We start from the raw sequence: 288,358 nt of genomic DNA, 5'->3' as shown, positions 1-288,358 counted from the left end.
ATTTTAAAAAATGTTGATATTGGTGGTGCAAAAAAGGCGGGATACAGATTTTTCTACTACTGTTTCAAGAGGGTCCTGATATAAACCACCAACTCCGTTTAAACTTAACAGATTAAACTTCATAAGCAAAATATCATGTCTTTTTCTAAAGGACATAAAGTCTTTTTATTTTATTTATTTTGAAGTAGGATTTATTTATTTTTTTTTTGCAATCATAAGAGGAAAAATGACTATTCTGAAATCCTATGTCCCAATCTTATAATGTTTTCTATTTGACTTTATAAAACCTAAAATGAGTAGCTTGAATGAGAAGAAAGCATATGCTTCAAAGTGGGCATCTGGTCCATTGCCCTTTTGTAGAGTTCAGTTTCGGGTGGTTACAACACATTAGTGTATTTCCTTCCTGCTGGCAGCCTCTATCAATGATCACCCTAAAACAACTTTAGCTAATTAATTTTCCTCTCTTCTTTTTTCTCTCCATTCCTACCATTCTATTCAACTACTCTTCTTAGGATCACTGATGAACTCCAAAAGACAATGTCTGACTCTCTCTCTGTGTCTCTCCCTGCCTTTGTTTTTCTCGGCCTCTTGGCAGTGTTTGACATAACTCATCATTCTCTCTCCTTGAAACACTTTCTTTGGCTTCCAGGCCACTACTCTCTGCTGGTTCTCTTTTTCTCTTCCTCACCTCTAAATACTGGTGTGCCCAGTAAGGGCTCAGTCCTTAGCCCTCTTTCTTTTCTTTTTCTTTTTTTTTTTTGCAGTACGCGGGCCTCTCACTGTTGTGGCCTCTCCCGTTGTGGAGCACAGGCTCCGGACGCGCAGGCTCAGCGGCCATGGCTCACGGGCCCAGCCGCTCCACGGCATGTGGCATCTTCCCGGACCGGGGCACGAACCCATGTCCCCTGCATCGGCAGGCGGACTCTCAACCCCTGTGCCACTAGGGAAGCCCCCCTCTTTCTTTTTATATACACTTTCCTTAGGTGATCTCATTTACTGCCATGTCACTAGGTACTATCTAAACCATTATTCTTTCCAGGTTTTTCTCTCCAGCCTTGACCTGTCTTCTGAGCTCCAGATGCATTATCTAGATGCTTGGATTACAAATCTTCTCCTGGCTGTCTAATAGGGATCTCAAACTTAATGTGTCTAAAACACAAATCTTGACTTTCTGCCTCCAACCTCGACAGCCCCCACCCTATCCTTCTCCAATCTTCCCTGTGTTAATAAATGGTACCATCCACTCAATGGATTAGACAAAAATTATATTATCCTTGATTCTCTCCTCTCCTTCACTTTTCTCCATATCCAATCTGTCCACCAAGCCCTATCCCCTCTACCTTCAAACTTCACCCAGAATTGGACCATTTCTTGCCATGCTAACCACTAGCTTCCCAACCTGGACAAGAAGCAAACAACTACAGTGCCTCTTTGGCCTTAATTTCCAGCTTCCACTTTTGTCATTCTATAATCTTTTCTTCATATAAAAGAATGAACTCTTAAAGATGCAAATTAGTTCAGGTTTCAGCTTCTTCTCTGATGGCTTCCTATCACCTGTGGAGCATCCCTTCTTGACCCCTCCAATTTCTCTCACCACTTGCCCAATGATTGCTGTACTCTAGCCTCGTGACATTATTTCTGTGTGTTGCTCAAACTGACCAACCTCTGCTCAGGCGACTCTTGTAGTCTTTCTTCTTGCCCACTCTTTCCTACCATTCAGAAATCTGCTCACTTCCCCAGGGACTCCCCAGACTATTTCCTCTCCACCCCCAGCTTTATTGAGATATAATTGACATATAACACTGTGTAAGTTTAAGGTGTACAACACGTTGATCTGATATGCTGATATATTGCAAAATGATTACCGCCTTAACATTAGCTAACACCTTCCACACTTCATATAATTACCATTTCTTTTTTGTGGTGAAAACATTTAAGATCTGTTTTCTTAGCAACTTTCAAATATATGGTACAGTATTATTAACTATAATCACATTGTACATTAGAAGCCTAGAACTTATTCATGTTATAACTGGAATTTTGTACACTTTGAACAACATCTCCCATTCCCCCACCCCAGCCTCTGGTAATTACCATTCTACTCTCTGGTTCTCTGAGTTCAATTTTTTTAGATTCCACATGTAAGTGATACAGTGGAATCATATAGTGTTTGCCTTTCCCTGTCTGACTTATTTCACTTAGTGTAATGACCTCAAGGTTAATCTGTGTTTTCCATTTTCTTTTTCCATTCATCCACTGGCAGACACTTAAGTTGTTTCCATATCTTGGCTATTGTGAATAATACTGCAATGAACATAGGACTGTAGATACCTCTTTGAGATCTTGTTTTCATTTCCTTTGGATATATACCCAGAAGTGGGATTGCCAGAACGTATAGTAGTTCTATTTTTAGTTTTTTGAAGAACCTCCGTACTGTTTTCCATAGTGGCTGCACCAATTTATATTCCCAGCAACAGTGCACAAGGCCAGACCACTCCCTCTTTAGTCCATCCTCTTACTGTGCTTCATTTTCTTTATGATATTTATCACTATGTTACTTTTTTGTCTATTCTTACAACTCTAGTACCTAGAATAGTGTCTGGAATGTAGTATGTGCTAAATAAACATACGTTAAATGAATAACTGAATGATTGCCAAGTTAGAGGAGAAGAAATTACTATACGCAGAGGTTGAAACCTCCCTGAAGTTTTTGTATTACAGAAAAGCTTACTATGCACTTACCTCTTCTGCCTTGATGGGCTCAATCTAAGCCCTGGCACAGGGACTGAGGCTCTGTATACCCTGGAAAGAGCCCCTGTAGCTACCCTGGCTTCACAGCCTTGAAAACCACTCAGGCTCTGCCTCCTGCCCCTTGATTTAAAACCCTCTTGAATTTGTGATGCTGTGAACCTGGATTCTCTTTTCTATCTGGTCAGAGGGGCAATAGATTTGCTCTAGGAACTGAGCAGATCAGCTTCTCACACTCCAACCCAGTAGAGCAGTTCAGACTTGTTAGCCTTAGTTGTTTGTGTGTCTCTCTACCTGGCTTTATGTTTCCATATGGTTAGACTTTTATATTGATGGATCTCACTTCCATCCAGTTAGAGAAATATGAAAATACGCTTGGATTTTTAACCTCCCTTACAGGGTTCCAATGTTAGCCTTGATTGAGGCAGTCATGGTATGGCGTCTATGTACAATGCTTAGTACTCAATTTTTCTTTATTAGTGAATATTTGGGCAGATTCTTGCTCTAAATCTATCATAAAATATACTATTACTCGTTTTCACTCTAAAAGTTTGTCCATAAACATTAAAGTATACTTTGATTGTAAATGAAAGATCATAGTTTTCCAGGGACTTTAAAAATTCAGAGAACAATGTATTTCAGTTGGTTCATCTTGGTATTTCTCTTTTGACTTGCATTTAAAAAATAAAGTTCATGTTTCACTATGAAATTCAATACATGCTCATTTTAGAAAAAAAGCCAAAAATCAGAAAATAGAAGGATTAGTTCCATTTAGTCTCACTATATGTAATCACTATTAATAAAGATGTATATTTCTGATTCTTATTTTTGCTATGTATTTGAAACATAATTGTGATCTTACGAGACATATATAAGAGAAGAGAAAATAACATTTACTTTTTTTGATCATAAAAATAATACATAATTATTGTATAAAATTTGGAAAATAAGTGAAAGAACTTATAAATCTATGTTTTTAGTTATAAAAGTTGCACATAATCATTATAGATATTGGAACATTTTATAAAACAAACATAAAAGTCATCTTGAATTCCACTCAACATAATAATTATTATTTACATTTTATATATGCCATTCCAGACATTTTGTGTTGTGTATATTTACATATATATACATATGTGTACATATATATAAATTATTTGAGCTGTAAAGGAGAGCATACCTTATATATAAATGTTTAAGCATCATTTGTACAGCAAAATCCATGAGTCCTACTCAGAGATGACATGAAGAAGGGCTAAATGACAGAAATATTTCCAACAGGTAGTTTATTTATCTTTTCAATTAAAAAAAAGCTAATGAAGTGGCTATACAATATGAGGTTGAAAACTGCAGCAAATCATGATTCAAATTCTTTGGCAGTGAAATTAGACAGTCTATCCTCAAGGTAATTCTTTTTTGTGATTGGGATTTTTTTTTTTTTTTTTGTCTAATGATTCTCTTAGCACCTTTCATCAAGCTGTTGAGTCATTATTGGATTGTGTGGTATTTTTTTTTAGGCATAGAGTTTTTTTGAGAAAATTATAAGATGTATTATATTTTCTAAAATTAAAAAAATTCTACAATGTTCTTTAAGGCAGCAACTGGTCATTTTCACTTTTGCATTCCCAGGACTTAGCTGAAACCTGGCTCGATATATGTTTATTGAAATGAATGAGTCAAATAAAACATCATTTGTAAAGTGCTGTTGATATCTTTATTGTCCTCTTTTTAACAGTAAAATTAAAGTATATTGATTGCCAAATTTCAAACAGTACAAACATATTAACTCAGAAGGTGAAAATACCTGTAAAACCGAATCACTGTGAATGCTTTTGTCTCATTTCTTTTAATTTTTTCCACTAACTAAAAGAGATGTCCCTAAGAGCCATACATTTTTAGCTCTGAGCATCTGGGTAGCTGTGGCTACCCAAGTTCACCAGTAGGACTTTTGCATGAACCCACTGGCTTCGACATCTCATCTCACGGTCTTTGGGTCAGAGAATAGATCACTGCCAAAGCACCTAGGAAACTTTTGGCCCAGTTGCTTGGCCTAGACACAAACCTCAGGTTCCTCACTTGCTTTTTCTGACCCTAATATTTCATTTGTACAAATACTCTTTTTCTACTAAGGAAAAAAATATTATTTTTCAATCAATGAGCTTCTCTGGAAATAACACTGAATAATAAAACTAATAATTAAAAAAGATATGAAATCCAATTGATATAATCACTTTGGTGGATATTGGATTTGATATTGGTACAATAAATCCTCTTTTTAGTTTTGTTAAATGAAATAAGTAGTTTTTGTGGTAGACGTTATACCCAAGATCTCTATATATTATGCAGACTAGAACACATATGTACAACACTCTGACACTTAAAATTAGCTTGCTTCTTTACTTAGTTATCTAATAAAGACAGCAATCCTTATTCTCAAACTATAGTGTCAGAGGTCGATACAGAAAAACATTTTCTAATTACTATTTTATTGAATGAGCAGTTGCTAAAAAAAAAAAAAGGAGGTTTTAAATTTGCCACACAAAGAAATATCTACCTGGAAAATAAAACCATACAGTCTTCTAGAACCTCCAGAAGCTAAGTGATTTGCCTAAGGTCACCCAACCAAGATTAGGACACAACTCTCCTGGCTCCCAGACAATTGCACTTTTGACTCCACCACTGGACTAGTTGCATAGGTAATGGTTGTTAACTAAGCCTTGAAAATTCCTGGATCCATCATCAGGTTCTCTAACGTAGGCTGTGGTCCCAAGCTAAGTATCTTCATGAACTCATTTGAGAAAAGGATTAAACTGGCTGACAAGTTTAATGCTGTTAAAAAGATATTCCTTTTATTAAGTAAATTCTACAATTTTGTGTGGGTGTCAAAACCCAACAGATTGGACTACTTATGTCATCGGTAGCTGTAGTTTATCAGTTGCGCAATGAGATGAACATCTTTTTATAACCTTAGCCTCATCAACTTCCCTGTGACCAACCCCCCCCAACAATTCCATAATATACGAGTGAGTCGTTTATAATATTCTATAATGTATTAATCTGGATTTGTAGACTCAAATAAAAAATTCAGTTCAAAAGGAATCACTTTACTATAACGTGTTAAGCCTGGTTCTGAACAAACTATGTCAGGAGTTGCTGAATGAGTCTTTGTGATGGTCCTGGGTTGGACCTCCTAGCTTTTTCTCATACTAGATGTGTGACCTGAGAGGGTTACTCAGATTCCCTAAGTCTCAGGTTCCTCACCTGCAAAGTGGGAGATTAATGATACCCAAGTCAGAGAGTTATGGTGAAGATTAAGTGAGATATGGTGTATAAAAGGCTCAGTAGTTTCTTCCATATATTTTTCACTCAATTCACAGTAGCTACTAATAAATAACAATGGGCAGCTCAGGATAGCCAATAACTAGTATTAATACCATTAAGTATTAGGATATATGAGACAACTCCAGACTGCAACTTACTATGGAGACACCGGTAGAAAAATGTTTTAGACTGAAAACTGATCATAGGGACCCACTTCCTATTGATTCTATCATCTGTGGGATTAATGGGTTGTTGCTGCCCTTTTTGGTATGGAACACCGAAACTTCCGGTCTCTATTCTCTCCCTCCATTTTTTTTGTGTTTGCAATTTACAGAAGCTAAATTATAATTAAAGTTAGCTGGAATAATTATTTTTCTTTTCTAGGCACGGTGGCCCTCTACTCTGCTATGCTTTCAGAACACTAATGGCCCAGACATCTGTGAGTGCTCACACGGCACACTTCCACCCATTTGCCTGATAAGAGTATTCAGTGATGACACTGGATTTGGAGGTTGGAAATCTTGCCTCAGGCCTTGGAACTAGATACACTCAAGTCACTTGAGTATGAAATTCGTAAATCTTTCAACTTATTTATCCATTAGTTTTGGATGTTTGGGAAAACATTGCTAACTTGGCAAGTTTTCTTAGAAAATCAGTACACTTAAAACATGGCTCTGAGCATACTGGAATTAAAACAAACCAAAAAAACCAAAAAAAAAAACCCAGAATCACTCAGAATGCTGAGAAATGATCCCAACAAAATACAAAGGTTTAATTTCATCAGGGAATTTCTAATTAATGATGTTTGAGTGGGTTTTAAATTCCCCTAACCACATTCCCACCATCCTTACTCACCATTTGGGGAAGGTTTAAGCCTTAGGGCATCTTTTAGATGAATACTAGTAGCCACATTTATGCAGAATAGAGCAGCACCAGTAATGCAATTATAGCAGAAAAGAAACCCTGCATTCCCAGGATACTCACTCAAACTCCATTACAATGTTCCATCCATGTTTCTTTGTTTCATTGTATTAAAAAGTAATAGTAAATGGCTAACACACAGTACAAGACAAAGTCTTCATTTAATATTTCCCTTGGACAATCAAAGAGGAAACTTTCTTGTTTCCATGTGGGTAATGTTTAGCATTGATATGTGCAACTATTTTTCTAATCAATGATTTCCACAGCAGGGAGGAGGCTGTCTTGCCTGTAAAGCTACATTGGGCTGATCCTTCAGTAACAAACCTGCGAAAGATGCATTCAGTTAACTCTGGAATTCTGTTGTGAGGTGCAAGAGATTATTTCTAGAAGGGTCTTAGTGTCCTTGGAGAGCTGATTCCCCTCAGCAGGGTGAGCAGCTCACAAATACAGGTCAATTCACTCACAGTAGGATTAGGTTTCTATTTTGGCTGCCAAGACTCTCTGAACTGTCTCGCTACGCTGGTGCATAAGTGTGTGTGGGGGGGTTAAGTTATATGGAGACCCAGTAGAAAAGAGATTATAATGAAGATGAAAAGGGAAAAAGGTGCATGGTAGTTCAAGGGTTACAAGCCATAGAAGGTATGTCCACAGACTCTCCCACGCTCTAAACATCTCTGTAGAAGTGCATGTTTGGAAATTGCCACATTTATTATTTTAAGCTTCTATGAGTTCTGGTTCAGAGACTCTGGCTTTGTGACATCCTAAAAATTGTCTTTATTTTATTGCAAAGGTGCTGTGAACTTCTTAAAGTAAATTAAAATTCCTTAATACATTAGCTATATAATGTATATATGTCCCTATGTGCTCTTAATCTTAATATTCTAGAAGGATCTATTCTTTTAAAGCCATCTAAGACTAATAAGTCATGGTGGCATCACAAAAACTGGGTAACAAGTAGTTCTGATATAGAGAGATTATTGAAATGGTGATAAAAACCAAGACTGCAGTAGGCAATTACAGGTTTCAACAGTGCTATTGTTACCGAATGCAAGTTTGTGTGCCGGGCACACAGTGAGGTTAAACAAACCAAAACGTCAGAATTTGGAGCAGAGAAAGGTTTATTGCAGGGCCAAGTAAGGAGAGCAGGTAGCTCATGCTCAAAACACCTGTTTGGTTTCACTATGGCTTCAGAAGTGTGAAATGGAATTAAAAATACTGTGAGTGGAAAAATACTATTTAAACACATATGCATATATATTTCATGCTATGAAAAAATAAGACACATCTGTAGAATATTTATTAAGAAGAGTTAATAATAACAAAGGAAAGTTACTCAGAGCCTATAAGATCTCCTACCTTCCATTGCATTACACAACTGTACTCCACCAGGTTTAAAAGACGATGTTTTATAATACCAACATTTCCAAAGATTGCCCAAGATCTGGAAACACCAGAGAATGCTCTAAAGATTCAGAGTCATGGGCACCACATGTCTTGGAAATCCTGACTCAGTAGATGCGATGAGATTGGGAAATGGGCACGTTTCTAGAAAGTCCTAAAAATGATGGTTCTGATATACAGTTGGGCTCAACAATTCTGGGTCTTGCCTCCTGCCACCAAAAAATTCAAAAACAAAGTCAATCTAAGCAAGGTTGTTCAATAAGAAAATTAGGTACTTATATTTGTTTAACAAAGGACTTCATGAAGCTTGGAAAATCTATTTCAAGAGATCCTCAGAATAGCAAAGTAGTTATTTATAGTGACCAGTGAAATTATGCTTGGTATGATATCTAGGTGTGAGTGACATGAGTTGTTTGTTAATTTAGAAAGCAGTACATTGTTGGGTTACTGCTTGGGTAGGCCATTTTTTCCCCCTGAGTTTCAGTTTCCTCATCTATTGGGAGGAGGTTGGTCTTCTTCTGACACCAACCAGCAATGATTCTAGGGGTTGACGATAACATACTTTTTTAATGATGGAAAAATGTAAAATAGTGGCTGAATTTACCCAGGCTCAGATTGGAAGAAGATGTTCCTATTTTGAAGGGAAAATGCCTTAAGAAGAAGAAGAAGGAACAGGGAGAGGTGAAGGAGGAGGAGGAGAAGGAGGAGGAAGAAGAAGAGGAGAGAAAGGAGAGTATGCTAACAGTGTATTGAGCACTAACTCTATGCCAGGTCCAGTAGTAAGCACTTTGCTTAAATTAATTTTAATCTCAATGCAGATCCTAAGAGATTAAGTGGATCTATAAAATGAGAAAACCAAGGTTTAATAAGGTTAGTCTATGTTCCTAAGGACACATGCTAATGACTGACAGAGTGGGAATTCAAACCAGGAAGGATGACACTGTGCTCTGAACCACATTATTTTTTGGCGTCAAAAATACATACATTTGGGCTTCCCTAGTGGCGCAGTGGTTAAGAATCCACCTGCCAATGCAGGGGACACGGGTTCGAGCCCTGGTCCGGGAAGATCCCACATGCCGTGGAGCAACTAAGCCCGTGAGCCACAACTACTGAAGCCTGAACACCTAGAGCCCGTGGTCCGCAACAAGAGAAACCACTGCAATGAGAAGCCCGCGCGCCGCAACGAAGAGTAGCCCCCGCTCACCACAACTAGAGAAAGCCTGCACGCAGCAATGAAGACCCAACACAGCCAAAACAAATAAATAAAATTAAAATTAAAAAAAACAAACATACATTTGACATTGTAGATTGGATTCAACAGATAACTAGAGACACTGCCTTATGCTCCCTTCAGAAGATGATACTGCTTATTTTGAAGGAAATACATAATTATTTTTTCTGAATTTCTCCTCTCCCCATCCCCTTTTTAATACTTCAGAACGCTGGGAGATGATAAGGTTTGAAAGCCATGCCTTGTTTGAAGTTTACCAACTTTGTCTCAAGTATCAGTCTTTTTATAGGGCACCTTGCTGCCAAATGGCTTAAAAATTTTTCTTTCCATCTGTGACATGTTACTCACTATGGTTGATCATGAGCTTGTTAAGTTTGACAACTTTCCTTTTGATAATTATACTGAAATTATGGTTCCAACAATTAAAGAAGTCAAGGCATTAAATAACATAAGCACCATTAAAGAGGAAAAAATATTTAATTAGATGACTATCCTTTCTATTGTTACTTTATTTTCAAGTTCTGTGGAAATAGGATCCCTGCTGTTTGCAGTTTCTGGTTATCTTTATCCCCCTCATTATAAATTCCTCTTACCCCACTCCTCTTAATCAGCCCCAGTGTCATGTATTTGGAAGCCTGGTTTTATTGCACATTTCACTGTGGATTCTAAGTGAAGACTTAGCCAGTAGCCAAGGTCAAGGGTATACCTTGTGAACATCACAGCTGCATCTCACATACAGGTTATGCAACAGTTACACTTCAGTGTCAGAGTTCATTGAGAATTTCCATAAATCTGATGGGTAATGTGCCAAATGAGATTAGAGAGGGCTTCATGTGATCACAGTCAAATGAAAATACCTTATGTTAATTTCCTAGTACAAGCTTGAGGCAGGTAGTTAATACTTTTTGTGAAGAGCTAGAGACACACACAGGGAGGATATACAAGCTGTTGTCTAAATAGAAAGATGAAGCATGTGAAGTTTCTAATAGAAAATAAATGTAGACGCTGGTATTTGCAGAGTTTTGCTGTTAGGTTTGAGTCTTTTCCCTTGTGTTTTCTACATTATCTGTTGACTCTTACCCTAATTCTTACCCTAAAACACATTTTTCACTTAAATCAATTTTATAGGTTGCATTTGTATATTTAGATGTCAACACATTCTTCAAGTTATTTTGTTGCAAAATAGAAAACAAGAAGGACAAAAGAGCCTTAGCAAATGGAGGGCTGTTTACAGATTTAATCTCCAACTACTTATCCATACACACATTTTTCTTTTAAGCCTTGACCTGAATCAACCCAATTCAGAAAAGTACATTTTAAACCATCCATCTTGGAATTGATACAAAAACATTGGCTCACTTATATTTGAAAATAAAACAACATTAATATTTTAAGGCAATTGTAAGAAGAGGACTTAAGAAAACAGACCTGTCAGCTATTCCTGGCCTGCTGGTCACCCAACACCACTGAGAACACAAAGTCTTAACTTTAGTCTTCTGTCTTCATTGAATATGCTGAGAAACACCGAGATGTAAATACAATTCAAAAAATAAATGCAGGGGGTTGAAGCATCTATTATTGATGATCAGGGGCTGTTTGTATTACAGAAATTTAATTCAATCATACATTTATTGAGCACCTACCCTGTCCCTCACAAGGTCTCTGGGATTACTGATGTTGGGGATAACCTCAAGAAGAATCAGATTACTTATGCTGAAAGCCTGTAAAATCTCATTAGGGCTACAACGTCTTCATGAGAAACAAGTAGGAAACAATACCAGAAGACTCATGATTAAATGATGAAGTGGCAAATACAGGCAGACACGCTGCAGATCAAAACTGGGAAGAATTGGTGGAGCTCAATGTCCTTGGGGAATGAAGCTCTAGGATGGCTTTGGAGGAAAGGGTAGGATATGGGTAAGAAAAGAAAGAAGACAAAGACATTTTAGGTGGCAAGAAAACATGAGATCAAGGGGGACAATGGGCCTGGTTTGTTCATGATTTCGTGAGCTGAGTAAGCAAAATAACATGGAAGGCAGGAGACCCTAGTTCCTGTCCTGGCTCTGACACGTCCATCCTGCAAGAACATGAAACATTTAATTAACGTATTTCTTTTATCAGTTAAATGAGAGCATCAGAGCAGCATCTCCAAGGTTCTTCCCAGCTCTAAAACTCAGTGGGCCTTGATGCTAAGCGGTTCTGATTTGGGGTCTGGAGTCAGAGAGAACTGAGTTCTAGTCCTGGCTTTAACTAAGTGTGACAACTAGTTTTTTTGTTTTTGTTTTTGTTTTTGTGGAATGCGGGCCTCTCACTGTTGTGGCCTCTCCCGTTGAGGAGCACAGGCTCTGGACGCGCAGGCTCAGCAGCCATGGCTCACAGGCCCAGCCGCTCCGCGGCATGTGGGATCTTCCCGGACTGGGGCACGAACCCGTGTCCCCTGCATTGGCAGGTGGACTCTCAAACACTGCACCACCAGGGAAGCCTGACAACTAGTTTTTTAAACACTGAAATTTTCAGTTAACTTATCTATACAATGGGGACAACAATGACATGACAGAGGATGAAAAAAGTAAATATCCTTGGCATATAGTAGGTGCCTAGAACAAGTTAGTGAGTTTGCAAATTCTGTGAAGAATGATATTTTTTCCCCCAAAGGATATCTGTTTCAGTAGCAAAGCAGGGTAAGATGCATTCAGTTAACTTTGGAATTCCATAGTAGTGTGCTAGAGATTATTTCTAGAAGGGAATTAGTGTCCTTGGAGAGCTGATTCCCCCCAGCTGGGTGAGCAGCTCACACATACAGGTCAATCCACTCACGGTAGGATTATATTTTGGCTGCCAAGAATCTCTGAACCCTCTCACTATGCTGGTACATAATTGGGGATTATTGGTTAGTATCTACTAATCAATGATTACTGATTGATTAATTGATTGAGTACTCATAGGTTGAGTAAGATAGGGTTTTTTGTACGTTACAAAGACCAGGACTGGTAATTTGGAATTTATCCAATGGGAAATGAAGGCTCATGACAGATTAACAGTAGGAGGTGTGAAAAAGGAAGTGAAGTTTTCGGAAGACTAATCTGGAGGCAGGATTCATGGATTTGAGCTAGGGAAAAATTAAGCTGTAGGGAAACTCTAAGTGTGATATACTAGAGGTGGGATATAGTATTGAAAACAAGGTTTAATCAGAGAGAGATGACCAAGAGAGAACTTGAGGACTCCTTAGGTGTTGGAGAGAAACTATATACTCATGATTCTGAGCTCTGGTGGCCAGGAGATTGGTGGCGGCAAGCATAGAAAGGGAAGGTTTGGAGATGAACCCATGTTATCTCAGGTAGGACTGGGGAGGAAGCAAACTTAGATGTGAAACTACACAATTTCAGGTAATGGATGGCATATCGATTGCCTACAAGTAGCTAAAAATATGAAACTGATTAATTCCATTGATTGTGAAAGCTAGAGAGGGAGGTCTCGGGTCTCTGTATACAGATGTTCAGTGAAGCTATGAGAAGGGATGAAAGTAGAGAGCTGTGCTCCCCAACCTGGCTACATGTGACAGTCCCCTGAGTAGTGTTGAAAATACTGATGCTTGGTTTCTTCCCTGGATGGTTCTGATATAATTGGTCTGGGGTGCAGTCTGGGCATGGAGATTTCTAGACCCCCATGGGTATAGAGAGCAAAGAAAAGATGAAGATCTCCATACACTCTGAAGAGTGGGAAGCCTCTGATAAACATTAACCTATTACCTGCTTATTACTGGGTGGGGGCTTTGTATCATATTATCTTGTACAATACTCACAACTGTTCTCTGGGGGAAGGACTCACTAACCCCAGCTTGAGATTCCGAAAGAAGGGGGGACACAAGACGTTTTGCAAGCTCTGACTCTCCAATTATTGTTTTTAAGGGAATAAAAGAGAAGAATAAAAATTGATAGCTCACATGTCTAGATCTTACTAATAGCACACTTCAACTTCTGAACCCAGTCTTCCTTTGGGAGATCCCTGGGGTGTGGGTTTTGAGGTGGTAGGACCCTGCCTCCCACTAAGAACTTCAAGAAGAAGAGGGTCTCTTTTCCCCATTCCCCATCAACAGGTGGTCTTCAGCTGTGGAAGGAGTAATGAGATGGCAGAGAGGTGACCAGGGACTGTTTGTGTTGATGCCCCAGTTGTGGTAGCAAAATGTGTGGTGGTATGTCCTGTGAGGTCTTCTAACTGTATAGCCTGGAGCATGACTTCTCCTGTGTTTTCTGCTGCCTGGCTTCTTGGTTCGCACTCATTTTCTTGGCCTAGTTTTCCATATTTTCCTTCAATTCCATGAGTTACCTGATATCTTTCCAAATGTTTACTTTCCATGTAAATGAGCCAGAGTCCCATTCTCTTTTTTGCAACTAAGAACCCCAACTAGCACAAGTGCTCAGGACAACTCAGTGAGGCTTATGTCTCTTCTTAGAAATGCCTCCATGTCTCTTCTTAGAAATGAGGAAACAAATTCAGAGAGAGTAAGCAACTTGCCCAAGATCACAGAGCTAGAGAGTAGCAGAGCTAGGGTCCCCCACCAGGTGTTTTTCGCATAGGACATCATATAAGGAATGAACAGCCATAAACTTTTACAAATCCTAAGGACTTCATTATATCATTTCAGACAATAAAAATGAGACTCCTTTGACCTCAAGGTACTGCTAAGTAATATTTATTTTAGAGAAAAGAGGGAGGTTTGCCATATAACTTTTAAGTAACAGAATTAAAACCTGTTTTAAAAGAATTTTTAAAAATTGCATTGAAAGATGAATTATTTGCACACTTAAAGGCAAATCCTTCAGTTATCTGGAAAATCCTCTTAGGCAGAACACGTTGACAGAGGAAGTGCAAATTTTTCATCTAACAAATAAAAACAAGAAAGTGTTCCCCAGTGCGTGGGAGTTCCATGCATTGGCTAAAAGGAAGTGTGCACGTATGGGGTGGGGACACGAGTATGTCTCCTGTCATCCTGTGCGCCTGCTCTCAGGCAGCCCTAGAAGTGTGTGTCATGTTCCTGAAACACTCAGATGGTGATTATGACCGATTACACAAGATGCCATGTTCCCTAATCATATCACTTACGTTCCTGTGAACGGCAGTGACAAGGGTTTGAAGGGAGAAGATCACAGCTGTCTAAAAAAAAAAAAAAATCAGATAAACCAGACAGTGCTGCTGCCAGAAGATCACACACCAGCCAGTGTAGGAGGCTTGGCGAGATGGGGTTCTGCCCTCTTTCTAACTCAGCTTAACCCCTGTCCATTCTCTTGTTTTCAGAACCCCTTGGTCACATAATGATGGGCTTTAGGCAGGTGTGGCTCTTACACTGGGTTTATTTATTATATTAGCTCCCTATTCTGTGACCATTGTCGCTTGGGTAAATTTGGAGGTTGTCACTGCCAGAATCTAAATGGCTCTTGTGAATCAAAGAAAAGTACCATGGACACCCCCCGCCTGGCTCTTCTCTGAATCAGCCCTAAGCTTAAGACACCACCTCTCCATTCTGCCACCCCGTTTTTAATCTGTCTTCAAAGAGAAAGCCAACTGTCTTGAATTGAACACAAGACGGTTCTTGAAGTCATGTGTGATGAAAGTGATTAAATAATTAATTCAAACAAAGGTGACTCCTGAGTCAGGTTGGGGTCAGGAAAAAAAAAAATCTTGATTTAAAACAGTGTTTACTTGGCACGCTACGGAGAAAAAATATTTAACATGATATGAAATGACCAGGCTGGAGAATATTAACCTGTCTCCCTTGCTTCCGTAGCTCCAGGCACATTGGCCTCTTGCTGCTCTTTGAACAGACCAAGGTTATTTTTCTCTGCCTCAGGGACTTTGGACTTTCTCTTCCTTTTGCTGGAAGACTCCTCTGACTCCTCTGCCCGATATTGATCTGGGTCTCACTTCTCAGACATGTAGGGTCTTAGTTCCTCAGGGGGACCTTTCCTGACTGTTCTACCTATAAATTTGTCCCCCCCTCTTCTGTGTTTAGACTGTACTTTTTATTTCTTCATGATACTTATTATTGCCTGGAGTTCAGCCACATGTTAATTCTTTGTTTTACTGTCAGTCTTCCCAACCAGAATGGAAGATCCATGGGGACAGTATTTTATGTTTTTTCTCCCTGCAGTATCCCCAACACCTAGGACAGTGTCGGATGCAGCAATTGGATAGTTGTTCAATGAACAAACCAATGAATTAATCAACTTCAAAGCCTAAATATTGCAATCTTTTATAAGGGTAAAATGAGCTCTCCAGAAATGCTCCAGGCAGCAAAAGGTCCTATATATGCTTCTAAGTTAAAAAACTCACCCCTTAGAAGTATAAATTCAGATTTAGGCACAGACTAAACTCTTAAAAACAAATGGAACAAAACTAATGCCTTCAACTGGCTGCTTTCCCTGCTTTGAAACAAACCATTGGCCTTTTGAGCTTCCTTCTCTAAAGAGTCAAGGATGTTTATCAGAAGGCATGTATGGCTTCTACTTTGTGATGAAATATGTCCCAGGAGAAGCCTACCTCCCCTTGTGCTTTTCTGGGTGTGTATATCTGGTTTATAGCAAGTTAGCTGAAGTAGACAGATCTTGAGCCAATGTTGTAAGTGTAAGTGACAGTCAGTCTGATGGAGACTAAATTGTGCATGTGAGCCTAGCTCTAACTGGCTGTCTGGATGAACTGAATACAATTATTTGATAAGCCCTTGACCCTTCACCTGTCCAAAGTGGCAAGTATGTAAGTGGGTTTGTAATGGTAATTACTCTGAACATCTCAATACTCTTTTCCAATCTCTGCTATCTCTAGACAACCTGTCAACTTTTTCTAAGAGCCCAATCTTGATGATAAAACTCACAGTCTTAAAGTTGTTAAATCAGATAATCTAACCAGTTAGATGAAGCTGAGTTATAGAGTGAGAGAACATTCCTTCTGCCCTTAATAAAGTCATACCAGTGAGATTTTATTCATGCTACTAAGCAGCAGAAGAAGCATGGAAAAAAAATTCAAACAGTAATTATATGCAGAAATTAACAGCCCATAGAAAAAGGAAAATGCAGTTTAATATTTCAAAGCCGCTGTCATAATCTGAGTGGACTTGAATGCAAAGTACTCTTGGAGAAGTAGGAAGTTTGGACCAGGCAGTAGGGAACATAGGCATAAATGCAAAATATCTGAAGGGCATGAGTTCTGGCCTTCAGGGCAGAGGTCAGGAAGGGCCCTAGTCACCAGGAAGATACTGGGAGAGAGGCTCTCATTTCATGGACAGCAAGTCAAAGGCCAGAAGTTATTCACATATCACTGCAATTAGTGTGGGGTGAGGTTGGAAAGTGTGAGCTGAAGCTACACAGGTAGAAAATGAAAATGTCTGGCTCATGGTAAACCTGGTCTCTGGGCAGCAGGATAATTTTAGTCTGTTGAGATCCTGTTAATTCAAAGCAAAGGTAATGCATGCCTAGATAAACTCTATGAATCAAAATAGTTTAAATTGGACCTACAAGTAATTATTTCCTAGGACAAGTTAAAATTTTCAGTAAATATTTGTAATTTTTTTTTTTAGTGTAGGATATCATAGAATAATTCAATAATTAATTAGGCTTAGGCATTATGGCATGGTTATAACTACAAACACAATGGAATGAATCATTAGGAATTTCAAGAACAATGAATAAGCTTCATTTAAAGTCTTCTGTCTTTATGAGAAATCAAATGGAAATAGTGTGGTTGGAAGGGACCAGAAATTGTATGAATGTTATGATATATAGAGACATAATTGCTGTCAATGTAAGTAATGTGGCTTTGCTGAGTAAAATAAGATGATTGCTTAGGGTTTCCAAAACCCTCTAAAATTGCTTCTATACCACATGTAACCACATGTGGTATAAACAAAATGTGAGTCAAAGGAATGAGGAAAGATAAACATGTAATTAAAAACAGCTCAGTAGATACTTGGGCTCATTCATTTCAATGATGGCATCTGCAGTTTATGGAGCAGTTATAGACCCGCAATATATCGGCATTGACTACATGCCATAAAACACATCAACGCAGCTTGGGCCCAAATTATTATACACAAACAATAAATCCATCCCATTACCAGGATAAATATGATAACTTGATAATGTTGGAAAGTGGCAGAATGAGATCCCTAAGTAAATAGCTATGTGTTCTTAAGAAACAAAGATTACTTTAGCTTTTAGTGCCTCCCATGACTTCTGTTCTGTTGTGTGTAGTTTGAATTAAAAGAAAGACTGTAGCCTTGAAAGCATCTATACTGATTACTGTTTGTGAATCTAAAATACATCAGTCCAACCATTTATTTGTGAAAATGAAATCTTCATATGATGAAGGTCAGTTTTAGTTGAAATTATATAATAAGCAAAAGTCAAGGTTCCGTTGCCATTAAAATTGCTCATGGAGCAAATCTTCGGTATTCTACCCTTATCCTTGAATCCTGCTCTGTATGTTGTAAGAAAAATAGTAAATGCTTGTCATAGAGTCACTATGGCTTTGAGTTTTTCTCTAGGAAAATGTTTCCAAACCTCTTCATAAACATTGTTAAATGAAATAGTCTAATAAAATAGATCTGAATATGGATTAAGAATTAGTTTTTCATCAACCATAGTCTCATTTTGTCCTTTAAGAAATGGAAAGTTTACATCAGGGACTAGAGCTAATAAGTGTTTGGGGGCGGATTATCGGTGAAACTTACAATACTATTTCATATGCTTTTGGTGTACAGAAAATACGTAGGTATCATATTCTTCTGGGTGGAAAGGGAGCAAGCAATTACATAAAAATATTATCAAAGACTTGCCATTTATAAAGTTGTTATCCTACTTTAGATAATTAGCATTCTATTCTGCATGAATGTAAAGGTTTTTTAATTGAAGTATAGTTAACTTATAATACTGTGTTAGTTTCAGGTATACAGCAAAGTGATCAGTTATATATATATATATATATATATATATATATATATTTTGAGATTACTTTCCTTTGTAGTTTATTACAAGATATCGAATATACTCCCTGTGCTATATAGCAAATCCTTGTTGCTTATCTATTTTATGTATAGTAGTTTTTATCTGTTAATCCCATACTCCTAATTTATCCCTTTCCCCCTCCCTTTCCCTTTTGGTAACCCTAAGTTTGTTTTCTATGCCTGTGAGTCTGTTTCTGTTTTGTATATAGATTCATTTGTAAAATTTTTAGATTCCACATGTAAGTGATATCATATTTAACTTTCTCTGCTTGACTTACTTCACTAAGTGTAATATTATCTAAGTCCATCCATGGTGCTACAAATGGCAGTATTTGATTCTTTTTTATAGCTAATATTCCAACATATATATATAAATAAATATATATATATATATATATATATATATATATATATATATATATCGCATCTTCTTAAGCTAATTATCTGTTGATGGGCGCTTGGGTAGTTTCCATATCTTGGCTACTGCAAACAGTACTGCTGTGAACACTGGGGCACACGTATCTTTTTGAACTCCAGTTTCTTTAAATTTTTTTTCCAGATATATACCCAGGAGTGGGATTGCTGGATCATATGGTAGCTCTATTTTTAGTTTTTCAAGGAACCTCCTTACTGTTTTCCCTAATAGCTGCACCAATATATGTTCCTACCAACAGTGTAGGAGAGTTCCCTTTTCTCCACACCCTCTCCAGCATTTATTATTTGTAGGCTTTTTGATGATAGCCATTCTGACTGGTGTGAGGTGATACCTCATTGTGGTTTTGATTTGCATTTCTCTAATAATTGGTGATGTTGAGCATCTTTTATGTGCCCATTGGATATCTGTGTGTCTTCTTTGGAGAAATGTCTATTTACTTCTTCTGTACATATATATATATATATATACACACACACACATATATATATATATATACACACACATATATATATATATATATATATATATATATATATATATATTTTTGTGGTACACGGCCTCTCACTGTTGTGGCTTCTCCCGCTGCGGAGCACAGGCTCAGGACGCGCAGGCCCAGCGGCCATGGCCCACGGGCCCAGCCCCTCCGCGGCATGTGGAATCCTCCCGGACCGGGGCACGAACCCGCGTCACCTGCATCGGCAGGCGGACTCCCAAACACTGCGCCACCAGGGAAGCCCTTCTGTACATATTTTGATGGGGTTGTTTGCTTTTTTGATATTGAGTTGTACGTGATGTTTGTATATTCTTTTGATATTAACACCTTATTGGTCACATCATTTGCAAATATTTTCTTCCATTCCATAGGTTGTCTATGGATGTAAAGATTTAATTTAAAAAGTATATATATGAGTATGTCTGGTAGGAATGTATATATATGTGTGTGTGTGTCTATATATATAATTTTTCTCTTTGAAGACTTTTTAATCAACTTTATTAAAATATAATTTACACACAATGAAAGTCACTAATTTTAAGAGACAATTTGATGAATTTTGAGAAATTCACACAGTCATGGGACCACCACCATAATCATGATGTAGGGCATTCCCTTTACACCCAAATGTTCCTTCATGCTCTGATGTCATTAATCTCCTTCCCTTCTAGCCTGTGTCAACCAGTGATATTTATTTTTGTCACTAATGTTTTACCTTTTCTAGAATTTCATGTAAATGGAGTCATAACTTGTATAGTCCTTTCTGTTTGGCTTTTTCCACTCAGTTTAATGCTTTTGAGATTAATTCATGATCTTCTGTGTATCATTTTTTTCTTTTTTATTGCTGAGCAATATTTCATTGCATAGATGCATCATAGTTTATTTATCCATTCACCAATTGATGAATACTTGGATTGTTTTCAAGTTTTGGCTACAATACATGAAACTGCTATGAACATTTGAATACCAGTCTTTGTGTGGAAGTTTGTTTTCATTCTTTTGGATTAATAGCAAAGATGATGATTGCTGGCTCATATGGTAGATGTAATATGTAACTTTATAAGAAATTGCCAAACTCTTTTCCAAAGTGGATGTACCGTTTGTACCTTCCACCAGCAATGTAAGATACTTCCAGTTGTTTTACATACTTGCCAACACTAGCTATTATTAGTCTTTTCAATTTTCACTATTCTAATGAGTGTGTAGTGGTATTTCATGGTGGTTTTGATTTGCATTTCAAATGACAAATGATGTAGAACATCTTTTCATGTGCTTATTTGTCATCCATATATCTTCTTCAGTTATTTTCTATTTTTTAAAAATTGGATTGCTTCTCTTCTTACTATTGAGTTGTAAAATTTCTTATATATTTTGGATAAAAGTTCTTTTTCAGATTTGGGTTTTGGACAAATTTTACGCTAGTCTGTGGTTTGCCTTTTGATTTTTAAGAGTCTTTTGAAGAACAACAGTTTAAAATTTTTATGAAAACTAATTCATTAATTTTTTAAATTAATAGTTAATGCTTCCTTGTCCTGTCCAAAAAATTTAGCTTAACCAAATATCACAAAGATTTTCTCTTATGTTTTCTTCTAGAAATTTGTTTTAGCCTTTACATTTAGGTCTACCACTATCAGCTTTAGTTAATTTTATTGATAGTATGAGAGAAGCATTGAAGTTCATGTTTCACATATGGCTGTCCAGTTGTTCCAATGCCATTTGTTGAGAAGACTATCCATTCTCTAATAAATTGTCTTGGCATCTCTCTTGAAAACTAATTCATTATATATACCTGGATCTGTTTTTGAACACTCATTTCTATTCCATTGAGCTATTTGTATAACTTTATGTCAATACCATGCTGTTATGATTATTGTACCTTTATAATAAGTCTTAAAAAGAGGTAGTATAAGTTTTCTAAATTTATGTTTTTCAAAATTGTTTTGGGCATTCTTGGTTCTTTGACTTTCCATATAAATTTTAGAATAACTTGTCTATTTCTCCAAACATACCTTTTTGGATTTTGATGAGAATTTCATTGAGCTATATATTAACTTGGGGAGAATGGTATCTTAACAAGATTGAGTACATGAACATAGTATATTGCTTCATTTATTTAGGCATTCTTTAATTTCTCATCAAGGTTTTGCACATATTTTGTTAAATTTGTCCCAAAGTATCTTATGTTTTTGTGCTGTTGCAGAGATTACATCTTTTATATTTCTATTTACAATTGTTTATTTCTAGTATATGAAAATATAATTGATTTTTAAAATATTGACCTTGTAGACTATAACTTTGTTAACTCACTATGAGTTCTAGTAGCTTTAAAAAATAATTTCTTAAAATATTTATGTAGATGATCATGTTGTTTGTAAATAAAGAAAAATTGCTTCTTTCTTTTTCAATAAATATGCCATTTATTATTACTTTTTCTTCCCTTATTGCACTTATTAGGACCTCTAGTAGAATGTTGGATTAGGATTAGTGAGAATGGAGATTCATTCTTATTATTGTTGTGAAGGGGAAATTTTTCAGTCTTTCATCAATAAGTATGATGTTAGTTGTAGTTTTGTTTTTGAGGTTCTCTTTCTCAGGTTGAGGAAGTTTAATGAGTGATGAGTAGATGTTGGATTTTGTCAAATTTTTTTTGGCATCTCTTGAGGTAATTGTGGTTTTTCTTCCTTAGACTGTTAATATGATGAGGTACACATCTTGATTTTCAAATGTTAAACCAATCTTGCATTCCTGGTATCAACTCCACTTAGTCCTGATGTAATATCCTATTTATATATTTCTGGATTTTATTTTCTAAAAACAATTTGATAATTTTGTATTCATGCTCATGAGAGACACTGGTCTGCAAGTATATTTTCTCATAATTTTTGGTCTGGATTTTTGGCCAAAACCAGGGTCATGATGACTTCATAAAATGAGTTGGTATGAGTTTTCTCTTTATTTTCTGGAAGTGTTTGTATAATCTGCTATTATTTACTACTTAAATATTTTGTAGAATTCACCAGTGAAGCCATCTGTCTCTGGATTTTTTTTCTTAGGTTGTGGGGAAGTTTTTTAATCATAAATTTAATTTAAAAAATAGATATAAGGCTATTGACATTATCTAATTCTTCTTGAGTAAATGAGTTTGGTAGGTTGTATTTTTCAGGAATTTTTCCATATTATCTAAGCTGTTGGCTATATTGACATAGAGGTGTTCATAATATTCTCTTATTGACCTTTTAACATATTTAGGATTTGTAGTGAAGTCCACTCTTTTATTCCTGACAAAAGTAATTTGTGCAGTCTCTATTTTTTTCCTGTTTATTTTGGCTAGAGCTGCTTTTTTTTTAAGCAAACTGACTTTTCAAACAACTAACAGTTTTCCTGCTTCCCATTTCATGGTTCTCTTCTTATCTTTGTCATTTCATTTTTTTCATTCATTAGGGTTTAATTTAATCTTCTTATTCTAGTTTCTTAAGGTTAGGTCTTAGATAATTGTTTCTTTTTTTCTTTTCTAATATAAGAATTTAATGATATAAGTATTTCTCAAACACTTTAATGACATTGCTCACAATTTGATATGTTTTGCTTTTATTTTTATTAACTGTATTTTTTTTCTAATTTCCATTACAATTTCTTCTTTGACATTGGGTTTTTTAGGAGTGCATTATTAATTTCCAAATGTTTTCAGATTTTGCAGATATCTTTCTGCTATTGTTTTCTAGCTTAATTCTGTTGTCAGAGAACATACTTTACATCATTTCAATATTTCTAAAATTATTGAGTCAATATATGGTCTTAGTAAATATATGGTGTGTCTTAGTAAATGTTCTTTTTACACTTGAAAAGACTGTGTATTCTGCTGTTGATAGATGAAGTGTTCTGTAAATGTCATTTAGGTCAAGTTGATTGATAGTGTTGTCTAAGTCTTCTAAATCTCCTGATTTTCTTTCTAATTGTTCTATCAATTACTGAGAGAGGAATTTTGAAATTTCAAGCTGAATTTTGAATTTGCTCATTTCTCTTAGTTCTATCAGGTTTGCTTCATGTATTTTGAAGTTCAGTTAATGGGTACATACACATATAGAATTGTTATGTTCCTTTGTTGAATCATTATGAAATATCCCCTTTATCCTGGTAATATTGTTATGAAATTTACTTTGTCTGATATTACTATATCCAATCAACTTTCTTTTGGTTAGTATTTTCATATATATATTTCCCCATTCTATTACTTTTAGCCCATTACAATCTTTATATTTAAATTATCTTTCTTATAGTTGGTGTATGGTTGGGTCTTGTATTTTAATCAAATTTGCAAAATTTGCCTTTTACTTAATGTGTTTAAACTATTAAAATTAATATAATTATCAAATGGTTTGGGTTTAATCATGATCATGCTATTTGTTTTATATTTTCCCTTTTATCCTTACTTTCTTTTTTTTTTCTTACTTAGTCTTGCTATGATTCTATTTCTTCTCTGTTATTGACTTATTAGCTTTTTCTTTTTTTTAGTTTTACTTTTTAATGGTTGCTATAGTGTTTACTGTATACATGTTGTCTTATCACAGACTACCTTCAAATAATGTTGTGCCACTTCATGTTTAGTGTAAAAACCTTGTAACAGTATGTTTTCACTTGCACTCTCTTGCTCTTTGTGCGATTATTATACATTTTATTTTTATGTATGTTTTAATCCCCCAAATACGTTGTTTTATTAACTTGCTTTTAAATGCTATTTAAAACATGAGAAAATGTGTTTTATATTTACCCACATACTTACCAGTTTTTGCTCTTTTCATTTCTTTAGTGTAGATCCAAATTTCCATCTGTTATTATTTTCCTTCTGCCTGAAGAATTTATTTAAACAGTAGTGCATGGCTGCTGGTGATGAATTCTCTCAGCTTCTTATTGTCTGAAAAAGTCTTCATTTTGCCTTAATTTTAAAAGATACTTTCACTTGGTATAGAATTCTAGATTGACAGATATTTTTTCTTCCATTACTTTAAAGATGGTGTTCCTTATAGCTTCTGATCAGAAGTCTGTTGCCATTCTTCTTTGTTCCTTTACATAATATGTCATTTTCCTCTGGTAGTTTTATGACTTTACTCTTTCTCACTCATTTTCAGAAGTTTAGTTACAGTGTGCCTTGATATATTTTCTTTATGCTCTTTCTGCTTGAATTTTTGAGCTTCTTGTATCTGTTGTTTTATAATTTCCTCATATTTTGAACATTTTGATAATTATTTTTCAAAATATTTGTTCCTTATTCCCTCTTCTAGGGAATCCATTTACATTTATGCTAGATTGCTTTATATGTCTGATGTTCTGTTCATTAAAAACTTTTCTCTTTGTGCTTCAAGTTCACTGATCCTTTTCTCCATAGTGTCTAATCTACTATTAATACTGGTCAGTGTTTTGTTTTTTTTTTTTTCATTTGAGATATTTTATTTTTCATCTCTAGAAGTTCCATTTGGATCTTTTTAATTACCTTACATTTTAATCCTTATTATGCTCATATGAGCTTCTACTTTTTTGAACTTCTAGAGTACATTTGTAAAACCTGTTTTGACATCCATGTCTGTTAATTCTCTTTGTCAAATCTGGATCTGTTTTTATTGATTGAGTTTTCTGCTGGTTAGGGGGGTCATATTCTTATGCTTCTTTGAATGCCTATTTTTAAAAATTGGATGTTAGACATTGTGAATTTTACATTGTTGGGTGCTGGATTTTGATGTGTTGTTTTAAGTAGTGTCAGATTTTGTGTGGAACCAGTTAATTTACTTGAGATCAGATTGATCTTTTCAAGGCTTGCATTTAAGACTTTTGAGTGGTCTGGAGCACTCTTTAGTTTAGGGCTAATTTACTCCACTATTAAGTGATACATTTCTGAGAGCTCTACCCAATTCCCTATGCATCATGAGGTCTTTCACTATGACTGGTAGAAGCAAAACTTATCTCCAACCCTGTGTGAGCCATGGGGACTGCTCAGCCAGCCAATTTATTTTTAGTGGTTCTTCCCCTGTCCTTTGGTAGTTTCATGCACATGCCAATCAGTATTCAACTAAAAACTCATGGAGACACCACAGCAGTTTTCCAGAGCCCTCTTTATAGTAGCTCCCTCCTCTCTAGCATTCTGTCCCCCACCCCTATTATAGCTGCCTTTGCCTTCTTAAAATCTTTCTGTATGCTAATCTCTCTCTTGTCAGTTTAGTGAGACAGTTGGATTGTCTTTTCCCTTCCCTATGTTGCAGGCTGGAGACTGGAACATTGATAGTTCCTTACTTGTTCCCCTTCTTTCAGGCATGATAGTCCTGTGTTGCTTGTTATTCAATTTCTGAAAACCATTGTTTCATGTATTTCGTTTGGTTTTCTAATTGTCTAAGATAGGTGAGTAAATCTGGTCCCTTTTACTCCATCTTGGCCTGAACTAAAAGTTTCTTTGGGAGACGTAAAAAGCAAAACAAAACAACTCTTTATAGAAGTATAACATACATGCAGAATAGAGCCTGTGAGTTTTCACTTTAGTGGATTTTCACAAATTGAGCACATACGTGAAATTAGCACCCAGATCAATAATCAAAGCATTATCAGTGCTCCAGTCACCATTTTTGGTTTCCTGCTAGCTTTACACCTGCCCCAATGTTAACTATAATCCTGATTGCTAATTATGTAGATTGTATTTTGCCTCTTTTTGAACTTTATATAAATGAAACATTGCAGTGTTTAGTGTCTGGCTGCTTTTGCTAAGTATTATTTTTGTAAAAGATTTTTCATGTTGCATGTATTTGAATTCATTCATTATCATTGCTGTACAGTATTCCTATGTTGACATATTAATATTGAGGGAATTTGCATGATTGTTGGGTTTTAGCTATGACAATAGTACTACCAGAACACTATAGGTTATGTGTTTTGGTGAACAGATATATGCATTTCTGATGAACACACATTAGAAGTTTACCTGCTGGGTCATAGTATATGCACATATTTATCTTTAATAAATACTACCAAAGAGTTTTTTTTTTTTTTTTTTCTGTACGTGGGCCTCTCACTGTTGTGGCCTCTCCCTTTGCGGAGCACAGGCTCCGGGTGCGCAGGCTCAGTGGCCATGGCTCACAGGCCCAGCTGCTCCGCGGCATGTGGGATCTTCCCGGATTGGGTCACGAACCCGTGTCCCCTGCATCGGCAGGTGGGCTCTCAACCACTGCGCCACCAGGGAAGCCCCCTACCAAAGAGTTTTCAAAAGTATTATACCCACTTACCAGCAGTGTGTAGGGTTTCTGGTTGTTTGAGAGTCTTTTATTAAAGTCTAAAATATAGTCTATCTATCCTTTGGGAATGTATAGTCTTACTGAGACCAGTCAAGAAACAAACAAAGAAGCCCATGTGTTAAACTATGAAGTATAAATAACAGAAATATACACAGTCAAAGCAACATTGAGAAAATGGCACAGCAAAATCTTCACAGAAGAGGTGAAATTTTGAATTGGGGCCTTGAAGGATAAGATTATTTTTAGAGGTAAGAGGAAGGCAGCAAAGATTCTAGGCAGAGATACTGGCATAAGTAAGGTGGCTGAGATGCAGATGGCATAGCAAGTCTATGTGTGTGTATATGTGGCACAGTTGTGTTTTATTCTAAGATCCATCTGTTCATTTATTCACCATTTTTGGTTTCCTCCTGAATGTCAGGCCATGTCCTAGATTCAAAGTGGAAATAAAACACAGTCACCACCCTCAGGTTGCTATGACCTTACTGGGGAAGCCAATGAGTATGTCACACCATTCAGTGTAGTGTTGTGACATAGGGTCTTTAAATGTAACACAAGGCTGGGGAGCAGAAAAACTCCTAAGACTCTGGTGTAGGTCAAAATAATGTCCTAAAGATATGAAGTACAGTTTAAGGTAATGTGTTGCCCTTCTCTCGCTAGCACGCTCCCTACTGTCAGGCAAAGGAAGCTGCTTCATGTAACCAGCGAGGTACAACATGCTCAGCTGATTCCTGCTTTCTTTTCCTCATCACCCCATGAGAGCAAAGGAAGCCATCAGTGTCAGCAGCTTTCTTCTCCAACTGACAAACTCAATGATTTGCTCCAACTGGGTCTTCTCTGGACTTGTCTACAGCTTGCATTCCCACTTCCTCAGCAGAGTTTTCAGTGGAGTAGGGAAGAGGCTTTAAAATAAGACATCTGGATAAATAGGCATCAGAACTAGACAAAATCTATCTGACGTGCTCCTCATGAGCTTGTCATTTGGTCAAATTCCCTAAGGCCTCTGAGTCTCAGATTCTTCATCTGTGCATGGGGATGTTGTGAGGATTGAATGATATAATGCATGTGAAGCACTTAGTATGATGATTGCCACAGAGGAAGCATTTAATACATAGTTTATTATTCATATTTTTTACAAAAACTTAATCTAGGTGATATCAAATAGGTAACCAGTAGCAAATGTGTACTGACATTCGCCACCATCCCATCCATGGAAGTTTGCAGAAGAAAAGTGGGTCACCTGCTGTTACTGGGGAAATTAGAAAGATGTAGCTATGAGCAAGACTTGGGCATGGCAGGGGCCATCAAATCACCTTGATTCCTACATTTATAAACCTAAAATAGAATTGGTTGAAGACAAAATGTATTGGCTGGGTGAAAAGGGAACCTTGTACAGAATTCAACTGGCCAACTTGGGGGTCACAGTGGGGGTCCAATGGAGACAGATCTATTGTGTGCTCAAGGGTCAGATGTTCTAAATCCCAAATTGAGATGCCTAGTCTTACAATAATAATGTGCCTACGGGTACCCAAGAGTAGAATACTTGAAGTCAAATCTCCTGGGAAGTTCTATTACTACATCCACATAGATATTTTTTGGGCATATTCACTAACTTTTATGGTATGGAGCTTCTCTGAGGCATCTTATATTTTTAACTTGGATAAAAGTGCAAAGTGACTTCTCATCTAATTTTATTCCAGCATCATTCTCCCTAATATAAAAAACATCTATTTTTATGTGCTAACACACAGACACAGACACACACACAGACACACACACAGACACAGACACACACACACACACACACACACACAACTTTGAAGAGGCCCTGATTATAGTTCACTGGATTTCTAAGTCAAAAAACAAACAAAACCAGGAATGCATAGATACTTATTCTCAAAAACCATTAAAGATTATTATCGTAACTTTCAATTTCTGGGATATAGATCTTTCTTAAATGAAGCGGGCTATATGTTCAGTCCTTATAGTTTATTTTAGAATAGTACTGTTATAATCTTCTTATTCTTTCCCAGAAGTTTCCTATTAAAGAACAGCTATCAGACTAACTAAAGATAAAAATAGACATGGTGAACTTCTGAACCTCAAACACTGTAGCCTTCAGGCTAAAAGAAAAGTTTGATGAAAGTGGATTGCCAAAATAGGAAGTTTGCCGGGTGCCTGAATTTTCTAGAATAAAAAGGAAATTGTGGAAATGCTACAGAAATACCAAGCATGATATAGTTTAACTTATTTAATAGTCTTAAGCATGAAAATAGCTCACTTTTCCCCTTGACCCTGGCAAATAAATATCACAGTATCTGACATTTATTGAGCATCAGACATTGTGCTAAAGACTTTTAGATATATTATCTCATTTAGTGCTCACAAAACTCTAGGAAGTTTGATAATATTATGATTCCCACTTGGTAAGTGAGGAAATAGCCTCAGAGAATGTCTGGATCTGGCCATGGTTCCTTATCTGGTCAGCAGCAGAATACAGACCCAATTCTGGTCTTCCTCACCCCAAATCACCAGAACCCATGGCAGGTGAGGTGTGGAGGAGAGACAGCTCCTTTCATGCTCTTGACTTTCTATTGAGATCCTGCTTATGTTCTGTTTCTTCTAGTATAACTGATATTCCAGAGGGAGGAAAAAGGCTTCTCTGCTGAAAATCAACATGATGCCTTCAGAAACACTCTTGGGTAAAAACCATGGGTCTGTCCAGTTTGATCAACTCTTTTCACCAGTCCACCTCATACCTCAGTGGCGCCTTGGTCTGCAACTAAAGCTACCAAGAAGGCTCCAAGTGCCACCTCTCATAGGGGTCATGGCATTTTACTTGAGGGAGGGAGCCTAAAAGGGAGAAAACTTTAGTAACATTGGCAAATAGTGTTTTGAACATAGAACATTTTCCTTCTTTTAAAAATCAATGGGCTTTAATTATGGAAAATATTGTAACAAAATTAATCAAAAAATGAAATTTTGATAGAGGTTGTGTTACATGAGTGTAGGTCTTTGTCAAAACTTAACTATTGTATACCTAAGATTTATATTTCATTGTGTATAAATTTTACCTCAAAATAAGAAACTTGAAATACTGAAGTCTTAATTAACAATCTGGATGCTGAATTAAATAATTAAATAGGGAGACACATGGTAATATCTGCAATTACTTTGAAATAAAGTTCAAAAATTAGGTATATTGTTGATGGATAGAGGATAAGTAAATGCCTAGATATGTGATAAGTAAATGCCTAGACTTGTGACAACAGAAGTACATGTGACAACAGAACTATAGTACAATATTAATGGAAGAATCTACGTTTGGGTGTATGGGTATTTACTGTAAAACTCTTTCAAATGTCTTGTATTTTAGAATTTTTATTAAAATGTTACAAAAATATATAGAAAATTAGTGGAAGAAAAATACATAAAGAAAATTGTAATGCTTTTAACATATTAAAAAACATATGAGAAAAAAAACATATGAGATCTCAAACACACAGTATTTTGTAATGATTATTTTTACTTCATAGTATATTGGGGACATATTTCAATGGCATTCCTTTTTATTTTCCCCATCTTTAAAAATACTGTATCCTGGGCTTCCCTGATGACACAGTGGTTGAGAGTCCGCCTGCCGATGCAGGGGACATGGGTTTGTGCCCCAGTCCGGGAAGAGCCCACGTGCCGCGGAGCAGCTGGGCCTGTGAGCCATGGCAGCTGAGCCTGCATGTCCAGAGCCTGTGCTCCGCAAAGGGAGAGGCCACAACAGTGAGAGGCCCGCGTACCGAAAAAAAAAAAAAAAAAATACTGTATCTACATACGACCTGGATCACTGCACTATTGTTGTAATAATAATAATAATAAAAAAGTGTTTTGTTGAGAACCTACTATGTCCCAGGCCTGCACTAAGCACTTCACACACACTTGCTTCTTTTATGCTATCATGCACTTAGATAATTCTCTTTGGCTGGACAATTTCCTTTCCTTTTTTTTTTTTTTTTTCTTTTTTATAGAGGTAGAACCACGATTATAAACAATCATGAATGTGCACAAAAATTTAACCATAAGAATATTCATCATAATTTTGTTCTATTTGAATAAAAGATACTTTTAAAGGTAAATTTTCTTGTTGGAGAGGCAGATAGTTTTGTAAAGCAGGATTCACTCAGAGTTCCAGAAAGCAGCTACTTCCTCTCCTAGATCATAAAGCTGGATTGTGGCCATTTGGAGGCTGGTGACACTCTTCGTCCCTTGAAGCTCTGTGAAATTCCATTTTAAGGTAAGCAGTGAAGTGTTAAGCACACTTCTGAGGAAGCCACCTCTTCCTTCTCTACTTTAACAGAGGTGTGAATGAGGATTAATGCTCCCCAAATGTGTAATGTTGAAAACTTCTGATTTATTCTTAAAATGAAACAAACATCTGCCATATTGCTTTATTTAGTATCATTTCTAAAAGAAGCAGAGTCCTTAAAAATACTTTGCCTTGGGGTTGAAATGGATACTTTTATGATGCCAGCTATTTGTTGCAGACTTCTGATTAATTCTTAAAATGAAACAAGTATCAGCACGATTGCTTTATTCAGTGTCATTTCTGAAAGGAGTACAGTCCTGAAAAATACTTTGTCTTGAGGCTGAAGTAATTACTTTTATGATGCCAGCTACACTGCAGGTCGCCTGCCAGGGATTTCATACAATGTTATTATTTCACTTATGGTGGGTTGGCAGATTGGGAGATAGGGAACTCAGATTGGGCAGCAGTCTGCACATATTCTTCTTTTAAAACTTTATCATTTATTTATTTGGCTGTGCCGTGCGGCATGCGAGGGCTTAATTCCCCTACCAGGGACCGAACCCAGGGCCTTGGCAGTGAGAGCACAGAGTCCCAACCAGTGGACCACCAGGGAATTCCCTGGAGGTCAGCTCTTGGTTGGAGTGGTATATCCATTGTCCCCAACCCCACTCCCACTTCACCTGGCAAAAGCTATTTCAGGGATGGAGTATGTTGAAGACTAACATTGAATGGACTCCAGCATGTCATGATCTAGAAAGCTGTCCCTCTGTGTCCTGAGCATCGTGGTCACCATGAAAATAAATTTCTTCAGTCTTCCACCAGAGAAGATTACCCATTCATTTGGGCCAGAGCCTCAATGGGGAGGGAGACAATAGACCCAAAAGAATAAGATGAGAATTGTTCAAAATGACTCTCATAATAATGAGGTTTTTCTTTGTTTGTTTGTTTTTGTTTCCTTTTTAATTTTCATTCTCTCATGAGTGTACAGTGGGACTTTCCAGAGGTTACAAGCTGTGTGATATCACATTACATAAAATGCAGAAGCAGATATGAGAATCGGCTGTTTTTGTATTAAGCTGAACTTTAAATAGATTTGTAAAAATGTAAAACAATCCTACTCTTCTCATTGTTTTTGTTTTGTTTTGCCAAATATTATCTTCCATTAAAAATGTGTTATTTATGTTAACATGTAATGGTTTATCTGGTTATTCTAATATAGGTTTAAAATTTAACATAGATTTAAAATTAATATTTTAAACCCTTCTCAATTTTATTGTCTAATTCTGTAAATATTGACACATATAACCAACATAAACAAAAGTTCTTTGGGTTCTTAATAATTTTTAAGAGTGTAAAGAGGTCATGAGACAAATAATTTGAGAGTCTTTGATCTAATAAAAAGAGGCTAGAAATTTACTGCCAGGCTTTTAGTGGAGACAGATTGGGATCCTCTTGTCAAATGCTTAGCTTTGAGTTTCACCTAAGTGATTGCTGCTGTGCAATGCACAGAGCTCCCAGATGGTGGCATTGACCAGAATGTCTATTATCTAGGGTAGTAGACATGGAGCATGGTCTAATGAGGAGAACATTTGATAGCAACACTTCTGGTTCTGAATGATGCAATATGGTGTCCTCCAAGGCAGTGAGCATGTGAATACAGGGTCCTGCATGTGGTATAAAGCTGCAGGTGTTCTGAACATCTGTCCAGTCTTCCTGAGGTCAGTGGTAAGGAGGGAATAGAGGCTTCTCTCCATCTTGGCCTCTTTTTGTAACTCATAATGAGCAGTTCTTACTGGGTTTAACTCCTCGATTTAGTCTTTGAAACATTGCCTCTCTCTGGAAAAAAGAAAAAAGGCTCAATTATTTGCCTCAAAGATTTGTTAGACAAACACATGAAAGAATTCTCAACATCATTAATCATTAGAGAAATGCAAATCAAAACTACAATGAGATATCTTCTCATACAAGTCAGAATGGCCATCATCAAAAAATCTACAAACAATAAATGCTGGAGAGGGTGTGGAGAAAAGGGAACCCTCTTGCACTGTTGGTGGGAATGTAAATTGATACAACCACTATGGAGAACAGTATGCAGGTTCCTTAAAAAACTACAAATAGAACTACCATATGACCCAGCAATCCCACTACTGGGCATATACCCTGAGAAAACCATAATTCAAAAAGAGTCATGTACCAAAATGTTCATTGCAGCTCTATTTACAATAGCCAGGACATGGAAGCAACCTAAATGTTCATAAACAGATGAATAGATAAAGAAGATGTGGCGCATATATACAATGGAATATTACTCTGCCATAAAAGGAACAAAATTGAGTTATTTGTAGTGAGGTGGATGGACCTAGAGTCTGTCATACAGAGTGAAGTAAGTCAGAAAGAGAAAAACAAAACAAAACAAAACAAAACAAAAAAAGGCCATGAAGAACCTAGGGGCAAGACGGGAATAAAGACACAGACCTACTAGAGAAAGGACTTGAGGGTACGGGGAGGGGCAAGGGTAAGCTGGGACAAAGTGAGAGAGTGGCGTGGACATGTATACACTATCAAACGTAAAATAGATAGCTAGTGGGAAGCAGCTGCATAGCACAGGGAGATCAGCTCAGTGCTTTGTGACCACCTAGAGGGGTGGGATAGGGAGGGTAGGAGGGAGGGAGATGCAAGAAGGAAGAGATATGGGGACATATGTATGTGTATAACTGATTCACTTTGTTATAAAGCAGAAACTAACACACCATTGTAAAGCAATTATACTCCAATAAAGATGTTAAAAAAAAAAAAAAGATTTGTCAAATATGGTGATGATGATCCCAGACACTGTCAATAGCAGCCACACCCTTTGTGCCAGTAGAAGGTGTTGTTCCAGAGGACTATTCTGAGGTACCTTCTCCACTCATGGCTGCATATTCACCTGCTCAGGCATCACTCTGAGACATCTGAGAGTTTTCAAAATAGAGAAGCTGCTGGCTAGATTTCTCCACCCAGGGACTTGTGGGACCTAAGGTATGTGGGAATTGCCATATGGCACCCAAGCCTCTTACTTATTCACTGGACAGTCTGAGCATCTTCTCTGGAAAAGGGTGGTGTGAGATGGTGAGAGAGCTATTGCCTGAACTCCAGACAGCAGACAATGTCAGAGGTTACGTTTAGCCATTCACACATCCACTAATACAATTCTGTAGTCAACGAATGTTTATTGAGCATCTACTATGTTCCAGCTACCATTATAGGTATTGGAGGTACAGCAGGGGTCATGACAGTCAGAAATCCCTGGCTTTGCATTCTAGAAAGTGACACACTCAATAGACAAGATAAATACGTATAATATATTGTGTATATTTATCAACCTTGGTTGCTGTCATAAGAGGCTTGTGAACAAAGGAAAAGCCATTAATATCAAATTTACGTGCAACATCCATGGTGGCCGGACAAATGATACATGTTCAATGGCTAAACACATTCTTATTTTATATTAAGACCTTTTCTCTTCATTTCCATATGGCTAAAAGCCAGGACTCTTTTTCTAAAAAACAAAACAAAGACACACAAACACAAAACGAAAAACAAATAACAGCAACAACAAATTACTTATTAAGGAAGAGGACATGGTGACTTTTTTATCCTGGCCATTCAAAAAACACCTGTGACACTGTATGTGATACAAAGTAAAAAGACATTCAGGACCACACCTGATCAAAATAGGTGGCCATCTGAATATCCCCTCCGGGTCCCAGTTTATCTCCGATGTCTCCATCAGCTCAGGCTGGTTAAGAGTTAATCATATGTTGTGTGTGTAAATACAGGTGACACACTTTCCATCACTGGCCCACAAATTTTTTTGTTTTGTCTGTGTGGGGACCCAAAGGAAAGAATCTGGGGCAAAACAACAATAGCAACAAACACTTCCTTGTTGAGTCTCAGTCTGAAAAGCAAGGCTTACTCATGAGGATCTGAAAATCCCTCTTATTTCCCAGCTAAAAGTTCCTCTCATTATTGCTAATAATGTGAGCGAGCATCCACGAGCAGGTGGCTGGCAGCCTTCTGCCGCTCTCCTTGGTTGCCCTCTGGAACAGTTTCTTGCTGCTCACCACCACCATAACCACAGTAACTCTTGGCAAACTGAGAGCCAGAAGAGTTCCTTCTGGCTGCCAGAAAACTGGGTGTGGGACCACCTGTCTGGCCTTTCTCTCCTACTCTGCACATGGACATTTTTTCTTCTTTTGGTAAAGAGTTGGAGTACCCTTGAGGCAAACATTATTTGTTGTCAAGCAATAACCATCCCATGGTGGTTGTTGGGAAATGTCAGATACTTGTTTTCCCAAGCTCCATTGCATGATCCAATCCTAGAGTGAGATGTAGAGAAAAGATTTGTTTTGTTTTGTTTTGTTTTGGTTGGGTTAGGCAGGAAGAGGGATGGGAGCATTGGTCAGCTTCTGAGAAAGATTATTTTTCCTGTACTAGTCAAGGTCCCAGCAGGAAACAGATGGCTGATTCACACAGGATAATTAAGGAGATTTTAATAAAGTGCTATTTACACAGATCTAAGCAGGGTTAAGGAAAGCTTACAAGGGATGGTTAAGGGGACCCACTGTGGGGTTAGAGTCAGTTTGGAGTCATTAGCACTTGGGGACTGCAAGAGCATGTGGGTAGTGGTTACCAGAACCCAGAGACATTGGCTCTTACTGTGGGAAAGGGCCACCCAACAGGAGCTGTGGCCTTTGGTTGAGGTATGCTGTCCACTGGAAGTGGGACTCAGCAGGGAGGGATCCAAATGCAACTGAAAGCCAGAGGCCAAGGGAAGCTACCCAGGTGCAGGAAGGTCAGCCTCCAGGGAGTGGAGAAGGTGGAGGAGGGAGGGTAGATTCAAAGGGATAAAAGACACATCTTAGGTTCTGAAAGAGAGAGAGAGACAGGGAGAAGGAAGTCCCTTCCTCTTTCTTCATCCTTCAACTGTTGTCCCGGGAGACCGGATGATGGAAGCCAAGGTGGTGATTTGTCCCTGTGTGGGGAAGGTGGACAGAATCACATGCAAATAGACCTGGGGCAGCTGGGCCCTGGACCACCTCCTCCAGTATCACGTCATGTGAGGAAAATAAGCTCCTGCTGTGTAAATTCGTCTTAGGTATGGGTTTACTTGCTGCCGAAACTATCATCATTGACGTGGTTTCCAAAAAGGAAGTAAAGAGACTATTCTTTCCTGAGTGCATGTTATGTGCTAGAGCCTTTTCTCACACGTTTGATGTAGTTCTTCCAATAAGCCCACTGGGTGACAATCACTGTCACTATTTCCATTTCACAGACAAGAAACCCAAGACTGAGAGAGAGAGAGAGAGGTTCTGAGGTTCAAGGCTAGGCTGTGATCATGCCCAGGGCAGCTTGTGATTCCTTTTCATATTCACTGCTTAGATCTTTGGATCCTGGGCTTTCCTCTTTCTTGGGTCAAGAAAGTCATCCTGACATTGAATGATTTGGGTGTTGACCTCTGTGAAGTCTACCTGGACCCCACCTCTCCCTCTCAGAGCCTTCTGGAGTCTTCACTTACCTCATGAGATAGAGATACTTGGGGTTAACAACTTAACAAATTTTACTTTATTATTCCAGGGAGAACATAGTCCCAACCACTCAAAGGGCCACTGGAAGATCTGTTCTCCCTTTCTCTGAGCTGCTGGGATAAAGCGTGTGCCAGCTCACCTCATAACTTCCATCACTGATTTAAAAATTATTTGTTGAGTCCCAACTATGTTCCAGACAATATTTTAGCTGATGTGGATCCAGCAGGGACCAGTAAGAGCTTGTATATTAGCATGAGGTAAAAAGCAAGTAGACAAATGAACAAGACCATTTCACATAATGATAAAGGGTCTAAAAAATGTACTATGAAAAATAGAGACTGGAGGTGGAGAGGGGAGTTCTTTGGATGTGATGTTCAGGTAAGTTCTCTGAGGAGGTGATACTGGAGCTGAGACCTGACAATCTGGGGGAATGTCCAGATAGAAAGAATGGTGGAGAAAAGACATGGGGAGTGAGTTTGGCATGATCAAGGACCAAAAGAAAGCCCATGTGGCTGGGGTACAGAGAATGAGGAGATGGAACTGAGAAGAAGTCAGAGGGAAGGGGTAGGCAGGGGCCAGGGTATATCAGGCCTGAAAGTCTATGGAAGGGCTTGAGATTTTATTCCAAGTATAAGAAGTAGACATTGAGTTCCAAAAGTAAGGATGGTCTAATTTTGATTTTACAGATAGCATTCTGGCCACTGGGTGGAGAACAGACTGGATTGAGGCAGAAGTGAAATCAGGAGGCCAGGGAGGAGGCTCTGCCATGTTCAGGTGAGAACTTGGACCCCGGTGGTCACAGTGGAAATAGCGAGTTGTGGGCAGATTTGGGGCATGTGTGGGAGGTTGAGTGTTGGTGGTGGAAAAGAGGGGAAAGAGATCAATGATGACACAGGCTTTTAGCTTCAGCGAAACCCTTTGGATTGAATGCTTCATCAAGATTTTGCCTGTGGGTGTCCTGACAACTGACATCACCTCTGCATCTGAGCCAAATCTCTGTTGAGACTCTTTCCAATTTAAGTGGGAGTTAGGTTAACACCATAGAATTTTTGATCTTGAAAAGATAGCAAACGTTTTCCAAGTAGATCCTCTTACTTTACCGTTGAGAAGAGGTAGGTGCAGAGAGATTAAGAGTTGTACGTATAGGAGAAATGAGTCAGAGTTGGACAGGATCTCAGGGCTGCCTTTCCTGCTCAAAATATTCTATGTGGATTTTTTTTTTAACCCTAAAGATATGTTTTCTAAACTGATCCTTCATTCTCAAGCAGGAAACAGCATTGAAATTAAAAAAAAAAAAAAAAACTGAAAACACCAACTCAAGCAAAACAGGTTCGGAATTTTGTGAAATTGCATCTACTAGTAGTTCTGCCAGGCACTCCAAAAATCTTAACAATTTGCATTGATTCCTTTATTCAGTAACACAAATTGTAACAGTTTCACCAGCTTACCAGGAAGAGGGCAGGTGCCTGTTCATATCTGCTCAGATAAATGTAGAAAGTGGAAACAAGTTGACTCCACTTGTAACCAAGCTATGCCAATTACAGACACATTCTTCTGTTTGTAGCTTGGCCACATCCCGAGTATTGATATATATGATGTCAAATGGACAAAATATTTCTCTGGCAAAGAATCACTCACTTTATGTTTGAGTATCAAGTGATTAAAATGCCAGTCTGTAAGGGTTCATTGGAATCAGGGTTGAGAAATGTGTTGATAATTTTAAGATCCCTTAATCACATAATGAGATGGTCAATAATAGCTCCACATTTTGCATGCCTATTATATTCTTGTGCTTTATACACCTTAATTCATTCGAACATCCTTATAATAGCCATGTGGAGGGGGAAAGGATGAAACATTTGCTCATATTTTCCCTCTATTACATACTTGTTATATTTACTATGGGTGGAATATACTTCCCCATCTCTTTGATGTTGGGCTTGGCCAAAAAATTTGCTTTGGTCAATGGAATGTGCGTAGAAGTGTCAATCTTCCCCTTAGGGGCAAAGTCTGTAAGAGGTCTTATGTGTTTCACTTTATCCCACTTGAATTTCTGACCCCTTCCATGAGAAGAGTGTGCCCACATCCCAGAATGAAAACATGGAGGGCAAACCTCCAACTCATCCAAGTCTGCAGTCCAGCCGAGCCCAGTCATGGCCACCTAGAAGCAGCAGAATCCCAGCCAATAAACAGACCCATGAGTGTGAAATAAAATATTGTTCCGTGAGCTACTGGGAATTAGGGAATGTTTGTTACAGAACACTGTCACCACAACAGCTGACTAATACATTGTGTGTGTTGTTACTCCCATGTCATCATGGAGATGTTAATGGCCTGCCTCAGTTCACCCACTGGTAGGGTGCTTAGGTTCACTTGGCCCCTTCAAAGTTTTGTGCCGTCTTCCTTCAACAGCTGTGCTTCCTCCCCAACCATATGAACCTCTCTTCTTCGATATGAAGAGAGGAAGAAATTTTTATCATTTGGACTGTTTTGTTGTTGGTGGTGGTGTTATTTCTTATAAAGTATTTTTTTTTCTCATAAGAACACACTGTGGCACAAAGTAAAGGAAATGTTATGTGTACAGATACACACTCAATTGAGTGTGTATTGAGTGTGTGTACAGATTCTACACTCAATCATATTGTGAGTCAGGAGTGAAAAACGACTTCTCTATTTTGTGGAAATATTGAATTTAGCCTTTAAAAATTAGCACAGTATCTATGCATGATGTGACAAAAAAATCATCCAGAGAGGTGAATATTATTCTCCTCAGTTCAAGGGATAAATTAAAACAGGCGGGCAATTCATTTATTTTTGCTTCATAGCGAGGTAATATATTGATTTCCCCCCTCTTTCCCTTTAAATCTAAAGAAAAATCTCAAATAAAACCTAACTACATCACTCTGATTCTGAACTCTTATGGAAATTACAGAGCTATCAATATTAAGTACACTTTACACCAATTTGGAAATCTATTCTGCCCAGACATATGACCAATGTCACTCTGATATTGGGGTAGTTGAGCTCTAAATTGTGGTGTAATGTGGATTTTCTTATTAACTTATGCTAAGTTAGTTGAGATTTTTAAATGTGAAATGGAAATTGGGCTAATATTTAAAGGTAAAGTTATCCACATAAGATAATAGAAAGAAAGTTAAAAGGAAGGCAGTTCACCCAATTAAACCAGCTCAGAGCAGGTTGATTTTCAGAAAAAATGTGGTTGCCTGCATGGTGGGAATTACTAGGCAGTTCCAACTGGCCATTTGCACAGATGTGATTCTAACCCCCCAACCCCCCAATTTTATTTTAACATCTTTATTAGAGTGTAATTGCTTTACAATGGTGTGTTAGTTTCTGCTGTATGACAAAGTGAATCAACTATACATATACATATATCCCCATATCTCCTCCCTCTTGTGTCTCCCTCCCACCCTCCCTATCCCCATCTAGGTGGACACAAAGCACGGAGCTGATCTCCCTGTGCTATGTGGCAACCCCCCAGTGTTTACATTCAGTTTCAGAGGACCTCCAGGTGAAATCACTTCATAACAGTCAATTCATAAATGAGCAGGGGAAATGCTAATCAGTTATAGCAGTGACAGTGATATAGATCGTTCCTCGCTGTAGATTAGGTCTGCACTGGGCACAGAAGCCTCAGGCCCCAGTTCTCCCATTTGACCCACTGTTCCAATGCCCTGGGAGAGGCATGTAAAAGGGAGAGGAAAGGTTGACCAATTTCTGTAAAGAAATATTGCATTTGGCGGTTCTGATGCAGGGCTCTCATCTCAGGGAAAAACAGGGTGGGGAAATCATCAGGGCTGCAAAGAAGAAGCAAAAGTCTGGACCCTCACGGTCTGCTGACTTCTAATCCTGGCTCATTAAGAGACATTAGGCAAATCCTCCATTAGCTCCTGCTTATAAAGAGGAGGAGGCGCTGAGAGACAGGAGGCTGACATGCACAGCCCTGGCTTTGAAAAGAGGGAGAAGGGATTTTGCAAACTATAGACCTGTGAGTTTAATGTCAATCCTGACTGAAATTCTAGAATGGATTATTAAGAGGATGGTTTGTGAGCCCTTGACAAAAAGAAGTGGTGGTCTTAGAAACTAGATGGATTTGCTGAGAATAAATCATGCCAGATTAATAACTTCATTTCCTTTTTGGATACAGTTACAAGTCAGGAAGATGAAGTGTGTAAAGACTTCAGAAAGACAACTGATGCAGTCTCTCACCAAAGCCTTATAAAATAAAATGGAGAAATGCAAATCAGATAGTAGTAAAATTGGGGGCTGAAGGATTGATTGCTTTTTAGAGTGTTGCATGAAGAAGTATCACTATTCACCTTGAAGTGGTCTTTAATAGTATGACACAAGGCTCTTTTCAATCCATTGTCGTAGGATACAGATCAGGCCTGGTTAGTTTCTATTGGTGAGAATGGTTAAACTGGACATTTGATCTAAAATTAAACCTCCTGCTGAGATGAAATCTGGTCCTGGCAAGCAGATCCACTCACAGGGGCTGGAGGAGGAGTAGGTCAGCCGGCAAAGGCTATGGCGACTGAGGCTCAGGCCAGGTAGGTGTTAAACTCTGCTCTCGGAGGCTAGTTTACACAAAGGTAAGTGATGGTTAGTGGATACTCAATGTCTGTGACTGCCAGAACCTATTCACTCATTTTATGAAACAGCCCAAGTTTTCATCTGAGTATCCACCTTATTCCTACTTTATGTGAATATGACTCCTGCAGAATCCCACATCTAGCTCCAGGAAATATCACGTGACCCAGTCTGCCAAATTAAAGCAGCCCATCTCATGAGAGACAGTGGTTGGTTCAGGAACATGCACCTGTTTGGGCAGGTTAATCAGAAACTAGGAGATATATACCCAGCAATTTTGACTGATCAGCGTAGGAATTGGGCTCACATACTCCCTCTGCCCCAGAACATGCTTTGATGTGATAATGTGAGTCTGTGTCCTCAGTGCCTAACGTGTGGAACCTGAGAATGAAGCTAATATGGGAATAGACAGAGCCCAAGAAATGGAGAGTAGACAAGTCCTGATGACATCATCTGAGCTGTGAATTCAGAACTAAATCTACAACTGAACTACGTTGTTATATGAGATAGTAAATTCCCTTTCTTGCTTAAATCTCTGTGTGTGGAATTTTCTGTTATTTGTGACAGGAGTCCTGATTGATGCATGGGATCTTCTGAGCATGTCAGTGAGAAATCAAAGAGGAGGTGATGTTAAGAACTATGGCAGAGTAATAAGCTATAATGGAAAAGAATCTGAAAAATCTGTCTCTCCATATATATATGTATAAATATACATATATATATACACATACATAACTGAATCACTTTGCTGTACACCTGAAACATTGTAAAGCAACTATACTTCAATAAAATTTTTTTTAAAAAGAACTATGGCAGACAGAAAGCATCAGAAAAGTACAGTTCTAATCACCATGTTCGGTTTGGGGAGGAATTAATCCCAGAAGAAAAGATGAAAGGGGGAATGTAAGACAATAGTTGCAGCAGAAACAATACTCTGTGCCCATCAAGTCTGGTGTCATTTTTTTCTTCCAAGGCACACAAAAGTTTTGCAACAGCATCACACTGTTGTTAGGTGGAGGCCTTTTTCCAAGTTCTGACCACTGATCCCATGGGAAATGGCTTGTGTGTCTTCTGGGAGGCAGCACCCAAAAGCAAGTGTAAGGCTTCCTGTGTTCTTTCTCTTGCCATGGTGACTGTGGTGGCTACATGTTGAAATGGTAGCACTGTAAGATGGAATTAGCCTGGAAATAGACTCTCCAACTTTGCATGAGTGTGAAACAAATTTGCGAGTGTTATTGATAGCTTTAGGAATTTGTTTGTTCCTGCACATAGCTAGTTTAATTGAACTTACATGGCCCTCATGCAACTAATGTACTAAACTAACTACCAACCCAGGAACCAGAGTACCAAGGAGATCAGAACTGGATGAAATAGAGTGACTTGACCCTCAGATCCTGAGTATGAAGCTCCTTAACAATCTCTTTTCAAGGATCAGGATTAATTCTAGATGAAGGGACAAGAAACATCAGCTATTGCAGAGTCAAGAGGACTTCATTTTGTAGGAAAAGAGGGCTTAAAAGGAAAACCAGCCATGAAAGGTCTTTATTCCATGATAGGAGTAAGATCATGGATGTCTGGCTTCACAAATTCAAGCATAAAACAAAAGGCAGAAAGAGTAATGACTCTTTTCCATGATTGACTGCAGGATCCTAAAACATACTAGCAGGCTAGACCATGGACTTAGCATAAGATTTACTAGGGATAAAGTCCTGCCCTTAGATCTGAGGGCTACTGTTCTAGCACAACATGGATTATGAACAACCCATACAAAAAGATCTAGAGCTTTGTTTCTCCTAATTTTGACATGAGTCAGCAGTGTAACCAGGCACTCAAAATGCTAACACCATCCTATGCTGCATTAAGAGTAATGTAGCATTTCCCAGAAGGAATGTGCTAGTCTTATCCAAATTAAAAGCCATCTCACACATGGAGAGTCCATTTCATTTTGGCTCCACATTCCATGAAGAACTGTGAAAAGTTCCCACAGTTTTAAAGACAAACATTCAAATTGTTTAATATCTCTCAAAAACCTACTATTGAAGAATTTATTGATCTCCTACTATACCATTTAGCTTTTATAGAGAGCTCACTTTGGGTCAGACACAGTGATAGGTTTTGAGGATATGAGATAAAGAAATGGCTCCTGCTCTAGATTGTTTATTTGAGATTTTTCTTGTTTCTTGAGGTAGGATTGTATTGCTATAAACTTCCCTCTTAGAACTGCTTTTGCTGCATCCCATAGGTTTTCGGTTGTTGTATTTTCATTGTCATTTGTTTCTAGGTATTTTTAAATTTCCTCTTTGATTTCTTCAGTGATCTCTTGGTTATTTAGTAGAATAATTTTTAGCCTCCATGTGTTTGTGTATTTTACAGTTTTTGTCCTGTAATTCCTAATTTCATAACACTGTGGTCAGAAAAGATGCTTGATGTGGTTCCAATGTTCTTAAATTTACAGAGACTTGATTTGTGACCCAAGATGTAATCTATCCTGGAGAATGTTCCGTGTGCACTTGAGAAGAAAGTGTATTCTGCTGCTTTCAGATGGAATGTCCTATAAGTATCAATTAAGTCTATCTGGTCTAAAGTGTCATTTAAGGCTTGTGTTTCCTTATTTATTTTCACTTTGGATGATCTGTCTGTTGTTGAAAGTGGGGTGTTAAAGTCCTCTACTATTATTGTGTTACTGTTGGTTTCCCCTTTTATGGCTATTAGCATTTGCCTTGTGTATTGAGGTGCTCCTATGTTGGGTGCATAAATATTTACAATTGTTATATCTTCTTCTTGGATTGATCCCTTGATCATTATGTAGTGTTCTTCTTTGTCTCTTGTAATAGTCTTTATTTTAAAGTCTATGTTATCTGATATGAGTATTGCTACTCCAGCTTTCTTTTGATTTCCATTTGCATGGAATATCTTTTTCCATCCCCTCACTTTCGCCAATCCGTATGTGTCCCTAGGTCTGAAGTGGGTCTCTTGTAGACAGCATATATATGGGTCTTGTTTTTGTATCCATTCAATCAGTGTGTGTCTTTTGGTTGGAGCATTTAATCCATTTAAATTTAAGGTAATTATTGATATGTATGTTCCTATTACCATTTTCTTAATTGTTTTGGGTTTGTTTTTGTAGGTCTTTTCCTTCTCTTGTGTTTCCCACCTAGAGAAGTTCCTTTAGCATTTGTTGTAAAGCTGGTTTGGTGGTGCTGAATTCTCTTAGCTTTTGCTTGTCTGTAAATCTTTTGATTTCTCTGTCAAATCTAAATGAGATCCTTGCTGGGTAAAGTAATCTTGGTTATAGGTTTTTTTCCTTTCATCACTTTAAATATGTCCTGCCACTCCCTTCTGACCTACAGAGTTTCTGCTGAAAAATCAGCTGATTTTTTGGGGGGATTCTCTTGTATGTTATTTGTTGCTTTTCCCTTGCTGCTTTTAATATTTTTTCTTTGTATTTAATTTTTGTTAATTTGATTAATATGTGTTTCAGCCTGTTTCTCATTGGGTTTATCCTGTATGGGACTCTCTCTGCTTCCTGGACTTGATTGACTATTTCCTTTCCCATGTTAGGAAAGTTTTCAGCTACAATCTCTTCAAATATTTTCTCAGGCCCTTTCCCTTTCTCTTCTTCTTCTGGAACCCCTATAATTTGAATGTTGGTGCATTTAATTTTGTCCCAGAGGTCTCTGAGACTGTCCTCAATTCTTTTCATTCTTTTTCTTTATTCTGCTCCATGGCCATTATTTCCACTATTCTATCTTTGAGCTCACTTATCTGTTCTTTTGCCTCAGTTATCCTGATATTCATTCTTTCTGTTGTGTTTTCAGTTATCATATCATTCATCACTGATTATTTGTTCTTCTTTAGTTCTTCTGGGTCCTTGTTAAACATTTCTTGTGTCTTCTTGATCTGTGCCTCCATTCTATTTCCGAGATCTTGGATTATCTTTACTAACATTACTCTGAATTCTTTTTCAGGTAGATTGCCTATTTCTTCTTCATTTGTTTGGTCTTGTGGGTTTTTACCTTGTTCCTTCATCTGCAGCATATTTCTCTGATATCTCATTTTGTCTAACTTACTGTGTTTGTGGTCTTCCCACAGGCTGCAGGGTTGTAGTTCCTCTTGTTTCTGTTGTCTGTCCCCTGGTGAGTGAGTTTGGTCCAGGGGCTTGTGTAGACTTCCTGGTGAGAGGGACTGGTACCTGTGCTCTGGTGGGTGGAGCTGAGTCTTTCCTCTCTGATGGGCAGAACTGCATCAGGTGGTGTGTTTTGGGGTGTCTGTGAGCTTAGTATGACTTTTGGAAGCCTGTCTGCTGATGGGTAGGGCTGTCTTGCTGGTTGTTTGACATGAAGTGTCCAGCACTGGAGCTTGCAGGCATTTGGGTGGAGCCAGGACTTGGTGTCAAGATGGATACCTCCAGGAGAGCCCATGCTGATTAATATTCCCTGGGCCCAGAAATTCTCTGGCGGTCCAGCATCCTGGACTCAGTGCTCCCACTCTGGAGGCCAAGGCCCGACCCCTGGCCAGGGAACCAAGAGTCCGCAAGCCATGCTGCATGGCCAGAGAAAACAGAAGGAAAAGAGAAAGAAAAGAAAAGGAAAAGAAAACAAACAGACAAACAAAACCCAGGACAAATAGCAAAAACAAAAACAAAAAAATCAGCAACAACAACACACACACAAAGAAGAAATAAAACAAACAGTCACTCCAAATCCAAGTCAAATGTTAACAACAAAAAACAAACTCTTGGTAGGTCTCTGGACCTGCTGTGGGCACTGTGGGGACAGCTCAGACTCTGACCTGGCCCAACTCCCGTAGTACTTGACCCAAAGTCCACTGCTGCTAAGGCTAGACCGGGAACAGCTGTGGGAACACTCATTGTCTATTCAGGTACTCCACAGACTCAGGATTTACCAAGCTGATCATGGAGATTTAATCTGTGGCTTGTGCACTTGCACAAAAGACTTCCTCTTCCTTAGTCACACTGCCCCTGGGGCTCACCTTTGGTTTGGGCCCCACCTCTGTGTGTGCACCACCCTCAGGCATCTGTTCCCCACAGATGAGAGGGAGTGAAAGCAGCGACTGATTGGGGCACACTTACTCCCTCAGGCTGGAGAGGGGTATGGCAGCTATAATTGTGTTCATGAATTGCCTGTGGTGGCGGGTACTGACAGGCAGTTGCAACAGTCCGGGGCATACTCACTCTGGTGGGAGTCCCTCTCAGTGCCTGTGGAGGCTGAAGAAGCCAGTGGGTGGGGAAAGGGGTTGTATTGGCGGCCCTGCCCCTTGCATGTCACTCAACAATGACTCCTTGCTTCTATTGTGTCCTGGGCTTTTTCTGCAAACTTTCCCAGTTGTGGAGCTCCTTATTCCTGTCCCTTCAGGCTGTCATTTTACAGCCAAAAGCTGTCCCCTCTCTGGGTCCACACTCCAAACCCCATTTTCCAGCACCCCAGCTCCTCCAGAACAGGAGACTCACAACTCAGGCTGGGATGCTCGGGGTTGCAGCGCATAACATGCACGCAGTTCATACTTTGTACTGTCTTCCAAAGGTCATCCACTGTGCTCTCCTTTGATCTCCCAAAGGTCCCTTTCTATCCCAGCTGATTTTCTCACCATGAGGGAGCTTTTCTGAGTGTGCAGACCTTTCTTCACCTTCAGCTTCCTGCCAGGGTTACTGGTCCCTGTTTTGATTCCTCTTTTCTTTTTTTCTTTCTTTTATCTTACCTGGTTGAGAGGGGATTTTTCTTGTCCTTTTTGGTGTCCAAAATCTTCCGCTAATGTTCAGCAGGTGCTCTGAGAGAATTGTTCCATTCTTGATGTACTTGTGAGGAGCGATGAATTCCATGTTCTCTTATTCAGCCATCTTGACTCCTCCCCAGCTCCTGCTTTAGAAAAGCTTGGGTTTTGAGGCCAGAATCTCACATTATTAGTTACAAGAAGTGTTGTGGGGGGGGGGGGGGAGGAAATTTAGTTGGAAGGAAAGAAGACTCAAATAGAGGGGCATAATTACTGTCTCCCCATGGTTTCAGGGTGTCCATATAAAAGACAGATTAGACCTGTTCTTCAGGACCTCAGCAGGCAGAATTTCAATCTAAGGGCAGAATTTCAGCTTATTTCATGTAGGTACAAAAGGAACTGTCTTAAAATAGACATGACTGCTTTGGGCAGTACTGAGCTCCTTGTTCTTAATAGTATTCAAGTTGACATTGGGTGACCCATTGGGGAAACAATAGAATAATCAGCATTCAAATCCCAGCTCCTCTTGAGTTGGCAAGTTATTTAATTTCTCAGTTTCTTCATGTGTGAAATGGGCTAATAATAAACCAGTCACAGAATTGATGGGCAGATGAGTGGGATAATGCTTAAGGAAGGCTGAGCATAGTGGCCATTCAATTAATGCTCTAAAAGTGGCCCTGGTGCTGAAATTGGTGATTCTGAAGTTGAAGGGGATGTGATAGTGAAGATCTGAGCATCCAAAGAAGCAGGAAATTGGACAATACAACCTCTAAGATCCTTTCCAATCCTGAACTTCTATGAGTTTATGATTCTGAACTTTAGTTTATTTATCTGCAATGAGAAAGGAACTCTTGTCAAGTCCTGAAAATGAAGGTAACTCCCCTGTTGCCTGGGTCCCACAGACATACATCTCACCCAGGATCCACATCCCCCAGGCAATATCCTCCAGATGTGAGTATCCCTCTACAATTTGCTCTGCCTTGCCAGATTCAGCCTCTGTCTGAGGGCTGACGTTGGCCTCAGAGCTGAACTTACACTGAGGTTTTGTCTTCCCTATAATCCCTTTTAAGTCTTTGTGAAAGACTTAAAACTTCCAACTAGCTTATCACAGCCCCTACTGGTTTGGCCAGAGGGAATCTCTCTTTTAGTCTAAACTTTACGACAGCTGCCTAGAGATAAGTACAGGGGCCCCTGGTTAGAATCTGAGCTCTGTCATAGTAACTCTGTACATCGAGGGCAGACGCTTAAGATGGGATATCTCCAATTTGGCTTTTTAGGAGTTGATTAAGAAAAAGGCACAGGGTCTTTAACTCCTTTTGCTGGCCTTCTGCATTTGGAATTCTCTGCTTCAGGGACAAATAAAGATCTTTCCAGTGATGTTTAAGCTTGACATCAGTGGCGAGACATTTTAGGGTGCCCAGATTAGCAATACCAGTGGAAATGGAAGGTTAATTAGAGGCTCCTTCTCATCATGTACCACAATCCTGTAAATGTAACTCGGTCAAACAAGCTGGCATTTGATATTTGATTGCACAATCCTAAATATCAACACACCCTGAGGTTCCCTTCCTCCCTCACAATCATCTTCCTTCAGTGAAAAATTTAAGCAGTCAATGCCAATGGAGGCATTTCCAGAACTCGCTGCAAGAGGCAGTTGAGTCAAAAGATCTAAGATGAGAAAAGTTCTTCTTTTCCCATGTGTTGAGGTTTTCTTTAGTCCAGGGAGTGAAAATTCCTTCAAAGCTGGAACAAGCTTATACATTCTGAATTATTTGGCCAATAAACATTGTGCAGATTGTGCAACCAATCTGCTCCTTAAGTAGGAAATGTCAGGAAATGGTCCCAAGTGCCACCGGCACCTAGAATTATTTACGATAGATTTCTTAATGCCAAAAGCCTCTTTTTCAGTAGAGAATAAACATATATCATATTGTACCGATTTTTTTTTCTTTTTTTGCTTCTATGAGTTACAGTTATGGAATATTTGCAGGCGCAGAGATGAACAATTCTCTTTTCACTCTGCTTTATTATTCTCCAAAGGTGGTTATTAATAGGTGTCAGAACAAGGGTAACTTTTTAACCTCACAGTCCCTGCAGCAATGCCTCATGGCCCTTGATTGTCTAGGTCCACTAATGTAACCACACTGGGAAAATGTTTTAAAGGCACTAACATTTCTAGATGCCATTTTCTCATCAAAATATTTTCCCTTATTTGGTCCACCAAGCTAATGCATTTACGTGACATCCACATTAACACTGCAGTCACTTCGTACCTTGACCCCTTCCTTCTAGTCAGAGCACAGTCTGATGCTGTAGAGTAGAGGCCTCTGGGAAAGACGGAGGCAATTAGGTAAAAAGTAATACCTGGGTTTGATGGTCTTCGTTGATTAAATAATCACTAAAGCAGTTCCTGAATTGTGTAATGTATTAGGCAACAAGCAAGAAAATAAATGGTTGGGATCCATATCTATATCTACATCTATATCTATATCTATAATGGTATGCTGTGTTAATAATTTCAGTCCTGAGGGTAAGAGAAATCCGTGGGACCTACTGTTTAGCATCCTAATCTCATATGAACTCATGGGTACTGGACTTCATATCCATAATCTTCACCTTGTAATTCCAGTAACCTTCCTGAGCCAGGAAAATAACAACTGAAAACATGTTTAGAATTGAAATATGATCAGATAGCAGGTGTAGTGGGAAATATAAGCCCCTCTCTTTTTCACTTACTTTGTGTTTGGTTTTGATGTGAATATATGTGGGTGTGGGGTGCTGAGATACCCTGAGTTTGTTTGCTGTAAGCAAAATGACAATATTGTCAGAAGGAAAATGGAGATGTAGAGAAACAGCTGGAGGTGGCAAGGAGAGGAAGAGAGTGGTGCTTGCAAACTCATCCTCCTCCTGTTCTCCATAGTTTAGTATCTACTGTAACCCAGGCAGTTGGAAATACAAAGAAAAATAAGATCTAGACTCAGAGATCATAGTCTTAAGTATAAGAAAATGATTTGAGCAGGGCAGAGAAGATTAGGGGCAAGAGTGTGGGTGGCATGGATAAGAAGGAAGATTGTGGAATGCTGTGTCACATTTTTAGGTTGTAATCTAGCAGGCGGGCATCATATGATTGCATTGATGCATCCTGTGGTGTGGTTAGGGACAGAAAGTCCTAGCCTGAACTGTGGGCAAGCTGTCAGGAGTTCAGGAGAGGAATATTTCCTAAAGAAGCTGGTGTTGGAGCAATACTGGATCTTAGAAGCATTGACTGAATTTGAACACGAAGAGAAACCCCTCTAGGTAGAGAAAATTCGGAGTTGGGAAAGTGTTGGGTTTCTAAGAAGAATGTAAATGTCTACTCTAAATCTCAACATCATGAACGAAATTAGTGTATGTTTATTGAAAGTCTATGTTGTAAGTACAAAGGGTCAAGTGAAATCTTTTCTTTCCCACATACTCTGCCAGGAACTTAAAATAAAAGGAAATAAGGTTGTTTTCAGAGTATTAAACTGTTAAAAAATTCATGAACAATGGACATGATGAACCATCTGTGAGAGTAAATCAAGGCATTTTCTACAAAGTGAACAGGAAAGTTTGAGAATAGCCAACTGTCCAATCCAGGTGACTCTGTAATTCTCAACAGGAGGCAGAACTGGAGGTAGGAATGTGATTGCTATTTGATGAGTAAAGACCCATTTTCTCATATTGTGTTTGGAGAGAGAATTTCTCAACAGAAAGGGCATGAGAAGCTGAGAGGCAGGTTCCCAAAGTATGAGAAAGGGGTCTGATGACAATTATTTTCTTAACCACCAACTATCACCCTATGAGACACCAGTGTGCTTTTCAGGTGTTAAAAATGAGTTTTCATATCTAAAAGCTTGTATACCACCAGCATAGGGACTGATAAAAGGACACACAAAGATCCAGAAGTTAGCAGGGTTTCTCCAGTATTATTCAGGAAAGAAAGATAGTATGAAACTTGTGGTCCCCATAAAGGTACCATCTTTGTACAATAAGTCTTCAAACCTCACCGTGAGTAACATTGCCAATAGCTGTTAATAACAGAGAGTGCATTATATGCTTGGGACTTTGTACACACTTTTTCAGATCTTATGAATTACACCCATTTTTTAAAATGAGGAAACCAAGAAGGAAACTTGTCCACACCTGATGGTGGACTTGGATTTGATTTATGTCTTGCTGGGTTTCCAAGCTCATGTGTGGAGTGCAAACACAAAAATATTGCAGAAGAAATTGACTTTGGGAAGGAAGAGTGGTCTGGGTATAAAGTGGCACTATTAGCACTTAGCCTGATGCTTACTGAAGTAGGTTTGAAATAAAAATTACATAAATAAGGGACTTCCTTGGTGGTCCAGTTGTTAACACTTTGACTTCCAATGCAGGGGGTGCAGGTTCGATCCCTAGTCAGGGAGCTAAGATCCCACATGCCTCAGGGACAAAAAACCAAAACATAAAACAGAAGTGATATTATAACAAATTCAATAAAGACTTCAAAAATGGTCCACATTAAAAAGAAATCTTTAAAAAAATATTACATAAATAAGAAACCTACTGAGACCCAGGGTAAGGTAAGTCAGAAAGAGAGTGGGTATGTTTCTAGAGGATGCATTGTTGAGTACTCACTCAAGGGAGATAAGGAGAATCAGAGTAACAAGTTCTTAAACCAGCTTAATCAAAATCTTACTTTTGTTGGTTGCTTTCTTTCCTTAAATAGTTGACACTTTAGGCTGTGATAGTGTGTAAGCTTAATTTTATTATATTGATGAAATATGACAGGCTGAACATGTATCTAAGCTGTGTAGGAGGTTAGAGAAGCTATAAGTCAATAGTACCAGCTCCGAAATAAGACATATGTGGTTTCTGATCCCAGGTCTATAGCTTACTAGCTCTGTGGGCCTGTCTCTCGCCTGAAAATGTGAATAAACATCCTTAGCTTACTGGATTGTTGTAAGGATTAAATGAGAAGTTGTCTAGTGTTCAACAGAGGTAGTTGCTGTATTTTTTATACATTATTTTTCTTTTCTCTCTTCTTTTTCACTCTAACACTTTCCACTCTATATTCCCACCCTTTATTTCCCTATAAAACCTGGATACCTGGAATAGTGCCCTGGTGATACCATTCATCCCAGCTTTCAGGATATCTGAGATATCCCGATTGTGATCTGTGGTCCAGGCAAATCTGGAAGGAATGGGGATTTGCAGAGTCTCCCTGGAGACTGGATCTTTCCAAGATAGCTGTGGGTCTCTTTTATCTGATGCTTTATTCGCCTGCTTGTGATACTCTCTTTGTATTACAACCTAACAAGAGGGGAGACGACCAAGGCAAACTTTCAAAAATAAAACTTACACTTCTAGCTTTTGTCATTCTTTTTGTTTGAAGTATGAGTTTCTAAAATTTCAGTTATTACTAATTTTTTACATGATAACCTGTGGTAACTGAGGAGGAAGAAGAGCTAGTAGGAGAAAGTAAAACACTTTCTCAGCCATTTCTTCAGATAAAGGTTTTTTGTTTTGTTTGTTTTTTAGAAAACCAAAATAATAATGCCATATGTAGAATTATACCAAGATGCGAGACAGTCTTTCCTTCTTCAGTTGGGGAGAATGAAAGAACATGGGCAGGCAGGAGGTTTTTTAACCCTGAACCCCAGAGCAGACAAAAGAGTTTTCCAAGCACAGATTTTGAGACAGGAAGTGGATTTTCTAGAGGTAAATTTGGAGATGAGCAGACCAAGAAAAAAACAGTAAGTTTTTGTAAAAGACAATTTTCCCTGAAATTCAAGTTAGGGAAAGTAGAAACTCTAGGAGAAAATTCAACAAAAAAAGTAATATACCAAATTATATCATTCCCTATAATTTCCTTTAATATAAACTTTCACTTACATTATCTCCTTTGCACTATAATTTCCTTTAATATAAACTTTCACTTACATTATCTCCTTTGCACTTCCTAAATCTCCTGTGAGATCAGTATTGTCTCTATTTTACAAATAAGAAAAAAGAAGCTCTTAGAGGTCAACAGACTTGCTTAAAGCCACACAGTTTGAAGGCAGTGGAAGTTGGAGTCAATATCAGTTATTCTTATCTGATTGTTTGGTGGATTTTGTTGATGAACGCTCTTCTTTTCTACCCCAGCTGGTACATATATGCACAATTATGCACTGCATATGTTTCTTCAGTCATTTCTCATGGGCAGAAAAACTGGTCACTTACATTCTAGGACCCATTGTCTCAAAGAATTCACTTGTTTGCTTGCCTTGAGCTGAAATGCTGACCCATGTAGTCCCCAATTATGGGGAAATCAAGGGCTTATCTCTTGAATACTAAATAACAACTCACATTTATTATGTGTTTACCTGTGCCAGTCACTGTCTGTGTTTTATGTGTATTAACTCATTTAATCCTCCAATAATACCCCTGGAGATAGGAATTATTAGCAACTCCATCTTATAGAGGATGAAAATCAAGCACAAAAAGGTTAAATATGCTGTCCAAGGACTCACAGATGGAGGTGGAGCTGTTGGTATTTAACACCAGGTAGTCTCCTTCAGAGCTTTTGTCCTTTACTTGCCTACCCATTTCCCACCAGATCAGTAAATTTGTCAGCCCAGCTAGTTGGCATCCTGACCCTGAGAGAAAAAGACTAGAATATGAAGTGGGATGAGCAGAATCAGGGCAGGGACAGACCAAGAGAAATGGAGGGTGACATGAGTATGCTAGCCACAGAGGATGGCTAAGATGCCAGAGGAGTGAAGGACTGAGAGTTTTAAGGGAAGTGGCTTGGGTCAACAAAGTTTAAATCCACACTTTTTAGTTTTTTCTAGGACCAGAATAAATACATATTCAATTTATTTTATTTGTTTCCCTTGATACACTGGAGTTTTAGAATTTAGGTGGAGGAGAGTCTTAGGACAGCAGTCTGGTTGGAAGAAGGATTAAGGGAATTCACTGGAAACTGTGATTGCAAGTACACTATATTTGCTTTAAACATTTTTTAGGGTGGCTTTGGCGGGACTGTAGGGATTATTGGAGGGGAAGGCCGAAGCTCCTTCCATCCATCTTTGTACCAACACGATATCTACTTATCAGTTCAGTTCCAATTTTTTTTCCTTTCCATGAAATATTCCTGGCATTGTTGGAAGACAGTAGTTATGCACTGCATATTTTCAATAAAAAAGATTTATTTCCATTACATATGAGTTTGTAGAAGCATTCTACGACCTTGCACAATCTTCAGCAGCATGGAGTCAAGTCTTTTGTATTATCTATGTAAGTCTTTAAATTTGTTATTTAGGTTAAATACAAAATATGGTTCTTAGCATTATTCCAAGGTCACTATTCACGATGGAAAAAATGTTAAAGGCATAGAAGTAATGCATGAGAAATCCATTATTAAGAACGGCGCCCCCTTATCTACAATAGCAGTTACTTTAACACGATTTCCTTGCATTGTAGTGACATGCTATTGCCATCATTGCTAAAGCCCTGTTAATGTTTCCACTATACATCACTATTCAGCATTTCCACCAGTTTATAATTCCATGTATTCTTGGTCTAAACTTTGGTTTATGGAAATCTCAGTTTTAAAACTTCCCCAAAGAAATTAAAAACATATGAACGAAAATGTGCAGACCATCCCAGTTCTTGTGCACAGGGGAGCGAAACACCTTCTTGTTTGGGGGATTTGAGTGGGAAATTGATTTTTGTCTTTTAATCAGTTGTGACCAGGATTATAATGCTATTAATGTAATAGCATGCTGAACTAATTAAGACCCAGAGAACTGGAAAAGATCCTCGGAGGTCTCCAATAGGCAAGGTTATATCAAAACCTTCTAGACAAATGGGGTGCAATGTCCAAAGAGCCCTGGGAAACCCATTCCACAATTGTTATAGCTAACTTGTTCCATTGTTTAACAGCCCCTACTGTCAGGAATTTTTTCCTTATGTCTAACTCAAATCCTTACAGTTTAAGCCAATTTCCCACTGCTTTCAGGGGAAATGGCGAACAGCTGTTTGACGTCGCAGGGATAATAACTTCTTTTACTTGATATATACCACTATTGGAGCCCTCCTAAGCTCAGCCCCCCAGTAGAACATCACCTTCCTAGTTCCAGTTTTAAAACTCTGAATCATTGTCACTACCTGCTTAACTGTTGGAACCCCTTACTGCGCCCTAGTCTAACAACCTCCTAGTATTTATCTGTCCTGCCCATAAATGCAGAAATATCTTATGATTTTCATATGGTCAATGAAAATTATCCAGTTATTTTCTTGTTTTGGAAAATAAAATGTATCTTGTGATTTTATGTGAAGTTGCACGTGAATCCAGATTATTTGTAAGAAGCTGCTTGGCTCCGCAAAGTACAGATTTGAATGCAGAGATATGATTTGAACTCAGGTCTCTCTCATTTCAAAGCACTTTCTGCTGACCAGTGGTGGAGCCCAACTTCTACGTAAGAGGGATTTAGGGTCAGAATCTGGATGGCAAGAAATACATGGAGACATTGTAAAAATGCACTTGCTTCGTAAGTTCCTGGATTTTATGTAGATTAAGCACTTGCCTAGATGGGATTGGCAAAATAATTGAAGTTACAGGGCAGAGGATGGGGGAAGCTATTCTTTTCAAGACATTCTGATATGCAATATATTATGTATTCTATTAATTTTATATTTTCTCCTGGAGTTGCCTTCATCTGGCCTAGATCTGCTTTGTCAGGTCTGGGTGCCCTCTCCACCTAGGGCTCAGGTGCCATTCTGTCAGCATTTAATTGTGACTCCTGAGCTTCTTTCTGTTCTTCTCTTGTGTTGGAGTTTGTTTTCTCTCTCCTGCACCTTCTTCTTCCTTGGTTTATTCCCTTGTTTTGGTGGTACACATCCTTTAGTAGTTTCCTGAGACAGAGTATAGGAGGGAAAATGTTTTTTGTGACCCAGCATGCTGAAAATGTTTATATTCATTTTTATGTTTGTTAGTTTTCCTAGAAATAGAATTTTAGGATGACATGTTTTTTGTTTTTTTTTTCCTTACTCCATTGTTGAAGACATTATTCTATTGGCTTCTAGCTTCTAGTATTACTATTAGGCATTTCAAAGCCCTCTGATTCCTGATTCTTCCTATATGACCCATTGTCTTCCATCTCTAGATGGTAGGACCTTATCTTTGTCACCAGAATTCTGAACTTTCATGATGATGTGCCTGTGTGGATTTTTCATCCATTATGTTCAAAATTCAATGGGCTCTTTCCATCTGGAAATCTATATCCTTCAGTTCTGGAAAATTCTCTTGAATTAAATCATTGATGATTTCCTTCCTTCCAGGAACTTCTGTTACTGAGATACACGGAAGGTCTTGTCCATGTATTTTCTTTATTTTCTTTTTGCCCCTCTGTTTTACTTTTTTAGATTGTGTCAATTTTAACTTCTAACCCTTCTATTGATGTTTTTATTTCTGCTATTATGCTTTTAATTTCTAATAGTTTTTCTTTGTTGGTTTTCTAAATGTTCCTTTAAAAATAATACCCCAGAGGATATTATTTTATTTTTCTCCTAACTTAAAAAAATTGCTTAGAATTGCATTATTTCTCCTATTTTTGAGGGGATATTATTTGATCTTTTCTTTCCTCCAAGTTGCTTTTTCTGTTTTTGTGTTATCATCCCTGTCTTTCATGTGACAGGCTTTTCTGGTGTCATAATTTCCCTTTGTCTTCTTGTGTTTAAAAGAAAGGAATTTTAAAAGCTGATTGAGCTTGCCACCTGGGAGCTGAACTGTTGTGTGGTATAACTTGGCCATTTAGTTGGGGAATCTCCAATGTTAGAATCTTTCAGTCTTTCCTTTGGGGAGAAGGTAGTAACCTGGGTGAAAATGTCTTTTAATCTCTTGCCTGGAAGTCAAGCTGCCAGCATTCTGGAGATAAGGGGAATGAAGACCAGTCAGTGTTGGAATCACCCTGGTTTGCATATGATACCCACCCTCAGATATGTCTGGTGTTCCCCCAGTCCAAAAACTGTTTTTTGCTTTCTTGGAAGATTGGAGCTCTCATCTTTTACCATGATGAAGAAGAAACAGTTCACTCTGATGTGCAGAAATAATGATTTGGGAGTCTGAGGGTTTTTTTTTAAACACACTTTTATTTGAACCTCTTTTTGTTAGCACCTCTTATTCATGTCTCTTTCCAGAGTTATGTGATAGCACCAATCCTTGAGCCTTTTGGGGATGCCTGATATGAATTTGATCAGTTGTCTGCTTTCCCCATGCTAAGTTAGGATTCTGTTTTCTTGTGTCAGCTATTTTTCCCTCTGCCTTACACCTTTGAAAATGTTGATGTTAGTGTAACAACTTCTGTTTTTCCTGTCCTTGTATTTTTTCCTTTAAAAAATTCCCTTTATTGTCCATTAATGGAAATGGATGTTTCCGATAAATCTGTCATCTTTACTTTGAAGTACATTGTAGTGTTTATTGAGTTTCCTTGGTTAGCGAGGCCAGAAGTTGGGAGAGGAGAGAGAGAGAGAGAGAGGAATCACTCCCAACCACTGGTCGCTCATCATCTAAGGAATTAAAGTTATGTGTAAAGGAAGAATTTGAGGGAACCATCATCGCCCATTGTTTTTCAAGTTGGAGAAAACACCATGGTCATCTATTTCCCACTAGAAGTTTTCTCTAGAAGGTTTGGAGACCTTCCTGTGTACAGAAAAGCCCGCTGGTTTTAAGAAAAGAACATACTGGTGTTACGTAGCAGACTGCTGGGTTCATAATCCTGGATCTGTCAGCTATTAGCTGTGCATTCTCGGCAGCTTACTCCCTTCTCTTTGCTTTAGTTTCCTCCTCCTCCTTTGGAAATAATAAAAGTACCTACCTAATAATGTTCATGTGAAGTTAAAGTAAATGAAGATGCTGAAACAGGAGACTGGCTTGCAGTAAACATCATATAACTGTGTCCAATTCTTATTTTGTTTTCCATATATTGGCTGCTTTCCTTATAACTCCTGTATGAATGAGGGAAATGCAGTAGTTGGAGCACAGAGTGAGAGGTTGTCCTGATTTTGGACCAAATGTCTGCTGGATGGGAGACGGGAGTGCCAGGTTGCTCTTCTTTCTGGGAATGCAGCAGTGAACAAAATAGCAACAATCTCTGTCCTCTTAGACCCTACGTCTAGAGGTTCTATAGTCATGTGGAGACGTCTATAATTACTCCTCCATCCTTCTAGAAAAATCTTATGGCAATAACACTCATCAAACCGCATTCCTGGCTGCCAAATGGAGCTTGAACCAAGCCACAGGGAACCCTGGAGTGCAGCTGCAGGCAGCAGCCCACGTCTCTGGTGTTTCCTTAGGTTAAACTTTCTATGTCCTCACAGACTCATCTCTTCACATTTCGCTTCTAGGATATCTCATGTGGGTAAGAGAGTCTCCCACTATAGAGCCGGGCCCCCTTACTCATCCTGGTAGGGGAAGGGGAGTTGGGTATACATAGCCTGTTGCCAGTCGGGAAGGGAAGTGCCCCATCTGGACCATTCTCCAAGATAACGTCCTTCAGTGCCTTTCTCACAGGGGCTTACTGACTCACTGACTTGCCACCATGCCCTGCAAGATGATTGTCATAAAGAAAACCCTTTTGAAAAGAAGCGCATACCCTTCTAAGGAAGACATGTTCCATGCATTTGGGCTGGCAACTCACAAAAGAAGTCACACCACTTCCATATGTCTCCTGCAAAGCTCCAGGAAGCTTGTGCTGCTTACATCAGAACTCTGGATGGTATATGATTTCCTGCTCAGTGGGAGGATGTTTAAAATTCCTGAAGGAAAGTACTTGGCATCAATAATCTCTAGTGTGTGCTGCACGGTGGGATGGAGAGCAAAGAGCTGTTTTGCTCAGGGCTCTTGCTCTGCACAGTGTGCTCTGTGAGGCGCTGCAGCTGTTATCCTGCATTTCCCACAATGTTGTAGAACAAGAGACCCAGGGTAAGGAGAAGAAAGCGGGAAGCCAGTGCACTACGTACACCCAACATAATACAATTTGCTCTCAGATGTCTTCACAGCTTGCTCCGTGATTGAACAACACATGTGAAGCCATGATCAGTATTTATCCATTTTGCTGAGTGATCTATAGCTGGCTTCCGGGCTTGGGTCTTTTCTTATATGGAAGGACAGGTTGTGTCTGTGCCTACTTTCCCATGTCTCTGGTTAGATGCTAAAAGCGTGTTCATCTCTTGTCTGGATCACTTAGGAATTCTTAGTGCCCCATGTGGAACAGTCGAAGATTTCCAGGCACAATATCTGGTGGAGGAGGGAGCAGAAACTGGGAAATGAGAAATGATAACTTACTCAGCCCTATCTTTTGCCTATTCAGGACCCCGCCAGAACCACACACAGCTAGACACTCCACTGCAATTTCTAGTTATTTCTGTGTCACCCCAAAAGGCTGCAAGTTCTTTGAGGACTGGAATTACAACAGGTTCAGTGTCATATCTCTTGAGAGTGTCCGGCTCTGAGTGGGCTAAATGAATGGCTTATTAGCAAGAATCAGAATGACAACAAGATTTTTTATGTTGTGGAAAGAGCACTGAACAAAGATCTCAGCCACATGGGTTCTGGTCTCAACCTTACCAGTCACAAGCTGCTAATTTAGGCAAGTTACTTCTCCTTTAGGCCTCAGTTTCCTCTCCTGAAGAAATAAAAGAGGGATCCCTCTGATTTTCTTAAGCTCTAATATTCAGCAGATCAGGAGAACAGGAACCTAGTTTCCTGCAGGTCCTGGTGTGAATTTGTAAATATCTTAGGCTCACACAGTTCTTAGACTGTAAAACCAGAAAGAAGTGAAGAGTGTGGATGCTTTAAATTCACACTGCAGACCCAACAGGCAGGTACGTGGCACACTGTTGTTCCACAAAGTCAGTAGTTGGTCAAGGTAACGATGGTCCTTAGCTCCCCACCGCAGGGACCACGCTCCCTGCCAGCTCCCAGCACAGGGCTGATTGTGGGTTCTAACTTCCCCTCTAGTTGGATTGACTTGTTGCTTAAGTGTGACTGAGGACTGTCTTCAAAATGAATTAGAACATTACTTTCTCATTCCTCCCTCCCAGAAACAGAGTAAGCTGAGGTCCGACATTCACAATATGCTTGTTGAGTAATATGTGAGCCTGCTCCAACAGAGAGGGTTGTTCTGCCTGGGCAGAGAAACAGACTCTTTCTTCCAATATCATTTCTCTCTCTTTCCTCTTTTAACCCAGGTGCTTCCTGACACTGGTACCGGGATTCAAGCACGAGAAAACCACCTGGGTTTCCACCAACATTCCCACACCACCACACTCCATTCTCCGGCCCCGGTCCTGCTGAGCTCATCCTTTCGGTCATGAAGATGAATTTACAAGTCTCAGTTGTATCAATTAAAGCACAGCAATGTGAGAGAGACCACTTTTTATTTCTCAGGTGTCTTTATTGGGTGAAATATGAACTTCTCTGCAACTCTTGGCCTTCTTCTTGGTCCTCACTGCATCCCTTTGGTGTATTTGTGCATGTTTCTGTTATGGCGTGCTTCCATCGGTATTTGAGTGATATGTCCCTTTGACTGTCCACTCTCTTTCCCATGGGACAGTGAATTCCTTATGAGGAATATGAGGGAGGGAGCCTCATCTGTGTGTGTGCGCACCTCCCAGGCCTGCCACAGTTCAGTTAATGTTTATTAAACTCATCTAGTCCTCTACCCTGCCCCTACAATCACCTTCTGGACTGCATGGGGATTTGGGTATCTTCTATAATCACCCTAGTTTGCCTGTAACTCCCAATAATTTATGTTTCTGTGCTAAAAAAGAAATACAGAAAAGGAAACACCAGTGCAACAAGCACTCTTAACTGTCAGAGAGCCCTGATTTGGTTTCATTGAGCATTTTTAGAGTGTCATCAGATGTTCCTACATTTGGAATTTTTTTAAAGATTAGATTTCCTCTAGCTTGATCTTCAGTTCTAAATAATTTTTAGAGTGCTTTTCAATTTTTAAAGGACTTCATCAATTTCACAAATTATAGGTCCAATGTACGCAGTATAATCCTTTGTTATTTTATAAATATGGGCTTTTAGTATCAACTTTGAAAAAGTCAAAATCTATGTCACTTTTTTTTTTTTTTTTGCGGTATGCGGGCCTCTCACTGTTGTGGCCTCTCCCGTTGTGGAGCACAGGCTCCGGACACGCAGGCTCAGCGGCCATGGCTCACGGGCCCAGCTGCTCTGTGGCATATGGGATCTTCCCGGACTGGGGCACGAACCCATGTCCCCTGCATCGGCAGGTGGACTCTCAACCACTTCACCACCAGGGAAGCCCCCTATGTCACTTTTATTTTAGAGATGTTACCTCCTTTTTCTTACTCAAAAGAAGAAGGGAAAAATGCCTTAGACTGATGAGATCTGATGTAGTCAGAACCCTTCGATCTCAATATTGTGTTGGCAAGGCTATGTACTCCATGTTATTTGAATCCTTTTGGAGGGTTCTAATAAATGCATGGTATAAAGGGACACTACACGTTTGAATTTAGAAGGATAGAAAGAGTTAAGTGACCATCACCAATTACAACCTCGGAGGGGGTGATTCAGTTCAAAATTGCAGGGAGGTTTTTAATTTAGCTGCCTAAAGAAGCAGCCTCCATTGAGCCAAGCTCATAAGATCACACACATGCTCCATTTCTTCACCCTGCACTGCCACTCAGAGCAATTGTATCAGAAAAGGCACCAAATGGATTGTGTGGCCCAATACCCTTTGCTTGCATGTCTACCAGAGTCCCCTTACCATTTTACTAGAGAGAGTGAAAAGGAGCAAATCAAATTTAAGTTCAGCAAACCAAGAATCTTTAGGGAAGAAGTTTAAAGTATGACTGTGCAGTTTGTTCAATTTGTGCAGTTCCTTCCTGTTGCCAACGTGCATATAGCTGTGGATTGTGTTAAGACACAGGCTTTGGTTTGTTACTATGTGTACTTTCTGCTACAGAATCATCTGCCAAGTCTTTTCCATATATTTTATCAGAAGTACATTCAGCCTGCACCAATTTCTTCCTTACACTATGTATAACCCTAAATGGCAATGCATATTATACTGATAAAATGTGTGATGGATGTGAGAGTTACTTTGAAGAAGTGTGTAATTGAGTGAACTTCCTTTGGGCTATAATGACAGAGCAGTGCTCTTATGAAGAGGGACCCTCTAGCAATATCGTGAATAACTCCTTCTGCACTGCTTACTATGGGTCTGGCATTGTGCTAAGGATGTGACTGCATCACCTCTGATGCTGAAAACACCTGGGATGTGGTTCTCTTGTCCCCTGCCATGTAACGATTGTGGATGTAGATGAAAATAATGCAAAAAAATGCTTGTCTATAAACATGCTTGGGATGTCATGCACTACTCCTGAGGTACAATTATTGATAGGGTCGCACATCCATTATTTATATAGATAAGGCCAATATAATTGAACTTCATATTAACATAAAGCCAGAATAAATATTTATGAATTAACATTTAATTAACATGTTGGTTTAAGCAGGTTTCTATTGGTAACACATAGCCAGTGACTTTGTAAATTTTCAGAACTGTATACAGAATGAGTGTTCGTAAAGCAAAGAAGCCTATTTTTCATTTGAAAATAAAAATGCAGGTTGAAATCAGGACCCAGTGCACCATTTCTTATGGTATTGCTGATAATATATTCTTGAATATGAATGTGGACCCATAGTAAGTGTTGAAGGCCTCTTAATTAAATTAGGAATAATGAAATATTTTCAGGATTCCCATTAAGAACATTTACTGATGAATACAGTTTATTCTTTGCAGACTACAGCTTGACTTAATTCAATGTTCTGATTACATTGCCCTATCATAGTAGGGTGGCCTCATCAAAATAATGATAATCCTCAATTCAGTACTTTGAAAACAGCCAACTTTTCTCCTTGTTTAATAGGCTCCAAATCAGTAAACTAAATTAATCAAAAAAGTCTTCATCTCAAGTAATGATGTGTTTTCAATTCAAATTTTTACTTTGTAAATCTATCTATTCATCATGTGTTCCAAAGGAAGGTACAATGACAATGAGTTCATTTAACTCCAGCTCAACAAAGTGTCTAAAAAGATTTATTTCATCCAACCTTACTTACTTTGTTGAATGTAAAATATTTTCACACTTTAAAAGCTAAACATTTTAACTGTTCCTATTGCAAATATATAATATTAAATACATAATATATTATAAAAATATAATATATACACATACATATATGTATACATAAAATATGTGATACACACAGATATAAAATCATTGAGCATTTTAAAAAACATGTTAGTAAATGCTTAAAAAAACAACTACTGTATATAATAACGCAAGGAGCTTATATCCTTTATTATCTCAGAAACTTCCCTCTACATTTAATTGCCTCTTTTTATTACTGGAAGATTCTGTCCTATTTTTCATTCTAGAATCTTCTCATTCATTACTATACAATCTGTTCCTGACCAAGTCACTCAGACCACTTTATACTAAAAACTTTCTAATGTGAGATAAAGTTAAGAAAGGTATTTTTATTTTTAGTTTTGAAATTTTATTCAACTGGAATCTGTGTAAATAAATGAGGCAATAATTTATGGTTAAAATTTATTCTGTTACCTTTTGACAAATTTAAAAATGTTCACGAAGTATAATTCATATGTGTGATAATTCTTAGAATGTAGACTATGGTACGAAAAGCTATTTAGTGATTTCAAACTGCAGTGATATATACTCATATGGGAAAAACATTAAAATAAAACCAACATGAATTACAGTTAAAAAATTAGATTTTGACCTGCTCTTCTTTCAGTTACCACAAATAAAATACCAGCCAATACTTTCACCTATAATTGGTGCTGCTTATAGTTTGTATACATTTCAAAAGGTTTATGAATAAGTAGTAATGTAACACAGACCACCAAAACAAGAAAAAATAGTTTCAAATTTTAATACTGTAGACTATTATTTAAATATTGAGTTATATTTTTTTAAAGATTGAGCTTTTCATGTGACAATATAACTTGCATACAAACAATTCAAAAATAGCAAGACTATTTATATCTATATTTTTCTTTAAATTATAATATGCTGTCTGTGCCTTAGGACTTCTTTAAATATGAAGAAGTTCATCTCAGTTTGCATTTGAACACATGGCCTAAGTAAGTATTTTTCACAGTTTAATACCAAAGAATATTAATTTATGAAAAAAATTACAATGGTATTTTTTTGTTTCTCAATTTAAAATTAAAATGAGTATTGCAATACTTTGATATGAACAATGAATCCTTTATTTTCATAATTTAAATTTCAAGAAGGAATAGAAATTCTTTTGTTTTTGTCCTCTAGCATTACAATTTGTCAATTTTTCATTAAACCAAATGTTAAGTTAAATTATCACACTACTATTTATTTAAATGTATTTTTAAGAAATAGCTTTTCTTTAAGTTGCACACCTAAATGAAGTAGAATGCCAACATTGTCTTTAATATTTTTAAAAATCTAAGTTTTTGTGGATCATTTAATTTTATGGAAATTTTTGTATCAAAGCAATCAACTAGACATTTAAGAGTTATTTAAATAGTATTAAATTAAGAAAATTATGTTTAAGAACAACACTGTTTACTTTAATATAGTAGAATTTTATTTTTCCCTGTCAGTGTTGTCAGTATTTTGATATTTAAAGAAGATTAATTTTAGATACACCCAACTATGTTTCTATTTGTGGACTAAAATACAGTAAAAATAAAACTAGGCTCATGCAGATTTCACAATTTTTACATGGACTATCAAAATTAGAGATTTTTTTAGTGATAATATACTTTTTACATTCTATTATTATTTATGAAGAAATCTTCTTAATTATAATTCCAAGTAATAAAATTCAACTGCAAAATATATTCCAAGGGCAAGAAGAATAGGGAGGTAACTCATAATTATTAGAAATGTTTTTGCTTTAATATATTTTATATATTGTAGCAGTCACCTTAAAAGACAATATCAGAAATTGCAGAGAAGGTAAAGATTTATGGGTTTGATTTCAATTTTATAACTTATGATTTTAAACCATTTATGATATTAAAATGTTCTATTATAGAAAATTATAATAGAATTTACTATGTCAGTTTCTAAAGACCATAATAAATAACAAAATGGAGCAAAGCAACTCAAGTATATGTGGAGCCATTCTGTTGGACTTATTTCTCTATTCTAGATCATTTGTACAGACCACACAGCAGTTTTAGTTAATGAAGATGGAAAGATATTTCAAAGGTATAATTCTGTTAAAATTCTAAGTTACTATCATGATTAAGAAATGAGCCAGTGGAAAGTTTGGCATCTTAATCTTGGCTATCCTTAAAAAACAATACTGTGGCAGAGAGTTTTACTCGAAAGGGAAAACATTCTGAGCAGAATGAAAGTAAATTTTCTATTTCTCATCGATTTGTGTCAATATTGGAACAAGTATAACTCTGTTTGCCTTCTATTTATTTCTGTTGGTAAAATTATTTCATAGAAGTCTGCACGATTCAATTCATTTTATTTGCTTTGTGAGTTTGAAGACTTACGTATTCTTAGATACATAAAGAATAAGAGTTTTTCAAAACAGGTAGTAAAAATTCAGTAAAGAATGATAATTTTTTCTTTCTTCAATTTATACAATTTTTGGTATATCTTGTTATATTAAAATACTTTTATAAAAGGGAAAATTTCTGAAGGTAGATCACATTTTTTGCCATTTACTCTTCTCTGTTCTTTAATTTTAATTTCTTGGCATATAAGAATCAGACATCTTCATAAAAATTTATTTAATCACTTTTATGTTAGTTAAGTGCCAATATTCACAAATCCTCAAGCCAAAACACTGCAGCGTGTAAATATCTGGTCTCTTTGCATACATTATTTTGATAGTTTAATGTTTAGAAGCATTGATAAATGCTAAACTAATATTCCAGAACAGATACCTGAATATTTTTCATGTAAAGTGAACATTCTATGCTGAAAAATAAAAATTAGTGACACCCTAAGACAATTTTAATTATTTCAATATCAAATCTATCACTAAGTTATGACTTAAGCTTAGGTTACTCACAGTGTAAAATTTTTCACTAAGGTAATTAGTATAATTAATTAATTATTCCATAATTGAAATGCAGGTTAACAAACTTCTATATATAAAAGTTTAAAAAAAAGTCCTTCATTCAAACTCTGAACTCTAAGCCTATAAAACTCTTCAAAGAACTCCAAGATATCAAGCAATCTTTTATTTAGCTAACCTACCCCCCACATTCACTCTTATTCATACTTAAATACTCAGTATGCTCACAGCTTGGAAAAAAGCTAAAAAGCCTTAATGGATCACTGATTTTAATTAAAGAGGTAGGTGCATATCCCTTATAAATGAATTCAAAACAATTTTTGTTTTAGCATTAATAGTTTTCATCAAATGAAAACAAGCTTCTTAGTGTTGGAGAGGAAAGTCTTGAATGGGGCACTTATTAACATTTCTTTTATTTTAAACTCAAGGACAAATATTCTAAAACAATATCTATTACATTGGAACCATGGTGCGTTTTTTCCACATTTCCTAATATTCCAGCAGCGCACTTCTTTTGAGCAAAGGGTAGCATAACCAAAGTACAAAGTGAAGGATTCAGTAAAAACAGCAGGAATACGTAAAATCAATTTAAGGAAAACATATTTAATCTTGTCATAGTTGAAAGCTAATAGGGTGAATGTGTTTTAGACCTTCATTTTTCATGAGGTGTATATTCTCAGTTTAGGTGCTATGCCATTGAAAGTGTATTTACGATTAAAGACAATGAGGTGGAGATTTGAATTTTCATCTGGCCAATATAGAGGTAGCTTGTTTTAAAGATACCTATACATTCTAGATAATGTTACTATAATCAACAGCAAGAATAACTTCCAATGTCAAGGTAAGCTTTCTCAAGATTAAAAAGTGTAAAAATCTGGTAGTGCTTTATTTTTTTGTTCCTTAAATACCTGCATAATCTCTTTTAGAAGACATACACATTGTTAAATGTATGCCTCTTTTTCTCTGAGTGATACTGAATGTCAAACATTTCTTTTAAATATTTTTTTTTCTAGGCTTGGAAAATGGATGACAGTTTGGAAACTAATGATAAAATAAATTATGTATTTTGACAAAAACAGTGAGAAGGGCAATTTCCATTTTTAGCTAATGGAGGAATTTCAACAGAATTAAATCAGAGATGATAAAAATCACTCTAACATATTCCACTGTTCCTCTTTTTTCTCCTCCCTAAATAGGCTACTAAAAATTGTTAATATTGGGAAAACAAAACCAGTCATAAAACAGGGATATAATCAACTGTGTAATGTTGATCTTGTAATTACCGCTTTGAGGACAAAAATGTAATTTTTAATGTGTGATTGTGAGAGGTTATCAAAAGAAAATGTTTGCAACAAGTGTCACGATTCTTTAAAAAGTGTTTTCATATTACATCTTACATATCTTTCATATGTAAGATTAATTGCCAAATTGTGACAAACTTTTTTTTCACAAAAAACTACAACTTTTGCTTTATTTTTTTCAAATGGAGTTTTAAAAGCACTGTTATTGATTGTACTATTTAAAAGAATTCTTCTCATGTCTTCTCTGCACTCTTTGTGTTCATTACCTAGTCACCTTTTAGCATTTTGGTCTGGGAGTTTTCCGAAGTGCCCTCCCTATCTTTTTGACACATCGTTCCAAGGTATTGTCAAATCCAACCCGAGTAGTAATCACACATCCAGGAAGACAGTAGCAGTTTCTTTTTTTAACCTTCTCGGTGAAAACAGGTAAGGGCATGAACAAGTATATTATGACCCCAGTGCGTTTGTGGCTTTCGAGTCTGACACCTGTCAGATAAAAACAAGCTACAGATGCTCTTATCAATTACAGGAGATCACCGATAGCACCAGGATGTTGGAATGATGAGGAAGGCTTACTTTTTTTTTTTAAAGGACGCCATCTGTAGCTATTAGAAGGGGCTGAGAAAAAGACTTTTAAGTGCTTATAGGAAAAAAAAAAGTCTAAGAAAAATAGTGTTGAAAGCATCTAGTTTCCCTTTCTGTGACAAATAGAGCTTTAGGGGCCAAAAGCTTCCTTTAACATCTAAGGCTATAGTTAGATAACAGAAAATAACATAACATAGCAAAATGAAGTGCCAATGCCAATAAGTCTTAAAGAGCTCAACTATCCCAGTTAACTAATTAAATATCAACAGTTGGAATATTAAGGAATATACTGAATCAAATAGAATTTATTTTCATATTATTTTTCTAGAATCAAATTTTATTCCCTAATCTTGTTACCGAAAGCTGGTAAGGCAGATACTTTTCTTTAGGTCTATAAGGCACATACAGTTCTTAAGGGAAAGGAAGCTCTTCTGCCAGTGAAAAAGAGAAAATTGTGTAGTCTGTCCTACCTAATTTACATGATTTCTTTTAAATAAAATCATTTACTCAGTGACAATAAATGCAACCAGCAGATGTTTAGTTATTTGCTGAAGCAAGACAGTATATTAACTGATGGAAGTATCAATTGCAGTTATTAAAATAGATGCTATTTAGGAGAACTGTGGGATTCAGAAATAATTATTCATATAATTAGAAATTGGAAATGAGTCAACAGGAATTGTTTTGGCATAAAAAAAGACATTTGAAATGACTTTAAGTATGGTTCTACCAAACTATTTCCAATGCATATAATACAAACATTAAATTTGCTGTTTTATTTCTAAGATAGTACTGAAATCTTTGAGACAGATTGGATTTGGTGCAAATAAAAATCCTGGTAAATTACATGTATCTTATGGCAACAATTTATTTGAATATCTTCAAGCCTGGTTATACTTCAAAGTTTATTTTTTTCTTAATTAATATCTTCCATATCAATTTGGTCAAATTGTTGCATGTAATTTAGTGGAACTCATGTATAGAGAAGACATTTAGGATTTGCTCATCGTGGGCAATTATGTAATTCTCCCTCTTGCCTTTAAAATATAGCATAGGAGAGAATATCAGAATAGTCATATGCTAAAGGAACTCAGAATAAATTATTACATTATCTGAGACTAGGAACTCCTCTGTGAACATATTCCCTCAAAATTAGCATCACCACTGAACTGTTACTTGGATTCAGCCCATCTGAAAGATTTGAAAACTACTTTGAATGACCTAACTCCATAAAACAAACAAACAACAACAACAACAAAAAAACCCAGAAAGAAAACCATCACCAACCTCTGAAAATTAACAACAGTTTTGTTAATCAAGGATTTAATCTCCACATGAAACCAAGACCAAATTAGGGAGGCTATGATGCTGAGGCACACAAAAACATTTGTTAAGCAAAGTCAAAATTAATGACAAACAAAACCAAGTTTCCTTTGTGGCTGATTTTCAGGCAGCTGCATCTAAATATAAAAGAGCCATCAAAGAAAGATATCCATTAATTATTAACTCAGAACAACTTCAGAAAGCAGAGCCCTTAAACCTCCATTGACATCATTCTGCCGGTCTCCTAATCTCTGCAAGTTGTTGGTAAGAGTTGCATTAAACACAGCATGCCACCAATCCCGCCTTTAACAACTGCAGCTCCAGAGCTGTGCACGGCAGCCTGGAAGACCACACGAGAGAAGCTGTACTTTCTGTAAAGACATCTTTAAGAAACATTTACAATCTCACATTCTGAATAATCTCCTGGGTTGCTTTACCTCTCTCAACCACACAATAGGGTGTCAATAGTCTAATGGCAACATGCATGATGAAGAAACTCATCCTTTTTTTTTTTTCCTGTGGAAGTATAGAGCTAACTGTCATGGTTAAAAAGCTGTGCCACCCTGTAGCTTAATGCAGTTCAATCTATAGATCTTTCCCTGGCTTTTTCATTACAGAATAGAAGAAAAAGCTCTAGTACAAGTGATGCTGATAAAATGTGGAATAATATAAGGTGGTTGTTATGTAAGCTGGTGAAATAACTTAGATTATTAAGTACTATTATTAGTTTTCATAGTTTGTCAAAGAAGTTAAATACTTTTTAATTTGTAAGATGTTTTGGCTTTATTGAAAATATCAAATGAAATTTAATTTCTATGAAAATAGCCTTTTAATCTATGCTAATGTTTATGATTGCAAGTTTACATTTCTACTCTGGACTTATAAAATTCTGTGGCCAAATACAGAGAGACAACCTTTTTCATTCATTTTGAATTTTTGTAGTTTGGCATCACCAAAATTGACTAATTTACTATTGTGCATTAGTCCAAAGTACAGAGAAACAAAACTCTCATACAGCATGCTTCCAACCTATTAACCTGGGATGAGAGGATTTTTTTTCAAAAATATGTTAAAATGGAATTAAAAATGAACATATATGTATATAAAAAATCTAAAATTTTGAACTTTGAGGTTACTTTGCAGATATATCGCCATAGAAAGTAAAGAGCTGCAATGTGGCAGAAAGGGATATTATTTTCAGGCCCCTTGGGCAAGCTGTGCTTTGCCCTTATCCTATTCTCATCTCTCTTTTTCTCATTCTCTCTGTCTTCTAAAAACTTATCAGAGTACAGACGAGCATCATCTAACCAAAGTAAATGTTTAACAATCATTATACTTCATGGAAAATAACACCACATTTGAATAAAAATATAAAAGTAATCAAAAATACCGAGAACATAAAACATTTATTAGATAACTTGATTTGCCATAAACTTCCCAACCTTTTTAGTTTTAATCTATCCCACTACCTGAAAATTCTTCAGATCATCTTTTTCTATCACAGAACTCAAACGATTAAAAATCAAAATGTTAACTTTTCAAGCTAATATAAAAAGAACGGGAGGAGGAAAAGTGTGTATCTGTGTGATGATTCGTATTTAAAGGTTTTATCTCTTTACTCTATTTGATTAAAGGCCTTGTATTGAGTTAAACAGCAAATCCTGGAGAATAATTAGTGGCTGTTGGTTTTGTTCCCCCCCCTCCCTTTTTAAATGAAAGCTTAAATGGGGAAAATGGAATGTCAGTCAGAAACTGGTTCATACCAATCATAATAATTATAATCTATTAGAATTAAGCCATAATCATTAGAATTTCTTCTTTTCTCCTACCTTTGATGGCCTGTTTCATCTGTTTCATTAAAGCTGTAATTTTTACAGATGCTCTTGATGTTCCTATGTTTGCATCAGTGTCTAAGACAGCCTAAAGGGAAGAAATAGCTGTTTGCCTATAGAAATACATGTTAATACATTAGTTACTTGAAGCAAGCAACTTTTGCAATATGTATGTCTGGGTGCCTATAGTTGTCTTTATTTGGGCCTGTCCAGCATTTTGTTGTGTTCTACTCTTGCCCGGCAGCTGGACCCTGACCTTCAAGTTCTTTTTTTTTTTAAGAAAAAGAAAAAAAAGAATTCTTTTCAGATTCCAAGTTCCCCCCTTCTTACCCTCCCACTGACACCATCCTATTCAGAACTGGAGATAACTTTATTCATCTACACATCATTGTATCAAATTCAATAGGCAAACTGCTTCAACATGCCTCAGAGCTGGACAGGACAGTTATGTCTTCATTCCCCACCCCCCTACCCCCAGCCCCCAATGCAATGAGATTTTTACCACCGCCTTTTCAGGCATGAAATGAACACAGTTCCAAAAAATAATTTCAAACTAGTGTTTTACTACTCTGTTGGGTCACCATAGATAAATTTCCCTGCAAATTCCTCAGTTGGATGGAATACATTACCTCCAGACTGTGTTACTTAGAATCATCTCTAGATAATACATGCTGGAAAGGAAGAAGGGGATCCATTTATTCATTAAATCCCATAAACTGGTGATATAGATTTTGATGAATAATGTGCTTGCATCCCAAGTGTTTGCTTTAGTCTAAAATTAAGAGCATCGAATCAGATAAAGTGACACCATTGCACAGATGACACAAAGAACTGAAAGGGAGAATTCTGCTATCCCAGCAACCAAAAGCAAATATACTGTTCTCAGAAAACAAAATATTATGTCTTCCTTCTGATTGATCTCGGAAGAGAGAGGAATTAAAGCTTTATCCCCCCTAGGCTCTACAACACTTCGATTTCACTTTCGGGAGTTTGGAACTGTTAAAGAGAAAAATAGAACTTGCTTAGTGTCAGGAACATCAAATAACGGTTTGATGTTGGACACTCTTGCTACAAAATCAGTCTACTGTCTTTAGTCAGGAAGACTGGGTATCAGTTTAGTGTGTGGGGTGGGAACTGACTCTCATATGTGGATTCTCAGTGAGGCAGCAGCGGGCTGTTATAGACAAAATAGTTTCTTCCAAAGTTGGGTTTCTTTCTGAAAACTTCCTAAAAAGTCCTTCTAAAACAACACCTTCTTGGATTCTGATATTTAAAAAGCAACAACAAAAATCTTGGTCAAAACAGTTCTGAGCTCAACCGTGCTTCCTTATTCATTCCTGGGACACCCATTCCCCCCCACCCCCCATATCAGAATGCAGAGCCTGAAAGAAAGTTGAATGGTTAAAATGAAATAGAGCATCTAAAGTCCTTAGCTGGCCATTATAAAGCATTCTAGACCCTGCAGATAGAAAAGGAGAAAGATCTTTTTTAAAAAGCAGACTTGCACCCTTGACTAGGTGTTTTCTACTCTAGCTCCTATATGTTTATGTAAAGGGTGTTACAGACATTTGGAAGGATTTGGGAGTTTCAAAAGAGAGAAGTTTATACATTAGTGCTGCAAGTTGCAAAACACTGTTGATATTCAAATGTTTATTGTGCAAAATCTGGGATAAGCTTCAGCATGAGGGCCCCTTTAAGTGCCTACAACTCTTGCTAATTCCCCTCAGCATTGAGGCTTGCACAAAGGCCTTAATCCAATTCCACTTTTTTCAGAAAGCCTATGCTATTTTCTCTCGCATAAACTAACAACACTGCCCCATCACATTGCAGAGTGGGTCAAAGAAAAAGCACTCTCTGTTTATACTTTACCAACACTTTGTGCTTCTTGGGCAAGCATGGCAAGGAACTTTAAGTGGCTCCCTAGGCCCTACGACATCTTTAGGGGAAAAAAATAACCTTCAGACTTGGAGGGGGTGTTCTTTAAGGATGAAAAGTGTACTGGGGTGTTAGGTATTCTCCACCTCTGTTTTCTGTGAAAAGAAATTGATCACCAGAGCCTCATTCTTGCAGTTCTGATTTACATGAGAGAAGTCAGGCTGGCTTTGATTAGGTGGTATATACATTTTGATGAAGTGGTATTATTTCTCTCTAAGACTGTTGGTTCTGCCTCTCTTCCTCCTTCTCTCTCTCTGTACCTACCTTTCTATCCACCCCCAGCACAACTGACTTTCACTATTTCCTGGAGATTTCCCAAGGTCATATAGACAATTCTCATTATTTATGTTCTCTTGGTTACCAGTTCCCTTCAGCCAAATGAGACATTGATTCAGCCCCAATTTCCAGCATCTTATTTTTTACACCTGTAATTCTGGTGGTCATTTATAGTTTCAGGTAGAAATTCTGCTAACAAATAATTACACCTGCTGTTGGCAGTGGAAATCCGGCATTTGTGTCTGATTGTGAGTACACAAGTGACCAATTACTCTAGTAATTAAGCAACTGTGGGTATAATTAGAAATGACCATGATTTTGCCCCAGAAGTGAATTAGAGAGGTGGAATAGGAAGCCAAAATGAGAATGGATATCTGCCGATTTCAGAGCTGTACTTTAGCAATTGGTGTCACCAAAAATTAAACTACACAGAACTCTGTGTCTCAATTAGAGAAAACGATGCCTTATTTCTATTGATTTTTATTCATGATGTCAAACTGAGGACACTCACATTGGCTACCTTTGAATGTTTCTATATTTCCATAAACCCTATGAGAAGCAATTTTGGTGGATGGATTTGAAGTTCGCGTGTTTGGGACTGAGGCAGCAGATCTTAATGTATTTGTTTGGAAAGATGATTCTGTTCAGTAAGCTTCTACAATAGAAAACAAGATACATTTGATGCAGGACTTCATGCATCTTAAAGAAACTAATCTTTGCAAGAAGGGAACATTGCCACACAGTGCAAGATTACCTTATGGCAGTATTTGGTAATTTGTCTAATGAATCATGCCAAACATTTGAGATGGTGTCTCTCTTTAACTAGATCACAAGAGCTGGCATGAGCTGTCTACAAGGCACTCCAAACTAAACCCCAAGCTGTTGGAAGAAGACATTTTCTACGATGAGTTTGTGTAAGAACATAATCAAGTCAATGGACTCCCACAGCCTAAATCAATCACATGTGAAAGCCAGTACAATAAATCCTCTGACTTCTGAGATTGTATATTTATCTAAGTATAAGAACCACGGTCTACTTTCTACTTTTAAGATTCTCTGATGATTCTTATCTTTGCAATTATTTTCAAATGCTTCCAGCTAGTAAAAAGAAAACAAAACCAAAAATGTCTGCCGTGAAACAGTGAAATGGTGAACAATTTGGAGAGCAAATCCTGTTTGAATCTGGTCTGTGATCTAATGGTCAGCTATTACACTATCAAAATTAAATCACTTATGTAATTAACATGGTTTTCATCCTTGCAGGCCTTCTCAGCAGACAGGCCAAAGACCTGAATGAACAGAGAAATGGATTTCCCCTTTTGCGTTATGAGGACAGTACCGGAGGCACAGCTGTGTTGCAGCAAGTGAGGCCAAATTGCCTCTGCTGCGAAGGGGTGACAGGGTCACGACTTCTCCTAAAAATGGTGGTGATGTAACTCAGAAACAGAGACTGTGAAATGATACTCTTTTAGCATAACAGAGAAGATTTTTGGTTTGTGACAAACTGTAATATGTAGCCTAATGGTGAATAGCTCAGACATGAGTGAATAATACAAATCCCATTTGAATCTGGCCTGCAGTGGTTAGTCACTTGGGTAGTTAGCAAGAGTATAGTTTTTTGAGATTTTTAATTAGTTGGGCCAAAGATCTGAATGAAGCATTCCTTTCTTCAGGGAAGAAAAGAAAGGAAGGGAGGAAGGAAGGAAAGAAGGAAGGAAAGAAAAACACATTTGAAGATAAAATTAAAGTCAAGCATTTACTCACCAAAATCTACTAGAGAGAATAAATGAAAGACAAATAGTGGTTTTGATCTACTTTGTTTCAAAAGACCATTTTTCTTTCAAGTAAACATCACCAGGTCCATGTACAATACCTAATGAGATGGAGTGGAGATGGAGTTAATTACAGGGAGTCGGGATATCCCATAGCATTGTCATGTTAGCCTCTACATCATAATCTGAAATTCAAATGCCTTCATGACAGGCATGTTACAAAAGAATGTGGAGCTTCTAGTTGGGCCCAGAAACTAGAGAACGCGTGTCTTACCTAAAGTATAACTGTATTATTTTATTATTTATATATTTTATTATTTTATTTATTTATTTTAATTCAATTATTTTATTTTTCTAGTCAAATAAAATAAAGCCACTGCTCAGTTGGGCCAGAGGGCAGCAGTTGTAGGCAGAGAGGACACCTAAAATGCCTAGTACTGAGGTTTTCATGTATAAAGCAGTCTTCAACACACACACTTAACACAGTGACATAATAACATTCTCCCACTGAAATGTAGCTCTTATTTTCTTTAATTTAGCATAAAATGTATCATATTAAAAAGACAGTGATGGAGTGAGCTACAATTTATTGTTGACAAACTGCATAAAATAATCCTCATATCTTTTATTTTCTTTTTGCTAATTTAGTCCAAGCCCAGCAGCCATCCTGTTGGGCTGGTGGTCAGGCAATCTCAGCCATTATGTTTTTTTTCACCACCTTCCGCATGCCAGGGTCACCCGAGGTCTGGGTTGTGACATCCAGGCATTGGGACTGCCCTTTCAGCCACCTGTCACTGGTCATCGGGTCACACTTGAATGCCGACATACCCACTGGCCTCCTCATGGTCACTTCAGTCTAATGGCTCGGTGGCTTTTCTATCAGGTTTGGGACATGGGTGAATCATGGATGAGGCAGGAGGCCCTTGGTCAGGTCCCCTCTGAGTTTCTGCTGCCATCAGGCCAGGCAGTCTCCCCCATCAGACACAGTGCCCCCAACATTTGGTCTTTTTCAGCCTGAGGAAAATCTCTTCCTCATCTTTCCCTTAAAGCCCACTCCCCTATTCCTGTTCTCTCCAAGGATACACAGGATAATGTTTTCATGAGCTTCCAAGGATGCGACTCAAATTCCTTCAGGAGCAAGCAGGTAAAAAAAAAAAAGAAAGTGAAAAAAAATTTAAAAAAAAATCGTATTGAGGACCCATAAAACCTTTTGTTTATTTAGGTTTTGTTTATCGTTATCTCCCATATTAATATTAAAACATAAATTTAAAATTAAAATAAATAAATAAATGAGAGGAGTTAGTGTGAAACAAAGGAGGGATGGGGATTTTAGTGAATTAGAGAGTAACTGAATGTCTAAAGCCTCTCAAATTCAATTTAAAACACACACACACACACACACACACACACCCGTGTGAGAATCTCAGTTTGAAATCCTTTGTTTAATCTTTTACAAAATATAGTATGAGCTCTTGAACTTTCAATTCTGCAAAACTCCTTGAGGCAGAGAAATGCAAGAATAACTGAAGGGTTGGGATACTTACTCTGCCTGAGGTCACAGTGTTGGAAAAATTCAATGGGAAATGCACAAAATATTATTTCAGTAAATTATTAGGCAACAAAAACAGTAATGGCTACTTTCTGGCGTTATTTTTTTTCTTACCAACTATGGTGTGTTAACATAATTAGAAATTTTATTCAATACACCTTTGGGTGCCTACTATTTACCTTGGTCTGGTGAGCAGTGAGGACTATACAAGTATATATGATTCCCAGGGAGCCCTTATTAGGTACTGGGAACAGTCACAGCTAATAAGAAATCTTTGCAAAACAAGTAATTTGCATGCAACACTTAATCTTCAAAACAACTGAGGAAGGCATGATTATCATGCCCATTTTATAGATGAGAAAACTGAGGCACAAATAAGCTTATTAAGTAATTTGCTCAAGGTCACAGAGCTGGCAAGGGGCGGAGATGGGAGTAGATTGTTGGTTGGTCTGACCTCATTTCCTGGGAATCTTCACTATCACTCTGACTCTAATATAATTATCTAGATCGAATTTTTTTATTTTTATTTTTTTTCTGTACGCGGGCCTCTCACTGTTGTGGCCTCTCCCGTTGTGGAGCACAGGCTCTGGACGCGCAGGCTCAGCGGCCATGGCTCACGGGCCCAGCCGCTCCGGGGCATGTGGGATCTTCCCGAACCGGGACACGAACCTGTGTCCCCCGCATCGGCAGGCAGACTCTCAACCACTGCGCCACCAGGGAAGCCCCAAGATCGAAATATTTTTACAGGGATAAATTCTGTTTTTCAAAAATCAGAGTGACACTAGCATCAGAGTCTGGAAAAGAGTCACTTGCTCAAAGCTATGTTGGTGTGAAGGCGGGAATCCATCTGCCTGGACTCTGAGATGGCCTCAATCCGGAACCTTAGGTGGCTGCCAAGTCAGACCCCCAGAGATGCTCCCCGGAGTGCTCTCAGTTCCCCCAGCCACTCCTCCTTTCTAATTGCAACACACCAGTTCTATTCACAGGTAGATCGACCAGCAAAGGCTCATTTAAACCCTTTCCACCACTTTCTCCCACCTTCTAAACTCGAAAGGGGGCAGAAAGGGACTCACAAAAGCCTCTTCTTCCCAAAGCCCTTGTAATAGGCTCATTAAGCACCCGCCTGAGCTTGTTATAAAATACTTTGGAAGCAGACCATAAGTAGCTGACTGTTTGTAACAGATAATATCAAATTGGAGAAACATGTAAAAGCACATACAAAAACAGTAAAATGAGATGTACTCTAATGATACCAGCCAAACAAGCAGGGAAGTAATTAGTCACTCCATGTACATAATTTAGGATGTGTAGCAGAGCTAATTTTATGTAAGGCCATGTCAGCCTCTAACTTTGGTGTTTTGTGTATGGGGTAAATAAAAGATGTTTTATGGAGAATTCTGTAGCATAGGAAACTAAACAAAGTAAACTGCTATCTCATTATGGTAGTCACACATAGTATTTATTAAACATGGTTCTTAAGCCTCGCTTAAGGGATGCTGTAGAGTGTTTTGGTTATTTATGTTTCTTCTTTCATCAGATATGAATTTATGTTATGTAAACTGGTCTAGTTCTAAATAAAAATTATTTATTTATAATACATAGAGTGATACTATTTCAATTTTGTGAGAATGCTAAAAATAGTTTTTTGATTCTAGAATTAATACTCAAAGTATGTTATCTTTTGTGGAGGACAGTGAGATGAGTGATATACAAACAATTGATAACTGTCGATTACCTTTTGGAAGACTACATTCTGAAGAGAGTTATATTTTGAGGAAGAATTTTTAAATTTGGGGAGATAATTTTGTTTTTGATTGTTATCTGTAAAATAATCCTCAGCTTATTTTGAAGTGTTACTATATTCATTTCAATGACTTTTGCTAAGAAAAAGAAAATTTTATTCCTCAGAAAACTACAGGTATAACCTCTGTGGAAATGAAACATTTTCTATGTCTAAAAATATAGAAGAGACAAAAAAGATTTTTTATATACCTCATCAGAGAAGAACCATTAGTGTTTATATTATTGATGTAACTTTTGATATCTTAAAAGCTTGTTGTTAAGCATAATTTATATAGGATTGTATTTATTTCATCAATTTGTCAGATAAATACAAAAACTGCACTTTCCCATTTTGCTACCCGTCCCCCCCATTACAAGCTGTTTAAAATTACTCTTATATGAGTTTAAACTTTGCTCCTTGGCCCCTGATTTGGGCCTCAGCGGGTAACAAGATTGGGGAAGAGGCAGTCTTCTCCTGACCCTGAATGAGGACCCTGGATAAGAGACACCTGACCCTGAATGAGGACCCTGGATAATTCTAGGCCTTCCTCTGCCACATATATCCATGAACATATCACCGTGCCTCCTTTGCATCCTTGTAGGTCAAATGAGAGGGTTGGAAAAATAATTCCTATGTTAACTTTCAGCCCCCTAATTCTATTTTTATATGTGGTCAGGACAAAGTGTACACACACATGACCTATCATAGTTATCCAGGCTGAGCAAATGTATTTAATTAATTAGTTCTATAACTTTGGAGGAGAGGGTGACTCAGTAAAAATAATTGTGAACAATTAAAAAATTATAGGACATTTTGCATCAGGTGATGCTGGATGGTGAACAGATTCCTCCCTTTGAAAATTGTGATATAACAGCATACCTTTATACCTTTTGTATGTGATATACTTTTTACTGGACAAGGTATATTCACATGTGAAGATCTTCTTTCGGACAATTGGACAAAGAATGGACATACCCTTTTACCCAAAAAATCCACTTGTAGTCATTTTTCCTACAGATATAAACATACATTTGTGCAAAGATGTCTAAGTGTAGACATTGAACCATTGTTTGTGACAGCAAAAGATTAGAAACAATCCTACATGAAATAGATAAACAACAAGTACCTACTATATAGCACAGGGAACTATATTCAATATCTTTTAATAACCTATGATGGAAAAGAATATGAAAAAGAATGTATATATTTATATAAACTATATATATAATTGAATCACTTTGCTGTACACCTGAAACTAACACAACACTGTAAATCAACTATATTTCAATTAAAAAAGATTGGAAACAATCCACACATGCATCAATAGAGATCTGCTTAATAAATCATGATACTTAAATTTAATGAAATATCTTGTATTGATACTGAAATAAGCAGGGCATCTCTATAAGGACAGATAAGGAACTATTTTCAGGATGGATTATTAGGTGAAAAAAGCAAAATGCAAAAAATGGTATGCAGAATATACTACCATTATTTTTTTTTAAAGTATAGACACACATATCACATATGTTACATGTTTATAATGTCTCTAAGAGCTTACCCAAAAATATGGTAACCGTGGTTGCCTTGGGAAGAGAACTGGGGGTCCAGAGATAGTGACAGAGGCCAACTTACTTCTTACTGTGTGTTGATTTATACCTTTTAAAATTTGCACCATGTACATCCAATATTTATATTTTAAAAGCAATAATAAAATCAAATATTAAATGTTTAGTATGTACCAGATATTGTGCTAATGCCTACATGTATTAATTCAGTGAATCTTTACAATAAAGATTCTTTTGAGATCTTATGAGAATTGTTACTATGATCCCATTTAGCAGATAAGAAAACTGAGACAGGAGCAAGGTTATCCAAGCTCACACAGAAAATGAGTGGCTTATAAGCCACTGGGCCCCCTTCCTAAAGCTCTTCTCTCTAAAGTTTTAGAAATACCTCCACAAATGCTCTCTCTCTCTCTCTTTATATATATATATATATATCTCCTCAACAAGCCTGTATCTTATATATACAGGCTTATTGAAGTCTCCTGACTTTGATAGGACCATCCTTTCTCACCATAAATGTTGCCCAGTCAAATAAAATTATATGTGGTTTTGCCCAGCATCAAGGATTAGTGGTGGTCCTTTGGCCCATCCAAGAATAACTGAATCCTCATGGAGATGCCTCTGTCCCTGTCCAATTCTTCTGTGCTTTGATTCTCAGTGTCCCCTCATTTACTCAAAAGTTCAACTTTTACTGCCTGTTCATTAGTATAATGCACATGTTTTTTTAAATGTTGCAAGTTCCTGTCTCACAAATTTGCACATCTTTTTAAAAAGTTGAACACATCTTTTTCTAAAATATTATCCCAAATGTATGTTAGTCTGAGCACGCAGGTAATTCTGTAGACTACCTGCTTTCTCTGAAACAAATACACTTTCAATTTAGTCATAAATACAATTATAATTAAAAGCCAGCCCCCTCCCACACCTAAATCAGTGACCATCATTAAAGAGAACATCTCGTTATTTACAGATACACTACTCACAGCCTTAATAGAAATTTAAAAAAATCAGTTCTGTTAATTGATGGATACAGAACTCTGTGCATTTAATAGTGATGAGCAAACTAGTCAAAGTGGAGGAAGGAACAGATAAATTGTTTAACAATTAGGAAGGTCATTTATCTTTTGTCCCTCACAATCTCTTATTTAGGAACTGACTTAACAATGTGAGACGGCTTCTAGGTTATTTAATTACTCGCCAGCCATTGCTTCAGCTTTGAGTTTTCTCTGCCGGTCAGCTTCTAAGTTCAGACATTTACTTCATGCTGCTTCCCTCCTCAACATGCAAGAACACTTTCACTCTTAGATTTCTCACCTTTGGTGACCTGTAGCTCAGTTTGTCATTAAGAACAAAACCAGGGCTTCCCTGGTGGTGCAGTGGTTGAGAGTCCGCCTGCCGATGCAGGGGACACGGGTTCGTGCCCCGGTCCAGGGGATTCCACATGCCGCAGAGCGGCTGGGCCCATGAGCCATGGCCGCTGAGCCTGCGCGTCCGGAGCCTGTGCTCTGCGGTGGAAGGGGCCACAACAGTGAGAGGCCCGCGTACCGCAAAAAAAAAAAAAAAAAAAAAAAAAAAAGGAACAAAACCAAAAAAATACAACAAAACAGTCCAGAAAGTCAACATCCTTCAGGTATGAGTTTGGGACCTCTCAGGGGGTGGCAATGAGAGTTCAGCTGTGTCTTGAGGCTGAGAGAATGTAAAGGAGAAAGTTCATAGTCCTGAAGTTTGCCTCTCTTTCCAGAACTTAACTTTGAGTCTTTTGACACATCCCATTCAGTTGTTGGAACAAATCTGTCTGAGAATGTTTTGGAGGGTAGACCAGAGTTTATTTGTTTTAATAAGTCTTAATATATTTTTTTTGGAGAAAACTGGAAACTTCAGTTTCTTTCTGTTACCTCAGCTCCATTTAAAGTATTTCTTGAAATGTAGAGCTCTTGAAGGGATTTATTCTTTTACCAGGCTTGGTGTTTGGAAGTTCCTGCTATGAGCAGTGAGGTTTTGAATCTCATATCAAAGGGTTTAAAGTTAATGATTTTAAGTATGGTTGGATTTTATTGCTCCTCTGGTGGGCTAAAAACTTCAGCCACGCTTTGACCTCTGATCAGTCAATTCAATTCCATCTAATGCTCTGTGACTAATATGGTGGATATTTAATCTACTTTGCTGCTGAAATTACTTTTAGAGTCACTTTTTTTTCCCCTTGGAAAACTTCCTCCTGAGAGAAATTGCTTATCATAAGTTCTAAATATGTTGCATATTACAGAATACATTTTAAAAGCTTTTCTTCCAGAGACAATTAAACCTTATCACTTATTTTGCTATCACATTACAAATGAGACAGGAAAAGTGATATTATTCTAGAAATAAAAGTAGAATCAAAAGGAAGAATGACCTGAAACCGCCCTGATCCTGGTATTAATATAGATACCATAAGCAGTCATGTCTTAGCCAAATATTTCCTGCAATGTAATTAAATTGGAAGAGAAAAATTGATAAATCACAGGGTTATGCATCCAAGTGGGTTCCTTTCATATATTTCCTTGTTCAAAACACGTGTGGTTGCTTTTCAAGGCTCATTTGGAGGTGAATGTGGCCTATGTGTTCAAAAGGCAAGACGGTGACTGCCTCAGGCACTTGGGAAGTTGTGGTTCAAATAAGGGCTGAATGGATAGAGACCTGATATTGCCCCCAGGGTGCAAAAAACTCCATCTAATCTTTCCCTGGTCCCTAATTACTGGTGTGACCCCCTGGGCCAGCCTTTTAAACCTCTGTCCCTCTAGAGGGTCTACAAGGTCTTCTAGGGATCCCCATCTACAGTCAACTTAGACCAGTTCTGTGGTCACGTCTGTATCTCAGCTCTGATGAAGGCTCTTGGGTAGTCATTCAGGGGAACCAGGTTCGGCGTGAAGTAGGCAGAGCCCTTTCTTTCCTGTGGCCAATTTTTGTTCCTCATGCACTTAAAATTCTTACCACCATCAATCATATTAAGCATAAAATCTCTTCCCAGGAAAATTTACATTTAAACAGGGATCAAACTAAACTAACGAGTAGTGGCAAAGGTGGAAAAGACCCTGGGGCTCCAGAAATAAGTTTCCAGTCCCAGTTTCACCCTTCACTCACTTGATACCATCACTCCTCTGAGCTTCCGTTGCTTACTGAATGAGGAGAGGGAGTTGTAATGATCTCTAATCTTCCTTCTAACTCTACAAATGTAGCCATTTAGAAATAAAGACCTTCCTCATGTATCAGAAGTCAAGGCCAGTTGTTTCCTCAAGGCCAGTCCTAGCCTTAAGCTTCCTCCCCAGTTATATAGGCTATAAATGGCCAAGCATCATCCAGTAGTGGGAGGGTGTGGTGAGAAGAGATTCAGGGAAGCCACAGGCAAAGCTTCCTGCCTCAGTTTCTTGAAATATAAACTGAGGATAGTAGTACACATCTCACTAAGGAGATATGATGACACAATGAATATGGGCAGTATTTGGCATAGAAGACACTTGATCAATGTTAATTTCCCTCTGACCATCACTCAGAGGATAGTGGTATCCTCCACTACTATGTTATTACTTCTACTAGCCTCTTCCCAAAAAGTCAGGTGAGTAGCTATAGAAAGTTGGATTCTTGGCCCCTATTTTTACATCTACCCATCCATATTCCACTCACTAAAGCCATGTAATTTTCAGTTTCTCCAACAAAAAACAGAGTGTGCACTTTTGCCAAACAGGCTAAATGCTGTAACAAGCAACCCCAAAGTCTCAGTGTCTTAAAACAAAATAAAGTTACTTCTTGCTCACCTTACAATCTGATGCAGTTAGCAGGGCAGCTGTATTCTGTTCAGTCAGTCCCAGTCCTTTTTTGTCTGGAGCTTCCTCCCCACTCTGCATACTTGGGGTCTTTCACATCCAGCCAATGAGTGACAGAGAGCATGGATGATTCTACAGGAGGTTTTTCTGGGTCAAGGCTACTCGGAGTGAACATCACTCCTGACCTCAGTCTATTGTCCACGATTTAGTCACGTGTAGCTCCCTCCAAAACTGCAAAGGGACCTGGGAATATGTAGCTTAGTTTTGTGTCCAGGAAGGAAAGGAAAATGGTTTAGTGAACACGTAGCAGCATCTGCCGTGGCAAATATAGACTGGGGTCACCAGCATGCATGTCTGTGAGAGATGCAGGTCAGGGCAATGCAAAAGGGTGTAATGATAACTGGGAGAACCAGAGCGGGTACACTCATTCTACAAGGGCATTCCCATGTAGACTGGTTTACCAGATCCTTTCAGTTTCTATAAGCAAATGGGAATCTGGATTTTTATGTGGAAACCGCAGATTTTAGGATGTGAAGTTCCTTCTTTAAAAAAAGTGTGCCAACCAAAAGCATATACCTGTAGGTCCTGTTTGGTGTGTAGAAGCCAACTAGTGTTCTCTGGTCTGGATACATTGAAGGAATGAATATCCGAGAGGTAGAGGCGTGGATGCTTGGTCCTTTCAGAGGTAAGTGGTGGGCAGGGAGTAGTCTATGATGGTATTTGGGTTCCCGAAAGACAAAGAGAAAATTTGTGGGTTCTGAGAGCAGTAGAGACTGTAGTACTCAGAGGTGGAAGGACATTTAATAGGCATGGAACTTGATGTGGAGCTAGGCATTAAATACCTGCCTTGGTCTGAAGCTGACTCCTTTTCTACTCAGCCACAGCAGTGGACAGATGGTGGCTGGCCAGGACCAGGTCATCATATTCCCCATTCATTTCAGCCTCTGTTACAGTGTCTGACACATTGGTTAAGTACTTGACAAGTGTTTTTTGCATTAATGAATGATTGACTTGAACTAAGTGAATAAATGTATGCAGCCCCCAATGCAAAAAGGGGTGTCAAAGCAGTGACACACAAACATATGTGTGGCTATTTGGGACTTTACATAACCTCCCTAGGGCACCTGTAAGATCCCGGAAGAAGAAAGGTAGGACTTCTTGTTAATATTGGATGTGTGGGTATGAACCATATTGCACTTGATTTAAAGAATAAAGAAATGCAGACTTTTTTTCATTCTGACCTTTGGAATACAATTCAGAGCTGTTTGTTATTAACATCGGCTTTTTGGATATGGCAGAATATCCCACACATTTAAAAATTTTGTGTTTCAAAAGACACCATCAAGAAAGTAAAAAGATAAGCCGCAGAGCAGGAGAAAATATTTGCAAATCATATATCTGACAAGAGTCTTGTATCCATAACATACAGAGAACTCGAAACAATAAAGACAGTAAAAAGACAATAATAAAAAGACAATAAAAGAGACAATAACTCAGTTAAAAATGGGTAAAGTGTTTGAACAAGCATTCCTCCAGATAAGATATACAAATGCCCAGTAAGCACATGAAAATATGCTCAATACCATTAATCATTAGGGAAATGCAGACCAAAACCTCAACGGAATACTATACTTTCACTCACTAAGATGGCTATAATAATAATAAACAGCGCTGGTGGGAACGTAAAATGTTGCAGACACTTTGGAAAAGAGACCAACTGTCCCTCAAAACTGTCACTAAGGAGAATTGAAAACTTAAGTCACACAAAACTTGTACATGAATGGTCACAGCAGCATTATTCACAATAGCCTAAAAGTGGAACCAATCCAGACATCCATGAACTGATGAATGGATAAACAAAAGGTGGTATATCCATATAATGGAATATTATTCACCCATAAAAAGGAATAAAGAACTGAAATTTGCTTCAACATGGATAAATCTTGAAATCATTATACTAAGTGAAAAGGCCCAACAGTTGTCATATGTCATATGTTGTATGGTTCCATTTATATGAAATATCTAGAATAGGTAAACCCTTAGATATAGAAAGTAGATTAATGGTTGCCAGGGACCAGGAGATGGGGAAATAGGGACTGACTGCTAGTGGGTATGGGGACTGTTTTGGGGTTGCTGAAAATATTGTGGAATTAGATAGCGGTTATGATTGCACAACTTTGTGAATATACTAAAACTATTAAATGTTATACTTTGAAGGAGTGAGTGTATGGTACATAAATTATATCTCATTTTTTAAAAGTTAGTGGTTACCATTGTAATTGGCGGTTTGAAAGCGCAGCTTTGAAGCAGGGAAGAAAATAAGGAGACTGTCAGAGGTCCAGGGACTGTTAATGAACAAAATGATGAGTTAAATATTTGTTTCCTGCCCCACCTAAGTCCCCCTATATAGTTTGTAAATCTTATTAAGATACTTCAAATGGCTTGGAAACAAATAAAGCTTGACATCTGGTTTTCTGGTGACTGTGTTGTTTCAAAAGGCCAGAAGACAATTATATTTTGCCTCCAGAAATGCTATTTCATGTTTCAGTCATGAAAGTACAATTATTTCATCAATCAAACATGTCTACTGATGTCCTGTCCAGACAAGGGTCCTATAATGGGGAACACATGAGTTCTGAAGTGGGAAGATCTGAATTCAAGTCCTGCTTTTATTATTTGTGTAATATTGGTAGAAAAATTTTTCTAAGCCTCAGTTTCTTCTTTTAAAAATAATACATGGATTATTTCCTCCTACTGTCCAATGAGACAGTGTAGTAGTCTGGACCCTTGATTGCAAGTGATAGAAATCCTGATCAAACTGGACTGAGTACAAAAGGGAATTTCTTGCCTGACCTAAAAATTCCAGGGATAGGTAGGTAAGTTATTAGTATGACTGGGTGAGGGAGTTTAATGATATCACCTGGACTCATACTTGCTTTGTCCATCCCTCCTGGTACTTTGCATTGGCCCTACCCACAGGCAGGGCCTTCTTCTTGGTGGTGTGGTGGTGCCAAGAGCCACCACTCTTTTCACCATTCTAACCTCTCAGCAGCCCCTGGGAAGGGGGAGGGTATGCGCAGGAAGAGACTTCATTTTCCTTGTCTCACAACTTGTGGAAAGAAGAGCATCACTTTTCCTAGCAAAGCCTGAGTTGATTGGAAATTACTGAGACTCTTCCTTCTTGAACCAATTCTGTGGCTAAAAGGATGTAACATGCTACTTGGCCAGGTCTAAGCAGGGGCCCACCTCTCTCTATGAAGTGTGAATGAGGGAGGATGGTTCCCATTGAAAATTAGGGTGCCATTAACTGAAAATATATAATACATAACAAATAGGGGAAAATAGTAGATGTTCTCTATAGCACTGTTTTTTAGACTTTTTGATTATCACCTAAATTAAAAATCACGTTTTACAAGAAGACCTGGTATACACATACATATTTATATATATAAATGAAACTATAATTTCACAATGGAAAACCAACCTCCCTACATACAATGGACTCAGATGTTTCTAGTCCATTCCATTCTAATCTGTTTTGTTCAATCTTCTCCTGTTTCATAAAATATAGTTTACTCCAGTAATTTGGTTTTATAACTCACAAATAAATTTTAACTCCAGAATAAAAATGCTTTTTTATAGGAACACATATAGAAGTGAACCATAAATTATAAAGCACTATTCAAATGTTAACATAATACCATATATTGGTATTAATATAGGGTCAATGCCACATTTTTTTTAACATCTTTATTGGAGTATAGTTGCTTTACAATGTTGTGTTAGTTTCTGCTGTATAACAAAGTGAATCAGCTATATGTATACATATATCCCCATATCCCCTCCCTCTTACACCTCCTTCCCACCCTCTCTATCCCATCCCTCTAGGTGGTCACAAAGCGCCGAGCTAATCTCCCTGTGCTATGCAGCTGCCTCCTGCTAGCTATCTATTTCACATTTGGTAGTGTATATATGTTAATACTTCTCTCTTACTTCGTCCCAGCTCACCCATCCCCCTCTCTGTGTCCTCACGTCCATGCGTCTTTATTCCTGTCCTGCCCCTAGGTTCATCAGAACGATTTTTTTTTTTTAGATTCCATGTTATATGTGTTAGCACATGGTATTTGTTTTTCTCTTTCTCACTCTGTATGATGACAGACTCTAGGTCCATCCACCTCACTACAAAGAACTCAATTTTGTTTCTTTTTATGGCTGAGTAATATTCCATTGTATATATGTGCCACATCTTTTTTATCCATTCATCTGTCAATGGACACTTAGGCTGCTTCCTTGCCCTGAATGCCACCTTAATTTTGTAAACAGACTATAAGAAGAAGCAAGTGCTACTGATTTGAAACTGAATATTGTTGTTGCATCAGTGAGTGTCCAAGGGCAGGCTCTGTGGATTGAGCAAAGTACTGTTGGCATACTGAGTGAGGGGCAGTTCAACCACAAGCAAGAGCTAATTGGACCAGCTATGGATCTTCCCAGATAGTCAGACGACTGCTGTGATTTTGAAAAATCCAGACCAAGTAGTTAAGTGGCTTATTGAAATGACTTGCAACATAAAGACAAAAGTGAGTGGTTTAGAAAACTCAGGGTCAAGCAAAGACCAATGACAACAGTACAGTCTTACTTGGTATGTCTAGCGCTTTGACAATGGCTCTAACTCTTAGGCTTAAGTTTCACCAGTAAGTAAAATAAGTTCAAAATAATAGTGGCTTAAATAAAACAGAAGTTAAATTTTTCTCCCACACATAAATGTATGGAGGCAAGCAGTCCAAAGCTAGTATACAGTTCTTCCCCATGAAGTCTTCAGGGACCTGCGTTTCTTCGCATTTATGATGCTACATGCCCTGTTCTTGTGGTTCAGGATGATGGCTAGAGCTTCAGTCATCACAGCTGCAGTTCAGGTGGCAGATAAAGGAGGTGAGGGAGGAGAGAAGATAAAGCAGATGGTCATACCAACCAACTTTTAAGAAAATGTTCCAGAACCTGCCATGCTTCTTTATATTTCCTTGGCCAGAATGTGATCAGAAGGCCATATCTAGCTGCAAGGGAGTCTGAAAAAAGTGTCTAGCTAAAAACAAGAGTAACTAATATTCTGTGCATTAGTTAGTGTTTACTGCCTAACAAATCATCTCCAAACTTTCCAGCCTAAATAACAACCATTTTATTTAGCACACAATTCTCTGGGTCAACTGAGCTGTTCTTTTGTTCTGGCCCAGTGTGAATGACTTCAGTTTGCAGGACAGCGTCATACACGTATGTGGTGGTTGGCAGGGTATGGGCTTTGATCACCTTCACATGGGTTCTTGCCCTCCAGCAGGCTACCTAGGACTCATCACATGGTGGTATCAGGGTTGCACATACAGCAAAAGGGGGCAAAACCTAATGCAAGCCTTTTCAAACCCCTGCTTGAGTCATAGTTACTAATGCTCCATTGTCCAAAGTGGCTAAGCCTGATTCAGAGGATGGAGAAATACAATCTACCTCTTGATGAGAAGAGAAGAATTTGTGGCTATTTATCATGATCTACTGCACAATAGAACAGGAGGAGAATGGATAACGTGGGACATTTTACCATCAAAAATACTATACTATCCCCACCAAGGTCTGTTGTTACAGGCTGATTATCACTAACTTCCTGCATTCCATCTTCACCTGGGTGTGCCCTGAGACATCTAAAATGTAAAACATTCAAAACATAACTTAAAATCTATCTCCCACATGTAACAAAACTAAACAAAGCTTGTCCTCGTACATCATATGATACCATAACCCTTCTAGTTAGTTACTCAATCTAAATAGCTGGAAGCCATTCTTGACAACTCCTTCTCTCTCGCTTTCTCATATTCAAACTATAACCAAGTTTTGTTGATCTCATCTCTTATATATCTCTGGAATCCACCCACATGTCTTCATCTCCATTGCCACTGCCTTAGTCCAAGAGACCAGGCATTCTTGCCTCCTCCAGTCTAATTTTCATATGACAGCTAAAGTGATGAACAAGTAAATTTCATCATGTCACTCTCTGGTTTAAAAGCTTTCTCTGGTGTCCTCTTATTCTTGGTATGGAAATAAGCACTTGACATATGGCCTGCAAGATTCTGGATGATCTGGCCCCTACTTCTCTCTCTCTCTCTCTCCCTTCACTGCAACACATGGATTCAGAGTAAGGCACAAAAATGTAGTTTTAAAACAATAATTTCAATAATTCATGACCCAAGACGACCACCTGCCCCTTAGGCCACCAACACCATCACTCTCAAAGGTTTCAGTCCACGTGCTACAAGCTCACAGTTGGCCCTCTCTTATGGGCAACTGGAATGACGTTTCTTAGTCTTTTAGATGTTCTTCTTCATCCTCTGGGCAGGGAAGTAAGGGAGACTTCCTTTGGGGGTTTATGGTAATGTTAGTAATGTTTCTGGGGTAATGTTTCTGGGGTCCCTATGTGTGATTGTAAGTAATAGCTAATAAAAAGGCTGATATTTATTTTATTTTTTGTTTGTTTTGTTTTATTATTTTAATATTTTTTTAACATCTTTATTGCGGTATAATTGCTTTACAATGGTGTGTTAGTTTCTGCTTTATAACAAAGTGAATCAGTTATACATATACATAGGTTCCCATATCTCTTCCCTCTTGGGTCTCCCTCCCTCCCACCCTCCCTAAGGCTGATATTTATTGAACATATATTTTATATTCACAGTTTAATTGAAGCCACAGAACAATGCCATGAGGTTGGAATCTCGCCATTCCCATTTTACAGATAACAAATTGAGAGGTAGAGATATTAGTAATCTGTCCAAGGACAAAGGTAACTATTCTCAGATTCAGATTTCAAATCGGAGAGATTTCAAATCAGAGTCTAACTCCAAGCCAGAATTTTTAGCAGCATGCTCTACTGCCTCCCTTGACTTTTATTATAGTGCCAGGGAGATGGTTCAGTGTAAAGGGGGCCAGCTACATGGGTCTGAGCTTAAATGGAGGCATTGAAACGTAGAGGGTGTTCCACCTGGGAGGTTCAGCATGGGATCACCTAGGCAGGCTTGTCTGAGCTGAAGCTGAAGTGAGGGAAACCACAATTTGTCCCAAAGATAAGGCAGGGATGGAAGATAAGGGAAAGAACCAAAGCTGGGCCAAAACAGAGGAGAATGGGGATGATCCAGGTGGGTAACTTGGTGAAAGGACAGATTATTTAGCGAGTAAGGGACTTTTCTTGTGCTACCAGACTACTTTGGGGGTTTCCTTCCTTGATGGCTTGGTTGTCAGATATTTTGGAAACTAATATTAAATGAGGTCAGGTATCTTTTCCCAGTCCTCGTCTACTCCACCTTGCCTGGGACAGTCTATAAGGCCTAACAGTGGGTCTAACCAGCAACTCTGTTTCCTCAGGTATTAGCTGGCACAGCCACCACAGGCATGTCCCTTACTTGCTCTAAGGGGGAGCAGCACTCCTGACCTTTTCTCTGCAGTGACTCCCTTATTTGAGCAGGATACCAGGACAATGGGATGGACTCGTAAATGAAATTCCTACTGTTCTAATGCTTCTCTACCTAAAGGTGCTAGAACCTGAACAAGAGACCCAATCCCATTTAATAGCAAATTTGACAATATCTTGGATGAAATTAGTGGAAAATCATAAAACTACAGTAACAGTAGATGGTAAAATAAGGAGGAGCTAAAGGCAGCTGAGTTTGTACCAAGGACTGAAATTCTGAGGCTGAAATTTGGCAAGGATGGTACCTTGCTGAAATCAAATACACAGGAACACAGGATTTCCCTGGTGGCACAGTGGTTAAGAATCCGGCTGCCAGTGCAGGGGACATGGGTTTGATCCCTGGTCCGTGAAGATCCGACATGCCGCGAAGCAACTAGGCCTGTGCGCCGCTACTACTGAGCCTGCTCTCTAGAGCCCACAAGCACAATGACTGAGCCTTCGTGCCACAACTACTGAGGCCCGCGTGCCTAGAGCCCGTGCTCTGCAACAGGAGAAACCACCACAGTGAGAAGCAGGCACACTGCCATGAAGAGTAGCCCCTGCTCACCACAACTAGAGAAAGCCCAGTTGCAGCAATGAAGACCCAATGCAGCCAAAAATAAATACATAAAATAAATACATTTATTAAAAACAAAAGTGTGAGCTGTGCAGCCTCTCATTTTACAGAAATCTCACCATCGGGCAGCATTGCAATGCTCTCCCCAAAAGAGCAGAGTATGTTACCAGGCATGCATCCTCCAAATTGAGGAACATGGGACGCTTTTTCCATCTTAAAGGAGTCTGAAAATGGAAAACCTGTGGGCTTTATTTTTTTAAGGAGATTGATCTAGCGTTCCTGATTGCAGGGGAATGGAGGAGATAAAATTGTGCTGTTCATTCATATGTCTACTTTGAGGAGCAAAGGGGCTCTGCAAGTAGGACAATTAAAACTATATGATTCACCAAAGGGGAGAGAGAGGGGAAGAGGCAAAAATTAGGAGTATTGGTTTAACAAAGTACTATACCTAAAATAGGTAAGCAACAAGGACTCATGGTATAGCACAGGGGACTACACTCAATATCTACAATGGAATATAATCTGAAAAAAAGAGAATCACTTTGCTGTACACCTGAAATTAACACAATATTGCAAACCAACTATACTTTAATTAAAAGAAAACCTATATGATTCAAGGGATCTAGGCCTATCTTTTATGTGCCATTTTCCTTTACCCACTGGACTTGTGAAGGGCAAAAGACCATTATTTTCTTCAGTTCCCAACTTGTGGATTTTTACCTCCTTTTTTATAGAGTCTCTGTCCTGTCAGTGATAGTCACAGGACATTTGACCATGTCATGCCTGCACTATTGTTCTGTTACCGTTACTCTCCCTGTAACTTTGCTCCCTTTTCTCATATGCCCCCAGCAGGGTAACGGCCAGACAAAGCAAGAGCTCAGACAACAAATGATGCATCATGTGGAGGTCTAGGTTGCAAAGGAAATAAACCACCTCTGAGTAACTTCAGCAAGAAGGGAATGCATTGGATGGTATCAGGCAGTTCACAAACTAATGTGAAGCTTGGAGAGCCAGGCCTGGGAGACCGAGGCAGGAGCAATGTGCTCTTTGTGTCTCCTGCCTGGACCTTTAACACTGATGGCACTGAGGGTCAACTCCAACTACATTCCTGTTGCTCCTGTGTGAATACAGTCCCCTAAGCTTCTGAATCCCAGGTGAGAGCATCGGCTTGGTCAAGTCTTGCTGGGTTCTTACTCTCCAGTTGCCAGCAGATAGGGAGAGGGTATATCAGTCCTGTTTGCCTTTAGAGAGGGTGGCTGAATATGCTTTCTGCCAACCAGACATACACAGCGTGGACTGATTCTGAATAGGGAGGGAGCATGGGCTTCTGACAGACAGATCTGCCTTTTCTTTGCATTGATTTTCTTTCTTTGTGTCTCACCTCAGGTCTTGTTGACAATTGGGATTTGTCTTTAGATGGCTTAGGAATCAAAGTTACCCCAGAGTCTGAGATAGGATTAGACTATAGGTAAGTGTTAAGTGGGTCTAACTACAAAGGATAGTAAGATTCTAGGGTATATCACTCCAGGACCTTCTGAGAAAATTGTTTTGCTTTGTCCAACAAAATCTCTTTGTATTCCTTTGCCATTCTCTATTACTGGGGCTACAAAAATTGGACTTCAGCTCACTTTCTCTCTTACTGGTGGGATGGAGTGCTGGAAACCCATAATGTCATGCTCTCACAAAGTCTAGATACCATAAACTGTATTTGTAAGTCATCTTATAGTTAAGGTCTCATTGACAGTTGTATATCCCTAAGGAAGCTTTCTCCAGATTTATTATTGTTGCTATCATGCCTAATTTATTATATATACTTATTGTAGACTACCTCAATCCTCTGTAAAAATGTGGAATGATAAATAAATGAGTATAGTAACAACCAACTAGTGGCTTATTAGCAGTCTAGCTTGCCAAATAATCATATAAATAAATGAATGAAAAGACCAAAATATATCTAAAAATGTAAGTTCCAGCTTATCACAAAGCAAGTCTGACCATATCCAGCTAAGATCTTGTTCTTTTTCTAACAATAATTGGCCAGTTGTAAATGACCAGTCATTCTTGCCTTCTCTTTCTCTGAGATTCAGGTAGATGGTCTGACTACCATCACCCTGTCCCACCCTCAAGTCTTGCCATGCCTAGGTGTGACTTCCCAGTTTAGAGGAAAACAGTGCTCTATTATCTATACAGCCAGGCTCTGTGGTAGGCAGAATGACCCCCCGCCAAGATTCCATGGTTTAGTCCCTGGAGCCTATGAATATGTTCTACTACATGGCAAATGATACTTTGCAGATGTAATTAAGGTTACAGACTTTATTATTTTATTTATTTTTTTTTATTGAAGTACAGTTGACTTACAATATTGTATTAGCTTCAGGTGTACAACATAGTTATTCAATATTTTTTATAGATTATACTCCACTTAAAGTTATTATAAAATAATGACTGTACTTTTCTGTGCTTTTACAGACTTTAAAGTAGGGAGACTACCCTGGATTATCTGGATGGACCCAATCTCTTCACATGAGCCCTTAAAAGCAGAGAACTTTCTCCAATTGCAGACAGAGAGATGCTGCAGAAAGAAAAGTCAGAAAGAGTCCAAGTGTGAGGTCATTGCTGACTCTGAGAAAGAGGGGCTGAGGGGCATGGACTAGACAGAGAGCTCAGCCCCCAGCTGACAGCCAGCAAGGAAATAGAGACCTCAGTCCTACAACTGCAGGGAGCTGGGTGCTTCCAACAACTTGAATGAGCTTAGAAGCTGATTTTCAGAGCCTCCTGATAAGAGCTCAACCAGTGACACCTTGATTTTGTCCTGTGAAACCCAGAGCAGAGAAACCAGCCAAATTCATGTGGACTATGAGATAATAAATTTGCATTCTTTTAAGTCTCTGAATTTGTGGTAATTTGTTATGGTACCAATAAAAAATGAATACAGACCCTTTCCTTGGATCTTCTTTTCGACACGGTTTAGAAAACCCACCAGGCCTTCAGGGATAGAAGTTTCTAAGCACACCCTTCCCTGCTAAAAAATGAGTTGAAATGACTTCTCAGAGTCTCCTTGGGTAGAGTCTGTCAGGAAGCAGACAAAGGGAGTCTGAGGTGACCCTAAGCCAGCTGGAACATCTTCGTTTTATTTGTCACCATCAGCTGGACCGTGTCAAGCTTTCAGTAGTTCACCAGGAGGATAGCAGATATATGTTAGCTGTTGGACAATGTGCAAAGGTGTCGCTCAGGTAGGGAGTAAATGCCAGTCCTTGGAAAAGAGTGGAAGGAAATCTTCTTCATGAATAAAAATCTGTGCAGACAGCATTCCCAAGGTAATGAAGAGTTTTCTCCAAAATTAAGAGAGACAAGTTTAGAGGTGGGACACATTATAAAAAGATAAAGGTGTGAATAGTAATAATGACCATGCTGGTTGCTAAGAAGGTTAAGACATTTTTTCACCTGAGTCTCAGCAGCAGTTACATTACCTGGCATTAAGGCAGCTCCCACATTCAAGTATGAACTTCCTGCCTTAAAAGCAGTAACCTAGACTATCACCTTTATGAAGCACCTGGATTAAAATTACTTGGAAGTCGCAAAGTTACTCTTTACAAAGCATCAAATGGATTTCCCTTAATTTTTAATAAGGATAATCTGTGGACTGCATAGTAGCCATTTCCATTAAATAGTCAGCTTAAGAAAAAAATTAAAAAAGAAAGAAAAGCTTTGAAAACTTTATTTGCAATATCTTTTCATTCTTTCTTTGATGTATTTGGAGTAGGGGAATACATTAGTGCCTTTTAGTTTAGCAGCCAACTCTCTCAAATATAAGTAAATGGAAAAGAACTGACTAGATTGTTTACTTCATTTTCAGAATTCTAATGTCAAGGATGTTTCCTCAAAAGGCAAAAAAATAAAAACGGTGTTGAAACTTTAAACAATGCCTTTACTTCTCATCAATAGTCAACTTCAATTAATTGGATGCTGTCATGCAGGAGATTGTCTTAGGAAGTTGTCAGTCCTTGGACCGTATGACCTATGGACAAGGTGATAGCTACACTGGTACCTGGCAGCCCTGGGGAAGATGGACCTCAGAGAAAAATGACCAAAAAGAGTTTTTACTCTACAGCAAAGGCCACATAGACATTCAGAGCCTGTCCCTCAACCTGTCAGACTAGTATGTACCCACCTCTGGCCACTCTCCTCTTCTCCACCAGAGATAGAGTTTTTGCTGGCACATGACCTCCCACTTGAGCACTTGAGATGGGATCTCTCAGTCTCTCTGAAGGTTGGATGTAGTCAACAGGGTGTAAGTAAAAGTCATGTGTGCCACTTCTGGGTCTGGACCTTAAAACATGGAAATGGGCTCCTCTTTTCTCTCTCTCTCCTCTCCCTCAGGGTAAGATACAGACTGTGTTCCTAGCAGTGACCCAGGTCCTTCCACCCAGAGGAAGGTGACACCTGGGGAGATAAGTGGTACAACCAATAGAAGGCAACTGAGGCCACAAATGGTTTTTGAGGCAGAGGGCTGCTCCACCCTGTCAACTTCCAACCTACAGAGTTATGCAATAGGGAAATAAATTTCCATGTTATTTAAGTCACTGTGTTTTAGCATCTCTTTGTTTTCACAGCTCAGCTATTACCCAGCCCCCAACCCCTTCCCTTGTACCCAGAGCCTTTGGTTGTTTCAACGCCCAACCCTGAAATGCCCTTACCTAGATCTATGTGTTTTTGTGAAGCCATTAATTTAAAAATGATGAAACTTCTGTTATGTACCAGGTACCATATTCTGCTCTGGGAATAGTCATGCCAACCCCTCCTGGATGCTCCTGTGTTCTATGAGTCGTTCTCTTAGGGCCTCCAAGTCAAATCTTCTGATGATCCCCTGCTCATGTGCATCTGCCTCTTGTGGGCAACTGGTGGATCCTAACATTGACCTTCCAGACACCATCTTCACTTTCAATAGCAACTCTTATGGTGGGGGGTTCAGGACAGGTGGAGAAAAGCATGGGTCCCAATGGGCCCTTATGGCATCTCTCAGCATGCTGTGTCCAAAGCTATTGTTTCCTATACCTCCATGATTGGAATATTACTCTCCCTTCCACTCCCAGTGTTTTTTAAAGAAGACATATATAGATTTTGAGTAAATCTTAAAATTTTGATGGTCTTCATCTTTATTAATTGTAAGCAAGATTTCACTTTTTATTAAACAACTAAGATTTGACTTACAAGTAATTTTTAAAAAGGAAGTAATTTCACAGATACAGAGAATAGATTTGTGGTTGCCAGAGGCAGGAGGTGAGAGGGTAAAATGGGTGAGGTCAAAAGGTAGACTCCAGTTTTAAAATAAATGTCATAATGTACAGCATAGTGACTATATTTAATAATACTGTATTGTATATTTGAGAGTTGCCAAGAGAATAAGTCTTAAAGTTCTCATTACAAGGAAAATAATTCTGTAACTATATGTGGTGATGGATGTTAACTAAACTTATCGTGGTGATCATTTCACAATATACACAAATATCAAATCACTATGTTGTACTCCTGAAACTAATAAAATGTTGTATGTCAAGTATACCTTAACATAAAAGTAATTATTAAAGTTAACGAAAATGTGAGTGAATGCTTTCCTTAGTCTCCTCAAGCCCAGCAAAGTTTAGAAATATAATGCAGGGTTCAAAATAGATACAAATTCTTAGGCTACATGATGCCTAACTCTCAATAAAGCTGTTTCATGATTTTAAAGTGGTGTTATATGGCAGGATGTATAAATAATGCTCATTTATGATAAAAATAAATGTTTTAAAATCTAGTTATGCAAATGTTTTAAACCTTTAAGAATGTATTATATTAAAAAATTCAGTCTTAGAAGTAAAGGTGGCTATTATTAACATTCCAAAAACATTCAGCACGAGGTTTCTTTTATAGGGAACTTACGTTGTGTTTCAGTATCACTTGCTTTATAAAACTTAACTTATTGACAACTTCTGGGAACAGACACAGAATGCCCCCTAGAATCGAGGGTGAAAAATCTTCCCTCTATAAATAACTGTTTAAACACTTTACAGGGACACACACCCACACACAATTTTATAGATATGCAATTTGTTCACACAAAATTCTACAGGGAAGTGGAAGCATTTTCTATCAAGCTGGTGTAAACAGTGGCCAAACAGGAGGAAAGGTAGACATTGTTACACTGTCTACTTATCGAGTAGAAAGAGAATTCATGTACTTATTAGAAGTTCTTGCATATTAATTTAAATTACTTTAAAGATTATATACTTAAAATACATAAACCATTAGTCAATCAATCAACAAATATTTAACTGGGTGCTACTAAACGCTAGGTGCTATTCTAGACAATGGACCTTCAGAAGCAAACCTGACTTACCTTGGGCCCAAATCTGTAGGATTTTATTTTCTTGTAAGTCAGTTGTAGCCCTCAACAAATGCCAACAATAACGAAAAGGAGTTGACCAGTATTGCTTGTGCACAGAAAATATAGTTTCAAGACAGCTGGGTGTGTGTACTTTTCCATTCTAATTACTGAATGTACCCACACCTTCCATCTTTTTTCATCAGCCAATTCCTGTTATTTCTCTTCTGGTTCATCCTTCTTTCTTTTCTGTCTGTCTCTCTCTCTCCATTGCAGTAGTAATTCAAAAGAGAAGACAAAGGTTAGTACCAATAGTTAGATGACCAACTGGGATACTGGATTTCAGTTCTGTGCTCTTCATTTTTGAGAATCTCCTTTTGGTGCATGGTGGAACATATGGATATTCATCTGAGCTTGGAAGAGGAGGGAGTCTTACAGAGCATGAGCTGACTGGGAGGGTCACTCTGGCCTGGTAGATGTGTGGTGGTCTTGGGGTCAGTTGTGAGGGTCCTGAAAAGCACAAGCGACTAATTTCCTACTCGGGCATCTTTGAGATCAAACCCATTCATTCAGACGATTGAAGAAAAAGAGAGCCAGAAGCCCAGCCATTTCAGAACACACCCCAGGGAGGCAAAGGTAGCAGAGCAGAATTCTCTTTATGAAGGTCATATATACAGTAGGAGGGAAGGAAGCAACAGATCTCCAAATTGCGGTGAGTCACCATCCTCTGCTCCCAATTCCAAGCACAGAGTCAACCCCATACCTGGTGCTAAAATCTTCTACTTATGTGGGTGGGCTTTAACCCAACCTACATTGTGATTTTAAAACAGGCTACTTGTTAGAATATGGATGTTTCTTACGTTGAATTTGTAAAAACTGCTAAAAGCAAAACTAATGTCAGATGAGCTATTATCTTGGTGATTATAACATGTCGTCAGGTGAGGTTTTATGGATGGGAGTTTCTAGGAAACAGCAGGTAATGTGGAGAAAAAAGAGCTGCTACAGGCATAGCCTGTGATTTATCTTTGCATTGACCCAGAGAGAGGGTGTTTCTAATTCTACACAATTGGTATTTCTTTTGAAGATGGGGACTGAGGGCAAGGTTAGCACTACATCACGCTAAGGCAAGAAGTTTCTTTCCTTGGCTGGGATGTTAGGAAGCATACGGGATAAGATAGTACCTCTTCTTGTTTTGTTGCTGCTGGTGAAATTGTGGGGTGGTTGTGATTTTGTTTATGCTGCTTATCTCACTAGGTGGAGAGAGAGAAGGGTGAGAGACAGAGAGAGATAGAGAGACAGAGATAGGAAGAGAGGTCCATGACCGCTCTCCGACCATATCTCAGAGGAAGTCTCTGCTCATATTCAAAGTGAGATAAATCTGCTTATAAGGCAGGCTGAAGGCTGGTTGGAGGAATAGAAATGCCTCTTGTCCTCCTCTAGGGCAGAAGCTGGCAGCTTTATTTCCATCCAGCAGCGCATCAGGCTCTGTCACGTCAGACGTGGTTATCATACATATTATGTATCCCGGAACTTGGTGAGCACGAATTCCACTCAATTTAACTGTGTTACTGTGGAACACAGTTTCTCCTGACCTAGAGCAAAAAGTGTATTTGTGAATCTGTTGATTTGAATCTTTCACAGGAATAACATAAACCAAATATTCCTCATGTTAAGTCAAAAATTTAATGAATCCCATAACCACGCCAATGGGAAAGAGTCCAAGTCAACCCATGTGGTTTTCTTTTTAAGCTGATTCTTATCTTTATTACTATGGTGGAGAGAAAGTAGTGTACACACACACATACATATGTACATATATGTGCCTGTCATTAGGCAAATGTGAAAAAATTACATCTTATTCTATTCTGTATTCCCCATAGCAGTCAATATATATCATTCTCTGTTGCTGCATCACAACCTATCCCAAAACATAGGGGCTTAAAACAATGGCAATTATTAGTTCTTGTGATTTGCTGAGCTGACCAGGCATTTCTCCTTCTGTGCTTGGTTTCATTCAGGTGGTCAGATGGCTGAAAGGTCCAAAATGGCCTCATCCACATGGCTGGCTGTTAGTTAGTGCTAGCTGGGATCTTATCTGGGGCTGTTGTCTGGGACCCCATCCCTCCCCCAGGCATATAGATAGGCTGCTTGGACTTCCTCACAGCATGGTAGTCTGAGGGTATTCAACTTCTAACCTGGCAGCTGACTTCTAAGAGTGCAAAATCTGCTTATAGGACTTATCAAGGATTTGGTATAAAACACCACTTCAGGCAGCGTCACTTCTGTCATAGTTTATTGGTTAAAGTAGATCTCAGGGCCAGCCCAGGCTTAAAATAAGGAATGGATATTGGGAAGTGGGGTCTCCCATGCAGGCTCTGAAACAAATATATACGTACATCTCCACCTCTATCTACCTTTGTATCTATCTCTGTATCTATCTATCATCTATGTATCTCTGTATCTATCTATCTGTCTGCCTGTCTGTCTGTCTGTCTATATATATCTCCAAACACTTCACATGTTTAAATGTGGTCTTTATTTTTTAAGACAAGCCTATTCAGTGTGCTCGATGTCTGATCTGAGAGTGAAGGATTGAAGTATCCACAGATAGCATTTCAGAGGAAGAAGAGAACTTAGACATCATCTAGTTAAACTTCTTTCTTTTCAGATGAAAGAACTAACTTATTATTCAACGCTCTCTTCACTAGACTAAATGTCATTGATCCTGTTTTTGTTACAATACTGAGCAACCCTTTCGCACTGATTCAGTTGTTTTGACATCAAAGGTATTGAACAATAAATGATTGTAATGTCCAATCACATAGCACATTCAGAATCTGATCGTTACTCTGGAAGTTTGCTAACGATCTAGCATCTAAATTGGAGTTATTACAAATGAAAACTCTGATTCTAGAGGCAAATAATCAAGATAAACTTGATTTCTTGGGAGAATGGAAGGCAGCTTATGTTAAAGAGACCTCAACTATATGTAGGAGAGAGAATTCTTCCTGGAAATATGACTTTGCTTAACTGAACAAGAACAAAAATAGTGTATTTTGAAAACCCCCAACAAACTTTAATTGACTTAGAAATTTTGTTTCCATTTACAAGTTGGATGTGAATATAAATGTTGTCTTTAGGTAAGTTGATATTTAAACTACTTATTTAATTTACATTAGCCTATTTCAACCTGTGTTCTGTTCAATGATCCCCAATAAACTAGATATTTTACAGAGACGAAGAAAAAAGATATTTATGTTCAACCATAGGCAATTAGTTAAATTAATTATGATACATCCACAGGATTTACAATTATTATAACAGAAGTTATAAAAGTATATTTTTAAGAGCTTTATGGAAGTTTAATTGATATATAGAAAATTGTGCATCTTTTATGTATACAATTTGATGAATTTTGATATATGCATATACTCATGAAGCCATTACCACAATCAAGGTAATTAACATCTATAGAAAAATATTTAATATAGAGAGAAATGTCCAGGATAAGTATCAAAGTGAAAAAGAGTGCTAAAGGCAGTATGATGAGGACAAATGCCTAGCATAGTCCAATGTTTCGAAAAACAGTCTTTGTGCATAGGAAAGAATAAAAAAATGTTAATGGATTATTTCTGGTTCCTAGGCCTGAGGTAATTTTTTCCTGTATTTTTCAAATTTTCCACAGTCAACAGATATTATATGTTTGTCAATATAAGAAGGAAATAAAAAATATTTAAAAGTACAGAAGGCTATTTATTACCTATCTATCTATCTATCTATCATCTATCTATCTATCTATTTTGGTTTCTTGTCTGTTTAACTATCTATTTATTTTTCAACCTTTAATTTTTCTCTACAATGTTCCAAAAGGCAGAAGTAGTCATATGAAAATTTTAAGTTCCCAAAGAAATACATAATAAGCCTTGAAAATTCTAGCACCACCATGCATTTCATTAAAATCACCCTGAAGGACAAAAGCTGATGTATCTGAGTTCACTGGCAGCTTTGCCACAATGAGAGTAGGGGCATATGCAGGACACCTAATCCTGACCCTTGCCTTTTGCACTTGAATATCATCTTAGCATAATGCCATTTGATCCCAACACATCTTTGATCAATGTTTAATGATCAGAGTTTATGTAGCAATCAAAGACATTATGAAACAGCAGATATTTATAGCTTATGTCAATGGAGGCTCTGCAAAAACAGCTTTTCTGTGGTGCAATACAGTTCAATTGATGCCATTGGCATTCCACAGCACACAGAAACATATCAAAGAAATTTGTTATGCTTTGAGCATGAAAGTGAAGTAAAACACAGATAATTTGAGAAGCTAGAAAACTTATCAGGGATGGGATCCACAGGCTGCCTGTCAGTTGGCAGACACAGTGCCACGGAGCGCTTGGCAGGACAGTGCATGCATGCAAATGCGGGCCCTGCAAGGCAACAGCAGGTTTTCCTCCAACTGGAGGATGTTGCTATTCAAGGGGGCCGACGAATGAAACCAGAATTGCATCAACCACAGTGGAAAGGCGGACAGGAACAGGAGACAGCTGCGCGGGTGACCGCTTTACAAGTAGAAGCTATCAATCAGAAGGCGTGAAAGGCCCAAATCCAGGGAAACCAGGATCCCACCCCCTTGATACCAATCCTAATAGAGTGCCAGTCACTGATGCTAATATGCGGCCGAAGAGCATGATGATAGCCCCCGCCTTCCCTGTGGAATGATCTCGGCCAAGGTTGGCCTTGTCCTCATTTAGGGACAATGCCACATTGCAGCTGAGAGTATTTTTATATGCCAGAGATTGTTCCTGTCCTTCCTTGGAGTTGTTTAGGCCTGTTTGGAACCTTTCTTCAGGTCCTGGAGTATTGATGGCTCTAGCCGTCTCCCATCAGCCACCGAGCTCAGGGTATCCACAAGGAAGAGGCCAAACTGCAGAGCCTCAGCAGCTCGTTTCTAAGCGAATGTGGCACACGGGCTAAGAATACAGCTTCTAAAGCCAAGCTGCTGGCTGAATTCAGATCTCCAATATGATCTCTGTGAACTCAACTTTCTCATCTGGAAAATGGGTTGATGACAAGTTACAAAGATTGAACTCAAGAGCAGGGCTACCCGATAGAAAATTTATGTGGGCCACGTGTGTAATTTCCTTGCACTTGAATTTAAAAAGTAAAGAAAAAAAGTGTGACATGTAAATAATATTTTATTTAGCCCAATCTGTCCAAAATATTGTCATTTAAACATATTATCAATACAGAGATATTACTAATGAGCTCTGGGCTTTTTGGACTAAGCCTTCAAAACCCAGGGAGTATTTTACCTTTATGGCACATCTCAATTCAGACCAGCCTCATTTCAAGCTCTTAGTTAGCCACATTTGGCTAGGGGCTACCGTGTTGAATAGCAGAGCTTTAAACCATGAGATACATTATATTTATGGTCAGCCTAGAATTTCGGGGAAACTAAACTATTTTAAAATGTTCCATAAATTTAACAGACGATCTCCTTGGGATCTAGGGCTGAGAAGGTGATGGCTTATAATTCCCTCTGCCAGTAAAAGCAACATTCTCTTTTAAAAAAAGTCTAAAAATAAGTGCTCTGACATTTATAATTTCTATAATTTTATTCCTCTCAATCTAAACTATCTGTGTGAGATAATAGGGCAATTAGTTTTAGAGCTCTTTAAAATAATTTAGTAGACATAAATATACATGTGGATACACAACTGGGATATACAAAAAGTTGGCTCCAGCCACAGATAAATTATTAATCAATATGGAATGTTAAATTCCAGGGACCCAAGTGAAATCATCAGAACAAACCACCTCCTTACCTCATAATGACTCTCATATTCATCACCATTAGTAACATTAATAACATTAAAAAATAAATACATGGGTCCTAGAACATTAATAATGGTAATCTTGTCATCTTTGAAAATTACGAGATGCAGTTACTCTGCAGAGTGGGATGCAGATATTATGGAGAAAAATAATTAAAATATTACTTACACATTGGATAGAGCATTGCCTATCATTATTATGTTATCATTATTGTTGTTATGTTGCCAAATATTGCTTTATGCAGATTTTGCTTTATAAAGCCTCTATGAGACATAAAACCTTTTATGATTTTCCTATTTACTCTGTTAGCAACTTAAGCTCCCGGGACATTAATGCATGATATATCAGATGGAGACGATCAGATTCAACAACCAGGAAATATATTAACCTGGCTGTGCTGTGGGCCTATGCTCATTAATCTGAAATGTTGAGCATATAATGTGTGTCCTTGAGTCAAATGGATGCCGGGATGGAAGAATAAGTGGAACATCTATTTTAGGCATGCACTTTGTTGAGTTAATCATCGGTAGACATTTACACATAGGTGGAAAGTTCTGTAGACCCAGGTTTCACATGTCTCTGGTACTCACTTCTAGGGACTCACTTATTTGTGCCATTATAAATTCCTCTGCGTTCGAGGCTGTAATGACCAAAGGGAAAATTGTAGTGGACAGTATTATGAGCAATATGGGTTAGTTCAATAAAGATCACACCATGATGCTTAGTTCTCCACTTCCCATGTAGTAAAACGCAACATCGGCTTGTTATGACTTCAAGATTAGACACCAGGAAGCAGAGTGGCAGTGAGAAAGAAAAGCTGAGTCTGTCACCGTCACCAACATCTCCTGTCCAGGGAGGGGCAAGACCTTTCCCTTGATCTGCCATTTCCTGGCTCCTCCCAGCCTTGAGGTTCACTTGTATATAATAGGGGGTGGTGGTAGTGATAACACCTACTAAACAATTTTGTGGAAGGACCAGAGTCCAATGCCCTTCAATGTATATGTATCTTATACGTACAGCAGAAATGGCCAATATTATTCTTCTGTGAATATTTAGCTGCATAAAACTTGTCCACATTCATTTCAATCTCTCTTTTAGTAAACATTTCATAGGGGTCCATTTATACGCTGGACGTCAGAGCTGGTTAAATTAGGAGGAGGATAAGGTCCTGTCTCCAGGGCTGTCAGTCTGAGGGGAAGACAGACATACAAGCAAACCGAGCTCAGGCCATGGCAGAAGAGGTGGGCAGTGGTGACTATGCATGGCTGGCATTCTACCAGCCTCCTACTGGGCGAGGAACTCTGCTTTTTAATTTTCTTGTGTGGAATACAGACAACAACGGGATTAGAAATCTTAAGAATAGTGATTTAGTCGCAGTTACTAGATCCAACTACCTTTAGCTGTATGCACTGGAACTGTATGTAGGTATATATCGTATACACAGGCCAAGCCGTGATGTTTAATTTGCTTTTGTGTAGTATTAATATTTCTTTTTGAGGATCTCTACTTTAATGGCTTCTTCAACTGACTATTAATTTCTTAGGTGCACATGGGGAAGGAATTGGCACTGGTGATTTATTTCCTTCAGGTCTCTGCTTAAATGGTCTTCAAACAAAGAGTACCCGACCACCCACCAGAAATAGCCCTTCCTCCACCCCCATTGGCTTTAGACTTGTGTTCTGCTCAATTTTTCTTCGTAGCTGCTATTGTTACCTGAGAATTAATATGTTGTTTGCTTCTCCCACTAGAAAATAAACTCAGGCAGGGTGGGACTTTGTTTTATTTGCTGGTGTATTCTTAGAGCCTAATATAATGCCTGCTATATAGGTGGCTCCTGATAAATATTTTTTTAATGAATGAAGAAATAAAACAATCCTTGAGGAAGGAATCACACGAGTGTAGGGAAAAACACTTAGACTTCAGAAAGAGATGTTCATGTTTTAATCCTGACCCTCTGGCTTTCTAAATGTGCAGCCATGGGCATATTAACTTCTTTTTGAACCTCAGTACTATTATCTGTACAATGGGAGTCTTAATTGTCATAAATGATAGGAAGAGCTCTTTCAAAATTTCACTATTTGTAGCTAATTATCTCATCTGGAAAGTCAACTCATTTAGTTATCTGAATGGATATTACATAATTGGTTAATTTGGGAAGCCGTTGTGAGAACTGAGATAACTTAAGCAAGACCATGGAGCAAGGTAAATGTTTCTTCAACATTAGTTTTAATTCCCAGGTGTTATATTTAAAGGGATTTATTTCACATATATTTTTTATGTTTTCTAAATCATCTTAATCAATATAAACTAATCAAATAAACATTAATTTCAATCAAGGAAACTTAGAAATATCTTTTCAAACAAGATACCTAGGGAAAATTTTATACATTTAAAGATTTTTTTCAGGATCCCATTGACAGCACTTGATCTTAAAAAAATATTTTCTCTCTGTTTCGTCATCATTTAAGTTTTCATTTGTTTTTCTGTTTACCTAGAGCTTATACCTCTAATGTCTTCTTTCTCAGTATTTGGCTATTGTGGAACTTAATATAAATTGCAAAAGAAAAAAATAACAGGAAAGGGATTAAAATTCAAAGTAAATTCCACTCATTTTTAGGTCAGATATAATGTTCATGGAGCAGAATAGTTAGACACATTTGTAATAATCTTTGGGTTTAAATTTTGTGTGCTTTTGTCTGAATTTCAGATACTAGACAATTTTCAACAAATCCCATAATGGTGTCATCTAAATTCTAAAGGTATGGAGCCTTCTACAAAGCAATCAGTCCATTTCAGCAATTTAGACAACTGCGCATTCATTGGGAATATAGTCCCATGTATATCAAATCTTTGACTTGATAGGTCTGGCAAATGAATCTCTTTCTGTAATGACTGTTTTATAAATGGGAAAGAAAGTCAGGGCTTTCCCATTCAGTATCAGCCTTGGTTAGGATGGGCAAAGGCACAACCTGAGTCTGTCTGAAATCCCTGAGAATAAAGCCAGGGAGTTAGGAGAGCTGGTTCTGATTAGCCTATACGGAGAGTCCAATGTAAATACTATTAAAAACTTATTGAATGGTATAGGAACTGATTACTTACCCAGGGAGTTCTAAGTAAATCGAAGCAAATTGCCTGAGATTTAATTTAACAAACATTTACCAAGCTTATTCTCTGCTCACAGCGCTGTGCTCAGAGCTATGGGAGATGCAAAGATGAAATAGAGGCAGGCTGCCCTCCAGGAGCTCACGCTCTCGTTCTGTCTGACCCAGCCCCAGAAAGAGGCATCTTCAGCTGTAGCTGCAGAACATTTTACTCACTGATCAAAATTTGGGGCAAATTGTTAAGGGTTCAGAGCATACAGCTAGAGAACTGCTGACCTGCATAGGCGACTGTAATCAATGGCAGAATATGTTAAATGCTAGAAGGAACATATAGGAGAGAATGAGTTCTAATTCTAAGTGAGAATACCAAAGGGGGTTTCTTGGAGACATGGGTCTTAAATGACCACTGGGTCTTCGACAGGCATACACTAGAGGGAAGAATTTTCCAGGTAAGGGAAGAGTGGCTGAGTAATACTAAAAAATAGCTAGAATGAAGTACTTCCATGGTGCCAGGCATTGTTCTAAGCCCTTTTCATGTACTAACCCACTTATTTTTCACATCAACTCCATGAGTAGGTACAGATACAATCCTTAGTTTACAGATGAGGAAAGTGAGGCACAGAGAAGTTAACTAACTTGCCCATGGTAACTCAGCTAGGATGTAGGGGAGTGAAATGCTAATCTGTTCTTTATAATGTTTCTGTGCTGCTTTTCAAAGCTTTGAGGTTGGGAAATTCAGGTGTATTCAAGTTTCTGTGCATATATATGCAGGATTGGAAGATAGCTTCATGCAGATTTATAAGAGATGTGGTTTGAGGGCTTCCCTGGTGGCGCAGTGGTTGAGAGTCCGCCTGCCGATGCAGGGAACACGGCTTCGTGCCCCGGTCCGGGAAGATCCCACATGCCGCGGAGCGGCTGGGCCCGTGAGCCATGGCCACTGAGCCTGCGCGTCCGGAGCCTGTGCTCTGCAACGGGAGAGGACACAACAGTGAGAGGCCCGCGTACCGCAAAAAAAAAAAAAAAAAAAAAAAAAAAAAAAGATGTGGTTTGAAAAGTAGGTAGGGGACAAATGTGAAGATATTCTATAGGAAATGGAAGCCATAATAGGTTATGGACAAAGTCTCTCTTTTAGGAAGAAAATATCGTCAGTTTAATATCGAATGTAATACAGGAGAAAGATTAAAATAAGAGAGGCCAGTGATTAGTCTCTAGCACTAATCCAGGTGACATGGGTAATGAGGGACATAGACCTGTGGTTGTGGGGATAGAAAAGAGGGGACCAAGAAAAGAAACATTGGGAAGACAGAGTTACAGCATCACAGCAACCTTCTCTTTCTGTGCAGAGTGTTCTTGTGTTTCCTGCCTAGATAGGGCAAAGCTACTGTTGACCAAAGTTGTGTGGACTTGACAGCTCCATGCCTGAAGTCTCAGACAAAATGCTTGGTTTAAGACTCAGCCCTTTGTAGCAGTGTCTAAAAGGACTTCTGGTACATTTTTGTAAACTGAACATAACTCTGTTAATGCCGTGGTCCCAGGGCACAAGCTGACTATTGAGAGTCTAGCTATTTTGGGGTATTTCTGAGTTCTGGGGCTTATGAACAAAAATAAAAGAGAGGAATAAGAAATTACTTTAGTCACTTAAAATTCTGGATTTCATGATCCCTAAAGCTCTTTTTAAGTCTAAGCTTCCAAACTTTTCAAATCTTGTGTTTGCATTGGTATCAAGTGAGTTAAAATCTTAAGCACATTTTCGTATATTTTATTCAAAATGTTTTGCCTTAAATGTAAAATGGATTGTCAAATGAGAGCACATTCTCTCTTGATGTCATTTTCTTATTTATTTTATTTTATTATTATTATTTTTTTTGCAGTATGCGGGTCTGTCACTGCCCTGGCCTCTCCCGTTGCAGAGCACAGGCTCCGGACGCACAGGCTCAGTGGCCATGGCTCACGGGCCCAGCCACTCTGCGGCATGTGGGATCTTCCCGGACCGGGGCACGAACCCGTGTCCCCTGCATCGGCAGGCGGACTCTCAACCACTGCGCCACCAGGGAAGCCCAATGTCATTTTCTCTACTTAAAATGGCAAATACACTTAGAAAAAAAAAAAAAAAAAAGAAACATGAGAAGGTGTTTTAACTTCTACCCAGTAGCTAGGATGTTTTAGGTCTGAGTGCTGCTTCTGGGTTAAGGAGTAGTTCTGCTACAAGTACTTAAAATGGGAACTTATTTGGATAATTTCTGATATTGTTCTTACTCCAACAAGACATTAGAACAATAGTTTTGAAGCAATGGCTGTTTGAAACCACCATTGGGAGAATAATAAAAAGGCCATGGAAAGAAAACTAGCCTTATGAATTCTAGAATCCCAAAGTTGCCCAAATAATTTCATAAGGGCAAAACTGCCTTTACAGATCCTGAATTATTCAGACATGTACTTTGGAAGAACACGGCTTTAGTATGCTGAAGAGGTTGTTTAAGGCGTCTGGGGTCACTGCAGATATTAAAAATTGGTACCAAGACTCTAGACTACTAATCAGACAATGGCAGAAGGACTCAGACACGCTGCGGAATTCCTAATAATTCGAACAGGATCTGATTAATTGCATTTTTAAGTACAGAAGCAACACATCCACGTATAATTAATGATACATTTGTGCGAAAATTTGTGCATCCATCTCAACATTCTATAAGCCATGAGGAAACAGAGCTTTGGTGTGTAAGTAAAAGCATTCTAATGGCTAGCCTGATGGTAAAGTAACCCCTATGGTGAAGTTATAATTACAATTTTGTCAAGAGAAGAAGGAAGTCAAAGTTTCACAGGGGAAAAAAAAACTATTTACGAAAAAAATATTATGCTTTTCATTTGATAGAAAAGTAATTATTGCAAAGGAACTCCTGGAAGATCTTGGAGACAGTCACCCCCTCTTTAATAAGTCCTTGTGGCAGTTAAGTGGAGATCAGGAGTATTCTTTATCAGGTTTGCATTCAAGTAGCACTAAATCTATGCAGGTAGGAATTAAATAGTATCTGAGTTTAATTAAAATTATAAAAAAAGAGAAGAATGGTTGGTAGACTGCTCGACTGCATTTTAACCAGTAACCTCAGACCCTAATTAGAAATGCTTTTCATATCTTCTCTGTGCAAGGCCTTAATCTGACGTGAGTCTGTGAGCGAGGGCTTGGGGACTGGTGTTAATTCTGCATTCGATCTTGGTTTGTATGGAGGCGGGCGGCGCTGATTGACCGCACCGAAGCACAGATCCCATGACCTTGCGGGGATTTTCATGTGAGGTGTTAATTGAGAGGGTGGGTTAATCTTTGAGAATCATTGTCCCCAAGCTCTGGGCAAAGTTTGTGCTTCGTTTCCTTACTCAACAGTACATTTGATCTCTACCTTGTCCCTCTATGACAGTTTCATAAGCCCACCACAAACTCTCTCTTGATAAATTTGTTGGGGGAAGATAAGCTCTTGCCCTCTTGTTTGATTTCATGAGCTTGTTTTCGTGCCCAGCTCAAAAGAGAGAGGAGTGTCTCCCTGAATTATATTCAAGTCCTACTTAGAGGCAGATAAATGAACACACAGTAAAGATCTCGGCTTCTCCTTCCTGCCCCTCTGCCTGCCTCTGCCCCTCCCCTTCCTTGGTTGCTTCAATCTCTCAGGAAAGAAAAGAAAAGATTCATCCATTGGGAGATGAACAACATCAAACACGAGAAGTAAGCAGGAGGCAAATTCGAAGAAGAGGTTTCAATGGTATTCCATCTGAGTGCTGTGAAAATGTTATTTATTTATTTTTTTATATTTCTCTGGTGCTGAAATCCCAGAATAATTAGAAAATCAGGGAGACATAATAGGGGATAGTACTTTCGTAACAATACACACAAACATACACACACGAGTTGTCATCTAGCACTTGTGTAATGTACAAAAAGACAGACCATCACTTTTGCTATTTTTAAAATAAATAATGAATGACTTTTTTCATGTGTTATTGTACAGCCCTGTCATTTCTATCGTGAGGAGTAAATTTTTACTCGAGGCAGGATTAATGTATACTGGCTGACCTTAAAAATGACTCCCAAGTGAACAGGGTGGGAGATAAAAGAAGCAGAAGTAATGTTGTTCACATAGAAAATACAGGGTAATAATGATTTTTTTAAAAAAGAATTATAAAAAAGCACAAACGTTAGCTGTCCTTGACATGCAATGCCTTTCTCTTATTTGTTTCATTACACCAGCTGTAGATGAGTTTAATTACACTGCTTCAAGACCCTTTCTAGCACCATTACTGAAATGCTGAGAGAACTCAGTGGTGCAGTGTTTGGCCATGGGCAGACACAGAACCCACCCCAAGGGCTGAAGGGAAGAGGGGGGCTGTTGCCATATCTGATCATACAATGGGTCACTGTGCCTTGCCGGTGGCAGGCTTCTCTTCCTTCTCTTTTTCTGACACCGTGAAGCAAGGGTGAAGAAAGAGGAGGAGGGAGGTCGAGGTGACTGGTCCGTTAAGAGTTGTCACTTTCTCTGGCCATCACCAGAATAAGCTGTAGCCACTGCTCCAGTCAGGATGAATGGCTTTCCCCCAACAATCCCCCCTCTCCAACTCCTGCCTGTACCTTACTCCCTTTTCCAGACTGGCTTTTAATGATTTTGAATGGTATAGTTAATTGACATAAGAAAAAAACCTCTGTTATTTGAATTGAGTTCATTTCAAAGAATATGGATAAAGTAATATTCATTCTCATAATAATAAGTTAATGACTTTAACATTTAAAAGCGTTTCATGGTTCTGATAATAAAACTAACCTTTGGCCGACACAGTTCCAGAATCCTTTCGCCCACACTAACGGATTTAATGCACTGAAATCGAATCATTTCCTTAACAAATTCCTGGATATTCAGATTCCCCCAAACCACACAGTTATCGTGGCTGGAGAAATAGAAACTGCTACTTACTTGCCAAACACATTATCAAATTTTCTGCGTCCTTGTGCTCTTGAGGGATGAATCCTTTTCCCTTTAAAACCTGTTGGTTCTTCAAAGACATTATCCTTCCCCTTTATTAGACTTTTGACTCCTTTGCAAACTCAGGACCTAGATTTAATGTGCGGAGATGCAGGTATCACTCTAGCCAGGTTTAAAATGCAGCAGACCCGTCTAAGGACACTTCCATTTTAGCCATTTGTCCTGCATTTGCCTTAAATGAAACCCAAACCCTACAGTCTCATCAGCATTGCAATCAGCTCCCTCACCTCCAGGCCTAGAGTCTGTGTGAGTTAGGGCAGTGCCACGGGGAAAATCAATCTTACAGCAACCTGTTCCGTCACTAACTCCAAGTTCAAGAAGGCAGCCGTGGAAGGCAGTCTACCCTCCAATATCCTGTCACTGCTGATGCTGAATTCTGAGCCCCGCTTTCAAACTAAAGTTTTACTTTGGCTTCTTGAAGGAAAAGATTTCAGAAACTGGGTAAACGGCCTGGGCCTGCATGAGAGGAATAAAGTCAGAGAGCCAAGAGTGGAGGGAAATTGAGGATATGACAGAGGTCACAGTGAGTTCAAGCAAAATTTGGCCCGCAGAAGGCAGGAAAAATCCTCCGGTGACAGGTGCCATCTTGTGGGTCATTCTGCCACTTCTTATAACAAGAACAGATAAAGGAGGAATAGATTCTTGGAGGCTTAGAATTGGGAAAGTAATTTAAAGAGATGTGAGTGGAGTTGGCTCTGTGTTTTCCATGATACCATAAGCATCAATATTTTGCTCCTCAGCTTGGAGTATTATTAAGAAATTGAAAGGAGTGTACAGAAGGAGAAAGCAATACTTGTATAAGGAAAAATTACTAATTTAAGTACAAGAAGGTCAGGACATAGAATTTATTTTTTTCTTTCAGTTTTATTGAGATGTATTTGACATACAGCACTGTATAAGTTTAAGGTGTGTAGCATAATGACTTGACTTACATGCATCGTGAAATGATGACCATGATAAGCTTAGTGAACATCCATACAGATACAAAATTAAAGAAATAGAACATATATTTTTTCCTTGTGAACACAACTCTTAGGATTTACTCTTTTAACAACTTTCATACATATTGTACAACAGTGTTAATTATATTTATCACATTGTACATTACATCCCTAGTACTTATTTATCTTGTAACTGGGAGTTTTTAAGGAAATAATCATTTTAAAAAATCTTGAAATGTTTACTGCTTTAATGGCATATGCAAAATAAGTTCTTGCTCAGGCAAGACCCAGACCCCAAAACTACGTCAATTAAAATGTGTCAATTCCAAGGAACACATTTACTAACATCTGTACACACATTTAGTTTATGCAGATACTCTGTTCAGCAAATTTCTTTGAGATAATTACTTTTGAATTGGCTCGCTTGTAATACACAGGTCCACAAAAATAAGATCTCATCCCTTTATCTTGAATTGGAGTATCTAATGGTAAAGAAACAAGCTACCCTAAATAGCTAAGAGGTTAGCATTAACAATTGAGGTTATGATTCTTTTTTTTTTTTTTTCTTCCATTCATGAAGTTCCTGTTTGGGTTTTTAGCTCTTTTAGAGGCTCTCATACTCCAGAAACAGTCAGTAAGAAATGTATTTTGTCAGGGCGGTGGGGAGGGAGTGTGGTTGAATAAGCATTCCAGAGCTAGCCCCAATGTCCGCGCTACAATACACAAAAAAATGAACTATTCTGCTTTTTATAACAAAGTATTTTCCTCATGATAAAATGACTTAAGAAATAGGAGCCCCAGTCTCTACGTTGTATCAGTCAATACAATTTTATTACATGCAATGCAACTTTATCTTTACACATTTATATATAAAATATCTCATTATTTTGTAGACAATTGCGTTTGGACTGTAAATTTCATTGTCCTGTACGTAAGTCTTCGGATAGGGTCTATATTTCTTGTTTCTCGTGTTTCAAAGGACAATTCACTTAATAGTGAGCTGCTGTGAGCCTTTCTATTAGCTTAGCTCAGAGGGAAATTGCTAAGTATCTAGTCTTCCCTTTGGTTATTTCCAGACCTTCAGGGGTACACTCCTGACAATGGGATTATATGGAATAATTGTAGGATTCCTCAGCAAAATATTTGGGTACTTTTCTGGGACCCCAGGTTTTCTTCCGGTATGTTATTTTCAAAATAGAACATGGATCTTATTTTCAAATTCTTCATGGGAAGTTCTGACATTTTAATAAGGGACCATGACAACTTTATGCAAGGTCATAAAGACAGGCTGATTTTAAATATGGCCTTTCCTTTCCATCTGGTTTTTCTGGCTCCATCCCCCCACCTTTGGGAGAAATATCTAACGGAGCAAGAGATACTGTATTCCATTATGAACCAGCTTTGTGATCCCAGCCCAAGGTTTTATCCGAGCATGAACCATCTGGCTTTTCTCGGGGTGAAAGTATGTCAGCTCTCCCCCAGAATTTCAGCATCAGGCAAAGGGGCGCGGGCTGGGGGCCTCCGCTAGAGAGCTAGCCTCTGCCCTTTGAACTTCTCCACCTTCCCACCACTTCCCCCAAAACAACGCTGCAAAAGACAGGAGTCAGCCCCTGAAAAGCATACCAGACATTTTTAAACACAACCCTGACATTTCCTCAGCATTTCCATAGCTAAGACTCTTCCCGCGCACAATCTCCCCTCCGTCCCCCCTTCAATCAAATAAGGCACCCGCTCTCTCCTGCTACTGCAAAGAAGGAAGGAAAAAAAAAAGTTGGCAATTTAATTCAAACAAAAGAAGCTTGAAATCTATAAGCACAGCAACTCCGAGGCTTCTGGCAAATAGAATTCTAATTAGTATGCTGCTATTTTTCTTTTAGACAGATGAGCGATGCCCCCTATTGACTCTAGCAGGCAGGCTGGTAAGGGGAAAAAAAAAAGGAGGGGGGCAGGTGGGGGCTAGCCAGCAAACACTGCAGATTGCAAATTATATTGCAAACCTTGCCAAGTCCCAGCTCTTGGCATCAGATTTTTAATGACACCCTGGAAAAGGGAAAAAGAAGCCCTCAGCTAAGGGATAAAAATGAAGGGTTTTACACTGTGATAAGTCTTCACTTAAAACCCAAATGGCCAAGTGCACATTAGGGTTTTAAAATATTCATAGATAGAAGTGAAAATGAGGATACGAGGAAGTACATTTGTTGCTTGGTCAATTGACAACTCATTCTGCATATTAATACAGAGTGATGATCTAATTTTAAAGGGATAGCCTATCCTTTCTTTCTTTCTTTTTTTTAATATGACTTTTGATTACTCTGAGACTAAGGGCAAAACATCACAGAAAAGTCTAGCAACGACACAGAATGACGCTTTCTTTTGATGTAGACCTGGGACTAACTACTTCTTTGGTCAAGAATTCTGGGCGCTCGAAAACTAGGCTTCCCTTCTTGTGTAATCTCTCTGATGTGTCTCGACTGAGCACTTTGATTTTTTTTTCCCTTTTTCCCCCCCTCTTTTCCCTTTTGCAGTACATGAGGCCTTTCACAGTTGTAGGATTTTATACACAGATAGACAGATCATCACAGGCAGGAAGTCCATTCTTTTAATAATTAGGCCACCCTCTATTCCAAGGAACCACTTTTGGCGTATATGCTCCTGTGTTGAAGGTCTGAGTGCTAAGGAAAAGCAAAAAAATGTGAAAGAGGAAAACATTAGCCTCTATGCAGGTCCAGATACCATCATGAGTGGAACATTCAGGGTCTCATGGATTGCTTTTAATTGAAAATCCTAAAATATATATTCTAATATATCCATCCACAGAGTATATGTGAGGATGATGACGAATCTATTCTGATTATTTCTTTGAACAAATTTAAATTGGATTTTATCTTTGCAGAACATCAGAGTTGCAGAAAAAGCATTTTCAAAGTTCTAAGAACCATTTTGACTTTTCTAGCTGAATATCATGTTTTTCATGACTTATTTACATGCTTCTGTCCTAAGTGGGCACAAGGACATGCGTCGATGCTGTGAAGCAAGGGAATTTTCCAATGCAAAGGAGTGTAAAGCCTTCAAAAAACAAAGTGATGAGTATAGAAGCAAAGTGCTAAGCTATGTGGTCATACTAACCTAGAAGTGGAGATGCGGTGCCTAGAAAGCCAGGTACCAGCTACTTAAGGAAACAAAGTTACATTCAGTTCCCCCAAGAATGAATGGGATAGTTTAAAAATATATTTTTCAAAAAGGAATCCTACCCCAGATTTTCCAGAATGCTTTTGCCATTGTTAGGAGAAGGAGACATATCTTGGTTGGGCCCTCAGTGATGTCCTTAGAATCAAAATTTTTTTGTGGAAAAATCAGAAAGAATGGCACTGGGTCCTACAAAGCAGTTGGAACTTGATTTAGACAAAATAAACCCAAAAGCTATTTAGTTTAAAATGTGGATTTTTCTTTATATGTAAACTTACTTAGAAGATTTTATTGAAAGCAACCCCTTCTCAGGTCACTTAGGAACAGCTCAGAAAGGCACACACACATATTTTTGTTTTTGTATTTTTCAGAGGTTACCTGCAAATCTTGTTGCATAAGATTGTTTTGGGTCATAGGAAGTTCACAACCACCATTGTTAGAAGCTGCTGGGAAACACGGGACTGTTTAAGTTTTAAAGAATTACCTTTAAATGCCATCCTGAAAAGTCACTATATCTGATCCCTTAGTGACGAAGTCAGTATTTTAAGAAGAGTGTTTCATATATTTGAATAGGGAGAGAAAAGACTGGTCAAGTCTTTAGCATATGAGACCAGACACAAAATTCAGGGGCTTTTCATAAGGGTGGTGATGGGGAGAGTCAAGTGTTGCTTTTGAGAGGGATCCAGCCATTGACAAAAGGGGCACTTTCCTATCAATTATCAAAACTTGCAATTACTCCTGACAGAGCTGCATTTCTGTGAAAAACTTTCTCCCTTCCCCTCCTCCCCCTTCAACCTTACATACTGGTTGAATTCCGTTTCAGGTGAAGGGAGGTGACAAGCAATTTTAGCACCCGATGGCTTAAAGGAGTTCAAATGACCACTGAAGTCATATTAACTTGTCAAATTGACCAGTATTTTCTGTCATTGAAACATTAGAATGAATAGCTCCAGACAATAAAATTGTTTCAATTATACTGCATTAGGCCTGGGCACAAGTAAGTAAAGATGCAGAAGGCAAAATAGGGAGCAGCGGTCCAGCAGTTCTAGAATACTGACAGTAGAATTCCACTGGAAACCATTTAAATTCATACTTGTTAGGGGGATATAGGCAGTAGTGGGGTATGAATTGCCATTAGGAGAAGTGGGCAAATAATTCCACACCAGCCCAAAAAAGAATGTAACTGTTTATTGCTGTAATATTGGCTATGGATATGAAAAAATTAAATGAAATTACCCCAGTAGTAAATTGGTGCTAATTATATTGAGTATTAATTGAGATTTCTTTTATAAATAGCAAAGGAGGAGAGGTAAAAGGGAGCAATTTTCGTAGTCCAAAATGAATACAGTTCTGTTCATCCTTCTGTTTGCACCAGAAGAGGTATTGATCCTTTTCAATCTCCCCTACTTTGTTTCTCTGAAGATGGAAGCTGCCTGCAGGAGAGAAGATGGGAAGCTGATGTGGATTTGTGCACTGTTGCAGGCTGCTGCAGAGGGGGAGGGCCAATTCAAAGTTTCCCAGTGGGATGGCATGTGTGTGTGTGTGTGTGTGTGTGTGTGTGTGTGTGTGTGTGTGTGGCATTGCCCAGACTTCAGCTCTCTGACTGCCAGACCACTCAGCCCTACTCATTATGCCAAAACTCTGGCTCTCCTACTCAAGCAATGCTTAAGATGATGGGTTATCCCCCAGCCAAGAATCTTAGGATTGGGTGGCTGGGCAAATGGCAGACAGCATAACTGAACAATGTGGGTGAGGGGCAAGATGTGGGGGGTAGATTGACATCATCTCTTCTTTTTATAGCAAAGATCCATCATGTGTTCGAGAGATCTATATATCTTTATATATCTTTATAATGACACTTTCTTCTACATCAAGGAAGAAGAGGGCCACTGATCGAAAACTATTATTATAAGGAAATACATTCTTACTATATACTTAATTTTATTCCTCTAGAGTTGGAGTTACTGTAGTTTTTTTCTTTTTTCTTTTTTAAGCCAGGCAACCTGGATTCTGGCCTATTCTGGTGTGGCCAAAGTTCATAATCCTTAATATTGTAAGCAAAGATGTTTCTGTAATTCTGTTCCATCTAGCTTAGCCATTGAATCTGACAATGTTTATTGAACAGCTATTATGTTTATTGCACTGTGCTGAGAACTGCAGGGGATGGAAAGACAAAGAAGAAGACATAGCCTTGACTCCATGGAGTTCACAGTTGCCTGCGTGTGTGCACATTTGTGTGGGAGGGTGTGAACCTGGACAAGTGTGCATTTAGTCCTGAGAGAGGGTAGGTTATGATTTGCCCCTGTAGCTTACCATACCATTTAGAAATCTCCTGTTAATAGTTGCCTTTCCTTGTTTTTCTTTTACTAAGGTGTAGTGACAGGCATTCTAACTGCCATGAAATTCTTCCTTTTGGAAGTTAAACCAAGAAGTCACGTTGGGCACCAGTGGCAGCTGTTCACCTCGGTGGTTGTATCTCTATTTTGCAGTAATCATGATTTGAGGTAAATGGCATTTATGTGTGCTTTACAGTAACCTGTTTAAAAACCCATTTAAAATTTCACATTTCACACTGAAAGTCATAGAAATGTCTTAAAATATATCGGTTTCTTTGTGACTCCAGTCATTTCTTAGTTCTTTTCCAAACATGTCCTGTGTATATACATTATGCATGATGTAAAGAAACCCACACATATAATGATTTACTGCATATTTATGCTACAGTCATATCCCAAGGTAATTCTGTAGTCAGGACAGAGCACATCTTACTCTTCTGTAACTACTGGCTTGATACAGTACATTCAAAAGAGAGCATTGTGGGTGAGCAGTTGCAGCTGAAAGGGAAAATCAAGAAACAGCAGTAGCATTGCTTTTGTCTTCAGCCTGCTCTTCAAGATGTGAGTCTCCAGTGGGTGGGAGACCTACATTCCACCTCCCAATTCTGGTGATAACCCTGCTGGTTACACTTTGCAATTACCTTTTTAAAATGCCAATTGGGCTTCCCTGGTGGCGCAGTGGTTGAGAGTCCACCTGCCGATGCAGGGGACACAGGTTCGTGCCCCGGTCCGGGAAGATCCCACATGCCGCGGAGCGGCTGGGCCCGTGAGCCATGGCCGCTGGGCCTACGCGTCCGGAGCCTCTGCTCCGCAACGGAAGAGGCCACAACAGTGAGAGGCCCACGTACTGAAAAAAAAAAAAAAAAAAAAGCAACAAAACAAAACAAAACAAATAAAATGCCAATTAACCCATTCAGTGCTGTTTGGCAACCTGTGAGTAGTCAGTAACAACCATTTTGCACACACTAGCTGGAGAGTAAGAGATTCACATGCAGGCACACACACGCACACACACCCCTGTGTACACACACATAGAGAAGTGAAGGAAAGGCAGGAGGAGGGAGGAGGATGACCCCAGAGTCTGGGGATGCTGCAGCAGCCCTGGTAGGTATTATCGTGGTACTTTGTGTTGTGTGGGAGTTTGATATTTTTTTTCCATTGATAAAAATCAAGAATAAGCAGATGCAATGGGATTCCTATGCCACTGAGAAGTCTTACAAAGACCTGAATGTACAGATATTATTCACAAGAAAGAAAGTGGTAAATGAGATTTGGCAATATCCCCCCGCTTGTAATTCTCTCTCCTCAGCTTGAAAAGCAACTGCAAGTTAATTTTAACCATATCGCTTTGGCTGTTATATTTAGTGTTTACTCTGAAGAAAGTAGCATTGATTTAAACTCCACATTTTCTATTTTGAGGCAATTAATAAAATTACTGTTTACTTCCATGGCATCTTCTGCCTCCAGCTTCAAAACACTTCTCCAGCACTTTCTCGTTTCTTCTGCCTAAGGGGTACACTGAGCAGGAGATGGTTGTGTTTATTTTATTTTGTGAGTGAAGAAACAGAAGCACAGAGTCCTCCCTGCCTGGGTCCATAGGACACTTAGGGGTGGAGCCTTCCTAGGAGACCTTCTTGTCAAGGTGAAGTGTGCGTAATGCTGGCTTGGAGTTCATGGTGTGGTAGTCTGGAATTCTGGCCTTCGGTTGGAACACAGTCAAAACTCACAGGGATTTTGACTGACTTGCCAATGAGAGATGGAATGGAGAAACGAAAATACTACTCTGGTGGTAAGAGGCGCTTTCACAAGCAGTAGGTGTTCCTCCTTCCCCAGGTGTGCACAGCTATATTCCCCAGATGTACCTTGATGAACTCATTGTCGAAGATCATTTCTTGGGCTTCCCTGGTGGCGCAGAGGTTGAGAGTCCGCCTGCCGATGCGGGGGACATGGGTTTGTGCCCCGGTCCGGGAAGATCCCACATGCCGCGGAGTGGCTGGGCCCGTGGGCCATGGCCGCTGAGCCTGCGCTTCCGGAGCCTGTGCTCCGCAACGGGAGAGGCCACAACAGTGAGAGGCCCGCGGACCGCAAAAAAAAAAAAAAAAAAAAAAAATCGTTTCCCAAACCCAGAGCTTGTTCCTACGGAATAAAATGACTTAGGCCAATAGTATGAATGAAATGGCAACATGCATCCCGGTTTCTCTGGCCCCAAAACTGACCTGGAATTCCAACTCGATGGGTATAACCAGACGACTGTTAGGGAGGAGAAGACAAGTAATTTCAATCCTCTGATCAAATACAAACACCAAGGAGCAAGTGGGTTTGTCACACTCAAGCTTTTATCTATTAAAGTCTGTTTTTTATTCTAGTCTGTATTTGAGAAGTTTTAAGTAACTGTCCATTAAAATATTGATTTGAGGAACTACCCAAGCTGAACACAAATAGAGTTGTACATTTTACATGGTGAATTCATGCACATTTTGTTTTCTGGACTGCTATAATTTTACACCAGTAAATGGCAATGTTTCTCTGCATTTGAAATGTTTTCAAAGCTTCAGAAGTGAATTCCCAGGTGGTAGACAATGACTTTTCTCAACAAGTAGAAAAAGTTGAGTTGCTGACACACTGTTGCACTTTTCTGTACACACAAATACAGATGTGATTGGTCTGTGTTTCAAGTAAACTGTTTTTTTCTTTAACTTTTGTCAGAGTGTAATTTTTCCATCTTTTGTGCTTCCAGAAATAAGAATTAAAATGGACACTCTAATTTTCCTCAATACTGAAAAGGGGTAACAACCCAAGAGTGGAATTAGATAGGCTGTGAATTACAGCCAGCCAGGCATTGCTAGTCACGTTTGCCTATTTAGCTCTTAAACTTGGGCATTTATCCCTAAAATGAAGAAAAACAGTTTATAAACAGGGTCTAATAAGGCATATTAAGTCTTAGAGGGGACCGAGGGGTATGGACATTCTAATTCTTTCTTTGAGCCACAAGAAATAGAACAACTAAAATCTAGTACACACTATCCCACTGGATCCTTATACTTCGTATTTAAAAAATGCCACAAAATAATAAAATAAAGTCTTAGGCAATGTTAGTGGCTTCTGCAGTTTTAGAAAGAACAATATCTATTGTTCCAGACAGTTTAGAATGCTCTACAGTGTTTAATTTTAAAGTTCTCCCCAAGCCTCAGGGTGTGTGTGTATATGAGTGTATAGTTAATATGTGATTTAATCTGAATCAAGACAAAAGGGTATACATTTTGTGTATGTGGGAAAAAAATGGAAAAAATGGAGGCATCTAGAACTCATAGGGGAAAAAAAGAAGAAAGGAGAAATAATTAATTATAAGGACATAGTCAAGCCAGTCTATGGTCTAAATCAATCAGATCCAAAATGGAGATTAACACTGAGACCACCCTGCGTTTGGAATTTATTGTAACATTTCCGTATATTATACAAAGAATGGGCAAGAAAAGGAAGCTGTAACTCGCGATTCTTTCTCTCTCTCTCCCATTTTCTTTCTCCCTCCTTTATATGGTAGATCACAATTGATTTTTAAGGCTAGTTCACTGTTTTCTAGTAGTACATACAGAAAGAATAAAACACATCATGGAAACAACTGGAGAAATTGTATTTTAATATTATTGGCATTTTTCCCAAATAGTCCTTTTAACCACATACAAAAACAACCAGGCTGGGAGTGGAGAAATTGTTTTATATGCAATGGTCTGTTGCATTCCATCAACTGGGAAAAAAGATTACAACTAATGTGTGGACCCTGAAGCACCAGGAGTTATAACAGATGTTCTCTGGACAGTTAAAGTACAGGCAGTTGACATATTTAGGGTGATGTGTCGCAGAGTGGAAGCAGACAATGTGGATTGGAGGCTCTTAGGTTTTAAGTAATACGAATATGATTGTAGAGTTGTCAGCGTTGCAATGATACTGTAACATATTTTAAATATTGCTTGTTAGCTCTTTATGAAGGTTAAATAATAAAACAAGTGTTAACTGGGGTTCAGCTTGTTACAAAGCAATAAATTCAACTTTATTATATCTATATTTATAGATAAAGAATGTATCTATGTATCTACGTATGTAGGTATGTATCTATCTATCCATCCATCTATCTTTCTAAATGAACTGAGAACACGAAACAGCCTCTAGATAAACATGAGACGGGGTAAAAAAATTCATTGCGGAACTTCTGGGGAAATTGCCTTTTCATGTGAATTAACACAATTATTCTAGCGTATACTATAAAATATACTAAGAAATAAAGTTTAGTGGGCAATCACATGAATGCTTTCCTTCTGGAAGTTTTCTCAATTATTTTCCCCTAAAGAGAAGACAGGTGTTGAATAGTGTATGACACTCAATATAAGTATCTCAAAAACGTGAACACTGTTGAAAGAACAGAACGAAAATAATAATTTGTATGATGCTCTGCAGAGGATATATCTACAACATGCCTGCTTTCTGATCAAAAAGTAGAGAGTAACAATGCTATTTTCTTCATTTTATGGCAAAAGGTGCACATGAGGTTTTTGAAAGACAATTTCACGGACACACGAAAAGTAAAAAAATATCATGTTAATGGGAATTTCTCTCTTCTCGATCAACCCAGCACACATTAGAAATGTATGTGTAACACTGTAGGTGCAAACTACACTAGGTGGATGGATATTTACCCAAGGAAATTTGAGCCACGGCCTTTCATTTTCAGAGAGCTGCTACCTAATCTCAGTGTGGCATCCAGACAAAGGACACCTCATTCCTCTTGTGTCTGAACTGCGAACCAACGCTTTGTGAACCACCTAAGCGATTAGAATAATGGGCTGGGGGAAAAAAAAAAAGATAAAATACAAATTTCACTCAGATCTGCGTTGGATTACTTCCTCGTGCCCCTGCCTTTATTGAGCGATTTGGAGTTTCATTAGAATTCAGAATTCCTGTAGAAAGAGAAACCACGGTGGCAGGGACATCTCTTTCAAGGGGATTGCAGGCTGACCCATCAAAATGAAAAGGCTCAATGTTGTGGTGACAGGTCCCCAAGCAGCCCTGAGTGACAGCTTCATTTCAGGAGTTCTCCGATGAGGTTTGAAGTGAGGGGGGAGAGGTAGTGCTGGGGACACTTTGTTCCCTAAAAGTGTCAGAGTCCACTCCGCGGTTCACAGACCAGGGGTGGAGGCACCAAAGCAAGCAAAAACGAGCCTCTGCTTACACATCTCCAAATTTATTAATATCTCACCAATGTTCACTCCACGCAAGGTTTCACTTGACTTAAGAGTTCTTACCAAGAGATTCCTTTTTATTACAGATGTGGTGAGAAATAAAAAAGAGATAAGAAAGAAAGCTCTGTGAAGAGATTACAGCCAAAAGGTACAGTGCTCTGCCTGGACACTTTTTCCAAAGGAATCATGATTTAAGTAGGGCATTCTCCCACAACTACTCCAGTGGAAATCTTATCAGACCATGAACTGAAGTCTAGCTTTGAAAAGTGTAAGCTATTTCTGTTTGATATGATCTAATTTGAACCACAGTAATAATGAAAAATAATAATGTATAATGGTTCCTCATAATTGTGCATTTGCTATCCTAGGATACATTTTGTACATCTTCTCTAGCAATAGCACACCTGATAATGTGAAGTGGCTATCTACAACTCTGTGGATAGAAAGTGATCAGATTTTTGTATTTCTGAGGCAGTAAATATTCAGAGTCACTTTTCCCACCTTCCAGTGTCCCAGTCACTAATGAAAGGCAGCTTAGAAGAAGCACACAATAGACAAATTTCAGCTGCCCCATACAGCATTTTTCTCATCACGCTATCCCATTTGTATTTTTCATCTCAAGAACAATAGTCTCATGGATAAGGGAAAATTACAAATGTATGCATACTTTCTTAAAATAATAGTCATAATTTTGAAAAGTCTTTTTAAAAAAGTATAATAAATAATTTATATGGAATGCAGATACAAAGAACTCTTTTCCCAACTACATCAAAATTCATGCACTATATTTCTTATTATATTCCAAGAAAAGTATTTCCCTTGTCTCTGAGTGTCACATAATAAAACCACAGCACAGCACTGTTCTTAAGATGCATATATTGTTATTATTTATCATTATAATTGTTTTTAATGGAGCGAAAGAGCCTAGAGTGGCATAAATCTATTGAATTGCCAAAGTATGAGTTGGGGATAATCTTAGAAAACTTTATCCTGCATATTTTTGTTTTACCCATTTTCTTATGTTTTACGTTTTCCTTCAATAAATGTGTATATGCTATACATTAGAAATGTCTTCAAAATATCTTTACATCTGATCCTATCTTACCAACAATTTACCATATTCTGTGTCCTACAAAATTAAGAGGACAAAGAAATTTATCTTTTCTATGGGAAAAAGGAGATCTTTTAAAAACCACATACATTTTTAATCAATCAGAATATTAGACTTCTTTGATTTCAAGGAACTTCATTTGTGTATAATGTATGGCAATAAAATGCAAACTATTTTTCAAGCATTAATAATGTTAGACTTTTTATTCCATGTTTCTAGTGAGAGTAGATTCCTGTTAGTTTTCTTTGGATTCTTTTATTTTGGCGTCCTAAAATTTTGTGGTCTCTGAGGAAGTATCAAATATCCATGTGAAATAGTGAACAAAGAAATTATTTAAGTAAATCCAGCAAAACACAAATTATTTGTAAAATATATTTGCTTCAAATATCTAGGCATATCTGTGTAAATGGTTGAGTAAAAGTATGCTGACTTATCCAGAAACATAGATAAGGTTTCACCCTCACTTTGCCAGTGAGAGGTAACTACTAGTTTAATTTGTAAAGGTTACCTGTATCTCTATGTAGGTCAGCAGGAAGAAAGTAATGTAAGCTGGGAAGTTTCCTGCTTGACTCTGATGCTTTTATTTTCATCCCATCCATTACACAACTATTTATTCAGCACTTACTATAACCATGCTGGAAGCCTGAGAGTAAATAGGCTTTGATACTCAGTAGGATGAAGGTAGAATCCAACTTTCATGAAAGGTCATTGTTCTTTGGACTTATCTCCTTTCTCTTCACACAGGAAGCCCTCCCTTAGGAAATAAACATCTCTTATTTTTCCTTATTCCTCAGTTAATATCAGGAACTCTGGCAGGAAAGTACCAAGTTAGATTTTAGATCCTTATAGTATTATGTTATCCTTTCTAGATAAACTCCTAATATATTAAGTTCTATTAAAATGACAATTTAGGTAGTGGAGGTATACCAGAAAAGGAGGCAACTGCAGATTAGATATGAGGTGTGGGAAGAGGGCAGGAAAGTAACTAATGGTTCTAGGAAAAAAAAAAAAAAACAGAAAATTAAACTGCAATGCTGGGAAAATTTCAATACATGTTGTTCTAAAAAAATAAAACGCTGCTTACTGAAAGTCTACTCATGACTGTATCTTTACCCTGAAAATTGTGCTCGTAGTGAACTAGAACATCACATAGAAATCCACACCCAACTCACTGCAGTATCATTCCTAATAGATTGTAGAAGACCCTTTTATTGTGTGAATAGAAAAATATATTCTATATATGTTTGCATAAATAGAATAATATATTACATATATGTACGCATGTATTGATAGATGGATAGATAGATATTCATGGAAAACAGATCTATATCAACTTTTTTATGGTTGCATGATATTCCACCATAGGGATGTTGTATGACTTATTTAATGTATATTTAGCTTGTTTCAAAAATTGGGGCAAATAGCATACAAATAGCATACGTTGTATGTGTTCATTCATTTCTTCTCTGAGTTTTTCATTGGAATAAATGTTAGAAGTGGAATTCTTGGGTCAAATATCAGGGCCGTTTAAAATTTCACTGCACATTGCCAGTTGTCCTCTGGAAAAGGAGTAACAATCCACATGTTGACGGGCTGTATGTTAAAGTACCTGTTACTTCATATCCTTGCCAAAATGATGTTATCACTATCTAATTTTTACATTCTAATATGTGAAAACTTAGATCGCGTGTTTTCTAAAACTTGCATTTCTTTCTTTATTGGTGAGGGTTAGCATTTTTCATATATTTATTGGCACTTTAATGTCTTTTTTTATGAATTGTTGTTCATGTCTCTTATCTCCTCTTTGTGAGTTTGTCATATATCTTGTAACTTTATTCATGACCTAGTTTTTATAATTTTCCAAAGGAATTTGACTTTTTGTCCTGTATAATCAATGCTTTGGCTTTAATTTCATCATTGCTTTCCGAAGTGACTCCTTTACTTTTTAATTTTGTCGTTTTAGCAAATTTAATGTAATTCACTTGTGGATGTTTGACTAAAAACTCAGATACAGAACTAATCTAGATAAACTATTTCAAGATGTTATTGTAATTACTATCCGCTCTGAAGCATAGAGGCAGACACTTGGCTGTGTGATTAGTTATATCTATTTGACGATCCTGGCCCTAAATTGCCTATATGATCACTATTTATTCAGTAAATGGTGAATAAAAATGGAGTGCCAACTGCCTTTTAAAAGATTCTCAGAGAAAGAAATAGGTCACAATTTTAGTGCTCTGAATAATAGTTTTAAAGCTAGGACAATTTAGAAGAAATTAAGTTCATATTCAATGCTCATTCTATAAAGTAAAGGTCTCTAATGGCACAAACTCTAAGAAAAGGCTGAAAAAAAACCCTACAGCCTAATTGGTGGCTTAAAATATTGCTTAAAAAGGAATTTGTTAAAAATTTTGTCTTAGATTCTATGCAGCATGTAAGAATAAAATTAAAATATCTTAATAATTAGAATTAAAGTCACCAGAAAAAAATGATGACAATAAATCACTGAAATGATTTCCAACCATGCTTTGACCTTTTACACTAGACACTAATTTTTGAAGACCTTTTGAAAACCGAAACAGAGTATGATTTAAACCATCCACATTCCTCCTGACTTGAGCTTTCACAGACCTGAATGCTGATTGGAAAATCCTGTCATGGTTTCTGCAAAGAAAAAGGGTAATAATGATTATATTAATATGACGTTTCAACATGCAACACGATGCAAAACAAGGTTAAAAAAAAGAAAAGAAGAGGAAAAAGAAACAGAAAACTACCCTCAAACACCAACTGCTCTGGATGCAGTTTTAGCCTAGTGTGGATTTTATTTGCACCCCATTACTCATAAACACCCAAATGTAACTCTTTCACTAGAACTCCTTTTGAGTTCAATGTGATAATGAATGTGAAGGGTCTATGCGGGGGGGAGTCGAGGAGGGGGGAACTTTGTGATTTTGCAGGTTCACACCAGATAGGCATTTTTTATAGCCTGAAAGGGGATGTTTTCTTTTGTTAATGGCTTACAATCCGATGAAAGGACTCATCACTCTATTTTAGTGCTCCACCACATGGCGCGTATCTTTTATAAATTACAGGCTGGCGTTGTGTGCACTTGGGGAGAGAAAGGTTGGTTTTTCTCGCTGTGAGCCATCCTGCCTAATTGTCGTATGCAAATAAAAGCAATTATAAGGCTTTTAGGGTGAAGGGATGACAGCTGAGTTTGGCAGTTGAGAAGGCCTCACCCACCTTGTTGGCATAGCAACAGGGAGGAAAAGGACAAAATGGTGTGTATAAACAGGAAATACATATGTTTTGGTTCAAGAATTTTAAAATATATATCAATGTTGAAATGTAAATGTCAATATGTGTAATGAATGCCTTTGTTTGAAATATTAAATTAAACTCTATTTCTCGGCCCTTTGAATGATCCTTGTCATCTAACTACCATTTATCTGCTATCATTTGTGATTTTAGTTACTACTTCTAAAGTTCTGTGCAAATCATAACAACACATTCAATAATTAGGAGATTATAAGTTCTTGATTTTAACAACCTTTGGAAATACCACTGGGTGGAAGTTTTGTGAAAGGAAATCCCAGTAAAGGAGATGATGTAAAGTGGGAAAATGGTGCAAAGTATGCAGCTATCAGTGCATAAAGTTCAATATTAAAAAAAAAAAAATGTTTGTGCTAAAATGTTAAACAAGTAGAATAAATAGCATGCTACTAGCATACAAAATTAAAATGAGTCACAAATGGATATCTTCTATGGCAATTTATTTCACAATTACTCTTGTGGAAGCTTTCATGAATTAAATATGAGTTCTGTCTTGAAATTAGGTGTTATAAGGCTAAATTACAAGAGGCAGGCAGTAATTGAGGTGGCAGCAACACGGGGTCTGGTGAACTAATCTCTTGCCATGTCACATGGCTCGCCTTCAGCCAATGAGAAGCCTCCCATCACAAAAACAGAGGCAGCTGAGAAAAATTGATTTCTCATCTGAGCCATATTTGATAGCTTTTGAAATCGAAAATTGAAATTAACTAACCTAAGCCCCGTTGTAACAAAAGAGCAAATTAAATATGCAACATCGTTTCCTATTGGCAGTAAGAGGGCCTGCCAAGGTAAATTTGTAAATAGAGTTTAAGATGCAATTCTGTTCTCTCTCTTTCAGTATAAAAGTATAAGTGCATAGGGGCTTTATAAATTATTTATAAAAAAAAATCATCAGCTGCAAATGGCCACTGTGGTTAAAGACTTCCATGGAGAAAATCATTGTATTAGGAGAGCTCATTGAATGAATCAAAATTAAAAATCATCCTCAATGATTCACAGCCATTACTTAAAATGAAAAGTAGCAATATTTTAAACTTCTTTTTCCAAACTTTTTTTCCCTCTTCCCCAAAACTCAAAGAACAAATTATCATGATTTCCTGAAAAAAACAAAAAAAAAAAAAAACAAAAAAAAAACCCTGTGCTATAAATTTAACCAACCAATTGTTTTGTAAATAACAATAAGAATTAATTTTGGCTTGAAAACTGCTTAAAGCAAACCGATGGCCCCATCATGTTATACAGGATGCTTTCAAGTACAGCTCTTTTAAAATAATTTCCCAAATGAATCCCAGTGATTCAGCAGGTATGGCTATTAACTTTTAATTTATAAATTTACTAGATCAGATGAAGGAAATAGATGTCTCAGAGGCTGTATCCTAGATTATCCAGGAATGACAGTTTTTAATTTATTTCACTCCTGTCCGTGCAATAGGCTGCCTGCAATAGTGTTTGTTTTACCACAGAGAGGGTGTTTTTTTGCTTCCACCTTTCACTGAATTTGTAAGTAGGCAAATTAATTTTATATGTTTAAGAGATAGATGATTGAAGATAAAAATCGTGAAATCATAGTAAGTCCTGTCGTCCTTGTTCAGAGCTGAACCATATAGAATTCAATGACAAGTGTAATGGAGGATATTACACTTAGCCTGCCTGTCAGCCCACAGACCCTGTAAAATCATTTTCTGTTCTAATTTATTATTTTTAGTGTCAATCAGGCTCCAACAAGATGAGTTACATCATTAGGTACCAGGATCAACTACTCAGCACTTTTTAAATGCAGTTTAAGTAGTTGTCATTATCTGTAGTAGAAGATGTAGTCAAGGTTCAAAACTTTTTTTCTTGTTTTTTTGGCCATGCCATGCAGCTTGCAGAATCTTTATTTCTCCCACGAGGGATCGAACCCGGGCCTTGGCAGGGAAAGCACTGAGTCCTAACTAGTGGACCTCCAGGGAGTTCCCATAAAAGTTTTTTGTTGCATAGAAATCTTGTTGGAAAAAAAGCCTTAGGAAGATAAAACCTAGAAGCTTTTAAAACAATCATTTCCTTTGTAAGAATCAAATGGCAATGAGGCACCAGGATGCCACACATCATTTCCAAACTGTAAGTAATATACAGGTCTCATTTCCCCAGTGAGCCTCTACAGAACTCCTATCACATAGCCATGAAGACAGTGGGCTCTGCTCTCATTAACTTCGCTCCCTCTCTGTTGAAGTTGCCGCAGGAGAGGAATGCACCCTGGATGAGCAGCCCCACTGGAAGGAGAAGAAACCAAAGATGAACTCAATCTAGATGCAGGACATTAACTGCTTGAGCAGTTTTCCTTCATCCCCATACTCAACTATCTAAGACACGTTTTTATAAATAACACTTCTATTTGTAATAAAATCCACTCTGGAAAACCATTTGTTCCAGATTGATAAATTGCATTATACAGTGGTGATAAACTCAAAATCCTTTTACCCAAATGATCTGATTGAGTTTCAGAACTAGTGCTAACTAGATAGGAGGATGTGGTATTGTCTCCATTTGGTGGATGATGAATAAAAACAGTCTAGAGAAATTTATGGATTTCAAGGTAAATTATGAAATTTAATTCATTATCTCTCCTGGAGTTGGGAATTTAAATTTCTAACTTCAGATCATGTGACATGGATTTGAATCTTTTTTATTTCCTGAAATGAGAAATTTAAAATTTTAAATGCAAATTTTATGCTCAGAAGGAACTATGTATACAGCTATTCTTTTATGTAACTGGTATGATATTCAAAATATTTAATAATTAATTCCTTGCATATTGATCAATAAGGAAGGATCCAAGCTGTTGATAAATGGCATACCTCTGACATTGTGTGTAGATTAGCAGTTCTGGATTCAACCAGTTTTCTTTTCTTTTTTTATTAATTGGAGTGTAGGTGATTTACATCATATTAGTTTCAACATGGTGACTCAATATTTTTATAGATTATACTCCATTTAAAGTCACCACAAAATAATACCAAATTTCCCTGTGCTGTATGGTACATCCCTGTAGCCCACCCATTTTATACGCAGTAGTTTTTGCCTCTCAATGCCCTCCCCCAATCTGCCTCTCCTACTCCCTCTACCCGCTGGTAAACACCAATCTCTTCTCTATGCCTGTAAAGACTCAACCCATTTTCTTTTTACTTTTTAAAAATTATTTTAAAAATTATTTCTTATTGAAGTATAGTTGATGTACAATATTATATGTTGCAGTTGTACAAGGTAGTTCAACCAGTTTTCTTAAGCATCTACTGTGTGCTGGGATCTATGCTTTCTGTTCATTGTCTTTGTCATATTCTCTTTCCTGCTTATGTCCTTAACTTTGCAAAATGCTTTGCGTATATCTAGACATAAACTACATTCCCCACTTTTCCCATGTCCTTCAAAATAGTAGCTTTATCAGAAAGGTGAAGCACTTTACAAACCTTTCCTAGTGGTGAGATTTTGGTGTTCTTAGTGCTTACAAAACATCCACCTGAAAATTTGGTCTATCATCCATTTCACAGCATCTCCTCTCATCTCCTTGCACCAGACTCTCCACCTCTGTAAATGGGGAGTCTAATACATTTGACCTTGTGGGCTTGTTTTAATGCCCCAAAGCACTGGTAGTGTTTGATCCCTAATAAGCTCTCAATAAACGGTTGCAGTTATCATTTCAGAAATGCAGATTCCAGCTCAAGATGAGGACCCAAGCAGACAATGGATGATAGTGGTGTTTTTAGAGGAATTCTTACATCAGAAGGAATGAATGGTAATATTTATTCAGGGCCTAGTGTGTGCACTCTTTAAGGGCATTTCACATCGATTTCATGTCTTACTTATTCCTCACAGTAACCCTGAGGCACAGGTACTAGTCTTAAAATGCCCATTTTACAGATTGTTAGGTTAAACTCTCAGAGGTTAAGTAACCAGGATTCTAACCAACATCTGTCCAAGTCACATTTTCTTTATGCTGAAAAACTATGTTACCTAACAGATTGTGCTAGCATCAAGCTATTCTAAACATATTCATCAAATGATTAGGAGTTCTGTATAACAGAGAGTAGAGAATAATTCTTATCTTATTTTTATAAGTTATCTTTTTAAGACTATGTGACTTTTTAATACTATATATATTCACGTTATCATTGATGTTTGGTTGTGTAAACAAACAGTATAAGAGAGACAGAAGTTTCAGTTAAGTTCTGAAAAAGAAAACATATTTAAGGAAAAAATGCTTTATGTGCATATTCTAATATGACTCCTTTAGTTTCCTTTCTGAGCAAGGTCAGATTCCTTCATGTTAAGCTACCTTGAGATTTGATAAGCACGTAATCCAGAGAGTCCTATATAGTTAGGATCTGACCCTCACCACTCAAATTGTTTTTTTTTTTTTTTTTGAGGGGATTGGGTAAGATCTTGAGTTTGCACAATAAGTATCTTTTTGAAAAGTTTTCTGTATGTTGATTTTTTTTTTTTTCCTAAGTGGATTGAACTTGGAGCAAGTCATCATGAGATCTATCTTCTCAGTTTGGACTGCTGACAATGGAATCTCTTTCTATGTTATCAGTCACCACTTCTCTAAGCCAAGCATCCCCTTAGGTGCTGAGGTTACCTCTGAAAAGAAGACTGATGTGGTCCCTGTTCTCTCTGTGCTTCTCTCTATTGGTAGATACAGACAAAGAGACAGCTATTAGGATATAATGTAACATGTGCAACAGTGGAAATAAACAAAAGGTGTCATGGGAGCCTCAAGAAGAAATAACTCACCTGGAACTAGGAAATTAGAAAAAGTGGTGTATTCTTAGCTGATATCTGAAGACGGAGAGGGAATTATTAAGGTGAGATTGGTGGTGGTGATGGGGCAGCCTTGATGCAAGGGTTTCAAGCAGAAAACAGCATATGCAATGGCCAAGAGGTAGGCAGAGAGCAGGACCCACTACAAGAACCAAAAGTCGGCAAGTACAACTGGAGCGTAGGGTGTGTGAATTAGAGGAGAGAAACTAAAATGGGACTGAAGAGAAAAGCAAAGGCCTTATTATAAATGTCCTTCAGGTCATAAGAAAGAGGAGAACTTTAAGGTTCTTTGAATGGAAAAATTGTGTCATGGGACTGTTCCTTGGTTGCCATATAGGTTAGAGACTGCAAGACCAAAGGCAAGGAAAATGATTAAGCGGTAATTCAGAGAAGACATGGCAAATCTCCACTGGGATGGTGCTGGCTTTGGAGATGGTGAAAAGTGGAGAGATTTCTTGATATTTAGCACTTGGTGATAAATTGACACACGGGGAACAGACTGAAAGATAAACACTAACTCCTACACTCCAATAATAGGAAGCAACCAAAATGAAAAAAATGGGAAAGAAAAATGAATTAAGGATCTCAGACGAGTGGAAACACAAGAGGCTAATAAGCATATGAAAACATATTCAACCTCACTTTCAACCAGAGAAATCTCACACAAAAGTGAGATTCCATTTTACACCCATCATATTGGCAAACACTGGAAGATGTGACAATACCATGTACTGGCAAAAGGGAGAGAGAATATTACATAATTTCAAGCAGTTTTTTTTTTTTTTTTTTTTTTTTGTGGTACGCGGGCCTCTCACTGTTGTGGCCTCTCCCGTTGCGGAGCGCAGGCTCCGGACGCGCAGGCTCAGCGGGCAGGGCTCACGGGGCCCAGCCGCTCTGCAGCATGTGGGATCTTCCCGGACTGGGGCATGAACCCTTGTCCCCTGCATCGGCAGGCGGACTCTCAACCATTGCGCCACCAGGGAAGCCCCTCAAGCAGTCTTTGATATCACTTTGGAGACCAATTTTGCATCATCTAGTCAAGTTGAAAATGTGCATGTGCTTTATCCAGAAAGCCTACTTCTAGGTGTGTATCCTGGAGAAAATCTTGTATGAAAAGAAAAGTATAAAAATATGCTCATTCTAGTATTTGTATTTATTTGTATAGTTTGTAAGAATGAGAAATGGTGAAACTAATAGGTGTTGCTGCAGGGGGCTCCAAGGAGCCCGGTCCTTTATGTCTCAGGGCAGAAAGAATTCAACGAGAGGCAAATTGATAGATAAAAAGTGATTTATTAGAATAGTACGCTTGTGAGGCTTACAAGCGGGCAGGCAAGCATTGCCCGGGTACTTAGTGGGTTACATTTTTATACTCAAAGGAAGAGAGGGGAAGGGGAGAAGACCTTCTCAATATGATAAGATATTGAGATATTGCTATTGATAAGATATTGAGATATTAGTTTGCTGGCACTGTTGGGAGAGAAGCCTGATTGGTGAGAGTTGCAGGGTGAGGAGAAAGGAATGAGGAAAGAGGAATTTAGCACTTTTTCCAAAGATGTTCCATTACAAAGGGACAAAAGAGACACTGATATAGTACAAAGTTGTTGTTGCTGTTGTTGTTTTTAGAATAAAGAAATGGTATATATTTAAATGCTGATGGGTTGGAGCTAGTTCTTGAAGAGGGAAGAGGGGAGGAGATCCAGAGAACATGTGGAGGGCTAAGGCTTAAGCCGGAGGAAGGAAATGTCTAATGGAAAAGGAGAGGAAGGAAGGGGTGAGGACAAAAGCACATTTGAGGGGTGGCAGGAAGTTGTGTGAGGCCCTTCACAGTGGTGGTTGAATCTATGGCTCTGTGAAATGAGAGGCAGCTGAATTAAAGAATTTAGGAGAAAGTTGGGAATTGCTACTGGGGAGAACAGGAGGAAAATAGACAGAGAAGGAAATGAAGACTGGCAGGCAAAGTGGAGGGCCTGGATGCAATTGGAGATCTTCACTTTCTCATGGCCTCAATCTCTAAATTTGGGTGACCTGCTTCAGCGTTGCTTACTCCCCAGGAATAGACGTTGAGCAGGTGAACATTCAGGTGGATCCAAGGCCCAGTTTTTCTAGGCAGGTGGGACAGAAGAAGCCAAAGGACAGAGGAGTTGAAGAAATGACAAAAGTTGCCTGACGTCATGGTTACTGAGTCTCAGCTTGGTAGGGAAGGAAGTAAAGACAGGAGGAGTCGACCGATTGGGGGATAGAATGAAGTCAGGAGAACGGAGGTCTCACTGAAGCTGAAAAAGTAGTGGAACAATTGAATGGTGGTCACCTAACAGATGTCTAAACTTTTATGAGTTTCAAATTGTGATTTTAGTGATGGGTAATGGGAACGGGTGACAGAGGTGGATGCAGAATCATTGGAGGTGAGTAGACCAAAGTGCTGAGAGGCCAGCCAGGTGGTCCATGAAGATGCTGAGAGCACCTCAGTTGGTGGCATCACTTGGGAGGGGAGGAACTATGACCCAGATGTTTAGACTTTTGATTAGTGATAGAGAAGTTTATGATGAGAGCAGGAGATGATTTAGTTGAATCACCTGCTCAACTTGTTGGAAGAGAAAGTGTCTATATGTGGAAGTGGTGATGAGGTTCGGCAAGTACATCTTAATTCTGAGGTCCATAGGGAATGGAAGACAGATCAGCCTCTACTTCAGAAGCTGATACAGGAACAGCAGCCTTGGGAGGAGCCAACTGTAACTGGAGGCAATATGAAGGAAGCCTCACTGAGGTGGGGGATGGCTTGCAGACCCTTGAACAGAGTCCCAGGAGGCACAGTGAAAATATTTGGCCAGACGGTGGAGTGGGACTTTGGGCCAGGGGACAGGCAGCTTGGAGCAGCACTGAGCAGAGAGGCTGTCATTGTGAGCAGGGCACAAGGAAGGCAGGGCTGTGAGGCACAAGAACGAACGTGGCTTCAAGACTTCCATGAGAATTATTCCAAGCAGTCTTCCTGGTGGTAGGTAAAAGGAGGGAGGGACCCTCAGGACTTGAAGGAGTCAGCCAGGCCTGAATGGATTGCATTTCTGAGGAAGTCCTGGTCCATTGCTCTGGAAGAGACTCTGGAAGGAGTTGGTCTGCTGGGCCCTGGACAGACTGGGATGGCTCCAAGGAAAGGCTGCTGACCTATGTGCTCTCAAAGCAGAGTGGGAAGGCCAGGCTCTGAGGCTGAGACCAGGGCATAACCAAATTCAGACTTGAAAGTCCACATTAATTTTTTTTTTTTTTTTTTTGCGGTTCGTGGGCCTCTCACCACTGTGGCCCCTCCCGTTGCGGAGCACAGGCTCGGGACGCGCAGGCTCAGTGGCCATGGCCCACGGACCCAGCTGCTCTGCGGCACGTGGGATCCTCCCGGACTGGGGCATGAACCCGAGTCCCCCGCATCGGCAGGCGGACTCCCAACCACTGCGCCACCAGGGAAGCCCCACATTAATTATTAACCATAGCCTGCATCAGCCCCGGAAGACCCATCAGGTAAGTTTAGCTTCACATCCACCCTCATCATTTTTATGTGCAACACATACACACATGTACAGCAAGCAGTAAAAAAGTTTAGATTTGACAGCATTATTCGGAAGTTTTTAATCAGAACCTAGGGATATATTTCAGCAAAAAAACCATGATTTTTGAAATCATTTTTTGTTTATCAATTATATATTTGGTGCATTTGGAGGAGGATGCCATCATAATGCATTAGAGCCTCGGCCATCAGAGGGATGTACTCAGCCCGGGTAGTGGTATGGGGCAGAGCTATGCAAATCAGCTTCTTAGCTGATAATTTTGTGACCTTGTATGTTTGCATATCAGATTTTCCAAAAACAAGTCCCTCTTGAAGGACATTAACAGACAACAACGGAGATGGTTACCCAGGTTCTTTCTGAGAAAGGCAGGAAGGGTAGTGGCCACTTGAGCGACCCACCCAGTCTTCATCCATGACATCCCACGTAAATGTGGCTCTTTTCCCCGACATGAGGGCTCATCAGGTGAGCCAGCATGGATTGATTCCCAGTTGGCTCTAGTGAATTTTAGCCCTCTAGGTCAGTCTTAAGCATCATAAGCTAGTTTTCTTTTCATAAAGATTCAATCCACTGGTAGCATCTGCCTTTAGTTGGAGGGACAGAGAAAACTAGTTGCTTCTTGTTACAGTGCTGTCTCCTGCAAAAGACATAATGATGTGAAATAAAAATGCATGCAATGGTTAGTTCCTAAACTTTACAGACTCACTAACCCTGTCATCCAGAGCTCAAGTCTATAAAAACTACGTCAGCCTGATTGGCTCAGAGACCTCAAGAGCATAGAATGCTTACCTAAGCTTCATGCTTTCATGGTCTTCCTCCAAAAGGAGAAAATAAGCAGGATACCAGTAATTCCAGGAGACTTCCAAAATGTTCACTGACATAAAAATCAGAATGGAGACAGATCTAGCCTGAGAAAATTTCTGTAAAACAAATTCTGAGGAGAATATTCAGCCACTGGACAAGGTTGATAATTCTGGGAAGCCTACAGAGGCATTTAATCTTAAAACTGCCAGTGCAGAGAAGAAAGTATCCTTCTGTCCATGCTTCAGATCTTTGAAACAGGGTTTTTCTTTTTTTATTTCCCCTTTCTCTTCTTTTTCATTTAATGCTCCTCATAGAGATTGGAGCAAAAGAGAGTTTTAAAATAAGTGGGGCAGGCTCTCCCAAATAAAAACACATGACTTGATTATCAGAAACTTTTCTGTGCCTACAGAGATTAGAACACTGAAAAGTTTCTTAGAAGAACGCTAGTTTTGTTGAAATGTATTTTGAGGTACATGCTTTTAAAAATGATACAGGTTTCATCAGAAGGAACCGCTAAATGAGACTGCAAATGCCTTAAGAATTGACTTTTTCTTCAACATTTATTATTTAGACTCTGAAACCAGTGTTAGAAGAATCACATACCCGCACATTGCAATAATCACTAACTTATTCTCCATGAAAGGAAAATACAGGGAATTGTTCTCTGAAAAAGAGTAGATTGATGAAAATATAAAGGAACCTGTTTATGGAGGGAATTTAAAATGTCTTTTAAGAATTTTGAGGTGTTTTAGTCCCTCATCTGCAGCGGAGGAAAGATTTGCTCTCTTCTGAATTTTTCCAATCTCCCAAGTTTCACTCAACGACCCTTATGTCTCTAACCTCACCACCACCCTCTCACAGATTGCAAAGACCTCACCCCAGCCCAGCACCTACAGTGGAAGTTGGCTGCAGGCTATAGTTATCTAATATTATACAGAAAGATGAAGAATTACATTATTGTAGTTGCTGGAAGGCCATATTACAGCTATTTCAGAAGAGAGATTTATAGCAGTATTTAATGAATGCAACTAGTTTCGTTATCAGTAAGTAACCATCCCCATATTGTGCGTCTGGTAAGATTAAATTAAGCCATTATAATAACCTTACAAAAGGTGCCTATTTGGTGGTGGCAAGTCAGGCTAAAGGAAATCGCATTAGCTTGATGAGATGGTTTTATTCATTTTGACACAGGTTTGTTGGTCTAGTCTTCCCAAAATATGCCTTATAATTTTTAGGCATTTCCCTTATTAAGGAACATGATAAGGTCTAGCTTTAGGATGTAGGTATTATTGGAGTTATCAATCTCAGCCTGCTTAAATATATCACAGGCTAAAACTTTGGAGCACGATTCTTTTGCAAAATTAAGATTTTCCATCTTGGAGCGATTTTCACACATTGACTTTTACTGGGTTTTATTTTTCAGGGATCATTATATAAAGGGCCATTATATAAATAGGTTAGAATACTGATACAGAACAGGTTAGATACAGCATGTTAATTCAGATTTTTATAGAGTTGCTAAAGGAAACAATCAGTCTGGAGCTAATGAAAAATTATCAACAGACAACCACAGGTTATTTTAAAGTCTATTTGATCCCGACTACCTGGTAATTTATACATATATGTAATTCTGAGAGCCTTTTGTCTCACTATTACTAAATTTCAGAATTAAAAATTTCAAATTGCTATTTTCCTCTCTACTGATTATTTTTTCCTTTTTCTGCTGTTTAAACTTGAAGTAATCTAGGCTAAAGAGAAAAGGTAGTTTGTTTCGTGACAATTTTTCAATGAATATTTGGGAAGGTCAGCAGTACACTGTTAGCATTTTTATTTTGGCAACCTAATTACACATAAGGTATTGCAGTTATGTTTAAAAAAATCATGATTCTTAGATTTTCTACAGAGAAAAAAAGATCGGAAACCATATAAATTATATGGCAGTGTTTCCTAATCTCAAGCATGAATATTTGCTATTAGATTCTTATCTCGTGTGGCTTAAAAATTTAAGAATTCTCATCTTACAGCTTGATTTGGCCACCCCATATTTGACACTTACTCTCCCAAAAGACACATGATCCACAGAACTGTTCCTGCAGCCATCAAGGTCAAAAGCTTAGCTGAGCACTTTTCAAACATTCTAGTTCTCCCTGTTGACTCAGTGTGTGTAGCCTGTTCATAAAAATAGTTATAAGCAATTTAGTGCAAGTTAGGAACCACCTGATTGTATGGGGTATTGGCAGAGTTCGTTAATATCTCCCAATTTCACTTCCCAGGTTCAAATATCACTTCCCTGACACACAGACTAGATAAAGTTTTTCTTATACAGTGTCATAGCCCCCCTTCTTCATGATCTTCATAAGGTTTGTAATTATATATCTGCCTGATAATATTATAAAAGTTTCTCTCTCCCACTCTATACTATGTTGCTCACCTCAGCATCCGCCTTAGCACTTGCCACATATTAGATGATCTATAAATGATTGTTTTGTGAATGAAAGGGTCCATTATACAGACATCAGACTAGGGGGGTGTTTAAGATGGAAGACTGCCTCAATGGTTAGCTAGTCTTAGTCTAACGATGGCAACTCAATTTTTTGAACATATTTTCAAAGTGTTTTTTTGTTTGTTTGTTTTTTGCAGTACGCGGGCCTCTCACTGCTGTGGCCTCTCCCGCTGCAGAGCACAGGCTCCAGACGCGCAGGCGCAGTGGCCATGGGTCACGGGCGCAGCCGATCCGCGGCATGTGGGAAGAGCATGTGGGATCTTCCTGGACCGGGGCACGAACTCGCGTCCCCTGCATCGGCAGGCGGACCCCCAACCACTGAGCCACAAGGGAAGCCCCAAAGTATTTTTTAACTTACTTTACCTATGACATTGACCTAGGTAAAAGAAGAAGGAGGCTTCCGGAAAACCCTAAATGTCTTGGAGCAGAATTTGTTAATGTCACTGAACTATTTCCATCAGGCAACTTTTTGAAATTTATTTATGTACATAAAGGAACTCAGTCCAAGATCTGAGAATTATTCCTGAGCTGGACAGATAATATGGGCGAAATAAAAGGCAGAAGTCTCTTATGTAAATAAAATGGCTCGTTATTCATTCCTTATTAGATATTCCTATAAATATCTGAATAACAAAACAGCATGTCTCACTGTAAAAAAAATTCACAGGTAAATTAATTTGAAAAACACTTACTCTGTTGAACATTTCTCTTCTTTCCTTAAACACCAATGAAGTTCTGATTGAAAATAACCAATTTGCTTGTAAAACAAATGTTATACACCATTTAGAAAGTGACTTCCTTATAATACCTCTGAGTTTTTCTGTATTCTGGATATTTAAGTATTTACATATACATTACTAACCCCTATTAATTTTACCTTGCAATCAGCGGAGGACTTCAATTTTATTTTTAGCTAGAGAATTGCTCCTGCCTAGGATCCATTTCAAGATAAAATTAATTTTAACCTACTGATAGAAAGGTAGAATTTTAAATCATGTTCAAATTTTACATTTTAGCTAATGCTTTCTTCATATATTTTCTTCAAACTATATATTTAACATGGGATTTTTATGTCTTTTCACTTTACAGAATCTTTTAAACCTCAGCTTAAAGTTTTAATGTATTTGTCTAATCAAAACTTAATAGTTAAACATTTGTAGATTTTTATCATAATCCCACGACATTAGAGGACCCTAATTATTTCCTAAAAATCATCTAATATTGTGGACCATATTTTCGCATGTTGGTTAGTTTTCAGAAACATTTATTAGCAGCATTGACAGTAAGCTTTGCTCTTAAGTTTCTTACATAACACACACACAAAATCGTATCTCTCACTGTGTTAAAACTAAAATAAATCTTTAGAATTTTTTCAGAGATTTAAGACTTAAAGAGTCAGATGTAAATAACCTAGGAATATTCTGCTTGGCCATTGTTGGAATGGTATTCCACAGGGGATATTGTTAATGTGACTGACAAGTCAATTATATCCCATTCACAAATGTTTTGATGTCTGCAATATTAATAATACTGCATTGCCCATGAGAAGTGCTACCCTAACTACTGGCATGGAATACTCACAATAAATGGCAGCCAACATAATTCTAACCTCTGACTCTGTGACAAACAGCATGGGTACTCTCTACCGCTCTGCCTTTAATTTCAGTGGCATCAAAGGAAAACTCAAGCACCTCGGAAAATAACTCTAGCCCCATGTCTTGATAAAATAAAATGCTTACCCACAGACATAAATTACCATGGAAATAAAAAGAGGACCAAAAAATTACACAGTTTCCTAATGCTCTTAAATCAAAGTAGCAGAGGGAGCGGAGGGCTGTGAGCAGAGCACGTGTATTATGCAGGCTCGCTGCTTGGTAAACAATCTTTGATGGCTTTAATCCAACAGGTTTGCTCAGTTGATGATGGGAGGGAGCATTATTCATAATTCTCAAGAACAGAGTACTTTATAATAATTATTTCTGTGGATGTCCGCTTGGAAATTTTTGCTATGGGGACATTATGAATTAGAATTCAGTCAATAGATGCCATAACTGTGAGTTTAATAGTCACAAAACTATTGACTCAGTGGGGTTCCAGGCAGCAAACCCAATGACAGGCAGCCTCCCTCCCCACTTTGTAAATGTGATTCACCTGCCTGCAAGCTCTCCTTCCTCCTTCTTTCATTCTTTCCTAATTTCCTTCCAAACTTTTTTCTGATTTATACAAGAGGAACAATTCTCATTATAAATAAAAACAAGCAGCATACATAAAATTAAAGCCCTCCTCGACACCCACTCCCTTCTCAGAGCCCACTATTGCAAACAATGGGTTTTGGGTCTTTGTGGGTCCTTTTCTGCACAAGTGCAGACATATGCATGTAAATGTACAAAAATATAATTGGTGTCTTAAATCACAAGTGGAGGCAAACTGTACCCATTATTTGCAATTTTTAGAAACTTGATATGACTTAAAGAATTGTACATGTGAGTACATAGAGATTTGCCTGATTCTTTTAGTAGGCTGCATAATATTCCATAGTACAGATACACCACAGTTTATTTAAATAGTCCTTCCTTGATAAAAATATAAGTTATTTACAGTAGTGTGCTATTTATGATAATGATGTAATGAATATAGGTGGGTAGGACTTGGGCACCTGTAGGGCCTTCTCTAGGGTTTAAACCAGAAGTAGGATTTCTGAGACAATGAATTCATGTATTTGCAGTTTTCCTGTTGCCATGTTGTCCTCCAGAGGAGCTGTACTGATTCAAGTCCCACCAGTCTCTACAGGGTTTCTTATTACATTACATCCTCTTTAGGTCTGGGGATTGTCAGATGTGTTGACTTTTGCAAATCTGGTGGATATGAAATGGTATATCGTGATTTTAATTGTGTTTCCCTGATTGCCAATAAAGTTGAGTATATCTTCATGTGTGTATTGACCTTCTGTGGATTTTCTGTTCAATCCTTACCCTTTAATAAAATAAAAGCTTATTTGACATATAACTCACAAACTTTAAAATTCACCCAATTCAGTGGTTTTTGTATATTTACAGAGTTGTACATTGATCATCCCCCAAAGAAATCTCATACCCATTTGCAGTTACTGCCTATTACCCTTCCCTGGCAACCACCAATCTTTTGTCTGTCTCTAAGGATTTGCCTATTCTGAACATTGCATATAGATGAAATTATTCAATATGTGACATTTTGTGCCTGGCTGTTTTCACTTACTGTAATGTTTGCAAAATTCCCTCCATGTTGTAGCATGTATCGGTACTTCATTCCTTTTTGTGACTGAATACTACTTCGTTGTATTGCTATACCATTTTATCTATCCATTCGTCGACTGATGGACTTTTGGATTGTTCATACGTTTTGGCTATTAGGAATAATACTGCTCTGAATATTCATGAACAAGCTTTTGTTTGAATATATGTTTTCAATTTTCTTGGGTATACTCACTGGGTCATATAAGAATTATGTCTGGTACTTTGAGGAACAACCAGATTGTTTTCCGAAGTGTCTTTGCCATTTTATGTTCACACCAGCAATGTAAGAGGGCTCCAGATTCTCTACATCATTGCTAATACTTGTTATTATCTGCCTTTTGATAATAGTCTTCCTAGTGGGTGTGAAATAGTATCATATTGTGGTTTTGATTTGCATTTCCCTAATGAATAGTGATGTTGACCGTATTATCATGTGCTTACTGGCCACTTAAATATCTTCATTGGAGAAATGCTTATTCAAATCCTTTGCCCATTTTCTGAAATGGGTTATTTGTCTTTTTAGTTGTTCAGTTGTCAGAGTTGTTTCTGTTGTTTTTTTCTGAATACAAGACCCTTATCAGACATATGATTTGCAGATATTGTCTCCCAACCTGTGGGTTGTCTTTTCATTTTCTTGATGGTGTCCTTTGAAGCATCAAAGTTTTAAATTTTGATGAGGTTCAATTTACCTATTTTTTGTTTTGTGACTTTTGCTTTATTGTCATTGTGACACCAAAATCCAAAGTCACAAAGATTTTCTCCTTTGTTTTCTTCTAAAAGCTTATAGTTTTAACTCATATTAAAGGTCTTTAATTAATTTAGAGTTAATTTTTTGTATGATGTGAGTAGAGTTCAATTGACCATAAATGTATGGTTTGTTTCTTCCCTGAAGCCTCCATTGTATTGTTTATATGTCTATGTTTATGTTAAGCCCATATTGTCTAGATTATTGTAGCTTTGTAGTAAGTTTTGAAGTCATGAAATGTTGGTTCTTCAATATTCTTCTTCTTTTTCAAAATTGTTTTGGCTAATTTGGTATCAATTTTTCTATTGGATAAATTTTCTTCATCTTATTGGCCTATAGGTGTTCTTTTATATTCTGAATAATAGTTTTTTGCTTGCAATAGTGAATATTCCTCTAAGCCTATCACTTGACTTTGAATTCCATCTATTATATTTCCGCTACATTGCACATTTAATGAAGCCAAATTTATTGATCTTTTCTTTTCGGTATTTATGTTTGGTATCTTAATAAAAATATTTTTTAAGAAAATAAATTCCTTCAAGAATTTCTGTTAATAGCTTTGTTCTTTCTTCAGTTTTTAAATTCATCTGGAATTTATTTTGAGTATTCTCCATAGTGATGTAGCTTTTGTTTTTTGTTTTTTTCTCAATTGAATAGACAGTGTTCTCAATAACATTTATTGGATATTCTGCCACTTCTCCATTATTTCAAAATCCCTCCATTGTCACATATTAAATTCCTATACATACATTTATATCTATACCTACATATATATATATAATCTCTTTATCTACCTATATGTATATGTTTGGTTTGGGGTTTTCTATTGTCTCTAGTGATTTATTTATTGAAGACAACACCAATAGATAATTTTAACTATTATGGCTTTATAATATATTCTGCTATTCATATGGTAGTCTCTGCCCCATTATAATTCTTTGCCTTTCTTTTAACTTCCTTGGCTATTCTTGTATACTATTGTTCTTTGGGATAAATATTGGAATTTATCTGTTGAATTCCAAAAAATGTTGCTATTGTGTTTTGGTTTTGATTAAATTTATAAATCAGTTTGGCAGAGTACTGCTGTAATTATAGTCTTCAGTACTGCTGTCTAGGAGCACAGGATGTCTCTTTATTTACTTGAATCTTCTTTTATGGCCCTGTATCAACTTTTATAGTTTCCTTCTCATCAGTCTTCCAATTTTTCTATTAGTGAGACTTGCTTCAAATGTACACTTGATTGCTGATTTTTGGGAACTGGAACCCAATTTTCCATAAAAATGATGTAATAGATGGTGGTAGGTCTCCAGACAGTCATATGGGCCTTGGTCATAACAGAGGCAAGCAATGGCGCTTAGTCTGGGCCCCAAAGTTAGATCATCTGGGAGCCTCCTCCTGGCTGTGTGACTTTGAGCACATTACCCTCTCTTCCTGTGCTCATTTCTTGGCAAGGAAAGTGGGGATAATAGTACCTCCCACATGGACTTGTTGTGGGGTTTATGTCACATACACAGGAAGTCTATTGTTATTAATTTCTATGAGGACCTGATCTGAGGTCCAATGTAGGCCATCACACCTAGCTTCCTCCTTGTCTTTCAGCTTTGTGACTGAAGCAAATTTATAAAGAATGGATTTGGTCTGGTACACAGGATTGGGACCCTTGGAGACTTCCAGGTAGGGGTGTGAGAGGAAAGGAGAATGAAACTTAGCAACTGCCAATTTAGACTTGAGGAGTAATTTGACTGCTTCTCTCATGTGCTCTGCAGAGACTCCCTCCTCCAGAGGCTGCCACAGCAGCCTAACAGCCTCTCTGCTTCTGGTCTCCCTACTACTGGTATCCTTCTGCAGCCACTGGGATCTCCCTAAAATGTAGATCTCATCATACCATTGCCCTTCCTTAAGCCATTAATGGTTCCATGATGCCCTCAAAACAAGGTCTAGGCTCCTGAACGTAGTTTTAGAATCTGGTCCCTTATTACTTCTCTTGCCTCATATCTTTACTCTCTAGCAATCTATAATTTCTTTCAGTCTCTTCCTCCCCTTCCACACGCTTTTCTCTAATCCTTTAGGTTTAAAGCAGAGACCATTTCCTTCTGAGGATCTCCTTGAACTCTGGTCCCTCTCCCTACTGGGTAAATCTTTATTATTTTGTTGTTTAAATTATTTTCTAGAATATGATTGTCTTAAAATAGCTTCTAAAAGTGTCCTTGCATCTGGCAACTGCTCATACTATGTCTAGTGAAATATATTTTGAAGACAAATGTGTTAAATAGATGCACAGATATGCTTCTTACCCCCAATTTCATGACCCTTAACTTGCCACATAGAAGCAGCCAAATTGCTCCACATGTCTAAATTGGAAGTTGCTAAATTTCATTCTGCTTTTCCTCTCCCACCCCTACCTGGAAGTCTCCAAGGGTCCCAATCCCACGTACCAGACCAAATCCATTCCTTATACATTTGTGGTGGAGATAAATATTGTAAAGTGCCTATAGATTGTCTATTGACTTTCTAGTTAATTTATACCATGCTAGAGTACATAAAATACTGCATACAATTCCCCCACTCCCCAAACACACGTTTTAGGCTCTCACAGAACTTAATAAAAGCTTCAATATTGACCAGAAGGTAAGTGGTTAACCCTAAGACTGCCAGTAGGGTATGGATGCTAAGATGAATAAAAAGATGAACTTAAGCTTCCTAACTCTTTCTGTTAAAGTACAGAAGTATGATCCTGACTGCTGCCAGTAAGGATTGACTGATTCCAATTCTGATTCCAGTTCTGGTACAAATGGGCCTTTGACCCAGAGTGGGTATGGAAACATTTCCAGGCCTTGCTCAGTTACCTACCTGTGAACAAACCGGAGGCTCTTCCAAAGTTCTCCAAGGTTTCATCTAACTAAAAAATATGGTCATTTTGCATCTGTATCCTGGAAAGTTCACAGATATATGCTGTATTTTGAATTGTTTAGCCCTTGGTGAAAGAAGTTGGACACAAATGAAACAAAATATCTGACCACTACCTTTTTAGAATTTGTAATATATTATAGAATTAAGTGATACAATTTACTTTATTTATACAAATAAATACATGATAAACCATTTACTTTAATTTCATATTTTGGTGTCTCGAGTTTGGATAATGAGCCTGTTTACTCAAATCCAATTATCCATTCTATTTTCTCATCCTCAACTACATATGTGAACACATTTATTCCCACTTCCCCAAACCACTCCCCAGTACCACAAGACACATAAAGAGAGCTTTGTAAAAGAGGTGGGATTCGAAGCAAGGGCAAGGACAGACTTGAAAGGGAGGACATTATTCCAGGTCTCAGGACCAGTGTGGAGGAAGTGTAAAATCAGGAGTGGGAAAATCAAACACTGAGAAGTTTAGTTTGGGGAGAACAGAGGGAACCTTGAGTGTGAGGATCTTCAGAAGGGGTGGGGTGGAGAGGGAGGAGTGGAAATATTTTTCAAAACAAGATTGAATGGCAGCTATCAAAGAAGAGAGACAGGGCTTCCCTGGTGGCGCAGTGGTTGAGAGTCCGCCTGCCGATGCAGGGGACACAGGTTCGTGACCCGGTCCGGGAAGATCCCACATGCCGAGGAGCGGCTGGGCCTGTGAGCCATGGCCACTGAGCCTGCGAGTCCGGAGGCTGTGCTCCGCAACGGGAGAGGCCACAGCTGTGAGAGGCCCGCGTACTGGAAAAAAAAAAAAAAAAAAAAAAAAAGAGAGAGAGAGACAAAGACCAGAATTAATCTTCAAAAAGAGCAAACTAAGACACAACTTAAAAGATATTAAAATGACTCAAACACTTCCTTTGTTTTCATCAATTAAGGATAAAACTGGGTGAGGTCCCAATATCTACCTATGAAGTGGCCCTGAACTGAGACATTCCGTACCCGTCCCATTATACCTGTATAGTCATCAGCTGGGCATCTGTTTGCTCATCAAAGCAATGCGACATTTAAGACACAGAGTCAAGCAGATGGCTGTATTTTGCTGAACTGGACTTTAGTGAAAAAGTCCAGATTCTTTTGTTGCAGAGGAAAGGGATTATTGCCTTAAAGGGTGTTCATCACTGGGGGAAAAGGATAATGCTACATCAAAGAACTGAGATGGGGAAGGGAATATTGAGGTAATTTCACTTCTCACGAGAGAGAGAAAAAAAGGAAATATAGATAATGTGAAATATTCCAAATTCATAAAAGAGAAAGCTAAAACCAGGATCCATTTAAAATCCCAGGTACTGTAGTTAAAGTGAAAGATGCTTCAGTTGACCTGGTTCAATGCAAAAAATACTGAATGAGGTAGGTATTCATTCTACTAAAAACAGGACAAATGCACAGAGGTAGGATTAATACCAAATTATCACTAGAGGGAAGATTGCAACAATTAAAATTTTCCAAAAAACCTTAGCTTTTTGAGGTAAACAATCCCCAAATGACAGTGATGGTCCAACTTTTAGCAGGCTGTGTGATCTCCTCCTCTTCATAAAGAATTTGTTAAATGCTCTTTAATCTATGTTGCACCTTTATGGGTTTGCCAAAAGGAAGTTATCCCATCAGTTATGTCTCGTGGTACCTTGTCAGAGATCATCACTTGGCTTTGGGGCCATACCTGTCACAAAAACAACTTCTTACACTTGGTGGTTTTGGGCTTTTGTTTTTTGCTATTTAAATGGTTTTGAAACTTCTGACTTTGGAGTTGCTATTTCCCAAATAACTATCTTCATAACATTTTAAAAGGAAAAGAGTAGAGGAGGGTTATGGATGTGGTTCTTTTTCAAAGCTCATTAACTGAATGCAAATAAATTGAAAACTCATTACAATACAGGGTGCTTTAATTAAAAATGGGTACATGTGATATAATAAAAATAATAAGAAAGTGAACTTGAATTTGATAACCTTTTATAGAAATAGTTCTTTTTTTTTTTTTTTTTTTTTTTTTTGCTGTACGCGGGCCTCTCCCTGTTGTGGCCTCTCACGTTGCGGAGCACAGGCTCTGGATGCACAGGCTCAGCAGCCATGGCTCACGGGCCCAGCCGCTCCGTGGCATGTGAGATCTTCCCGGACCGGGTCACGAATCCGTGTCCCCTGCATCAGCAGGCGGACTCTCAACCACTGCGCCACCAGGGAAGCCCCTATAGAAATAGTTCTTAATCAGTAGCAGAAGGGGGCACAAGAACATTTGAGTAGTTTTAGTAAATGTAGACAATTTTTCAGTATTTGTCTTTATAAATAGAGTCATGCAAAGGAAGATTCACTTGCTAAGGCTTAAAATTCATTGACTGTATGTCAAAGTCAGGGGCTGCAGTGTATCATTCTAGCAGAGTACTACTCAGGATTCTAAGAACCCAGTATCTCCAAAGAGTCTTTCATTAGTTCACTCAGCACCAAGACAGTATCTCAAGACACAGGTAATTTCAAATCAGGGGTGTCAAGTGCATCTTCTAATAACTACAGGCAAAGGAGGAATCAGTTTGCTTTCCTCTAACTCATGAAAATAACCCTGATTGTCAGATAAACGTAAAAGGAAGTGATCGGTGAACTTGACTTTGACAAATACAAAAGGTTCTTAAGCAGCGTATGTGAGAATGATTACATGTCACCTTGGACCTGTCTACTTCAATGGAATATTTTCCCCACTTGATATTTGAGTCCATTTAGTTATAAAACATAAAAAGGCAATTCTCCATGCGCTTTTCAGCAAGATAAATAGAAAATCAGTGGAGTTCTTTTTTAAAAAACTATTTTATTATAGACTTTACTACTGTTAACAGCCCATGCATATCCTTCTGATGCTTTCTGTGTGGATGTATATTTTTCAGCAAAATGAGATAATACTATACATAATGCTTTGCAATCTGCATTTTCCAATCAATGAGCCGCATGTTTCCATTTCAGTAAATTCATGTACTGATACTCAGGCTGTGATTAGATTACACAATTGACCTCAAATACCCTTTATAGGGTGCGTTGCAGGACCACACATTGAACTTGGCTATTATGCCCAAGTCCCTTGCAATTCAGCACATTCCCTTTCCCCTGACCATGACTTGTTAGAGAGAATGGGCCAGTCTGTCTGCAGAATGTCTCACCTTTTGGATTTATCTGCTTGTTTCCAATTCTGTTGTTTTTGATTCACCATAACAAAATTCATTTGCTTGAATAATCTGTTTTTATTTTTTGTCCAGAAAATAGTTGTTTAGAGAATAATCTAAATTTCACTAGTAACTGCAATAGCTAACAAAATGGTCAGAAAGATGAGTTAAAGTTTTGAGAGCACTGCTGCATCATCCCCTTGGCACCCCTTCTTGCAGAATCATAAACATCATGCATCCCCACTTGGGTGCATGGATTAAAAAGCAACCTTATTTCAACATTTCCTTCCCCATTCTCTTGCTTTCAGTACTACAGGGATGAACTAACATATTTTTATAACACACTTTAAAAAAAAGAGAGGAGGAGCTTCAAGATGGCGGAAGAGTAAGACTCGGAGATCACCTTCCTCCCCACAGATACACCAAGAATACATCTACACATGGAACAACACCTACAGAACACCTACTGAATGCTGGCAGAAGAACTCAGACCTCCCAAAAGGCAAGAGACTCCCCACATACCTGGGTAGGGCAAAAGAAAAAAGAAACAACAGAGAAAAAAGAATAGGGACAGGACCTGCACCAGTGCGAGGGAGCCGTGAAGGAGGAAAGGTTTCCACACACTAGAAGCCCCTTCGCGGGCAGAGACTTCGAGTGGCGGAGGGGGCGAGCTTTGGAGCCACAGAGGAGAGCGTAGCAACGGGGGGTGCGGAGGGCAAAGTGGAGAGGTTCCCGCACAGAGGATCGGTGCCAACAAGCACTTACCAGCCCGAGAGGCTTGTCTGCTCACCCGCCGGGGCGGGCGGGGGCTGGGAGCTGAGGCTCGGGCTTTGCAGGTCAGATCCCAGGGAAAGGACTGGGGTTGGCGGCGTGAACACAGCCTGAAGGGGGCTAGTGCACCACGACTAGCCGGGAAGGAGTCCGGGAAAATGTCTGGAGCTGCCTAAGAGGCAAGAGACTTTTTCTTGCCTCTGTTTCCTGGTGCACTAGGAGAAGGGATTAAGAGTGCCGCTGAAAGGAGCTCCAGAGACGGGCGCGAGCCACAGCTATCAGCGTGGACCCCAGAGACGGCCACGAGACACTAAGGCTGCTACTGCAGCCACCAAGAAGTCTGTGTGCAAGCACAGGTCACTATCCACACCTCCCCTCCCAGGAGCCTGTGCAGCCCACCACCACCAGGGTCTGGTGACCCAGGGACAACTTCCCCGGGAGAATGCACGGCACGCCTCACGCTGGTGCAATGTCACGCTGGCCTCTGCTGCCACAGGCTCACCCCGCAACCGTACCCCTCCCTCCGCCCAGCCTGAGTGAGCCAGAGCCCCCGAATCAGCTGCTACTTTAACTCCGTCCTGTCTGAGCGAAGAACAGAAGCCCTCAGGCGACCTACATGAAGAGGTGGGTCCAAATACAAAGCTGAACCCTGGGAGCTGTGCAAACAAAGAGAAAGGGAAATTTCTCCCAGCAGCCTCAGGAGCAGCGGATTAAAGCTCCACAATCAACTTGATGTACCCTGCATTGGTGGAATACCTGAATAGACAACAAATCATCCCAAATTGAGGCAGTGGACTTTGGGAGCAACAATGTATATATATATATTTTTTCCTTTTTCTCTTTTTGCGAGTGTGTATGTGTATGCTTCTGTGTGTGATTTTGTCCGTATAGCTTTGCTTTTACCATTTGTCCTAGGGGTCTGTCTGTCCATTTTTGTTTTTTTGTTTTTATTTTTAGTATAGATTTTAGCACTTGTTATCATTGGTGGATTTGTTTTTTGGTTTGGTTGCTCTCTTCTTTCTTTTTAAAATTATTTTTAAATTACTTTTTATTTTTAATAATTATTATTTTTATTTTTTACTTTAATAACTTTATTTTATTTTCTCTTCTTTTTTTCTTTCTTGTTTTCTTCCTTTTATTCTGAGCCATGTGGATGACAGGGTCTTGGTGTTCTGGCAGGGCAACAGGCCTGTGCCTCTGAGGTGGGAGAGCCAAGTTCAGGATATTGGTCCACCAGAGACCTCACAGCTACAGGTAATATGAAATGGCGAAAGTCTCCCAGAGATCTCATATCAATGCCAAGACCCAGTTTCACTCAACGACCAGCAAGCTACAGTGCTGGACACCCTATGCCAAACAACTAGCAAGACAGGAACACAGCCCCATCCATTAGCAGAGAGGCTGCCTAAAGTCATAATAAGGTCACAGACACCCCAAAACACACCACCAGAAGTGGACCTGCCCACCAGAAAGACAAGATCCAGCCTCATCCAGCAGAACACAGGCACTAGTCCCCTCCACCAGGAAGCCTACATAACCCACTGAACAAACCTTAGCCACTGGGGGCAGAAACCAAAAACAACGGGAACTACGAACCTGCAGCCTGCGAAAAGGAGACCCCAAACACAGTAAGTTAAGCAATATGAGAAGACAGAGAAACACACAGCAGATGAAGGAGCAAGGTAAAAACCCACCAGACCTAATAAATGAAGAGGAAATAGGCAGTCTACCTGAAAAAGAATAAAGAGTAATGATAGTAAATTTGATCCCAAATCTTGGAACCAGAATGGAGAAAATAAAAGAAACTTTTAACAAAGACCTAGAAGAACTAAAGAGCAAACAATGTGGAACAACACAATAAATGAAATTAAAAATTCTCTAGAAGAATCAATAGCAGAATAACTGAGGCTGACAAATGGATAAGTGACCTGGAAGATTAAATAGTGGAAATAATTACCACAGAGCAGAATAAAGAAAAAAGAATGAAAAGAATTGAGGACAATCTGAGACACCTCTGGGACAAAATTAAACACACCAACATTTGAATTATAGGGGTCCCAGAAGAAGAAGAGAAAAAGAAAGGGACTGAGAAAATATTTGAAGAGGTTATAGTTGAACACTTCCCTAACATGGGGAAAGAAATAGTTAATCAAGTCCAGGAAGCACACAGAGTCCTATACAGGATAAATCCAAGGCAAAACATACCAAGACATATATTAATCAAACTATTAAAAATTAAATACAAAGAAAAAAAATTAAAAGCAGCAAGGGAGGAATAACAAATAACATACAAAGGAATCCCCATAAGGTTAACAGCTGATCTTTCAGCAGAAACTCTGCAAGCCAAAAGGGAGTGCAGGACATATTTAAAGTGATGAAAGGGAAAAACCTACAAGCAAGATTACTCTACCCAGCAAGCATCTCATTCAGATTTGATGGAGAAATTAAAACCTTTACAGACAAGCAAAGGCTAAGAGAATTCAGCACACAAAACCAGGTTTACAACAAATGCCAAAGGAACTTCTCTAGGCAGGAAATACAAGAGAAGGAAAATACCTACAATAATGAATCCAGAACAATTAAGAAAATGGTAATAGGAACATACATATCAATAATTACCTTAAATGTAAATGGATTAAATGCTCCCACCAAAAGATATAGACTGGCTGAATGGATACAAAAACAAGACCTGTATCTATGCTGTCTAAAAGAGACCCACTTCAGACCTAGGGACACATACAGACTGAAAGTGAGGGGATGGAAAAAGATACTCCATGCAAATGGAAATCAAAAGAAAGCTGTAGTAGCAATTCTCATATCAGACAAAATATTCTTTAAAACAAAGACTATTACAAGAGAGAAAGAAGAACACTACATAATGACCAAGGGATCAATCCAAGAAGATAAAACAATTGTAAATATTTATGCACCCAACATAGGAGCACCTCAATACACAAGGCAAATGCTAACAGCCATAAAAGGGGAAACCGACAGTAACACAATAATAATAGAGGATTTTAACATCCCACTTTCACCAACTGACAGATCATCCAAAATGAAAATAAATAAGGAAACACAAGCTTTAAATGATATATTAAACAAGATGGACTTAATTGATATTTATAGGACATTCTATGCAGAAAAAACAGAATAGTCTTTCTTCTCAAGTGCTCATGGAACATACTCCAAGACAGATCATATCCTGGGTTACGAATGAAGCCTCAGTAAATTTAAGAAAATTGAAATCATATCAAGTAAATTTTCTGACCACAATGCTATGAGACTAGATATCAATTACAGGAAAAAAATCTATAAAAAATACAAACAAATGGAGGCTAAACAATACACTATTAAATAACCAAGAGATCACTGAGTAAATCAAAGAGGAAATCAAAAAATACCTAGAAACAAATGACAATGAAAACAAAATGACCCCAAACTTATGATATACAGCAAAAGCAGTTCTAAGAGGGAAGTTTAGAGAAATATAATCCTACTGTAAGAAACAAGAAAACTCTCAAATAAACAAGCTAAACTTACAACTAAAACCTTTACAGAAAGAAGAACAAAAAAACAAAACCCAAAGTTAGCAAAAGGAAAGAAATCATAAAGATTAGATCAGAAATAAATGAAAAATAAATGAAAGAAACAATAGCAAAGATCAGTAAAACTAAAAGCTTGTTCTTTGAGAAGATAAACAAAATTGATAAACCATTAGCCAGACTCATGAGGAAGAAAAGGGAGAAGACTCAAATTAACAGAAATAGAAATGAGAAAGGAGAAGTGACAACTGACACTGCAGAAATACAAAGGGTCATGAGAGATTACTAAAAGCAACTATATGCTAAGAAAATGGACGACCTGGAAGAAATGGACAAATTCTTACAAAAGCACCACCTTCCGAGACTGAACAAGGAAGAAATAGAAAATATAAACAAACAAATCACACATACTGAAATAGAAACTGTGATTAAAAATCTTCCAACAAACAAAAGCCCAGGATCTGATGGCTTCACAGGTGAATTCTACCAAACATTTAGAGAAGAGCTAACACCTATCCTTCTCAAACTCTTCCAAAATATAGCAGAGGGAGGAACACTCCCAAACTCATTCTACGAGGCCACCACCACCCTCATACCAAAACCAGACAAAGATGTCACAAAGAAAGAAAACTACAGGCCAATATCACTGATGAAGATAGATGCAAAAATCCTCAACAAAATACTAGCAAACAGAATCCAACAGCACGTTAAAAGGATCATACACCATGATCAAGTGGCATATATCCCAGGAATGCAAGGATTCCTCAATATATGCAAATCAATCAATGTGATACACCATATTAACAAACTGAAGAATAAAAACCATATGATCATCTCAACAGATGCAGAAAAAGCTTTTGACAAAATCCAACACCATTTATGATAAAAACCCTGCAGAAAGTAAGCATAGAGGGAAGTTACCTCAACATAATAAAGGCCATATATGACAAACCCACAGCCAACATCATCCTCAATGGTGAAAAACAGAAACCATTTCCACTAAGATCAGTAAAAAGACAAGGTTGCCCACTCACCACTGTTATTCAACATTGTTTTGGAAGTTTTAGCCACAGCAATCAGAGAAGAAAAACAAATATAAAAAGAATCTGAATAACAAAAGAAGAAGTAAAGCTGTCACTGTTTGCAGATGACATGATTCTATACATAGAGAATCCTAAAGATGCCACCAGAACACTAATAGAGCTAATCAATGAATTTGAAAAGTAGCAGGATGCAAAATTAATGCCCAGAAATCTTTGGCATTCCTATACAAAAATGATGAAAAATCTGAAAGTGGAATTAAGGAAACACTCCCATTTACCATTGCAACCAAAAGAATAAAATACTTAGGAATAAACCTACCTAAGGAGACAAAAGACCTGTATGCAGAAAATTATAAGACACTGATGAAATAAATTAAAGATGATACAAATAGATGGAGAGATATACCATGTTCTTGGATTGGGAGAATCAACATTGCGAAAATGACTATACTAACCAAAGCAATCTACAGACTCAGTGCAATCCCTATCAAACTACCAGTGGCATTTTTCACAGAGCTAGAACCAAAAAATTCACAATTTGTATGGAAACTTAAAAGACCCCCAAGTAGCCAATGCAATCTTGAGAAAGAAAAGCAGAACTGGAGGTATCAGGCTCCCTGACTCCAGACTATACTACAAAGCTACAGTAATCAAGAGAGTATGTAACTGGCATAAAAACAGAAATATAGATCAATGGAACAGGATAGAAAGCCCAGAGATAAACCCACGCACATATGGTCACCTTATCTTTGATAAAGGAGGCAAGAATATACAGTGGAGAAAACACAGCCTCTTCAATAAGTGGTGCTGGGAAAATTGGACAGGTACATGTAAAAGAATGAAATTAGAACACTCCCTAACACCGTACACAAAACTAAACTCAAAATGGATTAAAGATCTAAATGTAAGGCCAGGCACTATCCAACACTTAGAGGAAAACATAGGCAGAACACTCTATGACATAAATCACAGCAAGATCCTTTTTGACCCACCTCCTAGAGAAATGGAAATAAAAATAAACAACTGGGACCTAATGTAACTTAAAAGCTTTTGCACAGCAAAGGAAACCATAAACAAGACGAAAAGACAACCTGCAGAATGGGACAAAATATTTGCAAATGAAGCACCTAACAAAAGATTAATTTTCAAATTTACAAGCAGCTCATGCACCTCAATATCAAAAAAACAAACAACCCAATCCAAAAATGGGCAGAAGACCTAAATAGACATTTCTCCAATGTAGGTATACAGATTGCCAACAAACACATGAAAGAATGCTCAACATCACTAATAATTAGAGAAATTCAGACGAAAACTACAATGAGATATCATCTCATACCAGTCAGAAAGACCATCATCAAAAAATCTACAAACAATAAATGCTGGAGAGGGTGTGGAGAAAACGCTACCCCCTTGCACTGTTGGTGGGAATGTAAATTGATACAGCCACTATGGAGAACAGTATGGAGGTTCCTTAAGAAACTGAAAATAGAAATACCGTATGACCCAGGAATCCCACTACTGGGCATATACCCTGAAAAAACCATAATTCAAAAAGAGTCATGCACCACAAAGTTCACTGCAGCTCTTTTTACAATAGCCAGGACATGGAAGCAACCTAAGTTTCCATCGACAGATGAATGTATGAATAATATGTGGAACATATGTAAATGGAATATTACTCAGCCATAAAAGGAAATAAAATTGAGTTATTTGTAGTGAGGTGGATAGACCTAGAGTCTGTCATACAGAGTGAAGTAAGTCAGAAAGAGAAAAACAAATACCGTATGCTAACACATATATATGGAATCTAAAAAAAAAAAAAAAGAAAAAAAGAATTGGCATGAAGAGCCTAGGGGCAGGATGTGAATAAAGACACAGATCTACTAGAGAATGGACTTGAGGACATGGGGAGGGGGAAGAGTAAGCTGGGACAAAGTGAGAGATTGGCATGGATATATATACACTACCAAATGTAAAACCGAAAGCTAGTGGGAAGTAGGTGCATAGCACCAAGAGATCAGCTCGGTGCTTTGTGACCACCTAGAGGGGTGGGATAGGCAGGGTGGGAGGAGGGAGGGAGATGCAAGAGGAAAGAGATATGGGGATATATGTATATGTATAGCTGATTCACTTTGTTATAAAGCAGAAACTGACACACCATTGTTAAGCAATTATAATCCAATAAAAATGTTAAAAAAAAAAGACATTGACAATTCAGTTCTTGGTGGTTTGCTTTGTTTACAAATACTGCTACTGATAAGTGGGCATCATGAATCTATGCTAATATATCATAATAATTTGAGATCATTTTCACAATCTTCATTCCTGTAGAAAGTTATAAGTTGCTCTTCTATAATATACTTCTGATAACTGTTCTAAAATTATGATAAAACGGATTAGTAATCCAGGTGTCAATCATTTTTTAATCTCTAAAAAAGAGGTTTTTTTTTTTTCTGGGGTAGAATTTAATAAGCCTTTTTACCAATATTAACTACATAACTGCAATTATAATTAGATAAGAGCTTTAAGTCTATTTAAAATTTATGCATTCCTTTAAAAATCTTTAGAAAGCAGCAAATTTATATCAATGTAATTGCTTATCATGTATTTATCAAACAAATGTATTATTACTCTCTGGTATTAGATTTATTATAACAAACTCGTAACATTTAAAAATAGAAAACTTTTGGGGCTTCCCTGGTGGCGCAGTGGTTGAGAGTCCGCCTACCGATGCAGGGGACACAGGTTCGTGTCCCAGTCCGGGAAAATCCCACATGCCATGGAGCGGCTGGGCCCATGAGACACGGCCGCTGAGCCTGTGCGTCCGGAGCCTGTGCTCCGCAACGGGAATGGCTACAAGAGTGAGAGCCCCGTGTACCGCAAAAAAAAAAAAAAAAAAAAAAATTGTCCTCCCAATAAAAACACATGTTAACTTTTCTGCTTTTTTGTATCAGGTGTAAAATAGATAATAACAGTATCTATACCTCAAGAATTTTTGAGGTTTAAATAAAACAATTCAAATGCCTGACCCATAGTAAACACTCAATAATTTTTCTTTTTTTTTTTTTTTTTTTTTTTTTTTGCAGTCCGTGGGCCTCTCACTGTTGTGGCCTCTCCCGTTGCGGAGCACAGGCTCCGGACGGGCAGGCTCAGCGGCCGTGCCTCACGGGCCCAGCCGCTCCGTGGCATGTGGGATCTTCCCGGACTGGGGCACGAACCCGTGTCCCCTGCATCGGTAGGTAGACTCTCAGCCACTGCGCCACCAGGGAAGCCCGGGAGAACAAATTTTAAAATGTACATTTGTTAAAGAAACAAAGGTAGAAATATACTTAATGATCTGTACCTTTCACGCGTGTATATTTTAGAATAGTCTTCTGGAGAAGTTGTCTACGATAGCTGTCTGCCATATACCTGGGGGGAAAATACCTACCTAAGGCAGTTAACATTATATTCCCCAAATAGGAGGAGCCAGGAAATCAACGTCATGGGAGTACCATGACCTTAGCCTCCGTGAGCATAAGAATGGTACTGTTCCATCTATTACCAAATTGGTCGACTGGACTAGCGCCAGTGTCCTAGACCTAGATAGAAATGGTGTTCTGTTTTTTGATTGGATTCTTGCAGCCAATAATGAAACTGATGCTGAGAGTGGAAAAGCACAGGCTTCATTCAATGGACAAAGAATGGAGAAGTGGGAACCTAGCTTGCAAATCATCTTCTCAACCCAATTCAAGTGGAGACACCAAATATACAGGAGGTGCGAGGTAAAAGGGAAGGATTTGGGAAGAGTGGGAGGAATATTCATAAGTTGTCGGAGAATAGGGGTGTGGTTTGAACCTAGGACTGATGCAACTCTCCTTTTCAGTCCTTCTATGGGCTTCTCTGGTTTTTGTCATGGCAATTGTCAACTGTCATGGCACTGGTAGCTGTGTCACTTAGCATGCTAATATATTGCAATGAGTGTATAATGAGGCTCAAACTCTACTGGAAGTCAAATCTTCTGCCATGTTGGGCCTAGTTGGTTCTAATAGGTTCTTATTTTTTTTCTCTTTGCAACTTCCTCCTGAAACTTAGGTAAGAGTAATTGGTTTCTATTTGAGGCAGGGGCAGGGGTATGATTCTGGGGCGACAACCTTGGTAACACATCTTGTCACTGAGGATATTGTATACGAGGCAGTTTTGATTATACAGCCTTTGGAGAGTCATCATAATAGATAGCAGTCCAAAGAACCCTCCACCCCCTCAAAAACCCAACTTTGCTTGTATTCATTCTCTATTGGGTTTTTTCATTTATGTTACATATCTGCTGATGCTAATACTGATGGACTGATTCATACAATAGGAGCGTTTGTTTGAAAGCAGACAGGAAAAAGAGCATGTAAATGACACCCATTAAAGACTTTTGGTTTGATGGCCTGTTTCCTTTTGGAATAAAAAATAATAATAATTTGTTCCTACATAAATATCTTATGGCAAGTTTAATTATCAGGTATCCAGAAACGAATAACCTGACTAGAAGAATGAATCTTAATTGTATAGTTTTAGCCATTACTACAATGCTTCAAACATTTTAGGGTCAAATGAAATCAATAACTAAAATATATGAATGTTAAAAAAAGAGAGTGTTAGAAAATAAACATTCTACTTAATTCCTAGACTAAAATATTCTTGGACTGTACTAATTGCCATAATGTGTCCTGACTCAGATAACTGACTAGTTATAGTCCTAGATGGATACTGAGTGTATTCTGGACAAGAAGAAAAAAAGAGTGCCTTTATTTCCAAAGCTTGGATTTGAGAATGTTTTAAAAAGATATCCAAAGTCAAGAACAGCCATTAAAACTCAATTATGTAAAACAATATTGAACGTGTTATATTATAGGGATTACAATAATAGTTACCATTAATTGGACATTCATTTTATGCTAAGTACTTTACTTAAATTAATTTAATACGCACAATAGTTAGTAGTATTCTCTGTTTGCAGATGAGAAAAACCCAGGCTTCGAGAGATGGTTTCACAACCAGGACTGTTTATTTACTGGATTTTGAAGCAAGTCTCTTCTTAAGTCCAAGCTTCTGACTTCTGCATTATAATGTCTTCCACACTTTATTAATTTCAGCTCAATTTAATACCAAGCTTTATTTTTTTATTTTATTTTTTTTGCGGAGCACAGGCTCCGGACGCGCAGGCTCAGTGGCCATGGCTACGGGCCCAGCCGCTCCGCGGCATGTGGGATCTTCCTGGACTGGGGCACAAACCCGTGTCCCCTGCATCGGCAGGTGGACTCTCAACCACTGCGCCACCAGGGAAGCCCCTAATACCAAACTTTTGATGAAATATATTAAATTGTTGAAAGTTGTCATGGAGCTTCTACTAAGCATCATCAGTTGTGATAGAAATTGGGTCTAGATGTTATAAACACTGTGTTCCACCCTCTGGAAGCTTCCAGACAAGTATGGAGAGGGTAAGACCGTTATTAAGACCAGTAAACGCTCTGTATTTATTACAAGTGTGAATTTCTGATTTTAGTTCCTTTTCATGGCAAAAGGGTGACAGTGGGAAGGTGCAGAAGTCACCAGTTCTCCAAGTATGAAGGTAACAAATGCTTCTTATGGGTAAAATGTGTCCTTGTCATGTGTAGAACAAAATCAGCAGAGCTAAGTAAAGAAACACAGTGCATAATGTTCATTGCACTTCATTCTTTCTTGAGTTTTCACTGCGACTGAATTACTGAATTTGTAATATTTGTTTTTCTGCAAGTTTCCTAGGTTTTATTTCCTTATGCAGCCATTAAATGGAGTATACTTTGTCATACATTGAAATATACATTTACTGCTCCAGCATGATGATATGCAATTGTACTTTCATCAAAATCCAGAGAAAAGTGTGTTAAATGTTATCATTAACATTTAAAACACGAAAAATTGTCATCAAATTTTATAGCATAATGAAAAATCATGGGAAGCACTTAATATGTTAGTATCTGAAGTTATTGCTCAGATAATACAGAAATGCAGCCTTTTTTCCTCTATTATCCATCTCACCAGTTTCCTTCCATTTGAAAAGTATTGGCAACTGTATTTTTTCCAGGATGATATTTTCTGCATAAATAAAAATGAAGGACCCCACAACCTCTGTTTCTACATAAATTCTTCCTTTCCTCCGACATCAAAAGAAGTCTCTTAATGGCACCCAGAAAACTGAGTGATTATTTACCCATCAGCCTAAAATATGAATATTGGGTAAATGTGAATATCTAGGTAGAATTCATTATGTGAAAACTGCCTGCTTCATATCAGTTTCTTAGGAGCTACATAATTTAAGTCCTCTGCCAATAAACACCATGGACCCAAAGAGAGTTAGCCAGTAAATCCCAGCACCCAGCATGGCACCTAACACATAATAGGTCCTCACCAAATAGATGTTTTGTTTTTAATAAAAGAATGAATAATTGACATTAAAAAATACTGATGTATATGTATATCATCACATGCATAATGAGTCACATATATTACTTTAAAAACTTTCTTATTTGGGGATGACTTAGTACATCAAAAGAGCAAGAGGGACTGCAAAAACCAGAACTGCTTTAATTATTCAACTTTCATTTTGTGCTTAATGTTGTTCCAGACACTGCAAGTTCATAGATGAATGACTATAGAGCCTAACACAGTGACCTTCCAGTCCTAGGACATAAATGGAGCCTCAATTGGGCTTTGCAAAGGTAACCTTTTAAATGATTAGACAGCAGGATTGCATAGTGTAGATTTGTGTGTCTAAAAATGCTTTCAGACACTCTGAACCCAAAATGTAAGCAGCTATTTAACCTGGAAAGAATTTCATTAAGCCATTTCACAGAGGGTTGGTCCAGCTTTCCAACTGGCCAGCAATGTAGACTTTGATAGGCTGAAGGTGAATTTCATTTGGGTTTCCTACGTAACCAGCAAAGAAAACACATGAAAAGAGCACAAACATGTGAGTGGACACACTTCCCTGTGCCTCCCTGGTTTCTCATGATGTAGGCTGAAGTTTGGTTGTTTAGTCACCAAACAATGAGTAGCCTTCCAGGTTAAAGGAACCAAGAAAGCAAAGACTCAGTCATTGCAAGGGCCAGGGCCAGATAGGTATTGAAGACTCTACCCACACCAGACATGGGATTTCTTGCCTCAGACCTTGTTCTGTCCTGTTTCCTCTTTTTCCTCTGTCACTGAGCCTGGGCCTGGCTTTCTCCCAGGTTTCCATTACCTCCATGATTCATTGTTGTGACAAGGACAATATAAATGGCAAAGAATGTGTACTTCTAATAAACAAATGAACAAACAAACAAAAAAACCTTTTGCCATAGGACAGTAGGGGGTAACTAATTTTTTGTATCTGAGATTTTTATCTGCAAAATGGGGCTAAAAATACTTCCTCTCTCTTAAGACTGTTGTAAGAGTAAGAGAACATATACATGTAAAAGGAGCCACCAGGCATTGGTAAACAGATATCATTCTTCCTATTATTGTACTCAGTCATCTATAGTAACATGACTTTTTCTTCTCACTTCAACTGTTGACTGAGCTTCCACGGCTGGAAGGGCACCTGAGGACTCACCCTGTAATAGGGAAGAAACTTTGTATTCTATTACATGTTAATCACTAAAGGGATCTTGCCTATAAGCTTGAATTATATGTAATGACCCATCTCTGGAAACCCTGCCTTCCAGATAATGAGCATTAAGTTCAAATACCTTCATTTAGCTCACAGAAAACATGGTCACCAGGTCCACCTGTGAACAACTGCAGGGGGGAAGAAATTAACAGATCCCCTCTGGAGGCTGACCAGAACCAGGAAATGTTTGACTTTACTCCCTCCCTTTATAGTATAAAAGAAGCCTGAATTCTAACTCAAGCAAGATGGTTCTTTGGGGCATGAGTCCACCATCTTCTCGGTGTGCTGGCTTTCCAAATAAAGTCGCTATTCCCTGCCCCAGCAACTCATCTCTTGATTTATTGGCCTGTTGTGTGGTGAGCAGTGTGAGCTTGGACTCAGATACAACACAGAATAGCAATCGACATGGTAGGCTCAGCATTCCATTTTTGTCCAATAGCAGTTGCTAACTATAGCCTACATTTTTAAGATATTAATTTCCTCTCCTTCATTGTTGGGCTCTTTTCTCTTCCTTTGGCTTTTATTAAAAATGATGACAAAAATGAACAGTATTGTATACTGTACAAGGCAGCTTTACATACAATATCTCTTTTCGCCTGTCCAACAAACTGCGATATTATTCTCATTTCATAGATGGAAAACTGAAGCTGAATGATAACAGGAAAATTGCTCCACATAATTCAGATGATAGTGTTGGACTATTTGGTTTCCACCATGCCACCAGCACACCATTGACTGCTCTCTGTCTTTTACATTTTTTGAGGTTGGCTGGTTTTACATGAGAGCATAAATGAGCATGGGATCATTGACATAAAATGAGTAAGGTTTGAGTGTGGAAAAAGCAGAATGTGCACAGAGAGTTGGGATCTACAGAAATACTCTCTAAAACCTAAAGGACTGACTTGGCCTTGAAGTTCACGGGGGTATAATGCCCCCCCCATTTGAATCTGTAACCTATGACTAGAATCCAAGTTTACCAATTTTCATCCCCCTTGATGCATTTCAACTTTTTAACTAAAGAGAGCTTCCTTTGAAAATCAACCAGGGGTCAGCACATAGGAAAACACGTGCCCGACATAATCCATGGAGAGGGGTGAATTGGGGTCCAAATTACTGCCCCTTTTTTCCATTGACTTTCTTCAAGTGATTATACTGGACTAGAAGACATTTTAAGTCTCCCGGCTGGGTAAAATACTTGAAGGGTTAACGCATAATGACCAATTCTTTCATTGTAAGACCAAGAACCATTAAAAAGAGTAGAAGGCCATTTATCTGTTGCTTTTTAAAAATTTTAAATACGTACTATATCTGAATCCTCACACATATTACAAAAGCACTGAAATCAAACAACCATGGTTCATTCCTGGCCTTTGATTTTTATATCCATGCATGTTAAAAAATAAAAGAAAGAGAGGGAAAACCAAACATGTGTGCTGCCTTTTAATAAAGATCATATTAAAAATTCAATAAATAGCAATATCTCTGATCTCTTAACAAAAGCTTCTGGTGTACAGGAAATTAAATGAAAAAAAAAACCTTGTTAATCCTTTTTGATTTCTGTACATTGTAGCTAGAAGCAGAATTCTTTAACTCACAGATTTCTCCTTTTTTTTTTTCTTTTTAACATTTTAAAAACCTTTTATTGCACAAACGTTGTCTGGGCAACACTATAAATGCAGCTTGATTCTTGGAAAGGTTTAAAATTAAAGGTGGGGGGGTGTAGTAGGGAGCAAGCAGTTGTGTCATTGACTCATCCCGGTGGCCTTGCAAGGAGGAACCCACCTCGAACCAGGTGATAACCCGATAGACTTTATCTTGTCTTCTCCCGCCCTCCCTGAAGCCTGCCAACACTTCGGCTGGCTGTTAGGCATTTTAAATATCCCCCCTGAGCCCTAACCTCACCCCCTTTCTCTTCTTGTCAGCTGGAACGTCTCCGAGCTGTCAGAAGCTTGTTGCTTATTGATGTTTCCATGTGTTTTATGTCTTTTCTGAGATATGACAGGCCCTGACACAGCGTTGATTTCAATCAGGCTGCTTCTGGAGAGGCCTAAGATTTTTAGTTGCACAATCCACATCTCCAGCCTACTTCAGAGGCCTCTGTCTAATGAAAATGTTTCAGGAGGCCGAAATAAAGGCCCTGTGCTCAACAAACAGCAGCTGAGGAATTCACGAGCCTTGAAAAAACACGTGTGTGTGCGCTCATGCACACACACACACAGGCAAACACACACGCACCATGGTCCCCCCACCTCCTTTTGTTATAAGAAAAGCAAGAACAGAAAGCGACCTTGGGAGCCAAAGGTTCTGACACTGAATCAAATCCCTTTAGACCTGAACTGACAGGCTAGGCCTGGCTTTAGATTACGTTATCACATCTTAGAACAGGCCTGTATGTACCTCAGGATTCCCTACATGTAAAGAGCTGGCTGTTTTACCCCTGCTGCCTATTAAGTCAAGTTCTGATGTCTCGTAAAGAATGAAAGTCTATCACACAGAGGGTGGGAGTAAAGGGTGGGGGGGGGGATCAACCACCAGAAATGGAAATAAAATGTGTAGCTGGGGGTGAGCTCATTTCTGTTATTTACAATGCTGGTCACGAGATTAAAAATATTCGAGAATTATTCTTGGTAAATCACATGTGATTTCCTGAAGCTTATACAAAAAACTCATTTATGCCATGTTGGTCATATTTAAGCAAGACAAATAAGGGGCTTGGGAGACCAAAGGCATTTTGTTTGACCCAAACCAGCACACCTATTTGAAGGCCACCATCAAACACTTTCCCAGATACCTGAGTGAGAGCATAGGACTCCTAGCTTTGTGTATGTGTCCGGCAAGTTGGACAAACCTGAGCTAGTCAAATGACCTCTTTGTGTCTGTTTCTCCAATTTAAAATGCTGAAGCCTTATACCTCAGAAGAAGGCACTCTTTTCATTATTGGGCTTTTCGACTTTAAAAGTCAAGGTATTTGTTAATCTAAACCTCTTAATTTATCCCTTCCTCCCACCTTTCCCCCTTTGGTAACCATAAGTTTGTTTTCTAAGCCTGTGAGTCTGTTTCTGTTTTGTAAATAAGTTCATTTGTATCACTGAATCACTTTGCCGTACACCTGAAACTACCACAACATTGTAAATCAACTATACCCCAATGTAAAATAACATTATTTAATTATAAATTTAATAAATTATTTAATTATAAATTTAAAAAAGTCAAGCTACTGATAAACAACAAGGTCCTTCCATACAGCACAGGGAACTATATTCAATATCTTATAATAAACCATAATGGAAAAGAATATGAAAAAGGATATATGTATGTGTATATGTACATACATATATATACATATATATATATATATATATTTATATTTATATAACTGAATCATTTTGCTGTATACCAGAAACTAACACAACATTGCAAATCAACTATATTTCAATAAAAACATAGAAGTCAAACTATTGGCACAGCTTCTAATAAGGCAATAAGTCTCCGACGATGAAGACCAAATTTAAAAATTCTCAGGGACTAGTGTTCTGTTCTTCTCCATGACAAGGCACCCCTTACTGGCCTGCAATTAGTATTTGTGATAGAATTAAGACTATCCAGGGGAGAAAAATACTTAAATTATAATATTATGCCAACAACATCTAGAATGAAAATATTTCTTGAAGGATAAATATCCAAAGTGAAACAGACATTAATAAAGAATCTCAAGATTTTTTTTGGTTTTCTTTGTCTGGAAACATGTGGAGTAGGGCCGAAAACACAGGCTTGAGAGCACAGGCTCCCAGATGTCAGCCTGATTCATTTGTGCTAATGTTTAAAGAGCGGGATTTTATTTTAGAATATGGATTTGGGGCTTCTTTGGAAAAAAATCAACCAGTCTGGAAATGGCAACCATCAGCTGGCTCTGAGTCACACCAGCCTCATTAGACCGGCCCTGCATTCTCCAGGGGCCACAGCCAACCAACTCTTTTTTTTCCCTCTATATTTAGGGTCTGGCCTCTGCAGCATCTGATTTACAAACCCTAATTTGAAGTCAGGCAGCATTGTGTTTGGATGTCAGCTCTTCTGCCTACTAGCTGTGTCGCTTCAGACAACTTAACTGTCCTTGGTTTTCTTAGTTCCAAAATGTGAAGAATAAGTCCTACCTCAAATGGTGTTTTGATGATTGACATCACAAATGTAAAATGCATGGCTCATTAAAAAAAAAAAAAAAAAAAACTTCAAAAAATATGTTCAATCTTCCCATTTCCTCTTTGTAGAGGATAGAAATGTGATCACCCTTGTGCTTGCTCTGTTTCCAAGTGAGATTCTTTGCTGCGCTGAGTTAGAGTTTTAGCGGTTTTAGCTTAAAAAAATCTTCTGCCTCTCAGCCACACTGAGTGAAAATTACTGCTAAAAAAAGTGTTCCTCCACCTCCATTCCATTTTTTAAAATGTTATGGTATTTTAAACAATATTAATATAATAACAGTAGCATGTGTTTATTGGGTTAGTCTGTATTTTATGACTTAGTATTGAATTTATGGCTTGTTTCTACCAGTACTGTCACTATTAATTTTTGTTCCCATTTTTTTCATCAGCTGGAACATTGTCATAGGACTATTGCCTGTCTGTGATAAGCAGTCTCTGCTATTATTATTTCAGGTCTGCTTATCAACAGTCAACACCAAATTATTTTTTTTTAGAACAAGTATGTTATCAATTTAACCCTTTGGTCACCAAAGGGCCCCTTGCTTGCAGCCACTGATGAGAATTCTGGCATGGTAGGCTCTGGAGTCAGAGAATTAGGGGAGTGGTTGGAAAGAGTTGTCACCACAAGAATACCACGGTGGGTAGAGAATGTTTTCACAGTATGACTTTAAGATAGAAATGTATATTGGTCCTGACTCTTGACCCAGCCCAGGCAAACTGCAGCCCAGGAGCCAGGACTGCTACTGACCCTTGGAGGGCTGGTTGAGGGAGAAGCACCGTCTGGGAACTCCCAGAGATCACAGGCCTGCCAGGCTCTCTGAAAATGACTGCCAATTTGGCCTAGTCTCAGATGACTGCGTGCCCAGGAGGGAGGGGATGGCAGTAATAAGGCAGTTTAGTGGAGAAAGATATTGCTTCAAGCTCCCAAGGCTTCTAGTCTATTTTATGACAACATTATTCACTTACACATCCACACACACGCACACACATGCACAGACACGCAAACGCTCATATGATAATCAGGATATATACAATCTTTGGGGCAGAGAATGATTTATGGCCAAATCGGAAAAGTTATAGTTCAAAGCTAAGATTCAGATGATTCCAGGAGTGGTAGAACTCATTTAGAGTTTTCCTTCTATAATGAAATAATGGGGAAAAGCTGGTAGTATCACCCCAACAGGCTACATTTGGACTGAAGCCTGGGGTTCTGTTGTCAGCCCACCCACGACTGATTATTCTCGGCAGCTCTCCCAGGATCTCGCGCTTTAGCTGGGAGAAACATTTGACTCCTGATGATGAGGGTTCCAATTCTAAGAATCCTTTGTAATTTTTCAGAGACTGATGCTACTCACATAATACAAGTTCATATTTTTATATACGTTACAATATATATGTATGTACAACATCATGTCAGGATTTTAACTAATTTTAAAATTAGTTACAGTCTACTAAAATTTGCCACTTTAAAATATTCCTGCTTTTTTTTTTTAAAAAAAAGAAAATACTACAATTCTGAAAATTCATAAGAAAGAGAACAAGTAATGGCTCTGGAGAATTTTATGTTTTTTACAGTAGCTCCATTTGAGGAGCAAATATCAAAACCACATTTCAACATTATAGTGAGAAAGATGCTATGCTTTACAATGCACAGGAAGAACTGAATTTTACTTGATGCAGTAAGATCAAGAAATATTTATCAAATTCTCAGACTGTTCATGCATTTGTTTGTGAAATCCTCACAACCACCTGGAGAGGTAGAGGAATCATTGTTCCCACCTTACGGAGGAGAATACTGAGGTTAGTGAGGTTAAACAGCATGCCCAAAGCCACACACACAGTTGGCATATAAGAGAGCTAAAGTTTTAATTCATATTTTCAAGTGTTCTGCCTCCAATTTTATTAAGCTGCATAAGTCCACTGTTTAACTTTCTAAATGTTGAGGCCCTTTCTAGCAGGATATTTTATGTAAGCACCTGGAGCTACCTTAAATATTTTATACACATTTCTAGTAGGAGTACAATTTTTTAAAAAATAAAAATAATGATACCTGTTAAAAATACTCAAAAAAAAAAAATATAGATTTTTTTGCGAAGATGTCCGTGCAACATCTGATTGTTACGGAGTCTCTAAGACACAGGAAAGTAAAACCATTTCTAATCCATTTAACCAGAGGAATCACTTCTCTTCACATTTTCTAGAAATTGAGATTCAAATTTAAAGGTTTGATCAACAAATTTTTAAGGGAGATAATCCAGTCTTTCCTCTTTTGTTAAAGTAACAGCATCTACAATTGACTAATTACAGGGAGAATTGGGCATTCCATGAAGATTAAGGGCAAGCAGCTAATTACACCCACAAGTGGCTAACAGCAGCTACAATTAGCTGTTTATAGGAGCAATTACTGGTGTAGCCAATTTTGTACCCCAAAATAATTACAGGTGCAAAATCTCACATGCCTTTAGAAATGTTCTCTTTCAGAATGCTGGCCCTGGAGATGTAGATTTCTCCATTCATTCTCCTGGATTGAAAAATAACCAGAAATTTAAAATTTAAGGTGTTAAAACGTTATCAACTTTAAAACTGTGTTTAATAAATTTATTTTTATGCTTGAAAAATTGTAATTAATTTACTTCATATGCTGTTAATACTTTAAGCATTAGAGAGATATAGCAGTAAAGAAAGCTTAAAGGGGTAAGTTTTATTTCTACTTTCCGAGGATAATTCAAAAATTAGTTGTTAACAAAATATTTTAAAACATGTTCTGCAGTAAGATCAAGCCACAACATATACTAAAACTGTTGTTGTTCCAATTTCTGTGTTTATTCTTTGACCTTGAGTCAGCATTCATTCATGTACTAAATTAATATGTGTTTATGGAATTCCTAATATATTTCAGTATTTTCTGGATGTGCAGACTCGAAAGGAAAGGTACCCATGGGTAATTCTTAACTTTCTCAACTTCCTGAAATGTATTTCCTGCTCTGGAAAGTCTAGAAATATAGCTATGATCAGAGTTTATTTTTCAGCTCAGACTTGAAGCTAATGACACAGTTATCTTCATATCCCTCCCCAAATAAACAAATGTACATTTGCCATCCCCAAACAAAAAACAAACTATAGACAAACAATAAACAATTATCGTTGGATTTTAGAAGTTTCCTATTTGGCTTCTGAATTATATAATAATAAGATTTCGAAAACCCCAGGGGCTACATTTTAGTCTTTTTATATATTAGGAGTTTCTTACTTAAAACAAAAACAAAAAAACTATTATTCTGGTTATGAAGTTGTTCCATTGTGGATTACTTCAATCATTATTTCCTTGAAGCCACAGTGCAGACATTAACCAATCTATTCTGAGTCAATCATAAGGCATTATTTTAAAACTGTAATGCCCTCTGGTTTTGTTTGAAAATTCAAGCTTGGAAACATGTGACTTAATGAGATTTTGATTTATTTTTTCATGACTGTATATTTCCAGAAATGAATCAAATTCATGAAAAATTCCAAATTTTCTTTTTTGAGTCACCTAGAGAAACTATTGCTTCATCAGTAAATGGGGTTGTTGACAGTAAACAAGGGAATTTAAAGTAGAGGAACGAATACTTGGTCTGGGGTAGAAGCACAGAGCCATGACTGTGCCAGAGCTTTTGAGTCCTGATGGTTCCTCTCATTTATCTCTCTGACTGCCAGGGGCAGCAAGGTCTCTTTCTGGAGGGACCGGAGAGACCTGGGTTTGAGTCCCAACTCCACCACTTACTAGCTCTATGGCTCCTTGAAAGCTCCTCAGCCTCTTGGAGACTCACTTTTCCCATCAATAAAACCCATAAAATAGGGATAGTAATTCCTTCCTCTTAGAAGTGATTGCTCTTAGAAGTGAAGTGATCTATGACACCCAGTGGGGACCTCAACTTGTGCTTCCATTAAATAAGAGGGATAAACTTTGTTATCTCTAACCTTAAGAAAATGAAAACAATAAAAACCATAAAGTCCTCCTAGACTCGTTTTCGCTCTTTACAAAATGTTATTCATTACTGTTAGCCCTACCTGGATCACGAGAAAGAACTACAAGTTAGTTCATTCATTCCTTCTTTGAATTCATTCATTAATTTAGTAGGAAAAAACAATATCTTATACTTCAAGCACTTATTGTGTGCTAGGTGCTCTTCTAAAGCTCTTAGGTATTTTAATATTTATGACTACACTTGTGTGATAGATACTTTTATGAGGCCCATTTTACAGATGTGGAAACTGAGTCACAGAGAAGTTAAGGAACTTGGATAAGGTCACACAGCTAGAAAGTGGCAGAGGCAGGGTCTGAACCCAGTAGTCTAATGCCATATTATCTCCTATGTCTAGAGTGTTCAGGGGTGGGTCTAGACACACAAAATCCAAACAATTAGAAGAGCTGTTTCAGAATCTTTCTCTTCGTTAGGGAGAGGGCATAGCAGGTCTGCCCAATGAGGAGATGTCCTATTGTGAGAGGTACCTTTCCAAATGTGACACTCATTGCACCTCCTTGTCGTTCGAACTCGTGTCTGATGTCTTTCCAGGTAGACTGAGTTCCCTGACGCTCCTTCTCTGCCTGTTGGCCACTGCACACCAGCACCAGTGCTCAATAAACATGTGACGAGTGATAGAAACCACACCAAGATGAAACGCACCTTATCCTGCTACAGAGGCTGGAAAAGTCCCTTGTTCTCTAGCACAGCGAAACGAGCCAGCTCCACCAGAGATACGCGCGAGATCTACACAGGAACAAGAAGTATGTAAAATGCAGCACACCGCCTTGTTCACTCTAGAAGTAAACCAACTAAATGTTTAATTTAGTGTTCCATTTTTGGAGGAGCTCTGTGTCTGTATCGTAAAGAGTGTTTCAGAAGTGAAGAAAAAGTTCACTGGATTCTTTTCCATAGCAAAACTGTGAATGCAAATTGTAGCATCTGTTTCACATGCATGTTAAAACAGGCAGTATGTTAATAGAAAGAATGACTGGGGAGAAGCCAGGACATCGGACAGGACTCTTCTTAACTGGAGCTCCCAGCATGGAATTTGGTACGGCTAGGTCAGGCTAGGCACACGTTTCTCACTCCTGCTTTCGTGGAGGGCATCATGTAATTTGGAACAGGTTAGGTTATATGTGTCTGGCTTCCCCACATTAAATATCAGAAACAGATCAGTTTTGAAATCTTTTCTGTGAATGTAAAGCTAAGTGACTTTCAGCATCTGATTTGGGACTCTAGCCAGAAAACACTGGGCTGAAGAATCAGAAGGATTAAACCATCCAAACAGAATCCACTTGCCGGAAATTCAGCAAACATTCCACTGCCTTCAAAACAGTGGGATCGTCATATGAAGCTGGAAACACTTTAAAATTCTAACTTAGGTAGTGATGGCCCCAGATACGTATCTGACCTAAGGAGAGAATGGCAGTGAACTTGTTTACACTGTAGAGATCTTTAGACAGCCATCTTACTATTACCTACCTGCAAACTGGTATGTTCATTTGCATAAGAAAACCAATGGAGGACCATAGAACTCTGAAGATACTTGTGGCTTGAAAACTAAATTTCATATTTATCAGTAACATAAAATTAGTACTAATGTATCCACTTAAAAATAATATTTAAAAAAATTAGAAAGACATAGCTACCAATTTGATCTGAGTTTCTATTAGGGATTGGAGACTGAGAAGTTTTTTCCTTCCTGACAAGTATCTTTTCCAAGTAATGTGGCTTGTGCTTGTTCCCCACGATGTGCATGACCTTTGTGTACAATTACTCCTTCTTTCCTGGTACAGCCAACCTCCAAGCCCTCTTACACCCCTTCTCTTTCAGCTCTAGGATCTTGAGAATCTGGGAAACCATGAACCTGAGGCCCTGGGCCACTGTTCGGGGCTCTTTCACACCCTGAGTCCAGGCCAGTCCTCCTTTTGTGTTAAGACATGGTTTTGATCTTTAAGAGTGAGGTTCTTCCTCCTACACTATTGGTGGGGATGTAAATTGGTGCAGTCACTATGGAAAACAGTATGGAGGTTCCTTGAAAAACTAAAAATAGAGTTGCCATATGATCTAGCAATCCCACTCCTGGGTGTTTTTTTTTTTTTTTATGGAGAAATCTCTAATTCAAAAAGATACAAGCACCACAATGTTCGTAGCAGCACTATTTCCAATAGCCAAGACGTGGAAGCAACCTAAGTATCCATCAACAGATGAATGAAGATGTGGTGTATTATACATATATATATATATATATATATATATATACACACACACACACAATGCAATACTAGTCAGCTATAAGAAAGAATGCAATAATGTCATTTGCAGATGAATGAATAAACATGTGGTGTATATATATATATACACACACAATGCAATACTAGTCAGCTATAAGAAAGAATGTAATAATGCCATTTGCAGCAACACGAATGGACCTAGAGATCATCATACCAAGTGAAGTAAGTCAGACAGAGAAAGATAAATATCGTATGATATCACTTACACGTGGAATCTAAAACATGATACAAATGAAGCTATTTACAAAACAGAAACAGACTCACAGACAGAGAACAAATTTATGGTTACCAAAGGGGAAGGGGGGAAGGGATAAATTAGGAGTATGGGATTAACAGATACACACTACTATATATAAAATAGATAAACAATAAGGACCTACTGTACAGCACAGGGAAGTATATTCAATATCTTATAATAAACCATAATGGAAAAGAATATGAAAAATATATGTATATATAACCAAATCAGTTTGCTGTACACCAGAAACTAGCACAACATTGTAACAACTATATTTTGATTTAAAAAAAAAGGGTGAGTTCCTTTATTAGTGACTATGGACCCCATTTCCAAGGAATTCCACAAAATCATGTGTATTCATCCCAACTTTTATTCTATAGTCAAAGGTATTCATGACTCATAAAATATGAAGACCCCTTATTTTAAGAGGCTTATCTAAGGATAGACACTAACTGCACCCTCAAGAGTGAAATACAAACCTGAATGTGGATTTCAGGATTGTGATGATTTGTGAGATGAACTGGACAATTTCATGATAGAATGTGTTTCATACAATGACATGCTGCTCCTATTCATGTGTACCTTGCCACTCTCCAACCACTTTGTTCATTTAGTGACTGAGTTCAGCTGAATCTCATTTTAGGCTGTTATTTTTCTGTTGCTATGTCATGCTCCTCTTCACCTCCCCCACTCCTGGCAGCTGTTGGCCTAGAGAATGCCAACAAGTATCACTATTAGCCTGAACCAGAGCAATCAGGAAAATTATCCCCCCAAATATATGGAAGGCTTTCTAACCTCTAGCAAAATTATGGCTACAATTTTTGGTGGCACATGTTTTCATACTCTGGGAGCAGAGAATTCTCATCTAGGATGAGACATTTTCCAACTCTTCCTGCAGAAAAACAGAAATACATATTCCCTGCATGGACAGGAGCCTTGTCACAGAAGTTTCCCAGCCAAGTATCACTTAGAGTTTCTTGTGTGGGTAGGAATTTCTCTGCAGAAGTTGGTCAGAGCAGGTCTACAACTTCTTTCTCCAGGAGATAATTCAAAATTCAGAGAACCCTACGAGAGATACAATCGTGTTACCTCCATGGCTGGTGCTTAAAAAAATGTCTTTGTTACACACTGCCCACAAATTCCATAATATGAAATCCAAGGTTATTTACAACTGTGCCTCTACCTGGTGTCAGCATGCACTATCCCTGACCCCTTTCAGCTCCTGTCCTTATCTCCACTAAACTACCTACTTTTCAATATGCAAATTGTATGCCTGATATTTTCTGTATTTGTTCATGTTGTTACCACTTACATTGGTAACAACATGCTGTAATCATTATGTTTTTACATTGTTAGGAGGTAAAACTTTACCTCCTATATCTGCTTGGCAAATATCTACTCACTCTGCTTGGCCCACTTTTTTTTTTTTAAACTGAGATATAATTTACCTATAACATTGTGTAAGTTGAAGGTGTACAACCTGTTGATTTGATAAATTTATATAATGCAGTATAATTACCTCCTTAGCTTTAGCTAACATCTCTATCAAGTCATGTAATTATAATTTATTTTTTGTGATGAGAACACAAGATCTAGTCTCTTAGCAATTTTGAAACATATAATATAGTATTGTTGACTGTAAACACTATGCTGTGCATTAGATCTCTGCTTGACCCATTTTGAATATCAATCCTTTGCTCTATATTCTCCAACCTGGCCCTTTCCCCTCTTCTCTCTGAGGGATAAAGAGTTGCACTAATTTGTCCACACGGGTCTTGCTGCTTGGGAGTCAGGTGTGGATCTCGTTACTGCTATGGTAGAGATTGCTAGCTGACTGCCCCAATCCATCCACCCTCCTTTTCCATAGCAATAGAGTTGTAGCTGGGCATGCAGTTATTCAGGGAAAAATTGTACTTCTCAGCCACCTTGTGACAAGGGGAGCAGAGTGACCAGGTTCTGGCCTGTGGCATGTGGGTGTGAGTGCTGTGGTACCACACGTGGACAGGACTGGAAACCTCTCCCATGCCCCTTTCCCTCCCTGAACTTTAGCCAAGCCTATGAGAGCAGGGGATGGCAGAGAGACTGGGTGGGAGGACCCAGGTGTAAGAACGAAGCAGCAGCCCACCTCTCTCCCGAAACTACCACCCAAGGGAAAAATAAACCTTTTTAAGCTGTTATTTTGTTAGATTGCTCTCCCCACCCTTTCTCTCTCTCTTTTTCCTTTCCTCCCTCCCTCTATGATTTTTTTTTTTTTACGACCACTTAACCTTTTACCTACCTATCACCATTATTGGTTTTGTAACTTTGGACAATTGACTTAAACCTCAGTTTCTGAATCTGCAAAATGGAGATAACTTCAGATGGTTTGGGGGGATTAAATGAGTTGATCCGTGGAGAGGACTTGACTTTACAATAAATATGAGATATGATGATGATGTTCATTGTTATAAACATCTCCCCCAAAATGTTTTTGTTTATAAACTGGTTTCCCTGCCTCAGACTTGGCATGTGCCATGTGATAATTATTTTTGTCATCCCAATGATGGGCTATAGTAGAGTCTCCAAAAATTAGTGTTGCATTCATGCTTGTTGAGTGACTAAAAAGGGTCTGGGGTATCTCCTCTCCAACTTCTTCATTTCCTCTGGGCTGCTGTCCAGACTCATGCAGGCCCCCAATTCTCCAGACTCTCTCTACACCAGAGCCCATCAGATGGTCTGGGAAACTCACCATCCACTGTCTGCCTGGTCTAGTTACCTCGACCACCCATGTCTTTGTTTATCACTTCATTCCTTCGGTGGGTATTTACTGAGTGGCTATTATACCTGGCACAGTGCTGGGGCTGAGGATAAGGAAGTGAACAGAGCATGTGAGGTCCCTCTTTTAGTTACTCTGTCATTCTTTGGAAGGGAGAAAAATGATAAATGATAAATCAATAAATAAGCCAGAAAATGGAAGGTGGAGAGGAATGCCATGGGGAGTAAAAGGGTAATATTCTAGAAATCCTGGGAGTGGCTGGTCTGGGAGATGATGTCTGAGTTGCTAGCCGAAACCTGCCTGGGGATGAGCCAGGAGGAGAGTGTTATACTCCATTAACTTGGGTCACCTCCTGTAACAGCCCCGTGAAGCCCCTTTGTTGCTGGTCACCCTTGCTGGAACAGGAACCCGCCTCCCACTGGGGTCCCAAACTCTACCAGACCACTTGTGGGAACGAGTTGCCAGCATTCACTGCTTATACAGATCTTTGAGGAAATTAGAATACCGGAGCTGGAAGAGTGAGCTTGGGTTCTGGAGAGGCACAAACAATTCAATCACTTCTTTGACTTTTAGTTTACAAACATCTGGAGATTTTCAGAGAGTTTATAATTTATTCTGTTCGGAATATAAGACTAAACAAAATGAAAAATCTTGAGAACTTCTGAACAAAATTTGTCATAATTCTACCTCGGGGGGAGGGGAATGTGACCTCCTGTTAGGACGAGATTCCGTTGGGAACTGATGTAGGCTTTGACTTGGAGTTGAAGGGAGGATTGATTTTTCTTTGTAGCCTGAGTTCTCCACAGGTGGTACATTAATTGATATGCCAGGGCAACTTATTAGGTGGCATTTTTGTTTCTTGTTTTGTTTCCATCATCACCCCATCTAAATTTTACCTATATCTGCATGGAAAGAGAAGAGGGTTATCCACTAGCCTTTGTTGAGCATTTTGCCCAAGTGCCCAGCTAGCACAAATACACCTGGCTCTTTTGGTTCCAGTTTGGTCCTCTTTTCCTTGGTAAAACCACTCTTCCAACCTGATGCTTCGCAACTAATACAGACAAGTAGCTGCAAGTGCTCATATAGAGGATGAAGGAGGAGCGCCTTATAAGTGACCAGCCCTGTTGTATATAACTGATGCCATTGCTTACTCCATCCTGCCTTCCAAGATAATGGTGGGTAGATGAGGGTGGTGGGAGGGGTCACTCTTTAGAGAGAAGGAAGATATAACATTTGTTGAACGCAACTGAGACTCTGCTTAGATCCCCCTTCCTGCCCCCAGATTCAAACTAAACCTGTCGATCCTTATATTTCAAAATGATTCCTAGAATTAACATACCTTAAATAAAAGTGCCCTTGTTTGCTCAGAATGACCTCTTACTGTCTACTGTTTTGTTAGAGGAACCTCACTCAGACACTTCAGAATTTGTTGCTGTGAGCCTGGTTCAGGTTTTTAGGTATTGAGGTGCCTACCAGAAGCGCATCTTCTCAAAGGGTCTCACCTGAGAGGCAACCCCTCAGCATGACTTCCTATGTATAGGGTTTCTAGGACTAGCTGCCCTAGGCTCACCTGGGAGAGGTTTAAATTATCTGGTCAGCTCCAGGGAATTTGTTTTCATTGTCTGGGGTGAGGCTGAACTATTAACATTTTTAAAAAGCTTTCTAGAGCTTCCCTGGTGGCGCGGTGTTTGAGAGTCAGCCTGCTGATGCAGAGAACACGGGTTCGTGCCCTAGAAAGCTTTCTAGATTACCCCAGTATGCTTTAGGTTGAGATTCTCTGCATGAAGACTTTTTAAAAAACAGAAAGCATTAACAAGGCTTTTCCCCTTATTCTCCAATTTCAATGCCTGAAAATGGCATTTTTTATCAGTCCCTGCAGATGAGGAATAGAAAAGGGCCTGTTATCTAATAAATTATTGCATCAGGCATGTAATGTGTAAACATTCAGAAGAGCCCGGTAAAAATAATACCTTCCAGATAGAGTAAGTTGCTAATCTTACTTGCCTCAAATACTTTCCTTTCCATAGATAAGCCAAATCTCTCATTTTAGCAGGATTTTAGGGTCTTTAGCTCTATAGCCTTGCAGATGAGCAGATGAAGAGTTATCCTTTGCAGTGCGTGCACCAAAGGGTTTCTGAGATGGTAAACAAACAGTTTCCCTAGAGTTGTTGCAGAGAACACTGTATTTGACTGTCAGGTACATAAAAAAAGTCCCTCAGAGGCAGACACAATTCTCTTATTCATTTGCACTAACAGCTGAACCCCTAATAGGTATGTCTGTGGTTGTTTATCTAAAGTAATAAAGCTACAGTAATCAAGACAGTATGGTACTGGCACAAAAACAGAAAGATAGATCAATGGAACAGGATAGAAAGCCCAGAGATAAACCCACGCACATATGGACACCTTATCTTTGATAAAGGAGGCAGGAATGTACAGTGGAGAAAGGACAGACTCTTCAATAAGTGGTGCTGGGAAAACTGGACAGGTACATGTAAAAGTATGAGATTAGATCACTCCCTAACACCATACACAAAAATAAACTCAAAATGGATTAATGACCTAAATGTAAGGCCAGAAACTATCAAACTCTTAGAGGAAAACATAGGCAGAACACTCTATGACATCAATCACAGCAAGATCCTTTTTGGCCCACCTCCTAGAGAAATGGAAATAAAAATAAAAATTAACAAATGGGACCTAATGAAACTTCAAAGCTTTTGCACAACAAAGGAAACCATAAACAAGATGAAAAGACAACCCTCAGAATGGGAGAAAATATTTTCAAATGAAGCAACTGACAAAGGATTAATCTCCAAAATTTATAAGCAACTCATGCAGCTCAATAACAAAAAAACAAACAACTTAATCCAAAAATGGGCAGAAGACCTAAATAGACATTTCTCCAAAGAAGATATACAGACTGCCAACAAACACATGAAAGAATGTTCAACAGCATTAATCATTAGAGATATGCAAATCAAAACTACAATGAGATATCATCTCACACCAGTCAGAATGGCCATCATCAAAAAATCTAGAAACAATAAATGCTGGAGAGGGTGTGGAGAAAAGGGAACCCTCTTGCACTGTTGGTGGGAATGTAAATTGATACAGCCACTGTGGAGAACAGTATGGAGGTTCCTTAAAAAACTACAAATAAAACTACCATATGCCCCAGCAATCCCACTACTTGGCATATACCCTGAGAAAACCATAATTCAAAAAGAGTCATGTACCAAAATGTTCATTGCAGCTCTATTTACAATAGCCTGGAGATGGAAACAACCTAAGTGTCCATCAACAAATGAATGGATAAAGAAGATGTGGCACATATATACAATGGAATATTACTCAGCCATAAAAAGAAATGAAATTGAGCTATTTGTAATGAGGTGGATAGACCTAGAGTCTGTCATACAGAGTGAAGTAAGTCAGAAAGAGAGAGACAAATACCGTATGCTAACACATATATATGGAATTTAAGAAAAAAAAATGTCATGAAGAACCTAGGGGTAAGACAGGAATAGAGAGAGAATAGAGAGAGAAAGTCCATTCTACTAGAGAATGGACTTGAGGATATGGGGAGGGAGAAGGGTAAGCTGTGACAAAGCAAGAGAGTGGCATGGACATATATACACTACCAAATGTAAAATAGATAGCTAGTGGGAAGCAGCCGCATAGCACAAGGAGATCAGCTCGGTGCTTTGTGACCACCTAGAGGGGTGGGATAGGGAGGGTGGGAGGGAGGGAGACACAAGAGGGAAGAGATATGGGAACATGTGTATATGTGTAGCTGATTCACTTTGTTATAGAGCAAAAACTGACACACCATTGTAAAGCAATTATACTCCAATAAAGAATTAAGAAAATAATAAAAAAAATAAAGTAACAAATAAAGGACAGCATGTGTTTTAAGCACTTATCTACGAAGACTTGGAATTAAATTTAAATCTTTCTTTAAGCACTGCATCATTATTTATTTATTTATTTTTTTGCATCACTATTTTTATTTCAAGGCCTGGTGAGTTTTGTTCCATTCTTCGGAAAATGAATTTCGGTGTGTGAAAAGAGATAAGCAACAGTGTGTGAACTTCCCTGCTTGACCACTGTGAAGACATACTATGGATAATTGTCTATTGCAGGGTAAATTTTCCCATCACAATATTCTGTAAAAGTGTTTGGAGTTCCATGGAAGAAAGAACAGAAGGCATGAAATCCAGTTTTTATGGAAATCCATCCCTGGCCTCTCAATTAAGAGAAGACAACTGGGTCCTTCTACGTAAAAACTTTCAGTTTTACATAGTTGGTGTTTTGGTGACTCTTAGATGAACTGCCAAGCATCATTTATTACTACTGAAGTAGAGCCTCCAACTTAGAAGGGACACCCACGCCCCCAACAACTGCTGCTCAGCAGTTCCCCAAATATATTACTTTTCTTCCCAGAGGACGGTGAACCTCAGTTCACCTCATCTGGGGCACTTTTAAAAGGAGATTTTTTGGTAAATGTATTGGATGGGACTTTCTGGATTGAGACCTAGGGGTCTGTATGCTTCACAGCCCCCTCAGGTGAATCTTATCAGTCTGAAGGGAGGTCAGCACCACCTTAGGCCCGGTTCGTAGGGTCAGTGTCAGACCACAGGGGTTGATGGGGCAGGCATCTCTGCCCCTCCCTCGAGAGTTGCTAAGACCCTTTCCAACCTGAGAGACCTGGGCATTTTCTTCAATAAACATAGATGAAGAGATATGGAAACACCTCTGCCTGTAGAAATTACTAAATAATAAGTGGACGATGGTTGCTTGTTCTGTCCTCCTTTTGGAAGCTGGTCTGATTAGGATGGTGTGATTATTCTCTGAGGATCCTGTGTGTGGTATGACCTGTGTCCTGGTCCTGAAGAAGCTTTGTCAATCACTGATCCCAGAGGAACTGTGTGTCTTTGAGAGCTCTCAGCAGACTTGCAACATGAATGAGATTTTATTAAAAAAAAAAAAGCCTGATTTATGAACCCCATGTGCATGGCGAAGCCCACCAGACCCTGGTATAGGGGGAAGGACTTTGCAAAAAAAATCCCTAATATAGAAACACCTGGCTTTGGACCAATGAGCCATAGGCATAAGTCCTTTCCCACTTTCTCCTCTCTGTTCCTTCTCCCCTGACTTCCTGCTGGGGTTGGCTGAGTTATACTGTGGAAACCCCGAACTGTTTGATAATGTGAGAACGTAGAGTTACAAGAAAAAAAGAGACAGCAAAGAAAAATGCTAGGGGAGCAGTCTCGAACTGGCAGCTAGCAGAGTGATTTTGTTATTGGGAAATTTCACATAAAAATCTAGAATTCCAGCTTTTCTTGAAAACCTGAAAAAAATCTGGCAACACTGGGACTGCTTCCATGGGGCAAGGACTGGCCATTTATGAGCTGGGTTAGGCACTGTTCGATTGCCTGTGATTCTTTTCAACCCCGATGTATTGTTCTAGACCGAGCCCCCTTTCCTCACTTCTGTCATCTGCCAGCTTCCCTCCTCAAGTGTTTTGTGACTCCCTCATTTAGTGCAAATTATTCCTACAAATTCCTCCTCCTCTAATCCAAAAATGCAGAAAGGTTTGACTTTGATTCCTGAAATTCTATCACTCACATATTAGTATAAGCTAGCCTGACCAGATTGCTAGGTTGCTTTTTTTAATTTTATTTTTTAATTGAAGTATAGTTGCTGTACAATATTATATGTTACATGTCTACAATATAATGATTCACACTTTTTAAAGATTATACTCCATTTATAATTATTATAAAATATTGGCTATATTCCCTGTGTCATACAATATATCCTTATAGCTTATTTTACAGCTAACAGTTTGTACCTCTCACTCCCCTACCCCTATATTGCCCCACCCCATGGTAACCACTAGTTTGTTCTCTATATCTGTGAATCCGCTTCTTTTTTGTTATATTCACTAGTTTGTTGTATTTTTTAGATTTCACATATAAGTGATATACATTACTTTTCTTTCTCTGACTTATTTCACTTAGCATAATGTCCATCCATGTTGCTTTTTTCATAAATTTTGCGTTCTGAAATAATGAGTGTTTTTTTCTAGGGGAAGGGTAAAGACCAGGAGAAACTTGTGGAAAGCTTGAATAGAGAGCATGTGAGGAAGGCTTAGAGTAGCACAAAGCCACGGGAGGGTGGGCAGTGGTTGTGAAATGGGACAGGTGGACAAGCACCTTGTGGAGGTTTACTTTTACTTGTCAGCTTGGCTGGGCTGTGGTGCCCAGTGGTTTGGTCAAGTCTGAGTGTCAATGTCGCTGTGAAAGTATTTTGCAGATGTGACTGACATCTACAATCAGCTGACACAATGTAGAGGAGACTGCCCTCTATTATGAGGGTGGGATTCATCAAATCATTTCAAGGCCTCAAGATCAAAGCCTGATATTTCCCAGAAAAGAAGGAATTCTGACTCCAGACTGCCTGAGTCTCTAGCTTGCTGGTCTGTCCTACAGATTTTGGACTCAGGACCACAACATCAACACTTGCCTGAGAATTTAGCCTATTGCCCTGCCTTTTGGATATCATATTTGCCAGCCTAACAATTCTATAAGTCAGTTCTAAAAATAAATACACACATACACACACATATCCTATTAGTTTGTTTCTCTGGAGAGTCCTGACCGATACAAGTGTCTACTTCAATATTTGTTCGGGGGGTCCCACATGATCAGATAACACTCTAGATGCACTATGCGGTCAGTCATCTCAGCATCATGATTCCATTACATAGCCACCCAATAGCTTCCTGTGGTCTGTCCTGGGATACCAACACATCCCTCATAGGAGCAATATTATGAATTATAAACAATTTTAAAACCACCTTTTGGAAATAATCTGTCCATGGACTGAGGAATGCCTAGAAAGAATAAATGAGATAATGTTCCAATACAGAAACTGGAACCTCACCAGTGCCCCAGGGTGACCCTCAATACGTGCCTCTCCAGGGTCATGCATTTGCTCCATCCTTCAACACATTCTAGACAATCATGTTTTCAGCACTGACTTTGGTATACCATTAGAAAGTTGGCTTTGTTATTCCTTATATGTATTTGATTTTTTAACTTAAGATTGTTTTTGCGAACCTTGACTATCAAATAGTTATTTTCTAGTCCTGTCAGTAAATTATTCTTGTCTGATTCTGAAGTGAAACCTATCTTTTACGTGATGATTTTCTGTGCCTGAGGATTTACACAAGTAGGTATGAAAGTTGAAACCCTAAGGGGAGTTCCAAAATTCTCTAAACGATATGACTAAGCAAATTAAAACAAAATAAGTTACCACATTGTAAGCAGGCTTCTCTGGAGACTATGACTTGTTCATTTGTCATTCTATCCTCAAGCACCATCATTATATCAATTTTTAGTTTACAAAGTATTTTATCTTATTTTTTTTAATTTTTTGATTTTATTTTATTTATATTTTACACAGCATGTTCTTATTAGTCATCAATTTTATACACATCAGTGTATACATGTTAATCCCAATCACCCAATTCATCACACCACCATCCCCACCCCCCCACGGCTTTCCCCCCTTGGTGTCCATACGTTTGTTCTCTACATCTGTGTCTCAACTTCTGCCCTGCAAACAGGTTTATCTGTACCATTTTTCTAGGTTCCACATACATGTGTTAATATATGACATTTGTTTTTCTCTTTCTGACTTACTTCACTCTGTATGACAGTCTCTAGATCCATCCACATAGCAACAAATGACCCAATTTCGTTCCTTTTTATGGCTGAGTAATATTCCATTGTATATATGTATCACAACTTCTTTATCCATTCGTCTGTCGATGGGCATTTAGGTTGCTTCTGTGACCTGGCTATTGTAAATAGTGCTGCAATGAACATTGGGGTGCATGTGTCTTTTTTAATTATGCTTTTCTACTGGGTGTATGCCCAGTAGTGGGATTGCTAGATCATATGGTAATTCTATTTTTAGTTTTTTAAGGAACCTCCACACTGTCCTCTGTAGTGGCTGTATCAACTTACATTCCCACCAACAGTGCCAGAGGGTTCCTTTTTCTCCATACCCTCTCCAGCATTTGTTGTTTGTAGATTTTCTGATGATGTCCATTCTAACTAGTGTGAGGTGATACCTCACTGAAGTTTTGATTTGCATTTCTCTAATAATTAGTGATATTGAGCAGCTTTTCATGGGCTTCTTGGCCATCTGTATGTCTTCTTTGGAGAAGTGTCTATTTAAGTCTTCTGACCATTCTTGGACTGGGTTGTTTGTTTTGTTGATATTCAGGTGCATGAGCTGTTTATATATTTGGGAGATTAATCGTTTGTCTGATGATTCGGTTGCAAATATTTTCTCCCATTCTGAGGGTTGTCTTTTCATCTTGTTTATGGTTTCCTTTGCTGTGCAAAAGTTTTAAGTTTCATTAGGTCCCATTTGTTTATTTTTGTTTTTATTTCCATTACTCTAGGAGGTGGATCAAAAAAGATCTTGCTGTGATTTATGTCAAAGAGTGTTCTTCCTATGTTTTCCTCTAAGAGTTTGACAGTGTTCGGTCTTACATTTAGCTCTCTAATCCATTTTGAGTTTATTTTTGTGTATGGTGTTAGGGAGTGTTCTAATTTCAATCTTTTACATGTAGCTGTCCAGTTTTCCCAGCACCACTTTTTGAAGAGATTGTCTTTTCTCCATTGTATATCCTTGCCTCTTTTGTCATAGATTAGTTAACCATAGGTGCGTGGGTTCATCTCTGGGTTTCTATCTTGTTCCATTGATGTATATTTCTGTTTTTGTGCCAGTACCATACTGTCTTGATTACTGTAGCTTTGAAGTATAATCTGAAGTCAGGGAGTCTGATTCCTCCAGCTCTGTTGTTTTCCCTCAAGACTGCTTTGGCTATTCTGTGTCTTTTATGTCTCCATACAAATTTTAAGATTTTTTGTTCTAGCTCCACAAAAAATGCCATTGGTAATTTGATAGGGATTGCATTGAATCTGTAGATTGCTTTGGGTCGTATAGTCATTTTCACAATATTGATTCTTCCAATCCAAGAACATGGTATATCTCTCCATCTGTTGGTATCATCTTTAATTTCTTTCATCAGTGTCTTACAGTTTTCTGCATACAGGTCTTTTGTCTCCCTAGGTAGGTTTATTCCTCGGTATTTTATTCTTTTCGTTGCAATGGTAAATGAGAGTGTTTCCTTAATTTCACTTTCAGATTTTTCATCATTAGTGTATAGGAATGCAAGAGATTTCTGTTCATTAATTGTGTACCTGCAACTTTACCAAATTCATTGATAAGCTCTAGTAGTTTTCTGGTGGCATTTTAAGGATTCTCTATGTATAGTATCTGTCATCTGCAAACATTGAAAGTTTTACTTCTTCTTTTCGAATTTGTTTTCCTTTTATTTCTTTTTCTTCTCTGATTGCCGTGGCTAGGACTTCCAAAACTATGTTGAATAATAGTGGTGAGAGCAGGCATCCTTGTCTTGCTCCTGATCTTAAAGGAAATGTTTTCAGTATTTCACCATTGAGAATGATGTTTGCTGTGGGTTTGTCATATATGGTCTTTATTTTGTTGAGGTAGGTTCCCTCTATGCCCATTTTCTGGAGAGTTTTTATCATAAATTGGTGTTGAATTTTGTCAAAAGCTTTTTGTGCATCTATTTAGGTGATCGTATGGTTTTTATTCTTCAATTTGTTAATATGGTGTGTCACACTGATTGATTTGCGTATATTGAAGATTCCTTGCATCCCTGGGATAAATCTCACTTGATCATGGTGTATGATCCTTTTAATGTGTTGTTGGATTCTGTTTGCTAGTATTTTGTTGAGGATTTTTGCATCTATATTCATCAGTGATATTGGTCTGTAATTTTCTTTTTTTGTAATATCTTTGTCTGGTTTTGGTATCCGGTTATGGTGGCCTCATAGAATGAGTTTGGGAGTGTTCCTTCCTCTGCAATTTTTTGAAAGAGTTTGAGAAGGATGGGTGTTAGTTCTTCTCTAAATGTTTGATAGATTTCATCTGTGAAGCCAACTGGTCCTGGACTTTTGTTTGTTTGAAGATTTTTAATCACAGTTTCAATTTCATTACTTTGTGATTGGTCTGTTCATATTTTCTATTTCTTCCTGGTTCAGTCTTGGAAGGTTATACCTTTCTAAGATTTTGTCCATTTCTTCCAGGTTGTCCATTTTATTGGCATACAGTTTCTTGTAGTAGTCTCTTAGGATGCTTTGTATTTCTGCGGTGTCTGTTGTAACTTTTCCTTTTTCCTTTCTAATTTTATTGAGTCCTCTCCCACTTTTCCTTGATAAGTCTCACTAATGGTTTATCAATTTTGTTTATCTTCTCAAAGAACCAGCTTTTAGTTTTATTGATCTTTGCTATTGTTTTCTTTGTGTCTAATTCATTTATTTCTGCTCTGATCTTTTTGATTTCTTTCCTTCTGCTAACTTTGTGTTTTGTTTGTTCTTTTTTCTCTAGTTAATTCAGGTGTAAGGTTAGATTGTTTATTTGAGATTTTTTTTTTCTTAAGGTAGGTTTTTATAGCTGTAAACTTCCCTCTTAGAACTGCTTTTGCTGCATCCCATAGGTTTTAGATCATCGTGTTTTCATTGTCATTTGTCTCTAGGTATTTTTTCATTTCCTCTTTGATTTCTTCAGTGATCTCTTGGTTATTTAGTAATGTATTGTTTAGCCTCCATGCGTTTGTGTTTTTTACATTTTTTTCCCTGCAATTCATTTCTAATCTCATAGCATTGTGGTCAGAAAAGATGCTTGATATGATTTCAATTTTCTTAAATTTACTGAGGCTTGATTTGTGACCCAAGATGTGATCTGTCCTGGAGAACGTTCCATGTGCACTTGAGAAGAAAGTGTAATCTGCTATTTTTGGATGGAATGTCCTATAAATATCAATTAAATCTATCTGGTTTATTGTGCCATTTAAAGTTTCTGTTTCCTTATTTATTTTCATTTTGGATGACCTGTCCATTGGTGTAAGTGAGGTGTTAAAGTCTCCCACTATTATAGTGTTACTGTTGATTTCCTCTTTTTTAGCTGTTAGCAGTTGCCTTATGTAGTGAAGTTGTTGTTGTATGTAGTGAAGTTGCTCCTATGTTGGAAGCATATATATTTATAATTGTTATATCTTCTTCTTTGATTGATCCCTTGATCATTTTGTAGTGTCCTTCCTTGTCTCTTGTAACATTTTTTATTTTAAAGTCTATTTTATCTGATATGAGTATAGCTACTCTAGCTTTCTTTTGATTTCCATTTGCATGGAATATATTTTTCCATCCCCTCACTTTCAGTCTGTATGTGTCCCTAGGTCTGAAATGAGTCTCTTACAGAGCATATATATGGGTCTTGTTTTTGTATCCATTCTTCAAACCTTTGTCTTTTGGTTGGAACATTTAATCCATTCATGTTTAAGATAATTATCGATATGTATGTTCCTATGACCATTTTCTTAATTGCTTTGTTTTTGTTTTTGTAGGTCCTTTTCTTCTCTTGGTTTCCCACTTAGAGAAGTTCCTTTAGCATTTGTTGTAGAGCTGGTTTAGTGGTTCTGAATTCTCTTAGCTTTTGCTTGTCTGTAAAGCTTTTGATTTCCCCATCGAATCTGAATCAGATCCTTGCCAGGTAGGGTAATCTCGGTTGTAGATTCTTCCCTTTCATCACTTTAAGGATATCATGCCACTCCCTTCTGGCTTGTAGAATTTCTCCTGAGAAATCAGCTGTTAACCTTACGGGAGTTCCCTTGTATGTTATTTGTCGTTTTTCCCTTGCTGCTTTCAATAATTTTTCTTTGTCTTTAATTTTTGCCAGTTTGGTTACTATGTGTCTCAGCATGTTTCTCCTTGGGTTTATCCTGTATGGGACTCTCTGTGCTTCCTGGACTTGGGTGGCTATTTCCTTTCCCATGTTATGGAAGTTTTCGACTATAATCTCTTCAAATATATTCTCAGGTCCTTTCTCTCTCTCTTCTCCTTCTAGGACCCCTATAATGCAAATGTTGTTGCATTTAGTGTTGTCCCAGAGGTCTCTTAGGCTGTTTTCATTTCTTTTCATTCTTTTTTCTTTATTCTGTTCTGTAGCAGTGAATTCCACCATTCTGTCTTGCAGGTAAGTTATCTGTTCTTCTGCCTCAGTTATTGTGCTTTTGATTCCGTTTAGTGTAGTTTTCATTTCAGTCTTTGTATTGTTCATCTCTGTTTGTTTGTTCCTTAATTCTTCTAGGTCTTTGTAAAACATTTCTTACATCTTCTCAATCTTTGCCTCCATTCTTTTTCCGAGGTCCTGGATCATCTTCACTATCATTATTCTGAATTCTTTTTCTGGAAGGTTGCCTATCTCCACTTCATTTAGTTGTTTTTCTGGGGTTTTATCTTGTTCCTTCATCTGGTACATAGCCTTCTGGCTTTTCATCTTGTCTATCTTCCTGTGAATGTGGTTTTTGTTCGACAGGCTGCAGGATTGTTGTTCTTCTTGCTTCTGTTGTCTGCCCTCTGATGGCTGAGTCTATCGAAAAGGCTTGTGTAAGTTTCCTGATGTGAGAGAGTGGTGGTGGATAGAGCTGACTGTTGATCTGCTGGGCAGCGCTCAGTAAAACTTTAATCTGCTTGACTGCTAATGAGTGAGGCTTGGTTCCCTCTCTGTTGGTTGTTTGACCTGGGGCAACCCAACACTGAAGCCTACCTGGGCTCTTTGGTGGGGCTAATGACAGACTCTGGGAGGGCTCACGCCAAGGAGTACTCCCGGAACTTCTGCTACCAGTGTCCTTGTCCTCACGGTGAGCCACAGCCACCGCCACCTCTACAGGAGACCCTCCAACACTAGCAGGTAGGTCTGGTTCAGTCTCCCCTGGGGTCACTGCTCCTTCCCTAGGTCCTGATGCACACACTACTTTGTGTGTGCCCTCCAAGAGTGGAGTCTCTGTTTCCCCTAGTCCTGTCAAAGTCTTGCAATCAAATCCCACTAGGCTTCAAATCTGATTCTCTAGGAACTCCTCCTCCCATTTCTGGACCCCCAGGTTGGGAAGCCTGATGTGGGGCTCAGAACCTTCACTCCAGTGGGTGGACTTCTGTGGTATGTGTTCTCCAGTCTGTGAGTCACCCACCCAGCAGTTATGGGATTTGATTTTATGTGATTGTGCCCCTCCTACCATCTCATTGTGGCTTCTCCTTTGTCTTTGGATGTGGGGTATCTTTTTTGGTGAATTCCAGTGTCTTCCTGTCAATGATTGTTCAGCAGGTAGTTGTGATTCTGGTGTTCTCACAAGAGAGAGTGAGAACACCTCCTTCTACTCCACCACCTTGTCTCCTCCAGCAGTTTATATTTTGAAAGGGAATTTGAGTGGTCTTCATGGGCCAGGAAGTATGCATGATGCTGTGAAATGTGCAAGGGATACAAAGATAATCTTGTATCGGCCACTACCTTTAAGTATGTCTGCTTTCCTACCCAACGATCCATCCATCCATCCATCCATTCATGCATCCATTTGTCATTCAGCATATTTTTTGAATGCCTACTGTGTGTCAGAGATTTTTTTGATGCCAGGCATACAAAAACGAACAAGACAGACATCATATCCTCTTTTCTAGATATGATAATCTACCAGAGGGGAAAGGCAGCTAAAGAAGACATAATAATAAAATATAAGTATGATGACAGAGGGAGAGGAGAGTGCTAAAGGAGCAGGGAGTATGGGCACAGAGGCAGGGCTACAGGTGCTGGGAAGGTATCCTTGGAGACTAGAACATCTATGCTGAGACCTATTCATAGGGAAAAGTGAGAAGAAACATGATTACCTAGCAAAATATAACAGTCACATTTGGCTCAAGAAGAGGTAGAAATATGATGGATCAGGCATATAAGAAATATTTGGGAAGAAATCAGTGATCTATCATTTTCAAATAGGTGTCACAACCAGTTTTTTGGCTGAGTGTGATGTGAATTTTAAAAAGTGGATAAACACTATGTTATTTACACTAGTGCTTTTCAAACTTTAATGTACATACTAATCACCTAGGGATCTTGTCAAACTGCAGATTTTAATCCAGTAGATCTGTGGAAGCATGTGATTTTGCGATTTTAAGTGCTTAGGCAGTGTCAATGCTACTGATCTAAAAGCCATACTTGGAGGCACAACACTTTGAATCAATACAAACCAAAGTTTCTCAATTCAGATTATGAAGCTGAAGAACCTTAATTTCAAAACCTGATAAGACAGTGTAATTTAGCTAAAACATGAATTTAAAAGGTATTAACAAATTAAATTTGACAAAGTAGTAAAAGAATAATATACCACGAGTAACAAAAATTTTTAAAAGATTCAAAATTTGGACTTTTACCACCATAATAAATTATATCAACAAATATAATTTATTCAATCAATGGATGCCCAAAAGGTATTTTCTAAAATTCAGAAGCTATTACTAATAAAATCTTTATGTGAGAATATATTCAAATATAATAAAAATCTATATATTAAAACCAACAGTAAACATTATATTAAATGGTGAAATATTGAAAACATTTTATTAAATTCAGATACAATGCATAATTCTACTATTATCATTATTTAACATTCTTTTGGAGGTTTTAACTAATGCAATAAAGCAAGAAAATGAAATAAGTTGAATTACTCATTGAAAAAGAAGAGATAAAATTATCTTTTAGTAGAAGATATGATTGCATCCTTAGTAAACCTAAGAGAAGCCACTGAAATCTAGTTATTAAAATCTAGAATTAATAAGATAATATGAATAATTAGAATTAATAAGGTAATATGGATATTTACAACTTCTCAATTACAGTAATCATTAGTTGAAAGTGGAAAGATAAAAATGCATTAAAAATAATAAAACAGAAATTAAAATTCCAAGAAAAAATTTAACAAGAAATCATAGTATTTAAGTAAAAAAAAATTCAAAATCTTATTGAAGGTTAAAAATAAATTAGAAAGAATAGTGAGTAATGTTTTTATTATCCAATATCATAGAATTTCAAACATTCTCAAGTTAATATGTAAATTCTATATAATTATAATTAGAAATCTAACCAGTTTTTTTGCCAATGGGTAAGGAATGTGACAGAAGGAATCTGAACTTCACATGGAAAAATAAATACTGAAACTAGCCCAGAAAATTTTCCAAAAGAGGAAGTATAAAAATAAACTAATTAAACATTCAATGAATAGTTGAATAAACTTAGCGTGGGAAAAAGCCTTCTCAAGAGACTTAAGATATCAAGAAGCTCTAAAGAAAAACAGAGATAGCCTGGGAAGATATATTTGCAACACATATGACAGACAAAGAATTAATTTACAAAGTCCTACAAATTTGTGAAAGACAAACAACTTAATATAAAAATGAGAAATGGATATGAGCATAGAGCTCAAGGAAGAGGAAATCTTGACAGAAAATAAACATAGTAAAACATGCTGAACTTATCTCACAAGTGAAGGAACTACAAATTAAAATAAGATAACTTTTTTATTGTTCTATTGGCAAAATGAAAACAGCAATAAAAATAACATAAAAAGCAGTAAAATATAACATTATGAAGGATGTGGGCAGATGACACTCATTTATTGCTGATGGAAGTATAGATTATTACAACATTTTGGGGGAACGATCTGGAAATATCTATTACATTTAAAAGTACATGTGCCTTTAGACTCAGTAGTCTCACTTTGGGGAACCTATCCTTTTGAAATAAAGGCATCAATATGTAAGGACCTATATACAAGAAAATTTGTAATAGCTTTATTTTCACTTGCAAAGAAAGAAAAAAAAACAAGGAAAGAATAAAAGAGAAAGTACAGAAAAGAAAAAATCCTGAATATTTAGTTATAGCAAAATACTTTGTTAAATGATAGTGTATATGCAGCATGAGATATTTTGCAGCACTGAAAAGAATGTGTTCTATTTCTATCTTTTGATCTAGATAATGTTCATGACAAGGTAGAGTGACAAGAGCTAGTTGCAGGGTAGCATGAATAATGGTATCCCGGGTCTGTAAAAAATAAAGACTTTGTATGTGTGTGTATATATGTTTGCATATGTTTGATGTGAGCATGGGGAAAGGTGGATGAATTCAGAGAAAGTTTTTTGACCCGATTATCTCAAAGAAGTAAATAATGCAGGGTTTTAGGGGAACCAGATGAGATGGTTCCTTTTCTTTAAAATAATAACAGTCATTACAACAGATCCCAATGCAAACATAAAAGAAAGATTCACTGTTAGTTAAGAGGAGGAGAAAGTGGGGAAATATTCCAGGTAAGGGGACAGCTCTGGATTCAGCCTAGAGTGAAAATTGGAACCAATTTAGAATGGGTAGAATGTGGATAGGGAATAGCCTTGTAGAGCAGGGTGAGTTTGGCTTGAGACTAAAACCAGTGATAAGCAGTTGACTGTTTTTAAGTCAGGGAGAAGCCTGATCAGATTTGGCTTTTAGAAACGATTCTGACAGTGGGGCCAGGAGGGGACTGAATATAGCAGAGTGAGAAAAGGACAGTAGGAATGTTGCAGGAAGGGGGACCCCTTCCAGGGCCTGAGAGTGGGCTCTTGTCTAACACTCGGAAATGAATTGTCCGAGGAGACACATGTGCTGACAAAGCAAGAGACTTTATTGGGAAGGGGCGCCCGGGAGAAGAGCAGCAGGGTAAGGGAACCCAGGAGAACTGCTCTGGCACATGGCTCACAGCCTCAGGTTTTATGGTGATGGGGTTAGTTTCCAGGTTGTCTCTGGCCAATCACTCTGACTCAGGGTCCTTTCTGGTGGCGAGTGCAACTTCTCAGCCAAGACGGCTTCCAGCGAGGAGGATTCTGGGAATTTGGTAGGATATATGGACTGGCATCTCCTCTCTCCTTTTGACATTTCCCGTATTCTTCTGGTTAGTGGTGGCTTGTTAGTTCCGTGTTCCTTACCAGGATCTCTTGTCATAAATAACTCATGCAAATTGTTACTGTCTTTGCCTGTCCAGGGCAGGCAGTTTCGTTCAGCGTTTTGCCTAAGAGGAAGGCTGCTACCATAGTTCATGCCAGAGATCTGGGAAGGCACCTGGGGATGAGGCAGCAGGAAGACATGGAGGACCATTTTGGAGGCAAAACCTACAGCCTTTGTGATGAGTTGGATGTGATTGATGAGGGATAAGAGGAAGTTGAAGTTAGACTAGCCACATGGCTTGATGCATTAACAGACGTATGGAAGTAATGAGGAGGAAGGCAGGGGCAAGTGGGGAGGAGAATGACTTCTGTTTGCTGAACTGGCTCTGCCATGTTTTCCCCTTTAACGTGCAGCTTCCTCTCCTTAACTGCTTTGTCTCCTCTGACTGTGGCCCATTGAAGGATTTGATACTCATTTGGAAGATTTGTCTCTGATGTGTCAGTTTACAAATCAGTTGCCTTGATTTACACACTTCCAAGCCTTGAGGAAATGCCCACCACAGTGATGAATCCCTTGGCTTTTACTTGCAACTTTCAGAAGGGTAGCACGTCCATTGTTGGATGCCCTTCCACTCCAGGGCGGATCTTCTAACAGCTGTAGCCATTTCAGCTCAGCTAAAGCAGTCCCTCTCTCCCCAGCACACACACACTCCCCTATTCCTTCCAGAGAGGAGCCTCAGCTTCATCTTGTTGTGCGTGGGAATCCAGGCTGAACACTCCCCATGACTCAGAGAGGAAACCTGCGAGTTATCAATATCTGTCTAGCAACTGAAAGGTGACACGGGGGGCCTTCTTTTCAACCCATTTCCTCTTGATGAGAGGAAAGGATTCTCCTGCGAGTTATTACCTGAAATAATACCATATGGTAAAATGTAAACAACATCTGCATATTCATGTAATAATTTCATCTGTTTAATTAGTTCCAGCAAAGCAGTTTACCCTCTGAGGCCCTTGCTGTCAGCTCAGCGCTCATACATCCAGGGCTGGCTGTCGGCCTTGACAGCCTTCTATTGTTCATTCTCTGCTTGCACCTCAACAGTTACTGTAAGTGAATCTTCCAAGGGGTGGGGCATCTGTCCCCACTGATCCGATGTAGAGGTGGGGGAGCTGTCAGCTTGGCATAGGGCTATTAAAGACAGACTTGATAGATCAGGTGATGCTGGAAAGAAAAGACAGATAAGATTATTTATTTCTTGTACTTTCCTAATTTGGATGTGAGCTTGGATGAGCTCTTGTGGTAAAGAGGTTTTAATTCTTGGCACCATGACCCTATGGAAAACATCTGAGTCAGACCAACAACGCAGCAGAACTAAGGTCCTCATCCCATTTTGCTCCATCTCAGGGCATTTGACAGCACATTTGCTTAGGTAAACATGTGTCCTACAGCCTCAGGGCATCCATGTGGTAAAGAAGCTAAACATTGGAAAGTGAACACACACACACACACACACACACACACACACACAATACAGAAGTGTTGGGCTGCCCTTTTATTTTATTTTTATTGCCCATTTCAAATACACTATTTTTTCAGTTTTATTGAGATATAATTGGCAAATAAAATTGTAATATATTTAGAATGTACAACGTGATGATTTGATATATGTATACATTCTGAAAGGATTCCTACCATCAAGTTAATTAAGACATCCATCTGGGCTGTCCTTTTAAGTTTAAGCAGTTTGTCTTTCCCTTTTCCCCCTAGAATAGAGTTGGAATTGATCTTAAGATTTTTTTAGATCAGAGCTTCTCCCTTGGAGATCTTGTTAAAATGCAGGTCCTGATTCAGTTGTTCTGATAAAGAGTCTGAGATTCTGCATTTCTAACAAGCTCTCAGGTGATGCCAGTACTGCTGGCCCATGAATCACACTATGCATAGTGAGGATTTAGACACCATACTCATTTTATAGATGAGAACAAAGAACAGAGAGTTGATGTGTCATGTCCAAAGTTAGCCAGCTCATTAAAGATCAAGCCAAAAGTAGAACACTCATTTTATTTGAAGCCCACAGGTCTTCATATATGGCTGTTATTTAAGAAAAAATGTTTTTTTTCTCTTTCTTACACATGCACAAAAAGTACAGAGCTATTTTTCTTGAGAAGCATATAATTAACATATATGCAGCAATAGACATCAGTCTCTTAACGACCAATAATTTCATCTTCTAAGGGCAGGTTGACATAAAAAAGTGAGGTGGTAAACTTGATCATTGTAGTTGTTTCACTTTCTGAGAAGTATTCCAGGATATTATCATAATTCAGGAGATGGACCATTCTCATGTCAGAGAATCTGAAATCAGCTAGAAGGCAGAAGATATCTTGAATCAGGGCTGTGAAGAATCTCAGATATTACCTCTTCTCTTTGACATCCCAATCAAATCGTTGTCCAGATTTGTTCTGACCATCTTTTGTGATAGAGAAATAAATGATTCTTGGGACACTGTGTGACAGCAAGCTAAATGTAGTGAATCTCTTTCTTACATTGACCCAAAGTAGTCCCAATATTTCGGTGTGATTCTACTCCCTGGGACCAACAGAACTATTTGAAATTGGTTGCAAAATTAGTAGAAATGTGCTTTTTTTTTTTCCTGGAGAAATGGTGACTTCCAAAAAGATAAAACCCTAGAGCTAGAGTTGAGTGATTTGATTTACTTGCTCTGTATCCACACATCCACCTCTAAATGTTATTTTAAAGAATATGTATACACCATAGCTGCTTTATCATGGATAAGGTTGATTTCAACTTCAAACCCCAAAGGACCTTCATTCTTGCTTGTCAGCCATGAGGATTGGACATATCTACCTTCAAACTAGTTAGAAGTTGTGACTTCATTGTCACCACACTGTGCATTTTCAGTGTTTTTCTTTTTTTTTTCCTATTCTAGGAAGAAATTGTACAACTAATGGAAACATTTTTCCCCTTCAAAGTACAATAAAATCAGTCTTTTAAGTTTCTCCTTCCATTAAGTGTCTCATATCTGGAAATATTTTATGCAGCCCTAAAGTGATGCCTAAATTAGTGCTCAGAAAAGTCAATTATACTTTTAAAGCTACTGTTTATAATTGTTATGGTCTTCTTGTGCATGTATCCAAGTTGTTTCTAATGTGCATTTCAGGGCATGGGGGTTAATGGTATCTTAGCCAGGCAAAAATGCTGGCCAAAGCAGGGTTAATTTATCAAAATAACTTTACATGGCATTGTTTTCAAAGCAATTTTAGTGGTCTCCAAGTCTACTTAACTCATATCTTGTCTTTTATAGTGTTTTTAAATGGATATATACTATTAAGTTGTTTTATATTAATAAAGCTGTTTTAGATAGTTAAACTTTAAATCTATCCAAGGTAAAGATTTTACTTCTACTTTTGAAAATTAAAAGAATATCAAAGAGGAAAACATACCTAATTAAGCTATTTTTGATCTCTTATTCTGTCAGTTCTTTGCTTCCCCCCGCCACCCCAATCTTGACAAGGAAAACTCCCATGTTCTGATTTGCTGGCCTTTGACTAATCCAATGGTGTTCACCATGGCATTGGCCATGATCAATAACTAATTATTAAACCAGCATTTCTTTCCAGGGCTCCTTGTTAAAAAATTGCTTTTGGCTGAGAGAGAAGGAAAAAGGTCATCACGTTGACATGGTCATGATTCTTTCAAAATCCAGTGGGCCATCCAATTGAATTACTGTCCTAAACTAATTGATATAAATTTGAACAGAAGAATGCTTGTTACTGCAGAATCCCATAATGATATCCTTGGCAAGGAAACCCTGGGAAAAAAATCCCGGCACCAATTAAAAAACTTCCACACACCACTTTAGAATAGAAATCAGAAAAACATCAAGTTGGGGTGGGGGAGCGGCTGGACACAGTCTGATGACAGGTTCAGACTTATCATATCTACAATATTATGAACACTGAGGAAGTCGTTCTCTCCTAGTTTTACAGTCATGAAAAGACAGAGAGTCTTTTGATATATTATTTAACTTCTGTGCTGATTATAACTTGCAAAGCATTTGAGTGACAGCTGTCATTTCATTTTTACCTAAGGCTATAGGTTTGGGCCAATCCAATAAGATGTTGCTTTCTGAATGACACTACTTTGAAAACTGGGATTGTAAAAAGATCAGCACAAAAATATTTCAAGCATTTAAAAATCAACTGTTTCTTCTGGTCACCATCCATCCTCCTCCATCAAGTGGCGAATGACAAAGAGACTGAATAATGTAGCTTCCTGTGTGAAATCTTTTATGTTTGCCTATTGTTTAAACATAACATTTGAGTAAGACATCAAACACATAGGTTTGTTTTGATGAAGAGTTTAGGTTTGGAGGAATTGCTTTAATTGAGCTGTAGAGTGAGAAATACTTCTACTCCTCTACCAAATTGTGAGTAAAATCTGTTAGGCTGGTGTTTCTAACTGTGTTTCAGAAATGGACTTGTTCCATAAGAATCACGCTTCCCCTATTATTAGTGATGTTATAGGACTGCCCCATCAGGCCAGGTCAGCCTCTCTTCCAGTTTTAGCCATTCTCTGTGGTACTTACCCTACTTGAGATCGAAGTTCCTAGAAATTTCCTTCTCTTTCAGTTACTCTCTGTCTTGTCCTGATGGAGCATCTTGAAAATCCACATATACTGGATTTATTTCCCATTTTCTTAAGCTGCATAAAACTCATTGAATTATTACCCTCTCCCCTCTTTTTGCCCAATTCTAAAAACAAATTTTCAACTGATGCCTTTTATAGTGAAAGTAAGCTTTAGCATGTAACCCATTTTGCAATGTCTTAGTTGATTCTCTTGGTTCTGTGGTACTCTGCAACATGATATAATGCTGGGAGGTTTTAAATATTTTTTTTAATCACATAAACTTTATTTTGAAAATCAAAATCAGTGTTCCCTTAGATATCCTTTGAGTAAAGTTGGTTTAGATAGCGTGGTCATTTGATCACTATAGAAAATTGAGGACCATGGAGTTATAATGATCATAACCATAATCATGGTCAACATTGAATCAAGAGGGAGGCTTGGCCCTTTGCCCGTATTTTTTCATTTTATCTTAAAAGAACATAATAGGCACACACTCCATTCTACTTATACAGATGAGGGAACCTATAGGTCTCAAGGTCCTAGAGATCACAATAGCAAGGTGTGGATTTGAACTCAAATCTGCTCAAGCCCAGAGCCTCAGTCCATAATGTATCCATGTGATTATAAGCTGAGGACTCAGGAGATTCAGTTACTGGGAGAGGCCAGGTGCCAATGGACAAATATTTCCTTGAGCTGGACCCCTGGGATGGAATTAGTGGTCACAATGTCTATTAGGAGACATGAAGGTGGCAAATGCTGGAGGGCCCTCCTTTAAGAGCAGAACAGGAGTGATGCCTAAGAGAAAGCATCTGTGGGACCATCTTCAGGGAGAGGAATGGGGACTGGGATGGAAAATGAGATTTTCTAAGGTCTTCCAGAGGAGTCTCTGAGTCACCAAGATTGTGGGTCCCAGATTTCCCTTTTTCCAGAAGAAAAGACTGCTGATTGAAGAATATATCTTGTCCCATACCTCCTTACATATTCCACATAATCAACGACCTGTTACCTAGGGAGTTTAACTGGGGACTGAAGTAATTGACCTTTTGGAGAGAATTCACTTGTTTCATGGTCAGTTCAGAGTAAGACTGATGTGAACAAGGGGAGGAAGGAGTGAGAAAATGAGCAGCGTGTGGGAGAGGGAGTTGGAGGGGCTGGGGGTAGGGGACAGCATTGCAGCTGGAAAGGTCAGAGGAGCAGAGAAAGAAGGAAGCCTCCCAAAATGGCAAAGAGCCTCAGAGGAGGATGGGCTGGTTCCAAATATTATTTTTTCCTGATCCTAATTCTACACTATTCTTATTGCTCCTCTCTCCTGGAAGTGGTATCCAACATGGAAGAGTGGCCCGCAATTGTATCTGAGAGCCTGCAGTGGTGGGTTAAGGTGGAGAACAGTCCAAGTGAAAGGTGGGCCCCATCTACTGATAGAAATAAGACCAAGCATACTAGTTATAACACTCACTTGCAAATAGATAGTAATTTCATTTACAAAGAGGCCTCAGATTAGATTAAAAATAAAATTCAACCATGAGCTATTTACAAGAAACATACCACATGGTAACAACAAAACAAGAAAAAGGGAGGCAAAGATACATCTGAAAAAATACAAAAGGAAGAACAACAAAGCCTTATAATTTTAATACCAAAGTGCAACTCTGGGGGGAGGGACTGAGGGGAGAGAAGAAGGCAAGCCATGATAACAGGAAAAAACACAGTGAAGATATAATAGTATGAACTTTCAAACCTGGATAACATTGTATTGAGACCAAATATATATATTTATAAAAGAAACAAAACTTGTGTAAATTACAGGAAGAAAGAGAATTGTACTGGGGAACTTTAATTCATGAAGTAGGCAAAAATGAACACAGTTTTGGAAGATCAGAGCAATATTTTAAGGCTATGTCAAAGCAACCGTTGCATACTAAAACCCCAATGTTCCCAAATGAAATTTTGGGAAATTTCAAATCAAAGAATTTGGTCTCACCTTCCACTTAAACCAGAGTTAATTGCTTAACTATCTCTCCTACTAGATTTCACAACTTAAAAAAAATATAGAGCCAACTACACCATTTTTATTTTTGTTTCCTTGTGGCACCTAGCTCTGTGCTCTGTACAGGAAAAGGAATCAAAAAGTGTTTTTTATATAACAGAAATTTAAGCTACTACAAACTCTTTTGTCAGGAATAGCATATAAGTGGCACAACAACTTCTCACTCTCACCCCGCACACCAGTAGCTGTACTGGAATAAGGTCACACCTTTCCCCAGTGATGTGGCTTCTACACCATGTCCAAATTCACTGCTACTCTCCTTCCCACTTGCTTCAGGTCAGTTAAGTTCTTGCCAATTCCCAGGATATTGACTTGTGGGCACCTCTATTTTAGGATTTTCTTGTTCATTCCCTCCCAAAGCTATCTCCCTTTCATTCTTCAGATGTCAGTGTACACCTCACCTTTTCTGAGAAGCCTTCCCTATTGTTTTAAAATGGATCAGGGATTTGTTTTTATCAGGTATGGTAAGATATGCAGATATGGAAAAGAATGTCACGAAGGAAGAAGTTTGTGTCCACAGATGCTGAGAAGCAGGAGGTAGACCATGCCATGCAGGGCCACAGAGGAAAGCACCAGGGTCAGCAGGAGGCAGAGGGAGTGAGGAGAAAGTGTGGTCAAGGCAAGGCAGGCTAACCAGGCTTAGGATTGCCTGGTTTGAATAATTTCAGTGGACTCTGGGGCACAGAGGTTTTCTCCATTTGTCTGGTACCTGGCCCAGAAGTGGTTAGGGCAAATGAATAGAGGCCTGGAGCTTGGTTTTCATATGAAAGTAGGAATCGGCTATCCACGATACAGACAGTCTCCAGGTGTCAAAGCGCTGGAAAATAAAAGGGCACAATAAATACACTAATGACAGTCCATCTCATTATTGATTTTATTTTCTTCTTAGCGTTTCTCATATGCTGTGTATTCAGATATTCTTCTATGTGCCTCTTCAAGATTTAGCTGGGCACTTTTTTTTTTTGGTAGTTTTCACCCCTGCCTGCACATTAAGATCACCCAGGGAACTTTTACAAAATTCCGTTGCTAGAGACCCACACATAGATATTTGATTTCTCTGGAGTAGAGAATGAGTGTTTTGTTTTTAATTAGGTGACTCTAATGTGCTGCCAGAGTTGAGAATCATTATGCAGCCAATGAATGCATAGCATCTGATAATCAGGAGAAACCAGTTACGGTAATTTCTAAATGTTGATATTAACTCAGAGACAGGCAAAAACGTAGTGACTATTTACATAAATTATATGCATTTAAGAACATTTATTTACTCAGTATTTTAAAATTAAACTTAGGGTGACATTAAAGAAGTATCTATCTTGTATCTAATGCAATGCATTACTCTTTTTTATGCATTTATGAGAGTTAGTTTTCTTAATTGGAGAATTTTATGCATTGCAAGCAGGTATTAACTTAGACTTTTAAAAGTTTTGAGACGTCATCTAAAAATGCCTGATTCATATGAGAGAACTCAGAAAAATGAGAGATGAAATGCTAATGAAACGTTAAGAGTGGAGTTCAAACAGACTCTGAGATGGAAATGAAATTCCTAGATGAAAATGGATGGAGAATATTGAAAAAATAGAAAAACAATTGGAAATGAGAAGGGAAGTAAAATGCTGCTGGAATAATGAAGTGAAAGTACTGGATTCAAATAATGAACATGGTGAAATCAACGTGGACAACTCAGACATAGGAAATATGAATTACAGCCGGGAGCACAGCAAGATATTGGGGGCAAGAGTTAAAACCATCAAATAATACACCAACTGCTATCCTGATGGAGAGGTTTCACTCAACTCACTGTCGGAGGCCCTTCATCCATTATGATTGCTGCTCACAGCCAAATACAAGCTAAGACGCAAGAAACCTGTGGGGAAGTATAGCACAACCTAGAGATGCTCTGCAGTTCAGTGGGACTGAGATGAAGTCACCAGCCAGATCTTAAGAAGATGATGACTGGTTTTATTAAATATTGTGCATAATAAAAGAATTTTAATTGTGTATTCATTACTATTTCATTAGTTGCTTGATATCTGTTAGAACATTGCATGTTAAATCAACTGGAGCTAGTTGGTAATTATTTTGTTTGTTTACTTGGTTTTTTTTGTCTGCTTCCCGCAGCAGATGATAAGCTTTCTGAGAGCACAGAACATAGCAGTATTCTTCCTTTAGCTCCTGCTGCATTATCTGGCATTTGGTGAATGCTCAGGAAATGTGGGCTATAATGTGATGTGGTGCCAATTCCATAGAATATGACTACAGGAGGGTCATAAAATTTTAATGCAAGTAGAAAGAAAAGAGTGTGGAGTTGGGAAGGACGGCATGAATGATCCCAACTGGAGGTTATGGGAAAGGTGTTTCAGGAAGGTGGTAACTGAAATGGGCCCAGGAAGCTTTTGAAAAGCAGAAATTTAAGTGCAAACACTGAGTTTACCATCCTAGCCCCAGTCCAGGGTTCCCCAGAACCACATAATCAGTCAGGGTCAGTGCCCCGTCTCATCCCCTCCCACTGGAATCATCCCATTTTCCTCTTTATGTTTCCTGAATCCAGGATGCCTGGAGGATGCCATGGGTGCAGCTCTCTTATATGAAGGGGGAATTATTTTTATCTGTGATCTTCCTTGCCAATTCCAGTGCATTACTTCTACTTTTCTTACCTGTCTTCCAAAATTGTAAAAGAGATTGCCCTAGAGCTTCACAGTCCCGTGAATACATCCAATGGGTTAACTGTGTAATTTTTGTACTTTTTCCTCTCTGTTCCATATGTCTCAGGCACAAGGGCCTCTAGTATTCTGCTAGAAAACAGAAAATAACTTTATCCTGCATGCTTATAAGTAGTGTATATTTCATTATTCTGGGAATTATTCAGGCTTAGCTCACCTACCATTGGTCAAAAGGAGGGAATCACTAAATAATGAATGAGGAGAGAAATGATAACTTAATTCATAATCTTATCTATTACCAAAGATTTTGAAAAACCACTTTTGACATACTGACTTAAATGAGAACATTCTATATTCATAGTTATATGTGTCTCTTATTTCCTAAAAATTTCTATTTCCAGTTTATTATAGAAATCAAAAGTGAAACAAACCAAGTAGCTCTAAGTAAGAATGAAAAAGGATAAAGCAGTCTGAACATGCTCATTGTCGGCCCAGGATAACAACATATAAATATTGCTGTTTTGCATTTTTCCAGCAACCTAAATATGAAGGTATGGAAAACTTAGAGTTAATTAAAAAAAATCTTCTTCCCCCCAACTTCCAAAATTCTTCACACTATATCTGCAGAGACAGTGTGGGGAGGAGATAAAGGTCTCTTTTGGGATTTGCAGTATATATTGTCTCTTAAAATTACAGCCTGGAAGTAGGGGGACTCTACCTTGGCCCTCACCGAGTGGTAATTCTTCACCAGTGAAAAATGTTGAAAGTGGAAACAAATGTGTGTAAACAGTCTCCCCACATCAAAATATAATCAGCTTTTTGCCATTTCCTCTTAAAGGGTGACCTTGTTTTGGGGCTCTGCTTCTTGAATTTAGATCTGAAAGACAATTCTCAGCTTCTAGTTGCCCTTTCTCAATCAATCCAAAAGAGTCATGGAAATAATTATTAGGTTGGAGAATTATTTTACAAAATAGAAGGTGCTTTCCTTATCCATTTACATTTCAGTGCTGTTCATTACTTCTCTGAATACTAATCATGGTGTTCAACCTTGATCACTCATTTTAAGGTAAGGGGTCAACCAAAGGGATGGAAGGAGGCCTCTGAGCATTTGCAATGTAAAAGAAACCTTCCACAGGAGAGTGAAGTAATAAATGCAACCCTGGGGTGATGGGACCTTGCATTTCAGCCAAACATGACGAGGAGAACCATGGATGCATTACTACAGGTTGTTTACTTCTAGAACTGCTACATTAATAGTAAGTCACCAGAGTTACTCTTTAAGGTAGAAATTGTTCTCTAGTTGTGATGTGAGTAAAGAGAGGACAACCTTTTATCAGGATTTGGAAGCATCACAGGATTTCTTACCATCTCATATTTTTTCATTCTCACCCTAGCAAGTCAGAGTGCTGAAGCAAAGTTTTTTCCTTGCTGTTATGATTTCTGTCTTCACCCAAAGTAAGCTGTTTGAGAGACTTCATTTCCTTTTCTAGTTCAGTGTATCTGGCTTCCGGAAGAATTCAGCTCAAATTCTCTCAACAGATGAGGTCGTTTTTTTTTTTTTTTTTTTTTTTTTAATCACTGGTGACTCTTCATTTTAGAATCTCTCTTTTCTTGAATGGGGCCATGACTCAGTGCATTAGTCAGTCTATGACCTTACCCCAAGGCCTCCCTTGCTTTTGGAAGTTAAAAAAAAAATGTTCAATTGCTGCAAAAATCTGGTATGAGGTACAAGACACAAGGCAGGCTGTGTGAGTCTAGGTTTTTCTGATTTGGGACTTCCTCTAAGTTCTGAAGTTCAGCACCATGAAATATTGACAGTTGCAAAGGTGAGATGATTTTGAACTTAACTTTTGCCTTCTTGGTTGTGACTTGAGGCGAAGTACGGAAGAGAAGGAATTAGCATGCTTAAAAACTTCCATGTGTTTTCACAGGGCTCCTCTTATTTCGTCCTCACAACAACTTTGTTATATAGGTGTTCTTATAATACTCGGTTTACAAGTTGTGGAAACAGAGGCCTGGTGGCAAGTTAAGCCTGTGACCCCTTGACTCCAATCTCTGTATCTTTGCTCTACATCACACTGTTTCTCCCATATTCTGCACAAGGCCCTACAAGCACCATGGACCTCCTCCCCTTCTCATACTCCTCAAAGGATGCTTTAATTATTTTTTTCTATTTTAAAGTTGTGGTATATGTTATTGGTTATCTACTGATAATCTCTCCCTTGCAGAATTCCCCAATTTTGTTCAAGGTAGCGACATACCCACTTATGAAAATGAATTTCTCATTCTCCTTTGCAGCCAGGAGAGGCCATGTCTATTTTGGACAAGAAGAAATTCACTGAAGTCTATTGGTGATGTTTCCGTGAAATTTATTATTTCCCAGATATTAAGGGACAGATGCTGTCAGCCTTTAACCTTTGATCCTTCCCCTTTCTTTCTGCCTTGATAGAGACTTTTCCTCAACTCATATGGTGCAGCAGCCGTCTTATCAACACAAAGATAAAAGTGACACATTAAGAGTTACTGAGTGGAAAGAAAAAAGGTGCCTGAATCTTATGGCATTATAGAGCTACCATACCATCCTTGGAATCACCTACTTTTGGATTTCTTAATATAAAGGACAATAATTTCAGTTGGGTTTCTGTTATATGCAGCCAAATACAATTCTGAGCTATCTTTGTAATTAAATTAAAAGTACTCTGTAAAAAGTTATTGCTGAGAGTCAGTAAACAAGAGACTGATAGGGCTGGAACAATAGGAATCTTAAATGCTATGAGAAAATATTGTGACATCAGAGGTCCAGTTATCAACTACTGTGTAACAAATGATCCTGAACTGTGTGGCATAAGGAGTCACATTTTATTATGCTGGTAAATTCTCAAGAATTTGTCAGAGAAACAGAGAGGACATGAGGAGAGCGGTGGGGCAGGATACAGTATCTGGGCTCAGCTTGGAAAACTCAGGTGATGTCTTGAAGACTGTGAGCTGGAATCATCTGAAGGTTTGGAGGTCAGTGCTGGCTGCTGGCTTGAGCCTTGGTTGGGGAATCATCCAGAACTACATGTGGCCTTTCCATGTGGTCTCTCTACTTCTTTGCAACATGGTATCTGTGTCCCATGTGCAAGCATCCCAAGTGCTGTATCATCTTTAATGGCCTAGCCTCAAAATTCACAAATCATCACTTGCTCCAGAGTCACAAGCTTGCTGACATGTGAGTGCACGGCACACAGGCTTCCCTTCTTCTGGGAGGGGTGTCAATGTCACAGGAGAAGAGTGTGCAGGATGGGAGAACCTATCATGGCCATCTTGGAAAATACAATCCGCTCAGTCGTTCAACGGAATTTAGCAAACACACCAAGGAATGCTAACCTCTCTTTAGGTTGCTTTGGAAGAGAACAGAAAGAAAAGTCATAAAAAATAGCAAACACAATATTTAGTTACTTTCAGTTTTATATGTTTGTGAAAAAGAGTTAAGATACTAATGAATAACAGCTTCCATTTATTGAGACGTTCCTCTGGGCCAGGCACGATATTAAGCTCTTTACATGCATTGCCACTTTTAATCTTCACAGTACCTATGAGGTAAGAATTACTATTCGCAGCTTACAGATGAGGATCAAAATGATTGAATAACTTTCGTAGTCTCTAGAAGAGCTGCACTGTTATTCAAATCCAAGTCTGCCAGTGTCTGATGCACTTTCTTCTTTCTACTATTTTCCATTCATGTGAACTAGAAACTGCCTGTCCCATCGTCCTGTCCCTTTAGCTGGAGGTGCTCATGACTGACTCCTTCATCCCAACTTACTTGGTCCCGACTCATGGACTCTTTTTTTTTTTTTTTTTTTTTTTTTTTTTTGCTGTACGCGGGTCTCTCACTGTTGTGGCCTCTCCCTTTGCGGAGCACAGGCTCCGGATGCGCAGGCTCAGCGGCCATGGCTCACGGGCCCAGCTGCTCCGCGGCATGCGGGATCTTCCCGGACCGGGCCACGAACCCGTGTCCCCTGCATTGGCAGGCGGACTCTCAACCACTGTGCCACCAGGGAAGCCCCCAAACTCATGGACTCTTATTCTTCCAGCTTTGCCCCTGGCTTTTTATAGCCTCAGCTGCCTGCAGGTGGGCCCCTTCATCTTGGACCTTATGTCTTGGGATTTCCAGCTCTGACCATTCCCCATTATTCCATATCCTCATTTGCCTCATGTGGGAAAGTCTTACTCAGCTATCCCAGCTGGGAGGTCTCTGCTTTGCCCTTTCTCCCTCCTCCTTTTTGGAGAGGAATTTAGACAGAGGTAATTGACTGACAAAGGGAACCTTGTTTGAAAATTGGCAGCTTGTATTTTCCTGTTCACTTATAAAGAAGTCAAGTGTCTTCCATGCAATGGTATGGTTTCAGTGCCAAGCAGTGGGAACAGGCTTAAGAAGCAGCTGGATGTATAGGTTTAAAATTGTTGGAAAAGTTATTTAGGTGAGTGCTTCTCAAACTTTTATTTATTTATTTATTTATTTATTATTTTTTACATCTTTATTGGAGTATAATTGCCTTACAATGGTGTGTTAGTTTCTGCTTTATAACAAAGTGAATCAGTTATACATATACATATGTTCCCATATCTCTTCCCTCTTGCATCTCTCCCCCTGCCACCCTCGCTATCCCACCCCTCTAGGTGGTCACAAAGCACAGAGCTGACCTCCCTGTGCTATGCGGCTGCTTCCCACTAGCTATCTATTTTACGTTTGGTAGTGTTCGTGCCCCGGTCCGGGAAGATCCCACATGCCACAGAGTGGCTAGGCCCGTGTACCATGGCTGCTGAGCCTGTGTGTCCAGAGCCTGTGCTCCGCAATGGGAGAGGCCACAACAGTGAGAGGCTTGCGTACCGCAAACAAAACAAAACAAAACAAAAACATAGAGACTCAAACTTTTAAATGCATATGAATCACCTGGAGATTGTGTTAAAATACAGATTGGAGTGCACACATTAGGTTTGCAAGGAGTCTGAGATTCTGCATTTCTAACCAGTCAGTGCTGCATGTCCTTGGACCACACATTGAGTTGCCAGGCTCTAGGGCAGCAGTTCTCAGCCTTGGCTGTACATTGCACTTGGAGAGCTTTAAAAAAGACTGACACCTGCTCACAACCCCAGAAATTCTGATCTAACTTATCTGAATGTGGCCTGGGCATTAGGATTTTGAAACCTTCTCCAGGTAATTCTAATGTGTCACTGAAGTTGAAAACCACTCTTCTAGAGGGCTGTATTCATTCACTCATGGAACAATTTAATATATACCTATTGTGTTCCAGGCTCAGTAGTGAGGTGCTAGGGAGAAAAAAAAATGCAAAAGAAAGATTCAGACTCTAGAAGGAGAAACAAATAATAAATAGGAAAACAAACTCCTAATAAGATGTCTTAATTCAGTTTAAAGAAACAATGTGATTTCATGTATAAAGCACAATCTCAATCGAAAGAAAACCGGTTCTGAAAGTGTTAATGGTAGGCTTCTATATATTTTTGGTGAACTTATAAATTGTACTAATACTTTAAGAGTTATAAGATTGTCCATATCCTTGGATGCAATAGCTTCCCTATTAAGAACTTTTTCGAAGAGGAAAGAGAAGACAGAAGGGTGAAACTATTCATTGACACATAATTGAAAACAACTTAATAGGGAAATAGAAAATTAGTTATGACTCAAAAACTCATTGAAGTTTTGTGCACCTATCAGAGTGTATGCTCCATGTGACCAAAGGCCACGTCTAATTTTTCATTTGCTACAGAGCCAGAATCGAGCTCAGGGCTTGACACATGCCAGGGCCTCAGAGAATAGGTGCTGAGTGAATTAATTAAAAGCAATGATTCAATAGAGTATGAAGATGTGCACAGATATTTATGCTGTGGTATTTTAGTTACAATTGGAATTCTCATGGTTTTGATGGTGTTAAGACTTTTGGTGGGGCTTATGTTATCATAACTGTTCTAGAGAGGAAATCTAAAGCCAGTTAAAAATTTAATAAAATTTTATGTCATTTAGAAAATTTTGTTTGAAGATTCTATCTGTGATTTTTTCCAACGTCTTTCTAATATAGATCTCTATCATCAACTCATCATAGAATTCAGAGCCAAGGATGTATTTGCCTGCAGACTACAAGTGTCTTACAGGCCATACTGGACTGTCCTCTTCATATCCATGGCACTCAACTCAGTGCGGAGTGTATGGAGAGCATGCAATAATCTCTTTAAACAAGCAGCTGGTGAAACGGAGGGACTTAACATATTTCTTTTCATCAGATGTGAGAATTGTGCGACCTAAGATTCCTTTTCACTTCATATCTGCTGGGAAGCTCTCTGAGGCCACTTTCACACTCTACCAGGGTACTCGAGTCACCTTAGGTGCTTGGGTTATGTCTGTTTTCTTTAAATATTTTTATTCTGTTCTAAAATTATCCAGTTTTTTTTTTGTTTATTTGTTTTATTTTTAAACACCCTCACATCCTTCTTTAATCATTCATAAATGGGGATGTTGAGAAAACTAGAAAACCCACTGGGCACGTGGAAAGCAACAAGAGAAACAGTATTATTGGAATGCATACAGTCATGTTTATTGTTATTTACTCTTGTTTCCTTACTCCATGTACTCCATTATGATTATTAAATGCTTATAGAAGGTAAATAAAATTATTCTATTCATCCATTTTCCTTTTTCTAGGTAAGGCCATATGTAATTTTTAATGTTGATGACTCTGTTTTTATATCCAAGACAGAGGTTTTCAATTTGATGACACCAAACTGTGATCAAAGCATTTTCATTTCTAATTTAGCATAGTATTTTTCATGTGTCCTGAGTCCAGGAACAGGAGGATTTTCACTAGGAAGTTCAGTGAAATCTGTCCCTCTTCAATTCTTTAAGAATGGAATGGTTTAGCTAAATAATAATGAGTTAATCCTTATAGAGCCCTTACTACATGCTCTCATTCTCATTAAAGCACTTTTCATCCATTAATTCATTGAATCTTCATGGCAACCCTATGAAATAAGTGCTATTAATGTGCCCATTTTATAGCTAAGGAAGCAAGCATAGAAAGATTAAGTATCTTACCTAGTTTATATCACTTGATGGCAAAGCAGGTTTTGAACCAAGGCAATCTGACTTCAAAGTTCGTGGTCTTAATCACAGCAAAATGCTGCCTAATAGAACTACTAAAAATCTTAGACAAATAAGGGTGGACTCAAATAGACATAAATAGATCTAGGGGAAGATGGCGGAAGAGTAAGATGCGGAGATCACCTTCCTCCCCACAAATACATCAGAAATACATCTACACGTGGAACAACTCCTACAGAACACCTACTGAAAGCTGGCAGAAGACCTCATACCTCCCAAAAGGCAAGAAACTCCCCACGTACATGGGTAGGGCAGAAGAAAAAAGAATAAACAGAGACAAAAGGATAGGGACGGGACCTGCACCAGTGGGAGGGAGCTGTGAAGGAGGAAAGGTTTCCATACACTAGGAAGCCCCTTCGTGGGTGGAGACTGTGGGTGGTGGAGGGGGAAAGCTTCGGAGCCACGGAAGAGAGCACAGCAACAGGGGTGTGGAGGGCAAAGCAGAGAGATTCTCTCACAGAGGATCGGTGCCGACCGGCACTCAAGAGGCTTCTCTGCTCCCCCGCCGGGGCGGGCGGGGCTGGGATCTGAGGCTCGGGCTTTGGTCGGAGCACAGGGAGAGGACTGGGGTTGGCTGCATGAACACAGCCTGCAGGGGGTTAGTACACCACGGCTACCCGGGAGGGAGTCCGGGGAAAAGTCTGGACCTGCTGAAGAGGCAAGAGACTTTTTCTTCCCTCTTTGTTTCCTGGTGCGTGAGGAGAGGGGATTAAGAGCGCTGCTTAAAGGAGCTGAAGAGACTGGCGCGAGCCGCGGCTATCGGCGCGGACCTCAGAGCCGGGCATGGGATGCTAAGGTTGCTGCTGCCGCCACCAAGAAGCCTGTGTGCAAGCACAGGTCACTCTCCACACCTCCCTTCCGGGGAGCCTGTGCAGCCTGCCACTTCCAGGGTCCCGGAATCCAGGGACAGCTTCCCCAGGAGAACGCACTGCGCGCCTCAGGATGGTGCAACGTCACACTAGCCTCTGCCGCCGCATGCTCGCCCCGCATCGTGCCCCTCCCTCCCCCTCGGCCTGATTGAGCCAGAGCCCCCGAATCAGCGGCTCCTTTAACCCCATCCTGTCTGAACGAAGAACAGACGCCCTCCAGCGAACTATACGCAGAGGCAGGGCCAAATCCAAAGCTTAGCCCTGGGAGCTGTGTGAAAAAAGAAGAGAAAGGGAAATCTCTCCCAGCAGCCTCAGGAGCAGTGGATTAAATCTCCACAAACAACTTGATGTACCCTGCATCTGTGGAATACCTGAATAGACAACGAATCATCCCAAATTGAGGAGGTGGAATTTGAGAGCAAGATTTATTATTATTTCCCATTTTCCTCGTTTTGTGAGTGTGTATGTGTATACTTCTATGTGAGATTTTGTCTGTATAGCTTTGCTTTTACCATTTGTCCTAGGGTACCATCCGTCTTTTTTTTTTTTTTTTTCTTAATAATTATTTTTGTTTTATTTTAATAACTTTATTTTATTTTACCTTACTTTATTTTATTTCTTTATCCTCTTTCATTCTAATTTATCTCCCTTTTATTTTGAGCCGTGTGGATGAAAGGCTCTTGGTGCTCCAGCCAGGAGTCAGGGCTCTGCCTCTGAGGTGGGAGAGCCAACTTCAGGTCACTGGTCCACAGGAGACTTCCCAGCTCCGGTAATATCAAACAGCGAAAATCTCCCAGAGATCTCCATCTCAACACCGACACCCAGCTTCACTCAATGACCAGCAAGCTACAGTGCTGGACACCCTATGCCAAACAATTAGCAAGACAGGAACACAACCCCACCCATTAGCAGAGAGGCTGCCTAAAATCATAATAAGTCCATGGACACCCCAAAACACACCACCAGATGTGGACCTGCCCACTAGAGAGACAAGATCCAGCCTCATCCACCAAAACACAGGCACTAGTCCCCTCCACCAGGAAGCCTACACAACCCACTGAACCAACTTTAGCCACTGGAGACAGACACCAAAAACAACGGGAACTACGAACATGCAGCCTGAAAAAGGAGACACCAAACACAGTAAGATAAGCAAAATGAGAAGACAGAAAAACACACAGCAGATGAAGGAGCAAGATAAAAACACACCAGACCTAACAAATGAATAGGAAATGGGCAGTCTACCTGAAAAAGAATTCAGGATAATGATAGTAAAGATGATCCAAAATCTTGGAAATAGAATGGACAAAATGCAAGAAACATTTAACAAGGACCTAGAAGAACTAAAGATGAAACAAGCAACAATGAACAACACAATAAATGAAATTGAAAATACTCTAGATGGGATCAATAGCAGAATAACTGAGGCAGAAGAACGGATAAGTGACCTGGAAGATAAAATAGTGGAAATAACTACTGCAGAGCAGAATAAAGAAAAAAGAATGAAAAGAATTGGGGACAGTCTCAGAGACCTCTGGGACAACATTAAACACACCAACATTTGAATTATAGAGGTTTCAGAAGAAGAAGAGAAAAGAAAGGGACTGAGAAAATATTTGAAGAGATTATAATTGAAAACTTCCCTAATATGGGAAAGGAAATAGTTAATCAAATCCAGGAAGCACAGACTCCCATACAGGATAAATCCAAGGAGAAACACGCCAAGACACATATTAACCAAACTGTCAAAAATTAAATACAAAGAAAACATATTAAAAGCAGCAAGGGAAAAACAACAAAAAACACACAAGGGAATCCCCATAAGGTTAACAGCTGAAATTTCAGCAGAAACTCTGCAAGCCAGAAGGGACTGGCAGGATATTTAAAGTGATTAAGGAGAAAAACCTACAGCCAAGATTACTCTACACAGCAAGGATCTCATTCAGATTTGATGGAGAAATTAAAACCTTTACAGACAAGCAAAAGCTGACACAGTTCAGCACCACCAAACCAGCTTTACAAAAATGCTAAAGGATCTTCTCTAGGAAAGAAACACAAGAGAAGGAAAAGACCTACAATAACAAACCCAAAACAATTAAGAAAATGGGAATAGGAACATACATATCGATAATTACTTTAAATGTCAATAGACTAAATGTTCCCACCAAAAGACACAGACTGGCTGAATGGAAACAAAAACAAAACCCATATATATGCTGTCTACAAGAGACCCACTTCAGACCTAGAGACACATACAGAATGAAAGTGAAGGGATGGAGAAAGATATTCCAAGGAAATGGAAACCAAAAGAAAGCTGGAGTAACAATTCTCATATCAGAAAAAATAGACTTTAAAAATAAAGACTATTAGAAGAGACAAAGAAGGACACTACATAATGATCAAGGGATCGATCCAAGAGGAAGATATAACAATTGTAAATATTTATGCACCCAACATTGGAGCACCTCAGTACATAAGGCAAATACTAACAGCCATAAAAGGAGATATCAACAGTAACACATTCATAGTAGGGGACTTTAACACCCACTTTCACCCATGGACAGATCATCCAAAATGAAAATAAATAAGGAAACACAAGCTTTAAATGATACATTAAACAAGATGGACTTAATTGATATTTATAGGACACTCCATCCAAAAATAACAGAATACACATTTTTCTCAAGTGCTCATAGAACATTCTCCAGAATAGATCATATCTTGGGTCACAAATCAAGCCTTGGTAAATTTAAGAAAATTGAAATTGTATCAAGTATCTTTTCTGACCACAACGATATGAGACTAGATATCAATTATAGGAAAAGATCTGTAAAAAATAAAAACACATGGAGGCTAAACAATACACTACTTAATAACAAAGTGATCACTGAAGAAATCAAAGAGGAAATCAAAAAATACCTAGAAACAAATAACAATGGAGACACAACAACCCAAAACCTATGGGATGCAGCAAAAGGAGTTCTAAGCAGGAAGTTTATAGCAATACAATCCTACCTTAAGAAACAGGAAACATCTCAAATAAACAACCGAACCTTGCACCTACAGCAATTAGAGAAAGAAGAACAAAAAAACCCCAAAGTTAGCAAAAGGAAAGAAATCATAAAGATCAGATCGGAAATAAATGAAAAAGAAATGAAGGAAACAATAGCAAAGATCAATAAAACTAAAAGCTGGTTCTTTGAGAAGATAAACAAAATTGTTAAACCATTAGCCAGACTCATGAAGAAAAAAAGGGAGAAGAGTGAAATCAATAGAATTAGAAATGGAAAAAGGAGAAGTAACAACTGACACTGCAGAAATACAAAAGATCATGAGATATTACTACAAGCAACTCTATGCCAATAAAATGGACAACCTGGAAGAAATGGCCAAATTCTTAGAAATGCACAACCTGCCAAGGCTGAATCAGGAAGAAATAGAAAATATGAACAGACCAATCACAAGCACTGAAATTGAAACTGTGATTAAATATCTTCCAACAAACAAAAGCCCAGGACCAGATGGCTTTACAGGCAAATTCTATCAAACATTTAGAGAAGAGCTAACACCTATCCTTCTCAAACTCTTCCAAAATATAGCAGAGGGAGGAACACTCACAAACTCATTCTACGAGGCCACCATTACCCTGATACCAAAACCAGACAAGGATGTCACAAACAAAGAAAACTACAGGCCAATATCACTGATGGACTTAGATGCAAAAATCCTCAACAAAATACTAGCAAACAGAATCCAACAGCACATTAAAAGGATCATACACCATGATCAAGTGGGGTTTATTCCAGGAATGCAAGGATTCTTCAATATACGCAAAGCAATCAATGTGATACACCATATTAACAAACTGAAGGAAAAAAAGCATATGGTCCTCTCAATAGATGCAGAGAAAGCATTTGACAAAATTCAACACCCATTTATGATAAAAACCCTTCAGAAAGTAGGCATAGAGGGAACTTTCCTCAACATAATAAAGGCCATATATGACAAACCCACAGCCAACATCGTCCTCAATGGTATAAAACTGAAAGCATTTCCACTGAGATCAGGAGCAAGACATCATTGCCCACTCTCACCACTCTTATTCAACATAGTTTTGGAAGTTTTAGCCACAGCAATCAGAGAAGAAAAGGAAATAAAAGGAATCCAAATCAGAAAAGAAGAAGTAAAGCTGTCACTGTTTGCAGATGACATGATACTATACATAGAGAATCCTAAAGATGGTAACAGAAAACTACTAGATCTAATCAATGAATGTGATAAAGTAGCAGGACACAAAATTAATGCACAGAAATCTCTGGCATTCCTATGCACTAATGATGAAAAATCTGAAAGTGAAATCAAGAAAACACTCCCATTTACCATTGCAACAAAAAGAATAAAATATCTGGGAATAAACCTACCTAAGGAGACAAAAGACCTGTATGCAGAAAATTATAAGACACTGATGAAAGAAATTAAAGATGATACAAATAGATGGAGAGATATACCATGTTCTTGGATTGGAAGAATCAACCTTGTGAAAATGACTCTACTACCCAAAGCAATCTACAGATTCAGTGCAATCCCTATCAAACTACCAATGGCATTTTTCACAGAACTAGAACAAAAAATTTCACAATTTGTATGGAAACACAAAAGACCCTGAATAGCCAAAGCAACCTTGAGAACAAAAAACAGAGCTGGAGGAATCAGGCTCCCTGACTTCAGACTATACTACATAGCTACAGTAATCAAGATAGTATGGTACTGGCACAAAAACAGAAAGATAGATCAATGGAACAGGATAGAAAGCCCAGAGATAAACCCACGCACATATGGACACCTTACCTTTGATAAAGGAGGCAGGAATGTACAGTGGAGAAAGGACAGCCTCTTCAATAAGTGGTGCTGGGAAAACTGGACAGGTACATGTAAAAGTATGAGATTAGATCACTCCCTAACACCATGCACAAAAATAAGCTCAAAATGGATTAATGACCTAAATGTAAGGCCAGAAACTATCAAACTCTTAGAGGAAAACATAGGCAGAACACTCTAATACATCAATCACAGCAAGATCCTTTTTGGCCCACCTCCTAGAGAAATGGAAATAAAAACAAAAATAAACAAATGGGACCTAATGAAACTTCAAAGCTTTTGCACAGCAAAGGAAACCATAAACAAGATGAAAAGACAACCCTCAGAATGGGAGAAAATATTTTCAAATGAAGCAACTGACAAAGGATTAATCTCCAAAATTTATAAGCAACTCATGCAGCTCAATAACAAAAAAACAAACAACTCAATCCAAAAATGGGCAGAAGACCTAAATAGACATTTCTCCAAAGAAGATGTACAGACTGCCAACAAACACATGAAAGAATGCTCAACATCATTAATTATTAGAGATATGCAAATCAAAACTACAATGAGATATCATCTCACACCAGTCAGAATGGCCATCATCAAAAAATCTAGAAACAATAAATGCTGGAGAGGGTGTGGATAAAAGGGAACACTCTTGCAGTGCTGTTGGGAATGTGAATTGGTATAGCCACTATGGAGAACAGTATGGAGGTTCCTTAAAAAACTACAAATAAAACTACCATATGACCCAACAATCCCACTACTGGGCATATACCCTGAGAAAACCATAATTCAAAAAAAGTCATGTACCAAAATATTCATTGCAGCTCTATTTACAATAACCCAGAGATGGAAACAACCTAAGTGTCCATCATTAGATGAATGGATAAAGAAGATGTGGCACATATACACAATGGAATATAACTCAGCCATAAAAAGAAACGAAACTGAGCTATTTATGGTGAGGTGGATGGACCTAGAATCTGTCATACAGAGTAAAGTAAGTCAGAAAGAGAAAGACAAATACCGTATGCTAACACATATATTTGGAATTTAAGAAAAAAAAAATGTCATGAAGAACCTAGGTGTAAGACAGGAATAAAGACACAGACCTACTAGAGAATGGACTTGAGGATACAGGGAGGGGGAAGGGTAAACTGTGACAAAGTGAGAGAGAGGCATGGACATATATACACTACCAAACGTAAGGTAGGTAGCTTGTGAGAAGCAGCCGCATAGCACAGAGAGATCAACTTAGTGATTTGTGACCACCTAGAGAAGTGGGATGGGGGGGTTGGAGGGAGGGAGATGCAGGAGGGAAGAGATATGGGAACATATATATATGTATAGCTGATTCACTGTGTTGTAAAGTGGAAACTAACACACCATTGTGAAGCAATTATACTCCACTAAAGATGTAAAAAAAAACAAGAAAAAAAAGTAATCAAAAAATAACCACATAACATTAAATTTATGATCATAACCAATTAAAAATATACATAAATATTTGCAGAGAGAACAAGACCAATGCATTCCTAATAGGATGACTTATATCAAATTTATCCTATTAATTATGAGATAAACCATAAAAAAATACCCCAGTAAATGGTATTCTTTTCACTTGATGAAATGAGAGAGCTGAGGCTCAGAGACATTTAGGACCTGCTTCAGGTCACACAGCTACTTAGCAGGAGACTCAAGACTAGAGCCCTACGACCTTGTGCTTGGCCTCAGCTCATTGGAGACACATGTAAATTAAGAGCCACAGTGCAAGAGACGTCTTGATTCTTAATCCTGAGCTCTTTCTGTGCCTTTCACACTTTCCTGCTTTGCATACAAAAGATCACCTGCCTGAGCCAACTGAATGCTTCTTCTAAAAAAAAAATGTGAAATTTGTGTTTCTTTATACATAAGGCCTATATATTTCCCTTACAAAAGAGTACATGCCTGGTGGTAAATAGTTAAAAAAGAAAGCATGAATTAAAAAAAAAAAAAAAAAACAAAAAACATCCGACCATCCCTATAAGGCCTTCTCATTGCTATAATGATATCAGTTGCAACAAGTCCAAGGCCCGACCTCATTACAAGGGTTTAATTGCATTGTTACACAGTCTCACTTCTCCTTTCTGGCCTCTTTCTCTTTATGACAGCTTTGGAAAGAAATTTCAGCTCAGGGTCAAAGGAAATTAATTACTGCTTTCTTAATCTGTGCTCATATACATTTAGAAAACTTTGGGCTTTCTACCAATATATTCTTGTCTCCTATTTGTATGGACTCAAACTTATAAAAGTAACACCTCAGACCTTTGTAAAAAAACAGTGCACAGAAGCACTCAAACAGCACATATTTAATAAGTGTGGATCACATCCCAAGAAAGTGCCAGGTGTAGAAGAGAAATTCCTGCTATTTAGCAAAGATTGCAATGCTTTAAAAGTTGAGAATTATCTTACATAGAAAATTGCATCGAATAATTACACTAAAGGCTATTAAACTGGAGTGTTAATAATGGTAATCTAGTAATGCCAGTAAAAAAGAATGATCTAAGATAAAAGGACCATTAGTGGGTATATCAATTGGCAAAAGAATGAGGTAGGTACAGATTTAAACATGGCTTTCTGTGGAGCATATCTACCTGTACGTAAGAATTAGGTTTAAGAATTAGGAGGAATTGATCATTTTCATCATTGCACTAAAATTCTAAAATGTCCCTTCTTTTCCTTTCTTATTTCTTCATTGACCAGAGAGATGCCTAATCAATGGATGTAAGTAAAAGAATGTGAAGATTAAAGAATTGGAAGCCTGTGTTCTATAGGTAATCAACAAATATAAATGTTAAATCAGGGAGGGATGACTCCAAAGACCTCTACCTGGATGTGTCTCTTGCCTATCAAGGGTACCTTTTAAGACCTGGTAATGGCAGGACATCAGGAGATCTACATTCTGTGGCAATCCTGGGGCTAGCGAGCCATAGGGTTGCGTGGGTCCTTTACCTATTTGAAGAACCTTTACTTCCCTTTTCCACATGAAACAGTGGGGCTAGATAATCTCTAAAGCACCTTCAAACTTTAAGATCCTCTGTGCTCATTAGTTTCAGTTAATTACAGCAGCTAACATAGGAAGTAGTATTTATAGTGCAGGGATTGAGCATGACTTCTGGGGTCAGTCAGCCTGGGTTCTCATCTCTGGTTCATCACTTACAGATTGGATGACTTTGGGCAAGTTTCTCAGTCTTCCTTTGTCTCATTTTCCTCCTATGTCACACAACCACACAGCAGAGTTGTTGCAAAAATCACAATGTCACAAATTCCCATCATTTATTGAGCACCTAACTAGCTAGGATTTATTGGTCTCCAGCTAGATAAGTCCATGCCATGGCATAGATACATGATGATAATTTGTGGATGGTGCACCAGAGTAAAGGATGAGGCAGCTTCTGTCAGAGGCAGACCCTCTGGGGGCTCCCAATTCCTGATCTTCAAAGCCTGAGCGCTGTGGGGATGAATAGCTCCAGTACATCTGTAGCAAACTCATCACTAACTGGTGCCTCCTATGCACCAGGCACGATTTATTTGTTGGGATACCAAAGTGAACGAAACAGAAAATTTCCTACATCCTAATAGAAGCAGACAATAGGCAAAAGAACAAATTGATATGATAATGCCAGATAGTGATAGACACTAGGTAGACAAAGCAGAATAAAGGAAAGAGAGCAGTGGTGGGCTCTCTGGGAATGTGACATTCTAATGATAGTCTGAGTGAAGGGATGGAATAAGCTAAAGTTCTGGAAGAAGTGTATTGTAGTTAGAGGGAACAGGGTTTAAACTGCTGAAGGAACCACAAGAAAAAACATGAAGCTGTACATGAGAGTGAAGCAGAGAATGGTAAGGGATGAAGTTGTAGTTGTTCAATGCACATGTAGTCAGAACATGTAGGGTTTGGCAGCTTCTGGTAAGAAGTTTATTTTAAATGCAATGGAAAGACAGTAGAGAGTTTTGAGCCATAGAATGATGTGGGCTGAGTTATGTTTTTAAAAGAGCATTTGAGTGCTGCTGTTTGGAGAATAGACTGTAATGGTCAAGAGAGGAAGCAGAGACAGCTTTCAAAGTTGATGCCCATGGTCCAGGTTTGTGTAGGCTGTTAGTAGTGGGTGTGGAAAGAAGTGGCTGGATTTAGGAAATGTTTTGAAAGGGATGGAGAAGAAGTGGAATTGGAATATGAGAAGGGAGAAGTCCGAGTGATTTTTACATTTTTGGCCTAAAACTAGATGAATACTAACTGAGATGTGGAGGTCTGAGGGCAGAGTGAGTTTGAGGTAAGGTCTGAGATATCTATTAGACTTCCAAATGGAAATATTAAGTCAGCAGTTGGATATACAAATCTGGGAGAGAGAAGAAGACAAAAATGGATATGTGAATTTTGGAATCTATTTTCGTAGTATTTAAACCAGAAAACAGAATGAAAGACACTAATGGAAAGTGAAGATAAAAAAGAAAAGAAGGGGAAAAGGGACTAATATTTGTTTCATTTCTGCTAATCGTTAAGCATTATGCTTATATAGATGATTTTACTTATATCATGAGTAGATGCAACTAGCCCCATTTAGATTGAGGACATGGAGACTCAAAGATATTAAGTAGCTCAGAGTCATGCAGAAAGTAAATAGAATAACTGGAATTCAATCCCTTATCTTCTTGAGTTCTAATGTATGTAACAACTTAGTCCACAGGTAAAATAGCTTTGGACCAGTAGTGATGGTGGTATGCGTTGGACAAGGCACATTGTGGAAGCAGTTAAGGACAACACAGAGATTTGAAGCTTGAGCAACCAACAAAATGGTGAAAACTCAAACTGGAGAAGTCAATGCTTTGCCTGTAATCAAAGAAGAGAACTTTATGTTTATCTTTAAATCACCTTGCCAAGATACGAACTGATACAGTCATGGCAAGATGGAAAGGAGTACTGTGTATGAAATGTGCACATGGTGATGATGTGTCATGCAGATGAATTAGGACTTGCTGATAGCTGATGCTTGGCTTCACTGATGCTCGTCCTATATAGGATCCTTGGAATTGCCCATTCTGAAGGCAGAGGCTAAATTCCTGCAGCAAAGAGTGTCCCATGGCTCAGTGATAACTTCTTATGATTCATAAGGAGATCCAAAACTTTGAAGAAAAGTCCATCTAGCTTGGTTTCAGAGGACATTTCCAACACTTCAGAGTAATCCTGGTAAAACCTGGATAAAATGACTTGTTTACTGGTATGCTACGCTTTCTGTGTTAGCATAAGGTTGTTCAATGCACAAACACATCGTGACTCTGTATACTATTCATCAGCTGAATTCCTGTTGCTCACATTTGATTTAGTCCCCTGGTGGCACCTATGTTTCATGGTGTTGCATCCTACTAATGTGTCTCCCCAGCTGACATTGCAACCTGATATCTTTATATTACTTGCTTGATTATTTAAAGCTGTGCTGTTCAGTATGGTAGCCCCTAGCCATATGTGGCTATTTAAATATAAATTAATTAAAGTTAAATATAATTTAAAATTCTATCCCTTGGGTTTCCCTGGTGGCGCAGTGGTTGAGAGTCCACCTGCCGATGCAGGGGACACGGGTTTGTGCCCTGGTCCAGGAAGATCCCACATGCCGCGGAGCGGCTGGGCCCGTGGGCCATGGCCGCTGAGACTGCACATCCGGAGCCTGTGCTCCGCAACGGGAGAGGCCACAACAGTGAGAGGCCCTCGTACCGAAAAAAAAAAAAATAATAATAAAATTTAAAAAAAAATAAAATAAAATAAAAAAATTCTATCCCTTGGTCGCACAACCCCCATTTCAAATACTCAGTAGCGACATGTGGCTAGTGCCTACCGTTTTGGATGGAGCATGTATGGAATATTTCCATTGTTCCAGAAAGTTCTATTGGACAGCTCTGTTTCAAGCTCAGTGTTCTGCTTATCTACGTATCCTCTGTTTTGTAAATATATCAACTCTACAAGAACTTAGTTCTTTGTGGCAGCTGATCCAAAGACCTCCTCCTAATCCTCTAGCACACACGTCTGCCCCAATGATCAAAGCTCAGTTGGTAATGTCATTCAGAATAACCAGGAATAAAAAAGTAGCAGTCAATAGTAGTCAACTTTAAGAGTTGATGAAGACTGAGCAAGGGGAAAGTGGCTGTCCAGTGGAGCTAAATGAGCATGTGAAGGCAGAGTGATTGCATAGATAGGAGGAAAATCTATAATAGTCATAACATGATCATTACATTGGTATAAGCAGGAGAATCTTATTTGATTTTTAACTGATAACCTTGAACTAGATGGAAAAAATGTGGTGTTGGCCCAAGGGAGTGCAAAGGAATCATTTAAATCTTGGAAATATATGAGTGGTTAATATGGGTCAATGAATTTTAAGGCTGATTTGCCTGGACTCATGCTCTACAGCAACACCCCTCTTCTGCACTCCATCCCTCACCTTTCTACCCAGGTCAAAGCTGTCTTAACAAACATCCAGATGCCAGCCCCTCTGAAACCTACTCTTTCTCATACCCTAAGCACAGTCACTTGCATAATGATGTTAAGCTGATGCATTGGCTGAAATTTCCAGCCCATCTTCAATTCTCACAAATTTGAGATCAATTATAAACCACCCTAAACTACCAGCCTAGACTTAATATTTTAAGATTCTCATCTGTGGAAGAACCAAAATATGAAACAAGATTGATTGATTTAGAAGTGAGTTTCATGGTGATAAATGGAGAATTCTTACATAATTTTTTTTTCACAAAAAAATCAATCTCTACAATGAAATTAATAGATTCTGAAATAGGGGATGCTTTTAGAAATGTAAATGAAATTTTGGTTGAAAACTTTTTTGAGGCAATTCTTTTTAGCTGGGCTTATCTCATTGCATATGATGTGGAATTATTTTATCTCAGCTATTATTATTATTATTGTTGTTAGCACTTATTGTCACTGATTCTGCACTAGTGAGGCACCTAAGGCCCAGAGAAGTCACTACTCCAAGGTTACATCCCCAGTAAGTGGCAGATGAGGTAGCTCACTACCTCTCTGTTAGAATATTTTTCCTTATTTTGTAGAAAGTTAAAATCAGGATAAAGGGTAGAGTGACCTGAAGAACACTCAGAGAAATTCACATTTTTGAACAAATATGTTGATGTGTTAGAATGAAATCATGAGAGAAGTACAGTTGTAAAGCAAGCTAGTGTTTCCTTACCTGTCAGAAAGCAAAGCACACTCATCAGAAATATATTAAACATATTTGAATAGAAAGTACCAGTTTTTCAGCACTGGGTACTTAGGTGGATATCCTTGCAACTTATTTTTTAGTGTTCTTAAGAAGTAATTTTAAAAAATTTGTATAGGTTACATTGAGCAGTGGTCTACTGTTAATGCCAAGAACAGGAAATACTCAGAATAGGAGAGGGAAGAATAAATAGTTCAAACTTAGAAAAGTATTAGTTCCTTTCATTGCATTTTCCCTAACACTACTCTTTCTGCCCCCCGCCATCACCCACACTCTCCTCCATGGGTCCATGGCTAATAGCTGTTTCCTAGTCCCCTGGGTTCTCTTCTCTAGAAGCACCACTCATCTGTGAACTCCTCCGCGCCACCTTTGTGTGTCCAGCATGCGCTATCCCACCAGGCACATAGTAGAATCTCAATAATTACTTGAGGAGTAAATAGATAGTTCAACATCGCTTATTATCATTAGGGATAAATAATGAACCCTACTCAAAGTTGGTTTTGATCATATGAGTGGCAATAGATCAACTGATCCATCCAGGAATCATGAAAATTTCCCAGTTATGTAGGGGAGTGCCTGATATCTGGAGTCAGTGCTTTGAGGCTCTCTTCTTGCTTCTGGTACTCACCCTGCAGGAAGCAGGTCTCTTTGCAAGGCTGACTTATCAAACACTTGTCAGGGATGCCAGAATTAAGTCACAATGGTATATTACAAAACCCTATTGCATAACGTCTCTTACCATCTCTCTCTCACTAAACACAGGCTTTTGCTTGTTTGTTTACTTTTTGGTTTTTCTTTTCTCTTCCTTTTTGTTATCTGAAAGGGCCTGCAGTGCAAAATGAAGAACTATTCATCCAACTAGGGCGGTCTGACCAGGTTAAACACTTGGGTTAAGCAATGCAATTCTATCTACCTGCAGTGTAATTTTCCAGTTTGCAGTGTTGCAAGATATCCAGAATTTCACTAAGGCCTTTGACCTAGGAATAAACTCCAGTGCTTATATGAATTTCAGTACCAAAAGATTGTACTTAATAAGAAGCCAATAAGAAATATATTCAGATTAGAAAATAAGAATTTGAATGACAACACCTGGCTTTAAAATAATGAAAAAAGCTAGCAAATAAATAGTAAATAAAAATCGTAGGGTGATGGAACTGGTGACTGCCTTACAAATAACTTCACAAATGAAATGCTGAGACTGCTTCAGAGTGAGCTTAGAAATAGAATCCAGGTCTTTGGACTTCACTTGTAGTGCATTTCCTACTGCTTATATGTAGGCTTAAGATTTTCCTCCTTTTTCAAGTCAATTTTGGGTAACTCTTGTTTATTAATATAGCCAGTTTCATCCAGAAATCTCTCTTGGGTTTAAGAAACAGTGAATACAATATCTTCTACTGATGAAAACCAATTACAGTTAGAGTTTCTCTTAAGGCTCTCTTTATTTTTATAACAATATATGATTTGAAATCATACATTGAAATGTGTGATTTGCTGCTTTTGGGTTTCCACCTAGAGCCACATTTGAAGTTAGGTGTCCAAGAACTGGACACCAGTGAAGAGATACCCTTTATTTGTGAAGAAAGACCCATGACTTCAATGAAGGTTTAAGGGACTGAGCTGAGCAGAGGTTAAGGTGCTGAGAATTTCTCAGTCCCCATAGGAAGACTATATAGAAAGACGATTAACTAAGAGTTAAAACCTACACATAAAGTAACACATCAAACAGTCACGAATAACTCATAAAGAAGAAAAGGAAAGTAGGTTTTTCAACACAAATTGCTTATGCTATTAAGTATTAAAAATATGAGAAGTCAGGAAACTTACAAATTAATTGAGGAAACAAAGAAAGAACAGAAAGAAGCATCTTATAAATGAGTTCCAAAGTTAAATGCAAAATAATTATTTTTATTTATTTATTTATTTATTTATTTATTTATTTATTTTTTTACGGTACGTGGACCTCTCACTGCTGCGGCCTTTCCCGCTGCGGAGCACAGGTTCCGGACGCGCAGGCTCAGCGGCCATGGCTCACGGGCCCAGCCGCTCCGCGGCATGTGGGATCTTCCCGAACCGGGGCATGAACCCGTGTCCCCTGCATCGGCTGGCGGACTCTCAACCACTATGCCAGCAGGGAAGCCCTATTTTTATTTTTTCACACTTTGAATCTTTGAAATCAGTTTGTGTCTTGTAATTTAAAAATTAATTACCAGCCTGTTTTCTTTCTTAGTGATAGATAAAATAATGGCTTACTTTATAATCAGTGGTCTCTTAGGTTTACTTAAGGAAAATTTTAATGTTTTTGATTTTACGTATGAAAGAAATATCAGTATAAAACGTGTATTTAGGAAAGAAAAGGAATAGAGAAAAGTATATATTGAATTTTTTTACTGAATGATTGAAGAACACGCATTCTTTTAAAATTATACAGGACATATGAATCAAAACTGTCGAAGTTCAGAGCAAGACAGAAAGTGTCAGTAAATAGTAAATAATGAATATCACATAGAACATGTTCTCTGACTGTTACAATGCTATAAAGACAAATAAGGAAAAATAGTCAAACAGCTCCCCATATTTGGATATGTAAACACTCCTTTAATAATTCATGGGGCAAAGAAGAAAACATAGAGAAAGTTAAAATATATTTAGTTGTAGACACTAAAATAGTAAAGAGCAAATTATATGGGCTGTAGATAAGGCAGTACTTAGGGGAAAATATATAGCCATAAATGTTTGCATTATAAAGAATAAATGCTGAAAATTATTTAGCCAAGCATTTAGCTAAACAATCTAGAGAAAAAAACAGATTTAAAAAATAGCAGGAAGGAAAGGTAGAATTAGAAATTAATGAAATAGCAAGCCAGAAAAATAAAATTAGTAAAATAGTAAATTAGACTTTATTAATATTGATTGAGGAAAAAAGTGAACCTGTAATAAGAAATACAGTATAGAATTAATATAGATGGAAAAAAATTGGAATATGATATAGAGCTGAGCAACAGGCTCATACATACATTAAAACATGACACATAACAAAGGTAATATGGTAGATTAGTGGAGGAAAAAAGGAAAATTCAAAATATGGTACTGAATCAGCTAGGGATTTTTGTGAAAAAAGTTAAATAAGATCCTCATAAGTTCCCTGATAATGCCAATCTTGCTAGTCTCAAGACCACACCTTAAGAATCACTGCCCTAGAGAACTGGTCCCACATGTGCCCAGGGAGACAAACATAAGAATATTCATTGCTTTGATTGTAACAGTAAGCAATTGGAAGCAACCTCAGTGTCCACCACTGGGAGAATGAACAGATGAGTAAATTGTGAGTCACACTTAAATAGCAGTTACAACTAATCAGCTGGATCTAAACAAAATGTTGATTGGCAAATGTGTACAATATGATACAATTTTAATAAAGTTTAAATGCATGCAAAATCATACTATTGTTTGTAAATGTATAGGTATATTTGAAGTATAAGTAAAAATATAAAAATATTATAGGAAAAATATAAGAAGTTGCATGGTAATAAGAGACCAATTCCAGGCCAGTGTTTACCTCTGGGAAGGGAAGAGATAATAAAATCCAGAAGAAACACATGAGGGACATCAGCTGTACCTGTGATGTTTTATTTATATATTTTTGTTGAAGAAAAGACCTGAAGCAAATGGAAAAATGACAAGATTTGCTGAGTACACAGATGTTTGTTATATCATTTTCTAATTATTTTTCTATTTTAAATATTTCATAATAACACTCATTTAAAAGGAGATAGAGATACTAGCTGAACTCAGAAAGCTGATAGCTGTCACAGACAGAACACTGGGTTGGATGAATTTTTCATATGACTTGATATTGAGTTTCTTTCATCCTAAAATGTCAAGCAAAAGCAAGAAAAAATAATAAAGCCAGGTGTTTCAGAGAAAGACTGGGCTTCTAATCAGTTCGGAGTATATAATGATTACAATAATTTTATATTTTATATTTAATTAATATTCTATATATTTATACTCTATTTTCATATATATGTATATTTCATATTTTTAAGCTCATTTAATGCCCTCAACAACTCAGGAACAAGCAGAAGGGAAGTTATCATCCCCATTTTACATTTGAGGAAACTGAGGCTCAGGGAGGCTAAGCTATCAAATAGCTAAATTAACGCTTTAGCCAGGGGCAGCCACCTGGTTCTGCTAACATCGGTATCTGTCCTTGCTTGCAGACATCCAGGAGAAGCAGGAGCTTTATCCATAGATGTTCTAATCAATCTTATTCCAACTTAGAGATAAAATTTTTTCCTCCAAATTTTGACTCTAACAAAAACTCAAGGGATTCCTTGTTTATTAAATTGCCTTCAGCCAGTGAGCTGTTCTGTGGACATAAAGCTCTTGGGTTTTCTAGGAGAAACTCCTGGAGGCAGATGGGTAAAGCCTAGATTTTGCAGTCTGTGTGGCCTGTTTTCAAGTCCACATTCCATCACTCACTAGCTGTGTAAAGTGGGAGATTTTATCAGCATTGAGGAGTCTCCGTTTTATCTGTAAAGAAGGGCCATCTCACTGGTGAAGATTGCAGGGCCTACTGTGTGTGCAGGGTGCAGCTCAATAAGTGAGTACTATGTGTTTAATAATTACTACTTTTATTTGTTGAGATACTGATGACTTTATGAAATTTATTCTCTTTCTCTCTCACCTCCTCCTCTATGAGCTCTATCAAATTCAATATCTAATGCACTGGAAAGTAAACATGGAAGTCCATGTCTCATTAGAGTCTGCCCTCTGTATCTGCATACTGTCTCATTTTACATTAGTGACTGGAGCATCCATGGATTTTGGTATCCATCCTGGAACAATCCCCCTCCATAACAAGGATGACTGTAGTTGGTTTCTGTCAAGTCAGAATGGAGGAAGAAGATGGGAAGAGGAACGGGAGAGGGGGAGAGAGAGAAAGAGGATTTCATTTTTGAAATTTCTGAAAATTTTTTATTCTGCAAAATACTTGAATAATTACAAAGTAAAATTAATGGCACAATATGAATGCAGGTTGTTCATAAATATTTATTTAAAAAATCTGACCTTTGTTTAGACTGTTTCTTTGAAAGAAACAATGTAATTAAAAAAAAAAAACTAGGCTGGTACTTTCATATAATCATTGCTGTGATTTTGGTGTAATGCAAATTACTTGTAAATTGCCACAAACACTAAGAATTTTCTGGTTTCTTAAGTACTGATATTTTATTTTAAAATGTCATATAGGTAAGAAGACTCAAGAAAGTGGAGCTTTGGGCTTCCCTGGTGGCGCAGTGGTTGAGAGTCCGCCTGCCGATGCAGGGGACACGGGTTCGTGTCCCGGTCCGGGAAGATCCCACATGCCGCGGAGCGGCTAGGCCCCGTGAGCCATGGACACTGAGCATGCGCCTCCGGAGCCTGTGCTCTGCAATGGGAGCGGCCACACAGTGAGAGGCCTAAGAAAGTAGAGCTTCTAGAAAGTGTCGGTAAATGTGGCAGTTCTACCAGTTCACTGAACTTTTTGCTTATGTCTTTTCCTGGAAATAATAAATTTGGAAAAAGAAGCTGTAATAAATAATGGTTAGGTTTAATTTGAAGCATCAATAACAAATAGTATTTAATAATGGCCTTTGGATAGGGCTGCTGTGAACTGAAGTAAGTATTTCACTAAGGAGGCTTTTGAAAAGGCGGGTGAATGGAGATTGCAGTGTAACGGTTGGTGCCCTCTCCAATTTCCCGTTAGTTTTAGGAGAGGTTCTGGGCATTGATCTGCTGCATACTCATTTCTAAACGAATGAAGCCAGGCTTTCCACTTCTGGATCTTTGCTTATGCTGGTTCCTCTGCCTGCCAAGCTCTCCTCCTGCCACCTCTGCCCCTTCTCCCTGGAGAATCTAACTCAACAGTTAGGGAACTAATTTAGAATGTTTTTTTTTTTTAATTGAAGTATAGTTAATGTACAATATTGTGTTAGTTTCTGGTGTACAGCAAAGTGATTCAGATTTTTTCCCATTATAGGTTATTACAAGATATTGAATATAGTTCCCTGTGCTATACAGCAGGACCTTGTTGTTTATGTATTTTATATATAGTAGTTTGTATCTGTTAATCTCAAATTCCTAATTTATCTCTTCCGCCCTTTCCCCTTTGGTAACCATAAGTTTGTTCTATGTCTGTGAGTCTATTTCAGTTTTGTAAATAAGTTCATTTGTATCACTTTTTAGATTCCACATATAAATGATATCATATGATGTTTGTGTCTGTCTGACTTACTTCACTTAGGATGATAATCTGTAGGTCCATCCCTGTTGCTGCAAATGGCATTATTTCATTCTTTTTTATGGCTTAGTAATATTCCATTATACATATATTCACCACATCTTCTTTAACCATTCATCTGTCAATGGACATTTAGGTAGCTTCCATATCTTGGCTATTGTAAATAGTGCTGCTATGAACATTGGGGTGCATGTATCTTTTCACAAATTACGATTTTCTCTGGATATATGCCCAGGAGTGGTATTGTTGGATCATATGATAACTCTATTTTTAGTTTTTTAAGGAATCTTCATACAGTTTTTTAGGAATTTCTTGAATAAACTCCAGCCCCCAATAGTACTGATGAGTTTCTACTCTGTTGCAATAATAATAACAATGATATAATAATAATACATTTTTATTAAATATTTTTATATGCAAAGCATTGGTCTAAGCACTTTATATAACCAACTCACTTAATCTTCATAAGTCCTTGAGGAAGGAATTATTATAATACTAAAAGAGTCAGGGCATGACTTCAGATTACTTTACTCAGCTTCTATACTCATACATATCATTATCTCTCCAGTAGAGTTTCCCCAATTATATCCAGTAGAATACTACTGTTTCCCAAGATGTCAACAGTTAAATCTGAACAATAAAAGGGAAAAATAAGCTCCTTTTTTTTTTTGCAAATAAACTCTTAGAGATTCACAATACATAGTCATAATTTCAAGGCCCTGAGAAGTCCTATACTAAGAAAAGCTGTTTAATTTTGCTTCTTCTAGTATTTCCCGCAAAAAACCATGCCCAGATTTAGACTTTATTTTGTTCTTTCTTTCTTCCTCCCTCTTCTCCTTCTCCTTCTCCTCCCCCACTTCCATCCCCCACTTCTAACATACATGGGATAAACATGCTCAAATGCCCACATGTAGTTTTGTACATAGTAGTTTTGTACATAGTGTAGTTACTTATTTCTACATGTATTTCTTGTATTAGCCTGTGAACTTCTTGAGGGTGAATCTGTGTCTTATTCACTGTTATGCTTTTAGCTCTGTTCACTGTGACATGAAAGTTGTGGGCAAGTTTCTTGTTTGGTTAAGTTTAGGAATGTGTCTGAGATACTGCTTCATCTGAGAAGGGAGACAATTGACATACTGGACTTTGGTAATGGGTTGGTCAATTTGTGCCCCTGCCAGGTCAAAAACATGAAGTATGGCTAAGGTAGACTTGCCCAAAACCAAGATGCTGATGACTTGTGTGAGAGCTTTCCAATAAGAACACATCTAGTTCCACTTTTTGAAGATGTAAAGGAAGGTTTCTGAGATTGAGGTTTTTTTCTCCCTAAAACTGAACTTTTAAGATTAGTGAATGTACAGTTCAAAAGCTCCTTGGAAATACTCCTCTGAGTTAATCATTTCATTGTACATATGAGAAAGTTGAGGCACAGAGAAAAGTAAATGGCGTCACATCATTTGTCAATGGCAGAGTTTGACTAGAATAAACTATCTCACCTGTCAGCAAAACAAACAAAAAAATCCATGGAACTCTGGTCCTAAAGTAAATCCACAGGAATTGAATGACTTTCTTTATGAAGGAGGGCAAAAGCCAGCACAGATGCCTGGGCAAACCATAAGGGTCAGGAGAAAGCTTGGCTGAAAGAGCCATTGATTGTCTGGTCTATAGAATATCCATTTGGCAATCTAAAGGAGTAAGGCCATTTGGCAATTTATTAGCTTATGATACAGACCTGGACACAATGGGAGTGGCCCAATCAGTGACCCAAGGCTGGAAACCTTTTGAGACCCAGGACATCAGAAGCCTACATGACAGAATTTCCTGGAAGAAGCTTTTCCAAAATTAATCTTGTTATGCGGAAAGGCAGTATAGTATCCTTGGCTGAAGTAGCTTTGATTGGAGAAGATATGCCTGGGAGATTTATTATCTCTTATTCAAAGACTACAAGTAAACCTACAAATGTTTACTCTAAATTAAATTTCATACATTCTCAAATATGATATAATCGTTAATATTTGTTGAGAAATTTCTATGTGTTTATAATAACTCACTAAATCTGCACAGTAACTTCATGAAGTTGCTATTATTATTACCCCCGTTCTACAGATGAGGAAACTAAGGTATAGAGAATTAAGTAACCAGCCCAAAGTCATACAGCTAGTAGTTAATGGAGCCAGAATGAAATAATTTCTGGTTTTGTATCTTTTATTTATTTCACATTTCTTATACTCTAATAACTTCTTATACTGTGAGCAACATTTTAGCAGTTTAGATCTGGACTTATATAAGAAGTTTGAAATTGTCATACTGTTCTGCATAGGAGTTTGGGCAATAAAATTATGACACTCTGAAGGGTGGCCAGGAGATGTACAGCCATGGTGTAGTTGCCATAAATGTTAGAAAACTAAACACAGATCTTGGAAGAACAGGAAGAAGAGAAAATCCACACATCTCTTTGACTTGTAAATCTTGCCTCTTGTGGAGTAAAAAAGACAATGAGATGGATATATAAGGTCATGGACTCATTCTTTCATCAAGGTCTCCCCATCTCCCTGAGAGAGCATCTACTATGTGCAAAGTGCGTACAAGTCTTAGGCAAGGTGACCAGAATTAATTCATCCCTCAGATGGTTACTATCCAGTAGTCTGTGCACACAAGTAAACCCAACAGTCATAACACATGATGGAGTTCAGAGAAAGGAGATTTTAGTTCCAGAGTAGGGATCTGGGGGACTGATTATATAAGAATAGATCTTTTGCCTGGAATTTGAGGAGCAGGAACTTTGATTTGTAGCAAAAGATATTCCTTGTGTACTAAGGAGAGAACCAAGGTCCAGAGCTGAGAAAGCAATACCATACTTAGAGAATGAAGAGCAGCCCTGCTCAGAGACAGGGCTTGCAGAATGGATGGAGAAGTGATCTCCTAAGTGTGTACCTGAGCAGAGGGTATAGACACCCTGAGCAAAGCTCTTGAAACACCACATTTAAAGACATTTTAACATCTCTGCAAGGCAGTTTTTAAATGCCTGGCACAAAGTAGGTGCTCAATGAATATTTCTTGACAAAAGGAGTGAATTGCACATTGTAAAAATGTAAAGTGATTTATAGCAGCTCAGGATTGCCTACAAATCAATTAGTCTGAGGTCAAATCGTAAACATAGAACATGTTTGCCCTCAATTCCTGGACCAAATTCCAAACATTAAAATGCTGAACTTACTCTTTGAGAGTGTCCAAGGATGACCTCGGTTACTTGCAGCATGCTCCCTTATGTCTAGCCTATATCTGCTGATATGAACTATCTTTCCTTGGGCTGTGCAGGGTCTTTTCTTGTTTGAATTGAAAATGACGATGAGAACTACAAACCCCAGCACCTTAGATTTATCCATATATCCATGAAAGCCTAGCAACCAAGGATATTATATTTATTCGGAAGAAGTAGAACACTTTTAAGGTTCAGAAATATATATATAAAAATTGGGTTCTGAAATGGTCATTTTTTTCCCCCTTAGCTAAGCCATTATAGTGATCAGCCAAGCTTCGGTAAGGTAAATACTTTTGGAAAATAAGTGGAAATTTGCTGCAAATCAGTCCCTTTTGTGCATGGCCGCGGGAGCATGTTGAAATGTTTGGACACTAATACCCATTCATTTTCTTGGCTCCATAAATAAAAGCTGCCAGCTCTGTGGCGGCCGTGAAATGGTATTCTTCAGGGCCCAGCAGGAACCCCCATCCTTATTACCACTGCAGGGGGCAGGACAGGCCCAAAATAGCAAGACAACTAAATCAAGACATTTTCAATGTCTAACAAAATGACTGTGTTTTAGAAAGAACCAAAAGGTTGGAAAAAATTGGACAGCTTTCGTACTTAGTGTAATACCTTTGTTAAAAGAGTTCAGATGGGAAAAAAGGACTCTTTTAAAAATGCATAAGCATATTTCTGAATATCATTTAAAATCTCCAAAGATCTTATGAAACTGTAAATTGGATACACTGATATAAGTCATCAGAGGATTCAAGATGAAGATAGATTACATTTGGGGACCCCAGACCATGGATTATCATGTGGGCCGGCGGAAGAATTGGGCTGGTCTTATGTGTGTAGGTTTCATGAGAGGGGGATCTTCAAAATGAGGTCAGGGAAGATATTGAAGGAATCTAAGCAGCTAGTTTGGCCTGCAAATCTTTCTCAAATTAAGAATTCTTTTTTTTTTTTAATAAATAGTCTAGTAGCATGTTTTAGCCATTACCCTCCCATTCATCCAAGAGAAAAAATTAACAAAAGTATTTCCTAAGAGTCCTGAAGGCATGGCAGCAAATGGGCTGGAAGGGGACCATTGGAGAAAAGAGTTTGGAAGATGTTTCTGGGTTTTCTTCCTCTCCCTGCCACCCCACCCTGCCAGTTAAGAAGTACTTTTCACCCATTTTGAATAAACAATTAATTCCTTTTGTTGTCATATTATACCCCAGAAGCAAGTATCCAGTCCAGTAACAATTAGTACTGAATTCTTTTGCATGGTTGCAGTGCTACCCAGCTGATATTATTATAATTAAGCATATAAATGTAACTCATAATTCTGACACAAACCAGTCATTTTATGTAGTATAACTCAAAGGGTTTCCTCAAAGTGTAAACACCATAAGACTCTTGCCAAATCCCTGAACGTTAGCATGCCACTCAAATCTAAAGCACAGGTCTTTTGGATTTTTGAAAGTTGATAAATAAAGAGAAAACTCTCCCCCCATCCCCGCCCCTTCCAATCTCATCTTCAGTCTTTTATGACTCAGACTTTAATGAGAGCCATAAACATTACCTTGCCTAATAAAAATTCCAGTATTTCAGAGCTGGCGTAGAGAATGTGAACCACATCTGGTGACAACTGGAGCTAATTAATATCTTTATAGGTGTCTTCCATCCGCTAGAGTTTAAACAGAAATAGTCAGGGGTGCTTACATCAAAGCCTGAGGCAATTGAGGGCTGTTGCTTGCTTTCCAGTCTGAACTGATAACAAGTAGACCAATTTTTATAGGATTGTAAAAGCTAAGTGTGGAGAAGGTTCACGCAGAGAAGCGCTTTGCCCCACTCTTCTTGTCGTTCTGTCCTCCTGTCCCTGGTTTTGTCTGCTTTTGGCTAGCCTGGCTAGTTACTTAGACATATGGACAGGCAACAGAGAAAAAAATACAAAAAAGAGGGGGGAAGTTAACAAATAGCTATGCTTAGATTTAGACAAAGCACACACTGACCCATGCATACCAGACCTTCTTGCTAAGATCTGGAAAAATCTGCTCTGTGAAGCATTTGCTTGTGGCACAGATAAGGTTTATCTAACAAGACCAAGTGAAAATTAAAAAGCATGATGAACTAGCACAACTGGTGCTAATATGTGTTTTGAAGCGTACCAATTGGCCGAGTGCAATGTCACAGCCCTAGGCTAAACATGCAGGTGGTCGAGGGACTTCTTTTTCAAAGGTTACCCTACAAAGAGCATGCCAGCCCTTCTCTGTCAATATGGGCCAGTACCCCGGGAGCTCCCGGACAATCAGAAAATAATGACATCAACCTGACCATGGTTAAGTACATAACATGCTGAAGGTTCACGGATGTGTAGTCTGGAACAATAAAGAAAAAAATAAAGACGCTTGCTTGGCGAGCCCCACTGTTATTAGCCATGCTGTGAGATCAAGGAAAGGTATGATATGGACTGCCATTTCGATTGGGACCAGGTTAATCTCTCAATTGGAGGAGAAGAAAATCAACAACAGAAAAGCAGCTCTCAGAATGAACAGAGGGGACAAATGACAATATCTTTATTTGCATAATCTGTGTTTAACCCTTTACTAATAGAGACCACATTTCCTTCAAAAAGCTTAATTTTCTTTAGACTGGTGGACAGAGAGCTCTAACACCTCAAAGTTCAGCCAATGAGCATACTATCTAATATTCATTTAATATGCATTGCTGAGACTTAAGGCTTGGGGGGTGGGTAACTCTAACCGTGTAGATTAAAAGTGACAGGGGTCTCTTAAGGGAAACACTATCGTTGGAATTTATTCTGGCCTGGCTTCCACTGCTGACTTTGTGATCTTCAGAATGTGGCTTAATCTCTCAGCTTTAGCTTCCTTACTTGGAGAAAGGGTGAGATTCAAGTAAGAGAATTGGGAATTAAGTGAGCCTCACACACCAATGTTGTTCGGGAAATTTCTTTAAAAACGCAAAGAGCTGTCTGTGTGCTCAAAAGGAAAACCGAATTGCTCATGGCTAACTCAGATGTAGAGGCAATTCTGTGTGTGTGAGTGTGTGAGAGTGTGTGTGAGTGTGAGAATGTGTGTGAGTGTGTGTGTGAGTGTGTGCACTCTAGAAGGCGAGGGGAATCATGGGAGATGGAGGTAGCAAAGAAATACATGAACTAAAATCTTGCAAGAAGGTGGTCAGTGAAACTGGAATTTCTCGTGAGGAAGGATGCAGTTTTCAGCCCTTGGTGTTTGTTTCTTTGTTTTTGTATTTGTTTTATCATTTCTTGCACCATCTGTGTCCACCTATGTCTTTTACTTCGGAGATAAAAACGGAGGGCAATGAACCTTGCAAATCTAATCTATAATAATTCACATCACCACTTAGAAAAGGAAGCTAGAGAAAGGTGTCTTAAACTTGTTTCTAGTTCAGCAAAGGAGCCTGTCTTCAGGTTCTAGTGCTACTGTTAATTTGTTTCTTTGGTCCTCATGTTATTCTGGATTTATAAAGAGGTGAGTGACTGAAGACAAGTGTACATACAGGTTGTATCATTTTTTGTATCATTAACTGCAGTCACATCTCCACAAAGAAACTGCTTTGAATAATCATGTTGAAGAATTCTTTTTTCCCCAGTTATCTCTTTTTGTTTAATTATAAAATCATTACAGAGAAAAGTTTATTCGAGTAGAAAATAGTTTGCATAATCTTAGCTTCCAGCTCAGGGAGAATAACTGTTTTGACACAGTTGATTCTCTTCTAATTATCTTTGTATTTTTCTCTTTTATAGAGTCAAGATCATGTCATATGTAAATTGTGCTATACTTTTTTCCCCAGTCAATATTACTAGAATTTTTATAAACATATAGGGTTGGCCAAAAAGTTCACTCGGGTTTTTTGTAACCCGAATGAACTTTTTGGCCAACCCAATACTTTTTTTTATTTGACCACCCAACATTTCATCTTCTGAATATTTTGGGTTATAGGAAATGTTTTATTGAATATTAAATAATACTTTTTTAAAATAATAATTCAATTAAATCATTTTGTTTAAGGCCTTCCCTCATCTGAGATTTTTTCTTAAGATATATTTCTGCTAGAAGGGCAGAGTCAACTCTTTAAAAGCAACAGATTTAAAGATCTTCTTTACTAGAAATCCAAACCAGTTTTACAACAAATGCTAAAGGAACTTCTCTAGGCAGGAAAGAGACCAGCAACTTAAAACAACCTTGTACATATATAGACTCCTATATCAAAACCTCATGGAACAGCAAACCCCAAAACTACAATAGCTACACACACTAAAAGGAAAAAGCAGCCCAAACACAACACTAAGGTTGGTCATCAAACCATAAGAGAAGAGAACAAAGAGGAAGGGAAGAAAAAAGACCTACAAAAACAAACCCAAAACAATTAAGAAAATGGCAATAGGAACCTACATATTGATAATTACCTTAAATGTAAATGGATTAAATGCTCTAACCAAAAGACATAGACTGGGGGAATGTATACAAAAACAAGACCTGTATATATAAATCCTATTTTAAAAGGCACACACACAAGTATTTTTAGCTTTAACTCCAAGAATAGAAAGGAAAATATTGTAGCACTTCAAAAATGCATTTAAACAGGTCTTTCATGCCTAGTAGTCAGAATAGGCAGTATACCAAACAGACAGAAATTAGCCTGTATGAGAATTGTTCACCTCATTACTGGAAAGAGTCTTAGCCAACCTGCGATCCTAGGCAATCTCTGGACATTTGTTTATTGGCACAATTGCCTGAATATTTAATGAAGCTTGTGGTGTAGGAATCTCTTCTACTATACTTATGGTTAGATACATCCCAGAAAACTTCTGGGATTATGAGGGGCTTTATATTTTTTGACTTTTAACTCACAGAGTCGTACTTAAGAGTATCTTTGTTTTTGATCCAGTGATCATAGCCTGAGAAAGTAATGGACAAGGCCTGCTTCTCTCGTTCAAGTTTTACTCTGGATTAGCATCTACTGTCCTGCTAAGGTTCTAAGTCTGGAATATTTTCAGTGGCTAAAAACTAACCCTCTGTTATGCAAAGAACCTATAGGAATTTAGATAACTAATAGGTAATTGTAGCCTTAAACCAAGTTTTTCTTAATAAACTGATACCACATTTTATGAGAAAAGTGGTGTATTTGTGAAGATTGATGCAGAATACTTTTGTATTCAAAACGTGTATACTCTCATTTTTATAAATTCCTTCTTAACAAAACAAATATACTTTGTTTGGGTTTTCCAGCATTTCGATTGTCTGAGGTAGCTTTGGCTCCATGTACCAAGGCCAGTTAGATGGTAAAATTACACACTCATGAAACATTTGGCAAGTTTATTCAAGATGGAAGCTGATTTGGGTCATCAGAGTTATGAATACTCCAAAACAAAAAGACTGAACCCCAAGAACTGTAAGATGGGAAAGTAACTCATAAAGAATATGTTTTTCTTTGAAGAAAATAATCATGGCTTAACTGTTTGAATAGTTTCTGTTAAAGCTCCTTTTTAAGAGTATCTGATAATAGATAAAAATGTCACAGTTTAGATCAAAGAAAAGGAAGAAGGATGGTGAGAAAAACTAGAAAGTGAGGCATGAGGAGTACCATTTTGGTTTTTAGAGATAAAATATAAACCCTTAAAAGTTATAAGTTTGTTAAAATAAGTTGAAGCATGGACAATTAATTTGTAGACTATTTGTCTAAGGATTTAAGAAAGAAAAACATGTTGGAATGAAATGATAGAAACAGCTATCATTAGTCAGACTCTCAGTTCCTTTCATTAAAGAACGGATGATGCAAGAGGGAGGAAAAATGGGGATAAATGTATATGTATAGCTGATTCACTTTGTTATACAGCAGAAACTAACACACCATTGTAAAGCAATTATACTCCAATAAAGATGTTTTAAAAAAAGAAAGAATGAGTGACCAGTCTTTTGCTTCTGCCATTGGTGAAAGTCTCATGGGAAACAAAAACTTGAATTTATGAAATCTTTGGCCAATTCTGTTAGAGTAAATTTTTATATTGATATAACTATGGAATCAATTCTTTGAAGGACTCTATAAAGACCAATCTTCAGCACAGTTTAACTCTAATCAAGGATTAGTCCTTAAATGAATTCTCATAGGACTCATATGACTGAAACCTATGTTATTTCATATGGAACTATTATTTCATAGAACTGCCATTAAGTTATTCCATTAAAAGTGACAATCACCCCAAATTAGAAAAGTCTTTGTATTATGAAAGACATAAAATAGATCATGTAGGTTAAAATATCCTCTCTCAGCTTTCTCCTATTTCATTCTCACCAGTTTTCATTGTCAATGTGCTTTTTATTTAAATGAGAACTCAGACAAAGTTTAGTAGTTAAGCCAGCATTTTGCTTCCCTGTCAAATAAACTTGTTTCAAAAATATATTCAGTCCTATCTTATTTCATGCAAAACTTATATATAACTGCAATTTGGTGCTGAGTAATAGGTAGACGACATAGTATCTCTAAAAATTGTATGGAATTCCAGTTAGCAATCTGAAATGGCTCCAGACCATTCTGGCCTGGAGACTTCACAAAATGTGTTTCATCATAAAGCCTTTAGTATTTTATATATATATATATATATATATATATATATATATATATATATATATATCTCACAAGCATCTTCTATAATTATATGCACAATTAAATCTACCAGCTGTTTTTAAGTCTGGGTGGGATTAGTAAATAATATTGGTGACTAATATTCCCATTGAATTTGTTATTATTCCAGTTGCAATCTTAAAACATTGTGTGATTTTTTTCTCATTCATTTATTCTTTCCTCAGATATTTATTATTGAGGAGTTCTATTATCACGTTCTACACTGGAGGAACAAAAGTAATTATACTACTATGTCTTCTATTATCCAAGTGGGAATTTTGCTTCATTAACTTAATGAAGAGGTGGGATTAGAGGTGAAAAAAATAAAAAGAGGACCAGAAGAGGAATGAAATTTTATGGAGTATGTACATGTTTTAGAAACTTTATATTCATTGTCATATAATTCTCACAACAGCATTTACACATTGGTATTGTTGCCCTATTTTAGAGATGAAGAAACAAATAATTAAAAAGGTGAGGTCTCTTGTTAGAGATCAGAGTTCCAGTGGCCAAGTTGGAATCCACAAATGTCTGCCTGAATTAAAAATCTTTTGTACCGTTAGCATATTATCTATTAACAAATCACAGATACTACTTGGATTTCTAGGGAATATTGAGCAAAACACATACTGTTCCTTTTCTGCTAATAAGATAATCAAGACTTGAATTTATCTTTCTAACTGGATTCACAGTGACATTCAACATAGCAAATACCGACTGCCTTTCTATACTCTAAAACTTTCTTCCATTGCCACTACCTTGAGCAAGGACACTTGTGTCCCCTGCTACCCTCTACAACATAAATAATACCGCTCCAGAAAAAACATTTCTAAAGTCAGTGTGCACCAAAATCAAGGCCCAGTCGAACTTCTTAAAAACCAGAGAATTTGTCCTCATTTAAGTATCTCCTCTAGTCTCTCTGTAATAACCTGCAGATTTCTATGTATGAGAGGTTAATACAAATGATTAGGAGTTGAATCAATTTTTGTTTCATCATTCCGCTTTTCATATTGGCAGACTCCCATCTAAGCACAACTTCTGACTTTTAAAGGAAAAGATATGGAGAAAAAAAATCAAAGATGATGGGTTTTATTGCTTTTCATCTTAAATCACCATTTGCAACATATTTTCTTTTCTTTTGAAAGGAAAAATTTGAGGCTGTATACCTAGTTTTAAAAGGATCTGGAAAACCTAATGAACCAAGAACTGAGTGAAACCAAGAATACTGAGAAGAGAATAATCTGTTTATCGGCATCTGCAAGATTCCACAGCTCCCTGGACAAGCCCCCCACAAGAGGCCACCTGTAAGAGTACAAGATCTTCAGCCTCTGGGGGCTATTTTGCCTCTATGCTTTACAGTCAAACAGCCAGTGTGCATTCTGTGCTGTGGTAAATCTGATGATGGCTTTTCTGAAGTCTACACCTGTCTATTAGGAATGGCAACGAGACTCCCAACTCATTCTACATAGGCTACTGCACAGCAGTGGATGTTAATGACTTTGGAGTGTTTTGTCTTTGACAATAAGCTGGAATCTTGACTATGCAATTGACTGCAACTACATAAATTGCTATTTGGAATGAACCTTAATATATACACTTGTGTATATGAATACAGCGAGCTGCACTTTCCCCATATGATCATGGTTGTTAACATTCTACCCATTTTAAGTGAGCAAATTTGAATAAAATGGCTGCGTAATACGTTCTGTGTTAACATCAGCTATTTAAAAAGCCCAAGGATTAAAAGTTAATTCCATCCTTTTAATTCAAGGGACATATAAATGGCATTATGGGTAGAGCCAACTCCTCTTTTATCAGTCCTTTCATGCTGCCTCCTCACTAATTCTTGGTTGTTCAAATGCTACCTACATAATAAAAGCCTTGAGTTAATTTACTAAGATTTTACACCAGTGCAAATGAAAGAAAGGAAAGTGCTAAACAAGGCAATTAGCACTCTGTTTAGTGCACTCCCAAAATAAATGTAGGCAATTTACAATTTGGCAAATGGCACTCTATCCAGATCCAACTCATTTATGCCTAAGGGGGTGGTACAGTTCATTAGGGGGAAAAAGTGTTTATATATATTATGCTATTGAGGCCCAACCCATTTTGTACTCCAGCAACAGATGTGACTCCTCCTGAGGTTTATTAGTGTTTCTTGCAGAAAAATGCCAAACTATTATGCTTTCAAATAAATGTTCCAAAAAGAATGCCTTTTACTACGGAATCTTAGTAGCTAGCTTTACAAGATGGGGGGTATATAAGAGTGTGGAAAGGATGGTTTGCAAAACTTAAGAGTCATGAGTTGGAGTCTCTTTTGTGTCTCTTGAAGCATGCATTTCCACTCTGATTCCAGTTGCTGTGAGACCTGCTGGAACTGTTCATTTGAAGTACTACTGACTGTTTCTTAATTGACAGGAAGGTTGCTCCAAGCCTTTCATGTTTATTCGTTTAAGCCTCTTATTAGTGAAAAAATAATAGATGTTGTTCATGCAGAATCACCACCAACATTAATATTTAAGATGCTAGAACGATAAAGGTTAAACATATGTTTATATTGCTTTTGAACAAAAAGAGCTCTACAAAATAGTTCAGAAAAATAACAATGGGCCAGACTTGGAATAATCGTGCCCCAGTCCGAGTCTCTCATTCTTTGGGAGTTACTCTTTTTTTGGGGGAAGGTGAAATTCCGCTATTTCCCTGTCACTTATTACTGTCATCAGGAATTTGGATTCCTGCTGGAAGGAAAATGTGAAAAGATTGACACCTGAGGAAGGAAGGTGCCATAAAATCTACCAGCTTTCCCTGTATTTTTGTTTATTTCTGAGTCTATATAGTTCCACTCCATGATTAAAAAAAAAAAAAAAAAGACAAGGCAAGGTAAAAGCATTCTTTTGTGCCCTCTAGCTGCTGGAAGCATACATGGAAAACAAAATTCTCTGATGATTTAATTCACCTAATCTGGCTTGGGAGGAAAAAAAATATTATTCCTATGAGCTAAAGTTTATTTTTCTTTATAAAAAAAATCGAAAGAAATAAAAGTTTAACTTCTTGAATTAATTGCAGTTTCGTTTTTACAAGACAAAACAGAGTAATAATTCAGGAGGGATTCTCAAAAAATGAAACTGGTATTTCACTTCTCTCAAGCAGCTGATTAATAAGACACAGAAAATTTGGACTATGCATTACTTTGACTATTGGTCACTGATTTTAATTCTGTTTCTAAAGGAAGTTGAGTAAGGATTGCCATCCAGAGTGACTCTGGTTTGTTTGTTTGTTTTAGGAATATTGTAGTGGCTTTTAGAACTGATGACAAAGCTAGGATGCATATGTATGTTTATGAAAATGAATGGGGTGTGTGTACTTCATTTATATGTAACCTTCTGCTTTAAGGTCACTCTGCACGGGAATGTTATCTAAATGAGTCCTTCAGAAAATGTTGAATTTGTTTGTGGATGGCAGTCCTGATAGTTTGGGTTACAAGCCTTTAAATCTAGGCTACATATCAAATATAAAAATCAGCACCAAAGAGGACGACATTTGGTGAAGGTGGAATAAATGGCTTACTTGGGGGACAATTCCACAAAAGAAAGATCCAAATGCCCAATTTACTACACAATTCATTTGTGGAGAGGAAAGTTCTTGCAGCTTGGCACATGTATGCTGGCCAGAATTGTGGGGAAAAGAAAAAAGAAAAAAAAGAGAGAGAAGTAGTTGGAAATTTGCAGAATTATTTTTTAAAAAGTCTCTCCAGCTTTCCTAAGAAAATGTTTTTCTAAGTGCCCTACATTTTTCCGTGTATCTTGGAGAGCGTGTGAGTGTGGGGGAGGGGCGGACTGGGTGGGAAGGGAGTTGAACTGTTTAATGAGTCAAGGAAATATACCAGAACATTCCCCCCCAACCCCCCTGAAGTGAAAGCACAGCTCAGAGGGCTTAGCTGACAGGTCTCCCAGCCATTCCCAGTAATTCCCGTACAGCGGAGAGTTCACCATAAAGGGCTCAGTCTCAACAGATGTTCTAAGTGGCACCTCCTGAGTCGCTCTTGTGTGGTGGAGAAATGCAGAAATCAAGCTAAATCAAATTAGTCAGCAGAGGAAGAAAATAAAGGTCAGGTCCACCAGCATCTGAGTAAACAGCCTATGCCAATATGGCCATCTTCAGTCAGGAACTAATTAAGGGCTGATTGTCCTTCTCAGTGAAACCTCAAAAATGCATGGTGCTGAATTATTAAAAACAACACACACACACACACACACACACACACACACACACACACACAAATACAAAAAAAAAACCCCACACTCTGCAGTACGCCAGATGAAAAGACAGGGAACCATAGCATCCAACGGAATTGTGTCTCTTGGATAGAGATAGTCCTTCAATCCCCAGCTTTCTTTGTTTTGATGACAATTTTTCTTCCTTTAAGGGAGCAGAAAGTATGCTCGAAGCCTGTCTTGTGTTACAGCTCCTTTACCTTTGTCTGCCTATCTCAGCTGGTATTTAATTGGTCAGCAATAGGAGGGAAGTCTCCTTTGAGGTAATGAATATTGACTGTTTATGTTGAAATGTCACTGTGAAAAGAAAGCCCAGCACCAAAGAGGGAGAACCCAGTGTGAGCGTCTCAGACACAAAAGAGACACCAGTGAAACAGAGGCATTGAAAAGCAAAGCAGCTGAAATTCAAAGAACAGATGAAACAGAAATGGCCTACATGTGTGGGAATTTTAAGCTAGCCGTTGACAGGTGAAGAAGTCATTATTTTACCTGTTAGAACCAAATGGCATTGTGTGTTTTTCCTAAAATGACACAGAGGCCATGACTCACAGAAGTGTTTTAATTGAGAAACCCTCCTCATCTTTGAAGGAATAATTTTTGTTCCATAAAGGTAAACGGGGCAAACCTAACAGTTAATCATTATATGGATTCTACACCGCAGACAAGGAAAAAGAGAGGAGCTATGTGGCAGGGATAGCCCTCTCGTGAAAGGGTTAGGTTCTGAATTTTCACCAACCTCCGAATCCAAAAAGTTTTGGCCGAGGTAATTAGATATTTTAAGGTAAAAAAGAAAGAAAGGGAGAATGGCCTCACGATGCAAGTAGAATCTGCTAATTAGCTCGGATGGGTTGAAAATGTTATCATTTAATAATTTGGGACATTATATTTTGGTGTATCTTTGTAAGTTGACGGTGGCCCTGAGCCGACAGCGGAGAAGGTGTCTCTTTAACCCTTTCAGCTCTGGGCAAGCACATCCACATTTAAGTTGGGTTTGCTGGGAAGCTTGGCTTTATTCACCCACGATGGATTTTATGTCATTGTATGAATCGGATTTTCCATTCTTATATTTCCCCCAAATGGTGACCAGCCGGGTGAGTAATATCAGAAAAAGACAGCAAAGCAGAGAATTTCGAAATGATTTAAATGCGTAGGAAGTTCTAAACGGTGCCAAGTTTTTAAATCTGGGCGGCCTCCTCTCCACCCCCCTTTGGGCCTCAGGACCATTTTGCAAATTCACGATAGCCACAAGTATTGTATTTCTTGCCTTTTTATTGTGTAAAAGAAGGGGGAAGGAAACAAAGAGACAACTATGTAACTATTGAGTCACACTCATGGGAAAAATAAAAAGACTGAAGAATCGAGATAAACAGAAAACTTGAGTTTCTGGTCCCCATGAATAGGCAGTTGTATTTACAGGGTGGCTTTACCATTCACAGATTTAAAGTTCACATATTTGAACTTGATCATCATTGGGACCCCATCATGGCAAATTTCTGAGGCAAGAGCTCATTACCTTTCTCTCCGGATTGCTCTCCAGTGCAGAAAGGGTTCCCTGTTTTTATTGCCCAAGCACTCAATGATGTTTTGTTTTTTTAAAGTCCAATAAATAAAAGATGACATCTTGAGTCACACCCCATGTCATGCTTGAACCCTAACCTGTGACACTCACCTAACTCGAACTAACAAGCTGCCTGCCCCAGGAAGAGTGATACTTCTTCATTAGCAAGACCCATTTCACCTTTAAAAACCCTTGGCTTCCTGTTTGCATTAAGCCAGATTGAGATGTCTTGGGTCTCTCAATGACATTTAGGAATCCTCCAGGACAAAAAAGGAAGTCATTACATTTCCAGTTCACCTGCAAAGAAGACGTCATTAAAAGAGGAAGCAGAGGCCATCCCTGGTGGTGCAGTGGTTGAGAGTCCGCCTGCCGATGCAGGGGACACGGGTTCGTGCCCCGGTCCGGGAAGATCCCACATGCCGCGGAGCGGCTGGGCCCATGAACCATGGCCGCTGAGCCTGCGCGTCCGGAGCCTGCGCTCCTCAAAGGGAGAGGCCACAATAGTGAGAGGCCCGCGTACCGCAAAAAAAAAAAAAAAAAAAAGAGGACGCAAAATGAAACCCTGTCAACTTGTTAGGGCCCAAAAGGTAATTCTGCCATCAAATATGGAGTGGGGGAATGATACAGAATCCTATTATTACTGACACAAAAGGACCTACCCATGTCAAAGGTGTCCAGTGCCAGAAAAGTTCAGGTGTTGCTAAATTCATTAAGGTGTCAGTCTGAAAAGATGTGATGTCATTCCTGTTGTCCTGCAGGATGAAAACTGGAATCTGCTTGCTCCTGTCAACACACTATCATCTTCATTTCATTTGCTCTGCACCTGATTTGCCATCTGTAAGGGGTTAAGGGCCATGGGGGATGGCTTCTTAAAAGGCTACTAATATTTGACATACATCATTTTAATCTACCCTTTTCATCACCACTCCCTACCACCAAAAAAAAAGTTGTTAAGTCAACACTACTTGTGATAGTTCGCTTGCTAGATTTTTGCTAATGAGGATGGAAGAGGGACAATAAATGTCTTCTGCTGTTTTATTTATTTTTGTTATTAAAGATAAATGTGCTTCCTTTTCTTCATAAGATTATGTGCTTCCCTATCACTGTGATAAATTTTGATAGGAATTTGACATTTAAATCTGCAGACGTTGGAGAAGTTCTCTCCAGCTTCATTTATGAACATTTTCTTCAAATTTTATTTCAATAGGTTCTTTTGAAAATGTGAGGGACTTCGTAAAGGGTGTCTTAATAAACAGGATGCAGACGAAAGCTATGCATTTGACATGATAAAGAATGTTTATTTGGCAACTTTTATGCAAAAGTATTAAGGTGCGTATAGTAGAGAAAGCAAAATATGGAATAAAATAAATCATTTTGTGAATAAAACAAAACACATTTCATATAAATATATCATAAGAAGGTATAACACTTATTTTTTCTAAAGATATGTGTTATAGCTGATGGTTTTAAGGACAGCTACACATTGTAGTAATTTATTTTTTGTAAATTTCAAATTTGAAATAACATACCAGTGTAATCAAATTTCAATGAATTCTGGATTAGTTCAAAAAAGTGAAATTATCATTTTGTAGAGTGCTTTTATACTTAGTTCAAGGCAATATTTATTTGCTTAATTTGTTTTTCAAAGGATGAGTTGGAGTTTTTTGCAATTTTCTTTTAGAAAATTTCAGTGGTCAAACAATGATGGGAAAATGACAAACACCTTTCCCAGCTAAGATCATAGTGTAATTTCTATTAAAATAACTTCAGTGCTTTTCTAGTTTGGGTTCTTCTAAACATTACTATTTATTTTATTTGTAGAGAGGTAGAGCTTAGGAAACATGCCATGTTGTTACTCTCATACCTTTGACAGTAATCAAGCATAACATTATTTCGTACATAGGAAAATAATATTTTCACTTTTTAAATAAGTGTATAGGTCCACATTGCTGGTAAATGTGGAATCTGGTTGCCCTCCTTCATGTGTGTTCAGATTATATATCTAAACTCTCCCCATCTACCTCCACTACCATGTCCTACTATCAGTCTCCTTTGCATAGAACAGAAAAGTACTTTCTTAAAGCACAGAAAATAATCCACCTGCAAACAGATATACTGTAATGTTCACTAAACCTTGCCTTTTCCTTTCCCCAACTGTGTCAATTAAAAATCCAAACACTTTCTTAAAACTGTCAGGTCTGCTTTAAAAGGGGGCTTTCCTTGTTTTGAAACATGAAAACTCTTATATTTAAGCAGTCTATTTACATGTTAAAGAAGTCTGAGTGTTAAAAAACGACCATCAATAATATTTGTAAGGTACACATATATGTATGGCCGCGTTAATGTTTCCTGATCCATTAAACACCTTGTTATTTTCACTGCAGCCCTAGACCAAGATGTGATTTTCAGGCCCCAAGGTCAAAATCCATCCTGAATGTCCATGCATGCACTGATATGCTGTGTGTAGACTTTCTATGCAGGAGACATGGAGGGTTGCAAAAATTGAGCTCCAGATAACTGCGGCGGCATGCAGCTGCTGTGGGAATTCGGTTTAGTAGGGCTTGCCTTCATTGATATATGAAGCACTTAACCTAGTGAGAAGCACAGAGATGCTGGGAAGTCTCCCCCCTGGACGAGTTTTTCAAGTTGATCCTGGTGGTTGTATTGTTGGTCCCTCTGGGTACCAGGCGGGGGGCTCACACGCTGGACTTTCACTTGTAGGAAGAAAGAAAATAAATCTTCGTGCCCCAAAGATGGAACTGCTGAAGCAGAAAGTCGCTGAGGCATTGGAGTCTTGTAAGGAAGACTCTGAGGAAATGGCTTCAGGCTTCAAGCGAGATGCTGAACTCCATCAGCCCTCTCCGGAGACACAGGGGGGCTCAAATAGAAATAGAAAGGATGTGTGTTCGCCCCGAGTTGGCGTGCTTTTTGATCAAGAAAGAGGAAAAAAACAGCTGAAATTGGGGGTGGATCTGTATATTGGAAAAATAAATATAACTGAAATGCTTTTTTCTTTATTTACTAGAGTGTGGCTTGTACCCTACTCAGGAAAAATCATGCTCAGATTACCTCAATCATTTTCCAGAAGAGTTGTCATAACTCTTTTGATATGTATCAAAGTTTGCGTAGAGCGCTTTTTGTCTAAAGGTATTACTTGATATTAGTGATTGCTTGATGTTAACACCCCTCAACCTGAAGACTGCCAAAGCATTATGCAGCTAAAATCATTAACAAAATATTCTAGATTACATACCCTAATATAGTCAGTGACTGAATTGCTGTTACTACTTGGGAAGGCAATGCATTTATTGAAAAGATCCATTTTAATGAAGTGATCATTTTAAGACCAAGAATAAAAGGCGCAAGAGCTTTTCACGGTAGCATTCAATGTAAACACAGGCCTTGTTGCTGAATTCCCTTGTCCTCTGAAAGCCTAACCATTGTTTTGGGAGCACCCATTTGTGACACAGGAAGATGAAGGCTTACAAGACCCATATGAGGGTACCTGGCTGCACTATCTCCTAGACTTTGAGATTTAGACTTTATTTTTGGTTCCTACAAAGCCATCCACAATTATGCAAATTCACTGGCTCCATCTCTTCAATATAATAGAAAAGAAAATTGTTTGTGCAGTTAATAATAGTAACAGTGATGATCTCTAATTTTTTTCATTCTGCTTAGAATTTCTAAAACTCTTTTACTTACCCAATTACTTTGCATCAAGAAAAGAATGCTGCTTTCGTATTATTTTAAATAGTTTAAACCTGTTTGTACTGTCCTAATGAGGAAGGTACAAAGAAAATGTTTTCCTGATGGTGCAAGGAGAAAATTTTTTTTGGTTCTTAAGCTGGACAGGTGAAATAGTTGTAGCCGCTTTTGAAACCCATTTTTCTTTCACTGCAGCCCTGCTCCTAGCAAAGGGCCCAAGAAGAGAACTTTGTAGGTACTGATTTTTTTTTTTTTTCCACAGTAGAGAAATCTGAGATTTCGAGGAGCGAGAAAGGACTTTCAGGAACATGAAGATTTGATGTCGGCAGGGCAGTTTTTGATTCAACCCCCTGTCTATTATAAACCTCATCTTCAGACTTGTCCCCACCAAACCAAACATAGAAAGCAGTCCTCCCGGAAAGCTGTGATATGTAAACAGGGCTCCCCTCAACCAGGTTCCTAGAACCTTTGTTGCTCTCTTAATGTGGATTCACGGGATTGAAGGCAAATTCTACTTACCCTAAATTCTATTACTGAGAACCGCAGTAGTGGCCACATTTCCATTCTTATTCAATGGGTAAGGGCGACCAGTTTCTTTGTTTGTTCCTATAAAATGTAGCCACTTGACAGAATGTAGAAGGTCGGCAACAGGGTGATTTGGTAGAACAGTGGCAGAAACCCACAGTGTATCAAGCAGTCCTGATGCTGAAGATGGAGAGAATAGAGAATAAGCCTCAAGTTGTGCTCAGTTATTGCCAGCCCTAAGCTGTGCTTCTGACAATGGCTTTGAGGGGGAAATTATGACATTTGAAAGAATCTCCCAAGCTTTATAAGAAGCATGTGAATATCTATAAATATTGATCCAAAATGAGTGCAATGAATAATTTATAGTGAAATATACTTTCTTTGTCTTTCAGTTTTTAAAGCAGCTTTTTTTTTTTTCCCTAAAAACTTATGGTTAGACAAGCATATTTTTCCTCTATCATTTTAGAGCCAATTCTTATTTTTAGAAAAAAATGTGTTATTTTCAAAGGATGTTTGAAGTTGGGAGGAAAAAAGAAAATCCCAACAATACACACATTACCAAAATGGAAACATATTGTATATGTTCTGGTTTCAGGAAAAAATATAACTTGAGATTTAAAAAAAAAGTTTATACAAGTTAATTTGTTGTCATAATTTTGTTGTTTTTGGTGCATATTCTCCTTTTGCAGAGTTATTTAAACATCTCTTATGTTTGCTTGAATAAATATAGAGATTTCATTTGTTGCAACTAATGATTCCAACCCAAAATATACCCTTGTGTAATGAGAGGAAAATAAACAGGTGTGCTCAGCATCTTTCACAGTGTGCCTGATGAGGGGGCAGATCATTTGGAAGATGCATTAAATATTCTCAAACCTCACCAGGAGTTGGGCTTTAATTGATCATGATTCAGGGTCTTTTTTGGAATGTCTATCAATATTTTCACAAGGGGTCAACGTGTCTTTCTCTTTCTCTCTGTAACACTAGAAACAGATTCGGAGAAATTAATGCCTCCCAGTTTTCTTGGAAAAGCCATTGGGTGTTCGTTCATTAGGCTAGTAATATGGCTCTAAATCCACTTAGATAAAAGGATTTTATTTTTGTTTCTTCCCTGTTGAGCTTAATGTCTCGTTCATTTTTGTTGTTGCTATTGTTTTTAATTTTGTTAGATTTTTTTGACCTGTGCAATGGAAAGGAAGACAAGAAAGAAAGACTTTATTGAGTCTGGAAGTTGCCTCTTTTGGAAGACTTTGACGATTGTGGGTTTTTACACCACGTCCCAGCACTTTTAGTTCATTTAGTCTTGGACTCACCAATCCAAGGTGTATGTCGTATACACCAGTGATTTGTGAAATATTGTTCAGAAGCACACTGAGTCTGAGGAAATGGAGGGTTCGTTCATATCACCCCAAGGTGCAGAAAACGGAGAACCTGGGAATAGATTCACAAAGCTGCTGGAAGCCTCTGGACCTGAATGTGTAACCCTGACAATGTAACTGTTTTGCTAAATTGGTTTTGGGAGAAATTACATTTATCCCTCTGAGCTTCTGTTTCTCCATCTGATCACTACAGTACTAAGGGGGAGTTCTTTTGAACATGAATTGAAATGATGCAAGTACTTAGTAAGTGTTTCTTAAATCTGAAAAAAAAAAAAAAAGAAGCACATTGAATTCATGTGTCTCCTAAAATCCAGCAACCATGCACGACTATTTTTCTGAAGTCTCCTTGTAACTCTTTAGGTAGACTTAATTTTTTCCAAAGGACAAAAAGGAAATCAGAAAGTTCTACTGATTTGGGTAGACTATAAAACTAAAGTGCTATACAGTGTTTTTCTAGAATAAACAAACAGGCATTGTATTTGTACACCTCGAACTGCCTGCTGGCTCTAAGCTCCGTCTCTGTTTCCCAGGGACAGTTTTGTGTGCAAGGTGATGGAGTCAGAGGAGAGTTGGGTTCAAATTCAGGCTCTATCCTGGTTGACTGTGAACCTAGGCAAGTAACTCAACCTCTTTCATACTGTTTCTTCATTTGTGAAAGAATAACAATAACAACCGCTATAATAGTAATGCCTGCCTCCTAAAGTTGTTCGGGAGATTGAATGAGAGTGAATATTTGACCTGGTATAGAAAAGCTCCTAAATAAAGGCCTTTCTCTTCCCACCCTGGTCTGAAGCAGTAGCCTCCTAACCATTCTCTAATATTCCCCTTTGATATATATACATAGTAGGGAGAAAGAACCCCCTTAAATGGATATCTGACTATACAACTTCTCTGCTAAAAATCTCTCAGACTCCTAGTTACTCATAGAATGGTTCTAAACTCCTTAAATGATGTTCAAAGTACCCACCACATGTCCCAGTCTTCCGGTCCTGGTCTGTTTCTCTCTCTCATGTACATTGTGTTCCAGGCCAATCAATGCTGTTCCTTCTGAACCCCAGTTTCATTTTACTGCTTCAGCGCTTCTGTGAATTCTCTTAATCTGAATTAATTTCTTGTTCCTCTCTGCTCCCATGGTACTTTGAACATGAAACAGTCTCCCCTGTCTCTCCTACCTGTTGCATTGTAAATTCCTTAGTCCTTTGTATAGAGCCACTCATATCTAGCATGTATGTCATCACCTTCACATTGTGACTGCTCAAATATACCTCTAGGTAGAGCAAGCACATAATTTATCATCTAAACTGGGACACTTGTCTAAGAAAAAATGCTAGACTTGATGAGTGCTGGGTGGTCCATAACTCAGGGGTGGAAATAAGAATGACAACAAATTAACATTACTACTCAGTATTCCAATGGATTTAAAAAAAAATCATTGGATCCACTATTGAAAAATCAGCTAACAAAATATTTCTTCATCATTTCTTAGTTTTGGTTCTGCCTGTCTTTACATAGCTGCTTCTAGGACCGCAATGTTACTCTAGCTCTGTAGATGCTGAGTGACTTTGCTCATTTTTCTCTATCCCACAGACCTGCTAGGGGCATGCTAACAAAAACCTGATTCCCAGCAGTGGGTTGAACTGAAATCTGTGTTTGAGGGATGAAGTAACTGCTTTAATGGTTTAAAAGTTGGGTTGGTAGCATCAGCATGTTCATAGCTGATTGAAATTTAAGTATGTTCACTGTGGTTGTCTGCTGAGAGGGGACTGACTTTGAAAACCATTTGATGACATATTTGATAAATGATTGGATTTCAGAAATGATTAGAGAGTGATTGTTACATTAAGCAAACTTATGTTTGAGATCCATGCATCAGGCTTTCTTAAAATCTGTAGTCTTTCCTATGTAAATCTTGCTCTTACTAAGAAAGAAATTTTCTAATGTCCTATGCTAATCCCATTATCTTTAATGCATTGATCGTTTCTAACTGTGGAGGCACGAGGGGGGTGGTATCTTACATTAAGACTCTGTTACTTGGATACACTTGTGATAGAATGAAAATGTGACAATTGAACAATGCTATTTGCACCGTATTTATATCATGTCTGCATCCCGTGCACGGATGAATTGTGTGCATGGAGAGTTTGGACATCAAACAACATTCTCGTTTTTTTCTTAGCTGTCTGCTTTAACAGAGGCAAACCTAAAGGACATAAATGCCACATCCCTCAGACAATTGTGTGAATATTCTCCCTGGGTCCTTTCCTTCTGGGTTTTGGCCTTGGCTCCTGGTGTTCACAGCATTAAGAGGGTTAAAGGTTCTGGCATGGTGAATTTATTGTTGACATCTCACAGTCCTTAAAGGCAGGATCACTAATGGGTGACCTTGGGGTTTGACCGTTCCAGACCCGAGAAGATCAAGTCTCATCCCCCTCCTGCAAGTGTGGTGACCCCTCTATTCTCACTTTCCCTGGCCTAACCTTTAACTCACTGATATTTGACTAAAATATTAAGCAAACACCTGCTTGGGTCTGTGGTCAAAATCTGTGGACTTGAAGATCTCCCATAATTTCATGTGAATAAGCTGTGGTAATAATCATGAAATGTAGACCAGATCTGTGGACACACTTACAGTAAGTAATGATATTGCTACTGACCACATGCAACACAGATTCTGTAACAACCTGTGTATATGGTGAATCAATGTTAATCAAGTTGACCAGAGTATTAATGAATTGTCTGTGGATCCACTAAGGTTTCTGTTATTTGCATTAACACAACAGTGCAACAATAGTTATTCCCTATTACTGAAGTCTAAAAGTAAGTTTAGAATACCTTAGATTTACCATTGCCAGTAATGCAAAATGCATTAATGTTTAACAGGGGTACCAGCAATTATTTGAATCATTAGATGAAAAAATATTTGGTGAGATCAGCTGAGATGAATTTTGTGCTTTGAGGAAAGGAGGGAGGGATGTTACATTCAAAATGACTCTGAATAGTTATAGATAAAAAGAAGCAGTGTACTTCGTGTTGCCTTGAATTACTCCACTGATATTTTGTAAAAACAGTTTCACCTGATACGATGAGACGCCCTAAAATGTGAAATCACACCAACAAAAATTTCTACAAAAGACGAAGAGTTTCTTTCCCTATAAAGGTAAAGTGTTATTAAAAAAAGAGGTATTTACTAGGTTTCATTTGTTCAGTGTAAATTGGTAGGGTTTGTCATTATAAATCAAGATAAAATTAAATAAATTAAAAATTAAATTAAACCAAATAGTTAAGATTTAACTATTACTTATCTAAACGTTTTAGAAATAAATTATATGTTTATGACACATGACTTTTACTCCCTCCTTAGGAACCTTTCATTAACTTACAGTTCTGTTTTAGCAAGTGAATAGGAGGACTCCACTCTCCCAGGGCACCTGCAGGCTTCCCAGATGTTCCACACCAAAACGGAATTCTATAAGGTGTAGAAGAAACTTCACACTTCATTCCATATTTGCAGCTTTTTTTTTGTACTTTATAGTTTTACACTTTTTTTACTTTTTATGCTTTTACTTTATACTTTTACTTATATACTTTTAGATAAAGTATACTTTATGCTTTTATCTTTATACACAGTATTCACTTCTTTGAATGAAATTAATTAATAGTACTGCAGAATGATACTATGGTAAATCCAGATTTTTTCCTCTGAAAATTGATAGTGTTTTTATCAATATATATTGGAATCTATTTTGTCCCATTTCCTCTTCGATTTGGGCTGAGTTTGTCACTTTTTTCTGATTTTAAATATGTATCATGAAGCAGAGCCACAATTTTTTTTTTTTTTTTTTTTTTTGCTGTACTTGGGCCTCTCACTGTTGTGGCCTCTCCCGTTGCAGAGCACAAGCTCCGGACGCGCAGGCTCAGCGGCCATGGCTCACGGGCCCAGCCGCTCCGCGGCATGTGGGATCTTCCCGGACCGGGGCACGAACCCATGTCCCCTGCATCGGCAGGCGGACTCTCAACCACTGCACCACCAGGGAAGCCCCAGAGCCACAATTTAAAGCCTGGATGTCTTCACCTCTCTCCACCTGTCCCATACAAAGTATTGTTCATAGTAGCTGCTTTTGCCATTCTCACACCACCACTCCTCTCCCCCAAAACCCTCTAATTCGGACTCATTACTCATTGGCTAGACCAGATGAAGTGAAAACTATTTGCGTCTCCATTTTACAGATGAGGAAACTGAAACAGAAGTCACTCAGCTAGTAACTGGCAGAGCTGAGATTTAAATTCAGGCAATCTGACTCCAGAACCTTTCTCCTAACCACTATGCCAACTGCCTTACCAAAAAAGTAATGACTCTATTGGGAAGGCCACTCAACTTGGTTTCTACCTCTGCTATGAAACCTTATTTTGCCCTGTAAGAGATTCAGTCGGGCATGTGTCAGCTTCCTTGATAAGTTCCTGAGACCGGAAACTGAGCCTCACTCACCTTCACTTTCCCCAAGCACTTAGCATAGTGTCTGGAGCTCAGCTGACATCTAACATATAAAAGAATTAATGAAAAATAATTAAAATGTATATAAATTCTAAAAATAATTTTTTCTAATGTAATGTAAATCATGTATGGTGAACACATTTCCTCATTATGTTTGTGTCTGGGTCTATAGAAGAAATTTAGTTAATTAAAAGTCATTCCTCTATGAAACATCATGGTTACCTTGACCAAAAAAGTAGATGCAAAATCTTGATCTTGATTAATTTGGACAGATCCTTTCGGCATGCCTATGTGTCCTGTTCTGGCATTGATGTTGTCTAACACAACCTGGATAAAGATGTTTATATGGGTCTTTTTGCTTCTGAATCACTCAACCTAAGAATGAAGTAATCTGAAAGCTGCCGGTTGTCAGGCCTGAAACATAAATGCCAAATAAGTTAACTTGCTTAATTAAAAAGAGAATGTGCATGGGGGGTGATTAGATAGCACAGTGAAGAATGGATTTCTGATAAATTTTAAGATCTCCCCAGGAAAAAAATAATTTCAACTTGCTCACTTTATTTCATAAGCTCAACCCATAGGTCCTAAGTTTCAAATAAAAAAAGATCTTAGAAGTGATGTGGAAATTATTGGAGGCTTGAGCAAGGGGAGAACAGGGAGGAAAAAGTCGTTGATCCATTCATTTCCTTTTGTTGTAGGCGGTAGTTAAACCATGGTGTCTCTTTCATCATAGTGACTCATTATAAACTGATGGTCTGGCAAAATCCAGAGCCTGAAGAGGGACATTATAAGTTATGTGACTGAAGCTTAAAACTCGTGTACTTAAACCCTGTCTTGCTTGCCTCCATGTGAAAACTTTCATATACAAATTTCTGCACCAATATTAGAAAGTGGTTCCTTTTTTCTCAAAGTGTGTTTATTAGTGAAATGACTCAAACAAAAAGATGTTGTGAATTAAATGAAAATGTCTGCTACTAATACTGTAGTAGGAACCTGAACATATCTTTAGCTAGAACTCATCATATTTAGATACCAATATGATTTTGTCTCTGGAAGAAAAGGTATTTAGGTCTATGCCTATGGATGGGGGAAAGAATAGTGTCATTGCTTATTACAAGTGGCTTCAGAAGCATAAAGGGTTCTGAATTTTCAAACTAGAAAGTTTTAAAAGAAACCAACAATTGAAAACTTTCTTAGTGGCTACTTATGTATATGTATATATAGACATATATATATATGGGCATCTTTTAAAGGACCATAGCTTAGAGTTTTCAAAGAGAAATTCAATGGTATAGGAAGGATTTGAAAAGAGCATTCCTGAATGGAAAATGTGCATCAGTCAAAAGCATCAATAAATACATCTTTTTCATATGCAAATTTCTAAAGTGAAAAAGGCATTGTTTTATAAATAGTGAGATAATATTCTTGAAAAAGGTTACCAGTGATTACATAAGTTATCTCCTTCATAAAGAAATTTAGAGCTCACAGTTGCTCTTTTCATTAAAATGGGCTTTACATCCAGACTCATGCTGAAAGCCAAACTCTGAATTTTAATTAGAGATAATAAATAATTATATCACTTAGGAAACTGAAACTATTAAAGACTGCTGATACCATGCTACTGTAGTTGAAGGGTGGGTAGCAATACATAAATCACATTAAAGGCAATACGTGGTAGGTGGAAAATTGGTAATAAATGTGGATAAATTCTAAAGCTAACCAGATAAAAAAGGAAATATGCATCGGGCCAGTCACTATTTTGAGTCCATAAGAGTTTCAACTTCTTATTTTAGGATGATTATAAACTTCTCCATCCCCCAAATAATATGGTTACTCTTTTTATTTTTGATGGGGGACTGCGGGGGAAAGGGTAGGGTGAGCTATAATTTATATTTCCTCCAACCAGAAAGATTAAACTTTTTTTTCCTTCCCCCTGCTTTTTTTTTTTTTTTCCCCTTTTTTTAAAAGAAAGCACATTGACATCTCAAGAGTAATTACCACCCCAGAGTCAAGGGCAAAAAAAAATGGAGAGACAGACTTCCCCAACCTACAGAGCCCAGAGGGACAATCTGATGCAAAGAAAGCAGAGACTTGAACCATTAGAGCCGGGATTGGGGCTGACACTGACCTGCATCGACACCCGGCTTTGTCCCGCCATCTGCACAAATGTGAACTTTGCCTTCCAAACTTGGCTTCTCAATTAACATGTCCAGCTGGGGAGAATTCCATCATTTCCCTAATATCCTTATTGCCACTGGCCTGACATATTAATATTAAAAATATATGTGCACAGATCAAGGATTTTCTTAAGCACTTCTGTTTTTATTGCAGATAATAGGCAGGAGGTGAAAGCAGACACAATATAATTTGAAAAGCATAACCCTGATTAGGCACTGATTGGAACGCTGTTATACCTTACATTTAAAACCTTTTTATTATTAGAACTAGCTGTCAAAACCAGGCTCTGAATCTCCTATGAGATAGATGCAGGGGCAGGCAATGCTTTGCTACTTCAGTGCAAATAAATTTATAGTTCAAAGTGCCATTTTGTTTGAATATGTCCTTAAGTATCAGAGACCTGTCATGTGCATTGCTGAGGTGTTGGTAAAGATGTGTCATCTAGCTTTAATTTGTTCTCTTTTAATGGACACTCATTACTATTCTCAGTTATTGTTCTTTTTTTTTTAAAGAAGATGTTGGGGGTAGGAGTATATTAATTAATTTATTTATTTTTGCTGTGTTGCGTCTTCGTTTCTGTGCGAGGGCTTTCTCTAGTTGTGGCAAGCGGGGGCCACTCTTCATCGCGGTGCACAGGCCTCTCACTATGGCGGCCTCTCTTGTTGCGGAGCACAAGCTCCAGACGCGCAGACTCAGTAGTTGTGGCTCACGGGCCTAGTTGCTCTGTGGCATGTGGGATCCTCCCATACCAGGGCTCGAATCCGTGTCCCCTGCATTAGCAGGCAGATTCTCAACCACTGCGCCACCAGGGAAGCCCGGTTACTGTTCGTTTTAATGTGTTATGCACTGACATGGTAAAGAAATAAGACCATAGTATCACTATTTGATGATAAATGGACAATATCTGTGAGTGTGGGGAGATAGAGAAGTTATTACCTCTAATCTTGAAAGGGAAGGAGGTTTTCATATAATCTCAAAAGTAGCAGGACCATTCGAAGCCTCTTAGATAAAGGCAGGACTTCTGATGCCTACTACCTGGGCTCAAATCCCAGCTCTTCTCAATTACAGCAAATTCTTAACCCTTCTAACCATCAATTTTCTCATCTTTTGAATGGGATAATACCCAGTTTGGTTTCGGTGTTGTTGAGAAGATTAATTGAGATGTTATGTGGAAAGTATCCAGAAAAGTACCTAGTACAGATTAAGCACTCAGTCTTATTAGCTTCCATTTAGGTATTTGGCTGTGTTCTAACAATATCACTAAATTGTTTCCAAAGCTTCTGCTTAAAATACATGTCATGACAAGGAGCTCACTATTTCCTCTGGGGAAATTTTGCACAGTGTTACTTGTTAGAAAGCTCCTTCAGGTATTCTTAGGTGTTTCTTATCTATGTCACCCTTTCACCCCATTCTGTCCTCATCATCACAGAGTTGCTTCCAGCAGAATATCCAAGGAAAGTAGCAGGAGAGCTGTTACTCTGAGTCCTGCTCCTTTGAATGCTCTCTTCTCTAGGCTAATTCTCCAGGCTTCTCATTTCCTCATATCACCCAGATGAAAGTTCCCCACTATTCAGAACTGCCCAGCCCAACCAAACTCCACAACGGTCCAGAATTTTTCTACAAACTTAGTTGCCTTTAGCAGAAGAGCCTGAACAGTATATTCTTGGTGATGGCTCAGGCTTTGCAGTCCATTAGAGCCGGGTTCAAATCTGATCTCCACTACTTCCGAGCTATGTGGCTTACACACGTGGGTAAACTTTCTCATCATCATACTCACTGTCTGTAAGGTAGAGAAGATGTTTCCATCCTTGCTGGTCTGCCATGAGGATGGATGGCAGTTAATGCCCAAGAAAAGTAGGAGGGCATCCAAGCATGAGGGCTATTCCTCTGAGTCACATGCTTTTCATCATTTAGAGCTGGATTCTCCTTTCCATCACGTCTGAACAATGATACGGTTGATCCTATTTACGTCTCAATGATAACAGGATGCATATAGCATAAATTAGCTCTTAGCTTGAAAGGAGATCTTGACCTTCAAAGACAGCACATGGTGGAACCATAAGAAAGAACAGCAGAAACTCCAGTAGGCAAACTTTCACTCATAGGGGGATGGTACACAATGTTTTCTGGGCCTGACCCAAATAAAAGAGGGAGGCAACCAGGGATTGGTGACCGAGGCCACACAGAGGCACTGATTTATGGAGAAAATAAAATCAAAGCTAGGTTGACTGTCCACTTAAATTGTCGGCCAGAGACCTGGAAATCTGGGTGTAAGTGACTTAGTAGGAGAAAAATCTGGCAGGCAGATTTTAGTGGGTGGGTGTGAGGCCAAGAGAAGGACACACAACTTGGAGAATTTTTTGAGGTTAGGAGAGTAACTGCAGAAGCCATTTACAGGGAGTCCAGGCAGGAGGTGGAGAGGAAGCTGTTAGGATCACGACCAGGGTGCATGTGATGTCTTCCTGGGTCTGTTTGAAACTCCTCTCACTGACTGACCCTACTGCCTTCCACCAGGGGGAATGTGACCCAGGAAAAGGAAACTAAAGTGAAAACTGAAAATATAAAACAATTGGAGCTGAATACTGACTGCTGTCCCAGCTCAGTACACCTATCACAGTTTTCTGGACATTTCTCCAGTTGGGATATTTGGGATAGCTTGAGGACTCCTATTTATACCAAGCAGTACCCTGTGGGGCTCCTGGGCACAAAAGCCTTTCTGTGTCCCCATTTCTTGATTACAGGAAGTAGGCTTCATTCAGCCTCCATGGGGCAGATTCAAACAGTTGCTAATTAGGGAATGGAGGGGATGCAGAGACAAGGGAGAAATAGTCAAAAAAAAAAAAAAAAAGTGCAGCCTTGGAGCAGCGTCCTGGTTCCCCCTTAAGAGGTATATTGAATACATAACAGTATCTTTGAGCTGTTTTGCAGATACTGAAACTCCCACCAGGTGGGAGAAGTTAACTGTATGCTGCCCACAAGCAGGTAGACCCCAGACTGGTTGGAACCAGAAGGTCGGTCATGCTCACTCCCACTTATCTCACCACCAACCAATCAGAAGAGTGTCCATGAGCTGATCACGCCCTCTTTGAACCATTACTATAAAACTTCTCACTAACCCCTCCAGGTCAGGACACAGTTTTGAGGGCATTGGCGCACTGTGGCCTCCTTTGCCTGGCAAAGCAATAAAGCTATTCTCTTCTTCACCCAAAACTCTGTCTCTGGAATTTAATTCATTGTTGGGGTGCAGAGGCCTAATTCAGCTGCACTATTTCAATATGCAGGGAAACTAGCTATCATATCATTGTTTGGTTCAAAATATAATCACGGACTGTTACTCTAAAGAACATTACTTTTATATGGATCTTAACTCAGTGGGATTCAGTTAGAATAGTTATTTTTTGTTGTAGTTTTGTTCCTAGTGATGATTCTTTTTATCTTATTATCTGAGGTAATTTGTGTTCTTTCTCCTAGTTTATATTGAAATGTTCATAAAGTTTACATCTTGGTATTTAATTTTTACCTTTTTTCTCTTGTTGAGCACACATCATTTGCCTATATGGATATGCTGATCAAGCATAACATGTATGCATACATTTACCTATGGGCATAAGTTATTCAATTTTGCATACATGTGCATCTATCTATCTATCTTTCTACCTGTCTATCTAACTATCCATCTACCTATATATCATCTATACAGAATTTCAGACAGACAGAAATTCTGTTATCCACGTTTCAGGAGCAGCTGTGAAAGAAAAAGACAAATTCTCATAAAATAGTTAGAGCCAACTTGTAGTACAGTGGGAGGAAAGGGAGAGAGAGTAGGAAGCAAATATGGGTCAAACACGTGCTATGTGCCATGAATCATGTTAGATGATTTTAACCATATTTCTGTTTCATTCTTACAACAACTTTAAGATGCAGATATTATTATCTTCAGGATGGCAATGAAGAAGCAGACTCTCGGAGGTAAGTAACTCCCTGAAGGTTATTCAGTTTGTCCATGGCAGACCAGGCTTTGAATTCAAGCCCTTCTGACTCTAAAGCTTATTATCTTTCCACGATAGACTACACCTCACTAAGAAAATAAAACAAGTGGTCAGGTATATAAAAAACTCCAACCCATAGTAACAAACCCTAACTACTGTCCGTAACAGGCAAGAAATAACTATATATCTATAAGCAGGTGTATCATTTCATATTGACTTTATCCAGCTAAGTGACCTTGAGTAGGTTGATGCCCTTTCAGAGCCCCAATTTCTGTATCTGTAAAATATGAGGTTTGTGCTGAATTATCTCTAATGTCCCTTCACCTCTAATCCTCCATAGCTTTTTCATTATGTCCCGCCATCCCGGCCCTGGCGTGTGTGCACCTTGTTCCTGAGAGCTCTTTCTGAACACTATGTATGGGTTGCCTCTGTGTGACATGCTGCATCCTGAAATGTAAACCAGAGGAGTTAGCAACACACATAGTTTCATTCCACAATGCCCATTAATGATGCTTAATCAAGACACAATCTGAAAGGTAAACAAACCAACAGCTCCTTTGTTTTTGTGAAGTGAGAACTAAGGGTTATTGATTATTCTTCTGACCCAGGACAGATCTGTATAGATCTGGGGAAGATGGATGGCTCTTTTGATCTGAGAATCAGCCAAGCCTGACAACACAATGTCACTTTAGAACTGTACTATCCGTACAGCACCTGACTGAGCTCGGCCAGCTTCCCCTTCCTCTTCTCCATTCGCTTCCAAAAACTCCAGTCCATTATATTCGCCGCATCACAAGGTGTGTCATAATGAAGAGCTCTGCATTCTCAGCTGGGGCGCCTCTGACCCTTAGGAATTGAAAAAAATAATAGTAAAGGTATTTTTCCAAGCTGTATCATTCATATTTTCAAAGCGTCAAAAAAACTGCATTTATTCACAATAATGTGTTCCAAGCTATTTGCTTAACTGTAGCTGATTTGTCTGCACCGAATTAAAACAATACATGACAGACCTGGGAATAATGTAGTCAGTGCCACATATTTTAAGAACTCTGTGTTTCATGCAAAGTCTTGACATCTCCTCCACTCAGTTGCTGGGAGTACTTCCTCAAGGCACGACCCAGACCGATACCTGTCATCGTGGGTGTAAAGGTGGTTTAAAGTTGATCCTGGGTGCTGCAGCCAGGTCTCAGGGATGCTGGGGGTTCTCTAAGAGATCTGTTTATGGTCCCAGAGGCTCTGGGGTTGACTCACATCCTTGAAGAGCTTCACAGCCCCGACAATATCTGAGCAAGGCAGTCTTTAGGACCAAAACACTTCTGCCTGGATTTGCCTGTTACGTAAAAGAAGGGTTTGGGGGAGGAACACAAGTCATTACCAAAATACTGGTCTGACATCCTAAATATTTACCTGGAGATAGTTAAAAACATCAGCTCTCGGGGCTTCCCTGGCGGCGCAGTGGTTGAGAGTCCACTTGCCGATGAAGGGGACACGGGTTCCTGCCCCGGTCCGGGAAGATCCCACAGGCCGCAGAGCGGCTGGGCCCGTGAGCCATGGCCGCTGAGCCCGCGCGTCCGGAGCCTGTGCTCTACAGCGGGAGAGGCCACAGCAGTGAGAGGCCGCAAAAAACAAACAAACAAAAAACACCATCAGCTCTCTATTTGTTTGCACAAGGTGCCTTATGGCATTCAACTACTAAGTAGTTGGCCACAATACATATATACATACATTTGTACATTCACATTAGTACATATATATATATATATATATATTATAAACACTGTTGGTATTTTTATCCATAATTTCCCCCAGTGTGGTTGTACTTATCTAACAAGAGACTTTACACTGCAATAGTTAATTATCCATAAGAGTTGACCACAGGTTAGCTCAGCTGTGTAGCTAGGAGTTGAGAGAAGTGGGAAGTGGGACTGGAGACGGAAACAGGGAGAGAGTCATCCTCTCATTCGAGAAATATTCCTCTACTGCTTAATGTTGGTCATTTGGGGGAAAGTGTTCGGTTACAGTTGTAAATTATCCTTGATTGCATAGCAGTTGAGTCAGTGACCATGTCATAGACAGAGGCCAGATCATGTACACATCTTCTAGTTGCTGGTCCACTACCTCTCCTGGCCTGCCATGCTGCTTCCAGGACCTTGAGATAAGTTAGGAGGGGTAGCCCCATGTTAGGGGCACTGTTCAGCTAGCTCAGCAATGGTTCCCCCCTGCCCTGTACCTCTTCTCCCATCCCAGCACATTGGCTGTCATCAGCAGGCCCTCAGAGTTTATTTTAATGACCCCAGGGGGCAGCCATCCAGTGCCCCTAGGCTACCCCGTGCTATCAGTAGGGAATTAATTCCTATCTGAGCCTTGCAGCAGCAGCTTCCTGACAGAACCCCACCCCTGCCTGTCAGCCTGCCCTGCAGAGGTCAGATGTGATCTCTAAGTGACCAGAGTTAGGTCACTTACAAACATAGAATGTGATACACCTTCCATAAGGCGTCTGGACTAACAGACTGTTTTGTCTATCAGCACAATAGTAGGGAAATGTTTTCAACCTGCAATATGGCCAAACATACTAGTCTGAAGCATATGTTGGGCTGACATGGTTTACAAAGTGGCTTCAGTTTCACCAGGAAGCAAAAGCACCATTCTTCCTTCCAGAATGTTTCTCGTGCACTTCTCTTTGGTCTCTATTTTATTTTTCAGTACTTCCCAAAAGGATTAGAAGTAGCTGCAGTGAACGTATGATAGCAATAAACCATTAACAACAAATGAATGAGAAAAAAGTTAAGCCAAAGAGGAAGAAGATGAGAACGTTTTATCAAGGCTGAGAAAAGCTACAGTGATAGAGTGCAAAAGTTTTCTGTGAGCTTTCTAATGGCCAAGGCAAAGAGAGAAGCTGGATTGACTCTCTGTAATGAAAAGAAGCCCGTTTGCTTATAAGGAGAGAAATAGTATTTCACTGGCTGTGTTCCATTAAAAAAAGAAAAAAAAGCAGAATTTGGGAGGCAAATTACATAGAGACATTGGACATTTAATGTCTTTAATATAATTTAAATAATTGTTGCCAGAAAATGGCTGGGTCCATTGGTATCCCACTTATTCAGGGATGACTTTTCATGAGAATAATTAGCTATGTGGTATGGATTTATGGGAGTTGGAAGACCTCTCTGTCCTTTGCCTCCCCCCCAACCCCTGCCCTCAGTTATTTGATTAAACTAGACAGTGTTTGCAAACTGTGGCCTCCAGGCCAATGCCAGCCCACCTCTTGTTTTTGTACATAAATTCTTATGGAAATGTTATGGGAAAGAAAGTGGGGCTGGAGAGGATGGTCACATCCCAGGTCTCAGGTGAGTCCTGGGACAAAAAGAAAAAAGAAGACCCTGACATAGAACTTAGTAGAAAAGAAATGTGTTTATTGAGCTATTACTGTCTGCATTATGTTAGCTGCTAGAGGACATAAAGTGAAAGAAATTAGCCATTCTTTCAGGGTTTTCCAAAACAGTAAGGGATATCAGGTCATGGAATTAAAACTAGAAAATCAGTGTTTGCTGAGTTGTAACACCTCCTGTAAATTCAGTAGAAAACCTAGATGGTAGAAGTTGATTTGGACTAAACCAGTTGGATAAAAGGTATGAAGGACTCAAGGCTAAGCATTATGATTAATAATAGAAGTATACTAATAAAATGTGAATATTAATGATTCCTATAATCTACCCATTGTAGGAAAATGAATAAGCCCTCTTAGAAATAAATTAAAGAATAAATATTATATTTCCCCAAAACGTTTTATTTATGGAGACAATTTGAAAATATGGTAAAGAGCAAAATACTGACTATTCTTTTACATATTCAATTTTTAAACAATGGCTGATCTCATTTTACAATTTTATTAATTCTGCTGCTTGAGGCAAGGATTTTATTGTTCATGTTTTTTTGTTTTCTTCACGGCTGTATCCTCAGGGCCTAGAGCAGTCCCTGGCATAGAGTAGGTACTCAATAAATACTTATTGAACGAAGCAAGACAAGAGTGGGCGTTAGAAGAAAATTCTATGAAATACAAGGTGCCATAGAAATGCACAATGACAATGAGGTCAGATGAGCAGTCCCTTTCCTTGGATGAAAATATACTTTCCAATAATCTCATTTTCTCCAGACAAGTAGCATATATTGGTGTAGACTGGAGAAGTTATTATGAACTGCATTATAGGCAGGATAAAAATTGTAGGCTGATGAGCTTAAGTTACTGTTTTGTAATTTGGTACTTAATATAGAGGTCTATATATATTTTTTTAAAAAAGAGTTGTACTGAGTTATGAATTTTCATGCTCTGAAATTTTGTGTTCAAAAAGAATTTCTTTTTTTTAATCTGAGACTTTTTGACTTCATTAACAGTGAAAAGTATAATTAATGGGGTTAAGTTTTGAAATTTCATTCACTCTATTTTTAATCTCCACTAACAAAAATATGAAGTAAAAGCTTTCAACCTTTACCTTTTCATAGGGAGGCAGGGAAATATTATTTGCAAGGGGTCTTAAGGACTGTGCTTATGAGCAACAGGAAATTGATGAACCAAAGTCAAAAAGTATAGATGGTGAAATACTGTGCTCAAGGATGGAGAACAGAAACCAAAGATGAAAATGTGCTTAAGGCAAACAATGCAATTAACTTGGTACACCCTGCCTACCCTCCACCCCTCCCCCATGACTTAGAAGGCATTCTTTCTTCTTCGTTATGCCCAGTAGGTAGAAAAGAATGGAAGGCACTCACACATAGCAACTAACTAGAGAAGAACTAGAAAAGCAATGTAGATGACCACATGTTGCTTGTACCATTTTGTGATTCAAGTTTTAGAAATTCATTTTATAAAAAAATGCAGAAACTCATTTTTCATTGTTTAAGAGCTAGAAAACCAAAGTCTTCATTCTAGGAATATTTTCCTCAGTGGAAGGCACATAGAAAATAAAAATTATTGTGAAGAAAAAAGTGTATTACAGAGCCCGTTTTTCCCCTTAAAGATAAGCCATTCATTCAAAAATAACTAGCATGCTCGATGGCAAATGACATATGTTTAATGAAATGATTCTGCAGTTTTCCTAACTATCTATATAGCACACAGGAACATCAAGAGTTATTTACCTAAACCCTATGTGATATAAAAATCTCACCCCTTTGGCAAGTTATCTGATTAAGAAATGTGAATTTTACTATATGTAAAGTTCTTCTCAGGATATGAACCATGATTTTTGCCACAAACTAACAAAGGTATCAAAGTCAAGGATTTCTGGCTCATGGAAAAATGTACAAAACTGAGTTTCAAACTATTCATGTCAATTGGGTGCAGTACAAGCTGTATCTTATGCCACAGGCATTCCTTTAAAATGTCTCAGCAGGAAATTTTTTTTTTCCATTTGCCTATTCCTATTTTAAAATAAGGAGATGCAATGAACAGATTTCACTAAATCACAAAAATAGTACTGATTCATATTAAGACCTTGGAAGTTTCAAAAGCTATAGCTTCTCTCTTTAGTTTTCTCTCTAGTTTTCCCCCTTTCTTCTTAAATGAAGTGTTATGTGATCAAAACAAGAATGCTTCCATGAATTTTCTCTAGAAATATTAACCAGCTAAAATAGCTGTCTAATCATTTTTGAAATATGCAGATTATGAAGATGTCAGTTAAAATGTACATGCATTTGGGGTATGCAAAGAAAAGTAATAAATAGCAATGGTATCTTTGATCCTGGAAAGAACTCAGAAATAGGGGGACTGTGTCCAGGGTGGTTATCATCAGCCCATTTTCTATTCCCCGTGCACAAATCATTTCATGCATTCTACAAACCAAGCCCCGATGTTGGGCTTCAAAAGCAATTTCAGCAGCAGAATAAGGTGCTTTTCTTCAATTTTCAAGCCATTTGTATGAGGTTGGTGTTGTTTACCCACCTGGTACACTGATATTTACATACCCCTTTAAAGAAAATTGGTAGGTATGATTTATGGAGTACTGTAAGAGCACAATTTTCCATGTAGTGCACCTAATCTGAAAGGGCACTTGCAAAGGTCACTCTGGCCATACAAATACCAAGTCTTCTCTTTGGAATAAGTTAGGAGATTCATTTTTCTTGGAAAATGTCAGCAGTACCCTACTCCAGGGGTTAGTTTATGCAGATAAATGCGTAAGCCTTTAATCTTAGAGCAAAAATACTCTACACAAATGTAAAAGCAGTCCATCTATCACTGTTAAGACCTGTAATTTGTTTTTATTTAAATCTCAAGCCAGGGCGGAGTGGGCAACAGGATGGGTAACACCGTGTCTCAAATGTAAGCCGAGATCAAGGCGAAGAAACGCGCTTCGGCTCAACCCAGGTGGCTGACACACCGCGAGGCTCCGACAGCCAGGACTGCTTGCTCCTCTGCGCTTGCCCCTTGAGCCGCTAGAGACTTCCTGCCCAACACGGAGCGTGGGAATTTGTCCAGTAAGTTTCCTCTCCCAGCCGGCATTTTCTCCCAATGCACCAGTTAAAATTCAGGTGAATGAAACATTGCTTTTTTTTTTTTTTTCTTTTAACTTAAGGGTTCACTTCAACCCCAGAACAAAAAAAAACAACAAATCATATCCTTCGTGAATTCAATTTATTTTCCAAAAAGAACAGTCATGTTTAGAGAAAGTCTCTCACTTTTCCCGAAAGTAATCTTACCCAATCCTGAGACTTTTACATTTGCAACTCACAGGAGAAGCGGTGAGCAGCCAGTTGTGTGTAATATACCTTGGCATGTTTTATACTCTCACCTTCTTTTCCTGCTGTATAAAATCTATGCTTGAAACTTAAGTTTTATCCCAAATCACAGTCCTCTTGAAGATCATTTTCTAATATTAAATTTAGCAGACATGAATAAAAGGTAAAATACGATTATGAAATATTTGCCTTTATTTCTATAAAATGAAAGAAGAAGGTGGGAATGCAGGGAGAGATGTGACTGTTTCCTTGGATATTTTGCAAATGAGCATTTGGAGTTTGTGAGACACAAACAGACAGCAGAGTGTGATCCTTTAAGCCTGGACCAACAGCTGACACTGGTTTTGCCATCTCAGTGTTGTCAAAGTGAAAGGAAATTACAACCATTCATGCAATAGATTCCCTTTTAAAAACATGGATATCACGTGGGAGATGTATCCCAACATTTTAATAACAGCAGATTAAAACATGATCCATTTGATGTTCTTCATGGAGAGAAAAATGCAAAAATATACCACCTGTATTGGATTCAGGCATCATCCAACTTTTTTTTTTTCTTTTCATTTTAAGCATTTCAATGGATTTGGTGACTTGAGCAATATATGTCGTACTACTTGTGCTAAGCTGAGTTCAGTGATATTAAGTACACTTTAAATATCAAGATTTAAAAAAGACCACCACAGAGTTGAGCAACCTAAGAGAAAATTATAAAGTGTCAATAGTAAAGAACCTCTAATCTCTAATCTCCAGGTGATAAAATTAAGCACAAATTCTCCAGCTAATCATATTAAACATTTTAGTAAAAGGAGTGCAGATAATTTCTGAACAGCATCATCCTCAAATGAGTGGACCCTGGCCAAACTTTCAAGTTGTTGAAGAAAAATATAAGGTAGCAGATGTAAAGGGGATTGTACTGGCTGCATTCTTCATCTGCAAGTTTCAATTGGACCAGGACCAAAGTTTTATCTTTTCTCATTCTCCTGCTTCTATCCCTGAACCTATGGTATATACTATGGTGTGAACTTCTGACCTTTACCTCAGACTGCCTGTTTACACCCCTGCTTCGGTGTCTAATAGACAAGTCAAACTTGTCGTATCCACAGCAAACTCCTTGATCTTCCACTTGCAACTTGCCCCTGACACTGTCTTCCCAATTTCAGGTACTGGTGGATGGAGTCACATCCTTCACATTGCTTGGGCCAAGAACCTGGAGGTCAACCTTGATTCCTTCTTCCTCTCATGCTCCATATCTCATGGCCAGTAAATCCTGTCGGCTTAGATTTCAATCTGATCCTTTCCTAAATATTTGTGTCCCCTCCTAAATATTTGTGTCCCCTCCAAAATTCATATGTTGATGTGATGGTATTAAGATGTGGGACCTTTGGGAGGTGATTAAGACATGAGGGTGGAGACCTCTTAAATGGGATTAGTGCCCTTATAAAAGACACTCCAGAAAGATCCATCTATAAGTCAGGAGGAGAGCTCACAAATCTGCCATTCCCTGATTTTAGACTTCTAGCCTCCAGAACTGTAAGAAATAAATGTGTGTCATTTGTAGGCTATCCAGTCTATGGTGTTTTGTTATTGCAGCGAGAACTAAGATGCTACCTTTAATAGCTGCCACCCTCGTCCAAGTCCCACCATTTCTCCCTAAACAATTACAGTTATTTTGACCCTTGCCTTCTACAGTCTCTGCTTAAAACAGCTTCTGGAGTAATACTATCACACTATAAGTTAGATTAGACTATACCACTCCTTTGCTTAAAATGCTTCAATGGTTCCTTCAAAATGTTTCCATTGGGCACCGAATCTTGGAAGGCTCTGCCTTCCACTTCTCAACCCCCACCCTCATGCCCGCTCCGTCTGCCGACAGTCCTCTTTCCCGGAAAGAAACATGGCTGGGTCTCTCTTCTCCTCTAGGTATTTCCTCAAACATTATCTCCTTGGCGACACTTCTTTGACAAGCCTTTCGAAATCATGTCCCTGTCTCTCTCTCCCACCCCCATACCATTCTGGCACTCCCAATCACCCTTCACTGCTCGTTTTATTCCCACAGCACTTATCACCATCTGACATAGCATATGTTTTACTTATTTTATTGTTTACTGCCTGTCTCCCCCCAGTATAACATAAATCCCTGAGAGCAGGGATTTCTGTCTATTTTGTTTACTGCTGCATTCTCAGTGCCTAGACAAACGTTTAGCACAGGGTGGATCTTCAAATATAAATATTTGGCAGTTGAACTGACAAATGCCTTTAACTACTTGTGAGGTGCCAATAATTTTGTAGCTGTATTCTTTCACTTAACAAAGTTTTCTCCAGAGCACATAAGCTCCATGCCTCTACACATTCGTATTTCTTAAAGGAAATACCTGAATTACATGGGAAATTAGAGACCAGAAGTAGCCTCACATGAGTTCATGCTAAGTTAGGTCATAGTCATGACATTAAATTAAGGTCTTGATCTTGAGTGTGGAAGACCTGAAGGGATGAGAGCCCTAGGAGAGAGAATGGAAACGCGTGGGTTCAAATTCCAGCTCTACTACATACAAGTTGAGTGATCTTATGTAAATGACAGGGCTGATACTGAGCTTTCCCATCTGTGAAATGAAGATGCAAAATAACACCCTCTCACAGATTTGTGGTATGGATTACGCATAGGATAATGTCAAATCCTATGTAAACCCCACCAGCTTGTACCTTCCATGATTACCATTGAAATCACAGTAAGGTCATGCCTCATCTTGCATGTCATATAGGTACATGTATGCATTATCTTGCACAGTGCCTGCCGAGTCATATGCAGCTGATCAACACTGACCAAAATAACTGCATATATTTAAACATTGCCTGAATCCCACAGCCCAAGTATAAGAAACATAGTCTCCAACCAGCATCAGTATTTAGGATAATGAAATTAAATTACACTGTCAGCACACATGCTGTAGCAAACCCAGATTACAAAATTAGGTAGGAAAGGATTCCACCAGCTCAACAGGGACTAAGACAGGTGTTGACAATTTGTGCCCCAGGGTTCAAACCCAACCCATCACCTGCTTTTGTACAGACTGAGAATTACATTTTTTGTGTGTGCATTTTTAAGTAGCTGAAAAAATTCAAAAGAATAATATTTTGTGACACATAAAAATTTGACAAAATAAAAATTTCATTGTTTATTAATAAAGTGTTATCAGAACACATCCAGGCCTTTCATTCATATATTTTCGCTGGCTACTTTGTGCTAGAAAAGCAGAACTGAGTAGTTGTGGCAAAAAGTGCATAGCCTGCAAAGACTAAAATGTTTTACTCTCTTACCCTTTACAGATAAAATATGTTGACCCCTGCCTGGTCTAACAAAACAGTAGTGCCTTGATTTAATGATAAACCTGGTTTTGTTTTTATTGCTTGACTAGCAAAAAGCAGTTGAGGTGAACAGCATTCTATAAAAGTATTTATTGGTATTACTGCCAAATGGGTTCCGTGTCCGGCAGAAAGATATTCACAGAAACACTGCTCAGGTCTTTTTTCTTTCAGGTGCTCTCTTTTTTTTTTTTTCCTCCAAATCTCTAGGATAAAATGGTAGAGCACATTTTATGTCTTCTGAAAAGAAAGACCAATATGGGCTGAGCACTTTATTCCTCATCTCACACTGCCTTCAGGTGTGGCCCTGTGCCTCAGGTCTAGAGAGAATTTGGCCTCAAAACGTAGTGCTTTTCTAGAATTATTTATTTAAGTCAGTTTCCCTTCCTGCAGAACTTTGCACACTGTAACACAGCACGTTTTCCCAGAGATGTCAAGGCCTTCTAAATTTAGGAAAAGAAATTGCCTTACTCTGGTCTTACTTTTCCCTTTTCTTTATATTTCCCCTAGTTTAAAGCCAGCATCTCCCTGCCCCTCTCTCCTTGAAGGTTCTTAATTGACAATTCATTAAGTTGAAGAAGAAAAAAGACACAAACTTCCAGCTATAATATAAATAAATACTAGAGATGTCATATACAACAGGACTATAGTTAACACTGCTGTGTAATAATACATAGAAAAGCTGTTAAAAGGGTAAATCCTAAGAATTCTCATCACAAGGAAAATTATTTTTTTCCTTTTCCTTTTCACATTTTTGTGGTAACCATTTCACAATAGATGTAAATTAAACCATCACGCTGTACCCCTTAAACGTATACAGTCATGTATGTTCATTTATTTCACCATAAAAAGGTTTTTTTCACCTTTGGACAAAGGGCAGGGCGGTGAGTACAAACAGAAGAGCACAGTATTTTTGTTTGTGCAAAGGGTGTGGGTGGGTGAAAAAAAATCACTTTGGGGGCTTCCCTGGTAGCACAGTGGATAAGAATCTGCCTGCCAATGCAGGGGACACAGGTTGGTTCCCTGGTCCGGGAAGATCTTACATTCTGTAGAGCAAATAATCCCATGCGCCACAACTACTGAGCCTGCACTCTAGAGCCCGCGAGCCACAACTACTGAAGCCCGGGCGCCTAGAGCCCGTGCTCTTCAACAAGAGAAACCACTGCAGTGAGAAGTCCGCACACCGCAATGAAGAGTAGACCCTGCTCGCCACAACTTAGAGAAAGCCTGCGTGCAGCAACAAAGACCCAATACAGCCAAAAATAAAAAATAAAAAATAAAATAAAATAAAATAAAAAATTCGCTTTTAGGGGGATGCTTGGGAATGCCAACATGTGATCAGGGCTGACTGCCGAGCCCTTAATTGCACAGAATCCCTTCTCCTCCCTGTCAGTGTGGAATTCCCATGGATACAGCTGCTGGGTTCCAGGCCCAAGGTCCTCTCCTTCTGAAACGCTCTTGATTGGGAGACAGGACAGTTTCTGAGAGCCCACGAAGTTTGCTGCCCTCTATTATGAGCTCTGTGACAGCAAGGAAATAGCAGACCTACTTTCCCAGCTTCTGGCTTCCTCCTGAAAAGGGCCCTGGCAGCCAGAGGACTGACATTTCCCTGCATTTCTGCTTTAATTAATGTCTAGGAGATGAACTTTGATTCCCACCCACAGCAGCATAAATTAGATGGAATTAAATGTAGCGCTTCTTTTCAGTTCTGCTATTTTTACCTGCTGGCCGTCATTTTCTCCTTCAAATAATACAACCACGTAGAAGAATTCTAGACTGAGTCTTAGCATGAAACATATGACCACGGGAAATCAATCTGTCACTTGATACCAGTCCTCTGAAATCCAGCAGGGCTTGGGGATCATTGGATACTTCCATCACTGAGCTGGCACCGCACGGTGAAGTGGGGACCATGGGGATCTGGGAGGCAGGGCTCTCTGGTGTTTCTGGGCACTTCAAATTCGGGAGAAATGATAGGCTCCTGGTTCAAGACTGCCAGCCTTGTGATCTGCAAAGAGATGGGCTCGTGCTTGTGAAGCATAGTCTTCTACTAACAGCAGATGGCACCTTCCTGTCTCACCCTAACCTTGCTCACTGTTCCATTGGTGCAGAATGGAGAGTACAAAGCACAGCTTGCCTTTGGAGTCCCAATGCTGCCGTCACCTCGGTGGCTAGACTCTTTTCCTTCAGTAGGAAAACATATGTATAACAGGAAGAAAATCCTTCAGTTTAGTGTGTCAAATAGGTTCTGAGCTTCTGCTATTTTCTGAGACCACTTTCTGCACTGGTTAGTGGGCACGCTGGAGTCAGAATCACCATTTCCTAGCTCTGTGGCTTTAGGCAAGTAACTTAACCTCTCTGGATCTCACTTACCTCATCTCCAAGAGGGGGTTGGGATTCACATGTACATACTGTTATATTTAAAATAGGTAACCAACAAGGACCTACTGCATCAGGGAATACTCTGTAATAATCTAAATGAGAAAAGAACTTGAAAAAGAATAGATACAGGTAAATGTATAATGAAATCACCCTGTTGTACACCTGAAACTAACACATGTTAATCAACTATACTCCAATATAAAAGAAAAATTAAAAAAACAAACAAACAAAAATGGGGCATAATAATCATCTTTACTTCATGGGCTTGTGATAAAGCGAGCTTAGATATTAAGTGCTTAATAATGGTTAGATTCTGTTATTGCTGCAATGATGATGATCAAGACATGCTAGCACTTTGCTAGACCCAGGACAAAGCTGAGTTCCTCTTTTTGGCACTGAGGACCTCTTAAGATTGTAGACTCTTTAGCTTCATTAAAAAAAAAGAAAGAAAAAAAAGAAGCTATGACAAAAATAGTGAATCAAACTGATTTTAGTTGAAGAAGTAAGGCAGATTATGAACTTCTTAGCACCAACATGGGCATTCCTGCTCCTAAGGATGCTAAAATGTCCTCAGATTGTTTTCCTAGTACTATAACATCTAGAGTCCCAGAAGCAATTGTCCCATTGGGACAATCAGATCCAGTCCTGGGGGCAGTTCTGGGTGTTTCAAAAGGACTGTTGGTCAACTGGGGAGTGACCAGGGGAAGTTGACCAGGAGAGCCAGGGGTCATCTGGGACCCACATCTCACAAGAAGTCAAGGACTGAATGAGATTATGCTTTCCCTGGAACCAAGGAAACTTAGTGGCAAAGTAATTACTGTCAAGAAACAGGGCAACAGTTTGTTCCTTTAGAACAGCCGAGCACCAATTAAGTGAGGTTTCAATAAAAGAAGATTTTGAGCCTAGATTTATCATTAATTTTTGAATCAAGAGATGGACTTCTTAGTGAAATTTCCCTTCCCGCGGAGTAGTGGAATTCTAATCATCGGAAGGACTGTCTTTCTGGGAGGTCTTTGAAGAGCTTTCTTATGATGGGGAGGTTAAACCACCTGGTTTTTGAGCTCCCTTCCAAATCAAAATTCTGAGAGGGATTTTTGATTGTTTGTTTATTGCTGGGAGAGACTTATTTGTATGGGCTTTGCACACTAAAAACTGTTCTCTCTTTTCTATAGTATCTAGATTTACTCAGTGAGTCTGAAATATAAATTTATGTGTCATGTCTACCACAGAAGCAGCGTTCCCACTAGCGGATGTTCTTTGGGGGAAATAGAAGCATTAAAAATGCATATTTCTCCATCTAAGGAAAAAACATCCTTTGTGTTCTTCAAAATCGAAGTGGGGGAAAGGATTCATATGGAAATCCCAATCTTTGAACGTGAAGTGTGACAGCCACTTCACATTGTCGCCACATAGCCACCCAAAGTAGTGCAAACTGGATGAGCTTCCAAGCAGGCGGTTAGTTTGCCATTGAAGCATGACCAATGCCTCAGCGACAACAAGCAAACAAGCGGCTGAACATGTTAACATGATTTTCTATCATTTCTATTTGATGTGGATTGGGTAGAAAATCTGGGATGCAAGCCATGATGTAGATTTTCAAAATTGATTAGCATTTTCTGGACATTGGCAGACATTTCTATGGCATTTCAACGTGAGTTAAAATTGATAAGTGCTTTCGAAAAAATGTGTACCAAATGGCTGTGCAGATTGAGGTAGCTTCAAACAGGGGATGATGACAGGATAAAGGTGTACAATAGGATAGGAGATCCATGAGACTAAGGGCACTCTAGTGAGATGAGGTCTTGGAGGAGAGGGTGTAAATGGTTCTGTGCAGTTTTAGATTAGCTGTTGGTGCTCGTCCAACACTTAGCCTCCACTTGTGACAATGTGTAAAATGGGTTGCATGCTTATAGGAGAAATGTTGTTTGGTTGTCATAACATTAATCATGGATAAACTCATTTTAGTTATTAATGTGGAGGCACTCTATACTTTTGCAGAAATTGCATTGTAAACAAAAAAATGTTGATGTTCACCCTCTTTAAATTTTCTGTGGTTTTAAGGATTTGTCTTTGCAAATATTCAATCAATTCCAGATGACTGTTAGTAGGAATAGTAAGTTGGTAGCCATTTTGCAATTTCTTGATTCCCTTCTAGTTTTCCATACTCAATCACAATTCTTAAGAGTCCCTGTGTCCCTTTTCTGTTATTAAACACAGACAGAAAATTAAGAAGTAAGTCATAGTAGGGCACATCTCAGAAGAATGAGAACCTTCAAAGGTCAGCTTTTCTTGCTTGTCAGTAGCTGACATTTAAGCATTTATTTCAGACATTGCTGATAATGTTTTTTGAGACAGTGAAGGAGAATTGCTGTGTTGGTATGCAATTATGTCCTTAATGAGATGCAAAAATGCAAATATGGTCGTACGTGCCAGTTCTTCCCAGTGCCTTTTGTCAGAATTGCAGGCACCATGAGACGTTGATAGATACCATGTCACTATGCAGAGTTGGAGGGCTGATAGCTTTTAAAGAAGCATCTATAACACAATATCTCTAGATGCTAATTAGCAGGAAACTTTAGTGATGATAAATTTAGAGGTCATTTGTTTTTTGTTGGTAAATTTTGACAACTTCATTGAACCAATTTTATCAATAGGATTTGTCGGTAGATGCAGCAAACATCTTTATCCTTTTTAAATTTAACATGCCATATCAAATGCATTGTATATTCATAAGTGTATCCATTAGAAGGCTACCCTGCATGATTGATTTTTTTAGGTTCATTTAAAATGTAAATAAGAGTATAACCCATTAACTGACTCCAACAAGTACTTAAAAACTATTTGATATATTTTCAATATATTATTTCCATCTTTCCATTTCATACTTTTGTAAAAAAGAAAAATCAAAGAGACTATCTAGATGATAGCTATGACAATTATTGCATATTATGAGTCATTCTAATTGTTAATCTGATATAATTTTCAAGTATCACCAAGTAATTATAGCTATGGAAGTGGCATAGTAAAGAGGACTAAAGCAAACCCTTATTTCCAGAGCTTCTTTCTCCACAAGCAAAGTATTTATCCTGAATTCTCACAATGGCAACATAAAGTAATAACTTGGAACAATGAATGATCTTGGTCAACAAATCACTTAGGGGAGATGAGAGCTAAGGCATGTGTTCAACAAACTTTCCTTGACTGTCCACTGGGCGCCATCCTCTGGCCAGATATGGAGCCGTTCCCCTCAGGAGCCTTTAGGGTTTAACAGGGAAGGCAGATATGAAAACAAACAATTACTTTACAAATGATAAGGGCCACATAGAGATACATGCAAGGGCCAATGAAGTTCTCAGGGAGGGGTTTTATTTCCCAGTTGGCCTGGCTCTCTTGATGAAGGTCTTTGCCCATGGACAATGTACTCTTTTGTCAACTTACCACTTCCTGCCTCACTCATAGACTCTAGAAAAGGGTGATGGTCTTCTACTTTCTGTCTGCATTGTAGTAAGGCAACCACATGCAAGTGCTCATGGGTAAGAGCTTTTCTGAAGGAACAACTTCTCTCTCCAGTCTTTCCTTTTTCCTAGGATACAGAGACCATAACTACTAAGGAATTGATTTGGGTCAATGATCTAGCTAGAAATGACAGCTCCATGAAGGCAGGAACAATGTTTTGTCAGCAGCTATAACCTCAGTACTGATCTATCACACTGCCTGGCACAGAGTAGATGTTTAAAAATATGGGTAAGTAAATGAATAATCAAAATGCTACTGAATAGTCTGACTTGTATGACTACTATGGCTCAGCAGAAAAAAAAATTAAAATTATAAATAATTTTCCAGAAATAAAAGTGAAGTCAGAGAAATCCAGATGAAGATAATTTCCAAACTTACCTAATAAGCAATGGCTGGCACAAGGCTCATAGTCAGCTGATACTAATGTGAGATTAGAAACTACTTTCCAGGGTGGAGTTATTCTGTCAAGCAAAGGTCAAGAAGCCATATCATACGCAGAGCAACTGAAGGAACTGTGGTTGTTTAACTAGGAACTTAAAAGATTTTGAAGGTCATGGGTGCTGTCATCAGCTGTTTGAAGAAAGGTCCAATAGATGTCATATAGATAAGTTCATTGTATTTTGTATATCTTCAACAGCTCAGATTTAGATCAACACATAGAAGCTTAAAAGGGAAAGATTCAGTATAGGAAAGATATTTCTGAGCTCCCTGTTATAGGAGGTACAGAACCACAGAATGGATGGCCTTTTGTTGACTTGTCATGTAGGAGATTCAGACACTAGTGAGATGGTGGAAGTCACTAGCTGAACTGCAAGGTCCTTTCCAACCCACAGGTGAAAGCAGATCATAGAAAGTTAGCTGCTGAGCTCAATGGTGATTTTAGCTCTACTCTTAGGAGAATGAAGTCTGGTATGAATTCTTTCCAGGAAAGGGCAAACCAAGATTACTACTCAAGACATGAATTAATTGGATATAGCATAATATTGCCTACATTTCATAGAGTAGTCATCTGGAACACAGGGATTGAAATGCATCATATACAGTTATGTCCTTTGGCCAGGTTTCTGTCATCAAAGTTTTGGTCAAGTCTCTTTTTCTCCTCCTATACATTTCTAACTCCATTCTCTCCCCTAGCATCATCCATTCAAAATTACAGAGTTGTTAATGCAGTTACATACTGCTAGCTTTGAACATCTTTCATCTTGGGAAACTGGCAATGAGTCCTGAGTGTCTTGACTGCTGGTTCTGAAGTCTTGGATTTAAAACCCATTGGGTGTTATGCTCCCTTCAGATGTTAGCTAGAGCTCCATGCATGCCATGACTGTCAATTTTGGTAATATGCCAGCACTCTGGAGAATATTCAGTCAGCAAAATGTGGAATGAAAAATAAATGTGCACCTAACATTCATTAAATTTTATAAAAACTATTTATCCTAACACTTTATGTTCAGGACCAAGATAGTAATAAGGGCAAAAATTCCATCAATAATAGGAATAGCTATGGGGATAAGTCAGGAAAAAGGAATCTTATGAGAAAGCAAAGGAGTTTGGTTTGTTTTTTCTTTTTTAAATGATCCAGTTCCACTGTTAATTATGAGTTAGTTTTCAGATTCTGCACACTCATATGTCTGACTAGTTGTCAGGGGTACTATAGTAATAAATTGTATGCCTCGATCTCTACTTGGATAGAAAATTTCCATTTCAGAAAAAAATGATACCTCAGACATTGCATCTCAGGGTGATAATTGCACTTCTCAGGTGGTTAAAAAAAAAGATGATCTATAAATAATAATTAAAAAGTTGTACCCCAAGGGAATGGGGATGTCAGATACTGAACTCAGACATATGGAATGTTAGACTTATGGCTTGACCTTGTTCCGCTGTGTTCAGTGTTATAAATTCTAAGCACACTTATGCTTCAATATTTGGAGGTGACAATTTGAGGGTGTGTTAGGTGGAGAAAAGGTAACGTTTAGACTAGTGTATTAAACTAACCCTTTAACGATATAGCTGTTTCTTTTCATCACTTTAAGTGTCAGGCTATTAACACTCATAATTAATCAGCTCCAAGCTCTCCTCTGCACATCAGAGGCACGTGCTTGGGGGAGGGGAAGACTGATTTAGCTTCCCTACCCCACCTTGGAACAGGATTAAAAGAGGTTAGGTAGAGTGGAGGTTAAAATCCCACAGATGTGTTATATTTGGTTTACACATTACTTTAGAAGTTTGAATTTTTCTGATTGTTAAGTAAGAGAAACTAATCTTAAAAAATTTGGAGTCTCTCGGTTTGGGGAAGGTGGTGAGGGTTGGGGTGGTGGTAATCCAACAGTCTAGTAAGACCTAGTCCACAGTCCTGCACAGTCATGATTGACTGGAGCTGAGTCGTGACAGCTGCCTTGGGGCCAGTCATGAGTCATGAGTGCTTCAGTGTATCGCAGTCTCTACTGAGTGTACATTACTCATTTCACTTCTGCCATTCACCTGGCTCCTGTACAGATTTGAGTTTGTGCTTGACTTTGATCCCAAAGGAAGTCTTAGCCCTGACTGCATTTCACAGATCTAAAGAAAGCTGAAGTTCACAACATGATGCTAGAGGATCCGCCATGTGCTACACGTTCTGCTAGGGACCTAAGCAAAGATCAGAAAGATGTGACCCTTCTCTCAAGGAAGTCAGACTGGCCTGAGATTCAAATATATAGATAAATAAGGATGGAATAGCACAAGAGATACATGTACAAAGCAGTCTGGGCACTAAAGGAGGAGGGACTCTCCATGCTACAAAGAGGAAGCAGTACCTAAACTGGACCTTGAAGTCCAAGCAGATGTTTTCTTTTTTTAAAAAATAATTAATTAATATTTAAAAAAATTTTTTTTTTCTTTTCCGGTACGCGGGCTTCTCACTCTTATGGCCTCTCCCGTTGCGGAGCACAGGCTCCGGACGTGCAGGCTCAGCGGCCATGGCTCACCGGCCCAGCCGCTCCGCGGCATGTGGGATCTTCCCGGACCGAGGCACAAACCCGTGTCCCCTGCATCGGCAGGCGGACTCTCAACCACTGCGCCACCAGGGAAGCCCTAATTTATTTATTTTATTTATTTTGTTTTTGGCTGTGTTGGGTCCCTGGTTGCTGCGCGCTGGCTTTCTCTAGTTGTGGCGAGCGGGGGCTACTCTTCGTTGCGGCGCGCGGGCTTCTCATTGCGGTGGCTTCTCTTGTTGTGGAGCACGGCCTCTAGGCGCACGGCCTCAGTAGTTGTGGCTCACAGACTCTAGAGCACAGGCTCAGTAGTTGTGGCACAACGGCTTAGCTGCTCTGAAGTATGTGGGATCTTCCTGGACCAGGGCTTGAACCCGTGTCCCCTGCATTGGTCGGCGGGTTCTTAACCACTGCGCCACCAGGGAAGCCCAAGAAGATGTTTTTTATGTAGAAGGAGGAAGAATGGCATTCCAGGGAGAGGAAACATTGTGAGTAGATGCCTAGAGGGGCACAAGAGAACTTGCATGTGTTTGGCAATTGATGAATAGCTCCTTATGGAGGGAGAATGGAAGATGATGGGGGATGACTCATGTGCCAGCTCACACCATGGAGTGCGGTCTTTAACATTTATAGTAGGGTGGGGAGGGGTGACCTCTAAGACATTAAGCAGAAAAGTAACCCATCAGGTTTACCTTTAAAAAGAAGCCTTTGCACAGTTGTTGACATGTAGTTTCCTTGAAAGGTGAGCTATGCTAAGGACTAGAAGGAAGGCTTGCCGTGGTTAGCAGTAAAGCATCAGCACAATGTGCTCCATATGACTTAGGAAGGTTTGGTTCCATACAGCAGAGGTGTGTGTTGTTTTGCTGACTGATACGGCTTTTTCTTAGGCCATGTTGCATCCATATACTGTCATCCAAGTGCATCAGATGACTGCCAATGATGGCAATTCACAATATCAGTGCACAGGTACTCTCTTTGCCATCGCCATATGCTACCACCTGAACAATAGGAATAAATAGATTATGTGGAGCTCATGTGCTGCTTCCAAGAGAATCAGTTGGGTTCCAAAGAGTGCCCGGGAATCTCATTACTGCTTTGAGAGCACTTTGAAATTCAGCTAAAGGTGATCGTTTCAAATGAAAAATCACATGAGTGGTGATGGCATGAAGACAGGAGAGCCGTGTCCATCAGCATGGCCCTTCTGAGAAGTGGCAGCCAGTTGGAGGAGGAACAATGTGACTCGGATGGTTTAAGGCAGTGTAATAGCACCCACGTGGAAAGGGAGAACCAAGCTGCTGGTTAGTGGTGCCATGGAGACAGACTTGACTGGGTGAGGCAAAGATGAGTGCAGAGCACATATTGTCTGACCCTGTGCCAGTCTGAGGGTGTGCACAACCATGCTCTGGATGCAGGCAGATGGGAAATAGCACCTGGAAGTGGCCCTGAGCAGTACTGTCATGTTCAAAACTAAGTGTCATCTGTACAACTTTCTGAAATGATGTGCTATATTATCATGGTGGATCAAAGACCTTCCTAGCTTGTTTTCAGATTCTCTGGCAGGGGCTCAGTTAGGTCATTTGATCCTCTGATTGTGTGCTAGTATTCGCAAAGGGAAAGGAGACCATAGCTCTGGTTTCTGACCCTCACTTCTCGCATAACTTTTATCATGCTCTGTTGTCGCTTCCTCATTTGTTATCCCTGCTAGACTGTCAGGTACTGGAGAGTGGCAACTTTACTTCTCTTTTTCCAAGGACCATGCTTTCCACATTGGGGTGAAGTGGGTCTGGTGGTGTTTTTGTGCCAAAGTGTATGCCAAAGTGGGGACGCCATCTTATGCAAATGTTTTGGAAACCAAGTGTTTTATAATAAAGTGTTTGGACATATGAAGGGGTACAGTATGATATTTAATGGCATGCTGAGGTAAAACAGACATTTGTAAAAATTTTTAGGTTGGGTTGTGTTCATCTCTTACACATGGCTGCATCAGGGAAAGACCAGTTCATGTCCTCTGTTCTTGGAAGTTCTTTCATAGACCTAGAAGCAGTTATTAGTTGTCTAGTACTTGCTTGTGGCAAGAAAGGACTAAGGAGGGAAAAGTTTAGTTACACACAGTGCTTTTCAGGTAGTCGTCAGTACATTATATGTCTAGTTAGGCCAAGTCAGTCATCAAGTCTTGTAAAGGTTTGGATGGGCCCGTTGGCCAGTTATGCTCCAGCGTTAAAAACTGTACTCTAATGGTGGCAAACTAATTCCAAATATATTGACTTCAAAGGAGGCTGGGTAAGAAGCATGAGTGGGAAGCACAAATTTGTCTGTCCTATAGGTAAATGATGCCAGAGGCTTGCTTTTGGAGTTCACTTTGTTTCCAGATAAAGGGTATCAAATTCCATTAAATGAAAATACCTTGGGAATAACTTAATTCATTATGCACACTTTCTGGCTAAATAATGATGCACCTCTACCTTCTCACACTATTTAATTCCTCACTACTGATTTTTCCCTTCGAATGCAGATTTTCCACCTGTTCCCTAGAAACAACAAATCCATGACCTCCCTCATCCTGCACCTCCTATGGAGACAGATAGTAGGTAGCACTATTACACTAAGAAACTGTCCATGGGACACTGTAGTTACTGATCTTAATTTCTTCCCAGCATAGATCTATACATTAAGCCCATAAGTGTGAAAATATGATTGTTCAGCCTTTTGTCAATCCTCTCATTTAGTAAAGATTTATTGAGCACTTACTATGTTTTAATCAATAAGTACACAAATACAGATGACTCAATGGTATTTGTAAAAAGTGTATGGCTATGAATGACTATTTCTCCATTTTGCACATCTATTTTTGCATTATTCTCTAGAGAAGGGCTAAGTTGCTAGCTCCTCACTGATGAGTGTGGGATCCTTTCATTCATCTAACCTCATCTGAGATGTAGAGCAAGATTGTCACTTGTTTGGAGGGGAAGAAACTGAAGCACAGAGAAGGAAAACACCTTCATGTCCTAAACACACTGATTTTGCTACAGATGAGATTTCCCCTTGTTTTCTCTCTCCCTTTCCCCTCTTACCTGTCTCTTCCTGCTTTGACATCAGACTAGACCTAATTATGACATTTACTGGCCATGTCAGAATAAGAATATGTCTTACACGGTGGCTGTGGATATTAAATGAGGTAAAGGAATCATGTGCAAGCCCTCAACTCAGTGTTTTCCCAGAGGAAATAGTCAGTGAGCATCAGTGTGTCACCCTCCTCCCTCAGGCAGGTTGACCCCCAGGGAATTGATCTTTGTCCCCTTTGCTTGTTCATCTCACCCAGGCTCCAAGTTCAACTACCATGCCAGTGTAGAAATTCAAGATCTGTGTCCTCTTTCATGACACAGGAGGGCACTAGCTCCACTCTTTGATCAGCTGAGGACCAGAGCCAGGACGACCGACACTTTTTCTGAAGGAAAACAGTGATCTACTTTGACAAATCTACTCTCCATCCTTTTCCTCCACACTCTCCTTTCTAATGGCATCAACTCCTCTCTCTGGCACCAGTCTCAAGGCCTGAGGCCATCTTCTATGCTTTCCTCTGTCATCCACCACATCAAATCAGAGGACAAATACCGCTGTTAATTCTGCATATCCTTCCCTCACTCTATCCGCACTTTCCTAACCATAGCACAGCTGCTCTTCATTGTGGGTTGGTTTAGGTTATCTTTAAAGCCATGCTACTGGTCTCCTCACTCCCACCGATTTTTTCTCCTGACACAATTTATATCAGGTTAGCCTTCTTGAAGCACAGTTCTTACTCCCCTAACTCTCTGATGGTATGTTATCTCTGGCCTCCCAGAGTAAATACCCTTCACTCCTAATCCACTGCACTTTTTCTCCATATTTTTGCTCTTTGCTCATGCTCTTCCCCCCACATGAAATGCCTGACCCTCGCCACTTCTCGGGAATCCTACTAGTCTTCAAAGTCCCCTGAGATGCCACCCCCTCCACCCATTTTCTCCTGATCTCCATTCCTATGCGGAAAAAACTTCAAGGGGTGCTTAGGAAACATTAGCTAGATGAATAAAACAAATGAATTAGTGAATGAACGAGTAAATTGAAGAATATCTCATCATATACCACAATGTTCTAACGTAATCAACATGGTATCACTCTAGATAACTCCTGCTAGAAAAACAAATTATCAAACAGCAATCCGGGAAAGATAGCAGAAAATCAAGATTCAGTAACCAAAGCAACAATAGTAATAAAAATATATTTTCCTGATATTTAATTTCTTAGAATTCTGTTTTTAATGACTGGATACATTTATGAAATTATTTATTTTATGTCAAGATTTTATTTTGTCCATTGATCAATACATCTATCTTTATAACAGTACCACACTATCTTGATTACTATGGCTTTATGGTAAGTTTTGAGATCAGATCATTTGATTTGTTCAACTTTTTCAAAATTATTTTGGCTCTCTAATCATCACATTTATTTTATTTTATTTTTTAACATCTTTATTGGAGTATAATTGCTTTACAATGGTGTGTTACTTTCTGCTTTATAACAAAGTGAATCAGCTATACATATATCCACATATCTCTTCCCTCTTACATCTCCCTCCCACCCACTCTCCCTATCCCACCCCTCTAGGTGGTCACAAAGCACTTAGCTGATCTCCCTGTGCTATGCAGCTGCTTCTCACTAGCTATCTATATTACATTTGGTAGTGTATATATGTCCATGCCACTCTCTCACTTTGTCCCAGCTTACCCTTCCCTCTCCACGTGTCCTCAAGTCCATTCTCTAGTAGGTCTACATCTTTATTCCTGTCTTGCCCCTAGGTTCTTCATGACCATTTTTATCTTTTCCTTTTTTTTAGATTCCATATATATGTGTTAGCCTACGGTACTTGTTTTTCTCTTTCTGACTTACTTCACTCTGTATGACAGACTCTAGGTCGATCCACCTCACTACAAATAACTCAATTTTGTTTCCTTTTATGGCTGAGTAATATTCCATTGTATGTATATGCCACATCTTTTTTATCCATTCATCTGCCTCTGGACACTTAAGTTGCTTCCATGTCCTGGCGATTGTAAATAGTGCTTCAGTGAATATTGTGGTACATGTCTCTTTTTGAGTTATAGTTTTCTCGGGGTATATGCCCAGTTGTGGGATTGCTGGGTCATATGGTAGTTCTATTTTCAGTTTTGTTTTGTTTTGTTTGTTTGGTTTTGCGGTATGCGGGCCTCTCACTATTGTGGCTTCTCCCATTGCGGAGCACAGGCTCTGGACACACAGGCTCAGTGACCATGGCTCACGGGCCCAGCTGCTCCGCGGCATGTGGGATCCTCCCAGACCGGGGCATGAACCCATGTCCCCTGCATCAGCAGGCAGACTCTCAACCACTGCGCCACCAGGGAAGCCCCTATTTTCAGGTTTTTAAGGAAGCTCCATACTGTTCTCCATAGTGGCTGTATCAATTTACATTCCCACCAACAGTGCAAGAGGGTTCCCTTTTCTCCACACCCTCTCCAGCATTTATTGTTTGTAGATTTTTTGGTGATGGCCATTCTGACTGGTGGAAAATGATATCTCATTGTAGTTTTGATTTCATTTCTCTAATGATTAGTGATGTTGAGCATTCTTTCATGTGTTTGTTGGCAATCTGTATACCTTCTCTGGAGAACTGTCTATTTAGGTCTTCTGACCATTTTTGGATTTTTTTTTTTTTTTTTTTTATTGAGCTGCATGAGCTGCTTGTAAATTTTGGAGAGTAATCCTTTGTCAGTTGCTTCATTTGAAAATATTTTCTCCCATTCTGAGAGTTGTCTTTTCATCTTGTTTATGGTTTCCTTTGCTGTGCAAAAGCTTTGAAGTTTCATTAGGTCCCATTTGTTCATTTGTAATTTTATTTCCATTTCTCTAGGAGGTGGGTCAAAAAGGATCTTGCTGTGATTGACGTCATAGAGTGTTCTGCCTATAGTGTCTGGCCTTACATTTTGAGTTTATTTTTGGGTGTGGTGTTAGAGATTGTTCTAATTTCATTTGTTTACATGTAGCTGTCCAGTTTTCCCAGCACAACTTATTGAAGAGGTTGTCTTTTCTCCACTGTATATTCTTGCCTCCTTTATCAAAGATAAGGTGACCATATGTGCATGGCTTTATCTCTGGGCTTTCTATCCCCTTCCATTGATCTATATTTCTGTTTTTGTTCCAGTACCATGCTGTCTTGATTACTGTAGCTTTGTAGTATAGTCTGAAGTCCAGGAGCCTGATTCCTCCAGCTCCATTTTTCTTTCTCAGGATTGTTTTGGCTATTCGGGGACTTTTTTGTTTCCATACAAATTGTGAATTTTTTTGTTCTAGTTCTGTGAAAAATGCCAGTGGTAGTTTGATAGGGATTGCATTGAATCTGTAGATTGCTTTGGGTAGTAGAGTCATTTTCTCAATGTTGATGCTTCCAATCCAAGAACATGGTATATCTCTCCATCTATTTGTATCATCATTAATTTCTTTCATCAGTGTCTTATAATTTTCTGCATGCAGGTCTTTTGTCTCCTTAGGTAGGTTTATTCCTAGATATTTTATTCTTTTTGTTGCAATGGTAAATGGGAGTGTTTTCTTAATTTCACTTTCAGATTTTTCATCATGTAAGAGATTTCTGTGCATTAATTTTGTATCTTGCTACTTTATCAAATTCATTGATTAGCTGTATTAGTTTTCTGGTAGCATCTTTAGGATTCTCTATGTATAGTATCATGTCATCTGCAAACAGTGACAGCTTTACTTCTTCTTTTCTGATTTGGATTCCTTTTATTTGTTTTTCTTCTCTGATTGCTGTGGCTAAAACTTCCAAAACTATGTTGAATAATAGTGGTGAGAGTGGGCAACCTTGTCTTGTTTCTGATCTTAGTAGAAATGGTTCCAGTTTTTCACCATTGAGGACGATGTTGGCTCTGGGTTTGTCACATATGGCCTTTATTATGTTGAGGTAAGTTCCCTCACCTATTTTCTGGAGGGTTTTTATCATAAATGGTGTTGAATTTTGTCAAAAGCTTTCTCTGCATCTATTGAAATTATCATATGGTTTTCCTCCTTCAATTTGTTAATATGGTGTATCGCATTGATTGATTTGTGTATATTGAAGAATCCTTGCATTCCTGGGATAAACTCCACTTGATCATGGTGTATGATCCTTTTAATGTGTTGTTGGATTCTGTTTGCTAGTATTTTGTTGAGGATTTTTGCATCTATGTTCATCAGTGATATTGGCCTGTAGTTTTCTTTCTTTGTGACATCTTTGGTTTTGGTATCAGGGAGATGGTGGCCTCATAGAACAAGTTTGGGAGTATTCCTCCCTCTGCTATTTTTTAGAAAAGTTTTAGAAGGATAGGTGTTAGCTCTTCTCTAAATGTTTGATAGAATTTCCCTGTGAAGCCATCTGGTCCTGGGCTTTTGTTTATTGGAAGATTTTTAATCACAGTTTCAATTTCAATGCTTTTGATTGGTCTGTTCATATTTTCTATTTCTTCCTGGTTCTGTCTTGGAAGGTTGTGCGTTTTTAAGAATTTGTCCATTTCTTCCAGGTTGTCCATTTTATAGGCATATAGTTGCTTGTAGTAATCTCTCATGATCCTCTGTATTTCTTCAGTGTCAGTTGTTACTTCTTTTTCATTTCTAATTCTATTGATTTGAGTCTTCTCCCTTTTTTTCTTGATGAGTCTGGCTAATGGTTTATCAATTTTGTTTATCTTCTCAAAGAACCAGCTTTTAGTTTTCTTGATCTTTGCTATTGTTTCCTTCATTTCTTTTTCATTTATTTCTGATCTGATCTTTATGATTTCTTTCCTTCTGCTAACTTTGGGTTTTTTTTTCTTCTTCTTTCTCTAATTGTTTTAAGTTCAAGGTTAGGTTTTCTTTTTGAGATGTGTCTTGTTCCTTAAGGTAGGATTGTATTTCCATAAACTTCCCTCTTAGAACTGCTTTTGCTGCATCCCATAGG

Source organism: Tursiops truncatus, chromosome 2 (genome assembly GCF_011762595.2).
Source record: "Tursiops truncatus isolate mTurTru1 chromosome 2, mTurTru1.mat.Y, whole genome shotgun sequence".
NCBI lineage: Eukaryota > Metazoa > Chordata > Mammalia > Artiodactyla > Delphinidae > Tursiops > Tursiops truncatus.
This window is presented reverse-complemented; position numbering follows the sequence as displayed.